The 288,358-nt window shown below is 43.0% G+C and overlaps 2 long non-coding RNA genes, 1 other non-coding gene and 3 pseudogenes across 3 annotated transcripts; 4 read left to right on the forward strand and 2 right to left on the reverse strand.

Moving 5' to 3' along the window:
- Positions 1-7,775: 7,775 nt before the first annotated feature.
- LOC100579251 lies at positions 7,776-28,391 on the reverse strand (annotated as a pseudogene).
- Positions 16,910-17,016, reverse strand: LOC115836878. The gene has a single exon (XR_004031870.1). It is a non-coding gene; the product is annotated as a U6 spliceosomal RNA (small nuclear RNA).
- A 1,264-nt stretch (positions 28,392-29,655) lies between the features above and the next one.
- On the forward strand, positions 29,656-141,511 carry LOC105738764. The gene is made up of 3 exons (XR_001114613.1): positions 29,656-29,769; positions 29,932-30,227; positions 141,350-141,511. It is a non-coding gene; the product is annotated as an uncharacterized LOC105738764 (long non-coding RNA).
- On the forward strand, positions 90,746-91,458 carry LOC100602286 (annotated as a pseudogene).
- Positions 141,512-161,503: 19,992 nt separating the features above from the next.
- Positions 161,504-162,420, forward strand: LOC100607691 (annotated as a pseudogene).
- A 61,084-nt stretch (positions 162,421-223,504) lies between these two features.
- Positions 223,505-225,258, forward strand: LOC105738770. Its single transcript, XR_001114623.2, has 3 exons — positions 223,505-223,767; positions 224,245-224,361; positions 224,628-225,258. It is a non-coding gene; the product is annotated as an uncharacterized LOC105738770 (long non-coding RNA).
- Positions 225,259-288,358: the final 63,100 nt, after the last annotated feature.

The following is a 288,358-nucleotide window of genomic DNA, read 5'->3' on the forward strand; positions in this document are numbered from 1 at the left end:
GCTCAAGCCTGTAATCCCAGCACTTTGGGAGGCCGAGGCGGGCGGGTCACGAGGTCAGGAGATCGAGACCATCCTGGCTAACACGGTGAAACCCCGTCTCTACTAAAAATACAAAAAATTAGCCGGGCGTGTTGGCGGGCGCCTGTAGTCCCAGCTAGTCGGGAGGCTGAGGCAGGAGAATGGCGTGAACCCCGGGAGGCGGAACTTGCAGTGAGCCGAGATCGCGCCACTGCACTCCAGCCTGGGGGACAGAGCAAGACTCCGTCAAAAAAAAAAAAAAAAAAAAAAAAAGAACACCAGTCAGATTGGATTTAGGGCCCATGTGAATCCAATATGACCTCTTCTTAGTTTCATTACATCTGCAAAGACCCTATTTCCAAATAAAATCAGTCACAGGCTCCAGGTGAACAGGAGTCTTGGGAAATCCTATTCAACTTAGTACTGACTGCTAGGGTCAGGTCAACAGAATGAAAAGAAGCTCACCCAGCTCACCTCTCCTGGTCAGGATTCCATGGCCCAGATTGTGCCCACCATCCTGATTTACCTATCCTGTGTCTCATTTTCTTAAACCCCTGTTTCCTGCTAGTTTATCTGATAGATGATATCAAATCCATTAATGTTGGTAATGGTTGAACAGGAGCTGTTTAGACATGGTCCACTTACATCTTCACAAATGTATTTTAAGCCATGACTGAGAGAAGGAAATCACGAAGCAATATCTGGCACTCAGCACACATGGTGGACCTCGCCATGATGCAGGAAGCTCAATGCTCTGACAAAAAAGAGGCCTCTCTTGGTTCTTGCCCTAAGAATGAGGTCCTGATGATCATCCTGCTGGGTGCAGAGTACTTGCTCTAGTTGGATCTTACCCACACCTCTCTCGGTTTCTCTTAGCCTCTGGAGGTTGAGCTCAGTTACCTAAGAGCTTGCAGTCACATGTTAGCCACTGAGCACTGTTCAGCCCAGGGTGAAGGGGAAAGGGACATGGAGTTCACCTTCTGAAGGATTTTTCAGGATAGAGGCTCTGAGTCCTAAGTTTTGAATCCGCTTATTAACACAGTGGGTCTCATCACCCCACTCAAGGCCAGTCTGGGCCCAGGGTTCAAAGTCATGGTTGTGTGAGGAGAACTCATTGCACGCCACAATTTCTGTATTGTGCTTCAAAGAAAGGAGAGCAAAGACATCTGGGCATCTGGTGTTGGAAAAATGGCCTGTATTTTCTTTTTCTTTTCTTTTCTTTCTTTCTTTTTTTTTTTTTTTTTTGAGTTGGAATCTTGCTCTGTCGCCCAGGCTGGAGTGCAGTGGCATGATCTCGGATGACTGCAACCTCTGCCTCCCGGGTTCCAGTGAGTCTCCTGCGTCAGCTTCAGAAGTAGCTGGGATTACAGGTGCCCGCCACCACGCCTGGCTAATTTTTTGTATTTTTAGTAGAGACGGGGTTTTGCCATGTTGGCCAGGCTGGTCTCGAACTCCTGACCTCAGGTGATTCACCTGCCTTGGCCTCCCAAAGTGTTGGGATTACAGGCATGAGCCACCATACCTGGCCTGTATTTTCTCTACTCTCTCTTTGGCGTTCAGCCCTAGTTCTCTCAGCCTCACTGTGTGTGGAGCTTGGCTCCTCAGCACCCGCGGGTCCTGACAGACCCTCTTGTCAACGGGCTAGAAGGCATGTCCAGCCAGGAAGCCCCGATCTGGGAGCAGTGAACGCTCCCATTCCAGCTCCAGCCTTACACTAAGCAAACAAAGCAAACAACCCACTTTCAGTCCCCAAAAGTCATCTTTGGCCTCTGTTAAAAAAAAAAAAAAAAAAAAAAAAGCATGTTAAGAGTATTTGTCCCCTAGGGATGACCTATTTGTGTCACAAGATTTTCAGTGATGACTTCTTCTCTTCCTCCCTTGTTCCCTGAAGATGCCTAAGAGGCAGGCATGGACTTATTATGGGCACGAATCCTTTACATAATAGGACTTTTATTTTCAGATCCCTAGTGACCCTCAGAGTATCCATGATCCCTCTGAAATTGTTTGGGCATCTGAAAAATATCTTTTTTTCCCCCATTGGAAAGTTTGGCTATGGCTTTAATCAGATTCTTTCTGTGTTTGTCTGACAACAACAACAAAAAAAGTCAGTAAAAACAAAAACACTGCCTTTTATTATCCCTACAAGATAAAACATAATCTCCTTTTCACTTTCTGCTACCGTCTTCACAATTTTATTTAGAAATAATTGTAACATTTCCAACTGTTAAAATAACCCAGCCAGGCATGGTGGTGTGTGCCTAGAGTCCCAGCGACTCTGGAGGCTGAGGCAGGAGGATTACTTGAGCCTGGGAGGTCAAGGCTGTAGTAAGCCATGATAGCACCACTGCACTCCAGCCTGGGCAACGGAGTAAGACCCTGTCTCAAAAACAAAAACAAGCACACAAACAAAAACCCTTGTAAACTTATAAATATTTGTCCAGGGATTTTGAGTATCCAAAGATCTCAATCTCCTTTAGCTTTCAGAGACCCTGTGAAGTTACATACTATGATCACCCCATTTCACAGAGGAGGAAATAGGCTCAAGGAGGCAGGTAGGGCCAGGTGTGGTGGCTCATGTCTGTAATCCCAGCATTTTGGGAGGCTGAGGTGGGCAGATCACTTGAGGTCAGGAGTTTGAGACCAGCCTGACCAACATGACGAACCCTGTCTCTACTAAAAATACAAAAATCAGCCAGGTGTGGTGGTGCACACCTGTAGTCCCAGTTACTCAGGAGGCTGAGGCAGAAGAATCACTTGAACCTGGGAAGTGGAGGTTGCAGTGAGCCAAGATTGTGCCAATGCATTCCACAGAGTGAGACTCTGTCTCAAAAAAAAAAAAAAAAAAAAAAGAGGAGGCAAGTAGATGACCCAGGGTGATCTAGAATGATTGAAATCTCTCCCTCTAGAGAAGAGAGCACTTCTCACTCTACGGAGAGCAGAAATAGTACAACAGCCTGTCACTTCCTTTGTGCCAAAAGGCCGAGAAATTGTATGCACACTAAAAAGTATACATGAAAGAAATAGTTTTTGGATGGGAAAGGAGGGCTTATTTTATTTGTAGACAACTTCTCTTTGGGCCATGTTACCGAAGTATGTGTGGGGTGGGGGGGTTTGGGGATTGCTTTCTTGGAAGTGATTGGATCACTGGAACCCAGGAGGCAGAGGTTGCAGACAAAAAAAGCGAGGATGGAAAAAGACTTGAAAAGAAGGATGCCCCCTTTCCACCAAATCCCAGGAAAGTCTCCTAACATGGCCCGCCTCCTCATTTTCTTCTGTAAAGGGTCATGTCTGAAAAGGGCTTTGCAGTGTAGTTCAAACAGCTGCCCACTCACATTTTTCTAGTCCACAGACTGTTTACCTACCCAACCAACATCGTTCCAGTTTCACTGCGATTGCTATCTGTGTGGCAGTAACAATACCCTGAAGACAAATCTTAGTCCAGGAGTTCAGGTTTTTACTAAGTCTCTTACTCATTTGCCTCCCGTGTTTCTTTTTATTTGGCTATTTAACATTCCCAAGCCTTGAGGACAGGGTGCATGAGAATTGTGTAATACTGATTTAAAGCTAATGTTCTATGTTGTTCTCTTTAGTCTGTATCTGTAATCTCTAGGGGCTCTGCCATGTCAGGTGCCCTCTCACAGTCTCCTGAGTCCACAGCGACTTCCTGGCACAGATAGATGCAGCATCAGGGTCCTCAAAACCACCTCCCATCCCCTCCTGCAGCCCCCAAGCTCACCCTTTTCCTGCCTGCCCCGTAGCCTGAGCCTGATGTACAAACACGTGGAATCCATCTTGTTATGTAAGCTTCCTGGTTTCTGAGCTGGGTGACTCAGTGCCGAGATTGTCCCTCACTCTTTCCCAGCCTCGGGCAGCATGCTAGCCCGCACCAGGTCAGCGACAAACTGGAATGGAAATCTAGGCCTGGTAATGGGGTCCAGCTGAGTGGCCTTCATTTCCCAGTGGAGCCTGGTGAGCCCAGCAAGCCCATGGGAACCGTCCTGGAGCTGTTGTAAACTAACCCATGGGTAGAATTCTCCATCTTCCTTGCTCATTTCCTTTTATCTCCCTTTCTCAACTTTGGCTGAAGATCACAGAAGGTTCACATTCAGCAACCCTTTGCTCTCGGGCTGCCACCTTCTGGGTCCCTGTTATGGAGTGAATGTTTGTGTCCCCCTCCAAATTCGTATGTTAAAGCCCCAACCCACAATGTGATTGTGTTGGATGGTGGGACCTTTGGGAGGTGATTAGGTTTAGATAAGGTTATGAAGGTGAGGCCCCATGATGGGATTAGTGCCCTCTACGAGGTTAAGAGACACAGCCAAAGAGGAAGATGTATGGTGACAAGGCAGCTGTCTGCAAGTCAGAAAGAGAGCCCTCACTGGTACCTGACCATGCTGGCCCCTGATCTTGGACTTCTCACCTCCAGAACTGTGGGAAATAAATGTCTGTTATTAAAGCTGCCCATCCCATATTTTGTTGTAGCAGCCTCAGCAGACTAAGACAGTCCCACTGACCCGATTCCTCACCTCTGGGCTCTGGCAAGGCTCAGGCAGTAAGTGGTGCTGGTGTAAGAGGATGTGCTCAAAGGTTTTAACTCAATGGGAATACAAATTCTGTCTCCTTGGCTTGAGGTTCTCATGACACAGTAGGAAATCCATGGGTTGGGGACACTGTCTATAGAGAGGACAGACAGGCTGATTTTGGTCTCTTGCTGTCTCTCATTTCCCTCCCCTGCAGGTATATGATGTTTCTCCTCTCCCTTCCAGGACAGGGACAGCATCCTCCTGACTATGGGACTAGGGGCCAGAAGGCCCCAAATTCTAGCACAGGTTCTGCCACTAACCTGGCATTAGGGGTTAGGCAGCTCACTCTTTCTCTCTGTGCCTCAGGGACTCGACTGACTGTCATCTGCTTTTGAATTGTTACTTGTTCCATTCATTAATGGAATCAGCTCTTCTTAGTGGGTAGGGTATGGTGCTAAACAAGATGGCAGTAATCCCTGCCCTTGTGGAGCCTCCCCATTCCAGAGTGGGGAGATAGTCAACGAGGAAACGGTTAAATAAGATAGCCACCAACTATGATGCGTGCTCTGAGGGAGATAAGCAGAATGATGAAACAGATTTACTTGGAGGAGGTGATAATTATTTAAAAGACTCCTTAGGCTGGGCCCAGTGGCTCACTCCTGTAATCCCAGCACTTTGGAATGCCGAGGCGGGCGGATCACCTGAGGTCAGGAGTTCATCATCAGCCTGGCCAACTTGGTGAAACCCTGTCTCTACTAAAAATACAAAAATTAGTCTGGCGTGGTGGTGGGCATCTGTAATCCCAGCTCGGGGAGGCTGAGGCAGGATAATCGCTTGAACCTGGGAGGCAGTGAGCCGAGATTGTATCACTGCACTCCAGCCTGGGCAACAGAGTGAGGCTCCATCTCAAAAAAAAAAAAAAAATAATAATAATAAAAGCCTCCTTCTGCAAGCTGAGAAAGCACCAGCCCATCAAACAGGGAAGAGCTTTCCAGGCAGAATTATGAGCTAATAGAAGCAAAAATGCTTGAAAAATTATACAGTGCAACACAGTTAGCAAGCTTAATCTAAGTAAAAGTGCCTTCATTCTCTGCAGCTTAGTCTCATTCTTTGATTAGAGCCTAGAATTGGCACAGCTGCCTAGCACCTGGAAAACAGTGTTAGGGACCACGAAATCACACAAGAGGCCAACGCTAAGGCTCTTGCTGGGCACGTGTGGTGGAAAGGTGGGTGGACTAAGTGTTCTGTTCTCTTTGAGGACCTGACGATCCAATCTATACAGAGAAACTCTTTACCTCTCACAGTCCCACATCCCCAACTGCTTCAGTCCATTGTTAATCCTTCTTTCAACATTCAACTGCCGTTTATGGAGCATCTGCCAAGAGATAGGGATCCTCCCCTCCTCTGAGCAGGAACTCAGGAAGTGATACCCTCCTCCCCATGTCACAGTCCAGGCAGAGGCTACTCCCCCAGCTTGTTCAAATTTGGGTCCACGTTGGCTATAGTCCACTTTGCTTGCTGTTTTGCTCTCCAGTTAGATCTCTTTGGGAACCAGAGGGGTCATCTAGGGATCACAATCTTTAGCACGCATATTCTCTCTCTGACAAATGTCTGGAGGCGTGTGTGGTGTGGACACACAGTGAATCTCCCTCAGGGAATCCCAGTAGCAAACTTCACTGACTGACCAACTGAGGAAATCCACAAGGTTGGGCCCAGTGCTGATCTCTGGGCACCTTTTCTTAGTGACAAGGGCACTGGACAGAGGCCATAATATCAGGTTTCTACTTGCTAAGCATGAAGCCTGATCTGCAGTTTTATATCTCTTAGTTGTGCTGTGTCTTCGGCTCTGACATTCTATAGCTGTGTGACTTTAGGGGGACAGTGGTTTTCTTTTCTTTTCTTTTCTTTTTTTTGAGACTGAGTTTCGCTCTGTCGCCCAGGCTGGAGTGCAGTGGAGCTATCTCGGCTCACTGCAACCTCTGCCTCCTGGGTTCAAATGATTCTCGTGTCTCAGCCTCCTGAGTAGCTGGGATTACAGACATCTGCCACCACGCCCAGCTAATTTTCGTATTCCTGTAAAGACGGGGTTTCACCATGTTGGCCAGGCCAGTCTCAAATTTCTGACCTCAGACCACCCGCCCGCCTTGGCATCCCAAAGTGCTGGGATTACAGGCGTGAGCCACTGTGCCCGGCCAGGACAGTGGCTTTCAAACTTCAGTGGGCATCAGAATTTCTTAAGAGCTTGTGAAAATGCAGATTCTTGAACCTGCTGAATAAGCAGCTCATTGGATGGGGTGTGTGGGAATCTGCATCTTCCAGACTAATTTATTCCTACTCTGGCCTGTCTCTCGTCCTCCAATACCTTCGACCCTTTCTCATCTCAGGGTCTCTGACACTGCTGTCCTTCCCGTCTGAAAGCCTTTTCTCCCGCTCCTTAAAAGGATGGCTCATTCTGCTTCTTCAGGTCTCAGCTCAGATGTCACCTCCTCTGAGAAGCTCTCATGGACTTCTCTATTTAAATTTCCCTCCCTCATTCATTTTGCCTACCACCCTAACTTTAACAATCTCATTTCGGTGTTTGTTTATTGTTTATTGTTTAATTCCTTTGGTTAAGGACCTTGTTTGTCTTGAACACTACTCTAGCCCCAGTCTTCAGCAAATATTTGAAAAATGAATAAATGAAAATGTAAAAGAGGATTTCTCAAGGCCAGGGGCTCTCAAGCTTTAACATGCAACAGAATCACCTGGAAGGCTTTTTAAAACAAGATTGCTCAATCTTTGTTCCCAGAGTTTCAGATTCTTATTATCTGGGAGTAGGGCAGTTCTAACAAGTTTCCAGGTGCTGCTGATGCTTCTTGTCTGGGAACTGCACTTTGAGAGCCACTGCATAAAATTAAAACCCCATCTGTCTCCCATTAAAGTATATCCACTGGTAAGTTGTAGAGAGGCGCCCGAGGGGAGGAAGTTCAAATGAGTTGGTCTCAAAGGTACTTGGAAAAAGTAAGGGGCTCCAGGACAATGCTAAGGTCTCTTTCCTCTTGGAGATCTTGGGTTTCTAAGATAAAAGACTGCTCCCCCACACCTTTTTTTTTTTTTTTTTTTTTGGCTCTTTTCAGTTTATTGCATGAAGGAGTTACAGTAGTCCAAGTTAAGAGCGGACCCCAAATGGTTACATTATACAAGCTGTGGAGGTTTTCAAACTTGTGACAAGACACAGAATGGAAATTTTACTCAGTGCAAGGAAATCCTCACTTAAGCTTCAGTGAGCCACAAGCACTTAAAACCCATGAACCTTCAGCTGATCGTCCTTAGCCAGTCCAAGCTCTACGAGGAACTGGCATATGTTCTTGCGTTGGTCACCCTGAGGCTGAATTACTTCTCCATATTCTGGATGCTCAATTACAGTACCATTGCAGGCAAACTTCTTAAATGCCTTCACTAGTTTCTTTTTATCATAATCATCAGCAACCCCTTGGACAGTAGTAAGGGTCTTCCTGCCATTTCTCTGTTGAATTCTTATATGGATATAATCCTCAGTGCCAGCAGGAAGCAGATCATCACCCTTACTTGCATCAGCAAAGGAGTTGAAAGAGTGGAGGTTCTGGATAGCGAACTTAACGATATGATTCCTTTTCTTCGGTGGAAACGGCCTGCGGAAGGCAGCGGTGGTGGGAGAAGACAGCCGGGATGGAACGTCAGGAAGCGAGGGGGCTCAAAAGGGAGGCTGCTGAGTCCTCGGCTGTGGCTCAGTGACTAGACCCCCTCGCTTTTTTTTTTTTTTTTTTTGTAGAGATGAGACCTCATTATGTTGCCCAGACTGGTCTCGAACTCCTGGCTTCAAGCAATCCTTCTGCCTGGGCCTCCTAACATGTCAAGATTATAGGTATGAGCCACCACATCCAGCTCAAAGGCTGCTTTTCTGATGAGGAAGTTGTGGTGGACCAATAAGTCTATTATTCTTCAGCTACCAGAATAAGAAAAGCTTAGAAAATGATTCTTAGGCTCCCAAACGGAACATCCAACAGATTCTCAAGTTGCTGTGGTGACCTGTGTTTCTAAATCAAGTCCTGCTTCCACAATTCCAAAAGAGTAATTAATAAATCAGAGATTAGGAAATGGGAAAAGAAGAAATTCTTATCCTCATCCAAAGAGAGCTTTTCCCAGAGTATATTCTGAAGAGTTTTAGTTCCATAATTAACAGCAAGATGAAAGCGTTCTATGGTCCAGTGAAATTCAGAGACACCGAAAGCCGTATCCATTACTTGGAGGCTTACGGTACATACCTGCAAAGTCTCATAGTCCAGAAATCAGTTAAGATAGTTAAGCTCCATCCTGGGCAACATAGTGAGACCCTGTCTCTACAAATAATAAAAAATTAGCTAGACCTAGTGGTGAGCACTTTCCAGCTACTTGGGAGGCTGAGGCAAGAAGATTGCTTGAGCCCAGGAAGTCGAGGCTTCAGTAAACCATGATCATGCCACAGCACTCAGCTCGGGCAACAGAGTGAGTACCTCAGAAAGAAAAATGTTGTTAAGCTCCTCCCTCCCTCCCTCCCTCCCTTCCTTCCTTCCTCGGTCTCTTTCTCTCTCTCTTTTTCTCTTTCTTTTTTCTTTCTTTTTTGAGACAGGATCTCACTCTGTCACCCAGGCTGGAGTGCAGTGGCACGATCACAGCTCACTGCAGCCTCAATCTCCCCAGGCTCAGGTGATCCTTCCACCTCAACCTCTGAGTAGTTGAGATTTTTTTTATTTTTTGTAGAAACAGGGTCTTGCCATGCTGCCCAGGCTGGTCTCGAACTGCTAGACACAAGTGATCCACCGCCTTAGCCTCCCAAAGTGTTGGGATTACAGGTGTGAGCCCTAAACTGTCTTTTGATATAAAACCAAAGAGCATTTTTGCTCATAACATATCCTGAGGCACATATTTAGAGAAGCACTGCCTTTAGGGACCTTTTCTCTTTAATGGGAGAAATTTTGTTTTGTTCTGGATGGAAACTTCATGTAAACATGAAAAACACTCTGATACACACACACACACACACACACACACACACACACACACACACTGCCTTAGTCCCCAGATAGTCAGGAAAGAAAATATCCGAAATGACCGTTCCAGTTCTCGTCCCTTCCGGATGTGAGGCTGCCCTGAGGTGTGTGACATGGGATGTTGTCTCTACCTGGGTGGGGATCTGAGGCTGCTCTTTGATTGGGCAGTTAGGGTGAGTGGAGGAGGAAGCTCTGGGGGTGAGTGATAGGCAGCCAGGAAAGTGATGGCTTGGGAGCACAGAGTGGAATTTTCCCCTGGAAATCCTTTTGAACTGAAGCGGATTTGAATATTGCACCCATGGTCACCTAGATCCCAGGGCTAAATGATTTTTCTCTTCATTTTCCAGTAATAATTAACATTGCTGTAGTGATAACAGGCAGTTTGGAGACAGTTTGTCTGGTTGTAGTGATGGAAACAAGAAGAAAATTCCTCCCCAAACCCCTCAGGGAAACTTTCTTTTCTCTTCTGACAGTTGGTGAGAAGAGGGGGGACACTGAAACATTCCTTAATTGGCAAGGATTGTTCTGCTTTTTTTTTTTTTTGAGAGGGAGTCTCTCACTGTCACCCAGGCTGGAGTGCAGTGGCGCGATCTCGGCTCACTGCAAGCTCCGCTTCCCAGGTTCACGCCATTCTCCTGCCTCAGCCTCCCGAGTAGCTGGGACTACAGGCGCCCACCACCACGCCTGGCTAATTTTTTTGTATTTTAAGTAGAGAGGGAGTTTCACCGTGTTAGCCAGGATGGTCTCGATCTCCTGACCTGCCTTTTCTTAAATACTTTTCAGCCGAGCATAGTGGCTCACGCTGGTAATCCCAGCACTTTGGGAGGCCAAGGCGGGTGGATCCCCTGAGGTCAAGAGTTCAAGACCAGCCTGGCCAACATGGTGAAACACCATCTCTACTAAAAATACAAAAATCAGCTGGGTGCGGTGGCGCGCATCTGTAAGCCCAACTACTTGGGAAGCTGAGGCAGAAGAATTGCTTGAACCCAGAAGGTGGAGGTTGCAGTGAGCTGAGATCCTGCCACTGTATTCCAGCCTGGGTGATAGAGTTAGACTCTGTCTCAAAAAAAAAAAAAAAACCAGTTTTCAGGATCTTATATTCTTTTAGCAAAACACTCATTTTCGGTAAATGAATGATGTTTTCATTAATCATCCAAGTGACACTCCAGAGGTGGTTTTAGATTAGGAAACAGAGGCTGAGAAGCCAGGAAATCTTTCTGGGGCAGGGGCAGGGAGGAATGTGGTGTCTTGTTTTCTAGCTCACTGGAGACCTCTGAGCCTCCGGGCATGTTGTCAATGGCATCCTGCATTTCAGTTTGAATATACAAGTTGGATTTGATAACCAGGTGAGGTCAGAGTCATGGCCATGGGATAGAATGCCTCTTTTTTTATTTTTTATTTTTTTTTTTGAGGCAGAGTCTTACTCTGTTACCCAGGCTGGAGTGCAGTGGTGCAATCTCGGCTCACTGCAACCTCTGCCTCCCGGGTTCAGGCGATTCTTCTGCCTCAGCCTCCTGAGTAGCTGGGACTACAGGCACATGCCACCATGCCTGGCTAATTTTTGTATTTTTAGTAGACACAAGGTTTCACCATATTGCCCAGGCTGGTCTCCAAGTCCTGACCTTGTGATCCGCCTACCTTAGCCTCCCAAAATGCTGGGATTACAGGCGTGAGCCACCGTGCCTGGCCTTAGAATGCCTCTTCTACAGCCTCTTGCATTGCAGAGGAGCTGCTTTATTACTGCCCTAGCAGCTGAGCAACTCTAAAAAGCATGGCTTTGTGTTTTATGGTTTTAATTTTGTTGATTTCTAAAGGCTTTTCTCTCTCTGTCCTTCCTTCTTTTCTCCCAAAGAAAAAGGAAACGATAACAAAATATTACCATATTTGAGACAGCCATCGGAATCTGCATCTGGGAGTGAAGAGAGAGCTTTCTTTTCCACGACACCGTGCATGCCATAGAATGTCCAAACAATGAGGGACCTCAGGGATTATCCTGCTCACCTCTTATAAGAAGGTGGAGGCCCAAAGTTAAGCTCTTGCACAGGACTCTTAATCGCAGCTCCACCTCTTTCTGCCACTCCAGGCTGGAAGGGAGAGCATTATTTGTTATGTAATTTCATGAGTTCTGCTGGAGCTCTGACAGGGTCTCTGCAGCATGACTTGACATGACATTATTTGGAACCATTAAGTTGGGTTATCTTCTGGTGTGCTGTAAAGCTGGAGTATCTTCTGGTGTGCTGAGGATCTGGTGAGCTTGCTTATATTTGTGGGCTGACTGGCTGAGTAAGAATGAGATGACTTCAGCCTGCAAAGAAAGGCTGCTTATCTATCCTAAAACAGGCTTGATGCTTTTCTTCTTTCTTTTTATTTTTTGAGAAGGAGTTTCGCTCTTGTTGCCCAGGCTGGAGTGCAATGGCGTGATCTCGGCTCACTGTAAACTCTGCCTCCTGGGTTCTGGCAATTCTCCTGCCTCAGCCTCCAGAGTAGCTGGGATTACAGGCATGCACCACCATGCCTGGCTAATTTTCTTGTATTTTAGTAGAGATGGGGTTTCACCATGTTGGCCAGGCTGGTCTTGAACTCCTGATCTCAGGTGATGCACCCACCTTGGCCTCCCAAAGTGCTGGGATTATAGGTGTGTGCCACGGTGCCCGGCCGGCTTGATGCTTTTCTGAGCACTCAACCAAATTAGTTTGGAAATGTCTGAGGCTCCTATAATGGAGGAAGAGTGAAACAGAGCAAGGTGTGCAATAACCCCCCTGGTAAAAACCCACCAGATGCTGACATCACTGGAAGCCCCTGTGTAGCTCCAACTCTCAATTCTGTCACTTCTTTACTCCTCCTGAGTGATGGCTGAGTTTAAATTCTGGGTCTCTCTGCCATGCTGTGAAAAATTGTCTTCTAAAGGATGACCACCATGTAATTCAGGGCCTGCAGCTGCACCAACACCTACCCATCTAGTTCCTCCTTCAAGGAGTTTCAGATCATTTGATGCTGTGGAGCCACTGATGCAGAGTATGGTAATGTCTGTTCTGGATACTTTTTTTCTTATTCTGGTGACAGACTTTTTTTTGTTATGTAAACTTTTTTTCCCCCTGATTGGCAATATCATCATTATTTGTCAATCACATTCTTTTTGTTTGTTTGTTTTTGTTTTTGAGACAGAGACTTGCTCTGTTGCCCAGGCTGGAGGGCAGTGATGTGTTCTCGGCTCACTGCAACCTTTGCCTCCCAGGCTCAAGCGAGTCTTGAGCCTCAGCCTCCCGAGTAGCTGGGACTACAGGTGTGTGCCACCATACCTGGATAATTTTTGTAGAGTGGAGTTTAGCCATGTTGCCGAAGCTGGTCTTGAACTCCTGGGCTCAAGTGATCCACCCCCCTTGGCTTCCCAAAGTGCTGGGATTAGAGATGTGAGCCACCACACCTGGCCTCACATTCTTAAAATTAATGTGTGTTGACAGTAATTGCCTGTTAGTTGGACCTGTGACTACTTTAACAAAAATAATCTTTCATGTAGCATATAGGGGTAGAGTGATAGGGAGGGCAGGAAGAAAAAAGGAAAAGGAAAAGGATATATAGAGAGAGTTCTGTACGTTAAAGAGTGTGTTGCTCTTGGAGTCCCTGAGATCTTGGCCAGGCCCGCAACTAATTATGTGTGTTGTTTTCTCTGGATCCTCAGCGATAATTTGAGCTATGAATAAGAGTTAGAAAGAATAGGACACTGTATTTTCCTGAGCAGAAATATAAATACATGTTTTACAGCCTCAGAGTAATCCCCATAACTGAACTCACACAGTAGAATATAATTTGACACCTCTCTCAGTCATAGCCACTAAGAGTGACTGCCATCTGGAACCTAATGTTACTCAAAAATAAGGACCATCAAATCCTAGGGTTGGGAGGATCTTGGCGTCATCTTGTCCCTTTTATGCCTTCTAGCTCTTGAGCAATAAGGGAATCTGGAGCAGTGAGAGATGGGAGGGAACGGGGTGGGGAGCCTCTGCCTCTGACTTTGTCTCAAATATTCCAGAAATGAGGATGCATTCTTGGTCACCAAGATGCTGTCTATCTATTCTAGCGTTTAGTTTTAAGAAACCCCAGTGCATGGATAAGAGTGATTAATACTATCAAGAGCACACCATGTTGTGCCTGGCGCCACGCCAAGTACTTACAAGACATCTTACCTCATTTACTACAATAGCCCCGTGAAGGTAGGCACTCTATTTATAAAGACAGCAACACATAAAAAGGTGAGTAAGTTACTCTAGACTTAGCAAGTGGCAGAGCTGGGGTTCAAACTAAAGTTTGACTGGTTTCACACCTCAACCTTTTTTTTTTAATTTTTTTTGAGATGGGGGTCTCTGTCTATTGCCCTGGCTGGTCTTGAACTCCTGGGTTCAACTCCTCCTGCCTCAGCCTCCCCAGTAGCTGGAACTATAGGTGCACACCACCATTCCAAGCTCCTGTACCTCCAACTTTTCTGGTATTATTCTGCTCTGCCATTTGCCAGAAAGTCTTACTATTATAAAATGGTTCTTTTTATGTGCTGTATAATTGGTTTTGACTTACAAGCCAAAAGACATTTTCTTTGAAAGTAACAAAAAGTTCATAATTAGGGTTGCCGGGCTTAGCAAATAAAAATACAGATTACCCAGTACAGTCAAATTTCAGATAGACAACAAATAATTTTTTAGTTTGTGTGTCTCAAATATTTTTAGCATAACTATGTCCCAAATATTACATGGGACATAATTAAAACTAAAAACAAAATTATTCTTTGTTTGATATTCAAATTTCCTGGTCATCCTCTGTCTTATCTGACATCTGTATTCACAATGAATGAGACCAAGTTGCTAAATTTAGTCCCTTTGTAGGCCACAGTGTTGCTGTGTTCCATGGCTGATGACTCTCTAGTGGGAACCTATTCATCTAGGGCCTTCTGTAAACCCTTCAGTCTCATCCCTCAGTGTCTTTCTTTTTTTTTTTTTTTTTTGTTCTGAGCCCTTTGTGTATTCCAGATTCTACTACTTCATTGGTTATGTGTGTGGCAAGTATCTTCTCCCAGTTTGTGTCTAGCCTTTTCACTTTCTTTTCTTTTTTTTTTTTTTCTTTCTTTCAGCATCTGATATGGTTTGGCTGTGTCCTCACCCAACTCTCATCTTGAATTCCCACGTGTTGTGGGAGGGACCTGGTGGGAGATAATTGAATCATGGGGGCGGGTCTTTCCCGTGCTGTTCTTGTGATAGTGAATAAATCTCACAAGATCTGATGGTTTTAAAAAGGGGAGTTTCCCTGCACAAACTCTCTTCTCTTGTCTACCGCCACGTGAGATATGTCTTCTATCTTCCACCGTGATGGTGAGGCCTCCCCAGCCACGTGGAACTGTAAGTCCAATAAACCTCTTTCTTTTGTAAATTGCCCAGTCCCGGGTGTGTCTTTATTAGCAGGGGGAAAACGGACTAATACAGCATCCAAAATGTTTTTAATAAGAGAGTAGGATCAGGGTTCGTTTTTATAGTGCGGCTGGCCCATGGGGCCCTGGCACACTGAAAATTTCGGCCCTTGGAACCCACGTAGGATTTGGTGTGGCTGTATGGGGTTCCCGGGGTAAATGCCAATGTCCCTATGGGCCCTTTCAAGGGCCAAAAAGCAGGATGGTGCCACAGCCCTTGCGGGAGTCCAGGGCCAGCTGCTCAAAGGTGCGGATCTTGCCGTGGGAATGCGGCTGGGCCCTGGCCGCTCACACGCAGTGGGAGGTTTTACTCTGGGCATCTCCTGAACCCGCACAACCGCAGCTGTGGGCCTGAAACCACAGCCGTTTTGTTTTCCGGGCCTGGAAGCTTCATTTTCTGATCAGGATCAGAGGTGGCCGGTTGGTGCGGTTCACAAAAAGCCTCTTCAGTATAACCTGGCTGAAGGTGGACAGCTTGACCAACAGCCCTAGGTAGATGTCCAGCTCTTGGGCTCCCTGCGCCCAGCCTTTCTGTCTTTGCTGTGGTGGATGTTGACTCCCACGATGGCGCCTCCTGCCCCACCAGGTCGGGAAGGAGCCATTTCACTTTCTTTACGGGATCTTTTGATAAAAACATTTTCTTCAATTAAGGATAGTCAAATTAATCAGTGTTTTCCTTTATTATCCATGTATTTATTTTGAGACGGGCTCTGGCTTTGTTGCCTAGCCTGGAATCCAGGGGCACGATATCAGCTCACTCCAGCCTTCAGCTCCCAGGTTCAAACAATCCTCCCACCTCAGCCTCCTGAGTACTGAGACCACAGGTGCACATCACCACGCCCAGCTAATTTTTTGTGTTTTGTAGATACGGGGTCCTCCTACATTGCCCAGGTGGCCTTGAACTCCTGGCCGCAAGCAAATGTTTTCCTTTATAGTTACTACTTTTGTGTCTTGTTTAAGAAACTTGGCCGGGCATGGTGGCTCACGCCCTGTAATCCCAGCACTTTGGGAGACCAAGGTGGGCAGATCACTTGAGGCCAGGAGTTAAAGACCAGCCTGGCCAACATAGTGAAACCCTGTCTCTACTAAAAACACAAAAAAATTAGCTGGGCGTGGTGGCACACGCCTGTAATCCCAGCTACTCAGGAGGCTGAGGCATGATAATCGATTGCATCTGGGAGGCAGAAGCGATAGTAAGCCAAGATCACGCCACTGCACTCCAGCCTGGGTGATAGAGTGAGACCCTATCTCAAAAAAAAAAAAAAAATTCTTCCCTACTCTGTGAATATAGACGTGTTCTCTTATTTCATTATGATTTTTTTGTTTTTGTTTTTAGGTCTTTTTTTTTTTTTTTTTTTTTTGAGACAGAGTCTTACCCTTGTCGCCCAGGCTGGAGTGCAGTGGCGTGATCTTGGCTTATTGCAACCTCCGCTTCCCAGGTTCAAGTGATTCTCCTGCCTCAACCTCCTGAGTAGCTGTGATTACAGGCTCCTGCCACCACACCCAGCTAATTTTTTTGTGTTTTTAGTAAAGGTGGGGTTTCACCATGTTGGCCAGGCTGGTTTTGAATTCCTGACCTCAGGTAATCCACCCACCTCGGCCACCCAAAGTGCTGGAATTACAGGCGTGAGCCACCGCGCCCGGCTGTATTTAAGTCTTTAATCTGCTTAGTATTTCTGCTTGTGTGCAATATGTTGCTGGGTCCTCCATTGCCCCAGCACTATTTATGAGTGATCCACCTGTCCTTGATGAGCAACAATTTTTTAAAAAATCTTTAAAAAAATATGGAATGCTGAGTTTACAATGAACTATGATTGTGATACTGCATTCCAGCCTGAACAACAGAGCGAGACTGTCTCTTTAAAAAAAAAGAAAAAGAACTCTTCACAAATTGGTGTGCCATCCTGGTGAAGGGGCTATGCTAATCTTCTCTGTAGAGTTCCACTTTTAGTATATGTGCTGCTGAAGTGAGCACTAATCAACAATTTTAATATTTGTTTCTGTGACTGTTCATTCCCACTGCTGGACTATAAGCTACTTTTATCTCTATATTACTAGAGTCTACCATATAGGATTTGTCTCTGAGAGTGGGCTAAATAATTGTTGAGCTGTGTTCTTTTTTTTTTTTTTTTTTTTTTTTTTGAGATGGAGTCTAATTCTGTCGCCCAGGCCGGAGTGCAGTGGTGCAATCTTGGCTCACTGAAACCTCTGCCTCCCAGGTTCAAGTGATTCTCGTGCCTCAGCCTTCCGAGTAGCTAGGATTACAGGCATGCACCACAACGCCTGGCTAATTTTTGTATTTTCAGTAAAGATGGAGTTTCACCATGTTGACCAGGCTGGTCTTGAACTCCTGACCTCAGGTGATCCGCTGCCTCGGCCTGCCAAAGTGCTGGTATTACAGGTGTGAGCCACTGTACCTGGCCCAAACTATGTTCTTAATCCTGGGCACCATCTTGCAAAAATCTGTTAATATAAGTTAAGTAGGGGCTTAAGCAAAGGAAGATTTCTGCTCATGAAGAATTTTATCTAAAGTAGCTGTTGAATTTATTAAATGAGTTGCTGAGTCTTGTTATTAGAATAATAATTGTATTAGTCAGTTCTCGAATAGCTATAAAGAAATACTTGAGACTGGGCCAGACACGGTGGCTCACACCTGTAATCCCAGCACTTTGGGAGGCTGAGGTGGGTGGATCACCTGAGGTCAGGAGTTCGAGACTAGCCTGACCAACATGGCAAAACCCCATCTCTACTGAAAATACAAAAATTAGCTGGGTGTGGTGGCGGGCGCCTGTAATCCCAACTACTCTGGAGGCTGAGGCAGGAGAATTGCTTGAACCCGGGAAGTGGAGGTTGCAGTGAGCCAAGATCATGCCATTGCACTCCAGCGTGGGTGACAGAGCAATACTCTGTCTCAAAAAAAAAAAAAAAAAAACCTGAGACTGGGTAATTTATAAAGAAAAGAGGTTTAGTTGGCTTAGGGTTCTGCTGGCTCTACAGGAAGTGTAGAGGCTGCTTCTGGGGAGGCCTCAGGAAACTTACAATCATGGAGGAAGGCAAAGGGAAAGCAGGCATGTATTACATGACCAGAGCAGGAGGAAGGGAGAGTAGGCCAGGGATGCCACACACCTCTAAACAACCAGATTGCAAGATAACTCACTCACTATCACGAGAACAGCTCCAAGGGGATGGTGCTAAACCATTCATGAAATACTACCCCCATGTCCCAATCACCTCCCACCAGGACCTGTCTCCACCATTGGGGATTACAATTGAACATGAGATTTGGGTGGGAACACAGATTCAAACCATATCAATAATAATATTTCAATAATAATTCAATCGATACCTTTCACTGAGATTTGACCAAGGCCAGGCGAGGCTTTACTTACATCCTCACTTTTCATCCTCACACGACACAGTCAGGAAGAAAATGTCAGCATCACCATTCACAGAGGAAGAAGCTATGGCTCAGGGTGACCTGGTGTTCTGTAGGTCACACAGAGCAGGATGCAGGCTGGGACTATGAGCAGCTCTGTAATGACAGCTCAGAAAGCCTCTAACACAAACTTGACCTCATTCTGCCTCTTTAGCATCACAAGGTGCTAAACCAGATGCCTAGAAATAGGGCACAGCTCTCCAGCTGGGACATTTCTATACAGGACCTGTAGTATCTATACAAAAGGGATCCTAGGTGAGAGTCTACATGTAAAAGTTAGTGGGGCTTGCATTTTGGCCCAACTCCAGAAGAAATTTCTGAACTAGAATTGTTTGAAGTGGAACCACTCCCAGCAGTGTTAGAAGCTTTGCACCATCCAGCTGGACTGTGCAACATCCACCAGGCATTGGAACAGGTCCTGACAGAGTAGTACCCACTCTCCACAGATCTCATTTCCAGGTCTCCCTTCTCCCATTGTCCTGAGGTCCCCATTTCTCTCAGAGCTTCTGTATCTCGAGTATTCGATAAACATTGCTTGAACCCCTCTTAGTTGTCAGGTACTGTACCAGGTGCCAGGGGTGCAGACATGGATAAAAGAGAGTTATCCTCAGGATGGTCCACTGAGGCAGAGAGATTCATTAACATGATTTTATTATAATCTGGTAAATGTTAAGATGTGTACTGACTCCTATAGGATCCCAGAGAAGGGCCCTGGTCCTAACAGGAGGATGTCTGGAAAAGATGCCTTTTGAGATGAATGCCTCTTGAAGAATGAGGAGATGTAAATCAGGCAAAGAAAGGCCATTGTGATGGGGCTGGGGGTGGTGGACAACCCTTGCCACTCTAAGAACCAAAGAGTAGTGACCGGATGCAGCGGCTCATGCCTGTAATCCCAGCGCTTTGGGAGGCTGGGGTGGGCGGATCACCCGAGGTCAGGAGTTCGCGATCAGCCTGGCCAACATGGTGAAACCCTGTCTCTACTAAAAATACAAAAATACGCCAGGCGTGGTGGTAGGTGCCTGTAATCCCAGCTGCTTGGGAGGCTGAGGCAGGAGAATCACTTGAACCTGAGAGGTGGAGGTTGCAGTGACCTGAGATCATGCCACTGCACTCCAGCCTGGGCGACAAGAGTGAAACTCCATCTCAAAAAATAAAAATAAAAAATAAAAAATAAAAGAACAATAAAACAGAACCAATGAGTATCTTTGAATCCCAGCATAGACTGCTTCCCTATCCCTCAGCTTTTCCCCTTTCCCTTCTCCCTGGGACTTTCTTTTCCCAGGATAGAAAGCCTTGGATTTCTCCCATTACCTGTAATTCTTACCTGTCTCCTGAAAGTTATTTATCTCTTGACCTCTGTTTTATTTTATTTATTATTAATTTCTTTTTTTTGTTTTGTTTTTTAAACTGAGTCTTGCTCTGTCGCCCAGGCTGGAGTACAGTGGCGTGATCTTGGCTCACTGCCACCTCCACCTCCTGGGTTCAAGCGATTCTGCCTCAGCGTCCCGAGTAGCTGGGGCTACAGGTGTGTGCCACCATGCCTGGCTAATTTTTGTGTTTTTAGTAGAGATGGGGTTTTACCATGTTGGCCAGGCTGGTCTCGAACTCCTGACCTCAGGTGATCTGCCCCCCTCTGCCTCCCAAAGTGCTGGGATTACAGGCATGAGCCACCGCGCCCCACCTTGACCTCTGTTTTAATTCTGATTATGTGCTGGGGTCTAAAAGTTCATTGTAAGGCAAACTCTCAGAGATAGTAACTCAGGAAAGGAGTGGAGAAGGCTCCAGACTCAGCGTCTGCAGTGCACACTGGCCTGCGGGGAGCAGAGTGAGTGAACTGTGCATGGTTCACAGCACCACCTGAGGCCCAGAAACTCCTTGGCTGCCTAAACACCACTTAGCTCCTCCCTGGTGGCAACCAGGTGTGTGGAAAGAGCTTCCACTCCAGAAAGACCTGGAGTTAAATTCTGGCCCCGTTTCCTAGTTTCTCCATAGAAAGTGACTTTACTTGTCTGAGTCTCAGTTTTCTTATCTGTAAAATTGGTAGGAAATAAGTGCCCTTCAGGGTTGCTCTAGGATTAAACAAGCTGGCCTATGGAAAGAACTGCCGGGGAGGTGGCCAATCAATGTCGCTTTCGTCTAGATTTCTTTGTGTGAAAGAACTGACTAGAAGAAAATACCCCATGACAATCAATACTTTTTCCCAAAGCATTAGAATAAATTTAGAAATTTTGCACTTAAAATCTTCTTTGTGGTGGCCAGGTGCAATGGCTTATGCCTGTAATCCCAGCACTTTGGGAGGCTGATGCAGGCGGATCACTTGAGGTCAGGAGTTCGAGACCAGCCTGGCCAACATGGTGAAACCCCATCTCTACCAAAAACACAAGAATTAGCCGGGCGTGGTGATGCACACCTGTAATCCCAGCTACTGAGGATGCTGAGGCAGGAGAATCACTTGAACCCGAGAGGCAGAGGTTGCAGTGAGCCAAGATTGCACCACTGCACTCCAGCCTGGGCAACAGAGTGAGATGCCATCTCAAATAATAAAAATAAAATAAAATCTTACTTGTGGAAAATGTAAGCCTAGGGATATTCCTAGGGTCAGAGAGTGGGCGGATTTAAAATTTTTTAAAAAAGCCTTAATATTTTATACAGATGGACTCACACTATGTTGCCCAGGCTGATCTCAAACTCCTGGCCTCAGGTGATCCTCCCACTTTGGCCTTCCAAAATGCTGGGATTACAGGCGTGAGCCACCATGCCTGACCCAAAGAATGGGTGGATTTTGGAGGCAACTGGACTTGAGGATCTTTTTCCAGCAAATACTAGAACAGATCATCTGAGAGATGAATGTTGGCCATCATCCCACTACACCTTCTAAGGGATATTCTGCAAGCACCCACATGTCTGACTGTGTCTCACAGTCAGTCCTTATACTATTGAGAGTCCTTTCTGTTATCTTACTTAAAGTTTCTTGTGCTTCAGCATAAGTCATGCTCTCTTCTCATAGCCAGGAAGCACTGCTATAAAATGGACATTTTAACTACATAGCAACATCCTGTTTCATCTGAAGCTCTGTTGCTCCTTCATTTGCCTGGTTTACAAGTTATGATACTGTATTATGGAATGCTGGGCCTAGGCCAGACCTCTTCATTCTGAGGCTCAGAGAAGTCCGTTACCTAGCTGTGGTTCTACAGCCAGTACAGCACAAGAGCTGAGTTAGAACTCAAGTTTTCTGAGTCCCAAATCTAGAGTTTTTTTCTCTTCCCTTTCAATGAAGGGCTCCTTTTACTGGTCACATGTCCGGAAGTGACCCAGGCCCTTTCATATGTCTCTAAGAGCCAATGTCAGATGTTTTATCCTGGGAGTCAGAAGACCCAAGAGTCCCAGTCTTAAGCCTCTTCAGAATTGCCCTCTGGGCTGGGCGTGGTGTCTCATGCCTGTAATCCTATTTTGGTAAGTCAAGGCTGGGGGATTGCTTGAAGCCAGGAGTTCGAGACAAGCCTGGGCAACAGAGGGAAACCCAGTCGCTACCAAAAAAAAAAAAAAAAAAAAAGGATTTCTCCCAAGGAGAATGACAGCAGAGCTTTTGTTTAAGTGCTTTTTAGGGATACCACATACCATTGGTGAAGCAGGAATGTCTTTTGCAAACTGGGACCTTTGCATGAGAAGATTCAATTAGAGATAGATAGATATAAAATGTAATAATATATATTGTAATTATATATGTATAAATTATGTAATATAATAACATATATTTTATATTTTTGAATATATGTATTTTGGGGGTAAGGTAAGAATCATAACTTCCACCAATTTTTTTTTTTGAGATGGAGTCTCCCTCTGTCACCTAGGTTGGAGTACAGTGGCACAATCTCAGCTCACTGCAACCTCCACCTCCTGGGTTCAAGCGATTATACTGCCTCAGTCTCTCGAGTAGCTGGAATTACAGGTGCCTGCCACCATGCCCAGCTAATTTTTGTATTTTTAATAGAGACGGGGTTTCACCATGTTGGTCAGGCTGGCCTTGAACTGCGGACCTCAGGTGATCCACCTGCCTTGGACTCCCAAAGTGCTGGGATAACAGGCATGAGCCACCGTGCCTGGCCACTTCCACTGATTTTTTAAAAAGGGATCTAGGACTTGAAAAAGTCTGAATCATTCATTCATTATTCATTCATTCAACAATTTTTCTTTGAATGCTTATTTTATGGAAGGCACTCTACTAGGGCCAGATAATGTAATGGAAATATGGAAATAAAATACACATGTTCCTACCCTCATGGCACTTACATTCTAGTGAGAGAACTAAATGATAAACAATAAACAAATAAGAACACACAAAATGTCACCTTAGGACAGACTGCAAAAAAAAAAAAAAAAAAAGCTAAGAATTACTGATCTGACTATACTTTGTATTTCTCTCTGGATTTTATATTTTTCACTTTCCTTCTGAGAAAGTCAAATTTCTCTAAAAACACACCCAATTTAACTTCTCAGTTGTAATTTAAAGGATAGTTAAGTCTCTAAGTCCTCCAAACCTCCACTTCAATGGTTTTTCTGTTTTGTTTGTTTGTTTGTTTTGAGACAGAGTCTCATTCTGTTGCCCAGGCTGGAGTGCAGTGGCACCGTGTCGGCTCACTGCAACCTCTGTCTCCTGGGTTCAAGCAATTCTCCTGCCTCAGCCTCCCGAGTAGCTGGGATTACAGGCACCCACCACGATGCCCAGCTAATTTTTGTATTCTTAGTAGAGACGGGGGTTTCAACATGTTGGCCAGGCTGGTCTCGAACTCCTGACCTCAGGTGATCTGCCCATCTCTGCCTCCCAAAGTGCTGGGATTGCAGGCATGAGCCACCACACCTGGCAATGGGGTTGTTTTATCCACCAGGCTATTGAATAGATGAATGCTGCTTTCCTCCCTGCCTCGCAGGCAGGCAGGCAGGATCATTCCAGGTATCTAGAAATGACAGGTCTGTTTGCCCAGCATGAGCAATGTGGTTTCCCACTGCAGAATCTCCCTCCCTGTAGATTGCAGCTGCTGCTTGTGCAAGACCGAATGATCTGAAAGACTCAGAAAAACAGACCACCAAGATGTACCAGTGAATTTTTAAGATTTGTGAACTGTCAGGATATTGTTCAAAATTGTAGCAGAGATTAAATCTTTGCTTATTGCTAAGTGAATTTTTCATATGTGCATATCTGTTTTATTCAAATGCAAGTGATTTACACAAACCGCCATCTGCAATCCTTAAGACACTCACAGAATGATGCAGTGTTAGGTAACTAGAATTGTATCTATTTATTTGTTGTTGTTGCCTCCCCTGTCATACCTTTTTTTTTGAGATGGAGTCTCTGTCACCAGGTTGGAGTGCAGTGGTGCAATCTCGGCTCACTGCAGCCCCTGCCACCCGGGTTCTAGCGGTTCTCGTGCCTCAGCCTCCCGAGTAGCTGGGATTACAGGCGCATACCACCACACCTGGCTAATTTTAGTATGTTTAGTAGAGATGATGTTTCACCATGTTGGCAGGCTGGTCTCGAACTCGTGACCTCAAGTGATCCATTCGCCTCAGCCTCCCAAAGTGCTGGGATTACAGGTGTGAGCCACTGCACCTGGCCATCGTACCTATTTTTGAACTGGTTGTTCTAAATTCATCTATGTGAGTGGACAATAAAAAGAAGGGGTGACCTGTCAACAGTCTTACAACTCAAAGAAAACAAAAAATAAATAAAACAAGGAAAAGAAAGTCCTACAACTCAATGGCAAAGGTGAAATTCAAATCTAAGACATGGTTTCTAGATCTCTGCTCTCCAGGCACGAGATTAGATCCAACAGCCTGACTCAGATTACACCTGTTATGTGCATACAATGTTATCAGAATGCTGTGGGGCTCCAGCCTATTAGAATTTTCTGTTTTAGCTGGGAGTGGAGACTCACGCCCCTCAGCATTTTCGAGGCTGAGGTGGGAGGATCTCTTGAGCCTAGGTAGTCTACGGTGCAGTGAACTATATGACAGTGCCACTATACTCCAGCTAGGGTGACAGAATGGGATGCAGTCTCTAAAAAAAAAAAAAAAATTAAATTTAAAAAACAAATTTTCTGCCCGGTGCTGTGGCTGCTCATGCCTGTAATCCCAGCACTTTGGGAGGCCACAGTGGGAGGATCGCTTGAGCCCAGGAGTACAAGACCAGCCTGGGCAGCATATTGAGACCCCATCTCTCCCCGCCAAAATTAAAATATTTGCTGGGCATGGGAATGTGTACCTGTAGTCCCAGCTACTTAAGAGGCTGAGGAGGGAGGATCGCTTGAGTCTGGGAGTTCAAGGCTACAGTGAGTTGTGATCACACCGCTGGACTCTAGCCTGGGCGACAGAGTGAGATCCTGTCTCTGGTTTGTTGTTATTATTGTTGTTTTCTTTTGAGACAGAGTCTTTCTGTCAACACTGTCTCTTAAAAAAAAATTTTTTTCTTGTCCTTACTAGTTTTAGGGAAAGTGTCATACCATCGACTGAAAGGCCAATTCTGATTTAGAAAAAAATAAACCTTTTCAATTAAATATGAAGATGTAGGTGTAACACTTTGTTCCAAAAACATAAGTAAATGACACTTAAAAAAAAAAGGATGTTGGTGAAGGCCATGGACATCACTTGGAAAGTGAGTCATGTAAGGTTAGCAATGAGATACCATCAGATTCCCAGGTGAGTGTCTGAAGTCCCATTGGTTGTCCAAACAGGGTCTGAATTGGTTTGAACTCAGCTGTTGACTTCTCTTTTTCATAACCTTTCTTCCTACATCCATCTTCACTTAGTTTCTCCCTCCCATTTCTTAATATATTGGATTTGATGAGGAGATGACATTCCCTTCCTCTGAGAGTCTGTTTGGAGACAGGCTTCAGGTCATGGTATTCCAGCATTTAGGCTACATGGCAGCCCTTCAGTGAAGTCACTGGAAAGTGTCAGAAAAAGAAATGGGCCTGAACTGGAGAGACAGTCCAGCTTCCTTCCCAAGGAGCCATCGGATATTTATAAAGAGCCAGGCCTAGGATGTATGCCCATTGCTGAGAAGGTTTTGTGGCCCAATCTGGTATACATTAGAGGCTCTATCTTTCCATCTCCTCAGTTCATGAAGCATTGATTCCTGGCCTAGGAGAGACTGAAAGCCAAACCAAACAGGGGATTTTCTTCCTTCGTAGTTATCGTGAGCCAGCCAATTCCAGGATTTAAGCTCAGGCTTGTTAGGCTTTAGTTCTTCTGGGAAATGCCATCTGTTGGGAGAATGGATTTCTGGGCAGCAAAAGTGCTATTTATTCTAGTGTAGTTGCTGAATGGCAAGGATCGTATTATCCTTCACCCTGGGGGCAGGGAGAAAGAGTTAGGATCAGGCATTTGCCACCGTAAAGTCTACCCTCTATTTTGTATGGTCTGCCTGTTGCCCCAGTTCACTGCCACACCCTCACCCCACACATACACACCAGACCTCTCCTTTAGTTTTCAAGCCACTATGCAATTGAAATGTTTGTGTGAATTTTCACATAAAGTCTAGTCTTTGTGTCAAGTGTGCAATAAGGCTCAACATTTGCATAGAGCAAACAAGGAAGTCCTATTAGGAAATTTGTTCCATAGGAGCTTATGTCTTAAATTGGACTGGTGCCTTTTGTTGTCACAGTTGTTTTATAATGACATGCACGTAGGTTTGCCTTTCTGAATTCTTATGTTGAATCTACTGTTGGTTGGCACCCACCACTAGCATAAATTTCTACTCTTTCAATCAGTGGGACAAATTCAAATGCCAGTCAAGGCTGATTCACCTGTTTAGTGCTGTGAGTGATTTGAAGAGGACTACCTTCTCAGCACTTCTTTGGCCCAGAGTCACAGGAACACTCTTCTCAAGAATGTGGTCCTGGTAAGGGAACTTGCAAAATACTTACAGATTTCAGGAGTCCACAGTCTCAGGCAGAAGCAGAAGAGATATATCTCCTGGTTTGAAATCCTGGAGACAAATTTTTGACCAATGCCCAGGAAAATTGGTTTTCTGACCAAAGACTCAGGGAGACTGGAAACTCTTGGGATGTGGATGAGAGGAAGGGGTTAGGGATGGAGAAGGGAGTAGAAATCCATGTGTTCACCACAGAATCAAAGACAGCATCCTTGATTTCTCTCTCCTTCTTACTCTTCATAATCTATTAGCAGACCCTGTCAGTCCCACTTTCAAATCGTGTCCTTGATGTCATTCACATCTCCCTACCTTCACTATCATCACCCTAGCCAAGCCTCTGCCATCTCTCACCTGGTCAACCCCAATACCTCCTCTGACTAGTTTCTGTCTGTCTTCTCTTGCTGCATTCTAATTCATTCTCCATGTAGAAGACAGGGAAATCTTTTGCAATTGCAAATTAGATCGCAAGGCTTTTCTGCTGGCATCCCTTGGGCCACTCTCCTTTGTTCCTGGAATTCCATCAAGCCACCTACCATGGCCTACAGAGTCCCCGAGTCCCCGGTGTTCTGGCTCCTGCTCACCTCTTCTAAGTCTTCTCATTCCTCTCTCCCACAACCATGTCCTCCTCCTCCTCCTCCTCCTCCTCCTCCTCCTCCCCCCTCCTCCTTCTTCTTCTTCCTCTTCCTCTTCCTCTTCTTTCTTCTTCTTCTCCTCCTCTCTTCTTCTCCTCCTCCCCTCTTCTTCTCCTCCTCCTCTCTTCTTCTCCTCCTCCCCTCTTCTTCTCCTCCTCCTCTCTTCTTCTCCTCCTCCTCTCTTCTTCTCCTCCTCCTCTCTTCTTCTCCTCCTCCTCTCTTCTCCTCATCCTGTCTTCTTCTCTCTTCTTCTCTTCTCTCTTCTTCTTCTTTTTTTTTTTTTTTTTAACAGAGAGTCACTCTGTTGCCTAGCCTGGAGTGCAGTGCAGTGTCCCAATCACAGCTTACTGCAGCCTCAACCTCCCAGGCTCAAGAGATCCTGCCACCTCAGCCTCCTGAGTAGCTGAGACCACAGGTGCGTACCACCACAGCAGGCTAATTTTAAAATTTTTTCTAGAGACAGGGTTTCACCATGTTACCCAGGCTGGTCTTGAACTCCTGAGTTCAAGCAATCCACCTTCCTGGGCCTCCCAAAGTTCTGGGATTATAGGTATGGGCCACTATGCCCAGCCTAATATGGATCATTTTAAGCCCTCCTCAATGTGCATTAAATACTGTACTTGTGTTTGGGCATGGTGGCTCATACCTGTAATCCCAGCACTTTGGGAGGCCGAGGCAGGAGGATTGCTTGAGCCCAGGAGTTCGAGACCAGCCTAGGCAACGTGGCGAAACCCTGTCTCTACCAAAAATAGAAAAAAAAAAAAAGTTAGCCAGGCATGGTGGCATGCACCTGTAGTCCCACCTACTTGGGAGGATGGTTTGAACCGGGAGGTGGAGGTTGCGGTGAACTGAGATGGCACCACTGCACTCCAGTCTGGGTGACAGAGCCAAACTCTGTCTCCAAAAAAAAAAAAACAAAAAACAAAAAAAAACTACTTGTTTACTGAATGATTGTTTATTTGCCTCCACTTACCCTTTGAAATTTACCAAAGATAAGTGACTAGGATTATCAACCATTCTTTATTTCCCTGTTCCATCTGTTTTGAGTTAGGAGAAAAACAAAGCAAAATGCAATCTCACCAACAGCAATATCAACAAAAGAAATCTCTTGAGCCATCTAGCCCCTAGCAGCTAGCCAAGGAAGGCAAGCTGGGATTTGGGAACAAGTGGGTAACCTGGAGCGGCCACAGTAGGGATAAGCAGCTTCAGCAGCCAGAGATTTTCCCTTACTCTTAGGAGGTGACATGAGCAACTTTCCCAGAACCGTCTTGACACAAGCAGTAAATTAAGTAAACAAGGCAGAAGGTCTCCAGAACCTGGTCTCACCCAGTCCTGCTGCGACTCTCTGGCATCGCGTGGACTAGGAAGCTGGAGGGGAAGTCTTCTCATCCACCAGTCCGCCTAAAAACAAACCTTTCTGCTTGTGTGGAGGAGGAATTGCAGAACTTGTAGTCAAAGCATGGTGGTGTAAGGGAAATCACTGTGGGGACTTGAAACACCCTAATGATATTTTTTCCTAGTTCTTCTTTTAAGGGCTTCTGGAGACAGAAGGGGATTAAAACTTCAAATTAGGGAAAAGTAAAAACTCAGTTAACTCATTAGCTGGGCTCACCTAATTAATCTTGGTAGCCTGGGGCACAATTCAACCCAATAGAATTTACTTATCTATGGAGATTTTAATAAGCTCTGAAGCCAGAAGCCCTGCCACCATTGCTGTGGGATGGGAGAGTGGGTGGGGGGAGAAGGAGATAAGGCTTGGAGCTGACTAGTTCTGGGGACAAAAGAGCCCTAGGCAGGAGGAGCTGGCCCGTGGCTTTGCTCCCTTCACTGGATCTGAGTCTTCCATTCTAACCTACTTTCAGCTCCACTTACTCATTCAGCCATTCATTCATTCCACAAATGTTAAGTTCCTACTATGCCCTAGGCTTGCTAGGGCTGCAAATTGACTACAGTGTTAAACAAGATATGCAAGATCCCCAACTTCTGGAAATTTACATTCTAGCAGAAGGGCAGACAATTGAAAAATAAACAAGAGCTGGGCATGGTGGTGGGTGCCTGTAGTCACAGCTACTTGGGGGGCTGAGGTGGGAGGATCACTTGAGTCCAGGAGTTCAAGACCAGCTTGGGCAACACAGCAAGACCCAGTCTCTACAAAAAAAAAATAAATAAATAATACAAAACAAATGAAGCACAGGTAAACTGAGAAGTTCTGTGGAACAATTAAAGTGCATACCCACTGAGTAAAGACCTCTTTCAGGAAGTGACATTAAATCCAGTATCTGGAAGGAAGGCTTTCTTCGTCATTGCTTCATTTCATGCTTTGGAGATTTTATGAGTGCATTTCTCCATTCATCAAACATCTAGTGGTAGTATACAGATGAAACAATTTAAAAAAAAACTTAGTGAGCACCTTTTACGGCCAAACCTTTGCTTGCTAGGCACTGCCAAAGGAAAGATAGATAAGTTAGGGATCTCCCCTAGGAGAATTTATAATTGAGTGGCAAAGCCTGACAAGTCAACAAGAGAACACTTATGAAGGATAATTTGGCACAGCTGAGCCAGATGGTCTCTAAGGTCATTCCTTTGTCTAAACATTCTATTGTCTAATAAGTTCCTACTGCATGTCTAGTACTTTGGGGATGCCCATTCTCTCCAAGGCTCTCATAGCCTAACTGTAGAGAAAAGGCTTACATGTATGACATGTTAAGATTGTAGAAACCAGCACCTGTGGTAAATGATTCCTATGTTCTCACTTTGGCACCTATCTACCCCAGAGACCACTGAGGCTTTTAAGATCAATTAGGCCTAGCTCTTCCCCCTTAACCGTTTTTTGGATTTCATCTAGTTTATGGCAAAATATATGCACATTGCGTTTTTTTTTTTTTTTTCCAGGTACCTCTGAAAGGGTCTGGAATTAGGGTTCAGATGCCATCCATCTGTTACGTGCTTTGAAGATGCCACTCCATCTGTGGGGTTCAATTTACATAAACTGAAGACTATTCTTCTGAGTTGAAGTGAGGAGAGGCATCAATCACACTGGAAAATTATTTGATCTCCTGGAAGCAAAAAGCCCACCATGAAGGTGTACTTGCCATGGACTTCTAGAGGAGCTGACTGTCCTTTGGGAAGCTACAAATACTGCCTTAAAATCTGTTAGCAGGGAAGAGAGGCTTTTTCTGAGTGAGCAGGTAGGTGAATCCTCCTCTTCCTCCTTTTTTCTCTTTTCCATAGCCATCTGCAATCCCAACCACCCCAATCCCCTGATATTTTGCTGAAATTGCTTTCACTAAATTCCTGATGACCTCCAAATCCACTTGTAACTATGGAGCATCTGCATCTCTTGAAATTCTGTTTTCCTTTGGCTTTTGGGGACATCTCTCTTCCTTGGTTCTTGTCCTGTTTCTGGCCGATTATCTTTTAATCTCCACCTCCTTTGGCTGCCCTTTAAAATGGGTATTGCTAAAAAAAAAAAAATTAAAAAAAATAAAAAATAAAATGGGTATTGCAGGAAGTCCTTAGTTTTCTCCTTTACTCACTCTATTCACAGTTTTGGGGCATTGATAACCAAAATCATGACTTCAGTTTCCATGTAGACATGGATTTCAAAACGGTGGGATCAGCTCTCCAAAGTGCATATGAGGTCCTTATCTGTCATCTGATTTTCAGACACATGTATTAAACTGCCTGTTAGACTTTCATTGGGTGAATTTAATTCCTAAACCAGTTTCCTTTGTTCCAGTCTTAGAAACTGGTACTATCAAAAACCTAGCGGCTATTTAGACTTCTGCTGTCTGTTATATCATTTGTTCAGTGGAAATATATTGTTCTTTTACTGTATTCTAGGCACTGGGCCATGTGCTGTAGGTACAGCCTCTGCCCCAAAGAGATTCATAATCTAGGAGACAGGTAAACAATCAGAGAAACACACTGTATGATGTAGTCAGAGGGATAAGTACATGAATAGAAGCACGTACTAGATGCATAGAGAAAGCACAGCAGAAGGACTGACTAGGAGACAGAATAGGAAGAAAGGCTTCCTTGAGGAGCTGATGCCTAGGATGGGTTGTGAAACACAGATGGGACCAGGTGTAGAGGTGCATGCCTGTAGTCCCAGCTATTTGGGAGGCTGAGGTAGGAGGATTGCTTGAGCCCAAGAGTTAGAGCATGTAATGTGCAATGATGGTGCCTGAGAATCGCCATTGTACTCCAGGGTGGGCAACATAGCCAGACACCATCTCATAAAAAAACAAACAAACAAACAAAACAAAGGGAATGGAATTCCCATGACAAGCAGGGGAGATGTGGTGTTTTAGGCATTTCAGACTTCATGTAAAAGGTATGGGTGCATGAAACCAAATAACATTTAACTAAAAAATATGGCCGGGCGCGATGGCTCATGCCTGTAATCCCAGCACTTTGGGAGGCCGAGGCGGGCGGATCACAAGGTCAGGAGATTGAGACCATCCTGGCTAACATGGTGAAACCCCGTCTCTACTAAAAACATAAAATTTAGCCGGGCATGGTGGCGGGCGCCTGTGGTCCCAGCTACTTGGGAGGCTGAGGCAGGAGAATGGTGCGAACCTGGGAGGCGGAGTTTGCAATGAGCGGAGATCGTGCCACTGCACTCCAGCCTGGGTGACAGAGCGAGACTCCATCTCAAAAACAACAACAACAACAACAACAACAGATGAGCAGTTTGATATTGATGGAGTATAAAGTTTAAGGCAAGGGGAGATTTGACAGGAGGTGAGCCCGAAGTAGTAGGTAGAGGCCAAATCATAAGGGGTCTGTATAATAATAAGAGCAATAATAGCTACAATTGGCTGGGCTCTGGCTCATATCTGTAATCCCAGCACTTTGGGAGGCTGAGGCAGGTGGATCACTTGAGGCCAGGAGTTCAAGACCAGCCTGGCCAACATGGTAAAACCCCGTCTCTACTAAAAATACAAAAATTAGCCAGGCATGATGGTGCGTGCCTGTAATCCTGGCTACTTGGGAGACTGAGGCAGGAAAATTGCTTGAGCCCAGGTGGCAGAGGTTACAGTGAGCTGAGATCGCACCACTGCACTCCAGCCTGGGCAACACAGTGAGTGAGACCCCATCTCAAAAAAAAAAAAAAAAAAAAGTCATATTAATAATAATAGGTACAATTTACAAAGGACACTTTACCTACAGAACCACTAGTGCTCAATCACCCTGTATTATTATTCACACTTTACAGCAAGGGACCCAAGAGGCTGCATATCCAATATTGTTTAGCTGAAATCCACATCCAGGATTCTTTGATTCCAAATTGTAGGCTCTGGCCAAGAGCTTTGGCTTATCTTATAATCCTAGCACTTTGGGAGGCCAAGGAAGGAGGATTACTTGAGCTCAGGACTTTGAGACCAGCCTGGGCAACATAGTGAGACCTCATCTCTACAAAACAATAAAAACAAATTAGCTGAGTGTAGTGGCACATATATGTAGTCCCAGCTACTCAGGAGGCTGAGGTGGAAGGTTCCCTTGAACTCAGGAGTTCAAGGCTACAGTGAGCTATGATGGTGCCATTGCACTTCAGCCTGGGTGACAGAGTGAGACTTTCTCCCTCTTTCTCTCTCTCTATATACATATATATGTATGTATGTGTATATATGTATATATATGTTTGTGTGTGTGTGTGTGTGTGTGTGTATATATATATATATATATATAAAACCAAAGCCTAGGCTCTTTGGTGTCTGCCATGCCTCACTTGCACGATGCTCAAATGTCCTTCCCTCATAGGGTTTATAATCTAGTGCAGGAAACATTAGCATCCACGTGTCTGTCCTTTTGTGTGAGTCACTACTTCAGTTGGAGGAACTGGCACTGAAGCTATAAGGATGGAGGAGGATTACAAAAGCCAACCATGGCAAACCCATCCTTTTTGACAGTGGTTGGTTTAAAAACCAAGGCTAAGTCTATCAACTGATTAAAAGATATGTAAAATGTGGTGTATTCATACAGTGGAATATTATTCAACAAGAAAAAGGAATAAAATACTGATACATGCAATAACATGGATGAACCTTGGGAACATTATGCAAAATGACAGAAGCCAGTCACTAAGGACCTCATATTGTATAGTTACATTTATATAAAATGTCCGCAATAGACAAATCTGTAGAGGCAGAAAGTAGAGTAGTGGCTGCCTAGGGCTGAGGGGAATGGGGGAGTTGGAGGATGGTGGCTAAAGGGTGGGAAGTTTATTTTGGAGATAATAAAAATATTCTAAAAGTGATTGTGGTGAGGGATACACAACTCTGTGAATACACTAAAAACTATTGAATTGAATACTTCAAATGGTGAATTGTATGGCATGTGAATCGTATTTCAATAAAGCTGTTTTAAAAAAGGCTAAAGTTAACAGTCCCATAGAGGAAAAAGTATTTAGTGCAGGGTGAAGAAGGCTGGATGCCATGAATTGGGAGGGGAAGGGAGATGACCTCTGGTGTTTGAGGTCAGAACAAGGGTGAGGCTGCCTTGGCCACAGATGGTGGTGGCGTATGGTTCTGAGGTAAGTAGAGACGTTTTTAGTTCCCTAATAGTTCTTTCCCCTGGCTTCCCAGGCTTCCTACCCTGCTTCCTCACCACCTCCCACTTTGCAGATCATCTCTAGCATCATCCAAATCTGACTTTGGCAGTTCCCTACTTAAAATCCCCCTGGGGACTCTTGTTGCCTTCGGGATAAGGCCCAAATCTTCACACTCCTTTGCCGGCCTAGGAAGCCCCTTGTGGTGTCACCCTCCCACCCCTCTGCTTTTGTCTCCCATGTGTATCCGCAGCCACACTGGTTTGTTGTCTCACACCCCTGCCTCTCCCAGGGTGCTGAAATTCCTGCCTGGAATGTCCTCCCCCTTGCCTGACTTCCTAATCCACCCACCATTCAGTGCGGCTCAAATATCACCTCCTCCAGGAAGCTTTCGTCTTGTCCAGGCTAGGCTTAAGGTCGTCCCTCTTTTGTGTTCCTAGCACGCTTTTATATACATTCTGGCTATCTAATCTATGCACTTGTAATTACCCACTTCTAATTGTGTTAGTTTCAACTCTTAGTCTGAATTCTTACTACTTGACCTTGGCCAAGTTACTTAACCTCTCAATATACTGATCAAAAGGGGGATTAGAAACAATATCTTCTTCCTAAATGTGCTGTGAAGATTAAAGTTATTAAAAATACGAAAAAATGTGTTAAAGCCATATATTATATACTGTATATATTAAAAATATATGTTCAAATGCTTTGCACAACGTCTTGCACAGTGTAAGCACTACATAAATGAAGACTTTATTCTGGCTGTTATTGTTGATCATTCATACTAAACTATAAGCCCCTTGAGAGTAGTGACATATTTATCTAATCTACTGCCTGACATCTGGTAAGCATTCAGTAGCTACCTGGGTCTATGTCTCCCCCATGTTTTCCATGCTGGCTTTGCCACTTTAAGTATTTTGTATTCACAAAAACTTGGTGAAACTATAACTCAACTCAATTTTTTTTTTTTTTTTTGCTTTTTCTTAATTAAGTAATCCTCCCTCCTCAGCCTCCACATAGCTGGGATTACAAGTGTGTGCCACCCATGCCTAACTCTACTCTTGGACTTATTGATTTTCAAAGAATGTGGTAGTGTGGGGGAGGAGGAATTTGCATGGGGGAAAAAATCCAGCTTTCTGAGACAGTCCCAGAAGAGATGAAGAAAGATGAGTTTTTTTACTTTGCCTAGGTGCCTGGAGGCTGGGGGGCTTTATCTGAACAAGAATATCTGCCTCATCCTTGAAGACAGAGGGGGAATCATTCCTTTCCACGTTTTTGTTGGAACATTTGGAAATCCTGAGAACAGGGAGTTCATTTGTCAGATAAAGGCTCAGGCGAATGGGGAGCTAGACTAGATGGAGTAATTATTGTGGGTATATTTTCCAAACTCCAAAGAGGACAAACTACAGCTCAAAAGAATTGTTTTTATCCTGATTTGTGATTTTATTTATATAGAAAGTTGTGCAAAGATATAAAACATTGAAATTGCATGAATGAATTATCTTTATTAAAGATAGACAAAAGAAACAAGTGTAGTCAAAAATACCTCAATGTTTGTAATGTTTTATGATAAAGAAGGTTTAATTCACCAGGCACATTGGCTCGCATCTGTCACAAATAAATAAATAAATAAATAAATAAATAAATAAATAAGTAAATAAAGTTCTGTCGTGGTGGCTCACGCCTGTAATCCTAGCACTTTGAGAGGCTGAGGCGGGAGGATGACTTGAGCTCAGGAGCTCGAGACCAGCCTGGACAACATAGGGAGACTTCTGTCTCTAAAATAATAAAAATAGGCCAGGAGCGGTGGCTCATACCTGTAATTGCAGCACTTTGGGAGGCCGAGGCAGGTGGATCACTTGAGGTCAGGAGTTCAAGACCAGCCTGGCCAACATGGTGAAACCCCATCTCTACTAAAAACACAAAAAATTAGCCGGATGTGGTGGTGTGTGCCTGTAATCCATTACTCGGGAGGCTGAGGCAGGAGAATTGCTTGAACCCAGGAGGTGGAGGTTGCAGTGAGCCAAGATTGCACCACTGATCGTACTCCAGCCTGAGTGACAGAGTGAGACTCCATCTCAGAATAAATAAATACAAAAAGGAAGGCTTAATTCAAGTTTTATTGCCCACTTTCACACTGAGCTATCTTTTTTTTTACTGATTTCCAGGAGTTCTTTAAGAATATTGGTTATGATTCCAAATACATTATCTCACTTAGTGGCTTATTTATTTGTTTGTTTGTTTATTTATTTATTTATTTATTTATTTATTGAGACAGTGTCTCACTCTCACCCAGGCTGGAGTGCAGTGGTGCGATCTCAGTTCACTGCAACCTCCACCTCCCAGGCTTAAGCAATCCTCCTGCCTCAGCCTCCCAAGTAGCTGGGACTACAGGAACATGCCACCATGCCTGGCTAATTTTTTATTTTATTTTTTGTAGAGATGGGGTCTCACTATATTGCCCAGTTTGCTCTCGAACTCCTAGGCTCAAGTGATCCATCTACCTTGGCTTTCCAAAGCTGGGATTACAGGTGTGAACCACCACACCCAAACTTTTTTATTCTTTTAATGGTGTCCTTTGATGGACAGAATATTTACTTCTTGTTTGTTTGTTTGAGACAGGGTTTCACTCTGTCACCCAGGCTGGAGTGCAATGGTATGATCTTGGCTCACTGCAGCCTTACCTCCTGGGTTCCACTGATCCTTCCACCTCAGCCTCCGAATTAGCTGGGACTACAGGTGCACTCCGCTATACCAGGCTAATTTTTAATTTTTTTGTAGAGACGGGGTTTTGCCATGCTGCCCAGGCTGGTCTCAAACCCCTGGACTCAGGCAATTCTCCTGTGTCAACCTCCCAAAGTGCTGGGATTACAGGTGTGAGCCACTGTGCCTGGCTCAGAATGTTTACATTTTAATGGAAGTCTGTGTTATCACTCTTTTTCTTTATGGATAGGGGTATGTGTGTGTGTGTGTGTGTGTGTGTGTGTGTGTGTGTGTGTGTTCTATTTAAGAAGTGTTTTCCAGGTGCAGTGGCATCTGCCTGTAGTCCCAGCAACTTTGGAGGTTGGGACAGGAGGATCGATAGAGCCTAGGGGTTTAAGGCTGTAGTGTGCTGTGATTACACCTGTTGTTTAGCCACTGCACTCTAGCCTAGGGAACATAGTGAGATCCCATTGCTTAAAAGAAAAAAAAAGAAATCTTTGCCTGTCCCAAGGTAATGATGATAGTCTAGGTTTTCTTCTCAAAGCTTTATTAATAAAGAGAATGTCTAGATGGCTAATCAACATATGAAAAAATGCTGAACATCATTATTTATTAGGAAAATACAAAATACAAATGAAAACTATAAGAAGGTACTTCTACACCAGAACAGTTAAAAAGTAAATAATACAGGCCGGGCACGGTGGATCATGCCTGTAATCCCAGCACTTTGGGAGGCCGAGGCGGGAGGATCACAAGGTCAGGAGTTCGAGACCAGCCTGGCCAATATAGTGAAACCCTGTCTCTACTAAAAATACAAAAGTTAGCCGGGTGTGGTGGCACGTGCCTGTAGTCCTAGCTGCTCGGGAGGCTGAGGTGGGAGAACTGCTTGAACCCGGGAGGCAGAGGTTGCAGTGAGCTGAGACCATGCCATTGCACTCTAGCCTGGGTGACAGAGTGAGACTCCATCTCAAAAAAAAAAAAAAAAAAAAGTAAATAATACAACAAAAACTTAGAATATCAAGAGTTGAAAAGGTTGTAGAGCAACTGGAACTCTCATATTCTGCTGGTAGGTGGGTAAATTGGCACAGTAGATTACTACAATCACTTTGAAAACCTTTTGGGCCATTACACTCCAGCCTGGGCAATAGTGCAGGAGTCCGTCTCAAAAAAAAAAAAAAAAAAAAAAAAAACCTTTTGGGCAATATCTACTAAAGCTGAACATAAGCCTACCCTATGACTTAGCAATTTCATAGATAGGCTTATAACCAACAGAAATGTGTAGATGTATGCACCACAACACAAAACTTTTCACAGAAGTTGTACTCCCAGTAGCCCCAAATTGGAAACAATCCACGAGTCCATCAATAGTAGCATGGTGTGGCAGATACAGTCAATGGAATACTATACAGTAATGAAAAAGACCAAATTATTATTAAATACAAAAGTATATATGAATCTAACCCATATAATTTTGAACAAAAATAGCCAGACACAAAAAAGGACATATTTTATGGTTGTATTTATATAAAGTTCAAAAAAGAAAAGCCCAAGTATGGTGAAAGAATTTAGAATGCTGACTATCTTTGGTGGGAGTGGGGCCAGAGGTTGATCAGAACAGGGCAGAAGGCAGTGTATGAGGTATAGATAATGTATATATTGATCTGAATGGCAGCTTTATGGTTGTATATATTTGTAAAAGTATATGAAGTATCATTCAAAGATTTGGGCAATTCAATGAAAAAGTTCAAGGAAAAAATGTTAGTTAATAAAATACTTGAATTGTAATTCTCACCATTTGTTTACAGTAGAAGTTGGTATTGTTTTACTCATATTTGCATGTTTGATGAACTCAGCTTACTAAGTCATTGTGATGTTTGCTAACTTAACTCTTTCAGATATTGTTTGTAGGAATATTAGAATTTCTGTGAAATGTCAATGATTTATGGGATCTAGAATATTTAAATTTTGTATAGTCCCCAAAAATACAAGGAGTTAGGAGCTCTCTAAGATCCCTTCTGGTACTAAGATACAATGACCTGTCTGAGATCAAATATATATTATTAGTGACATATGGTAATGTAATAATTTGATTATAAAAGTAATGAGATATAAAAACCAGTTTGAAGTCATGTATAGTAATAATAATAGTATCATCCTTTATTATAAATGCACATTTTGAGTTTTGGCTTCAGGACTGTTGACTAGATTTACCTTGACTGCATTTTTCTTCAGAAAATGTTCCAAGTATTTGGATCTTATATTTTTGGAGGAGATTTTTCATATATTGTATGATCAGCTACTTACAACATATTGAATGAATGAATGAATGAACAAAAGAACATGTTATTCATTTTTTGATGCTTGGTACTAGGGTCGTAGTAGTAAAAAGGCAGACCAGCTCCCTGCCCTAATGGATGCTTAATATTCCAGTAGGAGAGACTGACCTTAAACAACTGACACAAGGCATTTGAGTGCTAGGAAATAAACATATAATCTGATCTAGGGGTCTAACGAAGCCTAGGGAATTGAAGAGTTCCCTGAAGAAGCCGGCATCAAAACTGAGAGGAGTTCAAGGTTGCCAGATAATGTGTGAAAACCGAGGCCTCTAGGGAGAGGATTAGTGTATTTCAAAGCCACAAGGAGAGAGAACAGCATGTTGCTTTGGGAGAAAAAAATTCCACTTGTTTGGACAAGAGAATTGGAGGAGAGATCTAGCAGCTATTAGATGTGGAAGGTGCTGTTTGTTCCTACTAAGGACACTGAACTTAATTCTAGGGCAAGGTGAAACCACACTGAAGGTTTTAAGCAAGTGTATTAATCATATTTGTATTTTAAGAAAATCAAACTAGAGTAGGAAAACTCTCTCCTTTGGTAGAACCTGGGGATAAGAAGTGGAGCTGGAACTAGAACCCAGCTCACCAGGGACCTGGTCCCACACTACCCTAAGTTCTCCACTTTTTGTTGGTCTCAAGCTAAAGTAGGGAAGAAAGCTTGGTGTTAGAAGAGAAGCTTGAGAGTGCAGCCACCCCCTTTTCCTTCTTCACTGGCACCGTGCCATTCACTGGAGAGAGAGGAGGACTGACTCCCTACGCAGACCCATGGCAGACCCCTTTACAGGGGTACCCATCCTGTGGGGTGTACCCCCACTCCCCCAGGGACTTTTCAATCTTTTTATTGATTTTCTCTAGAAACACTTTTTTGGCAAGAGCAAAAACCCTGCAAATCATGGGTTCCTGGAAGACCCTCTTGGAATTCTGTGAAAGGGTAAATGTGACCTTGGAGAGTTATGAAAATGGATTGGTCTATTTTCGGAAAACAGCACCCAGTGAATAGAAAGCAGAAGTGTTTTCCAGGACGGACACTTGGTGTTTAAGAGAGAGAGAGAAAAAGAAACGAGGAAAGCATAAAACAGTTGTAGAAATGCCACTTTTGAAAGTGCATGCCTTACTTCTTGTTTCTATTTCTTCAAATCCTCTGACTTCTGAAACCACGTAAATTTGTCTCTGCTCCTATTACACTACTGAAATGTTTCCTGGCTGAGTTGCCAATGACTCCTTTTTGCAAACCCAACAGTTGCTTTTTGGTGCCCATAAAAACCAATTGTCTTGGAAAACACCTTTGCTTTCCAGTTTATTAACCCTAGGCACTGAGTTCTGGAAGCAGGCCAATTGATTTTTATAGCTCTCCAAGGTGACACCCTTTCACAGAATTCCAAGTGGGCTTTATGGGAATCCATTATTTGAGAGAGTTTGTGCTTTGTGGGGTTTTGTTTGTTTGTTTGTTTTTAAATTCTCTTGACCCTCTCCAGTGGCAGAGAAACTTCTGAAACATCCTTCTTCAAGGCTTTGGCAATACTTTTCATTCTGGGTTCTCCTTTTTTCCCATCTTAGTTGGCTTCTCTTGCCTTGCATCCAATTAGATGCTGGTATTCCCTAGGGTTCTAATCGTAGATTTTTTTTTTCCACACCTGCTGAGCCCATGCATGAATGATGCACAGGTCCTCTGCTGTCATGCATCATTTACTGAAAATTATTAAATGTCTGTTTCTAGCTCCTACATCTTCTGGGCTCTAGACCTAGAGTATCAGTAATTGCCTACTGGATTTCTTAACCTGGATGACCTAAAACCATATTATATGCTACAAGTCGAATACCACATTGTAAGCCCAAATATCTTTTTCATCCCCAGTCAAACTGCTACTCCTCCACCATTTCCTGTCTCAACTAATGGCACCAATATTTGTCCAGGTACCCACTCCAGAAACCTGGGATTTATCCTCATACTCTTCCCTCTCTTTCGACTATGAGTTCAATATATTGTGAAGTTCGATGAACTCTACATCCAAGATCTTTCTTCCCACCACACTTTGCTATCATCTATCACCCATGACTTTTTTGTTGTTTTGTTTTGTTTTTTGAGACAGAGTTTTGCTCTTGTTGCACAGGCTGGAGTGCAATGGTGTGATCTCAGCTCACTGCAACCTCTGCATCCCGGGTTCAAGTGATTCTCCCAAGTAGCTGGGATTACAGGCATGTGCCACCACACCTGGCTAATTTTGTATTTTTAGTAGAGATGGGAGTTCACCATGTTGATTAGGCTGGTTTCAAACTCCTGACCTCAAGTGATCCCCCCATTCTGCCTCCCAAAGTGCTGGTATTATAGGCATGAGCCACCGTGCCCAGCCCTTTTCTAAATCCAGGTTTTCTTTGTGTCAGCACATCCCTCCACATTGCTTCCCATAATGATCATCTTCAAAGCACACATCTGATTTTCTCTCTCCCCTCTTTTAAAAATCTGCAAAGACTCTCCATCACCTCCAGGATAAAGTGCCATCCCCTGAGGGTGGTACAGAGGCTCCTCTGCAGTCCAGCCCCAGCCTGTCTCCTGGAGTCTCCTCCTGCACCCCCTGCTGATTGAACATGCCATACATGTTCCCTCTTTGCTTTTGCCTCTTCCACCAAGGATAAACCCTCTCTTCTCACCTAACCAACTTTCCCCACTCTTCAAAGCCTCCTAGGCCAAAGCTGTCACCCCCTGTGACTTTTCCTGATGCTCCTCTTCAAAACCTAGTAGAATAAATTATTTTTTGTTTCCTCAGTGCTTTGTTTATGTCTCTATATAGGAATTATTGGATTATTTTATAACTACTTGCCTTTTTGTTTGTCTCTCCCTCTCTCAGGGACCTTTCCTTATTAATACATTACTGTAATTCCAGAGTGCCTGGCATATAGCAAACACTCAATAATGTATGCATTTTAATGCTTCCTCAGTCTCTTCTTTCTAACCCCTTTCTAGTCAGCTGATTAAGGTATAAACAAAACCCAACTCATATTTTTTCCAGCTGAACCAGTTCAAATGGACACAGCAGGCCCTGAGAAGTAGTAATAAGAATGAAAGATCAAGGGCTTGGAGAACAAAGAGCACATTGAGTTGTTTCAGTAGTGTTGACTGGGATTGCACCACCCCCAAGTGCTTGCTCAGAAAATAACAGTAATGCTTTATAGCCTAATCTGGTCTTACACTTTCCAAAGTGGAGGCCAGCTGGTGTTAACAGCATCATGGTGAATAAGCCAAGTGGCATGTGTGGGGTGTGTGTGTGTGTGTGCGTGCGCATGCATGCTGGTGAGGGTTTTTCAGTGACAAAGAAGGTGTTATCTCTATTTGGAAGGTGGGAAGCAGGGCTAGAATTGAACTGCTGATCCTCTAATGCAAGGCTGATCAAACTTTTTTTGTAAAAGGCCAGATAGTAGATATTCTAGGCTTTGTGGGTCATACATCTGTGTTGTACGTGCTCAGCTCTGTCATTGCAGTGGAAAAGCAGTCTTAGAGAAGATACCTAAACAAATGAGTGTGGTCGTGCTTCAGAAAACTCATTTATGGACACCGAAGTCTGAATTTCATGTTTTTCATGTGGCATGAAATGTTATTCTTGTTTTTGGCTTTTCGTACCCCAGTGATTAAAAAATTTAGAAAAATGTTAACTCTTGGGCTAAGTGGGCAGCAGGCAGGATTTGGCCTGCAGCCATGCCATCGTTAGGCCCCGTGCTCTAATGCTTAGTTCATCACGACATACCCAGAGTGGCTGGATTTGGGGTGGGGTCATACGGAGGGTGCTGACCTTATGCAGTACTGACTACGTACCAGGCTCTGTGCTTCAGCACGGTGCATATGCCCACTCATTTCTTTCTTTCTTTCTTTTATTCTACTGCGTGTTCTCTGAACCTGTCATTCATTTCTTACAACAACTGTGTGAGGGAGGGACTAGTGTCACCCAACTTGGCAAGTGATCAAACTGCTCACCCAGCTTGTAACTGTCAGTGTCAGACTTTTGCCCAGGTGTCTGGTTCTGAGGTACATGTTCTTACCACCACATCCTACTACTGCCTCCTATAGCAAAATATTGCCATGGAGATCATATGTGATGGGTTGTTTTTCAAAAACACAGACATTCTTATAAAAACGGGGTCAATTTTCCAAAAAAAAAAAAATTGGGGACAAGGAGGACCGAAGGACAGATGTCGACATATCCAGCTGTGGGAAGATCGGCTCAGAATCCCCCAGGACTTAATACACTTTTCTGAATTTGTTATCGAGTTCTTTCTCTAGAAATTCGGAGGAAGGCAGATAGTCCTCTTACCCTCTCAAAAGATCTTCCCTCTCGCTCCCCTTCCACCCACCCACCCTCCACCAACACACACACACACACACAGAGTTCCTAGTTGTGTATATTAATCTGCTGTCAAGTAATCTATTTGGCATTAGTGGCTAAAGAACAGATGTCAACTTATTGCCGCTTCCAGAGGCCCTGCCAGATGAATGCAAAAGTTATCAATTCTCCCAGTAGGAATTACCCACAACACTTTTGTGCCTGCCCTTTCCTCCCTGCTGTTTCCCGTTTCTTCTCCTTGGACACCCACCCACTCTGAATCCAACACTTGACAGTGGCTCAAGGCTCTGACCACAGTGACAATGTAAGAAGAGTGGGTGGTCTCAGCCACCCTCTGCAGTTCTGGGAAGTTTACTCCAAGCTTTGCTTCTCCCCAGCCCCCAATTCCTCCTTCCTCCCTGACCTCATAAGCTCATTCCCTTCAAAAATCGGGGTGTGTCTGTCACCCCAGGCAGCAGCAGCTGCAGGCCCTGGGAGCTCAGTGGATGGTGATGCAATTAAGTTGGGGGTGGGGGTAGAAGCTGGTGGCTGGGTGAGGCAGATAAGAGAAACAAAAGGCAGTTAAAAAGATCTGTCAATAAGAAGGATGGTTAAAGCTGGAGGAGGACGTGGGTGTCCCTGAGCTGATGTGAACCTTGCCTCAACTCCTTGGCTTTCTCCCAGTCCTTCTCTTCTGACCCTCAGGGGTCCCTGGAAATCTGCTACCTCCTAAGCAGGGCACTCTCCTCTCCTCTCCCCTCCCCTCCTCTCCTTTCTCTTTCTTTCTCTCTCCCTCCCTCCCTTTCTTTTTTCTTTTCTTTTCTTTTTTTCTTTCTTTCTTTCTTCTTTCTTTCTTTCTTTCTTTCTTTCTTTCTTTCTTTCTTTCTTTCTTTCTTTCTTTCTTTTTCTTTCCTTCTGTCTCTGTCTCCTTCCTTCCTTCCTTCCTTCCTTCCTTCCTTCCTTCCTTCCTCCCTTCCTTTCTCTCTTTCTCTCTTTCTTTTTCTTTTTTGAGATGGAGTCTTACTCTGTTGCCCTGGCTGGAGTGCAGTGGCACGATCTCGGCTAACTGCAACCTTCGCCTCCTGAGTTCAAGCGATTCTCCTGCTGCAGCCTCCTGAGTAGCTGGGACTACAGGTGCCCGTCACCATGCCGGGCTAATTTTTGTATTTTTTTTGGTAGAGACGGGGTTTCACCATGTTGGCCAGGCTGGTCTCAAGCTCTTGGCCTTAAGTGATCTGCCCACCTTGGCCTTCCAAAGTGTTGGGATTACAGGCGTGAGCCACCATGCCCGGCCCAGGGTAGTTCTAATACTTTCCCAGTAATCCCCTTTTTATCTCCTTTGCCTTGTTCCCCTCCTACTCCTCGAATCTTTTTGGAGCAAGCTCTGGGGGTGCATTTAGGTTGGGGCATAGCTGTGGAGCCACTGGCCACAGGTCTGTCTCTGAGCTTGGTTCCTACAGGCCTGTATATGCCTGAGCCACCTTTTCCATAGGGCTTTAGCTCACCTTCTGCCCTCATATAAGGGTAATGGCCTTCGCCGGACACTGTGCTAGACAACAGGAGGGAGGGCCTGTGCCATGAGGTAGGAGGATCTGAAGGCCTTAGTACTCAGGTCACTCCTCAACTTTCAGGATTTTTTTTTTTTTTTTTTTTTGAGACAGAGTCTTACTCTATCACCAGGCTGGAGTGCAGTGGCACGATCTCAGCTCACTGCAACCTGCAACCTCCACCTCCCCGGTTCAAGTGATTCTCCTGCCTCAGCCTGCCGAGTAGCTGGGACTACAGGCATGCACCACCATGCCCAACTAATTTTTGTATTTTTTGTAGACAGGGTTTCACCATGTTGGCCAGGATGGTCTTGATCTCTTGACCTGATGATCCTCCCGCCTTGGCTTCCCAAAGTGCCTGGATTACCGGTGTGAGCCACCGTGCCCGGCCGGGTCACTCAGCTTTCATCTGGGCTTCTTGATGACACTGGGAGACAGGGCAAAGTGTTCTACATTTGAAAAACAAATTAAAAAATTATTAATCCCCACCATTACTAGAGTCACATTTGCTCACAGTAAAAGACTTGGTCAGCACAGAAATATACAGGAAAGAAGAAAGCAAAGATCACCTGTAACTCCAAACCTGGAGAAAACCTCTCCGGGCATTTTGGTGTATTTCCTTCTCTCTTTGTTCAATGCCTATCTTTATCTCTATCTCTGCTTATAACGCATGGTGTCTATTTGACGTTGTGCTTCTCTCCCCACCCACATTGGCATTGTTTTCTGAGTATTTCCCATTAAAAGTTCTTCCAAAGCAATGATCATTTAATGAACAGGTATTCACCTTCCAAGATGAAGATAATGTTTTTATCTAGGTATTAGTATTGAATTAGTCTTGACTAAGACAATGTTCTTATCTAGGAATTAGTATTGAATTAGTATTGACTATATTAACAACCCCATTTAACACCACACACAGACATACACACACACTCATACATACACACACACACACTCACACATACATACTTCTGTCTGAAAGTTTATTAGGAAGGCAGGTAGATGAAACACCCCTCACTGCAAGGCACAGACCCTTTACGTGAGATCTATGGGGAGGATGTGGAGCAGGAGGCTGGGGTAAAAGGTGGGCCTGGGAACATGGCTTCCAGCTACTCGTTGCCCCTCTCGAAATTCCCACCCCTTGACCTAAGAGCTTCCTCTGGGATGGAGTGTGAACCAGCTACCTGACAGGTGGGACCAGGGCTCAAAACTATGTGGGTGACAGGGTGAGGTGGCTAATGCCTGTAATCTCCACACTTTGGAAGGCTGAGGCGGGTGGATCACATGAGGTCAGGGGTTCGAGACCAGCCTGGGCAACATGGTGAAACTTTGCTTCTACTAAAAATACAAAAATTAGCCAGGAGTGGTGGCGTGTGCCTGTAGTCCCAGCTACTGAGGAGGCTGAGGCAAGAGAATTGCTTCACCCTGGCAGCAGGGGGAAGGGGGCGGAGGGCAGAGGTTGCAGTAAGCCGAGATCTCGCCACTGCACTCTAGCCTGGGTGACAGAGCGAGACTATGTCTCAAAACAAAAACAAAAACAAACAAAAAAACCCTATGCGTGTGTATGTTTTGATGCTCAAGAAAGTAAAATGGTCTCTGCAAAAAATAAAACTGGATTGGACAAGGGAGTTTTATCTGTTTTCCTGAGAGTGCCAACATTATGCTCCCACATCATTGTCTATATTCCAGATTCCCCGGGTTGCCCTTAATCTGGCACATACTCCAGAACAGAATGCACTGTTTTCCTCAGTGGTGGTGGCCAGCATACCCTGAAGGCCACCAGCACAGCCTATGTGTCCAGTCTCCAGAGGCAGGACAGAGGTAGTCTTTTGGGTTCTTTGGGACTAGCACAGGACAGGAGAGTGGAGTGTAGGTGGGGAGGGCAGCCAACAGCAGCTGTGAACCCATCTCAAAGAAATCCCACACGAGGCTGGGTGTGGTGGCTCATGCCTGTAATCCCAGCACTTTGGGAGGCCGAGGCGGGTGGATCACGAGGTCAGGAGATCGAGACCACGGTGAAACCCCGTCTCTACTAAAAATACAAAAAATTAGCCGGGCGTGGTGGCGGGCGCCTGTAGTCCCAGCTACTCGGAGAGGCTGAGGCAGGAGAATGGCGTGAACCCGGGAGGCGGAGCTTGCAGTGAGCCGAGATCGCGCCACTGCACTCCAGCCTGGGTGAGAGAGCGAGACTCTGTCTCAAAAAAAAAAAAAAAAAAAGAGATCGAAACCATCCTGGCCAACATGGTGAAACCCTGTCTCTACTAAAAATATAAAAATTAGCTGGGCATGGTAGTGCATGCCTGTAATCCTAGCAACTGGGGAGGCTGAGGCAGAATAGCTTGAACCTGGGAGGCGGAGGTTGTAGTGAGTCGAGATCGTGTCACTGCACTCCAGCCTGGTGACAGAGTGAGACTCCATCTGAAAAAAAAAAAAAGAAATCCCACACGAGCTTCAAGGGGGTGTCCCAAGGAACGGCTCTAAGACTCTGAGGGTCATGTTTCTTAGCTTTGAGGGTTAGCAGCCGGACGACCCAGGGACTGAGACCACTGGAAGTAGGAAAGAAGTGAGTAGAAAAATGAGGGTGAAGATGAAGAAATAGGAGAAGGGCTGGATTACTCAAGAGGAATATGATCATTCTGAACCATCCAGAAAATGAGGGAATCATCAGAGTTTTGGTGGGGTTTTTTTTGTTTGTTTTTTGTTTGTTTGTTTGTTTTTTGAGACAGGGTCATGCACTGTCTCTGAGGCTGGAGTGCAGCTCACTGCAGCCTTAAACTCCTGGGCTGGAGAGATCCTCCTGCTTCAGCCATCCAAGTACCTAGGACTACAGGTATGCACTACGACACCCAGCTAATTTTTATTTTTTGGAGATGGGAATCTTACTTTTTTGCCCAGGCTGGTCACAAACTCCTGCCATTAAGCCATCCTTCTACCCCAGCTTCCCACAGGCATGAGCCACTGTGCACAGTTTGGGAACCATCAGTTTTTTAAAAAATAGGATTTAATATTTAATATTTCACAAAGAGCATCTATGTATTGCCTGAGAGGATGGGGGAGGGTAGGGCAAAGGTAGAGAAGGGGAAGGTAATCCCTCACCTTTAGCAATTAGGGCCTCAGTTATTTTTAGTAATGAGGCTCAACAGGCCCTGAATGGGCAAGAAGGAGATGTTAAAGGACGAAAAAGAAAGAGAAAGATGGAAGATAAAAAAAGACAGGAAGGTCAGTGTGGTGGCTAACGCCTGTCATCCCAGCACTTTGGGAGGCCAAGGCAGGAGAATTGCTTGAGCCCAGGAGTTCAAGACCAGCTTGGGCAATAAACAGTGAGACCCTGTCTCAGAAAAAAAAAAAAAAAAAAAAAATTAAAAAAAGGAGAGAAAGAAAAGCAAGTATGAGTATCCATTGGCAAATATGTACTAAGTGCCTACTATGTCTTAGGCTGTGTGCTAAGAACTGGGAATGTAGAATTAAAACTTTCCGATCTGCTGAGAGAGAGAAGGACAAAGAAGAGGAAGAAGAAGCAGAAGCAAGCAAGAGAGAGAGAGGAAGGAAGGAAGGAAGAAGGAGGAGGAAGAAGGAAGAAGAAGAATGAAAGCTTTCAAGCCCTGCCTTCAAGGAGCAGTATGCCACAGAAACTTGGTGTACAGACTGTCACTGGTTGTGTTACTGGGCTGCTGCTGAGCTGCCATCCCTTTATGGTTGCTTGTTCTTCAGGAGGAAGTCCAGTCTCCACTGTTGTAGATGTAATTTGTCTTAGAATCTTTGGAGGGGCCGAACTCTATAAGGCAAACCAAACAAATATCCTTTTTCTTCATTTAAATAGGGTCGGCATGTTTATCATTCATTCCTTTTTTTTCTCTTTTATTTTCTTTTCTTTTCTCTTTTCTTGTCCTTTCTCCTTTCTCCTCTCTCTTGCTCTCTCTCTCTCTTTTCTTTCTTCGTTCTTTCAGATGGCATTTTGCTCTGCCGCATGGGCTGGAGTGCATTGGTGCAATCTCGGCCCACTGCAGCCATCGACTCTTGGGTTCAGGTGATTCTCCTGCCTCAGCCTCGGGAGTAGCTGGGATTACAGGTACACACCACCGCACTCAGCTAATTTTTGTATCAAACTCCTGTCCTCAAGTGATCCGCCTGCCTCAGCCTCCCAAAGTGCTGGGATTACAGGCATGAGCCACCATGCCCAGCCTCATTCATTCATTTTTCAAACCTCGAGGTTACACCTTACTACTAAAGGCATGCTACAAAGGATGTATCTAACCATTTTTTTTCTTGCATTTTAAAGAACAGGGACCCTTATGACAGCCTCTCTCTGAGGCATTAACTATCTTGGAAACCATAGATTAGATTAAGAAGGGAGGTCAAAACATTCTTGAATCACTTAAAACTGGAGACTACATGGTTTCAAGATGAAACCCCTGGGTTGCACACTGGGAACTGACATGGGAAGTCTGCTTGGAGCTTCCTTTTTTTTGGCTTTCATTGGTATCCCAGTGGCTTATTGCCTGAGCAGAATCACTGAAGGTATGTGACGTGACTGAATCAATGCTCTGTGCTGGCAACCAGCAGCCACCTGAACCACCGAAGACTTTTGGGACAGTCTGCTGCTGTCGTGCAAGGCCCAGGTTACAGAGATGACGAGAGTGTGTTCCCTTCCCTTGGGTTGCTTACAGCCTAAGAGAGGAAGCAGAGAGGTAAATAACTGATTGCAGCTTGAAACAAAATCAGATGAGTTCTAAACTCTGGAAGAGGCACGGGGCCATGAGGACTCAGATGTGAGAGCACTTAATTTTGTTAACAGAAAACCTGATGGAGGGAATATTCATTTCAGCTGAGCCTTCAAGGATACATAAGATAGCACAGGTAGAAAAGATGGAAGGTGATTTTCCAGCTGAAGGAAATGTAAGGGATTTGCACAGAAACATGAAAGCATGCAGTGGTTCCAGGAAAAGTAGCTCTTTGGAGGTGGCTTGAAAGGAGGGAAAGTGCATGGGGTGATTAAGTAAAAGTCATGGGCTGGGCACGGTGGCTTACGCTTGTAACCCCAGCACTTTGGGAGGCCGAGGCGGGTGGATCACCTGAGGTCAGGAGTTGGGGACCAGCCTGGCCAACACGGTGAAACTATGTCTCTATTAAAAACACAAAAACTTAGCCAGGCGTGGTGGCAGGTGCCTGTAATCCCAGCTTCTCAGGAGGCTGAGGCAGGAGAATCGTTTGAACCCGGGAGGCGGAGGTTGCAGTGAACCAAGATTGTACCATTGCACTCCAGCCTGGGCAACAAGAGTGAAACTCCATCTCAAAAATAAAAAAAAAAAAAAAAAAAAAAAAAAGTAAAAGTCATCTGAGAGACTCTCAGGAAGAAACTACAGCAGCCCGCCCACAGGCGGATGCTTAGGTGGGAGGTAGTGCACGTAGCCTGGTATTCCAAGTCAGGCACACCAGAGTTTACCTCTGAACGGTCTTATTATTGCTGACTGATGTTGAACAACTTATTGAACCTCATTTTCATATTATATAAGTTGAAGATAATATATCTACATTTTAGATGGGTGTTAAAGTGCTGAACAAGTGAAAATGACAGACCCTTAATAAATGTAGCCCCTTCTTTTTACCTCTTCAGGCGGAAACATAATTGAGCATCAGATGATTTTCTATATTGTCATTCATTTCACAAATAGTTATTGACCAACTTCTCTGCATTGGGGCCTGTGCTAGAAGCTTGAAGGGTATTCAAAAATGCAAGCCATCAAAGAGAGGATAATGTAGTTGTGAGATGATATGAGGAGAGATCAAAGGAGAAGTCAGTGTCCAAGATAGCAACCCATCAGAGCCCTCACAAGGCTGCGCCCATTCATGAACAAAGGAGCATCCAGGCAGTGAGTGCTGTGCGTGATGTACAAAGAGTGGTGTGCATGGTGGACAAAGAGTGCTGTGAGTTCAGAGTGTGGTGAGGTCACTGAGGGCTGGGATGGGCTGGAAAGGTTTCAAGGAACAGGAGAAAGGTGAGCCAGACCTGGAACCTAGTTAGCATTTGGAGAGCAGAATCACTGGACGTGTGTGAAGTGACTGAAGGAAGAAGAGAGGAAAGGAATGATTGTGTTAAGTGGCAAAAACCCAGCCATGGAGCAAGGTGAGCTTAGGGGAAGTCTGGTTTGACTGTATAGGAGGAGTCCTGGGAGATAGGGCTGAGAAGGAGATTGGTGTCAGATATGGAAAGCTTTGGAGGTCAGGCTAAGGACTTCAATTTCCATGATAGGCAATGTGTTTTCATTGTGTGCTCTAGGGCACACAGGTCCACCTCCCACCTACACCCTGCATTTTTTTAATGCCACTTATTCTGTAGTATTCATATATTGTACTATTTTCTCTATTAGAAATATGCGTCATACTGTGCCCTAAGCAAAACTATAAATTCCACAGGATAGATCCTGTGAAGATTTCCTAAACTGACATGATTTAATGAGGTAGCAGATCTTAGAGGCTGGGAGGTAAAGAAGGTTTAGGGATGTCCATGGAGAAGCTGGGAGCATACTGCTCTGACGGTTTGTAGAAAGTGCCAGCCACTGCACTGTCTCCACACTGGGTGCCTCTCCAAATGTTGATTTTAATGCTCTTGGAGTTGCCTTGATGGTTTGGACCTCTAGTTTGAACAATATCACTGTAGACCATATTTGATGTCACTTCTCATACACTAATATCAGAATCCTGAAATATAGGTGTGATGTGGTTTGGCTGTGTCCACACTCAAGTCTCATCTTGAATTGTAACTCCCATAATTCCCACGTGTCATGGGAGGCACCCGGTGGGAGGTAATTAAATCATGGGGATGGGTCTTTCCCATGGTGTTCTTCTCATGATAGTGAATAAGTCTCACAAGATCTGATGGTTTTAAAAATGGGCATTTCCTTGCACAAGCTCTCTCTGTTTGCCTGCCATCATCTGTGAAAGACACGACTTGCTCCTCCTTGTCCTCTGCCATGATTGTGGGGGCTCCCCAGTCATGTGGAACTGTGTAAGTCCCTTAAACCTCTTTTTCTTCCCAGTCTCAGGTATGTCTTTATCAGCAGCATGAAAACGGACTAATACAAGGTAGAAAGCATAGTTCTGCTGAAGGGTCTTAGATCTTCCAGATTCTTTCAGATTTTGCCTGATCAAACTCCTTCACTCTCCTAAAACAAACCAACCAAAGTAACAATAGAACAATAGTAACAAACTCATCAAGTAACAAGACAACTGCTGTGTGTTTATAACTCCCTTGCTCTCTAGAGACCCCTGTGCTTTGATATTACCAGTTGCTCTTTCTCAGCTTAACACTGAGGAAGAAATCAACCAAGAACCTTGAGAATCGAGTGACCAAGGGCAGAAAGCAAGAACGGTGCAGTGCAAACATGGCCTGCCTGGATGTTTGCTTTGGTTTAAAGAGTTACTAGGGATAGTATACTAACCTTTTATTTTGCAGGGGCCTTTACTTTCCCGGTAAATAGCTGTTTTTAAAGCAGCAGTTTCTCCATGTGACTGGGCAAACAGATCCTTAAAATAGATCTGACCCTTCTTTCTGTGGATCAGCCAGGGTAGCAGCAGTGACACCTGGGCCACTGGTCCCAGTTGCATGCCAGGAAAATAAGCAGTAGTGTCTGGGTACTTTTCTATCCAGGGCACAGCTGTTTATCTCACTGCCTTTTGAAGCCATAGCCTGTGGTGGCCCTGACTACCAACAAGTAGTAGACTCCACACACAAGTGTCTGCAGCCCAAGGCGCTGAGAGAGATCCTCCCAGTGGGGCATGCACAGGGACTGCCTCACTGGCCTGGAGTAGATCACTTTGGTTTCACAGACTCTTTTTAATGTGTTTTCCATAGCAAGGGCAGCTAACTGGGGTGGAGGTGAATATGGGTACTGGGAAGAGGCCATTCATAGTGGTTCCTACAAGGAACAAGGTCAGTGTCTCCCCTTCCCAACAGGAGCCTGCTCCTGCAGTCGGGGGTCTGTCGCTAGTAAGTTGACTGGGTCATGCCTAGCTGTCAAGGCCCTGGAGGCTGACCATCCTCAGCCTGTTTTTCTGCCCTCCTCCATATGTATTTCCTGCTGGAGTAAGACCAGCTTTTTACAGGCACTCCCCAAAACATACACATACGTGAAACTTGTGCCAGTCTTCTCTTCTGGCCTTTGTTCATGCTGTTCTTTCATCCAGGTAAGTTCTTTCCTTTACCCTGTATCCATTCAAATCCTTCCCACTCTTCAAGGTCTGGTATAAACCCACTGCCTCCATAAAGCCTCCTCAGAATGTTCCTGTTTGGCCCTGGTTCTTGTCTCATTTCATGTGGGTCAGTTCAATCTCCCCATGTAGTTTGCAAGCCCCAGGAAAGCAGAGTCCATGTCAGGTCTTTTAAAGGTGTCACCCACATCCCCTAAAATAGCTCTCATTTCCTGCATCACTTATCTCTCCTTTGTAATTCACTTTTTTAAAAAAAACCTTTTTCCCCACATAAGTGACTGGGAATGATGCTGTTCACTTCTGAAATGCCCATAGCTACTTACACAAAGCTGGTGATCAATAAATGCTTGCTGATTGGATAATTTATCAATAGCCTATATTGAAGAGAGAAAATAGTAAGCAAAATGATAGAAGCTTGAGTGTGATCCATGAATCTCACTTTGGATCCTTGAAGATGAGCACGTCTAAACACATAATGGCCTTTTCATGCAGTTCTCTTTCATTTAATTGCTTAAAGAGGGAGTTTGACTCCAGCCTTTCTTATATTCAGCTACAACAATTCAAACTAGTAAACTTTAAATGAACATCCTCACTGTACTGGATCCTGATCATGGGATCCGAGGCCCTGCTCCTAGAGAAGAGAGTGGAAGAGGCTTTATTGGTCACCAACCAATCATTTCCCACTTAGCCCTAATGGGGAGTAAGCATGACAGCAATGAGCAGTAGCCACAGGCTGTTTAGGGAAAGGGAAAACACAGGGAAGGAGATCCAAGGGATGCGAAGCTGGAATGAAGGATTTCAGCTTCCAAGAGCACAAATTGATTGATTCTCAAAGTACATACCGTAGTCTGAAGTGATTCATGACCAATTATGCAAGTGGCATAGCAGACACCAGAACTAAATGAGACCTCCAAGGGAGGGAAGCCAGGCCAAAGCTCTCTCTGGGGAGCAGCCAAACCTTCAACAGTCATGGAACAAAGTCAGGAAAAGGCCCTGAGAAGAGCTAAATTTATCCAGGTTGCCTGCGGTGCTTGAGGGCATGAACTTTAGGGAAAAAAGAGCAAATGAGGAATTACTCATATGCCAGAGAGAGAGAGACCAGAAAAGACAGGACAATACCTATGGCTGGTGGTTTACAACAGCACAAGTGGGAAATCTCACTAATGTTGACCAGCAGCAGCTGCCTAGCCATCTCTCTCTCTCTCTCTCTGTGTGTGTGTGTGTGTGTGTGTGTGTGTGTGTGTGTGTGTTGGTATGGGTGTATGTCTTTAAACTGAGGACCTTTATACTAGGGATTTAGAGTAGACAGAAGATCAGGAACCACATCAAGCTTCCATTACTTCTGATGGCTCCTAGAAAGGTAGTATTTTCCCAGAGAACTAGGTAAACAGCTGAGAGTTACAAAAGCATGCCAGCTCATACCCAATGATTGGAGCATGCAATACCCAGGGTACAATAGCTTGGTGACATAATGGTAGAATCCCACCTACTGATGGATCACAGAGAAAATGCTGAGACCATTGTCAGTCTGGACAATGTTTCTAATTTGGAAGGAGTTGGAGGAAGCCATGATAATGGGTTATCTTGCCTACTCAAGGGTGGCTCTCAAAAGTAAGGTGGGCGGGAGGAAGCAGGAGGTGACGGAGCACTTGCTGAGTAGCTATTGGTAGTTTTTTGTAAATACTCTCTCATTCAATCCTTTGAGGTAAGTATCATCTCCAATTTATAGATGACAACACTGAGACTCATGGAGTTTACATAATCTTAACAAGGTCACCCTGATGATAAGGATTGAAGTCATGGTTCAAACTTAGGCTGCTTGCTCCAAAGCCTGGGCTTTTTCTACCCTACTGCCGTGGTTCCTAGCTCTCTCTACACCCCTCAAGTCTAAAATCCCAGCCAGAGAGAACCTCCAGGGAGAGCCTGGTGTAATCAGGACATGGGGGATGACATTATGAGCTCTTTGCTCATAAAACCTCCTGCATCTTGGACCAATCAAAAGCTAGCAATCAACCAACACCTTCCCTGGGCCGACCAATTACTTTCCTACTTGGAATTTCTTCCAAAGTGACATTTTTTTAGAAAATACACTTAATGAGATGAAAGGTGACTGTTGTTGCCTTTTCTCTTTGCTTTTAGCATGTGATAACCTTTCTTTCTGGTCATGTCCCAGTCTTCTTGGTCTTTGCCCTCAGCACTGTGAAAGTGCATATTTGCCCAACCTTTATACCACATAGCTCTGAGCAGCACATGTTCTGATCTGGACTAAGTTCACTTAGCAGAAGAGGGGTGGCCTCCTACTGACCCTTTCTGGAAACACCTGTCCTCAACAGGTTCTCCTGAGGCCCATCCTGGTGGCAACTGTGCTAGGATGGGGGCAGAGTGGGTGGGAGCCCATTTCTCCACAGGAAATCCAGAAACAGTCCCACCAACTTCTCCAGGATTAACCTTAAATGCCTTCACCCTTCCTTAAATCCTCCCACTTCTTTCCTTTTGTTACTTCAAGCATTAGCTACATATCATTGTAACCCATGTTCAGTACTCAAGAGGAAAAGAAACAATCAGAAACTCACACCTTGGCTCGCTTATTCAGAGACTAGGGTCCATTCTAGGAGTTCCCTGTATTTTCTCTTACTCTTCCCATCCTAAGGCTGGTGCTCCTTGGGATTTGGGCATCTTTTGTTCTCAGTGTATTCATTCTCCCCGGGCAATCTCATCCTTTATTATGACAATGATCACCATCTCAGATCTCTCTCTTCTTAGACCTCAGCACCCACCTCTCTACTAGACGCCTCCATTTGGAAGTTCCTCAGGACAAAATACATGCTCAATAACTCATTGCTGAATGCATGGATTGTTTAAACACCAAAAAATGGGCAGCTCAGGCAGAAATAAGCCTCTGATTTGTTGGATTTTATAGTTCCCCCTTTATTTTATTTTATTGTTATGGATTTGTGAGGCAGTTTGGAGTGGTGGAAGGATCAGAATCCTCAGAATTACAACTGTGTTTAGATACTGACCTTGCTTTAACATCTATTTCTTTTTTTTTTTTTTTTTTTTCCCTTGAGACAGAGTCTTGCTCTGTCACCCAGGCTGGAGTGCAATGGCACGATCTTGGCTCACTGCAACCTCTGCCTCCTGGGTTCAAGTGATTCTCCTGCTGCAGCCTCCCAAGTAGCTGGGATTACAGGCACGCACCACCATGCCTGGCTAATTTTTTTTGTATTTTTAGTAGAGAGGGTTTCACCATGTTGGCCAGGCTGGTCTCAAACTCCTGACCTCGTGATCCACCCGCCTTGGCCTCCCAAAGTGCTGGGATTACAGGCGTGAGCTGCTGTGTCCGGCCTTTGACATCTATTTCTATCTGTCTATCTGAAGGTTACAGGCTAAGCTCTGAGCTAGGCAGTATGGAGCCCCATCCAGGATTCTAGATCTGGTTCTGTTGCAAAATGGCTCTGTAGCTTTGGGCAAGTCCCTTTGCCTCTCTGGATCTCCTAGTTTCTGAATAAGCGAGCCAAGGTGTGAGTTTCTGATTGCTTCTTTTCCTCCTGAGTATTGAACATGGGTTACAATGATATGCTTGAAGTGACAAAAGGAAGGAGGCGGGAGGATTCAAGGGAGGGTGAAGGCATTTAAGGTTAATCCTGGAGAAGTTGGTGGGACTGTTTCTGGATTTCCTGTGGAGAAATGGGCTTCCACCCACTCTGCCCCCATCCTAGCACAGTTGCCACCAGGATGGGCCTCAGAGGAGCCTGGTGGTTGGATCTCCTGGTTGAATTGCTAAGCTGAATTATCTAAGACCCTTCTAACACTTACCTTTCAGGGTGAAGCATTCTAGCACCTGTAGGTGGGAAGTGTTTTTCAGACTAACTGATAGTTTTTTTCTGGAAAGAGATACTATAAATCTCAGCAACTTGGAAGAGTTCATTCTTTTTCTACAGCTTTGTCCAGACTCTCTGAATGAGGGTGAGAACTAGAACTAGTTGTTGTTTTCAACACTATCCAAAATTCAGACTTCTGTCATGGTAGGTGTCCACATAGCAGGCTTAAAGATGAATGTGAAAATATCTGTCTCCACCGATGCCTATGTTTGTCTAGCTTGTCCACTTTCTTTCCTTCTGATACACAGACTCGCAGAGGCAGCTGTTGCCTGAATACGCAGGCAAGAGTTTGCATGAGGCTTAGGCAGCCCCATTCCCCCACAGGATCCACCGTCACCCCTTCGGGTGTGACCACTCAGTAAAAACAACACACTATAAAAAGTGTTTTTAAATCCAAAAAAAAAAAAAGTGTTTCTATGCATGGATGATTGGCTGTAAGAGAGCTGCCACTGCAGGTTTATAACTGCTTGACAAACATGCCAGACACAAGAACCATGGCTCTAAGTGAACTGTTAACTTTCCATGTATTCACCTCAGTAGGTGTATAGGGATGCTAGGTGTTTGAGGGATACTATTTAATTCTGATAGTAAATTTATTTAAATTTTATTTTGTTATTTATTTATATTTATATATATTATATATATTTTTTTTAATAGAGGTGGGGGTCTCGCTACGTTGCTCAGGCTACCCTCGAACTCCTGGCTTCAAGTGATCCTCCCACCTCAGCCTCCCAAAGTGGCACCTAGATCTCATTTAAATTTTAATCAAAGTGACACAGACCCTGAATTTAAACAAGTTAAATGTGCTAAAAACACTTAACTCAGCAGTCCTGTAGCCTCCTGACCACCTCCTCCACGTCCTGTTCCCCAGAGGTACTTGCATTCAAATCTTTCACTCTTTCTAATGATATGTACTTCCATATTTTATTTTATTTTTTATTTTTATTTATTTATTTTTTAAGATGGAGTCTTGCTCTTGTCACCCAGGCTGGAGTGCAATGGTGCAATCTCAGCTCACTGCAACTTCCAGCTCCTGGGTTCAAGCGATTCTCCTGCCTCAGCCTCCTGAGTAACTGGGATTACAGGCACCTGCCACCATGCCCAGCCAATTTTTTTTTTTTGTATTTTTAGTAGAGATGGGGTTTTACCATGTTAGCCAGGCTGGTCTCAAACTCCTGACCTCAGGTGATCTACCTGCTTTGGCCTCCCAAAGTGCTGGGATTACAGGCCTGAGCCACTGCACCCAGCCATACTTCCATATTTCAGAGAATATGCTCATACTGATGTTGTTTAATTAATAATTTGATACTACTATTATTAGACAGGGTCTCATTATGTTGCCCAGGCTGGAGTGTAGAGGCTATTCACAGGCATCACAGTGCACTACAGCCTCAAACTCCTGGGCTCAAGCAACCTCCTGCTTCAGCCTCCTGAGTAGGTGGTACTACAGGTGAGCACTACTGTGCCTGGCTAACTTGAAATTATTTAAACATTTTATTGTAGATGAGGTTTTAGATCTCTATTGCTCTCTTTTTCTTTTCATATGCTTCTGATTCCTCCAGCAGAGACATCAAATAATATTCAGCATTTAGATTATTATGACTATTGAAAGAATGTTCATGCTAAGCCAAGTATTGGATTATAATTTCAATTTTTGATTTTTTAGATAATTAATGATTGCCTGCTTACATCTTTTGTTTTCTTATTACTTTTTTCCCCCCTTTTCCTTTTCTTTTCTCTTTTTTTGAAACAGGGTCTCACTCTGTTGCCCAGGCTGGAGTGCAGTGGCATAATCACGGCTCACTGCAGCCTTGACCTCCTAGACTTAGGTGATCCCCCTACTTCAGCCTCTCAAGTAGCTGGGACTACAGGCACGCATCATCACACCTGGCTAATTTTTTGTAGAGGTGGGGTTTTGCCATGTTGCCCAGGCTGGTCTTGAACTTCTGGGCTCAAGTGATCTGCCTGACTTGGTCTCCCAAAATGCTGGTGTGAGCCACTATCCCTCGCCCTTAATTTTTTCTAACCTATGGCTAAATCCCTCTACCCCATTCAACATCCTCTCTGTATAAAGTTCCATGTGGTCAGAGCAGGTGTCTGTGGAGGATGGAGATATTTTTACATTCATCTTGAAGCCTTCTATGTGTACAGCTCTATTTTTTCTTTTTTCCCTGTAGACCTTCCTCCAGGAACTTCTGTCCTCTTGCTCCACTGTGGGTGATCCTCCAGGCCTGTAGCAAAGCTGTCCTTGTGGGGCTTCCCTTCACGGTCATCCCAGGAATTTCCTTCATCTTTCTCTTATATTTCATCCCCTATTTCCTGCATCCCATACCTTCCCCTTTCTTGGTTTACAATTTCATTTTGGTTTCATTTTATTTTTATTGTGTCACAGTCTCTAGAAATCTCTAGTAAAGGATACATAGGAGGTAAATTCTTAAAAAGTCTTGTTTGTATGAAAATGTCTGTATTCTATGTTCGCATTTAATTGGGACCTTCAGTTGGTAATAGTTGAAAATCATTTTTCTTCAGAAAAGCATTTTTTTCATCTACTAACTTTTAGTGCTGATATTGAGAAGTCTATTGCTATTATTATCATGTCTTTCTATGGAAATTATTTTATTCCTGGAAGCTTTTGATTATCCCTAGTATGTTATAATTCATTGTTTTTATTTAACAGTAGGGTTTGTCAGAGCTGGGTGCAGTGGTGGGTGCCTGTAATCCCAGCTATATGGGAGGCTAAGAGAGGATTGCCTGGGCCCAGGAGTGAGTTCAAGACCAGCTTGGACAACATAGACTCCATCTCAAAAAAAAAAAAGTAAGATTTGTCAATGGATGGGCTACATCTTAGGGTCCTCAGGTGGCAAGTGGGCTTTTCCATACACACAATTGATCTTATCTGGAAGACAGGAAATGCAGTGCAAAGGCCAGGACTTTGAAAAGGGGTCAATGAACTAGTGTGGTAAAAGTTCAATGCTTTTCCTTTTGTCATTTAGGTGGTTTCCGCTCCCCCATCCCAACCATTCTTTCACTTTAGAAATTATCAAAGGGATTAGATAAGTGATTACCCACTTGGGGTAATTTCAGATTCTGTCAGAAGCCTGGAAACTTGGACAGGATGTGAGGTTGGAATTTCAGTTCATTGAGCCTAAAGAGCACTCTTTGGGGATGGGCACCAACAGCCACTTGGAAAAGACTGGAAGAAAGAATACTTGAATATGATGACTACCAGTGGAATTGGAATCAATGTGATTACGTCAAGCAAAAGAGTGAAACTGTTGTATAGATATGAACTCCTGATGCTATAAGTTTTTTATATTTTATTTTCAAGACAGCAGTTTCTTGCAATATCACTCCATGATTATTGCTGTCGATCAGGAAGTAGTCTGTAACAGGATACTCATGTAGAGAAATAATAAATAGCATTGCCTGCAGATAAGTTGAAATGCCTTCTCCCTGCTCTGAAAACAAGACGTTTTCAGATCTTATTTATTTATTTTTGAGATGGAGTCTTGCTTTGTCCCCTAAGCTGGAGTGCAGTGGCATGATCTCTGCTCACCGCAACCTCTGCCTTCAGGTTCAAATGATTCTCCTGCCTCAGCCTCCCAAGTAGCTGGGTTTACAGGCGCCTGCCACCACCCCTGGCTAATTTTTATATTTTTAGTAGAGACGGGGTTTCTCCATGTTGGCCAGGCTCGTCTCAAACTCCTGATCACAGGTGATCTGCCCACCTTGGCCTCCTGAAGTGCTGGGATTACAGGTGCCAGCCACGGTGCCCAGCCTGAGTTTTCAGATTTTAAATGAAAGGTACCTGATCTATGCTCCTTCTTCTAGCCACAGTCTGCCATGTAAACGTATTTGGTCTGTTCCTAAACCCAAGGGGAATTCTTTTCTCCTTCATCTATCCATCCATTTATGCATCCAATCATCTACCTTTATCCTACTTGCGTGTCAGACCAAGTCTAAGAAGCTTTGCTCAACTATTTAATTCTACTGATTTCTCCTTTTTTTTGAATACCTGCCACATAGTTATTGCCATCCCTCATTTTAGCATGTAGCAGTTCATGACTTAGATTGACTTCAGTTGTAGTCACAAACACAAATGCCTACCAAGGGCCAGGCGGATGATGTATCTGAAGTCTGCTCTGTGAGTCAGATAGTAGACCCCTGGGGACTGTGTTAACTGGAGAATGGGTGCTTTCAGTAAGGGACAGCTGCCCTTTACTCCAGTCAGTTGCTGCCCACCGAAAATCCAGGTAGATGTAGATCTTCCAGTTTTTCAAGAGAGAACAGATGTCCAAATTTTTACGACTTTTTAAAGTGGTGGTTTAATTTTACAAAATCACGGTGTAGGACAAACACAATGTGTGTTTCACACTGTACATTTGCAGCCTCTGAGGTGATGAGCTTCTTGAGCTTATTGTTTCTGAATTCCATATGGCAGCTCATACATTAACTAACATATACAGTAGGTGCCTGATAAATGCTTGCCACCCTTTCCAGAGCACTGCATCCAAGCCAAGTAAAATTATTGCCTCAGCTGATTCTCTGTAGCTGTAGTGTGTAAAAATTTTTTTTTTTTTTTTTTTTTTTTTTTTTTTTTTTTTGCTCTGTCCAGCTGATGCAGTGGATTCGCTCACTGCAAGCTCCCTCCCAGTTCACCCATTCTCCTGCTCAGCCCTGATAGCTGGACTACGCCCCACCACCCGGCTAATTTTTGTATTTTAGTAGAGATGGTTTACCGTTTAGCAATGTTATTCCTACTCGTGATCCCCCCTTCTCCAAAGCTATACTGCCTCGCCTTCCCTAAACTTATTATATATTAAAGATACCCTCCTTGCCCCCAAATCTAGTGGGGCTTGATGTATTTGCTTAGCAGGTTAAATGAACTATTAGTGTATTTAAATGTTTTTTTTCTTGTTTTCTTTTTTCTTCCTTTTATTTTTTTTTTTTTTGAGAGACAGGATCTCACTCTGTCACCCAGACTGGGGTGCAGTGGTGTGATCACGGCTCACTGTAGCCTCGAACTACAGGATTCAAAGGATCATCTCACTTCAGTCTTACAAGTAGCTGAGACTACAGTCACATGCTGCCACAGTCAGCTATTTTAAATTTAATTTTATTTTTTGTAGAAATAGGGTATCACTATGTTGTCCTGGCTGCTCTCGAACTCTTGGCCTCAAGTGATCCTCCTTCCTTAGCCTCCCAAAGTGTTGGGATTACAGGCATGAGCCATGCACCAGGCCAGTGTGTTCTTTACCATTTTAAATAAAACTGTCCCTCAACCTTCCATTCCTCTACGGCTACCACTAATGGTATAAACTTGCCTCTTATTTATCACATCATTTGCTTTTCAGTTATCCTTCCACATATACTGCTCCCCAGAAATCACTCTCAGTAAGACCACCAGTGACCTCTTCATTGTTAAACACAGTGGTGCCAATCAGCCCTGGCCATCCTCTCAACTGACTTGAATCAGCTGCTAGCATTTAATACTGTTGATCATTTCCTCCTCTTTGAAATTCCCACTTTTCCTGGTCTTTGCAGCGTTACTCCCTCCTACATTTTCTTCAGTCTTTCTGGATGCTTCTTATCAGGCTCCTTTTCCTGCCCAGTCCCTAAAATGCTGATTTTCTGCTGGTGTCATTTCAGGCTCTCTCTCCTCTCCCTCCACACATTCACCCTGGGTGACCTCATCCTCTCCCATGACTCTCCCCCTGCATGGGCGCTGATGATGCCCAGTTCCACCATCTCGCTCCAGACTCATCTAATCAGCTGCCTTCTGGCAGTGTCTGTCTCCATTGATACTTCTCACTCAGCACGTCCAAGGCTGAGCTCATCACTCTCGCTCCACCTCCCCTCTCCTCTTCCTGCATCCCTGTCCTCTGTGAGCAGCATCGCCATCTACCTTGTGGCCTGGACGTGAATCCTGAAACTTCCTCCCTGTGTTGGATTCTCCAGTGAGCACAAAAAAAGCACAGGCTTGGAACACCAAGGAAACAAACACAGGGTGCCAAAAAATTATTTCAAAAATGTGTAGTGACTTACATGCATGTTTATAGCAGCACAATTTCCAATTGCAAAAATGTGGAACCAACCCAAATGCCCATCAACCAACGAGTGGATAAACAAACTGTGGTGTGTGTGTGTGTGTGTGTGTGTATATATATATATATAATATATTATATATATATGTATGTATATGATGGAATACTGCTCAGCCATAAAAAAGAATTAATTAATGGCACAGCAACCTGGATGGGATTGGAGACTACTATTCTAAGTGAAGTAACTCAGGAATGGAAAACCAAACATTGTATATGTTCTCACTCATAAGTGGGAGCTAAGCTATGAGGATGCCAAGGCATAAGAAATGACACGGTGGATTTTAGGGACTCAGGGGGAAAGGGTGGGAAGTGGATGAGGGATAAAAGACTACAAATTGGGTTCAGTATGTATTGCTCGGGTGATGGGTGCACCAAAATCTCAGAAATCACCACTAAATAACGTACTCATGTAACCAAACACCACCTGTTCCCCAAAAACCTATGGAAATAAAAAAAAAGCTTAAACAAACAAGAGTGTGGTGCTTTAAAAAAGCATCAAAATGCCACCCTAGAGAAAACAAAGCTTATTGGCTTTCTTATACTTATTTTACGACTAGACAGTACTTTTATTGTGGATGTTGTATACAGGGTGGACATAACCTTTCCAGGCTTAGAGCCACTAATGTTCTTTCTACAGCATGATCATCCTCAGCCACCCCTTCTCCATGCCCAATTGGTTCCTAAGCCCTATTGATTTTGCCTCATTGACAGCAGCTGAACCATCTCTAATACTATCTTAGGGCTTCTGGTTGTCTGTGACCTGGATTGCTATAGCAGCCTCTTGACTAGCTTTCCCTTCCCACCCATCTATCACAGAGATGTCATCTGTTTCTTGTATGTCACTCTTCTTCCTAAAATCTTTTCCTTGCCATCTAGTAACTTCAAGGGAAGTTTCAACCCCTTAGCCTAGCTGACAGGCTGTGTGCCCCTTTACCTCCATGCTACTATTTCACATGCAGCCTTCACTCTAGATTTCCTACGCTTACCCTACTCCATGCACCCCTCACCTCTACCCCTCCCCAGCTTGGAAGGGTCTGCGTGACACGTGAGAGAAAAGGCAGGAGACTCTTACCCTGTGTTCTCTAGGGAAGAAAGGAATTCTCCCCATTTCTCAAAAGCCTCCAGAGGAGAAATGATCAGACATACAGAGATAGAGTTCAGCCAAAAAACATTTTCCTTCTGCCCTGGGCTTGTCTTTTGGTCATAGCTGTTGCCCTTAAAATGCAGGTAGATTTGTGACTGGGGCCACATGCAGAAGAGGGCCATTGTCTTCTTTCAATGTTCTGCTCAGTGAGAACATCTTCACGTCACCAGCCACGAGCAAGCCCGCTCAGCTGACACAGCTTATGTCCTCTGTAAACAGGGCCCGGGAGAACGCTCTGTGTGCCTCCGGTCAGGAGCTCCGTGGCTCGGCCTTGGCGGGGAGAAGGGCATTACTCACTGGACCCCCGTCCTCTCCCCAACATTGTTTGCCCATTTTCACCAGGGGACTGAAAGGAGGATGGGGGAGGAGGGCGGGAGAACACAGGAGAGTGGAGCTGTTTGTTTTCTCCTTCCTGTTAACAATGCAACATCTGTTCCCCAGCCTGGCAGCTGGACCAAAGTGAATTGATGAGAGCATTCATGCCTCTGGATCAGGGGGTGGGGAGTGGGAGAGGGAAGGAGGGAGGGCTGCCCCAAGGGCTGAAGCCTCTCTGAACAATAACAATAGCAACAATCATGAGAATCTCTTCAACACCATTTGGCAGGCTGACCGTGGAGCCCACGGAGCCCTTGGAGCTGGGTAACTTGGTGTTCCAGCAGATCCACGTATTGTAATGAACACACCGAACAGAGATCTGTGTGCCCTTTTTTTTTTTTTTTTTAAGAATCGCCCAATTAAAGGAATAATGTTTACCTAGTAAATATCTATTTTGGCTCACACACAGTGATAGAAAACATCTTTATTTATCTGAGAATGAATCTGAGAGAGGTGAAGCTGACAGAGGTGGAGTGACAGCAAAAAAGGCAAAATGAGGGTTAACGAGGCAGCAGTGAGGAGAAAAAAGGGCCCACCTTCTCCTGGCTTCCTCCTGCCTCCCTCCTGTTCCTTCTAGTTCATCTTTGGCTACTTCCTTCTCAGCTCTGGTGTCTACTGGTGGCCTGTCCCGGGCTCAGTCTCTCCCCTACCTGCACTTACTCTCAGTGTTTTTGTCTAGCCTTATGGCAGCGGGATCCACCTAAATACTGACCATTCCCAATTTATACCCTTGACTCAGACCTGTCCCCTGAATGTCAGCCTCATGTATTCAACAGCCCACTTACCATCTTCAACTGAGTATCTAAAGTCATCTCAAAGCTAAGCATCACCAAATGTGCTTCTTGGGTCGTCCATCCACCAAACTTGATCTTCCATAGTTTTCCTCATCTCAGCGAATGGCAATTACATTCTTCCTGGACTCTTCTCTTACTCTTATATCCCACAACACACTGTAGGCAAAGCCTGTGGGCTCTGTCTTAAAAATGCATTCCAGAACCTGGTCACTTCTCCCTGCCTCGACTACTCTGTTCCCTGTTCTAAGCCATCATCAGCTCTTTCCTAGATTATTACAACAGCTTCCCGGCTGGTCTGCTTCCGCCTTTGTGCTGCCTTCCTCTTGCCCAGCCTGTTCTCAATACAGCAGGCCGAGAGACCCTGTAAAACCATGATTTTGATCAGATTCCTTCCCTGCTCAAAACCCCCATATGCTCCCCATCGCAGAGGAGAAGCCTGCGAGGTTCTCTCCAGTCTGGCCTCCTGCTAACCCTCTGACTTCTCTCACTGCTAACTACTTCAGCATTGCTGGCCTCTTGTGTTTCTAGAACATGCCAGGCACTCTCAGCTCCAGGCCTCTTCCTGGATGGCTCTTCTCTCAGATGTTTGCTTATCTTGCTTTTTATCTTTATGTCTTTACCCCAGAATTCCCTACCCTCCTTTTTTGGTCTATTTTTCTCCATAACACTTGTCACACCTGAAAAGTTCCATCTTCCACTGATTTATTTTATTTCCACTTCCCAGTGATGACTGCACTCTGTGCGAGCAGGAATGCTTATTGTTTTAGACTGTGCTGTTCCCCTGGCACTGGAACAGTGCTTGGCACACAAAAGGCACTCAACAAACATTTGATGAATGCGTGAACTGATGAATAAACAAACAAATAAATAAATGGATGCATGCATTCTGCTTTTGTTTCTGGCAGTATGGATATGATATGGTTTGACTCTCTGTCCCCACCCAAATCTCATCTTGAACGTACTCCCATAACTCCCATGTGTTGCGGGAGGGACCCAGAGGGAGATAATTGAAACATGGGGGCAGTTTCCCCCATGCTGTTCTCATGGTAGTGAATAAGTCTCACGAGATCTGATGGTTTTATCACGGGTTTCTGCTTTCGCGTCTTCCTCATTCTATATTTGCCTGCTGCCATCCGTGTAAGATGGGACTTGCTCCTCCTTGCCTTCTGCTGTGATTGTGAGGCTTCCCCATCCATGTGGAACTGTAAGTCCAATTAAACCTCTTTCTTTTGTAAATTGCCCAGTCTCGGGTGTGTTTTTATCAGCAGTGTGAAAACGGACTAATACAGGCTAGATTGCTAGAGGCGCATCCTACACCCCCTGAACCAACGAGAAAGTGTTGAGTGTTTACTTTGGGTGTAGCATCTCTCTTCCCCTGAAAGAACGGTGGGTCAGAAAGGCAAGGTGGACTCTTTGGTCCTGGGGACCCATTATGGCTCTTGGGGAAAGGAATGTGGGGCTGCCCCCAGTAAAAATCATGAACAAAGACTTTTGTTCCAGTTCACTGAGCTACCTCCGGTGCCTTTTTCAGATTGACCGCTATTAAGTACTCTTGGGAAAAGGCAGTAGATTACAGATGAGGGTGATATGAGGACAACTGTCACCAGACACAGGAGAGAGATGAAGAATGGAAGCTGTCAGGTTAAGGCCTGAACCCTATTCCTCAGCAGGCGATCATGACCCTTTGCTCTGTAATCTCTCTTGAAGCTACCTGGGTCCTTGGACGGTGGTGACCTTTCATATGATTTTGATTCTTGACTCATCTCTTTCCATCCTTTAGAGACCAGGGCTGAAAGAAAAAAAATGCAACAGCGTGGCTTTTCCTTGGGTTAATCAAAGGCTTACATTTGTACAATTTGCTAAGAACTTCCATATGGACTCCTTCAACATTGTTTGAGGGCCAATTATATGCAAGGAAACTGTGCTAAGTATTAATGATACTAAAGACAGCTTTAATACAGCATGAGGAATGCTGTGAAATGTTAATGTAATTAAAGCAACACCAAAAGGTTGGTGAAATGTTAATGTAATTAAAGCAACACCAAAAAGGCAGCTTATTCCTTTTATGTAGGTTAAAAAACAGATTTAGAGATTAAGTTGCTCAAGAATACATTAGAAGAGGCCAGGAGTGGTGGCTCATGCCTGTAATCCCAGCACTCTGGGAGGCTGAGGCAGGTGGATCACCTGAGGTCAGGAGTTCGAGACTAGCCTGGCCAACATGGTGAAACCCCATCTCTACTAAAAATACAAAAATTAGCTGGGCATGGTGGTGGGAGCCTGTAATCCCAGCTACCTGGGAGGCTAAGGCAGGAGAATCACTTGAACCAGGGAGGCGGAGGTTGCAGTGAGCCCCACCCAAACCTGGGCAACAAAGCAAGACTCCATCTCAAAAAACAGAAAGAGTACATGAGATTAGAGGATCCCTAGGAAATGGATTTGACCCCAGATGTTCTGGTGCCCAGTCCAGTGCTCTGACCTTTATGTTATATGCTATTCAAGGGTGCCTTCCTCAATCATTTTCTAAGCCTACACATAGTCACACTAGTGCGTGGACTCAGCTACCTGTTCTAGAAACGCTAAGCAAAGAGGTATATGAGATTGTTTGTCTTGAAGTCTGCTTGCTGAGGTGGGAGATAGGACCCAGACATCCTTGAATTAGGATTCTTAGGTTTCTGTCACTCACAATTATCTCAACTCTGCCACTTGTGATTGACACTGATGAAATTTTTTTAACCGCTATAAGCCTCAGGTTCTTCATTTGTAATATGGAGATTATAGTTCCTATATCAAAAGGTTGTTACAAGGATTAATGAGCTTATAGTTATAAAGCACTGTATTAGTTTGCAAGGGCTGCCTTAACAAAATACAACAGATGGTGTGGCTTAAACAACAGAAACTTACAGAAAAAATAAAAATAAAAACAAACCAACAGAAATTTATTTCTCACAGTTCTGGAGCGTAGAAGTCCAAGATCAAGATGTTGGAAGGGTTATTTTTCTCTTTTATTTTATTTTATTTTTTTTGGAACAGAGTCTCATTCTGTGGCCTAGGCTGGAGTGCAGTGGTGCAATCTTGGCTCACTGCAACCTCTGCCTCCCAGATTCAAGCAATTCTCCTGCCTCAGCCTCCCGAGTAGCTGGGATTACAGGTGTGCGTCACCATACCTGGCTAATTTTATGTGATCCACCTGCCTTGGCCTCCCAAAGTGCTGAGATTACAGGTGTGAGCTGCTGTGCCCATCCTGGGTTAGTTTCTTCTGAGGCCTGTTTCCTTGAGTTTCGGATGGCCATCTTCTCACTGTCTTCATATGGTCTTTCCTCTGTGCACCCTTAGTGTACCTTTGTGTGCCCTTATCTCTTCTTTTTTTATATTATTATTATACTTTAAGTTTTAGGGTACATGTGCACATATCTCTTCTTTTAAGGACACTGGCCAAACTGGATTAGGCCCACCCTGATGGCCACATTTTAACTTAATGCCTGTCTCCAAATACAGTTACATTGAGAGAATATGGGTGTTAGAGCTTCAACATAGGAATGTTTGAGGGACACAATTCAGGCTGTAACAACCACCTAACACAGAGCTTGGTATATAGTGTGTTAAATAAATAAATAAAAGTAAAACCTAACACTTTGATTGAATCTCTGTTCTCAGCCTGTGCAGTTTCTTAGGGATGGTGAGTCCTGTACGCTCGCTACCATGTGTGTGCCATCACACTTCTCTCTCGTAAATGCATCTCTCTCAAACTTCCAGAATGGTTCCTAGTCCTGTTATTTTTATACTGCTGGGTTTTGGAAGATTCTAAATGTACTCACTTTATATCCTTTGTGATTTTCTAGAATTTAGAAATATCCTCTCAGCTTTTAGCTTTTCAGATGGAATGGTCCCCTGGCACAACAGAAATATCCTGACCCGGGAGTCAGGAGATCTTGGTTCAAGCCTCAGTTCTACTGCAAACCAGCTTTGGGCAAGTATCCTCAACTTTCTGAACTTCTGATTGTCCAGATAAAGACAGTGGGGTGGGGGGGAATGGACTAAGTGCTACAATTTAATATTCAGTGAACATTTCACAGAACATGGTAGATAAAAACATGGACTTTGGACTCAAGACAGATGTGGCTTAAAATCCCACCTCTACTACTTTCTAGTTGAGTACCTTTGGGCAAGTTACTTGAGCCCCAGTTCCTCATCTGTAAAATGAGAATAATGGTACCTCCTTTCATAGCGTTGCAGTGAGGCTTACATGAAATAATGCATATAAAGTTCCTTCAGTATGATGCTTGGATGTGCAAACTCCCTGGCTTCACTGTATTACTGAGCCATCTTTCCCTGTGCTTATCTTTCCATAGAGCCAGCAACCAGACCACACACACTCTCTACTCCAGGTGTAGCAAGAGATTGGTTTTGTTTGAAGAAAGAATAATGTTCTCTGTTTTGTTGCTGGTTCATAACGGTGTTCAGCATTTTGATTTTTTTTTTTTTTACTAAAGTAATACATTAGTCTCATGCTCTCTGTGGGTCATAAGTAGATCAGTTCAACAGCAGGGGCCGGGCGCAGTGGCTCACGCCTGTAATCCCAGCACTTTGGGAGGCCAAGGTGGGTGGATCACCTGAGGTCAGGAGTTCAAGGCCAGCCTGGCCAACATGGTGAAACCATGTCTCTACTAAAAATACAAAAAAAATTAGCTAGGCATGGTGGTGGGCACCTGTAATCCTAGCTACTTGGGAGGCTGAGGCAGGAGAATAGCTTGAACCCGGGAGGCAGGGGTTGCAGTGAGCTGAGATCATGCCATTGCACTCCAGCCTGGGCGACAAGAGCAAAACTCCATCTCAAAAAAAGAAAAAGAAAAAGAAAAATTCAACAGCAGGGTGAACAGGCACACAACAGTGCAACTGCTCAGTTAAGGCCTTCATTATAATCAGGATATGAAAATCAGTGTCTGCAAGATTTTTCACTGGTTTTATTATCATACTTTTTATAGCTTCTTGTTATAGCAAAGTGTCAAATCATTTCTTTTAAAATTTTTGTCTAACCTTCATTGCAGTATATAATAAAAATTTATATGAAGAAGAAGTAATATTAACTTTGCAGTATTAAATCCGTTTTCCTTTCAATCCATAGAACAAATGAAAAATAGAAAAAGTGCTATACCCTCCTCGTTGTCAGTCAAGGCAAATATTTAATTAAAACTTTTTCTTGGTCCCACCTCAAGGGCTGGCAGATGTCTAACCCCTAAGTACAAGTCATAGATCTATCCTAATAGCTCTTGAGATCATTGCTGGAGGATATGGTTGAAGGTGGTGGTAAGAAGGTGCATCCTGCTTAAAGTTAGTGACTCAATTTCAAACCAAACGGATAACAGTTAGGTTTCAGTTGGGAGAACATTTTGAAGTTCCAGGTTTATTCCACTTCAGTTGTTTTTAAAATCAGAGGTTTTAATGCAGCTAAATGTTCTTTAAAAAATATGTCTGGCATTTCGTAAAAAGAAAGTGCACCTAAAGGGATGTCAAAGATTCATCTAAATTTGATTCCCAAATGATAGTTTCTCAAGTGTTTAAAGACAGTTGTTATGTCTTGTGGGCGTCTGCAATTTTCTTGGCTAAATTCTTCAGCTCCTTCAATGACTTCTCATGTGACAGCATTGCCCAGTTCTGAATGTCTTGTTCAGTTGTCATTCAGTGTGCTTGTCAACCTGAAAGTGATGAAGTCACCCAGAGATGAACTTACCACTTCAGATGTGGATTGACCTGTGAAAAATGAAGTCATTCTTCTCCCATCCCTCTGTGGAATTTTACACTTCCATTAACCCTAGCCACATAAGCCTTAGTTTGTCAACAACATCACAATATCAATTTATACTTTCTTTTTGTCAGCAAAAACCTCTAAATAACCTGCTGTTATTTCCTTCTCCCTAACAAGAGTAATTAAAAAAACTTTGGTTTTGAAAGAATGATAGATTTTCAGGAAGTTGGAAAGATAGTACTCAGAGGTCTGGAGTATCCCTCCCTCAGTTTCCCCCAATGGTTACATCTTACTTAGCTATAGTACAATAGCAAACCCAGGAAACTGATATTGGTACAATGTGTGGGTACAGTTCCATGCCACTTTATCTCTTTTTGCCTTAAAGGAATAATCTGAGCTCATTAAATAACAAAGCCTATAACTACATAAGCATCTTCAGATGCCGTCCTCTTTTCTCCCATTTTGGAATCCTTCGTAATATATTGTCAGAATTGAACTTTTGAGAGCTTCTCATTTAACTTGAACTTTCCTCTCTTAATATGTCTTAATCCTTCTCCAGACTGAAACAAAAAAACAAAAGAAAACAAAACAAACCAACCAATCAAGCAAAATCATCTTCCCTCAGTTCTCCCCATATCAATAAATTGGCACCACCATTTGCTCAGTTACTCAAGCTCAGTTCTGGAAGACAAGCTTACTCCTCCCCTTCACTTACACCCCTTATCCAGTCCATTAGCAAATCATGGCAAATCTGCTTTTGGAATTCATCCAGAAGCCCCATAATGACCATCCCTGCCACATTGAAGCCACTGCCACTCTGGCCTCCACCACTGATCTCTGGCCTCCTCATTGACCTCTGCTCTTGCCTCCTTCCAGTCTGTTCTCCCCAATGAGCATAGAGAGAGGCTTCACAGGAGTAATCTAAGCCACTGGCACTCTTCAGCTTAACCTTGCCAGGGGCTTTCCACACAATAATAGCTAAATACTTATTTATACAGCACTTATTATGTGCCGAAGGATGTTAGTGCTTTACAGATTGTCAAGTCTTCACAACACTCCTGTGAGGGCAGCTGTGGCATGATCTACATCCTACAGCTATTATACATCCACCTGTCAGAGAGGGCATATGACTGTCCCAAGGTCTTACAGCTCCCATGTGGAAGAGTCAGGATAAGACCTCCACAGATTAGCTCTGGAGTGCACTCTATGCCATCCTGCCTTGTGCCTCACCCACAAAAGAATTCACATTTGCATGGCCTAAAAGACAGCAGCATCCTGCCCTAGTACCTCCCTGACCCCATTTCCTACCACTCAGCCTCCTCCATACACATTGGCATCTTTGCTGCTCCTTTGACATGCTAAAAGCATAGCAAAACCCTCTGCAGCAGCACCCTCCTGCAGTAGCACTTCCCTGCAGCAGCATCCCCCTGCCAGCACCCCCCTGCAGTGGTACCCCCTGCCAGCACCCCCCTGCCAACACCCCCCTGCAGCAGCACCTTAGTACCTGCTCATCTCTCTGCCTGCAATACTCTTCCTCCAGAAAGACTCATGGCTTGGCCTCATTTTATTTAGGTCTCTGTGCAAATGTTTCTACCTCAGACAGATCTTCCCTGACCACCAAAATAGCAGCCTTCCATCCTTGCCACTATCTCCCGAGCTTGCTTTATTTATTTTTAAAATAAACTTATTTTTTAGGAATAGCTCTTGATTTACAAAAAGAAAAATTAAAAAGAATAGTACAGAGTTCCTATATGCCTCACATTGGGTTCTTCCAATTATTGACATCTTATTTTGGTATAATACATTTGTTATAATTAATGAACAAATATTCATACATTGTTACTAATGAAAGTCTACATTTTAGCCAGATTTCCTTAGGTTTAACCTAGTATCATTTTCTGTTCCAGGATTCTATCCAGGGTACCACATGATATGTAACTGCCATCTCCTTAAGCACCTCTTAACTGCCACAGTTTCTCAGACTTTCCTTTTTTATGACCTTGACAGTTTTAAGGAGTACTAATTGGGTATTTTATAGATTGTCTCTGTATTGGGATTTGTCTGATGTTTTTCTCATGGTTAGATTGGAGTTATATGTTTTAGTTAGGAAGATCATGGGGGAAAGCGCCATTCTCATCATATCATATCAAGGGTACATACTATCAACATGACTTATCACTGTTGATGTTGACCTTGATCATCTGCCTGAGCTATTCTTTGTCCTGTTTCTCTACTCTAAAGTTATTCAAGTTACTCCCCCTCCAACCCCTTTTTATACTGTACCTTTTTGGAGGAAGTCACCCTGCACAGCTCACACTTAAAGGATGGGGAATTAAGCTCCATCTCCTTGAGAGTGGATTATCTCCATGTGTTATTTGGAATTCCTCTGTCTGGAAGGTTTCTGTCTTCCCTCCCATTATTTATTTATTTATTCAGTCATTTTTGTGTGCCAGTGTGGACTTATGGTTATTTATTCTGTACTTGGGTTATAATTCAATGCTACTGTATTTACTTTCCTGCTCAAATTTTTCCAGCTTTGGCCCTGGGAGCTCTTTCAGTTTGCTGCTGTGTCTCTTTGACGTATTGCCATCAATGTGGGGTTGTTTTGTTTATCTGTTTTGTTTCTCCACTTTTGAGTACTTTCTTACTTCCTGGCACTGTGTTTTAAGCTTATCTTGTATATAGCCTACATTAGTCCTAGAATCAAACTCCCAAGAGTTTGCTTTATTTTTCAATAATACTTATCACTACCTGAAATTATGTGGTATATTTGTTTGCATATTTGCTTTTTATTACTCCCTCCCCCAATAAACAGCAGTTTCCATGAGGATAGGAACTTTGCAGTATTCCTAGTTATTGAACAGTGCTTGGTACAAAATATATTCTCAGTTAACTTTGTTGAATCAGCTTCAGAAGTTGGTTGTTCATAACTCACAATTTACTTTTTGGCACATGGGAGTTTTGGCTGTCATGGTTATTTTTTCCTAAAGTTTTCCTCATCTTTGTAATCCTGATGCCCCCTTACTTGTTCATCAAAATTAATTCTGGAATAGCAGTTCCTTTATTGCTTCTTCAATTCTGTATCCAAAATAAGAATTTAGGGAAGTTCTGTTTTTTTTTAAAAGAAAATGAGACATGCAACTTTTTTCCAGATAACTGAAAACAATTTCCTACCACATCTATATTTTCTTTCTTTTTTTAAGACAGGGTCTTACTTTGTCACCCAGGCTGGAGTACAGTGGCATGATCATGGCTCACTGCAGCCTCGACCTCCGCAGCTCAAGCAATCCTCCTGCCTCATCCCTGTAAGTAGCTGGGACTACAGACAGGCTATAAGTATGTATGTATGTATGTATGTATGTGTATATATATATATATATATATATATATATATATGTATAGACAGAGTGTCACCCTGTCACCAGGCTGGAGTGCAGTGGCACGATCTCAGCTCACTGCAACCTCCGCCCCCCAGGTTCAAGCGATTCTCCTACCTCAGCCTCCCGAGTAGCTGGCATTACAGGCACACACCACCACACTCAGATAATTTTTATATTTTTAGTAGAATGGGGTTTCACCATGTTGGCCAAGATGGTCTCAATCTCCTGACCTTGTGATCCGCCCGCCTCGGCCTCCTAAAGTGCTGGGATTACAGGCGTGAGCCACCATGCTTTGCCGATTTTTGTATTTTTTTTGTAGGGATGGGATTTTACCATGTTGCCCAGGCTGGTCTTGAACTCCTGGGCTTGAGCCATCCACCCATCTCAGCCTCCCAAAGTGTTGGGATTACAGGCGTGAGCCACGGCACCCAGCCCAAAATTCTGCTGGCATTCCCTCTTCTCTTCCTCTTTCCCTTTCTAAAGAGGTGGCTACCAAATTGCCAAGTTACCAAGGGATAATTAAAACGCCCTTCAGGTTTCATAAATATTTATTGAGCACCTATTCTGTGCAAGGCCTTTATTAGGAATTATGGGTAAGGAAGCTTTATGGCTCTTATAGTAGGGATTAATGGCAAGAAAGATATAGACAAAAATAATTACAGTAAAGCAAAACATGTAAAATTCTAGTAAGGAAAAAGTAAAGTGCTTTGGAGGTTTGGGAAGCAGAAAACTGCATCTATTTGGCAGGCAGGGGAACTGGGAAACTGTCATTAATCCTGGGAATAGTTGTAAATGATGGATATAGAAAGAAGATATATCTGGTAGAAGGTGCAGGATAACTCCTGACATGAAGTTGGGAAATTTAGTTATGTTTTGAAAACAGCAAGGAAAATAGGTTCCCTAAAGTTTATGAGCACATGTAGAAAAGCAGTGACAGGTAGGACTAGAAGAAGCAAGGGATTACTTTGGAAAGAACTAGGAATGTAGGTAGAGGAGTTTGAAGTCAGAGGTGTTTGAGTTTAAATCATACACAGGAATCCCAGAAGGTTTTTTAGGAAGGGGTTCTTTGAGGAAGAAGTTATCTTGGAGGAAGTTGAGGTAAAGGCAGAGAAAATGATCAGGCATGTTTTGCAATAGAGTTAGAGAGCATTAGTGAAGGCATAGACCAAGCTTGTATCTGTGAGCATGGGAAGGTGAATAAAGATGCAAGGTGGAGCCTGACAGAATTTGACAACCAGGGGGATCAAGGGGAAGGGGCACCAAGCATGACTGAAGAACTAAGAGTGACACCTAGGAGAGTGGTGGAAAGCTACAAACACAGACCAAGGGGAATGAAGAAGAGGAAACTATGAAGAGCCCAGTTTTGCTCCTTGTTCCTCTGGTCTGTCCCATCTGGGCAGCCATTTAGAGGCCAGCTGTTTGGGAGGTCCAAATTCCGAGGACAGTGAGGGCCTCCTCTGGATAAGAGGCTGGAAGTTTTGCCTCTCCTCTCAACCACAGTGCTTCCAGAAATTTCTGATACAACTGACCACTTTGATTATACCTTCTGGTTCCTTAACTGCCTTAGGGAAAACTGCTGAAAAATAAGCCTCCTAATTCATTTGCCTAATGTTCCCAATAACACGGACTCTTTCTTTCAAGTCATAAAAACAATCTCCATGTACCAGTAGTACAAGGACTGAACCACTCAGCTTCTTGGTATATATAAACTTGAACTATGGATTGCATTTTTCACATTGGAATAAATATGCCTCCAGGATTACTCCACTTGAAGGCCCCCTACATTCAGCAAATGGATAAAGAGCTCCCAGACTTGCTGACATACATCCCAATACTGGGATTACCCTGGTCTACTTTAAAGGTAAAAGTTTTTTTAAAATGTAGTAAATTCCTATTTTTCACAGATTCTGTGTTTGCAAATTTTACTCACTAAAATTTATTTGTAGCCCCCAAATCTATGCTCAAGACACTTCCCTAATCATTCAGATGCCTGTGCAGAGGGTAGAAATATTTGAGTAGCTGGACATACATGTTTCAAGCTAAGATGAAACAGGTGACGCTGTGCCTTCTTGTTCCAGCTCTCATACTATAATCAAGTGTCATTTTTGCAGTCTATTTAGTGCTACATTTTTCATATTTTTGCACTTTCTTTTGGTGATTGTGCTGTTAAAATGGCCCCCAAGCATAGGGCTAAATTGCTGTCTGGTGTTGCTAAGTGCAACAAGACTAAATGCCTTATGGAGAAAATACATGTGTTAGCTAAGCTTGGTTCAGGCACGAGTTATAGTGCTGTTGGACATGAGTTCAATGTTAATGAATCAACAGTATATATTAAATAACGTGTCTTTAAACAGAAACACACATAAAACAAAGGTATCTATTGATTGGTTAATGAAAATGTAGCCAGCGGCTTGCGGGAACACCATATTTCCCCTGGGAAAAATGGTTTGGCTGGCCTGGTGCAGTGGCTCATACCTGTAATCCCAGCACTCTGGGAGGCCGAGGCGGATAGATCACCTGAGGTCAGGAGTTCGAGACCAGCCTGGCCAACATGGTGAAACCCTGTCTTTACCAAAAATACAAAAAAATTAGCTGGGCGTGGTGGTGGATGCCTGTAATCCCAGCTACTCACTACTCAGGAGGCTGAGGCAGGAGAATTGCTTGAACCCGGGAATCGGAGGTAGCAGTGAGCAGAGATCACGCTGCTGCACTCCAGCCTGGGCAACTCTGTCTCAAAAGAAAAAAAAATGGTTTGGTATTCATAAATTCAGGGCTTACAGAAACTTTATAGAACATAACTACTTCAAATGAGTATCAACTGTGATCCCTTCTAAAACCATAGCTACATGCTAAAACAAAAGATGCAGACAGTCATAGATGCTTTGAGTTCATCTGAGCTGAAATCATTCCAGTGGATAGATAAAAATCTGTCCAATCCTGAAGACCCCATGAAAGAGGCATCAGTACCTACATTCTTTCACCATTGTTTATGTATACATGTATGTACGTACATACACCTTCATCCAAAAAAAGATTTGAAGTGACTTATTCAAAAGATAACATAAGCCAGAATTAGGTAAAATAAGAAGTGTTAAAGAGAAAGGAAAAGGAAACACAGTGCTAGGCACACGGTGGTACCAGGAATGAAGCAAATACAAAATGCACTCAGTCTGGGCCGTTGTGACAAATGTACCATAGACCGGATGGCTTGAACAACAGACATTATTTATCACAGTTTTGGAGGCACTGAGATCAAGGTGCTGGGAGATCTGGTGTCCAGTGAGAGCCTGCTTCCTGGTGTGAAGATGGCTGTCTTCTTCTTGTAGCCTCATGTGGCAGAGAGCAGAGAGGCAGAGCAAGCTCCCTCATGTCTCTTCTTATACAGGCATGAATCCCATTTCACCTCCAAATATCACCACATTGGGGATAAAGTTTCAACATATGAATTTGGGGGGCACAAACATTCAGTCCGTAGCATGCAGGATTGGATCCTAGGTATTTAACAAATTTGGGTCATAAATCTAGCCCTAAGCTTTTGAGCAGGGAATGAGAAAAGGAAATGGATTAAGATATACAGGTCACAGGAATCATAAAACAAACATGACACTGTTTATTCAGAGTAACTCAGATGTGTTTCCAAGTTCTAGCAGCTTCCCACTGCACCTCTGATTCCTGCAGGTCCTTGCTGGCCCCTGAAGCCTTGTCAGCCAGCACCTCCCTGCTTCTCCACCATGTTTCTCACCCCTCATCTCCTTTTTGTTCCTTGAACATGCCAAACTCATGCCTGACTTGAGGCCTTTACACCATGTTTTGTCTCTTCCTGGAATGCTTGTTCCCCACATCTTCACATGTCGAATTTGCCATTCAGGTCTCAGCTGAAAGTCCCATCTTCAAAGAAGTTTCTGACTTTCCAGTCTCAGAAGCCTCCCTTCCCTTTTCTACCCCCTTGTCTTGCTTCACCTTCTTTAATTTTTTTCATAACAGTTAATCACCACATAACTTTTATTCACTTATTTAATCATTTGCTCATTATGTATTTCTCCCATTATGTGAGGCCCATAAGCACAAAGACTGTACCTTCCAGAACACTGTCTGGCAAATAGTGGGATGCTCTGTAAACACTCGTTAAATAACGAACACTGAAACTAAAACTAGGGGAAACTTTTTCCAAAGGGTCCTCATTAAAAGGGACACTGAGCAATGCAGTGGATATACTCTTAGCAGCGCCCTCAAAGCAGACACAATAAAGAGTCCCCAGCGATTCTTGCTTTGTTTTGTTTTATTTTTTTTAAAGATAGGGTCTCTCTCTTTTGCGCAGGCTGGACTGCAGTGAGGTGATTGTAGCTCACTGTAGCCTAGAAATCTTGGGCTCAGGCAATCCTCCCAACTTGGCCTGCTGAGTCACTGGGAATACAGGAGTGCACCACCACACCCGGCTTTTTTTTTTTTTTTTTGAGACAGAGTCTTGCCCCGTCACCCAAGCTGCAGCGCAGTGGCACGATCTCGACTCACTGCAACGTGCGCCTCCCAGGCTCAAGCAATTCTCCTGCCTCAGCCTCCTGAGCAGGTGAGACTACAGGCACACCACCATGCCTGGCTAATTTTTATATTTTTAGTAGAGACAGGTTTTGCCATGTTGGCCAGGCTAGTCCCCAACTCCTGACGTCAAGTGATCTGCCTGCATTGGCCTCCCAAAATGTTGGGATTACAGGTGTGAGCCACTGCACCTGGCCTATTTTTTTTTTTTTTTTTGGCAGGGACAGGGTCTCGCTTTGTTGCCCAGGCTGGTCTTGAACTCCTGACTTGAAGTGATCCTCTCACCTTAGCCTCCCAAAGTTCCGGGATTACAGGCATGAGCCACTGCAACCAGCCCCCAGTGATGCTTAATTAGTGTCAGGTCAGCTCAGAGCAGGAGGCAACCAAGACATACCAGAGTAGTTCTGTCTACACTTTCTAGTTCTACTTTCTCTCTGACTGTAATTGCTCTTGTTGCAACCAAAGTCTGTTATACCATTTCAATAGATTCAGATAATGGTAGGCTGCTATCATCTGCCTAAAAAAAAAAAAATCATTTTATAGATGTTAACAATGGCATCAATTTGCATTATTTGGAAGGTCCACTGAATTAATATAAAGGTGACTTTTTGGAATATATTTGAAAGAAGTATTTATTTTTATTGAGTAGATACTCAATAATTGATATAATTGCTAATATAAGCAGATATCTTCTGGGCCTATTCAAATTATTTAAACAAAACATTATGAATTAACTCATAACCCTATTTGTAAATTTATGTTTACTAAAGTCACTGACTATGCTGTACACTAGTAGTCATTAATACCTTTTTCATCAACTTTAATATAGCACCAATTGTAAGCAAATCACATATTGATAAGAAAGAAAAAATCTATTGATTAACATTATAAGACTCAGTTTTAGGATGTATCTCAGTATGAAAAAAATGATAAGAGCTAACATTTATTAAACACCTATTATCACGTAGGCACTGTGAGCTAAGTATTTTACATGATTGTTCTCTTTTATTCCCTGCAAAATACGAAGGGATAGGTAGCTTTATGATCCCCAGTTTACAGATGATGAAGCTGAGGGTAGTTATTCCATTTCACAAAGCTGATATATGACAGAGAACTAGAGTGAGCTCAGAACTGTCTGACACTGGAGTCTGAGTTCCAAGCTACTATGTTTAGAATACCTTCTGTCTTAGTCTATTTCCTGTTGCTATAGCAGAATAACTGAGACTGGATAATTTATAAAGAAAATATATGTATTTCTTACAGTTCTGGAGGCTGAGAAGTCCAGGGTATAGGGGCTGCATCTGGTGAGGGACTTCTTGCTGCTGGGCACTCTCTGTGGGATCCTGAGGTGGCTCAGGGCATTGCATGGTGAGGAGGCTCATGAGAGATGTCCAAACTGGCTTTTACAATAGATCCACTCTGGTGATAACTAACCCACCCCCTCCACAACCCGTTAATCCATTAACCCATGAGTGGAATTAATCAGTTTGTGAGGTTGGAACACTCATAAACCAATCACCTCCCCAAAATCCCATCTCTCAACACTGCAGACATGAACTTGGAAGGTACACATTCAAACCATATCACCTTCTACAATCTTATTTACTCTATTGCTTTTCTTAGTCATATCCTCTTGGATCAGGGATGTGGAACCTTCTATTTGTCTACCAATGATGCAAATTTCTTAAAGGTGATGTTCACTCTAATGAGAAGAAACTTATTTAAAGGCAGCCAAGTGACATTCCTGTTTGTATTTCCTTGATTTATTTGTTTCCATTGCTCATAAGCAGCTGGTGTAGGGATTCTCACATACTCCACTAACTTGGGTCTTATAGACATTAAAATTAAACAACTATTCCATGGATTTAGAGGTTTGCGATTGGTTCCTTGACCAGGGGTGCACATCAGAATTACCTGGGAGCTTTCTCAAAATATGTGTACCTGGGCCCTTCCCCCAGCCTACTTACATGGAGTTCCTAAGAATAGGCTGAGGTATGTGCATTTTAAATCTCTCTTCTGGATAATTTTGATGATAGCTCCAAGTTAAGTGGTCTGGTATTAATTTTCATCAGAGCCAAATTTCTAAAGAAAGTGGTGCCTAGAGATGCCACAGAGCTATCAGTCAAAAAACCTGGCTCTACTTTTCCAGTTACTCATGACCATTTTCTCGATCTATTTCTCTACGTGCAAACTTTAGAAATTATCAATAAACCAATCAACAAACATTCAACACATTCTCACAGTATGCACAGAACTAAACTGTAGCCTGGAAACTGTTGCATACATGCATTCTCTCTTCTCCTTAATGACCTTGCTCTCTGCTTAAAAGGACGAGTCCATAACTCTTAGTCTGGCAAATTTAGCCCGGATCCACTTTTCCTGCATCATTCCAGGTACAAGCCTCACAAACACATTCACATACACAATTTCTAATAGTATCTCCTCACTCCCCAGCATAGTAACACAAAAACATATCATGTTCTACATGACCTGCTCTTCCTCCTATAACCTCCCTGATTTAATCTCCTGCTGATTTCCTCCTCAGTCACTTGGCTCAAGCCACATTTTGCTATTTCTAGATCATGCCAGGCTTGCTCCTGGTTCAGGACCTTTGTGCTTGCTCTTCTGTCCGTCATGCTTGTTGCTAGATAACCACATGGCTCACTTCATCACTTCCTCCTGCACTTTACTTAAAGTGCTCCCCTCAGTGGGGCCTTACCTGGCCACGCTATCTACAATGTCAAACTCCATCTAGGCATTTCACATACTTCTTGCCTGTTTTACCTTTTCTCCCTATCCCTTATCGCTATCAGCCTTCAAAGCCCATCTCAGAATGTGAAAAGAGGGAAGATGCCCAAGAAAATGCAATAAAAACAAAAAATAGACAAAACCCCAAACAAAAACCCCACAGGAATTTGGTATTCATTGTATAATGAACAATGAGAGAGGATAAAATTCCGGCCAAAGGCAGAGTAAATCCAACAAGGATGAGGAAGAAGGCGACAGAAAGGATATTCATTTATACGAATAAGCAGATTTTCTACTTTCTTTTTCCTTTTTCTTTTTCTTTTTTCTTTTCTTTTTTTTTTTTGAGGGGGACAGAGTCTCACTCTGTCACCCAGGCTGGAGTGCAGTGGTGCGATCTCAGCTCACTGCAACCTCTGCCTCCTGGGTTTAAGTGATTCTTGTGCCTCAGCCTCCCGAGTAGCTAAGATTACAGGTGTGTGCCACCATACCTGGCTAATTTTTGTATTTTTAATAAAGACAGGGTTTCACCATGTTGGCCAGGCTGGTCTTGAACTCGCGGCCTCCAGTGTTTCACCTACCTCATCCTCCCAAAGTGTTGGGACTACAGGCATGAACCACTGCACCCAGCCAGTTTATATGAATAAGCAGGTTTTCTACTTTCAATACTACTTTATTTTTTTGCTCAAATTGTTCCAGCTTTGGACATTGGGAGCACTTTCAGTTTCCTCCTGTGTCTCTTTGACATGGCCCCATCAGTGTGTGTTTGTTTTGTTTGTTTTTTTTGTTTGTTTTTGTTTTTGAGCACTTTCTTACTTTCTGGCGCTACAAGATGTTTTAAGCTTGTCCTGTATATATCCTGCCCTGCTCAAAATCTAGAATTTAAAGTATGAGAACACATCCCAAGATAAAAGGACAAAATCAGATTCTATGAAGACTGTTAACAGTAGCAAAGAGAGAACACAGAAAATGGCTAACAAGAGGGCAGACATAAGAGTTCAGTAGTGATACTAGAGTTTAAGTAACAAAATAAACAGTCAATTTCCATATATGAATGCAAACGTGGCCGGGTGCAGTGGCTCATGCTTGTAATCCCAGCACTTTGGGAGGCTGAGGTGGGCAGATCACCTGAGGTTGGGAGTTCAAGACCAGCCTGACCAACATGGAGAAACCCCGTCTCTACCCAAAATACAAAATTAGCTGGGCGTGGTGGCATGTGCCGTAATCCCAGCTATTTGGGAGGCTGAGGCAGCAGAATCACTTGAACCTGGGAGGCAGAGGTTGCCATGAGCTGAGATTGCACCATTGCACTCCAGCCTGAGCAACAAGAGCAAAACTCCATCTCAAAAAAAAAAAAAAAAAAAAAAAAAGAATGTAAATGCATTCTTATGGATTTCCCAGAGACTTGGTGGACAATGTCTGGTGACTGCAACGTGGCTGTGGGAGGGCATGCTTTTGCAGATTTGCTGGGCCCAGCAGACATGGCAAGTCCTGGCTATCCATGAACTCAAGCACAGAAGCCCAACGGGCACATTTAGGGGAAAGCTCAATACAAGGAAAACCAGTAGTAACAACATGGCAGGACTGAGAATGATGCTACCTTAATACAGCATAAAGAATACAGATGTGGCCAGGTGTGGTGGCTCACGCCTGTAATCCCAGCACTTTGGGAGGCTGAGCAGTTGAATTAGATAACTTTAAAAGTTATCTGGAACTGCTGTGGGAGTCTCACAACTGTTATAGTCTCCATAGGCACTTAGCTCATGGGTCATTTCAAATGTGGCAAAGTCACTTCAGGCTGACCACAGCCTTCTGGTTCCCTCTATCCTTGGGCTGCATAAGCATTTGAGGCTTTGAGGAGAAGATACACAGGCCAGGGACCTTGTCATGTAACGTTGACCACCCTGCTCCTTGTGCAAGCTGCCATCTTTTTTTAAAAAATCTGCCATCGGTGAGTACAGAAAAATAAAAGGTAAGCACTTCGTATGGGTATATGACTGGGGATGGGGCAGGGGAGATTCACTTATGGATTAATAAAGATAGTGAACAAAGAAAGGGGACAGAGATTATGCTATGGCAATAAAGTAATTCATATCTGTTTTGCTATAAAATAACTATTTTTCTCTAAATCTAATGTTAATGTCAGCCAAAATCACCTCTATTCATTTATTCAATCATCAAGAGATATTTATAATCTCTTGAGTGTCAGTTTGGTACCAAGCACTTTTCTGGGCACTGGGATACATTATTGAACATGATAAGCTTCTCAGGTGAATGCAGGGAAAGAACTGGGATGTTGCTTTTGACTGATGCAAACTTCTGCCATTTTAGTGTACAACTGAAAGGGCTGCACACTCCTGTGGCTAATTCCACAATGACACGACCTCTTCCAACCCACTGTGAATCCTCTTTGCAAATTTTACATGGGCTTACATGTTAATTTTTCAAACCATCACCCCTTTCTTCTATTCCCTTTCTTCCCAAAAAAAAAAAAATCCACAAAAACAAAGGGAAAAAAAGCTCTAAAACAATAAAGTGGAGGGTATATTTCCTCTTCATTATTTTGTCTTTTCATGCCCTTCACATCTGGCCTCTGCCACAACTGGCAGCAGAAATGCTACCCTATCATGAGAAAGGCTTTTCTGGGGGACGTGTGCCCCTGGCAGCAGCGACAGCAGTGGCAGGAAGTACAGGAAACCTCATGAGATGGCCTGTTCTTGAACACTTGCCAGTCTGCTTCTGCAGACTCATGAGGTTAAGAGAAACATGTGAGTTACCGGGGAGGTTATTGGAACAGAGCCCCAGTTCTCGATTGTTTGAGGTTCACTCATAACTGGCAAAATGACCACAGGGCACAACCTCAAGAGTTCTAGCCATAGCCTGTGGCCCTGGTGCTGCGTGTTGAGATGCTTCTGATGTTAAGCCCCCAGGAAGTCTTCTGGTTTGAAGCACCCAGGAAGCCCAGCAGTTAATGTTGGCAACGAAGGGCAGTTAAGTGAGGCTGGCTCTGCTAGTGCTGTGACACATGGGCTCATGGCAAGACACTGTTACTGAAGCCTTGCGAGGTCATGTGAGAGGGGAGGGAGGGATGATAACCCCTCCCTGTTTTTATGGGGCAAGAAGGTGGCTGATTCTGAGGGAAAAGGGAAGAAGTCTGGGTCATAGACCAGAGTTAACCTCCGTGGAAGACTCAGGATGGGGCCCTGTGATTACTGTTTTGCATTTCTGGACAATTTAACTAACTGGTCACACATGAATATAAGCTCTGAGATAAAGACGCTGGGCCCCAGTCACCAAACTTCCAAAAGTTTCATCACTTATTATTTTTATTTTTATTATATTTTTGAGATGGAGTCTCACTCTGTCGCCCAGGCTGAAGTACAGTGGTCACGATCTTGGCTCACTGCAACCTCCACCTCCTGGGTTCAAGCAATTCTGCTGTCTCAGCCTTCCGAATAGCTGGGATTACAGGCTAATTTTTGTATTTTTAGTAGAGATGGGGTTTCACTATGTTGTCCAGGCTGGCCTTGAACTCCTGACCTCAGGTGATCTATCTGCATTGGCTGAAAGTGCTGGGATTACCGGTGTAATTCCAAAGTGTTGGGATTACAGGCATGAGCCACTATGTCCAATATTCATCACTTTTTTTTATATTTATTAATTTATTTATTTTGAGACGGTGTCTAGCTCTGTTGCCCAGGCTGGAGTGCAGTGGCGCAATTTCGGCTCACTGCAACTTCCACCTCCCAGGTTCAAGAGATTCCCTGCCTAAGCCTCCCGAGTAGCTGGGATTACAGGCGGCCGCCACCATGCCCAGCTAATTTTTATATTTTTAGTAGAGACAGGGTTTCACTGTGTTGGCCAGGCTGGTCTCGAGCTCCTGACCTCATGATCAGCCTGCCTCAGCCTCCCAAAGTGCTGGGACTACAAGCATGAGCCACTGTGCCCGGCCTCATCACTTATTATTAAGAAATGGAAAGAAAGAGAGGGAAGGAAGAAAGGAAAGAAGAAGGGGAGGAAGGAAGGAGAGGAGGGAAGGAAGGAAGGAAGGAAGGAAGGAAGGAAGGAAGGAAGGAAGGAAAGGAAAGAGAGAGAGAAAGAAAGAAAAGAGAAAGGAAGGAAGAAAGAAAAAGGGAAGGGAAGGAAGGAAGAAAGAAAAAGGGAAGGGGAGGGAAGGGAAGGGGGAAGGAAGGAAAAAGAAAGAAAATTCTTCTGACAAATATTGTTTTCTGAACAGCACACTCCATTCTGAAAGTGCTGCATTAAAGCCAACCCAGAAGGACTGGACCCAGGCCTTAGCTCCACCCCATGTAAATCCACCCAGGCACATGCCCAGCTACCGCACCCTTTGGTTTTCTGCCACATCTGGTCATCTGATTGCACACCTTGAGAGCTGGACCCCTGGGATGGTTTGGCTCTGCCTTTAGGACACAAAGGCACTAGGCCAGGCACAGCATCTAATGTGCCTAGCAGATGCCTTCTTCCAGCAACACTGGTAGGTAGCCTAATTTGGAGGAAGAATGGGAGCCCAGCCACTCTATGGCCAAAGACTAGAGATAGGCCCTGGGCCAGTCACCGCTCAGGTCTTGGATTTTGAAAACCCACTCTGCCACTCCTTTCTCCTGGAGGGGAACTCCCCGCTAGGCTGGAAACTTAAAGAGTAGAGCTGGGGATTGTGAGGCTGGGTGAATGACAGCCCTGGAACTGGGCCTGTGAGTCAGGAGACTCAGAGTGGGGCCCAACATTGTTGTGCTCAGTTGAGAATTATCATCTGACTCCTATACTGGGGATGCTGATAAGGCCCTTAACCTGCTGGTGGAAGTGGTGAGAGACTTCCTGGACTGCTGATAATTTGGACAGAGGTATTAAATAATTGAATTATAAAATGCAGTTGATGATATAGATGCTAAAACACTGAATGTGTCTTTTTAAAGCAAGCTCCAATATCATTATTAAGTGGATTATCTTCTCTCTGCTCCCCACCTTACACAGCTGGCTTGGAGATTTGACCCATCTTACACATTTTCTCAATCTGCCATCAAGCCGTAATAGGGAGCATTTCTTTAACAGATACCAACGCAGCTAATACAATTAAAGGTGTATTAGAAAAAAAAAAAAACAACGAAAAACAAAAAACTATTTTCTAAAGCCTGGGTGTGACCCATTTATTTAAGATAAGAGGGGGTGCTCAACTTCTGTTGGGTGGGGCTGGAAGATGCAGGGTTTATATCAGTATGTCTCCTTGGGCAACTACTAAAAATCAGCTGTCTCCACCATCATCACCACCAAAGACATAAAAACACACGAGAAACCCTGCCACATAGATTGCTTACAGGCTGGCCAGGCAGATAGATTCTTTTGTTTTGGTTTTTTTTTTTTTTTTTCTCTTTTTTTTAGATCTCTTTTTTTTTTTATTAATTTTTTTTGCACACAAAACAATAAACATTTTCTAAAAATACATACAAACAAAAAGATGCGTATCAAACATATTAGGAAGGTTGCACATGGGAAGACGGGGAATAGAAATGGGGAGTGGGAATTAAAGAAAATAAATGAGAGAGGGACTTTGTATGGATCAATGATAATAACTCAATCCTCTATTTGACAAAGAAGGAGAAGGAAGAGGAAGAAAAAGAAAGTGGGATAAAGGATCAGAAAGGGAGGAAAATAGAAAAAATTAGAGTATGACTCCAGGGTAGACCTGTTTTGTTGTCACTGGGTTGGTTGGTTGGTTTGTCTGTTGTATTTTTCATATGTTTCGCCATGTTGGCCAGGCTGGTCTCGAACTCCTAGCCTGAAGTGATCAACCCCCCTCGGCCTCCCAGAGTGATGGGACCACAGGCGCAAGCCACCACGTCCAGCCCCCACATTGCTTCTGGCCTCCGTGGTAGACCTCCCAGACGGGGCGACCAGGCAGAGGCGCTCCCCACATCCCAGACGGGGCGGCCAGGCAGAGGCGCTCCTCACTTCTTCCCAGACGGGGTGGCTGGGCAGAGGCGCTCCTCACTTCCCAGACGGGGCAGCCGAGCAGAGGCGCTCCTCACTTCCCAGATGATGGGCGGCCGGGCAGGGGCGCTCCTCACTTCCCAGACGATGGGCGGCCGGGCAGAGGCGCTCCTCACTTCCCAGACGGGGCGGCCGGGCAGAGGCGCTCCTCACTTCTTCCCAGACGGGGCAGCTGGGCAGAGGTGCTCCTCACTTCCCAGACGATGGGTGGCCGGGCAGAGGCGCTCCCCACCTCCCAGACGGGGCGGCGGCCGGGCAGGGGCTGCAATCCCAGCATCCTGGGAGGCCAAGGCAGGCGGCTGGGAGGCGGAGGCTGCAGCGAGCCAAGACCACACCACCGCACTCCAGCCCAGGCAACACCGAGCACCGAGTGAGCGAGACTCCGTCTGCAGTCCCAGCACCTCGGGAGGCCGAGGCTGGCAGAGCACTCGGGGTCAGGAGCTGGAGAGCAGCCTGGCCAACATGGCGAAACCGCGCCTCCAGTCAAAGGAGAAAAAGCAGGCAGTGGTGGTGGCGCGCGCCGGCAATCCCAGGCAGCCCGCAGGCCGGGGCAGGAGAATCACGGGAGCCGGACACAGGGAGTCTGCAGCGAGCCGACTAGATTCCAGCCTGGGCCACAGAGGGAAGAAAAGAGAAGAAAAAAGAAAGAAAGGAAGGAAGGAAGGAAGGAAGTTTTGTTTTTGAGACGGAGTCTCATTCTGTTGCCCAGGCTGTAGTGCAGTGGTGCAATCTTGGCTCACTGCAACCTCTGCCACCTGGGTTCAAGCGATTCTCCTGCTTCAGCCTCCTGAGTAGCTGGGATTACAGGCGTGTGCTACCATGCCTGGCAATTTTTTATTTTTAGTAGAGACGGTGTTTCACCATGTTGGCCAGGCTGGTCTCAAACTCCTGAACTCGTGATCTGCCTGCCTCAGCCTCCCAAAGTGCTGGGATTACAGGCGTGAGCCATCGCGCCCCGCCTAGATTCTAAGCCGTATCTTTAACTAGAGCTATTGTTAAACATTGCTTTTTTGTTTTGCTTGAGATAAAATCCTTTTATAAGTAATACCATAGTCATCAAAAGGCTAGAATAAAAAAGATTAAGTCTGCTCACCACGAATATATTTCCAAGCAACATCCAAAGTAACAATCTTTTCTGCAACAATAATGTTGTGATGGTATAATACTTTCACCAGCCTTATCTACTCTGATCCTTATGATGACTCCCATGAGGTAAATTAACCCAGTTTTACCATTCTCACTTTCCAGCGTGGATCAAAACCATGCAATATGCTGATGAAACCTGTGCCTTTAAAAAAAATAACTCCAGACATGGTACTGGGCTAGAAACTATGATAGAAGCAGAATGCCTGCCCATGTGACACATCAGAACTGCTTTTTTTTTTTTTTTTTTTTTTCTGAGATGGGGGTCTCACTCTGTCACCCAGGCTGAAGTGCAGTGGCACAGTCACCACTCACTGCAGCCTTGACCTCCTGGGCTAAAGCGATCCTCCCACCTCAGCCTAGCTGGGACTATAGGCACACACAACCATGCCTGGCTAATTTATTATTTTTTTTTTAGAGACAGAGTCTCACTATGTTGCCCAGGCTGGTCTCTAGCTCCTGGGCTCAAGGGATCCTCCTGCCTTGGCTTCCCACAGTGTGGGATTACAGGTGTGAGTTACTGCACCTGGTCAGAACTCCTCTTCTTGAACTGGGTCCTGTCATATCCGTCAGTCATAAGGTCAGATGGGTCCAGCAAAATTCATTATACAATAGAAATGGTATACACTTGGAACTGAGCAAAGCAGGAAGAGGGCACAGCAGGCTACACAGCAGAGAGCTCAGACTCCTGGCACCCACCACTGTTACACTGGCACCCATCCCTTTTCTAACACCCATGGCTATATGGGCAATTCTTAACCAACAGCTAAAGGAGGATCAAAAAGCCCAAGCTTGCTTTATGGATCGGTTGGCTTGGTACTCGTGTGCAAGTTGAACGTTGATGACAGCTGCACTTAGTGTCACTCAGGCCTGACCTTGAAAAAGACAGGGGTAAGAGAAAATCTTCCCAGTGAACAGAGCTTTGAACAATGCACATGCCTATCCACTTTGTCTGGAAAGAGAAGTGGTTCGAGGTTAGAATATATATAAAATTGTGTACTGGAGTATAACTCAGTCAGAGGTTTGGGATTTTATTTTCCAAAAAATGACTCTTGCCCCCTGGGGCAGCTTCCCTTAGCCCCAGGACTGGCCTGTCTCCTCTCTGGGGCCCTTGCTGTACTCAGAGTGCCCCTCATAGGGTTAGGTGGCCCACTCTCTCTTTCTAGGGAGCTGATGGACCACGATGGCCCAGAGTCCATAGCTTATATAGAGAACATGTCACAAATACTTTCTGAAACTCTAGCTCCAGCTCTGGGTTAGGGCCCCTCCTGGCACAGACTTCTGAGAAGCCTGAACAAGGCCCTGTCATTTTCTATACCAGAATTAGCTAAGAACAATACAGATCTAATGCAAACATATTTAGGGGCATGTGGAAAGGAGGTTTAAATTTGCATTTATTTATTCATTTTTAATTTTAATTATTATCTTTTTAGATGGAGACTCACTCTGTTGCCCAGGCTGGAGCACAGTGGTGTGATCTCAGCTCACTGCAGCCTCCTCCTCCCAGGTTCAAGGGATTCTTGTGCCTCAGCCTCACGAGTAACTGGGATTACAGGCGCCTGCCACCACACCTAGCTAATTTTTGTATTTTTAGTAGAGATGGGGGTTTCACCATGTTGGTGAGTCTGGTCTTGAACTCCTGTCCTCAAGTGATTCATCCACCTTGGCCTCCCAAAGTGCTGGGATTACAGGCGTGAGCCACTGTGCCTGGACTAACTTTGCATTTATAACAGTCTGGTTGAGCTTTGCAGGGAGAAGGAGAAGGAGGAGATTTCTCAATTAGCCACTTGATTGGTGATATAACTTAAATATTTCAGATTGCAATTTAGCTCACAGTCAGATTAAGGGAGAATTTAAAACTATGCAGAGATCTTTCAAGAAATTTATTTAATCGACAAGCGCCATTTCTTTATCATGGAAAGACTGGCCTAGGAAAGCCCCGACCCTTTCCTCTTCTGGTTCTGCAGCTGCCTCAACATCACCAGGCTACCAGGAAAGCATAATATAAAAAAGGGCTCATCCTGGAGGATGATGCCCTTGTTGCCATTAATTCTTATAAAATTAAACTGGCAAACAAATGTGCAAGAATCATGATCATGATGATAGTAGTAATATTTAAAGTAATACTATAAGGTAAAATTGTTATCTGTGGTTTTCGGCCTTTACTTTATATAAGAAACACTTGAAGATTCAGTGCGATGCCTAAATCCAAGTGCGACAAGAAAGTCTCCTTAACCAAAACTGCCAACAAAGGCTTGGGATTGAAACAAAACCTGATAGAAGAGCTTCGAAAATGTGTGGACACCTACAAGTACCTTTTCATCTTCTCTGTGGCCAACATGAGGAACAGCAAGCTGAAGGACATCCGGAACGCCGGGAAGCACAGCCGGATGTTCTTTGGCAAAAACAAGGTGATGATGGTGGCCTTGGGTCGGAGCCCATCTGATGAATACAAAGACAACCTGCACCAGGTCAGCAAAAGGTTGAGGGGTGAAGTGGGTCTCCTGTTCACCAACCGCACAAAGGAGGAGGTGAATGAGTGGTTCACGAATACACAGAAATGGACTACGCCATAGCTGGTAACAAAGCAGCTTTCACTGTGAGCCTGGACCCAGGGCCCCTGGAGCAGTTCCCCCACTCCATGGAGCCACAGCTCAGGCAGCTGGGCCTGCCCACTGCCCTCAAGAGAGGTGTGGTGACTCTGCTGTCTGACTACGAGGTATGCAAGGAGGGCGATGTGCTGACTCCAGAGCAGGCTCATGTCCTGAAGCTTTTTGGGTATGAGATGGCTGAATTCAAGGTGACCATCAAATACATGTGGGATTCACAGTTAGGAAGGTTCCAGCAGATGGGAGATGACTTGCCAGAGAGCGCATCCAAGTCCACAGAAGACTCAGAAGACGATGACTGAAAGGGACTCAGGATTGAAGGTCTCCTGGAACCTTCTGGGTCTCACTGGACCGTCAGGACTGCTGCCGCGCCTCTGGAGAGAGCAGCTTTTTATTTGTCTGTAGACAGGGAACGTGATGGGCACTGACCTCCTGTAAAGAATAAAACTCTGGGCCGGGTGCGGTGGCTCACGCCTGGAATCCCAGCACTTTGGGAGGCCAAGGCGGGCCGATCATAAGGTCAGGAGATTAAGACCATCCTGGCTAACACGGTGAAACCCCATCTCTACTAAAAATAGAAAAAAAAAAAAACTAAAAAAAAAAAAAAAAAGAAACACCTGGGGAGATTTAAAAGGCACAAACACCTGGCCTCTATTCCCTGCGATTCAGATTCAATTGCTGTTGAGAGAGGAGCTAGGCATCTATGTTTTGTTTTTTGATTGATAAATAATAGTGTTAGCAGCAGATCCATACAGATCTGCAGCAACCTCAATTCCTTTTTTTTTTTTGAGATGGAGTCTCACTCTGTTGCCCAGGCTGGAGTGCAGTGGCGCTATCTCAGCTGACTTCAACCTCCACCTCCTAGGTTCAAGCAATTCCCTGCCTCAGCCTCCTGAGTAGCTGGGATTACAGGCGCCTGCCACCACGCCCAGCTAATTTTTGTATTTTTAGTAGAGACAGGGTTTCACCATCTTGGCCAGGCTAGTCTTGAACTCCTGACCTCGTGATCCACCCACCTCCACTTCCCAAAGTGCTGGGATTACAGGTGTGAGCCACTGCGCCTGGCCAGCAACCTCAGTTCTTGCCTCCTCAGGAAAAAGAATTCAACCCAGGGGCATAAGGCAGAAGGAGAGACCCATGCAAGTTATACAGCAGGAATGAAAGTTTATCAAAAAGTCTTAGAGCAGGAATGAAGAAAATACAGTACACTTGGAAGAGGGCCAAGTGGATGACTTGAGAGATCAAGTGCGCAGTTTGACCTTCAACTTGGTGTTTGTATGTTGGCAGGCTTTCTGGGTTGTGTTACATCTCTTCTGATTCTTCCCTTGGGGTGGGCTGTCCGCATGTGCAGTGGCCTGCTAGCACTTGGGAGGGGCCACATGCACAGTGTGTTTATTGGAGTTGTGCACATGCTCACTCGAGGCTCTCTTCCCTTACCAGTTGGGTGTCCTAGAAGGTCATATACCAGTTAAACTCTGCCATTTTGCCCCTGAGTGTGCATGCTTGAGCCCACTCGCCCACCTCCTGAGATCTTATCAGGAAGCTGCTGCTCACCAGTTTCAGGTGTTTTCTATCTATTGGGAGACACTGGCTGCAACCAATTATTATTGGTTTAGCCACCACCTGACCATCACCTGATGGTCACCTGACATTCCTGGTGCAGGGGGAAGTGAGGGGGCACCTTGTCCTGCCCTTCTCATGTCTGCCTAACTACCTGCTGCTATAACAATAGTTGAATAGTTGTACATGTAATTTTAGGGACCATGTGATATTCTGATACCTGTACACAATGTGTAATGAGCAAATCAGGGTATTTGGGATGTCTATCACCTCAAATAGTTATCTTTTCTTTGGGTTGGGACCATTATAATTCTTCTATTTTGAAATATGTAATAAATTATAGGTAACTATAATCTCTCTACTGTACTATCAAGTACCAGAAGTTATTCCTCATAATTGTATATTTGTACCCCTTAACCATCTTCTCTTTATTTCCCCTCTCTGCTTTCCTTTCCAGCCTCTGGTAACCATGATTCTACTCTCTACCTCTATCAGATCCACTTTTTTAGCCCTTACATATGAATGAAAATATGCAATATTTGTTTTTCTGTGCCTGGCTTATTTTGCATAACATAATGACTTCCAATTCCATCTGTGTTGCTGCAAGTGACAGGATTTCATTCTTTTTTATGGCTGAATAATATTTCATTGTGTATATATGCCATATTTTCTTTATCCATTTATCCATTGAGGGACGCAGGTTGATTCCATATCTTGGCTCTTGTGAATAGTGCTGCAGTAAATATGGGAGTGCACATATGGCTTTGATATACTGATTTCCATTCTTTTGGTTATATACCCAGCAGTGGGATTCCTGAATCATATGGTAATTCTATTTTCAGTTTTTTGAGAAATCTCCATACTGTTTTCTATATGGCTATATTACCACACATTCCCACCAACAGCGTACAAGCGTTCCTCTTTCTCCACATCCTTACCAGCATTTGTCACTGTTTATTTTCTTTATTTTTTAACTTTTCTTTATTTATTAATATTAATTATTTTTTTGACAGCTCTCACTCTGTAGCCCAGGATGGAGTGCAGTGGCATGAACATGGCTCACTGCATCCTTGACCTCCCAGGCTCAAGCCATTCTCCTGCCTCAGCCACCTGAGTATCTGGGAATACAGGCACACACCACCATGTCCTGCTAAGTTTTTGTAGAAACAGTGTTTGGTCATGTTGCCCAGGGTGGTCTTGAACTCCTGGACTCAAGTGATCCACCCACCTCGGCTTCCCAAAGTGTTGGGATTACAGGCGTGAGCCACCACACCTGGAATATTTTATTCTTTTAGAGACAGGGTCTACCTCTGTTGCAAGGCTGGAGTGTATTAATGCAATCATAGCTGACTGCAGCCGCAAACTCCTGGCCTAAAGTGATCCTCCTGCCTTGACCTCCCAAAGCACTGGGATTAGAGATGTGAGATACCATGCCAGGCCTATTTTTTGTCTTTTTGATAATAGCCATTCTAACTGGAATGAAATTATATCTCATTGTAGTTTTGACTTGCATTTCCCTATGATTGATGTTGGGCATTTTTAAATATACCTGTTGACCATTTGTATATCTTCTTTTGAGAAATGTCTATTCAGGTCTTTGCCCATTCTCAAATTGGATTATTTGTCTTTTGCTATAGAGTTGTTTGAGTTCTGTCTATATTCTGGTTACAAATCCCTTGTCGGATGGATAGTTTACAAATATTTTTCTCCCATTCTGTAGGTTGTCTTTTTGCTTTGTTGATTGTTTCCATTGTTGTGCAGAAGCTTTTTAGCTTCATGTAATCTCCTTTGTCTATTTTTGCTTTTATTGCCTGTGCTTCTGAGGCCTTATGCAGATAAATGTTTGCTCAAACCAATGTCCTGTACCATCTCCCCAATGTTTTTCTTTCAGTTGTTTTATAGTTTAAGGTCTTACACTTAAGTCTTTAATCCATTTTGAGTTTATTTTTGTATATGGTAAAAATGAGGATCTAGTTTCATTCTTCTGCATATGGATATCCAGTTTTCCCAGAACCATTTTTTAATGAGGCCATTCTTTCTCCAATGTTCTTGGGGTTTTTGTCAAAAATGAGTTGGCTGTAAGTGCATGGATTTATTTCTGGGTTCTCTATTCTGTTCCATTGGTCTATGTGTCTGTTTTTATGCCAGGACCATGCTGTTCTGGTTACTATAAGATATCTGTCTTTTTAAAAAGCCCACAGAAAATTTAATATGCAGTCTAGGTGGGAAACCACTGAACCAGACCTTTACGTATTACTAGGTGATTCCTGTCCCCATAGAAGAAAATACACTTGTTGTGACTGGGGATGAGGTGGGAGGCATCAGAAAAAGGCTCTACAGAAACCAGGTAAATGAAGGCATATTTTCAATGACACCCCGTGAGTTTCTATATTCAACAAAGATCCTGTGAACCTTTCAACACATGCTATTGTACAAAATCCACATTTCAAGCATTAATGCCAAATTGTTTATTAATAGACTGTAAAAGTAAGGATATTGTTTTAAAAATTTCTTTGAGTTTCTTAAATGGGCAAGAAAATTTCCTATTAGAGCTTTGTTCTGTTTCTTACATCAGTGGGTTATTTAACTGAAATTCTTTTTTATCTTTAAAACAGAGATAATGATTATTTTAATAACTTGAAAGGTAGTTGTGAGACCAAATTAGACAAAAGCACTTTTCAAAGAGCTAAACATTTATATATAGCACTATTATTATTTACTATTATTTCATTACATTTTCATTCCACGTATCACTTGACTCAGTGGGCCTTAGTCTTGTTTTTCAAAAGGAGAATTTGGGAGATTACTCTGGTTATTATAATCTATCTTCTTAATGTCCTTATTTTTATTTTGGTTAGCATCCTTAGTAGCAAAAAACTAGCAGAAGTGCTAAATAGGTGACCCCCACCAAGTGACTCAAAAAGGCAAAGTATTATAAAGGGTTCTTCTCTCCTAGGTTATTTAATAGTAGTTTTTCTGACCCTATCTCTACTCTCATACTATAAAAATACTCATTTGAAGGCCTAAGGAAAAGCCAGTGATTTTAGTACACGTGATCACCACAACAGAGCTGTCTACAGAGGGCTGTTGTCAGCACAGAGTGAGAAGGTGAATCCGAAAACACTTGGTAAACTATGAGGTGCTGGACATGGCGGCAATGATGGTGGTGGTGATGATGGAGATGATGGTGTTAATGACAGTGACACACACCAGTTTGCTAATCCTGCATAAATATGTAGGAACATGAACTACTGGTCCCCGCTAGACTAATAGGTGTACCAAGGAGATAGGACAGCCTCAGTAAAAAGGATAAATCCTGTGGACTGAAGCCAAGGACTGACCGGCTATGAAAATGATAGTTCTAGGTCTCCACCCCATCCCTCTCCAATCTAGGAAATGCCAAACAACTTCTATAGCAGTCTTCATTGGGTTTTCTTCTGCATGTTACTATTTTTTTTTTTTTTTTTTGAGTTGGAGTCTTGCTCTGTCACCAGGCTGGAGGGCAGTGGTGCGATCTTGGTTCATTGCAACCTCCGCCTCCCAGGTTCTAGCAATTCTCCTGCCTCCGCCTCCCTAGTAGCTGAGATTACAGGCATGTGCCTCACGCCCAGCTAATTTTTTGTATTTTTAGTAGAGACAGGGTTTCACCATGTTGGCCAGGACAGTCTCGATCTCCTGACCTAGTGATCCTCCCACCTCGGCCTCCCAAAGTTTTGGGATTACAGGCATGAGCCACCGCAACTGGCCTGCATGTTTCTTCTTAGCTAGTTCACTTGAAGCTTCATTATACATGTCTCTTGCTTAACTAAGCTCCTCCTCTCACACCATCTGGGCAGGTTCCACCCTGGAGACCTTAGGATGGGACGCAAACATTGTCAAAGGGCGGAGTGCAGGAAGGCAGGGGCGGCGGCGAAGGTCTGTTTATTGATCCTCTGGAAAGGTTCATGAATTACTTGTTCTTACCACTGACTGACTGCTCATTCTCTCACAGCTAAGTGCTCATAAAAGAGCCGCACTTTTGAGAGGAAATCTGTGGGCTAAGACTAAAAGCCAGGATGCTTGTTCTGAGTCAGAAACTAACTTTCAATGTGACTGCAAGAAAGTTAGTCTTAGGTTTCTCGCTTGGTAAATGGGAATAACAGTACCTATCTTTCAGAAGTTATAACCTAGAAGTTCATAGGTTGAAATTTTGTTTACAGTTGTATTTTAAGATTAAAAAAAAATGCTTTATGCAGCACGTATATTCAGACAGTCCTCATCATTCACTCCCTGTTGTTTTCCCAAAGTATTATCTAACTCAAAGCTTTAGTGAGGGGATACCTTGAGGTAATAAATGGAATGCCCAGGGGTTAATTCATTCCTTTAGCAAACATTTCACGGCTTACTAAATCCTGGAACCTAACCCAGCAAGGTCCTGGGGTTGCGGGGAGGAATGAAATGCCATGGCCACCCTGGGGGAGTTTCCAGTTTTGTGGGGAAGGCAGACACAGAAAAGCACTGGAAATAGCAAACTAACGCAGGAACAGAAAACCGAACACCTCATGTTCTCACTAATAAGTGGGAGCTAAATGATAAGAATTCATGAGCACAAAGAGGGGAACAACAGACACTGGGGTCTACTAGAGGGTGGAGGGTAGGAGGAGGCAGAGGAGCGGAAAAAATAACTATTGGGTACAGGGTTTAATACTGGGTGATGAAATAACCTGTACAACAAACCCCCATGCCACGATTTAGTTATATAACAAACCTTCACATGTACCCCTGAACCTAAAATAAAACTTAAGAAATAAAGTACATGCAGTTACCCCAAGTGCTCAGAGCAGGCAGCTGCAATTCCATTTTGGTTTGAAGATTTAAACCATAGAGGAACAGCAGTGGGAAAAATAGAAAAAAATTGGGTTACAAACTAAACCAATGTGAAAGATTTATTAACCTTCCAAAGAAGTTCACTTGTATTTTTTTTTTTTTGCAAATATAAGAGGTATCATTATCTCTTTTTTAAATATGGGAAAAGATGGTACTAAAATGATGTGAACTATATATAGGTCAAGACAAAGAAAATCTTGGCAGCCTAACTCCTAGCGAATGCTCTTTACATTAAACAGTGCTCCTCAATTCTTGTACCTGCCTAAAAGCTGCCTTAACTTCTTCACCTCTTCTCTCCTTCACATTGGTATATCACCCTTCTCCAGGAACTTTTTTTTTTTTTTTTTTTTTGAGACAGAGTCATGCTCTGTTACCCAGGCTGGAGTGCAGTGGCATGTTCATGACTCACTGCAGCCTCAAATTCCTGAGCTCAAGTGATCCTCCCACCTCAGCCTCTTGGGTAGCTGGAACTACCGGTGCGTGCCTCTATGTTCAGCTAATTTGTTTTTGTTGTTTTGTAGAGATGGGGTCTCACTATGTTGCCCAGGCTGGTCTCAAGTTGTCTCAACTCCTGGCTCAAGTGATCCTCCCACCTCGGCCTCCCAAAGTTTTGGGATTATAGGTATGAGCTGCTATGCCCAGCTTCCTCTCTTTTTTTTCCCCATGCAGATGTGGCCCAAGTTCTGCCTTCTTTCTCCCAACTCTATCACCTTCCTTTGACTCCCTCTGGGTATTCCTTTCAGGCTAAGCAGGTGGCTGGCTGTGAAGTCAGGGAAAACAGTCACTCTCTCTAGCATCACAGCTTGTGGGGGCCTATGGCCATCCCACGCTGGTCTTATCTTTGAGGATTCTTCTGAGAAGTCCCATAGCTTCAGTAGCAGGTTTGAATGACTCAGGGGATGATTCTTTTGTTTCTTTAGGTCTCAGTGGCTCCTCTCTCAAAAGAACTTACCTTGGGTGGAGAAAGCAGAATCATCTCTACCTCGAGTGACCATTCCTGACTCTAGAGGGGACTTGATGTCGTTCCTTCTTCTTCCTTTTTTTTTTTTTTGTCAGAGTCTTGCTCTGTTGCCCAGGCTGGAGTGCAATGGCGCGATCTCGGCTCACTGCAACATGTGCCTCCCGGGTTCAAGCAATTCTTGTGCCTCAGCCTCCAGAGTAGCTGGGATTACAAGTGTGTGCCACCATGCCCAGCTAATTTTTGTATTTTTAGTAGAGACAGGGTTTCACCATGTTGGCCAGGCTGGTCTCAAACTCCTGACCTCAAGTGATTTTCCCTCCTCAGCCTCCCAAACTGTTGGGATTACAGGCGTGAGCCACCGTGCCCGGCCTCATTCCTGCTTCTCGAGGGAGACTTTCAGTATACTCTGCACAAGCTTCCCATCCTATTTGCATATCACTTCTGAAAATTAGCTCCTAAAAGAAGCCAGCCAGTTATGTTGCGTGGTGGTTTTTCTGCATGGCCTAGCGTGCCAAGTAGCAAGCTATACCTGCAGGCCAAACCTGGCCCACTGCCTGTTATGATGCAACCCATGAGCTTTGAATGGTTTTTACCTTTTGAAATGCTTGAAAATAATCAAAACAACTATAGTATTTAATGATGTAAAAATTATATAAATTCAAATTTCAGGATTCCTAAAGTTTTGAATGTCATCAATAAAAGTTTGTAGAAATTTGTTTTCTCCCTTGCTATATAAGTATTTAAAGAATCTCTTTGAGTTTGTTTCTTTTTTTTTTTTTTTTTTTTTTGAGATGGAGTTTCACTCTTGTTGCCCAGGCTAGAGTGCAATGGCATGATCTCGGCTCACCACAACCTCCACCTCCTGGGTTCAAGCGATTCTCCTGCCTCAGCCTTCTGAGTAGCTGGGATTATAGGCATGTGCCACCATGCATATATTTTTAGTAGAGATAGGGTTTCTCCATGTTGGTCAGGCTGGTCTCGAACTCCCGATCTCAGGTGATCCGCCCACCTCGACCTCCCAAAGTGCTGGAATTACAGGCGTGAGCTACCACACCTGGCCTTGATTTTGTTTCTTAGCCTTTAAGGCCTAAAATATTTATTATCTGATTCTTTTTTCTTTTTTCTTTTTTTTTTTTGAGATGGAGTCTCGCTGTGTCTCGCCCAGGCTGGAGTGCAGTGGTGCGATCTCAGCTCATTGCAGCCGCTGCTTCCCGGGTTCAAGCGATTCTCCTGTCTCAGCCTCCAGAGTAGCTGGGACTACAGGCATGTGCCACCACAGCTGGCTAATTTTGTATTTTTATAAAAATACTAGAGAAGAGGTTTCACCATGTTGGCCAGGCTGGTCTCGAACTCCTGACCTCAGGTGATCCACCTACCTTGGCCTCCCAAAGTGCTGGGATTACAGGCCTGAGCCACCGTGCCCAGCTATTATCTGATTCTTTATAGAAAATGTTTGTCAGCTCTGTCCTTTTTCCATTTCCTTCTCATTCCTCTTTTTCCAAGAAGGAGTTGAGCTTCAGTGGAAGAAGTTTGTAAAACCTGCCTGAATGCCCTAAAAACTCCCCATTCTCTTCATGTGCTCCTAAATGCAAAATGTCTTTCTTTAGAAGGCTGAATCAGATGTGAAGGCTCTCTTCGACACTCTAGACCAGTGCTGCCCAATAGAACGTTGTGCAGTGATGGGAATGTTCTAGAATTGCTGCTGTTCAGTATGGTAGCCACTAGCCACATGAAGGTATTGTGCATTTGAAAGGTGGCCAGTGTGACTGAGGAACTGAATTTTCAATTTCATTTAATTTTAATTAACTTAAATAGCCACATCTGTCTAGAAGCTAGTTTATTACACAATATTACTTGTTCAGAGAACCTGAACAAGTGTCAGACTAATTCAAGAGGGAAGTAAGAGAAATTTTGGTGGTCAGCAATCTGAGTTTCTACAGAGAACCCTGATTTTTATACTGACTAGTTTTTAAGTTCGATTTGCTTCTTTTGATTCTAATCAGCTTAGCAAACATTTATTGAGTACCTACTATGTTCCAGACATTTGTTCAACATTTACATATTAATGGTAGCATAGGATCCTGATGTCAAGAGCTCTGAGTCTAGAAGTGAGAAAACAAATTAGGCACTATTCCCCAAAGCAGGAGTAGTGTTTCCTCAAGTGCCACAGCTTTTCTTGTTCTTCTCTTTTTTGATTTTTTTTTAGAAACGGGGTCTTTATCTCATGCTCAGGCTGGAGCGCAGTGGCTCCTTCTAGGCTCACTGCATGCAATCTCAACGTCTGGGGCTCAAGCTGTCCTCCCACTCAGGCTCCCAAGAAGCTGGGACCACAGGTGCGTACAACCACACCTGGCTAATTTTGTTTATGTTTTGTAGAGACAAGATTTCACTATGTTGTCCAGACTGGCCTCAAAATCCTGGGCTCAAGCAATGTTCCTGCCTTGGCCTTCCAAACTGCTGGGATTATAGGCACAAACCACTGCACCCAGCCAAGTCTCACAACTTTCTTAGTGCCTGTACTGTCTCTTCATAATGGTGGTCTTACCCCTTGCTTGAACCTTCACTTTCTCAATTCTGGAACCTTCTACATTGCTCAGTGCTTCTTCCACATCTTGTAAATTCCTTATTCTTGGTGTTGGAAACTTCTTCCTCTAACAGTGTAGATTTTTCTTCAGAGAACCACTCCACCTGCCTGTTACTGGCTGATACACCTCTGACCAAAACAACTGTATACAGGACTAAACCTCAGTTCTTCAGGGTCAGGGTAGGAAGTCAGAGGTAAGAGATCCATAAATCTGTACTCCCCCCAAGCCACAAGCTGTCTCTTTGGATTAGCACAGAGTAGCAAATGGCCATGGGGCATGTCCGTTGGGTCACCTGAGTCTTGTGAAACTGGATTAGTGACATAACTGTGTTAGGCCCTGCTGCAGACAGTGGCTCTTTCTGGAAGGACATGAGGTGGTGTGAGAAGTCACACAACTCATTGTGAGACCACAGGGGCAGATAACGCCTCATCTGCCTTCATCACAACGCTTGAACCTTAATCCTTTGATGATAGCTTTGCCACATAATTTTTTTAAATCTCTGGACATTTTTCCAAACTGTTGAATTTCATTTTGCTGACTTCATCTCATCCTGTGTGCTCCAGGTACTGGTGTCTGGTAATTCTATTATAGCAAACTTTCTCTTGAGGGTTTTGGGGAAAAGAATGAGACATTCTTCATATTGACTCTATTTAGAGAGAGATAGGGCAGGAGTCCAGGAGTGCAAATGGATAGATAGTCACAAAAGATTGCTTTGCCTTTGAGCAGATCCCAGAGTGTCATGGGCATCCGGTAGGGGATGGAGCTTGACCAGAAGCCTGGTAAAGACTTATCCCCTCCCTAACCCCTACCCAGGGCCACTTCAGAGTGAAATTCTGGCCCATGGTCTGTCTCCCACGTGGTCAGCATGGCCTCTGTGGCAGACTGCTCTGGCATTGCAGGTGCAAGATTTCCCGTGAGGCCGTGCTGGAGAGCATCACCAGAAACAATTAAAAACACCCTCAGCCTATTGTCATGGTCACTTGTGAAGCCAAATGGAGAAGGAATGTGAGGGGGTAAAGTTTGGAGGGGGGCAGGGAGTGAGTGGGAAAGAAATAGTATGAAAGGTGTCATCTGGGTGAGTTTGGGCCCATTCACAAGAATGCAGCAAAGTGCAGACAGGTGGGGGTGTCTGCATGAACCTGAAATGGGCTCAGATGACTGTTAATTTATTCTATGTCAGAATTTCCCCATCCAATCAGTGACCTTCCAAAGGAAAAGGCTATACTTTTGTTCAGTGTATTTTCAATGAATTGTATATGTGTTTTTAAAGCTAAATGTGTGTGTGTATTTTTAAAATCAATTTTAAATGTAATATGAATTTTTGCTAAGTTCATATCCTGAGTGCTCCAGGGTAGAATAAATTTAGTAGGTTTTTATTAGTACAGTAATAAGAGTGAATAGCTGAAAATTAATGCTTGAGGTTTGGAAGGTTGTATCCTCTCCTGAGTTTCTGGAACATGCTATTACAAGATTATTACAACCATTACCTTGGTTCCAGCTTCCTAAGAGCCAATGGTTGAAGAACTTGGGCTCTTTCACCTTGGGCAGGCTAAGGGATGACCGAATTTCATGAAGAAATATAAACAACAATAACACATGGCTTCAGATTTGCTCAGGCCAAATCAAGAATAAATAAGCTGAAATAGCAGCAGAGAGAATTTTGATGAAAAAAAAAGAAAACAAAACTCACAGACACATGCATTGTGTCTTTTACTGCTCCAGTCCTGGCAGACTCTGTGGGTGAATCCAGTTTTTTGAGAGGGACGAAAATCTGTGAAGATATGAGCAGAGGCATGTAAGCAGACTGAATGCCCAAGATCCAGCTGATGCTGTTTCTAGGAGGCTCCTCCTTTCCGTTTCTGACCTTACCTAGCCAGAGTTGAAGCTGCACCTTCTTAAAGTAAATACCAGCAAAGCTCCACCTAACAGGGGCTTCCCAAAAGAGTACCCTGGACAGAATAACCCAGCCCATAGCCCAAGTTCCATTTGACTTAAGGCACCCTGGACTTCCCTCAAAGTAGTAGTGCTTAGAAGACACTTTCTCCCCATAGACAACAGAAGTCCTCAATGCCCTACAAACATGTGAAGAATGTCAGGAGTCCATCATGTGTCATGGGCTGAGCCTCCAGAGAACTACCTTCTACCCTGGTTATGTTGTAAACTGGCCATCAAGCAAGGGTGGGTAGCCTATCCTCTTTGGGCTTTGCTATCATCGCCTGTATCATGAGGGATATTTGACTAGATAATCTCTAAGATCCTTCCTGGCACTGACATTTTATAATTCTCCTGTAACTTGTGCTTTCCTTGTTCTACACTTAAGTTTCCAAACAGGGTCACATTAACAATGATCATTGCTGTCCCACGGGCTCCTGCATCCTCCACCCTCTCTGCGAGATCTCTCCTTTAGGTTTTATCAGGAATCCTCAGGAATCTTTTGCATGTGCCCACATGAGCCCGCATGGACTCTGCCCCATGAGGGTGCTGATGTCTGCCAATGCTGCTGCCACCATGTCCCCAAAGATATAGACAGTTACAGTCTCAGAAGAATTCAAGATCCCCCAAATGCTGCAGTATTAGCACAGAAGCAGACAGAATGTTGCTCCTTCCCACTTTAGTTACCTTTTCTCCCCTGGCATCAGATTGTGCTGTTCACATCTCCCCTAGCTTCTGAAAACTGGCTATTGCAGCTTCAGTGTACAGTTTCTTTTTACCTGGAGCCAAGGGAGGAGCCCACTGACGTCTGAAGTACCCAAGCCGGCTCCACTCCAGGGTATAGACTCCCACCACCAAAATCCCCTTCCAAAGTGACCCTTGCCCCGCCTTTCTGTGACACACACCCAGACAGGTCTGAATTGCTGAAATGAATGCTATTTAGGGTGAACTGCGGGCCCTGATATGCTATTTAAAGAAAAAAGAAATGAGAAATCATAGGAATCTGGAAGCTATTCATCTTGAAGACCATTCACGGAAGCAGTGAAATTAAACATAGCATCCTTCAATATATTCCCTCCACACATAAGCTTGGGCTATTGTTCCTTCATAATGCCAATGTACCTCTGGGAGTTTGAGAGGCGGGTACTCATGTCCTCTCAGCACAATCACCAAAGCACTGCACCAGGTATCAGGAGGAAACAAGAACAAATCTATTGTCAAGAAGCCTGAGGGTTGACCCAAACACAGCAGAGCTACGGAAAATTATTTTGGAAACTATTTCTTACATAGCTGCCTGCAGTTGTTCAACGTGATTCTTAGACTGGACTGGAAGAGGAAAACCGCTCATCATCTGAGAAGCCTTCGTGTTGCTATTTTATTAAGGACAGAAACATAAAGAGAAAAAAATCCATGGTTCTGCCTCACTTTCTGCTCCCTCCTTGACTTTTCTCTCCAAGTCTCAAGCACTCTTTATGCTCTGTGGGCAGTTGTCAATAGGAAAAAAGACTGATTTGATTTAAACCCACACCTTCCTTTTAAGGAGCTCTTCCTGTTCGCCTGCTCATTTGATTAACTGGGGGCACAAAGAGGGTAGGAAATCCAAGAGGCAAAAGTGAGGGACCCCAAATGATGCATGCAAAATCTTTAGTGTTGAACTGTTGGGCTGGTAAAATTGTCAACGTGGAATCTAAAATGGGTTCTGTCATTTGTAAGATCCTTTAACCATCCTACTTCTCTTAATAACCATATGGGCTATCCCAAAGTAGATTTACGTGCCCTATTAGAAGACACAGAGGGTATTATCGATGTGTGTTTAAGCCACAGTTTGAGCAAGATTGCATTTCTGTAGAATCATGATCTATGAAAACTTTCTGGTTGAACTGTTCATGTTACTAGTAAATCAATTTCATCAATTTCATTTTAAGAGAGTGTAGGAGAATCTGTGGAGGAATCCCGCCAACGGCAAGAGTGAAGATGAAGCTCTATATGAAATGAGGAAAGGGGCAGACCTGCCACTGCAGAGCTAGTCCATCCTTATGGATGGAAGCCAGCTTCTGGGCCTTATTCATTCATTCACTTTTCATTTATTCGCCCATCCATCCACTCCACACATATTTCTGGAGCCCCTACTAAATGCTAAGCACTGCAAGTCTTAGGGACAGGTCAGTGAACAAAATCGACAAGCTTGCTGCCTTCTTGGAGCCTGCAGCCTGCAAAGGGAGTCAGACTAATATGACACAAATAAATTATGCAATTTTTATCATGGTAAGTGTTAGGAAGGAAGAACATAGGGTGCTATGAAAGCAAATAGGAAGAGTGGTGAAGGGTCAGAAAGGTTTCCATGGGGAAAGCTGAAGCGTTAGCCAGATGAAGGGGAGGGGAGCCTGGGGAAATGATTTAAGCAGGAAATGATCCATGACTGAAGGGAGAGGCAGACAAATATATGTGTTGTTTGTGTGTGTGCATGTGTTTGTGTATATGAATCTCAACAAAATGAAATCATCAGTAAGAAGCAAGTAAGCAAAACTCAGTGAAAAGAAGGGAAAACAAAATACAAATCAACCCCAGTAGGGCAAGAATATGCTCCTAAAAGTTGCCAACTCTGGTGGCAGGAGAGTGAGTACAGGGTGCCCTCCATTCAGGCTAGCTTCTGTCCATCCCACATTGAAAGCAAAAGGCACGTCGCAGAAGGATGACATTGTCTTTCATTACTGAATCTCCAAATGGCACCCTGAGTCAGATGGATGCTGTGAGTTCTTTATACATTTGATATGGTTATCAATGAATAGAATGGCAAAGTTAGAGGTGGATATAAAACTAAAATTACTGAACATCAATGTTGAGGCAGGCAATGGCTAGGCACTTTGTGGTGATTATTTCATTTAACATTTAAATAGTCCTGCCAGGTGGATACTACACATTTTATAATCAAGAGAGGAACAGTAGTTCTGGGAAGGTGATTAAAAATGAATGAAGATCAAACCACTTAAGTTGGTCTGGCTTCCATGTCATGGAATTTCTGCATTGCCACTCTGCTTTGCGAGCTTAGGAGACCCCTGTTATGGTCTGAATGTTCATCCCCTCAAAATTCCTGTTGAAACTTAGTCCCCAATTTAGCAGTATTGAGAGGTGAGGCCTTTAAGAGGTGATTGGGTAATGACGGCTCTCCACTCATGAATGAATTAATCCATGTATGGATTAATGGAGTAATGGGTTATCACAGGAGTGGCATTAGTGGCTTTAGAAGAGGAGAAATAGGCCAGGTGCTGTGGCTCACTCTTGTAATCCCAGCATTTTGCGAGGCTGAGGCGGAAGGATTGCTTGAGGTCAGGAGGTTGATACCAGCCTGGGCAACATAGCAAGATCCCATCTCCACAAATAAAAACTTTAAAAATAAAAAAATTAAAAAGTGGAGAAAGAGAGACCTGAGCAAGCACACTCAGTCCCCTCACCATGTGATGCTCTACACCAGGCTGGGACTCTTTAGAGGGATCCTCTCCAGCAAGAAGTCCCTTGTGGAATGCTGAGCCATGCCCTTAGACTTCTCAGCCTTCAGAATTATAAGAAATAAATCTCTTTTCTTTATAAATAACCCAGTTCCAGGTATTCTGTTATAAGCAACAGAAAATAGATTACAGCAAATCCATAGAACTCATTTTGTCCCAGTCAATGTCCTCCTCCAGAAAATGACAGAAAATAAAAAATAACAAAAAAACCCAGAAAATAACAAATTTTCTGGAGGAGAAATAGAGGCTCACAAAGTTTAAGGGATTCATGTAAGGCTGGAATTATGGCAAATGTAAAGTAGACCTCTGTTTTCCCATTACTAATCCACACATCTTTCCTGTTTCTTACTGTTTTATAAATCTAGTAAAAACACACACTTACTTGTGAATTATTAGTTTGCCAAAAGTACATATACATTCATTATTTTTCTTGAGTTATACCATTTTTTCTTGAGTTATCCCTGAAAACTTCAGTGTTGAAATATGTAGTGGGAACATCTTTTCAAAAAACAAAAACCCTACTATAAAATACATTTTGTAATGAGGCAATCATACTTTTATTATTTTTGTATTTTGAAATTTCTTAAAGCAGGAGATGTTTGTGTTGGACAACCAACTTGTGCCTTTTATATAATATTCTATATTATATTATATTATATTACAGGAAAGGAAAAACAAAGAAGGAAAAACAAAATACAAATCAACCACAGCAGAGCAAGAATATGCTCCTAAAAGTTGCCAACTGTGGTGGCAGGAGAGTGAGTGCAGGGTGCCCTCTACTCAGGCTAACAAGAGTTTTGAAGGGATGAACATTCAAACCATAACAGGTGTCTCCTAAGCTTGCAGAGTGGCAATGCAGAAATTCCATGACATGGAAGCCAGACCAACTTGAGTGGGTTGATCTTCATTCATCTTTAATCACCTTCCAGAACTACTGTTCCTCTCTTGATTATAAAATGTGTAGTATCCACCTGGCTGGACTATTTAAATGTTAAATGAAATAATAATATTCTATATTATATATATATTCTATATTATATTATATAAAAGTTGGTTGCCCAACACAAGCATCTCCTGCTTTAGGAAAAGAGGAATATAATATCCATCTAATAAAATGGGAAGTCCTAAATAAAGTATGTTTAATTTGTTAGCTTCTCTAATAAAATCTCATATCCAGAATAATATCTCGGTCCATACATTAAGTCGGTGAAATAATACCATAGAATCAGAAAATAGAAAATGGTAACCAGTGCTCCATTAGGGAAGAATTCTACATTTGCGATCACAGAGTCGCTTCTAATTAATTGGTTTTGGCTTTAGACATATCATTTCACTCTTCTGGCCTCAGATTCTACATCTGGGAGATGAAGGGGTTATAGCTGATGGTCTCTGTACATTCCCCTCTAGCTTTCAAGTTCAGTAAGCTAATGGGTCTTGAAGGTACATTTACAACCAGCCCATCCTTTCCTTCTTGGTCAATAATCCCCAGCTGTCATTCTCACCTGCTAGTTGTCCCTTAACTTCAATTTCCCACTCTTCCCTATAGGATCTTAGAAATACTAAAGGGAACATCTAATATTCACAATTCCTGGGCCTGAGCGCCCCCTGGGCACACAGAGATAAACTGCTGTAGCCCTGGAAGAAATCAGGGCTCTGGGAAGCCGGGGTCTAACTAAAGTTAGCACCAAATCCCTGAACTTCCCTGTTTGTGCTATGAAACAAGAACTGTGGGACTTTCCTGACTTGGGCAGGAAAGGAGCTTGGAAGAATGAGAGGGACTGGGTGGCAAGCTCCATCATCAAACAGGTGCTGCAGGGGCTCTGCAGGGCTGTCCCCCGACAGGTACATTTGGAAGGGAGGGAGATGAGGTAGGGACTTGGCAGATGCCCAGTGGACATAAGTCAGTGGCCACACAGTGAGTGTACAGGGGCTAAAGGGCAGCCACTTGAAAAAATGTGCTGTTCAACTGAGTAAGTTCACAAGGAACAATCCAAAGATTACTAAATATCAATTATTTGTGTTGCCTGAATTGTTCTCCAATCCCAATAAATATGCATGCATTTCAACAGGGATTTTATCTTTGTGTATTTACCATTTTTGATGCTTTCTTTCATTTCTTTTACTGTTTTGTATACACAACTTCTGCGTTCGTAGGCCATGTAACCATTATTTTAAGCCTTTTAGGATATGGCTGTCCTGTAGTGGGGCACTTTTTGAGAAGTAGAGTATGTGCATGAGCCTGCGTATGTGTATGGTGTGTGTGCGCTGCGTTAAGTTTGTGTCTGTGTGTGTATATGTGTGTGTGGTGTACGTAAGTGTCTTCATGTGTTTCTGTGTATGGTGTTTGTGTTGCATGTGGTGATGGGTGTGCACGTTTGTGTGTGCGTATGTGTGGTATATGGTGTTTCTCTGGGTCTTTGCATGGTGTGTCTCTCTGTGTATTTGTGTTACATATGTTTGTGGCTCTGTGGGTGTTTATTGGGTTGTGTATGTGTGTAGTGTGTATGTTTGTGTGTGTTGTATGTGTGGTGTGTGTGTCTCTCAGTGTTTGTGTGTGGTGTGTATATTTGTGTGTAAGTGTGGTGTGTCTCTCTGTGTGTGGTCTATTTGTGTGTGTATTTGTGCTGTGTATATTTGCGACTCTGTGGGTGTTTATGTGGGCTGTGCATGTGTGTAGTGTGCATGTTTGTGTCTGTGTGTGTGTGATGTATGTGTCTGTGTGTGCTGTGTCTATCTGTGTGTGTATTTGTGCTATGTATGTATGTGGCTCTGTGGGTTGTATATGTGTATGAGTTAACTCCTGTGTGCAGACTGCAGCCCCTCAGGCCTAGACTCTGGGCTCTTCTCTCAGGCCTTAGCATCTATGCTAGGCAACTGAGATTTCTCAGGCACTCCTGGGAACTGTGCCTTGTGTCCCAGAGAGCGTGTGGAAAGCACTCTCTGCGGCAGGTGTCTGAGAGCCTGCAGGGTCGCTATGTGCCTAGGCTGCGGCACACAACAGCTCTGCAGAGGATAAGTGTCTGTGGTTATCAGCAGAGTCAGTGCACTGAAGAGGCCATTATCACGGGCACCAGAGGGCATGAATCATGGGGTATGTCATTTTCTATTTTAGAAAGAAAAAAAAAACATCTCGAGTGAATCAATCAATTCTCATTAGGCCCATTCATAGTCACATTTCCTGGTCCTCTTTCAGGAGCTGGAAGAAGTGGCCCACATCCAAATCCACCATTCAATCCGCAGGCCTTTGCCCCATATTCTGGCCCCATTTCCTTGCTTGATGTGTGCACACAGCTCTGCCTCATGCTGTGAGTGTGCACACCTCCTCCGTGTCCCTCAGTCAGCCTCCTGCCTCTTGACTTGGGTCACACTCAGGAGGTGAAGACACTTTCTCTAGGCCACAGCATTCTAGGTTGGTGTAATTTTCTGTTGAAACTCATGATGAATGAACTCTAGCATTCATTCAGTAGGTGTAGCCACACGCAGGATTAGGCATTCAAGATGCAGGGAGGATTAGATAAAATGGTAGTTAAGGGCATAGACTTTGATTAAGGTAGGACCTGTTTACATTGCTTCTTCACCCCTTCCTCTGTGACTCAGGACAGACAAGGTAACTTCCCGAAGGCTCTGCTTCCTCATTCGTGAAATGGGCACTTACCTAACTGTGGTGCTGTGAGGCCAATGACAGCTGAAAGTGCCAGCTGTGGTGTGGATGGTCACTCAAACTTCATTCCTGCCTCTTGCTGGGCGAAGTTGGAAAGTTGAGCACCATGATTCCAAGGCTCCTTTGCAGTCGGGGTTCTAGAAGCAAGCTGTCTTCTGCCAAGTAGAAGCACTCAGTGCAAAGTGTGCAAAGCAGAAGCTGCACCCCTTTGTAGCCATTTTGCTGGCCACCAAAGCTGGGGAAATGGGAGGTTTTTCTGCATCAGAGCTCCAGAGTCCATTCTCCAGCTTCTTGGGTATTGAGAGGCAGGAATTGTAGCAGAGGCAGCAGTCACTTCTGGATTCCAGCACAGCTCCAGAGGTGCACTAGAGGTGGTGGTTAATTTCTATACTTCTTTGTGAGCCCCAGCCTAGAACCTGCTCCTTCAGCCCTTCTAACTGTTTTGCAAGCACCTTATCCCTTGACTAAATCCCTTCCTACTCAATGTAAGTGAAGCAATTTCTATTTCCTGCACTGAATCCTAACAGATAAAACTATTATTATTTGTATACAGAAGAACAAATTAAAGTAAAAGCAGCTGCCACATATTGGTTATACCATAAGTCCAGATTTTTATAGATGGTGTCTAATTTCATTCTCCCAGAAAAATCACACAGCCCCTAAGGGGCCTAATCAGAGTGTGAACCTAGGTTTCTCTGGCGCCAAAGGCAGGATGCCAAACCATTATACTCCTCTATTCATGCTCTGGAAGAGCTCACAGGTCGGGAAGGATGCATTCTGGTGAACAAATGGCTACAGTGCAGTGAGAGAGATGCTGAAAAAAACTGTGGGCCCAGGCCTATGGAGCCCAGATGAGAAAATGTCTAACTCTGCCTAGCCTCGGAAGTCCAAGATGGAGTCTGATTCCCACCTTGGCAAGGAATCATGACCTCCAGGCTCCTTAAGATGTTGGGGACCTCTCTGCCTTGAAGCTCCAATGTCCTGTTTCTCAAGAAATCGTGATTTAGGAACTCAACAGAAGGAAGAAAGGAGAGAGGGAGGGAGAAAGCAAAGCAGGGAGGGAGGGAGGGAGGGAGCCCTAGCCTGCAGCGGCATTTGGCTACCTGGAGGGCTGAACCCTTTGTATCCTATTCTCAGCTCTTTTACCCAGGCTTTCAGGTACCATGGTTTTCTCACACACCTGGCCTTGCATAGATTGTACCATTCCTCACCCTTTTCTAGCACCTGGAAAATGGGTTTGCCTTTATTTGGTGGTTCCTTTTAATGTCTATCTTTTCAGGAATTGAGATAATTTTTCCTTCACCCTAATTTAAAGGCTTATGAACATATGTAAAAGCTTAGGAGTACCAATGTGTTTCTGAAAGGTTTTTTGTTTGTTTGTTTGTTTGTTTGTTTTGAGAAGGAGTCTCACTCTGTCGCCCAGGCTGGAGTGTAGTGGAACGATCTTGGTTCAGTGCAACCTCTGCTTCCCGGGTTCAAGCAATTCCCTGCCTCAGCCTCCCGAGTTGCTGGGATTACAGGTGCCCACCACCATGCCCAGCTAATTTTTGTATTTTTAGTAGAGATGGGGTTTCACCATCTTGGCCAGGCTAGTCTTGAACCCCCGACATCGTGATCCACCTGCCTCGGGCTCCCAAAGTGCTGGGATTACAGGTGTGAGCCACCACGCCTGGCCTGAAGGTCTTTTAATACTGAAAAAACAAACAAACAAACCAAAAAGAAACCAAGACTTATTCAGCTGCATCTCTAAATGAAACATGCATCCCAGCAAACAATCATAGCTGGACTCCCTTATTAGGGATCTGGAGATCCTAGGCTATAGGAAATACATATCCTTTGCATTTGTATGCTTTAAATTTGCAAAACAATATTTAGTTGTTTTGTTTTTTAACTCTTAACTGATTTTTTTAAAAAAGATACAACTGATTGTTTGATCCGCTGCCTGCAAGATATTTAGAATAGGCACACTATTCCTGTTTCAGAGGAGTGGTTGAAGCCAGAGTCCCACATCTTGTAAGTGACGGAGTTAATTGATGACTCTGAATTAGTGCATTTCCCTATTTTCCTTGAAAGTAAACCTTTCCCCAGAGCTGCTGGAATAAAAGGTGTGGGGGTCTCTTTTTTGCTCTTCTTCTGCCTACCTGAAGCATGTGTGAGGAGCTGGCTCTGTTTCCCTGGCTGAAACCTGGGGCAGGAAGTCCCAACCTGTGGCATCAGCTCTGGAAGTGGAAGCAGGGTCCTGTGGAGGAGGTGGTTCCAGATGTAGGGCCTCTGATTTCTTGCCTCTCAGCTCCCTCATTTTCAGGATTTGCTACCACTCCCTAATTTCCAGGAAATGGCCTTGTAAAATTTTATGAATTGAACCATCAGGAGTGATGTGGTTAGGTTTTATGCCCCCACCCAAATCTCATCTTGAATTAGAATTCCCATAATCCCCAGGTGTCAAGGGAGCGACCAGGTGGAGGTAATTGAATCATAGGGGTGGTTTCTCCCCATGTTGTTCTCGTGATAGTGAGTGAGTTCTCACGAGATCTGTTGGTTTTATAAGGGGCTCTTCCTCCATTGCTCTCCTTTCTGCAGTCTGATGAAGAAGGTGCGTTTCTTCTCCTTCGCCTTCCGCTATGATTGCATGTTTTCTGTGAGGCCTCCCGAGCCATGCTGAACTGTGAGTCTCTTAAATCTCTTTTCTTTATAAATTGCTCAGTCTTGGACAGTTCTTTATAGCAGTTATAAAACGAACTAATACAAGGAGCCTAAACCTTGAGCACATTTTCTAATTTCTAGCCCCTGGGTAACTGGCTCCTCTCTCCTCATTTAGCCCCATGCCCATGGTCAGACCCTTAGCAGAGCCCTGGGCATGGGGCCAAGGAATTGCAGAAGATTCTGGTCCCAGGACAACTGTTAGATGATTTCAGAAAGGTAAAGACCACCACATATGTGCACCTGAAATAGTTTCAGGACACACAGGACCTGAAATACCACAGTATTTTATAGAGGGCACAAAAAGGGGGCTTAGAAATTATTAAGCCTTCAGAAGAAAAGATGATAGGAGGGAAGTAACAGTGGAGATAATGAAGCATTTGTAAGATAATATCAAAAATTACATACAGATAGTATTTGCTGATTTCAGAAGCTTTCTCACCTATATTATTTCATGTAATTTTCAAAGTAATAGTCTAAAGCTGGGTGCTGTGACATGCACCTAAAGTCCCAGCTACTTGAGAGGCTGAAGTAGGAAGATCATTTGAGCCCAGAAGTTCTAGGCTGTGGTGCGCTATGAATAGCCACTGCACTCCAGCCTGAGCAACACAGCAGGAAACTGTATCTTAAAAAAAAAAAAAAAAAGTAACAGCCTTGTGAAGTAGGCAGAGCAGACATTACCATGCCAGTGTAAAAGACAAAAAGCCTGAAGCTTGGGGTTGGGGTCTTCTGATCCCAAATCTAGCTCTCCAGTGAAAATTAGGAGCAATATTGTATATAGCAACACCAATTTAAAAAAAAAAAAACTAATGTCGCAATTACCTGATTCTGGTTTCTACCTGCTCAGTCTCCTGCAAATTCCCTCTTGATTGGTCCTGGGAGTCCCCAAGAAGTATTTCACATGTGTGCTCAGGAATAAGTTTCCCTTCTGATGGCTTCCCTGGTTCTGGGGCCCTGATGAATGTCAAACTGCCCTGGGTCACTGCCCAGACCCCACTATGTGGCCATCACCTCCCTAGAGCAGTCCTCTTTCTTGTAGCCACAGGCCCCACCCTTTTTCTGGTAGCATTTGCTTCCATTCCCCAGGCTGTCAAGGATATTTGGTGGTCTATGGCAGAACAGGAGGGAGTGGCTCTCTCTTCATGGAATTACACTTTGTTAGAGGCTCCCAAAGCAGTGTTAACATGATTCCAATGTGAGAGAGGTTAACTCAGACACCTAGGTCAGTTTTTCTCTCTCCAGGGGGAGGGTTTGGGATGGATGCATTTAACAGCCATGCAATTCTGTAAAGTTCCACTCAGTATCTTTCCTCTGGGGCTTTATTCCTACCCTCTCAGTCTCTGTCAGTCTCTTAGTCAGTCAACCCAGGAACCAAATGGAGTCAAGTGCATATTTTGGATGAATTCTTTGTTGCTCAAAACTGAGGAATCAAGCAGAGTTGGACAACTCATTGTTCCTTAATCTCTTAATGCTACTATTTGGGTAGAGAGGAACTCTTGTCTTAATCCCCGATACGTCAGTGTAGTTTGAAGCACTCGCAATCCAGTGACGAAGAAGATGGGCACAGTTCCTGCTGCCTTGGATGTTACAGTCTGAGAGGTCAATGGTACCATGCCTGCTTTCTTCTTTAGGATGAATGTTTCATGGGAGGCTTATCTAGATTATTCACTCTCCTCCCACTCCCCTACCTGTATCCTCCACCCACACTCCCAATTTACAAAAAAAATTTTTTTAACTGAATTTTTATTTTTAGATAATTGCCAATTAATGTGCAGATGTAAGAAATATTATAGAGAGATCCTTTGTATCACTTATCCAGTTTCCTCCTGTGGTAACATCTTGCAAAATTATAGAATAATATCACAACCAGGATATCGGCATTGACACAGTCAAGATACAGAACAGGCCAGGCACAGTGGCTCATGCCTGTAATCCTGGCACTTTGGGAGGCTGAGGTGGGAGGATGGCTTGATCCCAGGAGGTCGAGGCTGCAGTGAGCCATGAGTGCACCACTGCACCCAGGCTGGGTGACACAGCAAGACTTCATTTCAAAAAAAAGAAAACATACAGAATATTTCCATCACTATAAAGATACCTCATATTGCCCTTTTATACCCACCTCCACCTCCCCTCTTACCACTTCATCCCTGATCCCTGGCAACCACTAATTTTGTTTTCTATTTCTATCATTTGTCATTTTGCATTAGCGGAATCATACATCATGTGATGTTTTGGAATTTTTTTTTTTTTTTTACTCTGCATAATTTCCCAGTTCTCTGGAGATTCACTGAAGTTGTTTTGCTTCTCGCTGAGTAGTATTCCCTGGTATGGATGTACATGTGTTCTTCCTTAATTTGGATACCATACTTGTATGAATACAGCCAAAGACTGCAAAGACCCTTTGGCAGGCCCTGTCCTTGATTCCTTGTTTTTCTGTGAGTTAATATTCCCAGGTTCTTTTCAGGTGAATAAGGACGGAAATTTACATACAGATGCATCAAATTTTGTCTTGCTAGCTTCAGCCTGCCAGATACTTCTGCCACTTGAGTCTGTCACTTAACATATTAGGCACCTCTCCCAGTTTTGTATCATCTGTGAGTGATAACATGCACTCTCAGAACAAATTTGATATGCAAGTATTGAAGAGGACAGGACACAGGCACGACTCGCCTTCAGACTAGCATAGTACACTTAAGCCTCTTTGGGCTTAGTTGCTTAGTGAGTTAGGAAGCCACCTGTGTTCCCACATCTTGCCCATGAGACTATTGTGAGAGCTTTGGAAAAATGTTTTGCTCAGATCCAGCTACACTACATTACCTGTTTGGTAATTCCACTGAAAAAGAAAATAGGAGCTTGATGGCAATTGCTCTTAATGATCTCCACTTGGTTTCTAGCATTGTGTTGCCTGTAATATTACACCATCTGCCTCAAGAACTTAGCCTGGCCTTTTTCTTATACTTCCTGCTCTGAACACAACCAAAACAATTATCCTTGTTGTCCTTAGGATTTTTACAAATCTCAGCTTTTTCTGAAACTGTTATTTGGAGGTCTTTGTTGTATCTTTTGTGCTTTCTTTTAAAATCTGAGTGCCCTGGACAGCCAAATTGTTAATTTCTCCATATTATTTTCTGCATGTACACACACATACACACAAAGAAGATTGAATTATTTATGTCTATATTAACAAAACATTAATTTTTACAGTCTTCTAAGCTCCTTGAGATGTCTTTTGGAGTTATTGGCCACAGGGTCATTCATTTTTAGTTTATTTTTATGAAATCCACTTTTCTAAAGTTGAATATGTGACTAGTTCTTCCTGGAATTCTCTTTCTTAACTACTAGGTTGGTGCAAAAAAACCCGCAATTACTTTTGCATCAACCTAATATATGGTCTTTAAAACAGCATGGCTACCCTTCACTGCTCTCAAGAGGCCTAGTTAAGAAGTGAGCTTTGGAGTCAGATAAATCTAGGTTGGGCTTTTGGGTTCTTTATCACTAGCTACGTAACCTCTTTAACCCTCAGTTTCCTCATCTGTAAAATGTGGATAGTTTCATAGAATTGGGAGGATTAAAAAAGGTAATTCTTGCACATAGTGAGTACTCAATAAATGTTAGCTTTTATAATTACTTAAAGTATTTATTACTGTGATCAAACATGTTAAGTGCTCAATAAGTGTAAGCTATTGTTATTTTATTTATTTATTTTTATTTATTTTGAGACTGAGTCTCGCTCTATTCTCCCAGGCTGGAGTGCAGTGGCGTGATCTTGGCTCACTACAACCTTGGCCTCTCAGGCCCAAGTGATCTTCCCACCTCAGGCTCCTGAGTAGCTGGGACCACAGGCCCATGCCACCATACCTGGCTAATTTTGGTAATTTTAGAAGAGATGGGGTTTCACTATGTTACCCAGGCTGGTCTCAAACTCCTAGGCTCAAGCAATCTGCCTGCCTTGGCCTCCCAAAGTGCTGGGATTATAGGCATGAGTCACTGTGCCTAGCCAAAATTCTTTTATTTTATTTTATTTATTTATTTATTTATTTTTGAGACGCAGTCTTGCTCAGTCACCCAGGCTGGAGAGCAGTGGTGCGATCTCGGCTCACTGCAAGCTCCGCCTCCCGGGTTCACGCCATTCTCCTGCCTCAGCCTCCTGAGTAGCTGGGGCTACAGGCTACCGCCACTACGCCCGGCTAATTTTTTTGTATTTTTAATAGAGACGGGGTTTCACCGTGTTAGCCAGGATGGTCTCAATCTCCTGACCTCGTGATCCGCCCGTCTCGGCCTCCCAAAGTGCTGAGATTACAGGCGTGAGCCACCGTGCCCGGCCCTTTTATTTTTACATGAAGTATCACATTCATTTCTTTATCCATGCTTAGCCCGTATCTGAAATCACGTTTTGCTACCAAAACTTTCTTATTTTCTCCAGAGACCAGCTGGAGACATTCACCATTATTGTTATTCTTTCTGTTTCAACACCCAAGATTCTCCATCATAACTAGCTATGAGTTTTATCTAAATCTTTTCCTCTCTCCTCATCAAATGTTAATGTAAAGCCCTCTTGATCAGTTAATGAACCTCCTGTCAAATTCTCTCTTCCTGTTCTGTCTCTTGGCAAGAGCCCATTTCTCTATTATTGTAAGCCATGGTCCAGGAAAATCAAACCTGTTTTTCAACTTGTTTATGAAGTGTGCACTTCCCTTTCAGTATTAAGGTCGTTACTTTCAACTGGAATATGAGATAAAATGACCCTCAGTGGATCGTAAGTGGATGGCTGTTTGGCATTTTGTTTTTGATTTCATAGCCATCTGCGATACACTCCCAAATTTCTTTGTGCTGTGTTGTCCCTCTCCATGAGGGTCAGTGACAGTGGGTAGTGGTCAACAGGCTTGGGGACTCTTGGCAGGCTCCTGTATGTTCCAGACAGCTGTGTCAAAAAATCAACAAACCTCCTGAGATTCCTGCTGGGATCCTCCTGCTCAACACCTTTTTCACCTGGCTGGCCTCCTTGCTGGCTCTTAAGTATGGGCATGGTTCTGCCTTGGGGGGTCTTTCACCAGATATGCGCCAGTATCCCCAAGACCTCATCTACATGTCCATATCCTATGTTTCAATAAGGTCTGCCCTGACCACCCTATTTACAATTATAAGCTGCAGTGCTCTGATCCCACTATATCACATTCCCTTTCTTCTTTACCCAGCTCAGTTTTTTTTCCCCATAGCAAATATCACCCTCTAATATATTAAATCATTAACTTATTTATTATAGTTATTAGTTATTTCTAATACTCCCACACACAAATTGGAATGTAAAATCCATGAGGCAGAGACCTATGTATCCTGGGCACTTAGAACAGTTCCTAATACTTATAGATGTTCAGTAATTGTTTGTCTAATGATAGATTACAATAGGACCCACAATCTACCTTTTTTATTTCCTTTACTCCTTTATTAAGTAAAGTTAGACTTTTCCAAGTATAAAATAAAATTGCTTGAAGTAAAAATTTGAAAAAAAATCATAGATGGTAAAAATAAAATTAAACAGAATCCTACCACCCAGAAGTAAATACTGATAGCCATTTAAGTACTCCTGAGCAAAAAGAACAAAGCTGGAGGCATCACATTACCTGATTTCAAATTATAGTGCAAAGCAAGAATAACCAAAACCTCACGGTACTGGCATAAAATGAGACAGACGAACAGAATAGGGAACCCGGAAATAAATCATGCATTTACAGTCAACTCATTCTTGACAAAGGTGTCAAGGACATACATTGGGGAAAGGACAGACTCTTCAATAAAAGGTGCTAACAGAACTGGATATCCACATGCAGAAGAATGAAACTAGACTCCTATCTCTTGCCATATACAAAAATCAACTCCAAATGGATTAAAGACTTAACCTTAAAACCTGAAACCATGAAACTACTAAAAGAAAACATTGGGAAACACTCCAGGGCATTGGTCTGGCAAAGATTTTGAGTAAGACCTAAAAAGCAGAGGAAACCAAAACAAAAATGGACAAATGGGATTGCATCAAGCTAAAATGCTTCTTCATATCAAAGGAAACAACGATTTGCAAACAACGCATCTGACAAGAGATTAATAACTAGAATGTTAGGAGGTCAAATAATAGCAAACAAACAATCCTATTAAAAATGGGCAAAACAGCTGAATAGACGTTTTTGAAAAGAAGACATACAAATGGCTAACAGGTGTATGAAAAAATTCTCCACTAGTCATCAAAATAATGCAAATTAAAATTACAATGGGATATCATCTTACTCCAGTTTAAAGGGCTTTCCTCCAAAAAACAGGCAATAAAAAATGCTGGAGAGGATGTGGGGAAAGGGGAACCCTCATACACTGTTAGTGAGAAACTGAAGTAGTACAGCTACTATACAAAACAGTATGACAGGCCTGGCACAGTGGGTCACCCCGTAATCTCAGCACTTTGGGAGGCCAAGGCAGGCAGATCACCAGAGGTCAGGAGTTTGAGACCAGTCTGTCCAACATGGTGAAACCCGGTTTCTACTAAAAATACAAAAAAATTAGCCAGATGTGGTGGTAGGCACCTGTAATTCCAGCTACTCGGGAGGCAAAGGCAGGAGAATCACTTGAACCTGGGAGGTGGAGGTTGCCGTGAGCCAAGATCACACCATTGCATTCCAGCCTGGGTGACAGCATGAGACTCTGTCTCAAAAATAGTATGATATGATGATTCCTCAAAAAACTAAAAATAGAACTATCACATGATCCATCAATCCCAGTGTTGGATATATATCCGAAATAAAGGAAATCAGTATATCAAACAGATATCTGTACTCCCATGTTTATTGCAGCACTATTCTTAATAGCCGAGATATGGAATCAACCTAAGTGTCCATCAATGGATGAATGGATAAAGAAAATGTGATGCATATATACAGTGGAATATTATTCAGCCATAAAAGGAATCAAGTCCTGTCATTTGTAACAACATGGGTGGAACTGTAGGACATGATGTTAAGTGAAATGAGCCAGACACAGAAAGCTAAAAATAAATAAACTCATAGAGATAGGGAGTTATGTAGCATGCACGGTGGTGCATGCTTATAATCCCAGCACTTTGGGAGGCCAAGGCAGGCAGATTGCTTGAGCCCAGGAGTTTAAGACCAGCCTGGGTAACATGGTGAAACCCCATCTCTACAAAAAATATAAAAAAATTAGCCAGTGTGGTGGTGTGTGCCTGTAGTCCCAGCTACTCAGGAGGGTGAGGTGGGAGGATCACTGGAGCCCGGGAGATTGAGACTACAGTGAGCCAAGATCATGCCACCGTACTCCAATTTAGGCAACAGAGTGCAACCCTGTATTAAAAAAAAAAGAAAAAAGGAGTAGAATGATGGTTACCAGAGGCTGGAAAGGGTGGTGGGGAGGAGGGATAAAGAGGGGTTGGCTAATGGGTACAAATATACAGTTAGAAGGAATAATATCTAGTGTTCATAGTATAATAGACTGACTATAGTTAACAATCATTTATTACATATTTCAGAATAATTAAAAGAGTGAAATTGGAGTGTTTCTAACACAAAGCTGGGACTACAGGCACGTGCCACCATGCCCAGCTAATTTTTGTACTTTTAAAAATATTTATTTATTTATTTTTATTACACTTTAAGTTCTGGGATACATGTGCAGAACGTGCAGGTTTGTTACATAGGTATACACGTGCCATGGTGGTTTGCTGCACCCATCAACACATCATCTACATTAGGTATTTATCCTAATGCTATCCCTCCCCTATCCCCCTAACCCCCAACAGGCTCCCAGTGTGTGTTCCCCTCCCCGTGTCCATGTGTTCTCATTGTTCAACTCCCACCTAGGAGTGAGAACATGTGGTGTTTGGTTTTCTGTTCTTGTGTTAGTTTGCTGAGAATGATGGTTTCCAGCTTCATCCATGTCCCTGCAAAGGACATGAACTCATCCATTTTTATGGCTGCATAGTACTCTATGGTGTATATGTGCCACATTTTCTTTATCCAGTCTATCACTGATGGGCATTTGGGTTGGTTCCAAGTCTTTGCTATTGTGAACAGTGCTGCAATAATCATGTGTGTGCATGTGTCTTTATAGTAGAATGATTTATAATCCTTTGGGTATAAACCCAGTAATGGGATTGCTGGGTCAAATGGTATTTCTTCTTCTAGATCCTTGAGGAATCACCACACTGTCTTCCACAGTGGTTGAACTAATTTACACTCCCACCAACGGTGTAAAAGTGTTTTTATTTCTCCACATCCTCTCCAGCATCGTTGTTTCCTGACTTTTTAATGATCACCATTCTAACTGACATTAGTGGTATCTCATTGTGGTTTTGATTTTCATTTCTCTAATGACCAGTGATGATGAGCTTTTTTTCATGTTTGTTGGCTGCATAAATGTCTTCTTTTGAGAAGTGTCTATTCATATCCTGTGCCCACTTTTTGATGGTTTTTTTTTTCTTGTAAGATTGTTTAAGTTCTTTGTAGATTCTGGATATTAGCCCTTTGTCAGATGGATAGATTTCAGAATTTCTCTCTCATTCTGTAGGTTGCCTGTTTGCTCTGATGATAGTTTCTTTTGCTGTGCAGAAACTCTTTAGTTTAATTAGATTCCATTTGTCAATTTTGGCTTTTGTTGCTATTGCTTTTGGTGTTTTAGTCATGAAGTCTTTGGCCATGCCTATGTCCTGAATGGTATTGCCTAGGTTTTTATGGTTTAAATCTTATCTTTAAGTCTTTAATCCATCTTGTGTTAATTTTTGTATAAGCTGTAAGAAAAGGGGTCCAGTTTCAGTTTTCTGCATATAGTTAGCCACTTTTCCCAACATCATTTATTAAATAGGAAATCCTTTCCCCATGGCTTGTTTTTGTCAGGTTTGTCAAAGATCAGATGGTTATAGATGTGTAGTGTTACTTCTGATGTCTCTGTTTTGTTCCATTGGTGTATATATCTGCTGTGGTACCAGTACCATGCTGTTTTGGTTGCTGTAGCCTTGTAGTATAGTTTGAAGTCAGATAGCATGATGCCTCCAGTTTTGTTCTTTTGGCTTAGGATTGTCTTAGCTATATGGGCTCTTTTTTGGTTCCATATGAAATTTAAAGTAGTTTTTTCTAATTCTGTGAAGAAAGTCAATGTTAGCTTAATGGGGATAGCATTGAATCTGTAAATTACTTTGGGCAGTATGGCCATTTTCACGATATTGATTCTTCCTATCCATGAGCATGGAATGTTTTTCCATTTGTTTGTGTCCTCTCTTATTTTCTTGAGCAGTGGTTCGCAGTTCTTCTTGAAGAGGCCCTTCACATCCCTTGTAAGTTGTATTCCTAGGTATTTTATTCTTTTTGTAGCAATTGTGAATGGGAGTTCACTCATGATTTGGCTCTTTGTCTCCTATTGGTGTATAGGAATGCTTGTGATTTTGGCACATTGATTTTTGTATCCTGAGACTTTGCTGAAGTTGCTTATCAGCTTAAGGAGGTTTTGGGCTGAGACAATGGGGTTTTCTAAATACACAATCATGTCATCAGCAAACAGAGGCAATCTGACTTTCTCCCTTCCTATGTGAATACCCTTTATTTCTTTCTCTTGCCTGATTGCCTTGGACAGAACTTCCAATACTATGTTGAATAGGAGTGGTGAGAGAGGGCATCCTTGTCTTGTGCCAGTTTTCAAAGGGAATGCTTCCAGCTTTTTGCCATTCAGTATGATATTGGCTGTAGGTTTGTCATAAATAGTTCACATTATTTTGAGATACGTTCCCTCAATACCTAGTTTATTGAGAGTTTTTAGCATGAAGGAGTGTTGAATTTTATCAAAGGCCTTTTCTGCATCTATTGAGATAATCATGTGGTTTTTGTCATTGGTTCTGTTTATGTGATGGATTATGTTTATTGATTTGTGTATGTTGAACCAGCCTTGCATCCCAGAGATGATGCCAACTTGGTGGTGGTGGATAAGCTTTTTGATGTGCTGCTGGATTTGTTTTGCCAGTATTTTATTGAGGGTTTTCACATCAATGTTCATCAGGGGTAGTGGCCTGAAATTTTCTTTTTTTGTTGTGTTTCTGCCAGGTTTTGGTATTAGGATGATGCTGGCCTCGTAAAATGAGTTAGAGAGGATTCCCTCTTTTTCTATTGTTTGGATTAGTTTCAGAAGGAATGGTACCAGCTCCTTTTTGTGCCTCTGGTAGAATTAGGCTGTGAATCCGTTTGGTCCTGGACTTTTTTGGTTGGGAGGCTGTTAATTACCGCCTCAATTTCAGAACTTGCTATTGGTCTATTCAGGGATTCGACTTCTTCCTGGTTTAGAATTGCGAGGGTGTATGTGTCCAGGAATTTATCCATTTCTTCTAGATTTTCTGGTTTATTTGCATAGAGGTGTTTATAGTATTCTCTGATGGTAGTTTGTATTTCTGTGGGATCAGTGGTGATCTCCCCTTTATCATTTTTTATTGTGTCTACTTGATTCTTCTCTCTTTTCTTCTTTATTAGTCTGGCTAGTGGTCTATCTGTTTTGTTGATCTTTTCAAAAAACAAACTCCTGGATTCATTGATTTTTTGAAGGGTTTTTCATGTCTCTATCTTCTTCAGTTCTGCTCTGATCTTAGTTATTTCTTGTCTTCTGCTAGTTTTTGAATTTGTTTGCTGTTGCTTCTCTAGTTATTTTAATTGTGATGTTAGGATGTGGATTTTAGATCTTTCTTGCTTTCTCTTGTGGGCCTTTAGTGCTATAAATTTCCCTCTAAACACTGCTTTGGCTGTATCCCAGAGATTCTGGTACGTTGTGTCTTTGTTCTCATTGGTTTCAAAGAACTTATTTCTGCCTTCATTTTGTTATGTACCCAGTAGTCATTCAGGAGCAGGTTGTTCAGTTTCCATGTAGCTGTGCGTTTTTGAGTGAGTTTCTTAATCCTGACTTCTAATTTGATTGCACTGTGGTCTGAGAGACTGTTTGTTATGGTTTCCGCTCTTTTGCATTTGCTGAGGAGTGTTTTACTTCCAGTTATGTGGTCAATTTTAGAATCAGTGCAATGTGGTGCTGAGAAGAATGTATATTCTGTTGATTTGGGGTGGAGAGTTCTGTAGATGTCTATTAGGTCTGCTTGGTCCAGAGCTGAGTTCAAGTCCTAAATATCCTTGTTAATTTTCTGTCTCATTGATCTGTCTAATATTGACAGTGGGGTGTTAAAGTCTCCCACTAGTATTGTGTGGGAGTCTAAGTCTCTTTTTAGGTCTCTACGAACTCGCTTTATGAATCTGGGTGTTCCTGTATTGGGTGCATATATATTTAGGATTGTTAGTTCTTCTTGTTGCATTGATCCCTTTACCATTATGTAATGCCCTTCTTTGTCTCTTTTGATCTTTGTTGGTTTAAAGTCTGTTTTATCAGAGACTAGGATTGCAACCCCTGCTTTTTATGTTTGTAATTTGCTTGGTAAATATTTCTCCATCCCTTTATTTTGAGCCTATATGTGTCTTTGCATGTGAGATGGATCTCCTGAATACAGCACACTGATGGGCCTTGACTCTTTATCCAATTTGCCAGTCTGTGTCTTTTAATTGGTCCATTTAGCCCATTTACATTTAAGGTTAATATTGTCATATGTGAATTTGATCCCATCATTATGATGCTAGCTGGTTATTTTGCCCGTTAGTTGATGCAGTTTCTTCATAGTGCTGATGGTCTTTACAATTTGGCATGTTTTTACAGTGGCTGGTACCATTTTTCCTTTCCATGTTTAGTGCTTCCTTCAGGAGCTCTTATGAGGCAGGCCTGGTGGTGACAAAATCTCTCAGCATTTTCTTGTCTGTAAAGGATTTTATTTCTCCTTCACTTATGAAGCTTAGTTTGGCTCGATATGAAATTCTAGGTTGAAAATTCTTTTATTTAAAGAATGTCGAATATTGGCCCCCACTCTCTTCTGGCTTCTGGGATTTCTGTAGAGAGATCTGCTGTTAGTCTGGTGGGCTTCCCTTTGTGGGTAACCTGACCTTTCTCTCTGGCTGCACTTAATATTTTTCCTTCATTTCAGTCTTGGTGAATCTGACAATCATGTGTCTTGGGGTTGCTCTTCTTGAAGAGTATCTTTGTGGTGTTCTCTGTATTTTCTGAATTTGAATGTTGGCCTGTCTTTCTAGGTTGGGGAATTTCTCCTGGATACTATCCTGAAGAGTGTTTTCCAACTTGGTTCTGTTCTCCCTGTCACTTTCAGGTACACCAATCAAACATAGGTTTTTACATAGTCCCGTATTTCTTAGAGGCTTTGTTTGTTCCTTTTCATTCTTTTTTCTCTCATCTTGTCTTCACACTTTATTTCATTAAGTTGATCTTCAATCTCTGATATCCTTTCTTCTGCTTGATCGATTTGGCTATTGATACTTTTGTATGCTTCATGAAGTTCTCGTGCTCTGTTTTCAGCTCCATCAGGCCATTTATGTTCTTCACTAAACTGGTTATTCTAGTTAGCAATTCCTCTAACCTTTTTACAAGGTTCTTAGCTTCCTTGCATTGGGTTAGAACATGCTCCTTTAGCTCAGAGGAGTTTGTTATTACCCACCTTCTGAAGCCTCCTTCTGTCTATTTGTCAAACTCATTCTCCATCCAGTTTTATTCCCTTGCTGGTGAGGAGTTGTGATCCTTTGGAGGAGAAGAGATGTTCTGGTTTTTGGAATTTTCAGCCTTTTTATGCTGGTTTTTCCCCTTCTTCATGGATTTATCTACCTTTTGTCTTTGATGTTGGTAACTTTGAATATGGTTTCTTAGTGGACATCATTTTTGTTGATGTTGATGCTATTCCTTTCTGTTTGTTAGTTTTCCTTCAAATAGTCGGGCCCCTCTGCTACAGGTCCACTGGAGTTTGCTGGAGGTCCACTCCAGATCCTGTTTGCCTGGGTATCACTAGCGGAGGCTGCAGAACAGCAAAGATTGCTGCCTGTTCCTTCCTCTAGAAGCTTCATTCCAGAGGGGTACCCACCAGATGCCAGCCAGAGCTCTCCTGTGTGAGGTATCTGTTGACCCCTGCTGGGTTGTGTCCCAGTCAGGAGGCACGGGGGTCCAGGTCCCACTTGAGGTGGCAGTCCGTCCCTTAGCAGAGTTTGAGTGCTGTGCTGGGAGATCCACTGCTGTCTTCAGAGCTGGCAGGCAAGGACATTTAAGCCTGCTGAAGCTGCTCCCACAGTTGCCCCTTCCCCAAGGTGCTCTGTCCCAGGGAGATGGGGGTTTTTATCTATGAGCCCCTGACTGGGGCTGCTGCCTTTTTTTCAGAGATGCCCTGCCCAGAAAGGAGGAATCTAGAGGCAGTCTGGCTACAGTGACTTTGCTGAGCTGCTGTGGGGTCCACCCAGTTTGAACTTCCCAGCATCTTTGTTTAAACCGTGAGGGGAAAACCGCCTATTCAAGCCTCAGTAATGGTGGATGCCCCTTCCTCCAGCAAACTGGGTCATCCCAGGTCGACTTTAGACTGCTGTGCTGGCAGTGAGAATTTCAAGCCAGTGGATCTTAGCTTGCTGGCTCCATGGGAATGGGATCTGCTGAGCTAGACCACTTGTCTCCCTGGCTTCAGACCCCTTTCCAGGGGAGTGAACAGTTCTCGCTGGTGTTCCAGGTGCCACTGGGGTATGAAAAAAAACAAAAACAAAAACAACTCCTGCAGCTAGCTTGGTGTCTGCCCAAACAGCTGCCCAGTTTTGTGCTTGAAACCCAGAACCCTGGTGGCGTAGGCACCCAAGGGAATCTCCTGGTCTGTGGATTGCGAAGACCATGGGAGAAGCATAGTATCTGGGCTGGAATGCACCATTCCTCAGGGCACAGTCCCTCGTGGCTTCCCTTGGCTAGGGGAGAGAGTTCCCCAAACCCTTGCACTTCCCAGGTGAGGTGATGCCCCATCCTGCTTCTGCTCGCCTTCCGTGGGCTGCACCCACTGCCTAACCAGTCCCAATGAGATGAGCCAGGTACCTCAGTTGGAAATGCAGAAATCACCCACCTTCTGCACTGATCTCGCTGGGAGCTGCATACCAGAGCTGTTCCTATTCTTCCATCTTGCCAGTCCAGTCCTAATTTTTGTATTTTTAGTAGAGACAGGGTTTCATCATGTTGACCAGGCTGGTCTTGAACTCCTGACGTCAGGTGATCCACCCACCTCAGCCTCCCAAAGTGCTGGGGTTACAGGCATGAGCCACCACACCTGGCCCATAACACACATTTTTAAGGTTTTTGCTCTTTACTGCTCTCCTACCTTTCATAAGTTTATATGGAGTTAAAATTCTATGATCAGTGTATGAGAGTGTGTTCCCCTTACACTTTTCAAACTACATATTTCCATTCTGAGTAATCCTTTTTACAGATCATCTCAACTAGCACTCGGGTCAATATTTGTCCAGTCCTGCCCTTCCTTGTCCTATGTGTACAGAACACAATGCTCCTAGCAAGAAAGTTCACACCCAACAAGAGGAATAACAGAAGTTTTTTTGTTTGTTTGAACCTAAAAATAAAATGCTGAGGGTGATTAATTCATGAAATATTAATTTTATTCAAATTATATTAGACTATCCTAAAGGAAAAAAGAACAAAGGCAAAATATTTTTACTTCAACCCTTTGTCATATTGATAATCTTCAACTTTCTTTTTTTTTTTTTTTTTGTATTTTTAGTAGAGATGGGGTTTCACTGTGTTTGCCAGGCTGGTCTCAAACTCATGACCTCAAAAGATCCACCCACCTTGGCCTCCCAAAGTGCTGGGATTACAGGTGTGAGCCACCATGCCTGACTGATAAACTTCAACTTTCAATATGCAGATCTGCTTGTACATTTGTGATTCTTCAGAAATGGGACATGGCTGCTATTTTACCTCCTTTGAAGAAATCTAAACTTCTTGAGATCAGGAACCATTCTTCTATACCTTTTATAGAATAAGTTAGAGAACCATAAGATGGTAGACCTGGAAGTAGCCTCGTATTTCTCTAGTCTGAGTTTTTCTACAGATGAGGAAAATGGGTCCCAGAAAGGTGGAAGAACTTACCCATGATCAATAGCTTTTTAGAGGCCAGGTATGAGAACCTGGGTAACCTGACTCCTCTTTCAATGCTCTTAGCAGTGCCTGCCTTCAAAGGTAAATCTATGAAGAAGAGAGAACACTGCCTGTCTTAGAGTAGGTTAATAAAAAGTGCTTCTCCAAATCATTCTGAATTCTATTAGCTGGACTCATACAATGTTTCTAAGACTTGAATGATATGTCTGCTTCCAAGTTGTATGGCTTTCTCATGGGTCACTGGAAGGAATTAGTCATAAATGAACTCTCAGGAAAAGGTATGGCTCATCCACCATAATGAGTTACTGAATATCAACCAATTAAATTTTGGGGTCTGTTCCATCCCAGGACAATCATTTTTGTTTTGTTGTGTTAGTGTTGTAGATCAAATCTTTTATCCTAACCTTCTGTTGGCTGGTATGTGCTCACAACTCACCATCCATCCAAAGCAGATAAATACTTTGGAACATAGGAAAAACACATTTAGTTTAATTTGTTTGCATCCTGTTTTTAAATGACTTTTTTTCATGAACTAGAAACATTCAGATTAATAAAATAAAGATTTTAAATGGGGATGTACAATTAAGAAAGAGAAAACTAATTTCCAGCCACCATAAGAGGCAAAGCAGTAGCTGGGATTAAATATAAAACTTGACCAAGACTATGGTTGTCATAGAAAAAGATTAAGAAAGGGAAAAGAAACAAAAAGGAAGAAAGAAAAAGAGACAGAAGGATTGATATAGAATAATTCTTATTATCTAAGAGGAGGAGGTATTAAGGGATATAAGGTTCTCTATATCAACCTCAGTGGACAAAAAAGTTGAATTCTCATGACAATTTTTGATAAAAGCCAACCCCCCCCCCAAAAAAAAACCATAAATATAGTAAAGGCATTTATTTGAGGTGGTAAGGTGATGAGGTTCAAGTTTATAGATATTTGGTAGTCCAGGCTAATCTGACAATAAAAAGTAAAATATTTAGAGGTATAGATAGATATTATGTTTCTCAGACTCTTAACTAAATGCTTAATAAATATAATAACTTCAGCTAGATTTTTGGTATGACTTGAGAGTTGAAGTTAGACTTCCAGGAAGCTGTTCTATTTTGCTAATTAAAGACAAATGCATATGCTTGGGAAACTAGATAAATGGGTGGAAGGACATGTGTTATAGCAATAAAGGAGCCTACCAATAATCTGATGCGGAAGGAAGTCATGCTTCTTCTAAATACAGGTGACCCACTAGGATCTATGCTTAATGAAAACTCCAAAATTTGCTGAGCTAGAATGGCATGAATATTTCAAGTTGAGCCATCACAGCTTGGGCAAAACATTTGTAAGACTTGTGTGGAATGTCTACTTTCAAGTAGCATGACTTCCTCATTGGCCACTATAATGAATTAGACTTAAATGAACTCTCAGGAAATTGTACAATTCATCCACCATAAAAAGTTATTGGATATCAACAATTAAATCTTGGAGTCTGTTCCATGCAAGGACAATAATTTTTGTTTTGTTGTAGTTAGTGTTTAGCTCTTTTTCCTGGTTAGTGTAATAAAACCATGCTGTCTGCATATGCACTTGGGCTGTCCACTTAAAACTGGGACCTGATACTTCTAAAAAACTGTTTCTGCCTTGCTGATTTTGGCAGTGGAGTTAGAATGCAAATTTTGTAGCTCTCTCTGGGAACCTATATTGAATTCTTTTACAGCTTAATTCATGACCAGTGAATGGGAGGGATGCATTCTTCCTATTAGCTAGACTTGTGAAATATTTTTAAAGGATGTTTTGATTGATTGGTTGCCTCATTGTGTTAACTGGGGGGCACCTCTCCAGAAACACTTGGTTCTGAGGCATCTTTTACAATATAAATCACAATGGATCACTCTGTAGTCAAAAATCTTTCATGCCAGACGTGGTGGCTCATGCCTATAATCCCAGCACTTGGGGAAGTGGAGGCGAGTGGATCACTTGAGGCCAGGAGTTCGAGACCAGCCTGGCAAACATGATAAAGCCCCATCTCTGTTAAAAATACAAAAATTGGCCAAGAATGATGGCCCATGCCTGTAATACCAGCTGCTTGGGAGGCTGAGGCACAATAATCGCTTGAACCCCGGAAGCAGAGGTTGCAGTGAGCCAACATCATGCCATTGTACCACACCTGGGCACAGATTGAGACTCTGTCTCAAAAAGAAATATGAGTGTGTGTATAGATATATATATATATGTATATATATTTCATATCCTTACCTCACTCTTAGGTGAAATCTAAAGTCTTCAACATGATCCGTTAGGCCTATGTGGTCTGGCTCTGCCTCAGTCTCCAGCCACCCAACTTTGCTAGACAGGTTGAGGATCCTTAATCATAAAATCCAAAATGCTTCAAAATTCAAAACATTTTGAATGCTGACATGACATCATAAATAGAAAATTCCACACTTGACCTTATATGATGGGTTGCAGTCAAAACAGTCAAAAGTTCGTTTCACGCACAAAATTATTAAAAATATTGTATAAAATTACCTTCAGTCTATGTGTATAAGGTGTACTCAGAACATAAATGAATTTTGTGTTTAGACTTACTATGGATATGCAGATATTCCAAAATTCAAAAAAAGCCCTAAATTTGAAACACTTCTGGTCCCAAATATTTTGGACAAGGGATAATCAACCTGTACTAGACTTTCTTATCTGCTTTTCCACCATGAGGCTTTTACCTCAGCTGTTCCTACTGTCTGAAATGTTCAACATCTGGATGGTTATTTCTTGTCTTGTATGTCTCAAGTTAAATGTTCCTTCCTAACCTGCTCCGATCCCAAGTTAGATTCTCTAATTATGCTCTGTTACAGTGCCCTGCACTTTTTCTTTGCAGTGTCTACCTCTGTTTTCAATTATGGCATTTATTTGAGTAATTATAGCTTACCAGTGAAAGACAAGTTCCAGGATTTCAGAGACCTGTTTGTTCTGCTTGACATCAAATGCTCAGGTGACAGGAATTTAGCATTTCCTGAATGAATAGAGGTCTGTAGTGTCAGGGCATTGGCTCCCTTGATTTTGGTTGGTCCAGTAGTAGGCATTGTGCTTAAAATGTTGTTCTGTTTTGTTTTATGGGGTAGGTTCTTTTTTTTTTTTTTTTTTTTTTGTCCTGAGATGGAGTCTCACTCTGTCACCCAGGCTGAAGTGCAGTGGCGCAATCTTGGCTCACTGCAACCTCCGCCTCCCGGTTTCAAGCGATTCTCCTACCTCAGCCTCCTGAGTAGCTGGGACTACAGGCACATGCCACCAAGCCCGGCTAATTTTTTGTATTTTTAGTAGAGACAGGGTTTCACCATGTTAGCCAGGATAGTATTGATCTCCTGACCTCGTGATCTGCCCACCTCAGCCTCCCAAAGTGCTAAGATTACAGGTGTGAGCCACTGCGCCTGGCATCAGTTTAAGACAAACTGTATAGCAGACATTCTTTCCTTTCTGGCACTCCCTCTACCATGCCATCATGGAGAAACATCTTCTTCCATGGACAGTGGGAAGGGGTGCTCACTCTCTGCAGAGAGGACAGATGGGAGCCCAGGTGCATGATCCAGGGCAGCATCTTCTTAGTTCAGAGGAGGGGTTGAGGTGTCATGGAGGGCTGGGTAGAGTCAGGACCCAGTCAGCAAAAACCTGCCTCATCTGGGTGCCACCCATGCCAGAAGCAGTTAGTAGTAGCCACCTGCCCTTTCTCCCTTAGGGCAGCTATGGGCTGACACCTGAATTCTCCCTAGAGCCTCTAGACCTGAGGTCACCCTCAAGAGCAGTGTCCTCTGAGGGGAAGAAGTGACCAAAAGGCACAGAAGCCTGGTAATGGCCTGTAATCAGTTTTTACACTAAAGGGAAAAAGTAGTTTAACCTAAGGTCTTCCTACTTCTTCATCCACCAAGGCTGAAAAAGTAAATATTGTTTCATTATGTGTTTAAGTTGACCTAGAAGAAAGGAGAACCAAAAATGCTGTATCCTTGTGGAAGATGTTGTGTGCCAAGAAGAGCCAGGACAGGTGGTATAGTAAAAGCACAGGGCCAGAGAGTCAGGAGGTCTGGGTTTGAGTCTTTGGTTTAGGCCTCATCAGCTTAGTCACTTCCCCACTCTGGTGTCCTCAATTTCCTCATTTTGAAATGAGGGGCCTGAGTGAGATAACAACTAAGATCCCTGCTGAATTAACACAATATTATTTTAAAAAAGAAGAGAGAAAGAAGGGATGGAAGGAGAAAAAAATGGGAGGAAAGAAGGAATGAAGAAAATCAGAAGGAAGGAAGGATGGAAGGAAGGTGGGATAACTTCTAATATCAGAAAGTAGAGTAGTAGTTTAACTATAAGTGACAGGAAACTGTAAATAACAGGGACAAGTAAGTTTGAGGCTTATTTTTCTTTCACATGAAAGTCTTGAGATTGGCTAAAAGGGAGGGTCAGGGACCCAAGTTTCTTCTATCTTGTTACTCTGCCCAGCATGGCTTCCATTGCCAAGTTTGTATCATGATCCAAGATGGTGGCCAGCCATCTACTTACACTCCGTTGATGAGAACTTCGTTTTATGGCCACACCTGCCTGCAAGGGGATCTATCATATGTAGTTTTTGTTCTAATTAGCCATGGGGCTCCTACTGCTGAGGAGTAGGAGGAAGACAGATATTAGGGGATGTATAACAGGCCCTGCTAGAATGGGCTTCCCAAGAAGGGTCAATTAGGGAGATGTCCAAAAATTGTGGAGCAGAATATCAGTACTGTAAATCGAATCAAGATCATTTAGAATCTGCCTGTTTAATAGTTTCGGCAAAATATAGGGCAAATGGAGCAATTAGCTTACTCTACATCTCAGGGAAAGGGAGAGGCTTTGGTTTTGTACAGAAGGGAAGTTATGGTCAACAAAGAAAGAGAAAACAGACTCTTAGGGTCTTCTGTAGACTTAGGAGGCAGGACAACATAAAAGATTATGCAAGGAAGGAAAAAATTAAATAAAAATAAAATGAATGGATAAACAAGATTCCCACTGTCCCTACCTACTATCCAGTTAAAAATTTTTTTAATTAAAAAAAAAAAGAAGACTATGCAAGGAAACAATGAACTTTGGCCCCCTAACAGAAAGAATCCAGAATCAAAAAACTTTAAACAAGACTGAGGGAAAATTAAAGTAGCCAAAGCAATACTCCAACTAAGCCAGATGCCTAGAATTTGCTTTCTTGTTGTAGCCTATACCTGAGATTCCTTGTGTTATCATTTCTGTGTCTGAGGTTGCTGGAGAGTCACAAAAGAGGAGAAGGATAAAAGAGGTTAGAAAAACCAAGGCCCTTAGTCTCATGGTTGTAGCCCTGCCTTCCTTCCCCACTTTCCACAAGCTGTGAAAAACAGTAGAGGAGCTGGTGCCCAGAAAGCTAGGAGATGACAAGTGAAACTTGCAGCAGGGAAGAGAGGGCCTGACACCTCCACATGTGCTCATCTGTTACAAAGTTTCAGCTCCCTTACATATACTTCTGCATTAGGAGGGAGACACCCAAACCAACATCCCAGGCAGAGGAAAGAGAGTAAAGCCACTTGAGAGAGGCCCATCTTCACCATTCAACAATCTCTTCTGACCATGGTCACATCCTCACCCTCCTTTCTCAGTTCTTTATAACTTCAGAGAGGAAATCACAAAGCAAAAAAAAGAAGACAAAGACAGGTAACTATGTTAGTTAAGGTATGTGAGCTGCTGTAACGGCATAACACAATAAAAGTTTGTTTCTGTCTCACCCACCAGTCTAATGCATGGGAAGGATGGGGGAATTCAGGGAGCCATAGCTCTGCCATCTTCAACACATGGCTGCCAGCATTGCCCCGAGCATGGGCATCCCACAGGCAGATGGGGAAAGAGCATGTGAGATTGCAAGTGGGAGGCTTTTATCACAAGCCTGGAAGTGGCACATATCACTTCTGCTCAGATTCTACTGGTCAGAACTCAGGGGTGTAACCACATTTAACTCAAGGGAGACTAGAAGATGCCAAATATGTGTTTGCCCAGGAAGAAAAGGGAAAGAGTTTGTGATCAGTCAGCAGCCTTAGCCTTAGTGGACATGAGAGGGCAGACAGAAAATTCGGGAGTGATCGGTACCCATGGGGTAGTGAGGATGCATATCTAATTTTGCCTAAAAAAAGTATTTCAGACCACAGACTCAATGAGAAAATAGAAGGTTAGACTGGTTAGTCCTCCTTCACAAATCTTTGGTTTGTTTCCCTTAGTCCCTTGCATCATGACCCCAGTGTTCAGCTCAGATCCGATTATCTCTGAGAGTTAGTGCACTGTGATAAATAGCCAGAGTCTTAGGGTTGCTAAGAATGCCAGTAATTATCAGCCACATCTAAAAGATTCATGAAAACCTCTATATAGTTGCTGCCAATACTTGAATACTTTCTGCTTGAATACTTTCTATCCTGGAGAACTTTTTATCTTAAAAGACAACCTAAGCCATTAATTTACTAATCAAATATTTTTTTGAATGCATACCCTCCACCAGGCACTGGGAATACAAGGTCACAAAAACCTAGTCCTTAAGAATATCACAGTTTTGTACAATTTCTCTATGTTTGTTACATTGGGCCACAGTTCTGCTTCTGCTGATGGTACTTGTCATTACTCTCCATTGCAGAGGTTGCCCAGGTATCTGAGTGAATTGCAAGCACAAAACAGTAGTCCTCACTCAGACCCCAATCAACCTCACCCTCATTACCCCTAGAATCACCCTAATTATCCCTAGAAAAGTCAATCCTGGCTCCCATGTGACATTTGAAAATTGCCTACATGGCATTTTCCAAACCCTCTTATCCTCAGAGGACTTTTTGGAATCAGTCATTTGTCTAGTTGCAAAATTACTTCTCCTCTGCCTTTCCAGTTTGGGTTTCTAAATTCTGCCTCTGGGTCCATTTCAAAACCTGTAATTGGATCATTCAGGGGCTGAGCCTGCTGCGAAGCATCTCAGTGCCCTTGTCCGTATTCATCTTGGAAAAAATCCACCCATCAGAACTCACTTTATATGGCAAAATATGCCCATGCTTTTCATTTCAAAACCACTGCAGGGGCTGCATCTGAAGAATAGCCACCCATCTTTCAGCCACCTCCCACTTTGTGTTGCTAATTCAAAATATAATCTGTGCCTGGAAACCAGGGGGGATTTCAAAATTGTTTTAGAAGATATTCTAAAGATGAGTTGTAAACCCTCAGGATCCTCTTCCCTGACTCCCCACACCCCACTCTCCCTCACTTTAGCTCAGCCTGTAGTTGATCTCCCAGTGTTTGCTCTTGGCCCTGCCACTAGGAATTCTTCCCTGATCAGTCTACCAAACTCTGCTTTAAAGTTGGCATTTGGGGATTGGTAAGCAAAAGTTATTCCTAAATGTCCCTATTTCAACATTTAGGCAAAGCCCATTATGGTTTTTAAGCTCTACTTATTTCTTTCTACTGGGCTTTTCCTGTTCTAAGTGGCCCTGAAAGGTTTTAATGACACGAGGAAACCAGCAGGAGCACCAGCAAGTGACAGATGCCCCTGGGCACCTGGTGTGCAGTATCCCACTTAGTCCCCCCCACCATCCTGCGAGGCTGGCTCTATCATCCCAAGGCTGCACGTGAGGAAGTGAAGCAGAAACAGGTCAAGTAACTTTAACTTGTCTGATGTCACCAAGCTGGCAAGTGGAATTCAGATTCACATAGGCCTGACTCCAAAGCCAGAGCTCTTTCTAACACTCCAACAAACTAACATCCTTATTTGAAGGTTGGAAGTAGTAAGGCATATAATCGTGGACAAGGCAATTAAGTACCTCTGAACCTGGGGTTTCTTCACAAATGAAGGTGGACTAGATGAATGCTAAGGTCCCTCTCCTTAAAATTCTCTCTTTCTATTGATCTAGGGCTAGTGGACTCTGGAGGGAGAACTCACACCAATCTCAAGCAACAGCAGCAAGTAAATCAACAATAAACATTTATTTAGTGCCCACCCTACATGAGACAAATTATAGCTTTATTTTAATTATTCTAACAAGTCTGTAAGGGCCTAATTATTATCCTCCTTTTTATAGAGGAGGAGACCAAGGCTCAGAGAAGTTCAGAAACATACCCAAAGTCACAGTTAAGAAGCAAACCCAAGAATGTCTGACTTTTAAGTCCACGCTCCTGTGTCCTCCACTTTATATTTGTAGGGAAGGTAGGGAAAGGATGGAGGGCAGGTATTGTAGGAGATGGTCATTTAAGGCCAGAGAAATACCTTACAGAGTGGTCACCTGGCAGAGTGGTCAGAGGTAAGTCAGTTGAGATAAGAAGAGGTGCTTAGAACAGGTAATTAAAGCCCTGCTCTAGTCTCTCTCATTAGACTTTACTCCCAACCATAGGCAGATGTGCTACTTACTTCCACACATGGAGTTCTGCCCTGGAAGGAGCTTTGCCTGGGAGAGCTTGGCTTGGCATCCAGTCTTGCTCATGAAGACCACTTATCCCCTAAGTTAATAAACCTTTTGTGCACCACCCCCCATCCCCCACCATCTCATACTTGTCTTGCCTCTCCAGACTTTAGCCTAGACTTACAGAAATGCCAGACTTCTAGCCCAAGCCCTATCATGCCCAGTACTTTTCTGGGGCTGCTTCAAGTCTTGGTGTATACTAAATAAGGCTTGCTGGAGTATGATATCACCAGCTGTAATGGAAAGGAGCAATCAGTGGTGAAAAAAAAAATGAGACTCTGAAAAATAAACAAGGGTCCATGCCTGGTTATTCCAAGATCAAGCCGGGTTTGCAAAGCAGATGCCCAGCCTGATGGAGCACAAGCATGGGCTTTGGGACCAGGTAGATCTGGGTTTGGATAAGACTTGGCTATCCCTGCTTTCTGGCTTCAACTTAGAGTGTCAGTCAGTAAAACGAGGATGACTGGAACCTTGTAGGGTGGCTGTAAACATGGAAAACATGCACGACGCTTTAAGCACTTTGGAGAGACAGAGAGGAGGCAGGTCCTGTTACAATTAGTGTTAAGGAAATAGCATGAGAAAAGCCTTTTCCCTGCTTTGAGTACTCAAGCAAGGATCACCATTTTTCACACTGTTTTGCTTCTCCAGAAACTGGAATGTGACTATTTGGTGAGTAACACCAACAATACCCACTGGACACTAATGTTCAGAAGGTAGCCAGTCTCTGGAATTGAAAACCAGCTCCTGGAGGCTGCTGGAACACACCACTCAGAGCCTAATGAAGGGGTCTTACAGCTTGTTACATAGGGAATTTTCAAAACTCACCTTTTTTCACTTCAAAATAGAGATGTGGTAACTGCCTGAATGTGACTGTTATATAAGAAAATGAAGGAACATAGGCTAAAACCAGTAAAGGGAAAGGACAAGTCAGACATAGTAAAAATATGTCATCTGCGAAGCAGGGCAGGCTGAGAAATGTGGGAGGGACGTCCGGGATGGTAAATGGGCCCCTTGTCATGCAGGCAGCCCTATGTCCTGGTTAATGTCTTTGTCCTGGAATTGTTTTCAAGAGCACTGCCTTTAATTCTTAGAGCCGTCCCAGTGTGGATGATAAAGTCTTGGGTCACCTAGACATACAGAATATAGAGGAATATAGGATATCACTTGCACATTTAATGGGAGAGGCAAGCTGTATATGCTCTTTGGGCTACAAAGCCCCAAGTTAACCCAGGCAGATGGACACTCAGGGAAGGAACTTCCATAGCTATGCTGTCTGAGCCAGGGCACTCTTCCTCATATTTCTACTAAACCCCTCTGATTGTCACATAGGCTCATTTGCTGGCTGGTGAAATGGAAGTGGAGACAGAGGAGAAAACAGGAGGGTGCGGGGGCAAGGGAGGAGGGTGCGGGGGCAAGGGAGGAGGGGCGGGATAAACCTGAGGAGTCATAGGATCATCAGTCAGCTATTCCATGCTATGGCATCAAATGGGGAAATGGACTCAATGACTGTGCTTCTCTGCTGTGGCTCAGTTTGTCTTTTTGGAAGGCAAAGGGATTGCTTAGAGCATGGCACCATTAGTCAGTGGCCTGGCTTGGCCTAAGTCAGTGTCTCCTTACTTCACCCTTTGTGTTCTGAGATTCCTAGGAAGGATCCTAAAGAGGTCACCAGTTTCTGACCATTCTGAGGCTAGAACGTGGGTTTTTGGTATTTGTCCCAGTCCCACCAGAAGTGAATATGTGTATACGTGTGTCGGGTGTGCCTCGTGGGTGTGCCTCAGTGATCCAGGATGTGCACAAAGGCCCCATAGTCCCCATGCCCCACCCTGCTGGGCCCCCTGTGTTCTATTTTAACAGCTCAGGGTAGCCTGATCTGAGGTCCTTCCATCCCGTCCCCTCCTTGTTTACTGGAACATTGGGTCACCGCAGTGCAGCTGGAATGCAATCTCTGGGAGATTCAGCAAGGCCGAGGCGGGCCCTGCAAGGCGTCATGTCATTGCGTTGTTTTTCCTCCCCTCCCACTGAGTTTTCTTGGAAGTTCTGAGCCAGGCTCAGTGTGTATCTCCAAAGATGCATTCCAAATTCCCAGCTGCTTGCAACTCAGCAAGTCTCACTGCCTCTCCTTTTAAAACCTAGGCACCCTGAAAGGTTAGAGATAAAAAAAGCCCACACATAGGCAAAGGGGGAGTGAAGCACTATATGGGGCCTGGAATGGGGGTGTCAAGCCTGTGGTTTGCAACTGCCCATTGTCACATAGCATTCAACCACGATTTCTTCTCTTAAAAGCAAAGAGGAAAACAATCTCTGTGTAAGATGTTTTTGTGGCTTCATTGAAAAGAAAGAGGGGCAAGCTTGTCCCCAGTCTGTGCATCAGGCCCAGCTGAGGTGCCTGGAGGTGGCTGTGCTGCCCTTTTCCTCCCTGAGCACTGATCTTGCCTCATTCTCCACCGTCCTGAACTCTGGTGATCTATCTCTGTCCATCTCCCTATTTCCCACCAACTTCCCTGTCCCCATACTTTTTTCCCTTTCGTCTTTGTCTCTCCATTATGATTACTTCCTTCCTTCCTGGACTAGAGGAAATAATGGAGGGCGGGGAGAAATAGCCAAACACATCAACTATTTAAAAATCACATTTATTTTTATCAAGAGTGAAAAAGGCACTGTGCTTTTCTTAGATTTGTTCTTGATGTTGAGTGATATATTGATAACTTAGGGATGAGTCTTGGGTTCTCAATGTGTGATCATCCTCTGATCTACAGCATCAGTGGCCTTGGAACTTGCTAGAAATGCACATTCCCCAGCCCCACCTCAGACCTCTTGAGGTTAAGGCACAGAATCACAATTTTAACAAGTCCTCCGGGTGATTCTGTTGTGCATAAAAGTTTGAGAACTCCTGGTGTAGAGGATTCTCCAAGGGGCTGGGGGTGAAAGGAGGTCTTGAGGTTTCTTTCTGCCCTCTGGATGTGAGGAGGATGGCGTCTGTCCTACACTGGTTAGGCCTGGCTCATGCACCTTGCCTTTCAAACTGGGGCAGGGGTGAGAGTGACAGTAAGGAGAGGAAGGACTGGGAGGGAGTTAATGGTAGCTCTGCTGGTGTTCCTTGTGAGCTGGATTCATGAGCCACCCTCTGGTCAGGGATCTATAGCTTTCTGATCTTCACATTGTGTTCAGCTTCCCTCTGAAAACATGTGAACACCTGACACATGTTATGTAATGATGTGGATTCCATCACTCTGCTTCTCATCTGACCTTCGGCAACTAAGCTGACTACTGGTTGTAGATGGAAGTTGTGAAATCTATTGTTTATTTCTTTTCTTTTCTTGGACTAAAGCAAATGACTAAAAATAGGCTCTTTACCTTGTCAGTTCTGTTCCTATCTTCTGAAAGACTTCCAAGAAGAGCTCCAAAGATTATGAAGAGTGTTGGGATTACGAATTTAGACTTGTGGTGTTTGGTTTGGTAGCTACTGGCCACATGGCTATTAAGCAATTGAAATGTGGACAGTTGGAACTAAGTCAGGCTGTAAGCATACAACACCCACCAGTTTGCAAAGGCTTAATCCAAAAGAAAGTGTAAGTTATTTCATGGATAATTTTTATGTTGATTTCATGTTGAAATGATAATACTTCAGATATACTGGGTTAAATGCAATATTTAAATTAATTTCACTCATTTCTTTTTGTATTTAAAAATGTGACTACTAGAAAGTTTAAAATTACAAATGTGGCCTATATTCATGGCTCACATTATATTTCCATTAGATGGTGCTGGTCTGGTATTCTGGGGTTCTGGGGGAGACTGTGCCAGAAACAAATACAAGCAGTGTGTGTAAATTATAGCATGAGTGTTCAGGTGAGGCGATGTAGCATAAGGCATGGCAGCTAATCTCTTGGCCTTTAGAGAAAAATACACTAGGGTTGAGTCTAGATTCTGCCACTTACTTGGAAAAGTAACTTCACTTCTGTGAACTTCAGTTTTCTCATCTGTAAAATGGGGTTGTCTGAGTTCCTAAATCAGAGGGCTTTTGTGAGCATTAGTTAAGACAATGAATGTAAAATATTCTTAACTGTTAATAAGTTCTCAATAATACCAACTCCCCTTAAGTAAGAAGAAATTCTGTTACAAGATGGTATTTGTCATTGATTGTGGACTCTTTATTTCTGAGGGCCTTTAACATGTACCTGATGCTCCTCTATCTGTAATGGTTTGTGTGTCATCCTGCCCCAAAGTATTGAATACTTAAAATACCTTCTCAATGCTTCTTCAGCTGGAAATCCACAGCTGGCTATGCCCCACTCTCAACATCCCCTACCATGATACTACAGGTCCTTGTGGTGAAGAACTGGATTACATGGTGGACTGTTCCTGAACAGAGACCTATCTGGTATATTATGCTTACAAAACTTGACATCATATATGGCATAGACAGTGAATGGGCTCTGCCAATGACAAAAGCCGTGTACTTTCTGAATGAGGAAAGCAGAGTCTATTCATTTGCAAATACTCCAGTTGAGCAAAGTCAGGACTGAGTGGAAAACTGGGAGGAAATTGTGATCCTGGCTTTGCGATTATTGACTAGCCACTAAAGAAGAGTTTTAGCCCTTCTGTCCATATGATAGCACAAAATATCTAAGTTAGATTCTTCCAAAGAGAAAACTGTTCTCTCATGAAGTTTGTATGTAGACTGGAATGAAACAAAAGGAGGATAAGTGAGATGAAGAGTGGGGAAAATATCAAACAGAAAGGTGATATGCCAGGATGCCAGGTTCCATTTTGAAAGACACCGAATATTGTGTCGCAGTAGCATATCTCCAGATGCAAAGTCTCTGAGTTTGCAGAATGCTTACACTATGATAAAGCTTGTAACAATTTGTTAGCCACTAACAAAAATGGCCCTGAGTTTTCTGCCATGAGTACTGTTTAAAACAATTACAGGAATGAAGAAGCAGAGATCATGCAAGGTGTTTCCATCCAAAAGTAGGCGTCTCATGTCATCTGCTCTGGCCAGTATTTAACCTTGAAAAAAGAAGAAGTGTAGAGATGATGTACTTGCCTGAGGGATGGATTAAAAAGTCTTTGGTCTCTCTCTGAATGGTACTACTGAATTTATCCTCATCACCATCATCATTGTCATTGTCATCATCATCATCAAAACAGGTACCCTTGTTTAGTGCTTCTTACATGCCAGAAATTTTGCTAAGTGCTTTTTATGGTTGATCTCAATTAATTTTCTTGAAAGCTCTTAACTACTATTAGTAGGCTATTTTTGCAGATAAAGAAGTTAAGGCATAGAGACATTAAGTAACTTGCTCAAAGTTAATGCCCCTGACATTGGGCTTGCTGGAATTTTCATGCTCATTAAACAGAAATGCAAGCTGAGAGGACTTGCGTATTACAGATCACAAAGGGAATCCCCAGATTAGAAGTCTTTAACATTATATCAACTGTAAGATACCTTTTTATAAGAAATATTTCATAATACCACATTTATTATTCAGAAATAAAATTAATATTATATAATCCACCTAAACACACAATATTTGAAAATCAATATTTTGTCATAAAGAGACATGAAATAGATATGTTTTACAATGAAGTAAATACATGTCAATAAGTAAACATTCGGGCACAATGAGATCATCAGATACTGGCACTTGTACACAGAATCACCATGAAAACTGCATCTACAAATGCTGACTACTCAAATATCAAAAGTGGTGTTGACTCTCTAAAAAGGTAAGCAACTCTTAGTAAAGTTTTAAATAGAATAAAGTTCAATTCTACCTTAATTTATATGTTGATTACATTATGGGAAAATTCAATATACATTAATAAAAACCATGCAAAAAATTCTTTGTGTTCATATGTAAGGTAGAGTTAAGTTCCAGATCATATAAGTTTTCCAAGTTTATCAATTATCCAGTAGGACATTCAAAAGGTGGAATAATTTTTCATTGTGAGGGAACTGTTTGAGGCACTGTAACAACATTGAACCCATATCCCTACCAAGAAAACGGCAGTAACACTTTTGCCTCAATATCTGGGATGCCAGGGATACTTTGCAAATTTCCAAAACACCTTTGGACAAAGGTTCTCTGCCAGCCTTGGCTGCACATTAAAATGAGCTGAACTTTAATTCAAATACCAGTTGGTGCTTGGGCACCATCTGCAGAGACTCTGATGTAATTGGTCAGGCAGGGCTGCTGCCTTGCCATGAGGGTTTTTTAAGCTCTTCTGTTGAGTTTACTTGGTAGCCAAGGTTTAGAACCATGCCTTAGGAATGGTTCTGTCCCTTTGAGTACAACTGCCCCTAGCTGAATCAGATCACCAGATCATTGCCTTGGTAGATTTTTGTCTTTTCTGCATCACAGAGTTATTTTCTCTCCAGATAGAGTCCAAGCCCCTCTTGATCTAAGGAAAAACATCTCTAATGTTTATAAGGTAGGGAAGGGGGTATGTGACTCTAGGACCTGAGAAGTCAAGAACCTACTTTCAAGAAATCCCACAAGTCAAGTAAAGGATTAATAGCTTACTTGCAAATGTAGAACAAACAGGAAAAGAGTTAAACTAAATAAAAAACAAATAAATTGATTATTTGAGAAATAAACTTGTACTATAATATGGCTAAGCCCCTTCTAAAACCCCTAGTCAACCCTCCTTAGGCTAGACTTGGGCCTTTATCCTTGTAGGAAAGATAAACTTACAATCATCCTTCCTGGTCTGGAGGGGATGTCCATTGAAGCCTTAAATCAGAATGGCAGGTACATTTTATCTCCACCAACAACTTTATATGGATCAGATGTGGCTGCCTGGAGAGGGATTTGGAGCTCAGTCCAGGCTAATTGAAAAATATTACTTTAAAAGGAAAAAAAAGAAGAAGAAGAATTCTAGAGTGGGTTGGCTAGTGATACCTGTCATGGGCACAGAATGGGAAAAGGAGGGGAAGTACCCTCATTTTTCCCTTAGACCTTAAGATTACTATGGGGAAGGATGCACATTTCTCAAGAAGAACAAGTAAGCTGCCTAGTTCTGGTCAACTTTTGGAACCTGATTGGATTTTATCATCACCATTATCATCATCCAATGACAGTTTCCGTTTACTGAGGCCCAGTTATGTGCCTTGCACTTTATACTTTATTTATTACCTCATTGATTCTGACAACAACTTTATGAAGTAGACATTTTAATCAGAGTCTGGGATCCCACAGGTGGTAGAAAAACTAATTTTCAAATCTGGTCCTACCTGACTCTAAAGTCCTATGTTAAAATAATATAGAGCGAAATGTGGTCTCAGACCATCTTCCAAAGTGCTAATATTCTCTATCCTGCATCTGCATTGCCAAGATTCTTGCTCAAATGGCATGAGAGTTAACAAATACCAACTGTCAGTCTTACTGTACACATTCTTTTTTTTTCTGAGACAGAGTCTGTCTCTCTAAATCAGGCTGGAGTGCAGCGGCGCAATCTCGGCTCAGTGCAACCTCTGCCTCCCAGGTTCATGTGATTCTCTTGCCTCAGCCTCCTGAGTAGCTGGGATTACAGGCGCCTGCCACCATGCCCGGCTAAGTTTTGTATTTTTAGTAGAGATGGGTTTTTGCCGTGTTGGTCAGGCTGGTCTCCAACTCCTGACCTTGAGTGATCCACCTGCCTCAGCCTCCCAAAGTGCTGGGATTACAGGCATGAGCCACTGCCCCCGGCCTGTTATTATACACATTCTTATTTCTCAGCATTTTCCATCATTTCCTAGTATTTGATCCTGTCCATGAGTTTAAATGAAAAATTACTTTTAAATAATAGGGATATTTTTCTTATTGCTAATCTTTCTAAAATGTATTTTCCTGCTCCAGTGCAGTATAATAGAGGGAATGCAATTCATTGCCATAATACAACAGCAAGGAGTACTGGCACATAATAAATACTTGAATGAATGAATTAATGTAATTAACATTTTTAGGAGAGAAGTTTCTAATTTTTATGAAGTCCAATTGAGCCATTTCTTTCTTTTATGGTCTCTCCTTTTTGTGCTGAATCTGAGAAATCTTGGCCTAATCCAATGTCACGAAGATTTTATTCTATGCTTTCTTCTAGAAGTTTTATTGTGTTAGCTCACATTTAGCTCTCTGATTCATTTAATAGGCATTACTTTTTATTATTAAGATTTTTGTAGACATCAGAGTTTGCTCTATAAGCACACCTTAATCTGCTTTGCAGACACACATGAAGCAGTTTAAGAGTATACATGTGATTTTCCTCTCTTGAAACATGGTCTAAAAGTTGTTTTTTCCAGACAAAAATCTCTCACAGCATTCTCATCTTTATCATTTGACTCTTTCTCCTCCCCTCCAAAATCTCAAGAAACAGAAGACTGTAGTCTAGCTAGTGGTGTTATCTGATATTTTTCTGTTTCAGAAAAACCCTGTCTAAAAAAAAAAAAAAGAGGTGTTGCTCAATACTTTCTACCCTCCATCCACTTAATCACCTAACAGCCCTGAGCACCACTCTCTAAAGTAATCTCCACATTGTCAACAAAATAATCTTCAACCCAGGGCTCAAGAAACAGACCACTGATAGGAACTTGAGGCCTGTGCCAGGGAGCTGCATTTACAAAGGCCAAAGCCCTTCCATTCTGGTTAACCTCTAGCTACTCCTACGTCATGCTGTGAACACTCCCTGAACAAGATCTCACTATTTAGGGACATTTTTTGAGGAGTTGAGGGTCAAGTACGTGATTAAAAGAATCTTGTCCTATGAATTTGTACAGCCCCTCAGAAGACTTGATTTCATAGCTGGAATGGCAACCAAGATTTCTGTCCACTTACAATTCCAGTTACATTTTTTTGTTTGTTTTTGAAACAAGGTCTCACTATGTCACTCAGGCTGGGATGCAGTGGTGCCATCATGGCTCACGGCAGACTCTACCTTCTGGGCTCAAGTAATTCTCCCACTTCAGCCTCTCTAGTAGCTGGGACTACAGGTGTGTACTATGACACCCAACTAATTTTTGCATTTTTTGTAGAGACAGGGTTTCGCTATGTTGCCCAGGCTGGTCTTAAACTCCTGGGCTCAAGCAATCTGTCCACGTTGGCCCCCCAAAGTGCTGGAATTACAGGTGTGAGCCACCATGCCTTGCCACCTACTTGCAAATTTATACAATTTTACCCTTCTGACATTCTGGGAAGAACTGAGCAAAAGAAAATGGACTTTGTTAGATCTTCATTAGGTATATGAAAGAATGTTTTGCCTCTCACAGGTGAGCTTGTGTCCTTTACTGTTTCTTTCACACACCCTTGCTCACAATCACTCTCCCGGAAGAAGGACCTCCCCTTGCCTCTTCAAATCTTACCTACCCATTGGCCAGGACCCAACCCAGGTCTCTTCCTATGAATCTAACTACTCAGGTATTCTCAATGATCTCCCATTTCCCTATCCTAAAAAAGGGCATTAATATACTCAAAGGTCCAGTAGGTAGGAGGGATGCTTTAGCACGCAGAAAAAGAAGACACAACTCATAGCTATCAGGGATCTTAGCGAAGGGACCAGACACCAAAAGCTTATTTTAATAAAGTGTTGGGATAAGAGATGTACATCAAAGTCAATGGGAACACAAAGGCTTAGCACTTAATACAGAGCGGGCTAGGCGAGAGGGTAGCATAAAGTCAGGGAGTGTTTTATGATGGAGGCAATAGCTTTTGTTGCATTTTGAGATTAACTTGATGTAGAGTAGCAGTGGGGTGGTTCCAGATAAAACTGTCAAAAGCACAGAGAGAGCATGGAAAATCCAGAGAATACAGGTGGTTCAGTAAGCCATGGCCAGCCCACTGTCAGCTGGCTAATAATTAGGTACTTCTTTTGACCAGTTTTAGTTAATTTTGTTTAGAGGAGAAGCTAGATGTTACAACAGTGGATAAAGAGGGCTCTCTCATGACTATGCAATTGTTCTTCTCTATTTTCCCAAGTGAGTCATCTCCTTGGTCCCTGACTCAATCAAACTAAATTCTGATATCAGGTGAACATACTCTTCTTAGAAAGCCATTTGGATTTTTTTTTTTTTTACTGTTACTTAAGCATGTCACTGGGGAATATCACTTCCCACCCTTAGCAGTTTATTAGAGGATCTCACAAGAAGCCCTGTCTGACAATTCTCTTCTCTATGACTTGCTAGATTTCCTATGTTAGAAAGCCTTAGCGATTGGCTTACCTGAAGGGCCTACCCTTAAGCCAGTTTCAGGAGTGGTGGAAATATGGAATGCAAGACAGAAATGGCAAGAAATGTGGTTGAGTAGGATGTGGTGGGAAACCAGTTTATAAACACCTTTGAATGCCAGATTAAGGAGTTTGGGCTTCCTCCTGGGGGCAGGGGAGTCCAAAAGAAGATTAAGCCATTGACACATAAACTGAACCATAGAGATGAAGAATTGCTTATCTCAAATTGTTTTAAGGTACAAACCAGTCTCTTCTACTGAACGATGCATACATTTTTCTGAGGGCAAAATTCCTGCCTAATATTTTCTTGGTGTCCTTTTTTTCCTTTCTTTTTAAAAATAGAGACAGGGTCTTGCTATGTTGCTCAGGCTGGTCTTAAACTCCTGAACTCAAGCAACTTTCCCGTCTTGGCCTCCCAAAGTGACTGGGATTGCAGGCATGAGTCACCATGCTCAGCCACTTGGCGTCCTCTTTGATTCCAGGCACATGTTTGAACAAATAGGAAGTTGTCAAAAATACGTTGATTGGTAGGTTTGAATGGCTACCAAGAGAGGCTGTATAGACCTTCAGAAAGAGATTTTGTGCCTTATATAGAATTAGATCGTTAAGCAGCAGAGAGTAGAGTCTGCATTTTTAACCTCGGATCTGAGGATCCTCTTCAATTCCTCCAGCCTATTCTAAATGGCTGTTTCTCTCAATTTGTCTCCCACTAGGAGGCAGCATCATTCCCTCTGCCCTCAGGACAAGGAGCTTTTTAAATAAACATACATAACACATATGTAATTAGATGTACATTCCCCCAATGTAAACAAGCACGTTAAGTTTTGACCTTGATTGACTAGAAAAAATATTTCTTAGAGTCTTGGTCAATTAGCCTTGACCTAAAGACAGAGGGTTCTGGAACATACGACTCTGACCTCCAACTATCCCTAGAGGAGCTGCCTCCTATACCAGTAAAAACTACTTTCTGAGAAGCATCTTCATGCATGATATTAATAGATTGATTTTGCAAGCAGGAATTGGCAAACATGATAGAACCCTATGGTAGGGAAAGGGCATTTGGACGATGTTGGATTGCCTTCCTGTTGAATTTTATGCAACCTTGGGTCCTTAGGGAGTTTCCCCAGAAAGTTGGTTCAGAGTGTGCCAGCTCTTGTGTCCCAGCCTGCTGTTTATTTCATGGTGGCTGCAATAGAGCAGCATTTATGCTTATGTTAGCAGCTTAAAGCTTTTCAGAAAATTTGGAAAGTAATGCTCCAGCAAATAGCCAAAGTATGCTCTAAGCATGTTTTTCTCAAGGCCTGGGTTTTCCATATTACCTCTGCCAGGAGTGACAGAAAATCCAAGAAAAGCTATTTAATTTGATCATCGTCATTGATATACTTGTTGTACATTGAGAATCTCAAGCTATCCCGGGAAAGATTTGTCAATCAATTCAGCAGAACTTCTCAAAACTTGTTACATCAGAGGAGTTCAGGTTATTTCTGTGTCACAACAGAGTACAGCCAAGGCCAAGAACATGGTCAGCCCCACTCAGACGTACAATTCTGTCAAAACAAAACCTTGGGCTGGCTTCCCACTTAAGCCTTTTAAAGAATAATTTGCTTTGACAGGAGATTGGTGCCAAGCCCAAAATTAGAAGCTCCTATATGTGTGGGAGGCAGAGACCATGAAATGTTTTAGGAGGAAATTCAGCTTTTCCTCTTTTGGCCTTTGCTGAAGTCCCTTGAAGGTTTTCAAAGGGAAAGCCAACACCATTCCTTCAATGAACATGTGCTGAGCCTGAAATCTTGACAGGGCTGAGGACTGTCACAGTCTTGGAGTACAGCTTTGTCCATCACACCTGCTGCAAAGGGGCTTGCATTCCAGCTAAGAAGCACATGCAAGGTCAATTCTTTCAGCTTTCCATGTAACACATTCATGAGAATAGATAATAAAAATAAAGGAAATATTACTTTTGAGAAGGAAATAAACATGAAAACAAAACAAAGACACCAACCCTGATTTTTAAGAGCTTCTGTTACAGCAGAGGAGTCACACATGTACATAATAAGATAAATTACCATAACATAGATAATTGCCACCCTTATAATATAGGTATTTTGTAAATCACTATGAGGCTGCAGAAGAAAGAGTTATTGAGAGGAGCTTGACTCTTTTCCTACGAAGATTTTGTAATACAAATGATGGAGAAAGCCTGGTGGAATCACCTACCAGGAAGATAGTGGCTTAGCTTCAGGCAGATCTTATTCATTTACTCTACAAATATTTATTGAACATCTATCATGTGTTGTTAGGCTATTGAAATCCATCAATGAATCAAAGAGAAGAAGATCCCTGTTCTGATATTCTAGGAAAAAAAAAAACTAAAACAGAAACAAAACGGCAGTGACCAATTAAAGCATTTCTTCTTTGATAACAGGTAGAAATTAATTGGTTTTTGGTTGATGGGGATACTAAAAGCTGTAGAACATCATACCTTTTGATCCTGAAGTCTCACTAAATGACCATGTCAAGCAGTATGTTAGAGTAATGACCCACCCCAATATCTACATACTGAAGACCACCATGACACTTCAAGCTACCAATGAGATGCCTCTGAACATACAGTTGGGAAGAGATGCATATAATAAAACAACCACAGAAACACAAAATCCTGAATCTTAGAACCAAAGCAATATTCAGTAGGCAAGGTATCAATATTGATAAGAAATGCAGTGTTGCTGGCTGGCTTTCAAAAGAGGGGAGGAAGGTCATAACCCAATGAGCGTGGGCAATCTTTAGAAGCTGAAAAATACAATGAAACAGATTCTAACCTAAAGCCTCCACAAGGAATGCCATCCTGGCAACACTTTGATTTGAGCCAGTGAGATCCATGTTGGACTTCCAAACTATAGAACTGTAAGAGAATATATTTAGGTTGTTTCAAGCCACTACATTTGTTACAGCAGCAATAGGAAACTAATACACAAGTGCTCCTCCACATTTCCTAGCCTCCCTTACCATGTAGGTGGGGCCATGAGACTTCATGGAATGTGGGTAGACATGATGTGTACCCCATCCAGGCCTGGCTTCTGAACCTTCTTGTGCAACCTCCTCATAATCTCTCTCTCTGCTGGTTGGAGAACCAAATGCAGGAACTCAGTGGAGGATTTCAAGGAGGCTTTAGTGAATGGCAGAACCACTGGACACTAGCAGCCTGGGATCCTGAGTTGCCATTTGGAGATCTTTCCATGTCAGCATGTAGAGAAAGACCCAGTTCATTTTTTAGCAACTGGAAGATGATCCATTTTATGGAAGCACCATGAAGTATTCAACAAATTCCTATGATAGATTATTTGTATCCATTTGTTACTATAAACAACATTGTGGTTATATCTATCTAGCTAGCTAGCTATCATCTATATATATCTGTTATCTATATAATGATTTCTTTGCATACTTATAAGCACATTCTTACAAGCGGGATTTCTGGCTAAAGGGTACTTGTATTTCTAAGGCTTTGTACCAGCTGTCCCTCCAGCCTGTACTGTTCTTTTTTTAGATCTTCACAAAGCTAGCTTCTTCTTATCATTCAGGTTTCAACTTAAGTAGTACTTGATACCATATCACCTGCTTTATTTTTACTATAGAACTCATCACTACCCTATCTTTTATCTTTTGATTTACCAATTCATTTTTCCCTCTCTCCACTAGAATGTAAGCTCCTCTTGAGAGCTCAATATATATAATTGTTGGAAACATGAGTAAATGATGAATGAATGAATGAATGAATGAGTGTTACATGTAGAAATTAAAAACAAGGCAGCAAAATGTTAACTGTGGTTATAGATGTTTTATTCTTCATGCTTATCTAAATTTTTCAAATTTCTTGACATAAAAATACATGCTTTTATAATCAGAAAAAGATCTTAAAAAACCTATATTTCTAAAGCATGGCTGAACCCACACAACAGTTGGGAGAACATAGTGAAAAATATCAAGAACCAAATTTAAATATAGTTTTGGAGAAAAGGAATAATGCAGAATATTGTTTACAGGGTATGTCTGGTTTTTATTTACGTTTTTGGATGGAGATGGTCTCATTTTGGCTATTTAGTGTTTTCTATATTTAGTGTTTGGTTATTTAGTGTTTAGTGTTTTAGAATTTATTATAGATCAAATGTATGTAGTAATTAATAGCTACATAGTGTTTTTGCTATTTAAATTGCAAATATGCTTAATTTAAAGAAATCTGTTAAAAAAGATAGGAAAGTTATTAGGATAAACCAACAAAGCTGAAGTAAAAATGTTTATAAAATCTATTTTTTTTTTTACATTTTTTGCCTTAATTTCCACCTTAGAATGACCTTCTGTTGGAAACTGTTTGCTCTTTACTTTGACTTAGACTCGTTTCTTTCTCTTTTTTTTCTTAATTTTAGAGACAGGGTCATTCTCTGTCCCCCCAGGCTGGAGTGTAGTGGTGCCATCGTAGCTCACTGCATCATCAATGTCCTGGGCTCAAGCAATCCTTCCACCTCAGCCTCTCTAGTAGGTGGGACTACAGGAGCACATTACCATGCCCAGCTAATTTTTTCAATTTTGTAGAGATAGGCTCTTGCTTTGTTGCCCAGGTTTGTCTTGAACTCCTAGCCTCAAGCGATTCTCCTGTCTGGGCTTCCCAAAGTGTTGAGATACAAGCATGAGCCACTTCATGGGACCTGAGACTCATTTCTTGTGTCTGATGAGGCCAGCTGCTCCTCCAAGGTGACGGGCTACAACCAAGGCACTGTAGCCCAAGAGTAACTATGGCTTCACAGAAAATTTGGAAAAGCCACAAGCTGGCTTGTGGTTTCATAGATTTCATAAACATGTTTCAGGCACTGAAGTATCTGTTGCAACTCCAGATGCTAAAGCCAGCAAGGAAGCCAGCTCCATAATGATCAGTTGGAAAGCCAGAATTTGAACTCTGGACCTGATAAACTCCCAGTGTCAGCTTTAGGAGATGAAATACAAATTCCTTGGGAAAACTAAGTAGCACATTTTTTTTTCCCAATATACGTGCCATGGAAGTACAAATTTAACTGAGATAAACTGATGGTCTGGACAGGTTAAAGAAGATAATCACATGAGGTCAATAGCTGGGCTGAAGTAACTCTTGAATTTACCTGCTGTTGCTAAGCCTTGACTGCTGTTATGAGTCCTGATGCGTGTAAGTATCTGGGATATTTCCAAATATTTAAGAAATCTATGAGATGATGCTATAGACTGAACATTTGTGTCCTCCAAAAATTCGTATGTTGAAGCTCTAACCCGCAATGTGACTGTATTTGGAGATAGAGCATTTACAAAAGCAATTACAGCTAAAGGAAGTGATATGGTTTGACTCTGTGTCCCCACTTCAAATCTCACCTTGAATCGTAGTAATCCCCACATGTCAAGAGTGGGACAAGGTAGAGATAACTGAATCATGGGGGCAGTTTCCCTCAGGCTGTTCTCATGATAGTGAGTGAGTTCTCACAGGATCTGATGGTTTTGTTAGCTTTGCTCAGCTCTCATTCTCCCGCCTGCCACCATGTGAAGAAGGTGCCTGCCTCCCCCTCACCTTCTGCCATGATTGTAAGTTTCCTGAGGCCTTTCTAGCCATATGGAACTGTGAGTCAATTAAACCTCTTTCCTTTATAAATTACCCAGTCTTGGGTATTTATTCATAGCAGCATGAGAATGAACTAATACATCCATAAGGGTAGGGCCCTGATCTGACACAATTAGTGTCATTAGAAGAAGAGGAAGAGAGACAGGAAGGTGCTCTCACTTTCTCTCTGTGTGTCTCTGTCTGTCTGTCTGTCTCTTTCTCTCTCTGCTCACCCACACCAAGGAAAAGCCACATGAACACACATGGAGAAGGTGGTCATCCACAGACCAGGAAGAGGACCCTCACCAGAACCTGACCTGGCACCCTGATCTCAGACTTCCAGCCTCTAGAACTGTATAAAAAAAAATTTGTTTTTTAAGCCACCTAGTATGTGATATATTCTGTTATGGCAGTCCAAGGACATTAAGACAGATAGGGACAGAAAGATGTCTGTTGGGAGTGAAGTCCCACAGTAAAAGTTAAAAAGAAAAGTACCCATTCTAGTAAAGAAAATGTGCAGGCATCTTAGCCAGCATCACCCTTTTTAAGCACAGGTCAGATTATATCACTCCTTAGTTTAGAAACCTTCCAAGATTCCCTGGACCTTACAGGACAAAGTTGAAACTTTTTGTATGGCTAACTTAGCCCTCCCAGCTCTACCAGAGCCTACATTTGAGGGCTCTGCTTCGGCCACCATCATCCTGCCCTGGTTGTGGCATGTCACCTTGGAGTAGAAGCTGGCCTCAAAGGACGCAAAAAATGACCCTGGGTCAAAGTAAGAATCAACCAATCAGTGTTTCCAACAGAAAGTCCCTCTAAGGTGGCTTCAGCTTCTCTGCCTCAGAAGTTGGCCACAGCCAATGATAGCAATCTACTCATGGGGCTGTCCCTTCTGTCTTCTCATTGGTCTCACATTGATCCTCTCACTTTGCTCACCATATTCCCCCTGACTGAAACATTTCTTCTGCTGATCCTTTCAAGGCCACCCGACTTCCTCTGTGAAGCATGCATTGATGCCCATTTCCACCATTGCTATTCCATTGTTTTTAAGATGCACATTTGCTCACATCCTATCTTCTGTAGCAAACATTGTTGGTATTCTGCCCAGCCTCTTGGATTCTTTGTACCATTTCTGTGCACCTTTCCTCATATAAATGTGGGCTTCTGCTTCCAACTGCCTGCCCTTGCTATTCTCTTCAAAAGACTGCTCTAGGGCTGCCCAGAGTAGAGAGCTGAAAATATAATGTCCCCGGACATCCTTTCCCCAGGACTAGTGCAGAAGTATGAAAGTCCAGTTCCTTGCCCCAAATCAGGACAGATTTTGAGATGTAACTACCACCCCAGAGTTCCCCTGGGGAATCAGGCTGCAGCTGCTGTTTTGGGACTTTGCTTGGCTTCCTCCCCGTCCCTGGCCTGCTTTCCTTATTCCCTTATTGGGTTCCCCTGGAAGCCCTTCCTAATTAATCAGTTGCACATGAATGTTGGTCTCAGGGTCTATCTCTGGGAAATTTGACCTAAGACACCATTTCTAAAATTGGAGTTCATCTTCTTATCAATAGCATATTAAATTTGGTAAATAAGATAATAGCATTCTTAACTGAGTTCTCTTTTTACTATATACCAGCTCCAAACATAGCATTTTTCACATGAAGATAGTTTACTGTGAATGCATGGATCTCTCTCACTTGGCTCTGAGATCTTAATTAAGGCTGTGCTTTGCATTCCTTTATCCTTTCATCTTGACTTCCAAGAATTTCTCTGTAAATGTGTGTTTAATGAACACATTAAACACAGCAGAAAGAAGGAACATGATTTTTCTCCCCCATACTGAAACAGAGGCTGTATCATACAGTTTCTTTCTATCTTAAGATATAATTATTTTAGGCTGGGTGTGGTGGCTCACACCTATAATCCCAGTCTCACAGATTGGGATTGAAAAGAACTTGTAGGATTTTCATCCAATTTGAAGAATAAGTTTGGAGACAGGCAGCCTTTTCCCAGAGCAAGTGAAACTAAGGGCCAGCAAGAGTGTCCACCAGCCAGGAAGATGTGCCTTGGACAGTGGTTTAACATATGAGCCTGCACAGACATAGAAGGGACAGATGATCTGGATTGCAGATATTTGTGTTCAAGCTGCTCTTCACTTCAGCAGTTTTTATATGGTGTCCTCTCTATAGTGTAAGAGCATCAGAGATCTATTCACTTAACAGTGGTTAGTTTCCTGAGAAATGTTGGGGAGATCCATCTGCTTATGGATAAAAACTAAAATAACTATCATTTATTGAGCACTTACTATGTGCCAAGCACTGTGCTCAGCACTTCATATGCATGACTTCATTTACACTTCATAGCCCCACTATGAGGCAGGTACTACTACTGTCCTCATTATACAAATAAGAAAACTGAAGCTTAGAGGGTGTGAGTTTCCTGAAGTTAGCAGGCAAAGGGACAGTATTTAAAATCTAGGGCTGCTCGACTCCATAGTTCCTCCCTAACCTGAAGGAACCTATCTATGCTGTTGAGTAGTTTTTATCATTTTTTAAAATGAGAGAAAGAGAGGATGGGAGGAAGGGAGAAAATCAAATTATTTGAATGTACCTTGCATTTTTGTCTTGTTACAGACCATGTACAAATCCAAGCCTGCCATAGAAGTTGTTACCATACATAGAGTCCATGCCTGTTTGTCTAGAGTTTGGGAAAAGTCAGAGCACAACCTAGAATAAATGCGATAATGTATCACATGTATTCTTTTCCCTCTTATTTACATTTCTTCTGACAGAGCCCTGTGCTGCTTGTAGGACAAAGATGAGCTCCAATGCTTAAGTCTCATTATGTGTAACTTGTAAAAATGTGAAGTTAGAAGTAAAAAACCACATTATAAGTGCATAATGACTGCAACTCTTTAAAGACATGAATATTTGGTGGGAGAAGGAAGAGAAGGAAATAAGTGAAAATGAAAATGGTCCTATTATCACTCATAATGGCATTATGAGTGATCTTTGCCGCAATTTTTCAAACCTTCTGTGATCCTGCATGATTAGTCCATTCACTGAGTTGGTTGTGTAGTGATTGCCTACTGTGTGTAAAGCTCTGTATTTGGCAGTAGGGACGCATCAGAGAACAATGCAATCCCTGCCTACTGGAAGCTCATCATCTAGTAGAGCTCATCATCTAGCAATTCAACAATAAGATCCATTAAAGTGTGACGAGTGCTGTTGAAAAGGAAGTCCAGTGTGTGATAGAAGCACATACCATGGATAATTAGCCTACTGAAAGAAGGGGGAGAAGTCTTCCTGCATGAAGTGCAAGAAAAATGATACCTGAAGGCCAGCTAGGGTGTGGGGAAGGTGAGGATCATACTAAATTAAAGCAGCAGCACTTTGGGATGAAAGCCTAGAGGCAAGAACTTGATGAGTTGCAGACTGAAGAAAGCACAGAGCACATTGTTGTGCTCAGTGACAGAGGCAAGACTAGAGAGGCACGGAGAGCTGAAGCTGTTAGAGGCCAGGTGAGTGAAGGTGCTGAGCAAAGCTCTATCCCAAGGCAATGGGGAGCTGCAGAAGGGCTCTAAGGGCAGAGTGATCTGATCATTCTTGGATGAATGACCTGATCATTTTTAGATTGTAAAAGCGTATCAACCCTTTGAGAAGAACAGAGAAGGTTTGATGTAGCTATCTTAGGAAAAAGGAGAGACCCAGTTGGTGAACCAATGGTGGATTGGCCCATGTTTTCCAAACTCAACTGGTTGCTGAAGGTCATCATCTAGCAATTCAACAATAAGGTCCATTAAAGTGTGACAAGTACCATTGAAATGGACACTGAAGGTCAAATTGAGGTTGGAAAACATGTTTAATTAAAGGTTCATCTGAACCATCTTCTAGACAAGCTTGTCCAGTCCATGGCCCACGGGCCACATGTCACCCAAGATGGCTTTGAATGCAGCCCAACACAAATTCGTAAACTTTCTTAAAACATTATGAGATGTTTTTGCAAATTTTTTTAGCTTATCAGCTATCATTAGTGTTAGTATATTTTGTGTGTGGCCCAAGACAATTCTTCTTCTTCCAATGTGGTCTAGGGTAGCCAAAAGAATGGACACCCCTGTGCTAGAATCCCAGTAAAGAACCAATTATACCAACCACTGCCTCCAAGAAGCTGGAGTTTGGAAATGTCTGAGTGAAAAGGGGTGAGTGTGGGGTCACTCTGATCAGTGCAATTGCTGGTTCTGGGGTGATTTCAGATCTCTGTCTCACCTGAATCCACATCACCATCTCTATTTTTGTTTGTTTGTTTGTTTAAGTGAGAGAGATAGTGGACTGAGCACGGTGGCTCATGCCTGTAATCCTAGCACTTTGGGAAGCCGAGGCAGGAAAATCGCTTGAGCCCAGGAGTTTGAGACCAGCCTGGGCAACATAGTGAGCCCTCTTCTCTACAAAAAAAAAAATTAGCCAGGCATGGTGGTGCATGCCTGTAGTCCCAACTACTCAAGCAGCTGAAGCAGAAGGATCACTTGAGCCCAAAAGGTCCAGGCTGCAGTGAGCCATGATTGCACCACTGCACTCCAGCACGGGAGAGAGAGCCAGACTCCATCTCAAAAGAGAGAGGGAGAGGGAGAGGAAGAGGGAGAGACTGCCAAGGAGACTTAAAATCTGAGCCTGTGAAAGACTTGAGAGAGGTATCTCCTGGTTCCGCGCAGTAAGACATTGTGACTGCAGTTTTTACCATCGGAGGACATTGCTGCTCTCAGACTTGCCTTTCCAAAAGCCAGTGACAAGAAAAGAGTTTTAGGGAACTGGCGATAAAGCATAGGTCCCTACTCTCTAATTTACTTAGATGAAGCCACAGAGGCCTATAGTAGGATGAGGATGAGAGAAGGTGAAAGGAGAAAATACAGAGAAATAAATATGTGACTCTCTTTTCCAAAGTCACAATGGCAGACAAAGTTCTAACAGACAAGAATTTATTAGCCTGGAAAATGTGACAAAGTATCTGAAATTGGCATTGTGCAGTGTCTTAGTCAGTTTGCACAGCTCTAACAAATGTACCATAGACTAGGTGGCTTATAAACAGCAGAAACTTATTTCCCACAGTTGTGAAGGCTGAAAAGTCTGAGATCAGGGTGCCAGCATGGTCATGGTCAGGTTCTGGCAACGGTTCTCTTCCAGGTTGCACACTTTCCATCTTTTCATTGTATCCTCTCCTGTTGGAAGGAGAGTAAGAGAGTCTCTGGGGTCTCTTTTATAAGGTACTAATCCTCATGAGGGCTGTACCCTCATGACCTAGTCACTTCCCAAAGACCCCTCCTCCTAATACCATAATATTGGGGATTAGGATTTCAACATATGAATTTTGGGGGACATGAACATTCAGTCCATTGGATCAAGATGTGAGTCATCTATGTTGTTCTCCATAGTACCCACATCATCTAGCACAGTGCTTAGTACAGAGAAGATGCTCAAAATAATTGTATAATGAGTGATTGGATGGTGTTCCTAGGTGGGGGACAGATCTGCTCATCTCAGGGCACCTGCCTCCTTCTGCCTTATGGCATACACTCATGGAAGGCTGCTTTTTTTCCCTCTAAATATCCATGGGGATTTTCATGTTGAAAAAAAAAATCAGATTCTTGGCTGGAAGAGAATTTCTTAGCCTGGTGACATTAAAACCAATAAGAGATGAATGTTGAGCCAAGGCAGAAGAGAATGGGTTCAGTGTAAAGACTGTGGGTCCAGTCAGGCTGGCAGGAAACCTGAAAACTTCAAGGTTCCAGGTCCGTCTGAAATGCCTGTTGCTATGGACTGAATTGTGTCCCACCACCAAATTCAGATGTAGGAGCTTTAACTCCAGTGCTCATTGTGATGGTATGGGAGATAATTAAGTTTAGATGAGGTCACAAGGGTAGGTCTTCATGATGGGCTGGGATTAGTGCACTGGTAAGAAGAGGAAGAGATACCAGAGCTCATGCACTCTCTCCTCCCCACCCCAACCTCTCTCTCTCCATCATGGGAGGACACAGCAAGAAGGCAGCCATATGCAAGCAAGAAAGAGAGACCTTGTCAGAACCTGATCATGCTGGGACCCCAGTCTTGTACTTTCAGCCTCCAGAACTATGGGGAAAACATTTCTATTAAGCCATCCAGCATGTGATATTTTGTTATGACAGCCAGAGCTGACTAATATACCCATAAATCAGCTGTAAAGGAGTTTGCCCACTGGTTTTGGTGGTGAGCTGCTAATATCATTCCAGTGGTGTGATGCCTGCTACCAGAAAGCTGCCATTAGAAATTCTCCCTGCATGAAAGTACAGCCCTTTCCAGCTGAGTGAGCCTTGACAAACAAATTAGATGACTCATCCTATGCCTGAAGGCTGTTTGGCTTTGCTGGAATCCTTAGCATACCACTACTGAAGAATTTTTTGAAACATTATTTTGTTTTAAATAGAATCTATGTCAAGCATTAATTGTTATCTATGCATTGATGCTGGAAAAATTTATCATCTTATCTGTCTGTAATGAATTTTTTTAAATTAACTTATTTTTTATTTAAACTAATGGTCAGCACTGAAATGGTAAGCCCTCCTCTGATCTTCTGAAATAGGAAAAAGAAAGTAAATGAATAACAGCCACATACTAAGTTATTGAATTACAAGTGAACCAATAAATACTTAGATTTTGTAAGCATTATTGTACCCTAAGAATCATAGATAATGCGTGGGATCTCCAGTAGATAACATGCCCTGCTGCTTTTGAGGATAATACATGAGAAGAAGTTTGCACATTTAAGGTTTAAATGTGCCCGCCAAAAAACCATGTGCTGGCAACTTAATCTCCATTGCAACTGTGTTGAGAGGTGAGGTCTAGTGAGAGGTGATTAGGCCATGAGGGTTCCACCCTCATGAATTGATTCATACAAACCCACAGGATTGAGTTCATTCTAAAAGGGTGAGTTTGTTCCCTGGTCCCCAGCCCCCTGTGCCCTTCCACTATGAGAAGACTTAGCAAGAAAGCCCTTGCCAAATGCCAGCCTTTCCGTCTTGGACTTCCCAGCTTCCAGAACCATAAGCCAATACATTTCTAATCTTTATACATTACTCAGTCTCAGGTATTCTTTTATGAAAGCATAACACAGACTAAGGCAGGATGGTTTGCATATGTCAACTTGATTAACCTGGAAGTATATTTCCCAGAGTTCCCCCCCACACCCCCACATATGGTTCTTGATTGGAGTTGTCAAAAAAGAAACGTGCATGAGATTTGAAAGATTAAAGTGAAGCAGCATGATTACCTCTGAAAGTCATTGTGATTAGACATGATGACAGATGCAGAGGTGCTGGCAGGTTCCAGTTTGTCCTTGCTGCCATCTGCTCTACATTCTACCTATCTTCCAACTGTTGACCCCACTGATCAACAGTAGTCTGAGGGTCCGGGCCTATCACCATATGTTGGCAGTAGAGGCAGTTTCTCATGGGCTTCCCATGAGCTTGCCTTTGCAGTTTCACTTCTGCAGTAGGACATGCATGACTGTTACTTACTCTTGCTCTGATCTTTCAACTCTCCAGTGGCACCTTCACTTTCTCTGCCTCTTCCATAATTATGTAAGGTCTAAATTTTATAATAAATCCTTTGTTTCATAACTGACAGTGGTTCTTCTTTCTTGTTGGAATCCCAAGATACCCCATGGGAAGGAATTATTGTTAATTACTGGAGGATTCCTGTTTGGAGAAGCATTACAGTTTGGACTGAGATACTGGGTACCCACCTCAGTTCTACCACTACCAGCTGGTTGACCTCGTGCAAGATATCTAACCTCCTCTCAAGCCCCATTTTCTTTTCTTTTCTTTCTTTTTTTTTTTTTTTTTTTGAGACGGGATTTGGAGTGCAGTGATGTGATCTCAGCTCACTGCAACCTTCACCTCCTGGGCTCAAGTGATCCTCCTACATCAGCCCTCCTGAGTAGCTGGGACTACAGGTGCATGCCACCACCCCCAGCTAGGTTTTGTATTTTTTATAGAGATGGGGGTTTCATCATGTTGGCCAGGCTGGTCTTGAACTCCTGGGCTCAAGCAATTCACCCACGTTGGCCTCTCAAAGTGCTAAGATTACAGGAGTGAGCCACCATGCCTGGCCCCCATTTTCTTTTCTTGTAACCAATAACATATAACATATATATATATATATATATATATATATATATATATATATATACACACACACACACACACACACACATATATATATACCCCCACACATACATATATAAGCACATATAACATATATTAACATATAATAAATAGCCAATAACATGAGCTACCTTATATGAGAGGATCTTTGTGAGGTTTAGATGACATGTTGCATGTAAATCACTTAGTCTAGCAAATAGTAAATGCTCAGTAAATGTTAATTTTTTTTCACTGACAATTCTTGCTCCAGAATTGTTGGTTATTATTGAAGGCGCTTAATGCCTGAAGGGGAATCAGGTACTAGAGCCTAAAATATACAAAGAAAAGCAAACCATTGAGCTTAGGTGTTTTAAGGTTTGGGGAGAGCTGAGGTTGGCAAGACAAGCAGGAATCAGCAATGGGTGGAGCATAACAGGGAGGCAAGATGGGAGGAATGGCGCAGCTCAGGAGAGAAGTTGTAAACATCAAGTACCCAATCACCAGGGGAACAGAGACTTAAAACTGCAGGTTCAGAATGGGCATCACTCACTCTCTGCCGCGGAGCCCTCCTGCTAAGTCAAGCCAGTGATCTCCCTGGGATCACTCGCTGCTATGTAGGACTTGGGGGATTTCTGGATCACTCTGCTGGTTCACAGCTGTTACTCTGCTTCAAGTATTGAAGATGTTTTTGGTGGCACTAAAAGAAACGCAGAATAGCCAGCACCCATTTGGTCCCCTCTCAGAGTGTCACAGCAGCCATCATGGGGGAAGGAGGAGTTATGTCATACAGAAGCTCACATCTCAACCCTAGTAAAAAGAGCAGAGATGCAGGGTGAATGTGCATGTGTGTCCAGGGCGGGTGGGGGGTGGGTGGGTATAATGAGTGATAACAGCTAGGTAGACACCGTGTTCATAACCTCTACCCCTTCAAAGAGATCCAAGAAACTATGTCTGAGTTGGAATCATGCCTATGTTGGAGAAGAAGAAAGCCCACACTTCCTTCTTCCTGAACTAACTGCATTAGGATCGTGTGCCACTAAGGCATCACCCATGGGCAACGGAAAGGCTTTAAACAAATGGAAAAAAATCTGGATATCACATGGAATCAGAAAACATGATTAGAGAGAAGTGTAGATCTGTGACTTTACAGAAGGTTCTGGACATACTAATAGCTATCTTTGGCTGTCTGAAAGCCTTCATGAGAAGACAGGTTGGAGATCAATTAATGGAAATTAAGAGAAGGTAGGTTTGCCTTAGTGTATCTCTGCCACTGAGGATTTCCAAGCAGAAGCCAGATGAAGAAGAAGAGGAAGGGAGTGATGAGGAGGAGAAAAGAAAAGGAAGAAAAAGACGAGGAAGAGGAAGAAGAAAGAGGAGGAGGAGAGGAGGTCAGCATTTATTGAGCACTTCCTATGTACCAGGCATTGTTTTAAATAAGCTAAATATCTTATTAAAATCTTACAGTATCACAACCCAGCATCAGGGGAAGCCCAGGCCAGCCCAGTTACGCCCACTGTGGGTTGCGTCCTACCTTTCACTTGCTGTTGGGAGGGTTGGTGTGCTCTTGCAACCCCTTTATTCTACTCACCTATGCAGGTTTTTAAAACTTCAGCTCTAAAAATGGCAGAATTTTCTTTGATTATATTGGCAGTACCCATTTGTTTTCTCATGCAAACTGTGATATAATCCTGTCCAATGGCTCAGAACTCAACTCGTCTCTACTAGGTGCACAGGCACCACTAGCAGGGCGTTTCTTTGTCACAAAGTAGTTAACCTACAGTATGGTGAAGTTCAAGATCGGACCATGCTCACTGGCTGCCACATGGTTCAAGATGTGAGCTACAAAAACTGCAACAGCCAACTGGGATGGATCTGTGTTTGCCACTGAAGAGCCAGCGTTATGAGGAAGGCTGTGTGATTCTGAAATGTGCTCTAGTTGGAGAGAATGAGGGCTTTGAGGAGCATGTACCATTCAATAACTCTTGGAAGAAAATGAGCTCAATCCATCTTTTTCCAGGTTTCCTTCACTGAAAACAAAAATCTGCTTACACACACTGCCAACTTAGTATCAGAGTCAGGTTCACAAACAAGAGGTTGTGAGAATCTAAGATGGAACCTTTCTTTTTTAAAAAAAATTTTGTATTTTCCATGTAATAGCAGAGTGTGGAAAGAATATTATGCAGATGTCATTAATTTTTCCCTATGTTTACATCTTAAGGCAGAAGAGTCTGTCTGCAACTATGTGATGGGCTGTGTAAAGAAAAAATCTGGGCTATTAGAGTGGAAAAGTGTATTTTATATAAAATTTAAAAGGAAATATGTCAAGAGCATGGGTTTTTAACTTGAGCTTCATTTTAAACTTATTTTTTAAAAACCCAATTATTTTACCTGATTTGCTACCTTCAGAGAAGAGATCCAAATCTGGGCCAAGCACTAAGGACTCAGTTTTGGCATGACCTGTGCTGGCCAATGTGCCATATTCTTGTTGGAGATGAATCATAGCATTTTCCTTGCCAGTCTTGACCCAAAGGTGTCACCATTCCAGTTATTTATCACCATGTAATTGGTGTTGATTGGAAACTTTTTGTGAAATGGGGCAGAACTGCTTTGTTGTCTTTTTCTTTGTAACAAGCATAGTAATATAAATAAAGTAATAGTTGGGAAAAAAATCTTACAATATCCCTATAAAGTATTGAGGCACAGAGAAGTTAAATAAACTGCCCATATTTACAGGATTTGGGATGATGGAGCTGAGTAAACCCAGGAAAGTCTGTTTCCAGATCCCATGCTCTAAACCACTACACTCTTTGATTTATAATGCAAGGAGATTCCTGTATCCAGCAGGAGTTCAGGTGTTATTATTTCTGAGCTTCCCTCCAACTTAGATCACTCAAGCTCTTTCCAGGGCTAAAATGGTTGGTATCCAGTGCCATTCAACAGTTATGGAACACTGACCATTCACCAGGCTCTGGGCTGGGCACTAGGGGCATTCAGATAAATAAGACAAGACAGTCCTGTAATAGACAAAGGTGCAGGGAACTTCCATGGTCCACAAAGACAGAATCACAGTCTTTCCTCTGAGAGTTGGCAAGCTTGTAAAGAAGGTAGTATTTGCTTTTGAAACACCCTGCTCTCACCTTAGCTCATTTTGTCACCACACTCTCCTTTCCAGTGTCAACCAGCAAACCCACAAACATCTCACTGTTGAGGGAGGGTTCCTGACTGTATGTGGCACTAAGAAGGCTGAGCAGCAGAGTGAGCGTGTGTATAACCAGGCAAACTTGTTTTCAAGGCTCAGCTCAGCCACTGCTGGGTAGAATAAATCATGTGTTTAAGGCAAAGCAGCTAGAGATATTAGCCTCCCATACCTGCCAGTTATGACTCCTTCTCCCCACTTCACCTAAAGCTATCAGATCTGGACAGGAAAATAAAGAAGTATTGTGTAATCTGTGTAATCATTCCGAATTCTATAAACATGGGCAGTATATTTAACTTCTCTGTGCCTCAGTACTTTATGGGACTATTGTTAAGATTTTTTTTTCCCAACTATTACTTTATTTATGTTACTATGTTTGTTACATGGAAAAGAACAACCAAGCAGTTCTGTCCCATTTGAGAAAAATATATAGGTACACACACACACACATATGTATATATGTGTGTATATATATGTATGTATGTATGTACGATTGTCCTATAACTAAAGATATTTATTGAGCCCTTGCTATATAGCAGGTAGCATTCACGAGCTTTACCCATCTTAGTTCATTAAATCCTTATCATAACCATGTTGGATCAGTGTCATGGCAGCTACATTTTACAGATGAGAAAATGAGACACAGAGAAATAAAGCAAATTGTTCAAAATCACGGGGCTAGTAAATAGGGAGTCAGTTTAGCAAATAAACAATACTGCTTCTGTCACTAAAGTAGAAAATTGAGGCACTGAGAATTAATAAATTATCCTGAAAGCCACAGTAGGGCAGTGAGAGGGTCAGAATGCCACCTGGTAAGTGTGTTCGCCATGTAGGGGCCTATTTCTACTACTCCTGTATCTCCCAAGAGGACACAGAAAAGATCCTCGGCAATCCTTCCTCCAATAAACATGGCTGTTGGTGGCTCTGTGTAGTGATATACATTCCTCAATGTCTATGTATGCTCATGTATATATAGGTTGGTGCAAAAGCATTTGCAGTTTTGCCATTGACATTAATGGTAAAACTACAATTACTTTTGCACCAATCTAATACTTGCTTTTCAGGGTCCCAACTGCATAAAGGCTAATCCCTCTGCTCATCCATTTTTAGAATGTCAGAGGGTAATCACTTCCAAAGAAGTGATTCTTTGCATTCTTAGCAAAATGCTCCAAGCATTGATCCATCAATTGCCTTTGCTCTTCACAGAAGTGAATCAGGACACTGGAGATACAAACGGTGCCAAAAACCTCTGCCCCTAAGGAAAGAAAAGAGGAACATTGGATTGTTCCCTTCATAATCTGACAGGCGCTTGAGAAGAAAGAGCCCATATTTAATATGGTTAATGCATTTTGACTTTAGAGAAATAACATTTTTCATAGAAACAAAGGGTAATATATTTCAAGAGCAAGAAGTCATACCATCAGATGAGAAAGTTCAAAGTATATCCATGAGACAGGAACTTACATTCTGGACTGATTGTACTTGTATAATCTATAGCAGGTAGTTAAACTCCATGAATCTCAGCTTTCTCATCTATGAAATGAACTGAGATTTATAGATGAGGAAAGTTTGTCTGGCAGAGCATCACAATGCAGTAAATGCTAGTTTATGTTTCAGTAGTCAGAGTAATGGGCAAAAAAGCATATTTTCATATTTTTCTCTTTTTTTTTTTTTGACACGGAATCTTGCTCTGTTGCTCAGGCTGGAGTGCAGTGGTACGATCTTGGCTTACTGCAGCCTCCACCTCCTGGGCTCAAGTGATTCTCCTGCCTCAGCCTCCCAAGTAGCTTGGATAGTAGACGCACACTACCGTGCCCAGCTAATTTTTCTATTTTTGGTAGAGACGGGGTTTCACTATGTTGGCCAGACTGGTCTCAAACTCATGACCTCAGGTGATCTGCCTGCCTCGGCCTCCCAAAGTGCTGAAGTGATTGCTTTAGTGTCTATCACGCAGAGATGGAGTTAATGCAGTTGTAAGACTGCCTGAAAAGATTCTCTGAAACAAAGCCTCTGGCTTCATACAAAGCATCTCAACTCACGTTAAAAAGTTCAAGGAAGTAAATTTTAAAGTTGAAATTGTAGAACTTTTAGAAAAGAACTTACATCCAAATTCCTGCCATTTGAGGATAGTCAAAAATTTATTAGACTCAAAAAGCACAAAGCATAAAAAGTTAAAAATCGATACATTGGATTTCATCAAAATTAAAAATTTCTTCCCTTTGAAAGACATCATTAAGAAAATAAAAAAGTAAGCCAAATACTGGAAGAAAATAGTACCAATTCATATATTAACAAAGGATTTGTATCCAAGACATATGAAGAACTCTTGCAACTAAATCATAAGACAATCCAATTAAAATGGACAAAAGACTTGAGCAGACATTTTACAGGAAATATATAAAGGGCTCCTAAAAGATGCTTGACATCATTAGATAGATACACACAAATTAAAACCATTCTGAGATACAATACATATTCATTGAATTACTAAAATTAACAAGACCAACAAAATGTGTTAGTTTCCTATTGCTGCTATAATAAATTACCACATACTTACAACAACACAAACTTACTGTCTTACGGTTCTTGAGGTGAGACATCTGAAATGGGGCTTACAGGGCTAAAATCAAGCTGTCTGCCGAGCTGCATTCCTTCTGGAAGCTTTAAGAGAAAACCTATTCTTTGACTTTTCTATTTTTTTAGTGGCTGTCCTCATTCCTTAGCAGATGACCACATCACACTGACCTGTTTTCATCCTCACATCTCCTCTAACACTTCTGCCTCCACCTTCCATCTTTTAAGGACCTTTATGATTATATTGGCTCACCTGGATAATCTCTTCATCTCAAGATCCTTAACCAGGCCGGGCACGATGGCTCACACCTATAGTCTCAACACTTTGGGAGGCCAAGGTGGGAGGATCACTTGAGATCAGGAGTTCAAGAGTAGCCTGGGTAACACAGCAAGACCCTCTCTCTACAAAAAATAAAATAAAATAAATAGCTGGGCGTGACAGTGCATACCTGTAGTCCCAGTGGGAGGATCGCTTGAGCATGGAGGTTGAGGCTGCAGTGAGCCATGATTGCACCACTGGACTTCAGCCTGGACAACACAGAAGGGTTCTCTCTCAAAAAAATACTAAAAAAAAAAAAAAGAAAAGAAAAAAAGATTCTCAATCACATCTACAAAGTCCCTTTTGCCATGTAAGGTGACATATTTACAGGTTTTGGGGATTACAACGTGGACATCCTTTGGGAGCTATTATTTTGCCTACTGCAAATATCAACTGTTGGTGAGAATGTTGTGATGGTTAATTTTATGAGTTAACTTGGCTAAGGGATGCCAAGATAGCTGGTATAACTTTTTCTGGTATGTCTGTGAGGACATTTCCAGAAGAGATTAACATTTGAATTGGTAGAAAGTAAAGAAAATCACCCTTCAATGTGGGCAGGCATTGTTCCATCCATTGAGGACTCAAACAGAGCAAAAATAAATAAATAAGGGCAAATTCACACTCTCTGTTTAAACTGGGACACCCACCTTCACCTATCTTTGGACAAGAGTACTCTTGACTCACTACTGGCTTTCTCGGTTCTCCAACTTGCAGACAACTTCTTGCCCTCTGTAATTGTGTGAGCCAATTCCCATAATAAATTATATACATACACAGAATCTCCTATTGGTTCTGTTTCTTTGGAGAACTTTGATTAATATAGATGTAGAATACCTGGGACTCACACTGCTGGTGGGAACATAAAATGGTACAGCTATTTTTAAAAGCCGTTTGCCAATTTCTTAAAAGTTTCTTACCTAACCACCCAGCAATTTCACTGCTAGGTATTTACCCAAGAGAAAGGAACACATATATCCACACAAAGACTTGCACACACATGCAACTTTATCATGTCCACAACCTGAAAAACAACTAAAATGTCCATCTACAGGTGAATAGATTTTAAAAAGCTATAATATACAATATTATACTCTAATAAAAATGAACAAATGATGGGTATATGCAACAATGTGAGTGAGCAAAACACCACCAAACACAGAAGAGAGAGTACATATTGTGTGATTCCATCATATAAAATTCTAGAATAAGCAAAATTAACGTGAAATAACAGAATCACTTGGGGCCCAAGTGGACTGTAGACAGGCAAGAAGAAATTCTTCGGGTGATGAAAGCGTGCTAAATCTTGATTGCAGTAGTAGTTACATGAGTGTATTCATTTGTCAAAACTAATTGAACTCCATCTAACAAAGGAGTGCATTTTGTTGTATATTATACCTCAATAAAGTTCAATATTTTTCTATTCTGAGAAGGATATTAACTGCCCTCTCTGATGAGGCTAAATAACTTCCAGGAATTTCTTCCTGTCTAGCAAGAAGTGCTTCAGGGGCCATTAGGCTCCATTTCCTCTTACTTTGCTCTCAATTGAGGTTAAAAAAAAAAAAACTCTATGGAATTTGGATCTCAAAGAGATATCTGCACTCCCATGTTTCTTGTAGCATTATCTACAATAGCTAAGGTGTGTAAGCAACCTAAGTGCCCATCAACAGGTGAATGGATAAAGAACATGTAGTATATATACACAATGGAATACTATTCAGCCTTGAAAAATGAAATCCTGTCATTTGCAACAACATGGATGAACCTGGGGGATGTTATGCTAAGAGAAGTAACAGGCACAGGAAGACTAATATCACATAATTTCACTCATATGTGGACTCTAAAAAATTTGAACTCACAGGCTGGATGTGGTGGCTCATGCCTGTAATCCCAGCACTTTGGGAGGCAGAGGCAGGTGAATCACTTGAGGTTAGGAGGTCGAGACCAGCCTGGCCAACATGGTGAAAGCCCCATCTCTACTAAAAATACAAAAAATTAGCTAGACGTGGTAGTGCATGCCTGTAATCTCAGCTACTCAGGAGGCTGAGGCAGGAGAATCGCTTGAACCTGGGAAGCAGAGGTTGCAGTGAGCTGGGATCACACCGAGACTCCATCTCAAAAAAATATATATATTTTTGAACTCATAGAAGAAGAGATTAGAATGGTGGTTACCAGGGGCTGGGAGGTTGGGGGCAGGAATGGGGAACTCTTGGCCAAATGGTACAAAGTTTCAGTTAGATAGGATGAATAACTTCTGGAGATCTCTTGTACAGTATGGTAACTATAATTAATAATAACATATTGACTCCTTGAAAATTGCTAACAGTAGATTTCAAGTGTTCTCACCACAAAAATTGATAAATATGTGAGATGATTGCTATGTTAATTCTTTAATAATTTCAGTATGTATACTTATATCAAGACATCATAATGTACATACACTGCAAGTATATACAGTTTTGTCAATTATACCTTCATAAAACTAGGGGGAGTGGAGAATGGCTCCTCAACAATCTTCAAATGCTGTAAGGCACTTAGCCAGGACTTAAGTCCCCTGAAAACCATTCCTCCAGGAGGCTTCCTCAAACCATAATTTGCCCCTGTGAATATGCCCATTCTCCCTACTGTGAAGAGCCCTAAGTTGCTCACAATTGGAGAAATGACTGAGCCAAAACAAAGGGATGAGCTGCAATGTGATCACAAATTTGGAAGGAATCCTGATGGACTGTCTCATTCTGATTTGTTCTGCTTTCTCCAAGCTGGGTCTGTTTTACTCAAGCAATTGAAAAATGTCCATGAAATGCCACGTGCTATACCTTGAATTAATTATGACAACAGCTCTCATTTATTCAGACCTTATTCTGTCCCAGGGGCCGGGCCAAGTACTTTATGTGCATTGTATATAAATTAATCTTCCTAGCAACCTTATGAGACAGATATTACCACCTTCATTTTATGGATAATGGATTAAAAGTCAAAGTCGTTAAGTGACTTCCTCTTTGTCAATGGAGAACCAGGACTAGAATCCAGGGTTTTACAACTGCAGAGCCCATTAAACCATTGTCATATACTGTTGATCCTTGTTCTCACAGATTTCAACATGTTGGGAGGATGACATAGAAACCTGAAACTAAGCATACAGGGAAGTGGGCTCTAGCCTATTTGAAAAGGCTCTGGAGGGCTGGGCGTGGTGACTCACATCTGTAATCCCAGTACCTTGGGAAGCCAAGGTGGGAGGATTGCTTGAGCCAGGAGTTTGAGACCAGCCTGGGCAACATGGTGAGACCCTGTCTCTACTAAAAATTAAAAAATTAGCCCAGCATAATAGTGCATGCCTGTAATCCCAGCTACCAGGGAGGCTGAGGTGAGAGGATCACTTGAGTCTGGAAGGTCAAGTCTGCAGTGAGCCTTGATCACACCACTGCACTCCAGCCTAGGTGACAGTGAGACCTTGTCTCAAAAAGAAAAAAAAAGGAAAAGGCCAGGCACAGTGGCTCATGCCTGTAATCCCAGCACTTTGGGAGGCCAAGGTGGCGGATCATGAGGAGAAGAGATCGAGATCATTCTGGCCAACATGGTGAAACTCCATCTCTATTAAAAATACAAAAATTAGCTGCGTGTGGTGTGTGCCTGTAATCCCAGATACTCGGGAAGCTGAGGCAGGAGAATTGCTTGAACCCGGGAGGCGGAGGTTGCAGTGAGCCGAGATTGCCCCACTGCACTCCAGCCTGGCCACAGAGTGAGACTCCATCAAAAAAAAAAAAAAAAGAAGAAGAAAAGGCTCTGGAAAAATCCTTTTCTACTCTCCCCTCTCTAACCTGTGCTTTTTCCACCCAAGCATCCTAGGCTTTTGTAATTAGCAGAATGCTTCCAGACCGATTAGCTGCATGCCTCATCAAATTCCTGATACCTGATATACAGAAGAGAGACATGAAGGAGATGCTTTTTAAAGAGTGTTTGTAGAAAGCAAGAATATGGCATTTATTCACTTAATCATTCTGGAGCTATTACTAAGCCAAGTCATTGTGTTGGTGCTGAAGATATATTAAACAGACTTGGATACTATTCTCAAAATGTCATGTTCTAATAATTATCACCTCCTATCACACCTTCCCTGTTGTTGGCCAAATTTCACCTCTCAATCTGAACTGTCATCGTAGCCTGACACAGCCAGCCCTGGCTCTGGGATGACTCTCTGAGTACTGCTTCCCTGATGGGAGTAGGATGACTGAGGTGTGGCGTTCCTGTGGATTGGCCAAACAATCATTCAGGAAGGAAGGAACTGGTCTCCCCTTTCCTGTTCTCCCTTCCCTTCTCAGTGAACTATAAGGAAATGGTGAAATAGTGGTCTGGGACTAGCTGCAGGGACCCTTAATAAATTGCTTCTACACATCCCTCTTGCTTTTTAATGGAAAGAAAAGGGGTGGAGTAGATCTCTTATACAATTTCAAAATTGAATTGAGTTCAGTCCTGTAAAATAAATTCCAAGTTACATCATAATGGTATGGGAACATAGAGATTGGAGCCAAGGAAACATGAACAGACTGTTCTTAAAAATAAAAAATAAAAAAAGTCTTGATGCAAGGGCAAACATGAACAAAGGAGTAATTAGCTTCTCCAGATGCTGGGAGTTACATTTCCCTGAAAAGAAAGAAGTTCTGGAAAGCTGAGCCTTGGCCAGAGGCTCAGGCTGACAGTGAGTCACTCACACAGAGCCTGGCACATAGTAGGCACACTCTGCAGGTGGTTGCAGCTGCCTTGATAGTTACAGAGGACACACTATTCAGGATAGTACCTACTTTAGAGGGAGGATTTCCGAATTTATTTTTTTTTAAGTTTTTGTGGAGACTAGGTCTTGCTATGTTGCCCAGGTTGATCTTGAACTCCTGGCCTCAAGTGATCCTCCTGCCTCAGCCTCCCAAATGGCTGGGACTACAGGTATGAAACAACATGCCTGGCTTTGAATTTATTTGTGAATGAATAAACAAACCTGTCATGGGAGCCCTTACTCCATAGAATGGAGCAGGGCTACATGATAATTTAAAAGATACTATATGGCTGTGTCTCAAAAAAAAAAAAAAGATGGTTTTACTAAAATTCAGAAATGCATTGAACTTTTACCGCATTCTGAGCACATGTTATGGTGAGGGCAACACTGAGTAAGAAATAGTATCTATTTTCTAAAAGCTACAATTTAGCATATGCATGTGTATGTATTATATGTATAAGGGTAAAACCTGGTGCCATTTGGAATTTAAATGGCCACTATGAAATGAGAAGGGTGAGCTAGTGGGAATCAGGGACCTTAGATGGACTCGCTGGTTTATTCATCCAATTTGGAATTCATCCAAATCCATCACAATTTGTACTGAGGGGTGGCATGGGAAGGGTCAGTTATAAATGTAATAGGTATTATGAGATAATACATGTAGAGGAATAAAATCTATCACTCTTTGGAGAATCTAGGAAGTCTTTTTGGAAGAAGTTAAATTGACCTGAACTTGAAGGAGAAGTTAGGGCAAACATTCAAAGAAAAGGGAATCCCCAAGCAAAAGTAGAAAGCTACAGGAATGGAAAGAATATTTGGGAAAGGGCTGAAAGACCCTGTAGAAACAACAATGAGCTGTTTGTCTTTACTCTGAAGCTGTGAATCCTCAGTGCTCTGGTAAGCAGAGCTACTGCAAGACCTTCATAAGCCCCAAGCATAGAAATTATTATGGTATTTCCCCATATGCTATTTCAAAGTACTAAATTACAAAATAAGGTTAAGTCCAATAAAGTTCTCATTTTGCCCATTAAGAATAGTTTAATCCTTTAAAAAAGCCCAAATATCAAATTCTTTTTTAAAAATTTGCCTCAGAGTCTCTGGTTTGAGATATTATTTAGAATAGGAGAAGCTTTGCTACAGCAAAAATGAACTCTTAAAAACTCAATGGTTTAACACTCATGAATTTGGTCAGGTAGCCCCCATGGGCAATTCTCCAACTGAATTCCACCTTTTAAAATTTATTTGTAAATTCAGAGATATGAGAGTTTGGTTTGCCATATACTTGCAAATATTCACTCTCCCTTTCATCCAACGAAACTTCCCAAGAGGCATGTGAAAGTGATTTTTAAAACCATAGGGTGCACCCTTCAAATTGAAACATTATTATCAACAGTAACAAAGTGGAAAAATGCATACACTTTTAAGTTATGTTATCAAGATACTCCTCTCAGCACCTTTATTCATTGGACTTCAGATTGCACATCCAACTCTACAGCCTTCAGCTAAGGAAATGCTCTCAGTTTTGGCTTCCAGGATGCATGGCTGAACAGACTTGGTCTACGTTCTGGATGAATAAACCAGCGAGTCCGTCTAAGGTCCCTGATTCCCACTAGCTCACCCTTTTCATTTCATAGTGGCCATTTAAATTCCAAATGGCACCAGGTTTTACCCTTATACATATAATAAGGCCTTATATTCCAGTAACATTCTGAAATGAAGAAATGACATGCCTCATAAATTCAGAATATAATCCCAACTTCAGAAAGGTTCAGCAGTAGTAGCGTTGTAGAATACCATTTTTCTGAACTACATCACTGTTACATGGATCCAAGTGACTTTTCCACTGAATTAATTTGTTATTCAGAAAATATTTGAGCACATCATGTTTCATACACTGAGTAGTGGATGAAAGTAATAGTTATCATTTATGTATTGCTTACTATATTCTGTATGTTTACATAAACTTACTCATTTAATTCTCATAATGGTCATATGAGAGAGCTACTTTTATGAGTCCCATTTTACAAATGGATAGGATGACTTTCTTAGAAAACTAAGGTGCAGAGGCCATAAGTAACCTGATTAGTCTATACCAGTGGTTCTCAGCCCTGGGGTGATTTTTTCTGTTTTCCAGGGGACATTTGGCAATGTCAGGAGACATTTTTAATTCTCATGACAGGTGGTGCTGAGGGGCTATAAAGCCTAGGGATGCTGCTAAACATTCTATAGTACACAGAACAGCCCCTGCAACAAAGAATAATCCAGTCCAAAATGTCAGTGTTACTGCTATTGAAAAGCCTTGATCTATACCAGTTAGCACATGACATCCTTCTGGCAACTGTTATTAGGCCAATGATGAATGTATGACTTAATTTGGCCCAATCAGACTAAAGGAGGGGCCTTTGGGCAGAGGTTACTTCCATTCATTCTTTCCTACTGGATATGAACAGGAAGTGTGTGGCCAGCTGATATCCAGTGGCCGCCATCTTGTTGAATGAACCCATGCTGAGGACAGCAGACTGGAAGGACAGAAATAACCTCTGTCCCTGATGACATTACTGAATAGCACTGAACTGTATCTTTCCTGAAACCCAAGCCGTCTCTGGACTTTAAGTATGTGAGACAATACATTTGTTTGCATTTTTCAAGCTGTGTGAGTGGGAGTTTTCTGTTTCAGGCAGCTGAAAGTGTCATAACCAACATATTTGGTTAATCACAAAGATTTCTTAGAAAATACAGCAAGGTCTCCTCCACGTGGTCAGATTCCTCTTCTGAAACTTATGCTTCTCCTTTCTGGCTAAACTTCATCTTATGAGAAGATTAGGAGACAATGCTGTCAGCTAGATTCTCCTTCTGTCTAAAAGACTACATAAGGTTGAGACTTCCTGGCACCTGTCGACAAGCAGTTAGAATACATGCCAGAGAAGGAGGGGAAGGCCAAAGGGGGATGCTGCCATCTATGTGGAAACATGGAATAATAGACACATGGAAAAAACAGAGGGAAATGAATTGCTGAACTCTGCGGTAACAACACTCTGTTTATCGGAATAGATGAAAAGAGGAGCAGGATATGTTTGGAGGAGATGAGCTTGGGAAGGAAGGCCATTCACAGGTGTCCCAGGTGACTTGGGACAATGTATTGAAGGAATTGGAAGAGATAATCTTTAAACATTGTTATAGCCTAGCATTTTATCATTTGAAACTAACAGAGATGCCAGCCTGAACTGTTTGGCACTCATACGGCATGCTATGGATTCCGATGGTGGCAGTGCCCATTATTTATTCTGGAAACCACAATCTTGTTATTGCCCAAGTACCTGTATGAGGTAGCATAGAGGGGCCCACCTCATTTTAGATCATTAGGCACATCTTTAGAGAAGGGAGGTAGAAGCTAGCTTGCCTTAGGAAGCCTGAGAATGCCTTAAAGGAAGTGTGTGGAATGACTTTCTTAAACATCTGTGGCACATTAGGGAGTGTTCTGGAGCTGGCATAGAAAGGCATCATTTTGTTTTGAATGTGAATTATTAGTTTGTTTTTTTTTTTCTTTTGGAGACAGGGTCTCACTCTGTCACCCAGGCTGGAGTGTGGTGATATGCTCGTGACTCACTGCAGCCTCTACTTCCCTAGCTCAAACAATCCTCCCACCTCAACCTCCTGTAGCTGGGAATACAGACACACGCCACCATGCCCAGCTATTTATTTTTATTTTTTATTTTTTTGGTACAGATGAGGTCTTGGCATGCTGCTCAGGTTGGTCTCAAACTCCTGGCCTCAAGCAATCCTCCCGCCTTGGTCTCCCGTAGCCCTGGGATTACAGGCATAAACCACCACACCCAGACTTAGTTTGGTGTCTGAGCCCTGGAAAATATAATAATTGGAACATAATCTGCCAAAAATAATGTGTATTTATGGTTCCTGGTACTTGTCTCTACATTATGTGTGCTTCCTCATGACATTCATGATTTCAATGAATGTCAATTCCCATTCTGGGTTTGACTATGAATAGCCAGTAAGCACACATTCCCCAGGGGGCTAACTTCCTCCAGACCTCTCTGACATGCACAGAAAAAAAATCAACAGAGAAATCAGGCAAGCGGTGCCAACATTCTGTTTCCCAGATCCCTAGACAACACAGCAAGAAAGACAGAATTAGAAGCATGGGTAAGTGGGTGCAGAAGGCTCCAAAAAGTACAGGTGACACCATATGTGTGTTCAAAGATTTCCTGACTTTAAATTCTCTCTGAAAAACTAGCATAGTCTATGGACTCCTCTCGTTACTGAACTCCTTAGCAAGACCACAGAGTTTCCTGTTTTTGCCTTTTCCCCAATTTCCCAAATTAGCTTTGATTTTATAATTTTGCAGTGATATCCAAGAAGGGTGGACTTTGCTGATGGTCCATATTCAGTGTTCCTGCTCAAGTGCAGACACGTGATCCCGGGCTCTCCTGCCGAGCCTTGCCTGTAGACCCGTGGCTCACACGCACTTGTTTTGCAATCCATTTCTGTGCTACCACATCAGGCTTTTTCCCCTCTGAAACTGAAGAGAAATCAACCTACCCGATCAACTCTCTCACTTACATAGGAGTCTCACCTGTCGTTAGTCCTCTGGAGCAGGCAGTTTCGTCTTAACCCAGTGGTGACAGCATCAGACACAGTTCAGTATTTTTCAAACTGCAGATCTAGACCTATTTGCGAGTCCTAAAACAAACGTAATAGATTACAACCAGCAATAATCCCAGCTATTCAGGAGGCTGAGGCAGGAATATTGCTTGAACCCAGGAGGCAGAGGTTGCAGTGACCCGAGATCGCGCCACAGCACTCCAGCCTGGGCGGCAGAGTGAGACTTCATTTCACAAAAAAAAGGTTAAATAAAGTAGATCAGATCAGAACTGTGGAAAGGAGTGGCCCAAAATCTTAGAGTGGCCTTCATGTAATAGGGGCAAGTATTGTATCACAAAACTTCAATTGTTTCTTCTGTCATATAAATGCATCACTATGAATGCACACATTATGTCACGATGTAAAATTCATTTCTTAATGTGGGTTGCAATCAAAATAATCCGAAAGCTACTGAAATATTTAGTTGGAATATCATTCTACTATCTCCAAATCTCTTTCTATTGGGAAGTGGCAAGTATGTTGTTTATTTAGGCAACTGGAGAGAAATGCTTTTAGTCATCTACTACATAAACCCATGGACTCTGATATTTCTTTTAGGGAGTCTGTGCCACATGCTACCCAGAAAAATGCTTGGTAGTTCAGCCACCTTCCCTTCCTTTGGCTCCTTCCACGCCCTTAGCGGAACCCTCAAGAGGAACAGGCATTGGGACTGGTAAGCTAAATTGAAAGATTGGAGCAGATTCCACATCCCTCCGATGAAATCCACTCAAAAACATTTAGTATAACATCTGTTATGGAAAACATCTGCTACTGTACAAGATGAGAAAAGGACAACCATTCTGTAATAGGCCCAGAGCAGAGCAGCTGTGCAAAGAGGGAGCAGAAACTTCATCCACTGCTTGGACATCATTCTTCTTGATGCTTCAAGTTTTTTTTGTGTGTGTGGTAAAAATGTACATCACATAAAATTTACCATTTTAACTGTTTTGGTACCAATTAAAAAGCAATTTAGTTTCATAAGAAAAAGCATGCAAATCCAGGTATATTGTTTATTCCAAAATATCCAAGTATATTGTTTATTCCATGTTACTTCATGACCATAATAGTAGAGGGTGGCCATTCTGGAAATTATATTAATATATGGGTAAAGGGGAGATATAAGAAAAACCTTATGCATAGGCACATGGATGACTCTAAGACACCTTTTTCTTATGTGGTAAAGTGCATATGTAAATGAAACACCATACTGTTTTAAACCATTTTTAAGTGTGCAGTTCATTGGCGTTAAGTATATTCACATTGTTGTGTAACCATCACCATTATCCGTCTTCAGAACTTTTCCATCACCAGGCACAGTGGCCCGTGCCTGTAATCCCAGCATTTTGGGAGGCCAAGTCAGGTAGATCACTTGAGCTCAGAGGTTTGAGACCAGTCTAGGCAACATGGCGAAACCCTGTTTCTACAAAAAATACAAAAATCAGCTGGGTGTGGTGGCTTGTGCCTGTGATCCCAGATATTCAAGCGGCTCAGGTGGGAGGATCGCTTGAGCGCAGGAGGCAGAGACTGCAGTGAGCCAAGATCGCACCACTGCACTCCAGCCTCAGAGACAGAATGAGACCCTGTCTCAAAAACAAAACAAAAACAAAAAACAAAAAAAAAGAACATTTGGATCATTCCAAACGGAAACTCCATATTCATTAAACAGTTCCCCGCTTCCCTTCCTCCCAGCCCCTGGTAAGCATCATTCTATTTTCTGTCTGTATGAATTTGAACACTCTAAGTACTTAAGTAGAATCATGCAGTGTTTGTCTTTTTGAGACTGGCTTATTGCAGTCAGTATAATGTTGTCAAAGTTCATCTATGTTGTAGCATGTGTCAGAATTTCATTCCTTGTAAAGGCTAAATATCATTCCATTATTTGTATATATTCAGATGTCATTTAAAAAATACCTTTGCTTCTCCCTGGCATTCACTGTGTCATACTCATTTTGGAACAGGAGCAGAGGGAAGAATGCTGTGAAGCTATTATTATTCAAAAAAGACCTGGAGACAGTGGATTGAAAACCTCACAGCCAAAACGCAATCTGGTGACTACCTTCTCTGGCTCTCATTTGCTGACTTTGGAAGTTTTAAAAGGTTAGAACAACATGCTTTTTTTTTTCTTTTTTTATTAGAATGCCAAACTTCAAAACCTTTTGAGAATATTTTTGGTTCTTACCTCTAGAAGGAGGACCCAGCATCCCTTGAAAACAAGCTGATTACTCTCCCAGAAAAGCATCTCAGCATCTGTTAGTGGGAAACAGGGGAATATGCCTGCTTTGGTTTCTTTGTTTCTCTCATTCAACCCCCTCATCCCATTTTCCTTAACGGAACTTAACTATGATTTTTAGGGAAGACCTTATGCTAAGTGTAGTTCCTCTCTTTTCCTCACTATGCAGATTCTAGACAACCTAGATGCTCAGTAAGAAAGTGAACAGGACATTCATACAGAGTGGAGTTGTTAGAAATGAGACTGGAACAGGGACAGAGCAAGGAATCCTCATGTTTAGGTATTTGATCTCATTATACTGAAAGATTCAGCAACACATTCAGGTGTAAAATGCTGCTTGATAGGAGACATAGATACAGTTCATGTTCTCAGGGGCGGAATCCCATCTGAGCATGTCTGTGGGGCTAGGAGCTGTAGTCCTCAGCCTTTGATCGTGAGCCAATCCAGTTCTGGTCACTACTCAATCACATAATCATAGTAATGTTTATTGGGCTCTTACTATGGGCTGGGCTGTTTCCTAAATGCTTTGCATGCATTCTCTCATTTAATTCTTGCAGCAACCCTACAGCAGGTTCTGTTATGATCCCTGTTTTACAGATGAGGACAGGTTGAGTAATTTGTATGAAGTCCCACAGCAACAGATGATAGTGCTGGAATTCTAGCTCAGGTGGTTAGGGTCCAGAGCCTGCCTTCATTTAATCCTTCAACTCAAAAGCCTAACGAGTGATCAAGCTCAGTCTTGCAGGTGCCTCTGAAAGATCTTATCCAGCCAGTCCCTCTGGAGATTTATCATTACAAACATGGCAGTTACACAGGGATATGCTAAGGAAACATTGCAGGTCCCTCTCTTGTCACCTCACTCCAGGGACAATATCCAGTAAATGCAGCCTAAGAATAGCTCATTGAGGCATTAAAACCACCTACTTTTTAAAATTCACCAATTAACAACGGCTTTATGAATACTTACTAAATGGCTAGCATTGTACTGGAAACTATGATGAACACAAAGAAATGTCACACAATCCTTATCCTTCATTAAAACCAGTCCCCAAGAACCTATACAGAGTAATATAAAAGTGTATCATTTTGTGATACATGAGCACTAAGTAGTAGATGGGCCCCTTCAGGGAAATCTCTGTGTTAACTTTTTTTTTGAGACCGAGTTTCACCCTGTCACCCAGGCTGGAGGGCAGTGGCCTGATCACAGCTTACTGCAGGCTTTACCTCCTGGGATCAAGTGATTCTCTGGAGTAGCTGGGACTACAGGCGTTTGTCATCACACTTGGCTAATTTTTGTATTTTTTATAGAGACAGGGTCTCACTTTGTTGTTCAGGCTGATCTTGACCTCCTGGCCTCAAGCAATACTCTTGCCTTGGCCTCCCAAAGTGCTGAGATTACAGATGTGAGCCACTGAGCCCAGCCTGTGTTAACTTTTGATATGTAATGCCAGCACATTTCTGACAGAAATCATTATGCATTTTTATCTCTAGAACAGACAGCCAATCACTTCCCACTTCCTCCTTACTGTATACTCCTGCTCAATCAATTCCTTTGATGATTGAAATATTCCTTTGTAGAATTTCTTCATTTTTTTGCCATGAATAGGGTAACTAAGGCCAGATGAGTCTCAGAGCAAAATTATTCACTGCACACAAAAATTAAAATAACTCCATTTAAAACTAATCAGCACCAAAGAAGAAAGCAAGGTCAACACAGACATTTCTTCCATTTCCAACATAAGAGAAATCCCTCCTAGCTTTTTAGTCGTGGTCATTTCTGTTCATTTTTTGGTTCATTTCATGTGCTTTTCCCTGGGTCTGACTTGGGTTGTTAGAATCAGAAACGACAATCAGTGAACCCACTTTCACTTAAGTCAAGCATTGCTTGAAGCTGGTTCTTGGAGAACCCAGAGCCACCCTGGAAGAGGGAATAGATCACGCATTCACTAGGAAGAAAACTGGAACCTCCTTCTTTTGAAAAGTTTTAGTGTTGGCTGAAAGATGTTGAAGGATACTCACAGCTCCAAAGGGCCAGAGGAGTGCACACCCTGGGATTGGGAAGGACCTCTCCTCACACCAAAGGACATTTTCTCCTATGTTATCTGCCACCCTGGCCCAAATATCCTTGGAAGTCAGTTGATCCCCTGGCCTTGGCTTCATTCCAATCCAAGTGACCCCTGAGATGGTGTTTCTTTAGTGTGTCCAGCATCCACCAAAATCTGCATAAACCTGCGTGGGAATAACGTGAATTTTTAGAACTCCATTCAAGGCATAATGACTCTGAATCTTGAAAGTGGGGCTCAGGAGTCTACTGTCTTTAACATTCCCAGGGTGCCTTTCCCTTTCCTTTAATCTGTCAGCCACTGAAAGGGCAGAGGGACTTTGGCCAGCTCAGATTTAGGGGAGGGACCATTAATTGACTTGGGAACAGTATCAGGCAGCAGAGCATCCCTTCCAGCAGGCAAGAATGATGACTAGGGAGGGCCAAGAGGAAGTAGTGACCAGTGGCCTTTGGCTATAAAAGAGCCTTGGGCAAATGCCAGAACTGGCAGGAAATTTGGGCTCAAAAAAAACAGCCTGATTAAAATTTGCCTGTGGATCCAACAGCTTTTAATTCTCCGACTTCATGTGAAAACCAGATATCTTCTTCCCATTCCTTGACACTCTCTCCAATATCTACCCCCACTCCCAGCACCTCTTATCCAACCTGGACATTATCCAAAGTGTAGATTAGATCCAAATGGCAAGTTTATGAGGGGAAAAGAAGGGGATGTGGAGGTGCTGGGGAATTGTTGGTTGCCATGGGAACCCCGCCTGCTGCAGGTTCTGAATGGTTTTCTGTTTGCTGATGTCCAGTTCTTTAAGGCAGGCCCTGGCATCGGCAAGGACTGGGCACCACATCCTCTGTGTCTCCCGTTTCCGGCATCCGGCCCAGTGGCATCCACTCCAGCAGATCTCCTGGTAGCAGGCAGGGTGTCCAGGATTGAATACTTCCTCCTGACCTCTTGTCCTGCTGCTGCCACCCTCCCCAGCTGGGAAATGAAGGGAAACAGAGGGTGTTTCCCAACTGTTTGAAGAGAGAGTTCTTGTTTTCCTCTTGCATTTCATTCTTTCTTCCCTTGTCATCCAAACATGAACCATTGGCCATTTGCCTGTCTCCTGCTGGCCAGCTGTCCTTGCCATTCTCAATTCTGAATTTTTATTTATCTTGTAGGAACTGCGGAATTTGTTTTCACTCAGCGTGGTACACTGGATGAGCTGTTGCTGTCTCTAGTTTGTCCTCTTAAATGTCACCTCCAGAAGCTGATTAGAAAGGCTGAAATGACCACCATCCAAAAGACCCAGGGGCATATTTCATGGTTTTAGTCTATTTGAAAGGTTGTTAGAGCAGGTTAGGAAAGACCAAGGCCTCTAGCTCAAGGTGGCCAGCTCATGCTGTGTATGGACTGTACACTGTCATGTTGCAGGCCACTAATTTCTCATGCCAATCCCTCCAAGTGCCACTGGTTTCATATTTCTAGGCCTTTACATGGCCCATTCCTTCTGTTTGGAAAGTCCTTGATGCTCATTTTTACTTTGGCCCGCTAAGCCCTGAGTGCACTGATCTTTGCTTCCCTCCCCAGCAGCATATCACAACCTCTCTCCTTTTCTAATTCACCTTGTTTGACACCAAGGTCTTTCAGCAGTTTTTAAAACAGACTTAGCCATTTTCTGCTTCAGGGCCTTTGCACACCCACGTCCCTCTGTCTGGAACTCTCGTACCTGGTTTTTCACGTGGTTCATTCCTTCTTATTGTTCAGAAACAATCTAACAACCTCCTCAGCAAGGACTTTCTTGATCTCTAACAGGCCCCCTTCTTGTTCTCCCTATCTTAGTATCCTTCCTAGCACTTCACATTTTGTAAATATTTGTTTACCTGTTTATAGCCTGACTTCTAACTAACTATAAGGGCCAGTGAGACAGGAACTATCTTAGTCTGTTTTGTGTTGCTATAAAAGAACACCACTGAGTGGGTAATTTATAAAGAAAAGAAATGCATTTCTTACAGTTCTGGTGGATGAGAAATCCAAGGTTGAGGAGTCTACATCTGGTGAGGATTTTCATGTTGCGTGATCCCATGGCAGAAGGCCGAAGGGTAAGAGAGCAAGCATGTGTGCATGTGAGAGGGACTAAACTTCCTTTTAGAACAAACCCACCCTGCACAATAATGACATTAATCCATGCATGAGGTAGAACCCTCATGACCTAATCACTTCTTAAAGGGCCTACCTCTCAACACTGTTGCATTGAAAATTAAGTTTCCAACACCTGAACTTTGGGGGTCACAATCAAACCATAGCAGGGACTTTTTCTGTTTCCACCAGCTCTGTACTTAGAATGCCTTATCTCAGTATATGGTGCAGAGGGCACTCTTTGAATATTTATTTAATATACGAAAGAGTGGCTAATTTCTATTCATCTTTTTAAATTCCACCCTGGAGTCAATTGCTTCTTTCTGTAAATCCTTCCCGACTGCCTCTCCCATGACTCACTTCCCAGATCTAGGTTGGTGTCTGCCTGGGTGCTCTCCTGTGTCCTGGGCCTACCTCCACATGCTGCATCATGGTGCCTGTTGGCAGTCCCTTTCTTCAAGAAGATGGTGAGCTTTGTAAAGGCAAGATTGTAACTTTGGTTTCTATATCGCAGGATCCAGAAAAATACCTGACATATAGAGATTACTTTACTTGACCAATGTTGGTAATATGAATGACTGGATGATTAAATAAATGACCGTTAGGTGACATTTCAGAGAGGTATAGAAAATTTGGTGTGGGGGCTACTACCAAGTTCAAAAAGAGACAGGGATAAGTTTCAGTTCTTATGTTTCCTGGTCCTTCATTTTATCTGATGATATTCCAGTAATTTAGACAGGAAATAATTCGGTAAAAGCCTTAAAGATAAATTAAACCAAGGAGTCCTGACTCTTTTATGACTGAAAAGACCCTATGTTTACAGGATATTATGATGTTCAATTTCCAAATGTTGAAACACTTGAGTGGGAATTGAGTTTCAGACACCTCTTTGGGCCTCAGTTTTTTTCATCTGTAATCAGAAGGATGGATAAGATAATCTCTAAAGTATGTTCCAGCTCTAACATTTTGTGTCTGATTAAAAATAAAAATCAAGGCAACTAACATTAAACTTCCAATGCATTGAAAAATTCCTAGTGACTTTAGAGTTCACTAGAGATGCTCTAGGGAAGAAGAGAATCCTGGCTGAGAACCTTAGCTTTGAGCATCTCAGGTTTGCTGCTCTCCCTCAAGTTCAGAGTCACCTCCTTTCCCACATGAAGTGGGTCTTGGTTCAAAAGATTAGGGGGGAAAGCAGAATGTGAGACAAAGTGTATTAGGAGCAGAAGAGAGACGCTCAGGACATGACTCTAACTCATTGTTCCAGGGAGGAGTGATGCTAAGGGGGCAAGAGGCAGGCATGGCTGCTTCAGAGAGCATGAGAGGACTCAGAAGGAGAGAGAAACAAAGATGGTGGAGAAATTGTTATTAAAGTTCACATGAGTTGAGAGGAAGAAACATTGAGACAAACAAAGGAAGAAGAGGATAAGAATAAAATGTAGCAGAAAAGTTACAAGTCCAGCAGTCAAACTTTGTATTTAGCTTAGCTTGGCCACTAATAGTTGTTGAACTTAAGAAAATCTCTTGACATCTCTGGTCCTCAATATCTGAATCTGTAAAATTGGGACAAATAACTCCCTTCCTACAACACAGACTATTTTTCAGATAGAAATAAACGTATGGGGGGTGGAGCCAAGATGGCCGAATAGGAACAGCTCCGGTCTCCAGCTCCCAGCCCCAGCGACACAGAAGACGGGTGATTTCTGCATTTCTGCTTGAGGTACTGGTTTCATCTCACTAGGGAGTGCCTAACAGTGGGTGCAGGACAGTCGGTGAAGCGCACTGTGCGCGAGCCGAAGCAGGGCGAGGCATTGACTCACTCGGGAAGCGCAAGGGGTCAGGGAGTTCCCTTTCCTAGTCAAAGAAAGGGGAAGCAGACGGCACCTGGAATATCGGGTCAGTCCCATCCTAATACTGCGCTTTTCCAACGGGCCTGGAAAACGGCACACTAGGAGATTGTGTCCCGCACCTGGCTCGGAGGGTCCTATGCCCACGGAGTCTCGCTGATTGCTAGCACAGCAGTCTGAGATCAAGCTGCGAGGCGGCAGCGAGGCTGGGGGAGGGGCGCCCGCCATTGCCCAGGCTTGCTTAGGTAAACAAAGCAGCCAGGAAGCTCGAACTGGGTGGAGCCCACCACAGCTCAAGGAGGCCTGCCTGCCTCTGTAGGCTCCACCTCTGGGGGCAGGGCACAGACAAACAAAAACTCTGCAAGAACTTCCACAGACTTAAATGTCCCTGTCTGACTGACAGCTTTGAAGAGAGTAGTGGTTCTCCCAGCACGCAGCTGGAGATCTGAGAATGGTCAGACTGCCTCCTAAAATGGGTCCCTCACCCCTGAGCAGCCTAGCTGGGAGGCACCCCCCCAGTAGGGACAGACTGACACCTCATTCAACCCGGTACTTCTCTGAGACAAAACTTTCAGAGGAACTATCAGACAGCTGAATTTGTGGTCTCACGAAAATCCGCTGTTCTGCAGCCACCGCTGCTGACACCCAGCCAAACAGGGTCTGGAGTGCACCTCTAGTAAACTCCAACAGACCTGCAGCTGAGGGTCCTGTCTGGTAGAAGGAAAACTAACAAACAGAAAGGACATCCACACCAAAAACCCATCTGTACATCACCATCATCAAAGACAAAAAGTAGATAAAACCACAAAGATGGGGAAAAAACAGAACACAAAAACTGGAAACTCTAAAAAACAGAGCACCTCTCCTCCTCCAAAGGAACACAGTTCCTCACCAGCAACGGAACAAAGCTGGATGGAGGATGACTTTGACGAGTTGAGAGAAGAAGGCTTCAGACGATCAAACTACTCTGAGCTACGAGAGGAAATTCAAAACAACAGCAAAGAAGTTAAAAACTTTGAAAAAAAATTAGAAGAATGGATAACTAGAATAACCAATGGAGAGAAGGGCTTCAAGGAGCCGATGGAGCTGAAAGCCAAGTTTCGAGAACTACGCGAAGATTGCAGAAGCCTCAGTAGCAGATGCGATCAACTGGAAGAAAGGGTATCGCTGATGGAAGATGAAATGAATGAAATGAAGAGAGAAGGGAAGTTTAGAGAAAAAAGGATAAAAAGAAATGAACAAAGCCTCCAAGAAATTTGGGACTATGTGAAAAGACCAAACCTACGTCTGATTGGTGTACCTGAAAATGATGGGGAGAATGGAACCAAGTTGGAAAACACTCTGCAAGATATTATCCAGGAGAACTTCCCCAATCTAGCAAGGCAGGCCAGCATTCAGATTCAGGAAATACAGAGAATGCCACAAAGATACTCCTCGAGAAGGGCAACTCCAAGACACATTATTGTCAGATTCACCAAAGTTGAAATGAAAGAAAAAATGTTAAGGGCAGCCAGAGAGAAAGGTCGGGTTACCCACAAAGGGAAGCCCATCAGACTAACAGCTGATCTCTCAGCAGAAACTCTACAAGCCAGAAGAGAGTGGGGGCCGATATTCAACATTCTTAAAGAAAAGAATTTTCAACCCAGAATCTCCTATCCCGCCAAACTAAGCTTCATAAGTGAAGGAGAAATAAAACACTTTACAGACAAGCAAACGCTGAGTGATTTTGTCACCACCAGGCCTGCCCTAAAAGAGCTCCTGAAGGAAGCACTAAACATGGAAAGGAACAACTGGTACCAGCCACTGCAAAAACATGCCAAATTGTAAAGACCATCGAGACTAGGAAGAAACTATAGCAACTAACGAGCAAAATAACCAACTAACATCATAATGACAGGATCAGATTCACACATAACAATATTAACGTTTAATGTAAATGGGCTAAATGCTCCAATCAAAAGACACAGACTGGCAAACTGGATAAGGAGTCAGGACCCATCAGTGTGCTGTATTCAGGAAACCCATCTCACGTGCAGAGACACACATAGACTCAAAATAAAGGGATGGAGGAAGATCTATCAAGCAACTGGAAAACAAAAAAAGGCAGGGGTTGCAATCCTAGTCTCTGATAAAATAGACTTTAAACCAACAAAGATCAAAAGAGACAAAGAAGGCCATTACATAATGGTAAAGGGATCAATTCAACAAGAAGAGCTAACTATCCTAAATATATATGCACCCAACACAGGAGCACCCAGATTCATAAAGCAAGTCCTGAGTGACCTACAAAGGGACTTAAACTCCCACACAATAATAATGGGAGATTTTAACACCCCACTGTCAGCATTAGACAGATCAACGAGACAGAAAGTTAACAAGGATATCCAGGAATTGAACTCAGCTCTACATAAAGTGGACCTAATAGACATCTACAGATCTCTCCACCCCAAGTCAACAGAATATACATTTTTTTCAGCACCACACCACACCTATTCCAAAATTGACCACATAGTTGGAAGTAAAGCTCTCCTCAGCAAATGTAAAAGAACAGAAATTATAACAAACTGTCTCTCAGACCACAGTGCAATCAAACTAGAACTCAGGATTAAGAAACTCACTCAAAACCGCTCTACTACATGGAAACTGAACAACCTGCTCCTGAATGACTATTGGGTACATAATGAAATGAAGGCAGAAATAAAGATGTTCTTTGAAACCAACGAGAACAAAGACACAACATACCAGAATCTCTGGGACACATTCAAAGCAGTGTGTAGAGGGAGATTTATAGCACTAAATGCCCACAAGAGAAAGCAGGAAAGATCCAAAATTGACTCCCTAACATCACAATTAAAAGAACTAGAAAAGCAAGAGCAAACACATTCAAAAGCTAGCAGAAGGCTAGAAATAACTAAAATCAGAGCAGAACTGAAGGAAATAGAGACACAAAAAACCCTTCAAAAAATTAATGAATCCAGGAGCTGGTTTTTTGAAAAGATCAACAAAATTGATGGACCGCTAGCAAGACTAATAAAGAAGAAAAGAGAGAAGAATCAAATAGATGCAATAAAAAACGAAAAAGGGGATATCACCACCGATCCCACAGAAATACAATCTACCATCAGAGAATACTACAAATACCTCTATGCAAATAAACTAGAAAATCTAGAAGAAATGGATAAATTCCTCGACAAATACACCCTCCCAAGACTAAACCAGGAAGAAGTTGAATCTCTGAATAGACCAATAACAGGTTCTGAAATTGTGGCAATAATCAATAGCTTACCAACCAAAAAGAGTCCAGGACCTGATGGATTCACAGCCGAATTCTACCAGAGGTACAAGGAGGAACTGGTACCATTCCTTCTGAAACTATTCCAATCGATAGAAAAAGAGGGAATCCTCCCTAACACATTTGATGAAGCCAGCATCGTCCTGATACCAAAACCTGGCAGAGACACAACCAAAAAAGAGAATTTCAGACCAATATCCTTGATGAACATTGATGCAAAAATCCTCAATAAAATACTGGCAAACCGAATCCAGCAGCACATCAAAAAGCTTATCCACCATGATCAAGTGGGCTTCATCCCTGGGATGCAAGGCTGGTTCAACATACGCAAATCAATAAATGTAATCCAACATATAAACAGAACCAAAGACAAAAACCACATGATTATCTCAATAGATGCAGAAAAGGCCTTTGACAAAATTCAACAACCCTTCATGCTAAAAACTCTCAATAAATTAGGTATTGATGGGACGTATCTCAAAATAATAAGAGCTATCTACGACAAACCCACAGCCAATATCATACTGAATGGGCAAAAACTGGAAGCATTCCCTCTGAAAACTGGCACAAGACAGGGATGCCCTCTCTCACCGCTCCTGTTCAACATAGTGCTGGAAGTTCTGGCCAGAGCAATCAGGCAGGAGAAGGAAATAAAAGGTATTCAATTAGGAAAAGAGGAAGTCAAATTGTCCCTGTTTGCAGATGACATGATTGTATATCTAGAAAACCCCATTGTCTCAGCCCAAAATCTCCTTAAGCTGATTAGCAACTTCAGCGAAGTCTCAGGATACAAAATTAATGTACAAAAATCACAAGCATTCTTGTACACCAATCACAGACAAACAGAGAGCCAAATCATGAGTGAACTCCCATTCACAATTGCTTCAAAGAGAATAAAATACCTAGGAATCCAACTTACAAGGGATGTGAAGGACCTCTTCAAGGAGAACTACAAACCACTGCTCAATGAAATAAAAGAGGATACAAACAAATGGAAGAACATTCCATGCTCATGGGTTGGAAGAATCAATATCGTGAAAATGGCCATACTGCCCAAGGTAATTTATAGATTCAATGCCATCCCCATCAAGCTACCAATGACTTTCTTCACAGAATTGGAAAAAACTACTTTAAAGTTCATATGGAACCAAAAAGGAGCCCGCATCGCCAAGTCAATCCTAAGCCAAAAGAACAAAGCTGGAGGCATCACGCTACCTGACTTTAAACTATACTACAAGGCTACAGTAACCAAAACAGCATGGTACTGGTACCACAACAGAGACATAGATCAATGGAACAGAACAGAGCCCTCAGAAATGATGCCGCATAGCTACAACTATCTGATCTTTGACAAACCTGACAAAAACAAGAAATGGGGAAAGGATTCCCTATTTAATAAACGGTGCTGGGAAAACTGGCTAGCCATATGTAGAAAGCTGCAACTGGATCCCTTCCTTACACCTTATACAAAAATTAATTCAAGATGGATTAAAGACTTATATGTTAGACCTAAAACCATTAAAATCCTACAAGAAAACCTAGGCAATACCATTCAGGACATAGGCGTGGGCAAGGACTTCATGTCTAAAACACCAAAAGCAATGGCAACAAAAGCCAAAACTGACAAATGGGATCTCATTAAACTAAAGAGCTTCTGCACAGCAAAAGAAACTATCATCAGAATGAACAGGCAACCTACAGAATGGGAGAAAATTTTTGCAACCTACTCATCTGACAAAGGGCTAATATCCAGAATCTATAATGAACTCAAACAAATTTACAAGAAAAAAACAAACAACCCCATCAAAAAGTGGGCAGAGGACATGAACAGACACTTCTCAAAAGAAGACATTTATGCAGCCAGAAAACACATGAAGAAATGCTCATCATCACTGGCCATCAGAGAAATGCAAATCAAAACCACAGTGAGATACCATCTCACACCAGTTAGAATGGCCATCATTAAAAAATCAGGAAACAACAGGTGCTGGAGAGGATGTGGAGAAATAGGAACACTTTTACACTGTTGGTGGGACTGTAAACTAGTTCAAGCATTGTGGAAGTCAGTGTGGCGATTCCTCAGGGATCTCGAACTAGAAATACCATTTGACCCAGCCATCCCATTACTGGGTATATACCCAAAGGACTATAAATCATGCTGCTATAAAGACACATGCACACGTATGTTTATTGCAGCACTATTCACAATAACAAAGAGTTGGAACCAACCCAAATGTCCAACAACGATAGACTGGATTAAGAAAATGTGGCACATATACACCATGGAATACTATGCAGCCATAAAAAATGATGAGTTCGTGTCCTTTGTAGGGACATGGATGAAACTGGAAAACATCATTCTCAGTAAACTATCGCAAGGACAAAAAACCAAACACCGCATGTTCTCTCTCATAGGTGGGAATTGAACAATGAGAACTCATGGACACAGGAAGGGGAACATCACACTCCGGGGACTGTTGTGGGGTGGGGGGAGGGGGGAGGGACAGCATTAGGAGATACACCTAATGCTAAATGACGAGTTAATGGGTGCAGGAAATCAACATGGCACATGGATACATATGTAACAAACCTGCACATTGTGCACATGTACCCTAAAACCCTAAAGTATAATAAAAAATATATATATATAAAAAAAAAAAAAGAAATAAACGTATGGACGTGAAAGTGCTTGAAAAGAATTTTTTTAATATAATAAATGAAACAACTAGACAGAAGATAAATAAGGAAATAGGGGACTTAACATAATAAATCAACTAGGTTTAACATACATATATAGAACACTCTAGTAAACAACAATAGCATTCACATTCTTCTCAAGAACACATGGGACATTTTCCAAGATAGACCATATGTTAGGCAGCAAACTAACGCTCAGTAGATTTAAGAAGATAGATATTGTACAAAGTATCTTCTCCAACCACACAGGGATGAAGTTAGAAATCGATAACAGAAGTAAAACTGAAAAATTTACAAATTTATAGAAATTAAACAACACAACCTTTAACAACCAGTGGATCAAAGAAGAAATCAACAGGGAAATTAAAAAGTACTTGGAGATGAATGAAAATGAAAATACAACATACCAAAACTTATGAATGCAGTAAAAGTAATAGTAAGGGGGAAATTTATAGTATAATTTATTACTTTATTTTTTAATTTAATTTAATTTTTTTTTTGAGACAGAGTCTTGCTCTCTGTCATCCAGGCTGGAGTGCAGTGGCATTATCTTGACTCACTACAACCTCCTCCTCCCGGGTTGAAGCAGTTCTCATGCTTCAGCCTCCAAGTAGCTAGAACTACAGGCATGTACCACTACGCCCAACTAATTTTTGTATTTTTAGTAGAGATGGGGTTTCACCATATTGGCCAGGCTGGTCTTGAACTCCTGACCTCAAGTGATCCTCCCACCTCAGCCTCCCAAAATGCTGGGATTACAAGTGTGAGCCACTGCACCTGGCCTAATTTCCTTCTTTAAAAAACAAGAAAGATCTCAAATCAATAGCATAACTTTACAACTTAATGAATTTTAAAAAAAAAGGAAAAGCAATAAAAAAATTAATGAAACCAAAAGTTGATTCTTTAAAAACAGCAATAAAACTGACAAACCTTTAGCTATATGGACTACGAAAAAATTACTAAAATCAGAAATGAATGTGTGGGCATTACTACCAATTCTACAGAAATAAAAACAATTAAAAGAGAGAACCATGAAGAATTACACGCCACCAAACTGGATAACCTAGATGAAATGAACAAATTTCTAGAAGCACAAAGACCTACTGAGACTAAATCATAAAGAAATATAAAGTCTAAATAGACCTGTAACGAGTAAGGAGATTGAATCAGTATTCAAAAATCTCCCAACAAAGAAAAGCACTAGACCTGATGGAATCACTGATGAATTCAACCAAACATTTAAAGAAGAACTAATATCCAACCCTTCTCAAACTGTTCAAAAACTGAAGAAAAGACAACACTTCCCAACTCATTCTATGAGGCCAGCATTAGCCCAATACCAAAGCTAGGCAAAGGCACTACAAGAAAAGAAAATTACAAATCAATATTTCTTATGAACATTCATACAAAAATTACCAACAAAATACTAGCAAACTGAATTCAACAGCATATTAACATGATTATTTATTATGACCAAGTGGAATTTATTTTTGGAATGCAAGGATGGTTCAATGTACAGAATTGATCAGTGTAATATACCACATCAACAGAATGAATGAAAAAAAAGATCATATTATTGATGCAGAAAAAGCATTTGACAAAATTCAATACTCTCTCATGATAAAAAACACTCAACAAACTAGGAGCAGAAGTAAACTACCTCAACATAATAAAAGCCATATGAAAGAAACCCACAGTAAACATCATACTTAATGGTGAAAGACAGAAAGCTTTTCTCTAAGATCAAGAAAAAGTCAAGGATGTTTGCTTTTACCACTTTTATTCAACATAGTACTGGAAGTTCTAGCCACAGCAATTAGGCAAGAAAGAAATAAAGGACATCCAAATTGGAAAACAAAATATAAAACTATTTCTGTTTGCAGATGATATGAATTTGTATGTAGAAAACACTAAAGATCCCACAAAAATTGTTAAAATTAAATGAGTTCAACAAAGTAGCCAGCTAAAAAGTCAACACAGAAAAATCAGTTGCATTTCTGTACACTAACAATGAACAACCTAAAAAGGGAATTGTGAAAACAATTTCATTGACTATAGCAGCAAAAAGAATAAAATACTTAGTAATTAATTTAACCAAAAAGGTGAAAGACTCATATGATTAAAACTATAAAACATTGCTGAGAAAATTAAAGAAGACATAAATAAGTGGAAATACATTTCATGTTATTGAATTGGAAGACTTAATATTGTTAAGATGGCAATACTACCAAAAGCAATCTACAAATTCAATGCAATCACTTTACAAATCCAAAAACTTTTTCTGTAGAAATAGAAGAGCCTATCCTAAAATTCATATGGAGTTTTAAGGGATCCTGAACAGTCAGAATAATCTTGAAAAAGAACAAATCTAGAGGACTCATATTTCCTGATTTCAAAATTTACCACACATCTACAGTAATCAAAACAGTGTGGTACTGGCATAAAGACAGACATACAGATCAATGAAATAGAATAGTGAGCCCAGAAGTCAGTCCTCACATATATGGTCAAGTGATTTTTGACAAGGGTGACAGGATCATTCCATGAAAAAGGACAGTGTTTTCAACAAATGATGTGGGAAAAACTGGATATCCACATGCAAAATAATGAGGTTGAATCCTTACCTAACACTGTATACAAAAATTAACTCAAAATGGATCAAAGATCTTAATATAAGACCTAAAACTATAAAACTCTTCTAAGAAAACATAGGGCAAATCCTTCATGACATTGGATTTGGCACTGAATTCTTGGATATGACACTAAAACACAGGCAATAGAAGAAAAAATTAGACGATTGGACCTTATGAATATTTTAAAATTCTGTACATCAGAAGATGCTATCAACTTAGTAAAAATGTGGTCCACAGAATGGGAAAAATATTAGCAAATAGTATATCTGTAGAGATTGTATCCAGACTATATAGAGCACTCCTAAAACTCAATGAAAAAGCAAATAACCAAATTAAAAAATGGGCAAAAGACTTTAATAGACATTTCTCCAAAGAAGATATACAAATGGCCAATAAGCATATGAAAAGATTTTTAACATCACTAATCACTAGATAAATGCAAATCAAAACCATAATAAAATACCACACCTCACCTCCTTTAGGGTGGCTACTATTTAAAAAAAATCACAGAAAATAACATGTATTGGTGAGAATGTGAAGAAATTAGAACTCTTGTGCACTGTTGTTGGGAATGTAAAATAGTACAGCCACTGTGCAAAACAACATGGCAGGTTTTCAAAAAATTAAAAACAGATTTTTTATATTACTCAGCAATTCCACTTCTGGAGATATACCCCAAATAACTGAAAGCAGGGTCTGGAAGAGATGTTTATGCACCCGTGTTTTTGGCAGCACTATTCACAATAGCCAAAATGTGGAAGCAACACAGGTGTCCATTGATAGATGAATGGATAAGCAAATGGTGGTATACAAATACAATGGAATATTACTCAACCTTATAAAGAAGGAGATTCTGACATATGCCACAACATGGATGAAGCTTGAGAACATTATGCCAAGTGAAATAAGCCAGTCACACAAAGATAAAACTGTATGATTCCACTTATATGAGGTAGTTAAAGTAGTCAAAAATCATAGACACAGGAAGTGGAATGGTGTTTGATGTGGACTAGGGTCAGGGGAATGGAGCATTATTGTTTAATGGATACAGAGTTTTAGTTTTACAAGATGTAAGAGTTATAGAGATGAATGGTGGTGATGGTTGCACAACATTATGAATGTATTCAATATCACTGAACTGTACAATTAAAAATGGTTATGATGGGAAATGTTATATGTATTTCATCATAAAAATATTATGTGTATTTAATCAGATAACAATTTTAAAAAAATGTTTACTATGTCAATTAATAAGTCAACAAGTTTGCAAAAAACTACTTAAGAGAGTAAATGGTTTCCAAGACCTCTCAAGTATTTCAGAAAGGTACCTTTAGATTTTGACAGAGTCACTAACTGATTGATTAATAATGTTGATTTTTGTGCTAATTTAAAATTGTTCTAAATGCTATGTGATATCCTACATTATGTTTCAGAACAGAAAACTGAAATGTGAATGAAGTGTCAAGTTTAGTTAATAGTATTGTACTACTAGTACTAATCGTAATGCTGGCTTCTTAGTTTTAGCAAATGTACCATGGTAATGTAGGATGTTAACATTTAGAAAATCTGGATGAAGCGTAAAAAAAAATGAATAAAAGCAGAAATGATTGGGTCAATAGGGTTAAGAGCAGAAAGATTTATGGAATAATACAGCAAAAAAATACTACCAATTAAAGACATGCTACCAGGAATTTATAAATCACAAGGAAGTGGATCAAAGAGGACAGATAACTGTTTTTCTCCCCAAAGGCTTGGTCATATTTTCCCAATTGTTTAAAAGAGAAAAATTAATAAATGTTATCTTTATTTGCCCAATGGTAACTTACAGGAACTGGAAGGGTTGGGCCAGGACATTGGGTTGATGGATCAAAATATGCTTTGATGGAGCTAAATCCCAGGTAATTACAGCCCTGGAAAGGTTCCCTGAACTCAAGGGCCTGGGCTAGTCTGCCCTCCAATCATCCATGCAGTCAGCCAGGGTGACAGAAAAACCAAGTGACCAACAAAGTTCGGAATCCAGAGCCAGAAAGGATAGCCAGAGGGGATGCAGCTCAAATACTAGACATTGATGGAGGTTGTAAAAGCTCATCGTCAGGTAAGAACAGACCTTTAAATACAGAACAGTGACAAATGAAAGCAGGCAGCTGCTGTTATTCCTACTCAGTTAGGATGCAAATCCAAAATCCATACACAGGAAAATGGGTCAAGCTGGCCAAATCCATCTTCAGGGCCCCTTCTTGCATGGAGTGTCACCTCCAAACCAGGCCCTCATCTAGTGTCTTGCCAACTATGATGTCCTTCCTTGCTCCACGCCCTTGTATTGAGCCCACCTGACTTTCCTCTTTGCTGTGGCATCCCCATCAGCATTCCATGTTATTGGTAAGCCCTCTGAGTCTTTACCATCCAGCCTCCCAACCCTTTCTATAGAGGCTTGCTATGTCTCCAAGCCAAGCACTAGCCAAACCTTGCTTATATGCAAATAGCAGAGGGCCAGAAGGAGCCAGCCCTCTAGGGTAGCCTCTTATGCTTCCTCTCTGTGGATTCCTAGAGCACACATCTATCAACTTTTTTCTATAATGAATCAGGTAGTAAATACCTTAGGTTTTGTGGGCCATATGGTTTCTCTTGTAACTACTCAACTCTGTTCTAAAACAAAACAAAAAAACACACAGAAAAAACAGCCGTGGATAATATGTGAATGAATGAGTATGGCTACATTCTGATAAAATTTATTTATGAACCTAGAATTTAAATTTCATTTAATTTTCATATATTTTGAAATATTATGCTTCTTTTGACTCGGACCATGAGCTGTAGTTTGTGGATCCCTACACTACTGCAGTGCTGTCTAGTAGAGTATTCATGGGTGACTCCTGAGCACTTAAAATGTGGCTACCTAAATTGAGATGTGCTGAAAGTATAAAATAGGCCCCAGATTTTCAAGACTTAAAACCAAAAAATATAAAATATCTCAAGAGTTATGTTGATCACACTGAAATGATAGCATTTCAGATATATTGTATTAAAATATACTATTAATTTCACCTGGTTTCTTTTCACTTTTTGAAATGGAGCTACTAGAAAATGTACATGTACATATGTGGCTTGCATTGTTTTTGTTGGACAGCAATGCCAGAAAGGGAAAGCTTCAACCTCCCCTGGATGAATTCATAGGTTAATTAGAGCACCCTTGGAGATCATCAGGCCTGGCTCTGAGAGGTGAAGTACTCCTCTCAAATCTCACAGCTGCTTGGATAAGGACTCTGGAGTTCTTGTGATATCAGCCTGTGGCAATCCCATCACATCAACTCGACTCAGGTGAGATGAGGGGTTCTACCCCTGCAAGGAGCAGGCAGGGCCCTATATGACCCTACATCCCCCAGAAAGTAAACACCATTCTGCTCTGTCAGTCCCCGATGACATGATAACTTTTTTACAATCTTTCTCATTTACCAGTTCTATTTTTTTCTTCAAAGTCTGCCCCAGGGCCACTGATCAGCATTCTAGATGGACTTGTTAAAATATACAGATTACCAGCCTTGCCCCCAGAGATAGCAAATCGGTAGGTGTGAACTGGGGCCTGTGTGTCTGCATTTCAAAAAGAAACCCCTTGGATGATTTTTTTAATTGTATTTTTTAATTTTAAGTTCTGGGATACATGTGCAGAACGTGCAGGTTTGTTACATAGGTATTAGGTATTTCTCCTAGTGCTTTCCCTCCCCTAACCCCCACCCACCAACAGGCCCCAGTGTGTGATGTTCCCCTCCCTGTGTCCATGTGTTCTCATTGTTCAACTCCCACCTATGAGTAAGAACATGTGGTGTTTGGTTTTCTGTTCCTGTGTTAGTTTGCTAAGAATGATGGTTTCCAGTTTCATCCATGTCCCTGCAAAAGACATGAACCCATCCTTTTTATGGCTGCATAGTATTCCATGGTGTATATGTGCCACATTTTCTTTATCTAGTCTATCACTGATGGGCATTTGGGTTGGTTCCAAGTCTTTGCTATTATGAATAGTGCGGCAATAAACATACATGTGCATGTGTCTTTATAGTAGAATGATTTCTAATCCTTTGGGTATATACCCAGTAATGGGATTGCTGGGTCAAATGGTATTTCTGGTTCTAGATCCTTGAGAAATCGCCACACTGTCTTCCACAATGGTTGAATGAATTTACACTCCCATCAACAGTATAAAAGCATTCCTATTTCTCCACATCCTCTCCAGCATCTGTTGTTTCCTGACTTTTTAATGATCGCCACTCCAATTGGGGTGAGATGATATCTTATTGTGGTTTCGATTTGCATTTCTCAAATGGCTAGTGATAATGAGCTTTTTTCAGTGTTTGTTGGCCACATAAATGTCTTCTTTTGAGAAGTGTCTGTTCATATCCTTCACCCACTTTTTGATGGGGTTATTTGTTTTTTTCTTATAAAAGGATGATTCTTTACACACATTAACCTTTGAATTCTGCTATTCCTGAGGTGGCTTTGGAATCCTGATCTATAATGACACAGTGCCAAATTGTTTTATACAGTAGGAAAATAGACTAAAGATTAAAATGGGTTGAAAGCCCTTATTTTGCAAGCACTATGTTCTCCTTGTGAGAAAGTAATCACATAGGTAACGTAATAATGACTGCAGCAGTAGCTTTTGGATAATCATGATTTCCCTTCCGTGTACATTCTCAGGTCTCTCGAAAAAAGAGCAATTTTGGATCTGAAAGGCAGCTTTGATGCCTTTGAATTCCTTGCAGATTGTGCCTTTTAGTACTCTGTACAACACCAGCTGCATGTGGGTGCATAATATATTTTAAATAGTTTTTGTCAAAATATTCCCGGCATGTGCAGAGAATGAAGGTTTAGCCAATACTCACCACAAATATTGCCATGGTTGACAGTTCTGCATTCTAGCATAAGCCAGAAATTCAGAACAATTTATGTGCAGACTTTAAATATTAGGGGAGATAAATTAGAATGCTGTTTCTTTTGCCATGGAAGGGTCTTTAGTTTGAGATTTTGCTGGTGGTAATGGCGCATGAAACAAATGACAACATGTCTATAAGATACATAATTTGAAAGTGTGGCCAGTGCAATCTCAATATTGCAGGTAACATAAGAGTATTTTCAAATTAAAGTTAAGCAAAGAAATAATGCATTTATGAGAGAAGTAGCCACATCCTGTTTCAAGATGATAAACACAGGCTTCCCAGTTATGATCCAGGAAATGGTTCAATTTTCCCAAGAAGACTTTGATGTGCCACTGCAATTTTAGTGTTAGTCAAAATATTTTAGATGTTGGCAATTGCCAGAAGGATGTCAGATACAAACTAAAAGATATTGTCTTAGCTTTGTGTAAACTCATGATGATCTATTACTTGGAATGCCTCAAGCAGTTAGAGTTATATCATTCTGATAAAGAAATGGAAATGTTCTGAGAAAGAAGTCAAGTACAAGTATTTATGTATATATTAATTGATGCATTGAGCCAATATGTGAGTACCTAATTTAATGTAAGTCACTAGAAAATATATACAGAACTTGGTCTCAAGTAGCTAGGAGAAATATGAAATAGTGCAACCAAAATCCAGCAAGAAAGTGATAAGTATCACGTAAAGAATACAGGATATATGGTCCTATGGTGTTGTTTCACTTGAGAGTGGAATCACTTCCATCTGGGGGCCACCAAAAAAGGCTTCAAGAAGGGAGGCAATATTAACCCAAAATCTACACTACAAAAAAAGTATAGATTTTGCCTGTGAGGATACAGGGAATAGGTGTTGAAAAGGGAAGAGTATTTATATTTGAAGGATGGTGGGAAAATACAGGCATATACAGGGAACAGTCTGGAGCTTGTTGGTTCACTTGGAGCTTGGGGTCAGGAAGTAAGGTGTTGAGACCGCCGCCTTATATAAACACTGTACACGTAACTTTTTGGCCTGGAAATATGAGACCTTTAAAGCATGATAAAATAAATCTAAAGAAAACCAAAGGTTTCTACTAGGGGAAATTGAAATTCACAGATCTTACAGTATTAGAATTAAGGACTACTCTGTAATGATTGAAGACAGCATTAGCTCAAATAAGAGGAAGCACATAGAAAGCACTAATCTAATGAGAACTGTTGGCAGGGCGCGGTGGCTCATGCCTGTAGTCCCAGCACTTTGGGAGGCCAAGGCAGGCAGATCACGAGGTCAGAGTTTGAGACCAGCCTGGCCAACATGATGAAACCCCGTCTCTAGTGCAAATATAAAAATTAGCCAGGTGTGATGGCAGGCACCTGTAATCCCAGCTACTCAGGAAGCTGAGGCAGGAGAATTGCTTGGACCCAGGAGGTGGAGGTTGCAGTGAGCTGAGATGGCACCATTGCACTCCAGCCTGGGCAACAGAGCAAGACTCCGTCTCAGAAAAAAAAGAAAAGAAAAGAAAACTGTTACTCAGGAATTTATGTAAGCAGAACATTCAGATTCAAGAGGAATTGAATTAACTTATAGATAACACAAGACTGTCAGGTTGTTAAGAGAACTAAAGAGTGTTTCAGGGGACCTTATGTGGTCAGTGGCTTGTAAAGAGTGTGATTCTCTCCAAAAATGCCTTAGTCCAAGAGATTTTTTTTTTTTTTTTTTTTAGACAGAGTCTCGCTCTGCCACCCAGGCTGGAGTGCAATGGTGTGGTCTCGGCTCACTGCAATCTCCGCTGCCCGGGTTCAAGCGATTCTTCTGCCTCAGCCTCCCAAATAGCTGGGATTACAGGTACCTGCCACCACACCGGGCTAATTTTTGTAATTTTAGTAAAGACGGGGTTTCACTATGTTGGCCAGGCTTGTCTTGAACTGCTGACCTTGTCATCCTCCCACCTCGGCCTCCCAAAGTGCTGGGATTACAGGCATAAGCCACCATGCCTGGCCAGTCCAAGAGTTTAATTGATTCAAAGCTTGGGTTTGGGATTCAGACAGATCTGGGTCCAAGTCCTGTTCTATAGCATGCAAGATAGGTGACATTGAGCAATTATAGGTGAGCTTTGAATAACGCAGGGATTAGGAGCACTGACCCCCAGTGCAATTGAAAATTCATCCATGTATAACTTTTCAGTGGCCAAAAACTTAACTACTAATACCTACCATTGCTTGGAAACCTTACCTATAACCAGAAACAGAAGATTAACATGTATTTTGTATGCTATATGTACTATACTGTCTTATTACAATAAAGTAAGCTAGAGAAAAGAAAATATTATTAAGAAACTCATGAGGAGAAAATACATTTATAGTACAGTACTGTATGTATTGTTACTGTAAGTTTATGTTGTCTGTTTCTAAGATGAGTCCTCCATCTGAAATGGCAGATGCCACAGCTGCAGACCTCAGTCTATGGTACATATCAAGCAATTCGACTTCTTCTAGGAATGTCATGACTTTTCTCTACTTTTTGGGAGCACTTCCAACATTATTAGTGGCACTTCGTATGAGTCCCACAGTGTTACTCAAAGTTTATAGAAATGCACTAAACGTGATGAAAAATAAGCGAGAACCAATTTACTGGAGAGACAAACTGCTCACTCTAGATGATCAGCATCACACAGTGTTTTAAGTGGATACTCATGATATTGGAGCTCACTGCAATAGCAGCAGGGGGTGACTCCAAACAGTTAACTTTATGCAGTGACAACTTAATACTACACCTTTATGTTTGTTTGGATTTCTCTTGACTGCAAATGGCACTGGTCTATAAGTGTGTGTGTAAGTTTTGATAAATTTTAACTTATTTTTACAGATTTGTATATTTTATGGTAGTAAATGATAAAATAGAACAACGTCTTTTTATTCTTTATGTATTTGTGACATATCCTTTTCTTAATTTTTTGATATTTTTAGGCTACATCGTTGGTCTGCAAGTTTTTTTCAAATTTTTACAAATCTCCAAACAATATTCCAATATATTTGTTGAAAAAAATTCACCTGTAAGTGAACCCATGCAGTTCAAACTTGTTCAAGGGTGATCTGTGCTTTATCTAAGTTCCCTACTTGTTTGTAAACTGTTGATGGTGATATCCACCCCTCAGGATTGTTTTGAGAATAACCATAGTAAGTAAGCAAATGCTTGAGAAGTGGTTAGCAGAATGTCAGCACCATGTAGTAGATGTTGGCTGTTGTTGTTATTGCCTGATTTGGATGGACCATGGGCCCAATTTGAGGTGACATTTCCTTTGGTCTAAATTTAGGGTTTCAAAGGAATAAGTATGTCAGTGCCTGTCTTCATGAGGGATCCTAGCAAGCATGCATGTTGTATGTCACATAGCAACATATCCAAGGACTGTCCCTCTGTGTACTTGTAGCATTGAGTGGCCTGGGTCACAAGTGAATTTGATTTTAGGTATCTAAAGTCTTCAACTGTCAAGTTCAAAAATCCACACAAGACTAATCCTGTCTTGATCCCAGGGCTGGGCTAAGACTTAGAGGTTTTTCAGGGCAAAAAATGAATAAATTAGGTGTAAGAATGTCAGGGCCAGGCTAAAACAACATGGTCTGAGGGAATGTGATATTGAGCTGGGATTGAAATCACAGGGAGCCGTGGCTGGTCTATGCAAAAAAAGAAAGTTACAATTGCTTGTAGGGGAAAAACACCAAAACACACAGCTTTCAGGATTCAAGGCAAACAAGGAGAGTAATGGCCTAGTAAGAGAGAGGCCATGAGGAACCTACCTGGAAAGACTGAATGGCCAAACTAGAGGTCATGAGGATCCTATCTGGGAAGATTGAATTAAAGCTGAATTCTTGAGCCAATAATTTACCCAAAGCTGGGCTGTGAGGGCCAGTCTCAAGAAGCTCTAAAGAAATGCAGTGGACAGAGAGTGGGAAGTTAACTACAGTGACTCAGCAGGGCTTGAGTCAGCCGTCCCTTCCCCTTTGCAGACTGCTTTTGTCATGTGTTAGGTGATGTCTGTTGTAATGGGGCAAGGATGTTGCCACCATGGAAACGTGAAGTCAGAGCTCTTCTGAGCTCATTTCTCAGAACCACTTCCCCCTTCCCTTGATGAGCTTTCTCATGGAGCCCTCTGTTACCAGTCTTTCAGAAGCACCTCCACAGAGATCTCCTTCTGTCGTCAGATGCTCCTATCAAAGAGAGCTCCCCCTCTTCTTCTGTCTTCCTCTAAAACCTAACCCCAGGTTCCCCTCAAAGGCTTCTTCCTGAAGCTTTTCCTGAGTTCACATATCTCAGTTATTTTGAAAAGAAACCCCAGTACTCAGGAACAGTCAAGATGTGAAAGAAATGAGACTGAATCAGAACAAAGTTGGACCTCGGATACTGAACAATAATCACAACCTTCAATCTTCCTTTAGTATGAAAGCTCTGGTCTCTGAAGTCCCTCTCCAAGGTCACTGCCTGGTGAGGGTGGGAAGGGCTGATATAGGTCTTAGGTCCTTCCTAGCAACCTGGCTGTGTGTGGGAAGGAATGCAAGTGTTTTCTTACTCTTGTCCATCTTTGCTGCATCTCTTAGTTTTCGTCCACTCCTGCCTCTTGTCCCTGCATGTTTATCTCCCTACCAGCAGCCCTCCACCTTTAGAGCTTTCCCTAATAACCTGAGGACTTCCAGAGTGAAGCAGGAATATGGAGGCAGTGAGATGTAATAGGAAGATCTTCCCAGAGCTGAGATGTCCCAGGTGTTCAATGAAATATTTTGGGTTTGGTAGAACATTTTTTTAAAATACTTTTGAACATTGGCACTAAAAATAAAACCCAAACTCATCCCTTCTTCTTTAGATTTTTTCCCAGCTCCTTTGCACCAGACATTCAGTAACTGATACTCTTTGAGCATCTACTATGTGCTGGGAACTATAATAAGCTCTAGTGAGACAGATAAATCAGAGTTCTTGCTCATAAGGAGTATACAGTCAAAGAAAATTCCAATTATATTTATCATCTGTTCACATACACCTTAGAGACCTACTATGTGCCAATTCAGTTTTTATCAAACATAGTCTACAGGCCTAACCTGGTGAGTTTGCTGGTAGAGGAAAGAGGTAGGAAAGTTGGTGCCTGCCACTGAGGGGTAGGGTTTAACAGTAATAGAAAGAAGTAGGAGGAAGGAAGGATGGGAATCGGGTAGGGAACCGCAGTGCCCTCCCCTTGCCTGGGGCCATTGGAGACCCCCCACATGCTGTTACTCACGCCCATGCACGGGGCTTCTTTGCTCATCATCTGGGTTTCCAGGTAGGGCTGGGCCAGCAAAAATCTATAGGGGCAGAACATCCCACCCTGGTGCCTTTCTCTGAGGCCAGGGCCCGTGGGAAAGGCTACGGCAGGGCTGTGGCCTCAGATTACACTGTCACTCCCATGAGGCAGAGAAGTTTGGAGAACAGGGTTCTGGCACCGAGCAAGACCTCTGAATTCCGTCTCAAACCCATGATTAACACTGTAATCTTAAAGTCACTTGACCACTCTGTGCCTCGGTTTTCCTCAGCCGTAAAATGGGGACAGAGTACCTAAATCATTGGGTTACTATGAGAATTAAATAATTTAACCCTGCATAGCATATAGTTCATGCTCAGTAAGGGGTCACTGGCCCAGCCAGTACACCAAGGACCCACACATGTGTCTTCTAGTCAAGCAAGCATTCAACCAGACTCAAATTTTATCAAAAACTATTGTCATTATCTGAAGCACATGGTAATGAAGTCATCTGAATAACTAGTTCAAAATTGTTTTGAACATAGTGATCCTTGGAAAATGAAAAAAAATATGTAAGTATTTTTCTAAACTGGAATGTGGCAGGGAGTAGATTAGGAACCCACTTTCCATCACTTTCCAAATATGACCAGGTTTAACTGGACATATTCTTGACACTCCATCCTGGAGATGGCTTCTTTAAGGAGCAGTTGTTGGGCAACAGCTACTTTCATCATTTTGGTTAGAAACTGACTCTGAGTAACCAGTCTTACAAGAGAAAACAGTTAATGTCTTAAAAATCTTTCTGACTCCAACTCCAGTGAGTAGGAATTTTAAGTCATGAATACTACTAATTGTAATACCCTGACTACTGATTATCATTATAGCTAACATGTATTGAGACCTTACTAAATACCAGGCACTGTCATAAGTGCTTTGCATGCATTAACTCATTTAGTCATCAGAAATAACCCCCAAATTGGTGTTATTTTCATTTCTGTTCGACAAACAAGGAACTAAGGCACACAGATGTTGAGAAACTGACCCGTGGTCACACAGCTACTCTGCAGGGAGCTGGTACTGTGGCTCCTACGTGTAACTGGCCCTAATAGACATAGCTCCTCGCTGTTCTCTTAAACTTAATACGTGGGGTTGAATATTCCTTTCTTATGGAAAGATTACAAACAGTTTAATTTTTCTCAGTGAGGAAATTATTTTCATAAATTGATTGGATTCTACACACAAGGTATTAGAATCAACATAGTTTTTTTTTTTTTTTAAGGTTCTATGTTTCCATTTTACTTTTTTTTTTTTTTTTTGAGACAGGGTCTGGCTCTGTTGCCTAGGCTGGAGTGCAGTGGCATGATCTCAGCTCACTGCAACCGCTGCCTCCTGGGTTCAAATGATTCTCCTGCCTCAGCTTCCTGAGTTGCTAGGATTACAGGCATGCGCCACCATGCTCATCTAATTTTTGTATTTTTAGTAGAGACGGGGTTTCACCATGTTGGCCAGGCTGGTCTCGAACTCCTGACCTCAAGTAATCCACCTGCCTTGGCCTCCCAAAGTGCTGGGATTACAGGTGTGAACCATTGTGCTTGGCCCATCTTACTATTTTTATGCTTATTTTGTATCTACAGAAGTGATATAGGTTTTGCATGTAAAGTGAAATTATCACTTTTACTTCTGAAACAAAATGATTTAAGTCAGAAAGTCTGCCTACAGGAAAATTAATGTAGTATGAAGCGGTATTACCAGGTGTCCGTGGGTGTGGTCGAGCAGGGCTGGTATGTGTACCCTGAGGCTTGTTGAGCACCTGGTCAGTGAGCCAGTGTTTGCCTGGACAAGTCTGAGCTGCAGTTGACACAATGGCCATTGGCCAAACTGGTGGAAAGTTTAAATGACAGGTAAACAAAAGACTGAGGACCAGGAGGGGAACAGCCAAAGAGGATATAGGTATTACAAAGGAGAATTTGGGAAACATTCTACCAGCCCGATAAGTAGCCATGTGTTCAAAAACGTCTTTTGCCCTTCCCTGAGCCAGTCTTCCTTCAAAATCGTAACAATACCACTGTTTCTTTCATTCCAAGAAGCTTGATCTTCACACCTGACATTTCAGAAATCCTGTATCTTACAATTGATGTGTATGTTTAACAGAGAAACATTTTTCTTCTTCTTTCCCCTCTAAAAGCTGTTATTAACTCACTGCTGTGTCTTAGTCAGTGGCTTCTTAGAGCCTAGAAAATACAGTAAGAGTGATGTATGAGAATAAATGGTTTTGAATATGGTGCTTAACATACATCTTTGACTTAACAATTGCCTTAAAATCCTGCCTTAACAAAAATTTAGCTCTTACTTTCAATTTTGATTTGCTTTTAATTAGACACAAGTAAGGAGTGAAGCCAGACACAAACCCAGCTCTTCTCATTTGAAGTTCAGAATTCTTTCCCCTGCATTCCATAATTTCTCCATATTTATCTCAGAGGACTATGCAGAATATGACAGTGGGTTACCATGGAATATCTGGGCAAGGAGCTCTAAGAGTAAAACTCCAGGCCAAAGACAAAACAAGTATTCAAATCCCAAGGCATCTCTGTGAGATGACAGATGCTCTTGTCTGCTCTTCAGATCTGAGGGGTTTCCGGAGGGCCAGCAACCATGCCCCCTAACACGTAGATGGCTTAGCTTGCCTGTAAGAAGGGCGGGCATCGTAGAAATCTGGACAGTTCTGCTGATCTTCCTCTTCTTGTCTCCCCACTCTTGATTTTTTATGTTAGTCCCCATGGCACCCTCTTTGTGAGGTCTCTCCAAATGGAAGCACAAGCTCTCCCGAAGGATCCCACACTCCGCAGAGTGATCTCTAGGGTTGCCCATAGCAACAGCTGGTACCATGGAAAAAGGCCTTCCTTTCATCCATCAGAGCTGGGCAGTGGGACCCTCTCCCAGGACCCCAGGAACAAGGTCTTTTTCTAGCTCTGCTATGGAAACTTGGGTGACACACATCACCTCTTGGAGCCTCAGTTTCCTCATTTACCAAATGATGCTGATGTGAAGTCATTTTAGAGTCCCACTGAGGACCACTACTGTGATTTTCCTTCACCAACATGAGATACACGCAGCTGGTTTCAGGCTCTTTCCTGAAGCAGATCTTAGTACTGGGGAGGATGGACGGTGATGTCGCCACTAAGAGTGATGAGAGAGAGCAGACCCACCACCAGCTGCCCTCCTGATCCTTGGAAGGCCAGTCTCACATCTCAATATTCCCAGCCACCTTGTTACCAACCCTCATGGAAAATTTGATTTGGACGGAAGGGACTCCAGCCCCTTAAGTATAAACATGCTCACGCTTTAATTATTAACTGTTTAATGTTGTCATTGAAAATATTTATTTTAATACTACTCTAAAAGGGTGAACATTTTTCACGTATTGACCCACAGCTGATTTCTTATCTGCTGTTGCCAAGAACAAGAAAGGAGAGAATAAAGCTGAGGAAGGTAGCAGGCTCGATAAATGTTAGATTGAACTGTTCTTTTTAAGTGCATGCCCTGCCCTTATCACTGATATTGCCATTTTCTACTTTCTTTTTTTTTTTTTTTAAGTGTGTTTTGAAGGCAAATAAGAAAAGAGAGCTATGGTGTAGTCTGGAAAACCAGGGTGTTTATTGTTTAGAGGAACCAAAAGTTCATAAGGGCCTGGCTGGACTAAGAAATGACAGCTCAGCACAGGGAAGAGGGGAAGAAAACCAACAGCAGCAGCAGCAGCAGCAATGCAAGAACAAAACATTTTAAGAGATCTGGCCAGAACTGGTCTGTACAAATCCCCAGCTTGGCCTTCCTCCTCCACTCCCGCTGGCTCCCAGGCCTGTTTCCCGGAGTAGTAGCAGCCTTGCCTTCCCTTAAGAAACCTGCCCACAACTCACACTCCCTGCATTCGAGTCATGCACACTCGTGTGTGTCACACCCTCTGCTCATCCCCCCACCCACTGAAGTCAGACCACGTGTGAGGGAGGGTGAGAAGCCAGGGAAGAGGAAGACAGCTCAGCTGGCTGGCCCTGGCCCCTGAAGAAAACAAGCAGAGGCAGGGAGGAAAACATACTGTTCCCTGCAATCTGATCACCTCCGTGCAAGCCTCTGGGCTACACACCCAGGCCCAGGCCCAGAGGCCACGCTAATGAGACCAGGCAGGAAAAGTGAGCTGGTGACTGTTCCTGGGCAGATTAGAAACACATTGTGGAGAAGTGGGGGCACAGTGAGGGTGTGCAGGGCAGTGTGGTCGAGGCTGGGTGTGGGGCTGGGGCATGTGGGCCCAGAAGGGAGCAGAAGAAGGACTGCGTATAATGCTCTCTTTCTGAGCTGAGATTCCAGCTCCTGGGGTGGCCCCCTGGCAGCTGCTGAGGCCTCACAGTGAGAAATCTGGAACAACAAAGGCTCTGGGAAAAAAGACTCTCTGGCCAGAGGGGCTGCTGCTTTACGGGGGCCAAAAGCTTCACTTCAGAGGGGCACGTGGGTCCACCAGTGTGGGAGGCTGGAGGCTGAGAGGCAAATGGGGTTTATCGAGGAAAGGGAACAGATGTTTATTGGGCGTTTGCTGGGTGCCGGGCATTAAGCTAGGCCCTTTTTATGTATTTCACTGTGTTTGAGATCACTGTGGAATCCTCACTGCATCGGAAAATGGGAAGCAAATAGCTTTTTTCTTTTTATCAGGTCAGTGACACCTAGAGTTCGCCCAATATCATGTCAGTGCCATTTGTTTGAAAAGTTAACCAGAGGCCAGCTGGGATTTTTGTCACTAGGAAAACAATATAGCATGCGCTTCTTTAGCTTCCAGTCCAGGCAAGGACCTTCGGGGGTGTGAGGATGGAAGTATCTCTTCATGCTTTCTCCTGTGAGCCGCCAACCCACAGAACTGCTGGACCCTCAGCCCTTCAAATCCATCCTCCAGGAAGGTGCCTCTCAAACCTGAAGGGCCACCGCTGAAGTTCTCCCACGGACTCTACTCTAGCGCCCTCTGGTGGCCACCACTGCTAAGCCGGGTTGACTTGACTGGGAATTTCTAGTTAATAGCAGCTACGTTAATATCACCTAGCCCAGCTTTGTGAAGGTTCACTTGTGCTTTTGCTTTACCTCTGATCTCTGCGTTATCATTACTCTTTACATGTTTCCACAGGCTTTGCCAGTTCTCTGCTGCTTCATCTACGTTATTTTCATGGGGCCCCGTGTTATTTTCATGGGAACCCCCAAATCAGGGAGATGTTTTCTTACCAAGATATTTGTTTTGTACTATATTGCCAATGGACCAACTTTTTTATTGGAATTTTTTTTTATTTTCTGGAGGATCTTTCTCCCTTCCTCCCCTTAGGAATTCGGGACACATTTCTGAAAGATTGGTTTTACTATGTGAGAAGCACAATGTTGTATACTATTTGAATTTGAGCTTCCCTTGTCCAGGGACGGAGTGTGGGCATGCCACCTCTGTTCAGTTATGGGGTGAGTTTCTTGGCCAAATGGGACCCCTGCCTCCCGCCCGAGAATGCAGGTGAGAGCGTTTGCCCCTGGTTTTGACCAGGATGCCTAGTCCTGGTGTCTGAATTCCACCCACGAAGCCTGACCAAGGACAATGGGAAAATCAGCCTATGGCCAATGTACATGGAGGCCAAGTTTGAGTGAGAGGGAGTTTGCCCAGAGTGGCAGCCGCAAATATGATCTGAAAGGTAAATGCTCACTGCAAAACAGGAGGGGAGCCAAGGTCAGAACCAGAGAGGCAGGGTCAGGCAAAGGGCATAGAGAAGAGCAAGAGGCTAGAGAAAGGAGAGGAGGCACACAGTTGGGACCAAAGAGGCCAGGTGAGATCTGGTAGGGGATGGTGAAGAAGCACAAGGCAAGGATGCCGGGGCTCTCATCAGGGGCCTGCTGTATATGGCATGGGTCTAAGTGGGTAAACCACAAGTCTGCAGATCTGACCTAGTTCACAGAGCCAAATGTATTCTCCAGATATCAGGTTACTGTTTCTCCAGGGAGGCCCATCAAGACCACAGGTAAATAGAATCCCCAGTAAGCCAGCCCCATGGCACAATTCCATGGATATAGAGCATGGGTATCTCTGGGGCCTTTGTCACACGAGTGTAGCTGGTGGATTAGTAGGGCCTTTATTTATATAGGGCTTCATTTACTTGTTAATTTGTTCTTTAATCATTTATTCACTTTTATTTGACCAATGTTTTCAGGTGTCTACTGATGTTCTAGGTAAAATCCTTGGTAATGGAGCAGAAAGACAAATAAGATATAGTTTTGACTATTGTAAAGTCTGGATTTTCTGATTCAAAATTCAGTATCCCAGCCAGGCATGGCGGCTCATGAATGTAATCCCAGCACTTTGGGAGGCTGAGGTGGGCAGATACTTGAGGTCAGGAGTTCAAGACTAGCCTGGCCAACATGGCGAAACCTGGTCTCTTTTAAGAATACAAAAATAGGGGCCGGGTGTGGTGGCTTATGCCTTAATTCCAACATTTTGGGAGGCCGAGGCGGCCAGATCACCTGAGGTCAGGAGTTCGAGACCAGCCTGGCCAACATGGTGAAACCCCCATCTCCACTAAAAAATACCAAAAAATTAGCCAGGCATGGTGGCAGGCACCTGTAGTCCCAGCTACTTGGGAGGCTGAGGCAGGAGAATTGCTTGAACCTGGGAGGCAGAGGTTGCAATGAGCCGAGGTCATGCCACTGCACTCCAGCCTCAGCGACAGAGCAAGGCTGTGTCTCAAAAAAAAAAGGCTGGGTGTGGTGGCACATGCCTATAATCCCAGCTACTCAGGAGGCTGAGGCATGAGAATCACTTGATCCCAGGAGCCGAAGGTTGTAGTGAGCCAAGATCATGCCACTGCACTCTATCCTGGGTGACAGAGCAAGACTCTATCTCAAAAAAAAGAAAAAAGGAATCTTTGTGGTCTCATTGGCTAATCTCCAAAATCCTGCTTTAGGCTCCCCAAAGCCAAACCTTCGCCAAACCTTTTATTTGAAGCTGAGGTGGCAAAAGGATAACCACACAAATTCCTTGAGCTCTGCAGGTAAACAGCTAGGTCCAGGTGAGGCTACAGGGTGACCTCACCCAGCCTTAGGTCATAGGCTTATGGTAAGCCACAGCTGCAGGTATTATCTGCACCTTAGAGAATTTCTCCACGCTTCACCACCTGACCTCTGCTACAAACCCTTCCCTTCTCTGTGCTGTTTTCCCTGGATCATGATCCTAGAGTCTCCTTGCCTAGGTCCTCTGCTTTGATGATGAATCTCTGGAATGTTGCCCATGAATTTAACTTCCATTTTTCCCTTGGATCCCTTCCTCACCTCCATGCACTACATCCCTCTGCAAGATTCCTGGAGCCTCAGCATCCCCGGTTTCTAGGATACAGCATCCCAGCCTCTGTCTAGCTCCTAGCATTCCTGCTTGTTTAGAGAAAAGATCAGGGTTGGGTTCTACAGCCTGAGATGAAACTTGGCTGCTTCCACCCATTGCAACACAGGACCCGAGAGCCAAGAAGGATGAGAACAAAGTAAAAGTTAGTTAGGAACAGGTGAAGGAGCTGGGTTTTTGGTAATGGTAGCTAAGTCAAGCTGGGATTTTCAGTTTCTCTCTGTGGGCTAGCAATCCTGAGTGCTTCAGATTGATTTAAAGGGTCAGAAATAAGGAAGGCAGATGGTTGTCAGCCTTGGTTGCACCTTAGGATCACCAGGAGAACTTATAAAGAAAACCATGCAAACTCCAAGTAAACATGCTAGAATGCAATTTATGGTGGTAGATCAGCATTTCATGTCACTTATTCAGGATTCCAGTGCTGAATCAGAATCTGAGGCTGCATCTGAGATGACATCTCTGGAGTATAGGCCAAGGGCAGCAATGATCCCATCTCATGTGCCAATTCTGATTAATCTACAGTGGCTCCCTAGAACACTGTACTAAAAGAAGCTGGGAGGCTTGGTCTGTGCGAGTGAAAAAGAATGCAACGATCGGCTGGGCGCGGTGCTCACGCCTGTAATCCCAGCACTTTGGGAGGCTGAGGAGCGCAGATCACGAGGTCAGGCATTCGAGATCAGCCTGGCCAACATGGTGAAATATGTCTCTACTAAAAATACAAAAATTAGCTGGACGTGGTAGCACATGCCTGTAGTCCCAGCTACTTAGGAGGCTGAGGCAGGAGAATCTCTTGAACCTGGGAGGCAGAGGTTGCAATGAGCTGAGATTGTGCCTCTGCACTCCAGCCTGGGTGACAGAATGAGACTCCGTCTCAAAAAAAAGAAAAAAAAGAAAAAGAAAAAAGAAAGAAGAGAATGCAATGATCAATTAGTGATATCTGGCCCGGGCAGGCTAGCATAGTAGCCAAGAGCATGACTATTATAGCTAGAAGGATTCAAGTTCCAGCCCTATCTCTGCCACTTATTAGCCAAGTCTTTAAGCAAGTTACCTAACCACTTTCAGGCTTGTTTATTATCTGTAAAATGCAAATAGATTATAGCACCTGCTTCACAGGGTTATTGTAAGGATTGTTGAGATAATTCATGTCAAGTGCTGAGCACTGTATCTAGTAGAGTGCTCAATAAATACAAGTTGTTATTATCACAAATATTATGGGCCCAGATGTGGGGCAAGGCAGCTTGTGTTCAGCATATCTGCCATCCCAGGTGCAGACTTATAGGAGTCCTTTAAAAGACTTGTGATTAAGACACCATTTAAGGGCACTTGTAGAGACAGTCAGGACTTCTTCGTTTCTAGGATATTATTAGCAAGAAGTTTTCAGTTGATGTTGATATTTTGCTTTATTCAGATTCTCTCCAAAAAGTCCTTTGAGCTCCAGCTATACTGAACAACTTGTTTCCCCAATTCATTGTGTTCTCTGCCTTTGTGCCCCTGCACGTACTCTTTCTGCCTGGGATGCATGTCCCTACGTTACCTATCTATGCCCTATGCTCTGGGATAGTTCACATAAGATTGGCATTATCTATTTCTTGAATATTTGATAGAACTTTCCCATGAAGCAATCTGGGACTAGAGTTTTCTTTGTAGGAATATATATATTTAAATAAAGGACAGATTCTCACTATGTTGCCCAGGCTGGTCTTGAACTCCTGGCCACAGGCAATCCTCCTGCCTCAGCCTCCCAAAGCACTGGGATTACAGGTGTAATCCCACTGAGTCTGGCCAGATATTTTAAATGATATATTTAAAATTTTTTAGTTAAAAATTGTTCGGGTTTTATATGTATTCTTGAATTAGTTTTGATAAATTACAGATTTTTTCTTTTTAAAAAATCCGTCTTGCTGTTTATCTCATAATCACAATACTATCAAAATATCTGGTGCAAATTTTTCAAGAAAAATTAGAGAATGATAAGTGCAATAGAAATTTTTGGATAACTTGGAAAGATCTAAAAAATGATAATTATTTAGGTTTCTAACTGTAAAATTGTAAGTGACTAGGTATTGAAAAGTTCAGAAAAGCTCAAGGTTTGTAAAAATGTTCAGCTTAGTAAGATTCCATAGTGTGACAGCCTACTTATTTCCATGAAGCCGAGGGAATTCAACCTCAAGGACAAAACAAGGACTCTCCTATCAGAATCCATGCCACCTTCTCTGTGCCCTACTCTTCATGACTGGAAGAAATTTTCTCCTTCCTTAGGGATGGGAATGCCAAGTCATATCCTCTCAACACCGTGCCTTAGAGTAGAACCCTATGCTCAGACCCCTAAAAGATTATTATTATTATTTTCCCCACCAATAATAGGAATAGAATTTCCACTGGGAAATTGGCCATCTAACTACAGAACACTTGGCTTGTCGTTAAAGGCATTATTTGGGTATGCACCTCCCTAGTACTTTTTCCCTTTCCCTGACTGGGAGATAGTGGGAACTGGATCAATTCCTTTGGACCCAGTGAGGGGGGCCACCTGTTGGAGGTAGCAGAGCCATCCGCTGATCCTTGATTACCAAATTCTGGACCAATATATGAAAAAGAAATTAACTTTATCTTGTTTATGACATGGCACTTTGGAGACGTATTTTGCTACGATTGGGTCTGTACCTTAGCTAATATACTTAATGAGGGAACTGCAGGCATTGGTTTGATGCTTTACACTGCACTATTCTCCAGAAGTCTTACATCCATTTGTTTTTTGTTTGTTTGTTTGTTTGTTTTTTGAGACAGAGTTTTGCTCTGTCACCCAGCCTGGAGTGTAATGGCATGATCTTGGCTCACTGCAACCTCTACCTCCTGGATTCAAGCAATTCTCCTGCCTCAGCCTCCCGAGTAGCTGGGATTACAGGTGCATACCACCACGCCTGGCTAATTTTTGTAGTTTTGGTAGAGATGGAGTTTCACCATGTTGGCCAGGCTGGACTCCAACTCCTGACCTCAGGTGATCCACTCACCTTGGCCTTCCAAAGTGCTGGGATTACAGGCATGAGCCACTGTACCCAGCCCTTAAATCCATTTGAATTTAGTCCTAACCCAACTGAGATAGGTCAGCAGGCAATTACGTCTAATGGAAATAACCAGTTGATTATATGCAACTTAGTTTTCTATTTTTTTCCCCTTAGAATAGGAGGTACATTTTTATTTTTCAAGAGAATTAATGTAACGGCTGCATAATGCAGACCTATTTTTGAGATAGTAAGTTACTGTATTTTTGGTGTAGAAAACAGTTTCTTGTTTTCCTATGGCTTCTCCACCCATTGTGACACTGGCATTTCCTTAAGGGGAAGTTCAGATACAGCCTAGAACAGCACTTCTCAAACTATCTGTGGTAAAGGGTCATTAAAAAAAAAAAATTCCAATCTGTCATTTTAAAAGATGTAATCAAAGTATAAATTACTAGAAAAATTAACAGACATAGACATAAGAGGTACAATATTTTAATTAAATTCAACAACATAAAATTGCTCTGCCAAATTTCTATAAAAGTTTCCAAATATTCTCAATTCCTATACTTCATTGTTGCAGACAGTAACAAACAGTTCACACACAGAGATCAGAGCCTGGGTAGAACTGGTCCAGAACAAGAGATCATTCCTGAGCTTTCCATTTGAAATTAGACTCTTTGGGTCCATGAAGAGGAATTCACCTTGAAAGCCAGGATTTATTGAGAGAGAAAGGGTTTTCTATGTTTCCAAAGATTCCCTTTATATATCCAGAGGAGACCTGAGGGGTCTGAGCAAAGGGTTCTACTCTGAGGCATGGTATTGAGAGAAGCAGGATATCACTTGGCATTCCCATCCCTAAGGGAAGAGAAAACTTCTTCCAGTCACAAAGAGTAGGGCACAGAGAGAGTGGCAGGGATTCCGAGATGAGAGTTCTTATTTTGCCCTTGAGGTTAAATCCCCTTGGGTCCATGGCAACAGCCAAATATATTTGAGGAACCCCCAAACTGCTTCCCTGGGTCTAGCTTGGGAAGACTGTGGGTCTCTCAGAGTTGTCCTCATTCAGTATAGCATCATGTCAATCTGGCATGGAAGAAAAGCCTGCCATGGCAGAGAGAAGTGTCTAGAATGATAATCCCAATAGAGCAATCTCAGATTCCATGCCTATATGTGGTGTCAGCAGATCCAGTTCTGACTTGTTCCAGTAGGGGAACATAGAAGTGCAGAGAGGCTTGTTGGATGGGAAGAGGCCTGAGGTCAGAGGGAACAGAGGGTCCTTGCGGGCACAGGCAATGATGAGATCCATAGTCTTTGGCAGTGAGAGCCACTAAAGATGTCTTAAATAACGTAACACATCTCTAAGAATCATCAAAACTACAATGCTGAGACAAGCAGCATTGCCTTGTTGATTTCAGTTTTTGGAATGTAAATTTCTGAACAGTAACTGCTGCTGTAACTGAATGGAATGGCTTCAAAATGCTAAAAAATTGTTAAATAACCTAGGCAGGTTCAGCCAGGGCCGTGATAACTCTTCTAATTGAGGGTTGAGAGATACTGAGGACAAAGGCCTTGGAGTTAGACTGATCTGGGTCTGTTCTTGGTTCTGCTATTTACTTGCTCTGCAACTTTAGAAACATAATTTCTCTCCTAAGTAAAACAGAGATAGGAATATCTACCTTGCATTGTTGTGGTGAGGATTAGCAAGTATGCATGTAACTAGCCTTAACCCCGGGTATTCACTGAATACCTAGAAGATACTTGAGAAGTGGAAGCTCTTTTTATATTGATTTGGGCTTTGCAAGCTGCTAAGAAACTGACACCCTCCTCTTTCAGTTCTACTTTCTTTAGAGAAAGAAGCAAAAGATTCTCATTAAATGTATTCCACGAAGAACTGACTGACACCAACCTCTTCATATGCCTGAGATTTCTATTTTCAGCAGAGCCCACTCCAACTTCAGAGGGAGAGTGTATTACAGTTTTACTATTAATCAGCATTATCTGATGACAGACTTGTTGGCTGTGAAAGTCTGGTTTTACTTATTTCTTTTGTTTTATTTTAGTAGAGAGAATGCCTTATTTTTTTAAAACAGCTTTATTGAGTTGTAATTTATGTACCATACCGTTTACTAATTTAAAGTGTGCAAGTCAATGGCTTTTAGAACATTGATAAAATCGTGCATCCATCACCAATCTCAAATTCTAGAACATTTTCATCTCCCCACAAAAGAAACCTTATACCCACTAGCAGTCAAAGCCATTTCCCCACCTTACCCCTCAGCCTCTGATAAGAATGAATCTACTTTCTGTCTCTATAGATTTGCCTATTCTGGACATTTCATATAAATGAAATAATATAATATGTGACCTTTTACATTTGGTTTCTTTCAATTAGCATAATATTTTCAAGGACGATCCCTTATTCAATGGTGAAGATATCTTATTATGTCACAGGAGTTCAGCGAGCGCCATTCATTCCTTGGTAGTGTCTTCTTGAGGCCGAGGCACTCTTTGGGTCCTTTCTCAAGTCCAAGTTTACTGTCACAGGAACCCCAGGTCCACAACAGCCACTTAAGAGCATCAACTTGCACCCCAGACTTGGATTTAAACATTTTGGATCACTGAATCCATATTGGCAGTGGAGCTGATGTGCTTGAAATTAAGATGCATTCTAATGCTCAGTCCCCGTTCAGGCACTATCATGTAGATCTCCCAAGGGGTCTATAGACCCACATGGGAAGCTGGCATAGTGGTGGCTTTTGAGGCAGACTCTATAATCTTGAGAGGTAGGTGTGTCATTCAAGCTCCTGTGGTTAGATAGCTTTGGGGGCTGCTAACAAAAAAGAAGAAAAAATGTCCTGAATGTCACAACATCTGCAATGAATTCAAGTCCAGTCATTCAGCTACTCCGTTCTCTGTTATTCTCCTTGTGGAATTGAAATCTCATAAAACAAGGTGTGTGCATCATAGTTCACAGAGGTGCTCTGCAATGTCACTAGAGGAAGGAGGAGAGGTTGCAGCCTAAATTATCCAGGGCACCACGGTGGGGAGTCAGGGGGGTGCAGTTCCCAGAACAGAACAATCCAGGTTCAGCTAAATAAAAGTCTCCAAGAGACTTAAACTGTTCAACAGACAGCTAAGAACAAAAGTCACAAAACAAAATTGGCCTCAACTTCAAGGTTAACCAACTGAAAATAAATAAGCATATGTGTAAGAAAATCTTAAAAGCCAACTGGCAAGTTTCTCAGAGGCTAGGCAGTAGTTTGGCCCCAAGGCCAACGGTGGGGCTAAAGTTGGGTCTCCCCCTGGGTTACCAAGGAAGCAGCTTCTTTAGCCAGATAGGATACCAATAACGGAGAACAGAAGGTCAGCAGCATTCTGAAATAGATAATAGGCCAAGTCATTTTGTAAGATATCCCAATGTTTCCTTCTAACTTAGTGAGAAATTATCCCAGGCATAGCAACAGTCACCAGAATTTTAATGCTAGAATAAACCTCAGAGGTCATTAGTCTGATGTGCTCTGTTTCCAAACTGGGAAGTAGGGTTTAGAGAAATTAAGGGACTTGACCAAAGTCATACAGCGATTGAGTTGCAGGTCCAGGAGATCCCAGACTACCTGACTCCAGTTCAGTGTTTTTTATAGCACACAGCCTGATTCCTAATGTGTGGCCTCTGGGAATTCTTGTTTCCTAATGGCACTATGTCTCATGTGGGCTTTTATTACAAATCCTATTTGTAGTTAATAGCAACAGTATTAACAGCCCTCTGGTGGTAAGAACTACCTGCTCACCAGTTTTTGTTTTTCACGCTGAACACTGACTATAGGAGATCGCAATATACATGTTTTTCATTTCCCTGTTGGCAAAACGAGATTCCTAATAAATCTTGCTTTCTGAAGCTGCCTCTAGGGATTGTGGGTAAAATGTAGGATATTTATTCAATGTCAACAAGAAAACAGTTTTCTCATACTTAAAATCAAGGTGTATATTATCTAGCTCAGCAACTAAAGCTGGCCCATACAGAGAAGCAGTAACTCTACAAGGCCGGGTTGATTTGTGAGCTAAAATAATAAGCTCTGTGAAGTTCCTAGAGGGGTGTGGGTGAGTGAGGGATGCGGGTGACAAGGGAGGGCTTCATGTGGGAGATGGGAAGGCTTCATGGCTTTTACTATATTGATAAAAATCATGCATCCATCACCACTGTCAAATCCCAGAACATTTTCATCTCCCCAAAAAAGAAACCCCATACCCATTAGCAGTCATAGCCATTTCCCCACTGTATTAGTCTGTTCTCCCATGGCTATAAGGACATACCCAAGACTGGGTAATTTATAAAGGAAAGAGGTTTAATTAACTCACAGTTCCACAGGGCTGGGGAGGCCTCAGGAGACTCACAATCATGGTGGAAGCAAAAGCTAACATGTCCTTCTTCACATAGTGGCAGGAAGGAGAATGAGTGCCCAGAGAAGGGGGAAGCCCCTTATAAAACCATCAGATCTCATGAGAACTAACTCATTATCATGAGAACAGGATGAGGGAGACTGCCCCCGTGATTCAATTATCTCCACTGGACCCCTCCCACAACACATAGGGATTATGTGAACTACAATTCCAGATGAGATTTGGGTGGGGACACAGCCAAACCATATCACCTGCCTTACCCCTCAGCCTCTGACAACAACTAATCTACCTTTTTCTCTATAAATCAGGGAAGGCTTCAGGTGGGAGGTGGGACATAAGCCAGGCTTTAGATAGAATAGGATAGAGCTGATGAAGGGGGTCCTTATGCCAAGAGAAAGAAATACGAGGAGTGAGGGCAGAGCCATGGGAATGAGCAGAGCATTTTCATGATGAGATGGCTAAGCTGGGATGGAATTAGGTGTGGAGTACAAAGGAATAAGGCTGGATGATATAGTTCCTGGCAACCCAGAGAGAGGATCATAAACAGGAGCCACAGAGACATTTTAAGCAAAGAAGTGGCATTAATGTAGTTGTTCTGGCATGCAGGACAAATTGAAGGACACATAGACCAGAATCATGGGAACCAGTCATTACATCTGTATTGCAAGACACATCTATAAATCACCAAGGGTCTGAATTGGGCATCCTAGTACAAGTAGAAAGGGAGTTACAGGCATGGCATACATTTCAAAGGAAATATTGGGCCCATGCCACGTGCCTGTGTTTCCCTAAGGTAGCCTTTGCTCATTCCTCCAATTGATGAAACAACAAATAGTTTTACTTACGAATATTGTGTTTCTAGATGTCTATATATTGATATTTGTATGTTTCTCATGATTTACTTGATTTTCCAAATGTCTAATTGCTTTAGATGAGGTTTAAATTTTTGGAAGAATTTTTCAGGGTGGAGTTATCATAATACTTTATAGTCTTCAAATGACATGTCAAATATTTTTGAAATCTTTAAATGCTCTGAAGTTTTCAACATATAGCATTTTAGTCAGGCTCTTGCTATTTCAGGCTACAAGAAAGAGACACGGTCGGGGGCAGTGGCTCATACCTCTAATACCAGCACTTAGGGAGGCTGAGGGCGGTGGATCACCTGAGGTCAGGAGTTTGAGACCAGCCTGACCAACATGGCAAAACCCCGCCTCTACTAAATACTAAAAGTTAGCCGGGTTTGGTAGTGCATGCTTGTAATCCCAGCTACTTGGGAGGCTGAGGCAGAAGAATCGCTTGAACCCAGGAGGCAGAGTTTGCTGTTAGCCGAGATTGTGCCTTTGCACTCCAGCCTGGGCAACAAGAGCAAAACTGTCTCAAAAAAAAAAGAAAAGAAAAAAAGAAACACACCCAGCTTATGCTAAGTGTTGGAGCTTTATTGTTGGAATTTGCAGGGAAGTAAGGGAATGGGTCAAGTGCTCAGCAGTTTTGCAGCCATTCTGTGTTCCACATTCTGGTCCAAGGGTTTCAAAATGGAATGCACATCAGGCCTAGACTGGACTGGGGAGCAATAAAATACTTTGACGTGATTCAGGTTACTGCAGAGACTTCTGCGACCCTCCTTTTCTGTAGTACCTTTTACATTTCCCAAGAGAGGATGTGACGGCATTGTTGCTATCCAGTGTGAAGGACCACCACTGGATAGAGTTTTTCCCCAACACAGCACGTTGAGTAGTGCTCTGCATCATAGTTAATCCATACTTGATTGCCTTTGACTGAAGGCCAATTCCTATAGTAATTAGCTGTGGCAGGGCTGATATCTCTCATCGCAGATGAACTGAACCATAATTATTCAGGCAGAAAGAAATGCTTGGGGTCTCTTTCCTTGCAGAGGTCTATGGCAGACACTCAGAGCTTCCTGTCTAGTTTAGATGGGTTGGATGATAGTAGAAACCAGTGTATGGAGATGGTATAGTGGGAGGAATTATCTTTACCCAAAAGAGGCATATGATAACTTTCTGAGTTTTAAACTTAGGAAGACAGCTGGGTCTCAAATGGACAAGGATTCCTACATATTTTGAGCTTATCCCTAGCTTCTGCTTACATTGAAAAGTAAAATTTTCTCTTTTCCTCCCCTAATGAGTCAGAAAATATGGTCCCATGGCATATGTGGGGATTGTCGTTACTGTATTTTATTGTGGCTGTTATGGAGATTAGATACCAGAGAAGGTCAACTGATCGACTTCTCTTTTTTTCTTCTTGTAGTCAAGGATTATCTAAGTGAACTTGTCTGAGGTTATCAGCAACCAATGAATATTTAGTAACTCCTTTATATAATTAAGAAATAAATATCAGCTTCAAGAGGTCATCTCATGATTTCGTCTCATAAAGTAGCTTTGACCTATTGGAGTGGTTCCTGGAATGTTTTGGGTTGAAAAGGATTCTAAGGTTTTGGTCCTTCTCAGAAGGAAATAATGCCCATAATTATTAGTGACAAATACTTGAAGACAGGAGGGAGGGAAAGCACCATGCACGTGGTACTCATCAACCTTCTTATACCCCTTGCATGATTGTCAATAGGCACACTCTCCTCCCTACCACATCCCAATTCACTAGATCTAAAACTCGGAGATCTTAGGGAAGCCTGATTTTTTTTTCTTTTTTTTTTTTTTTAAGACAGAGTCTCTCTCTGTCACCAAGTTGGAGAGCAATGGCATGATCTTGGCTCACTGCAACCTTCGCCTCCCAGGTTCAAGCAATTGTCCTGCCTCAGCATCCTGAGTAGCTACAGACGCATGCCACCACACCTGGCTAATTTGTGTATTTTTAGTAGAAACGGGGTTTCACCATGTTTGCCAGGATGGTCTCAATCTCCTGACCTCATGATCCGCCCCCCTTGGCCTCCCAAAGTGCTTTTTTATTTATTTTTTTTTTAATTTACTTTTTTTTTTTTTTTTTTTTGAGACTGAATCTTGTTCTGTCATCCAGGCTGGAGTGCAGTGGCATGATCTAGGTTCACTGCAAGCTCCGACCCCCGGGTTCATGCCATTCTCCTGCTTCAGCCTCCCAAGTAGTTGAGACTATAGGTGCCTGCCACCATGCCTGGCTAATTTTTTTGTATTTTTAGTAGAGACAGGGTTTCACCATGTTAGTCAAGATAGTCTTGATCTCCTGACCTTGTGATCTGCCCACCTCGGCTTCCCTATTTATTTTTTTTTTGAGACAGAGTCTAGCTCTGTCACCCAGGCTAGAGTGCAGTGACACATTCTCAGCTCACCGCAACCTCTGCCTCCCAGGTTCAAGCGATTCTCATGTCTCAGCCTCCTAAGGAGCTGGGATTACAAGTGTGCACCAATATACCCAGCTTATTTTTGTATTTTTAGTTGAGACAGGGTTTTGCCATGTTGGCCAGGCTGGTCTCAAACTCCTTACCTCAAATGAACTGCCTGCCTTGGCCTCCCAAAGTGCTGGGATTACAGGTATGAGCCACTGCACCTAGCCGTGGGTGTCTGACTTCTTTTGCTTTATTCCCACTCAAGTCTGTGTTATTGACAAAGCCTTTTCAAAATCTCTCCTTTTTATTCCTCTAGCTCTAACCTTGGTCCAGACACCAGCTGTATAGACTATCAAAGCTGTTGTCATTTAGAGGGGAATAGTAACTATAGTCCAGGGGATGTCAATTGGAAGCCCAGAAAAAGTCCCACAGTTAGCAGATCCCTGGGACTCTCACCATATCAAGATTTACTCCCCCTCAGCCTTCCAGGTCTAAAAACTCAATAATGTCGGTGCCCCAAATTGGACACAGAGGGAAATAAGTTATATGAGTCAAGTCATCGGAGACTGATATATAAAGCATTAAAATATTTACCAGCCTTGCAGAAAACTGTAAAGTCCCCTGAGCTACACATTTGTCCCTGGTATGGACTCTCCATACAAGTCAGTACATGGTCGGAAGAGGTTCTGATGAACTGAAGTCGTAAGCTAGTTGTGTGATCCAAAGGGAATCAAGCCATGATGGCCCATCTCCACCAAGACTATCTTATCTCCACTTGCCCTGGGTTGTTCTAGGTGAGCACTGCCATGCTCCAACCTTTGCTGGCCATCATGCCGGTGACGCACCCTCGTTAGCGTGCTGTTTAATGGCGTTGACATCACTTGGCTACTTTGGAGCTACTCCATTCACTTTGATCTGAACAACTGCCTTGTAATATGGAGTGCTGAGTTTTATTAGCTGAACCCTCGCAGGTTTGGGGGTCCCCCACTCTCATGCCCACCTTGCCCATTTGCTGGCTGCTTAGCCAGCCTTACCACCTCCAGCAAAGCCCTTCCACAGACAGTGTCTCAGGAAGTCCTCACAATGTGCTTGGGAAGCAGGTAAAGCATGGCTTACCACTCCTATTTTACACACTGGGGAGCCACGGCTCAAAACAACAGCAACAAAGAAACAAGTTATCCAAATTGTCATAGTTTTGCTGCAGCTTACGTGCCCCAGGGCCAGGCCTGGGACTGCATCTCTTGACTTAGGGGCCCATGTTTTCTCTGCCACCTGCCTCCCTGTTCTTTCTCCATTCAAGTTACCAAGATAAAAGTTCCTACTCACTGCTCAGAGTGAACTTCCTAACAATGGGTTTTCAGGCCGCCACCCGGCATCTGACTCCCAGCTCCCTATTCCCCCGATTTTCCTTTCTGCTCAGTCCAGCAAACCCTGCTCCTATTCCCGCTTGCCTCTTTGCTTCAGCCCTTGCCTTGGCAGTGCTGAGCACAGAGAAAACAAGTTCAGAGTGTGCTTCTGGGTCCCGTTTGAGGGCCCTTCCCCAAGCTTCACGGGATATCAGTTTGGCAGGTCACCTTCTGCTGGCACAGGGCTCAGGGACCTTGAGATGGCGAGGGGCGGGGGAGGGATGACCAACTGAGAACTGAATATTTTCAATGCATGTTTGACTCTCATTTCCATTCAAGGCTCCTCATTAGGCCACAGATGCACCGCGGACCTGTTCTTCCTTTTGGGTTGGCATGGTGCAAAGCCCCATTAGCAGTAATGTGCACCAGTGGGACTCCAGGGAGAGGAAGAAGGCTGAAAGGGCTGGAGTTCCTGGTCCAATTTTTAAAGAAAAGAAGAGAATAAAAGGCCCATAAAACTCAGAAACACTTCTTCCCTTGGCTCATTCACATGGAAATGCAAGTCTGATGATCATGGACAAGGAGGTGATGGCTCCAGGAGCAGGGGTCAGGGTGACCTCCAGGCCTGTGTGCACCAGCAGGGTTCACCCCCAAGCCACCAGTGCCAAATGGAAAAACTTTATTGTCATGTCTTTGGACACTTGGCAGGAAGTACCACGGGTGTTCCAATTATTAAACTAATAAGCACTCGACCTTGGTCAGCCCCCTTTCTGGTGCACGTACTCCTAAGAGTTGGATGCTGGGAAAATTCCCCATCATGCATGAGGTGCCCCTTTGATTGCTATATTCACGATATGGGGCAGAATGAGGATAGCAGTAATGACTTTGGCAGTGGCTCTCCAAGATTCTTCCGAAGGGCTGTGTGTGCAGGTAGGGTGAGCTCAGACCCAGGAGGTGCCCGGGATAATACTGGGAAAGGAAGCTTTAGATCTTGTTTCTTGAAGCCTAAAGAAGCAGATATTGAAATGAGATCCATGTTTTGCAACCTAGCCTCTTAGTGACAGACATAGAGAGAGTAGTACTGCCTTTGTTGCATCATTCTGCTTGTTACTTAACCTGTGAGCACACCTGCCCTGAGCAGAGCATTACAGATGATACACAGAAAAATGCCAACCCTGGTTCCATTGGCACAAGCTTCACCTTCATTCACTGGAGCCTCAGCCCATAGCCACCCAGGGAGGCAGGCAGGGCAGTGTTAACCTTCCCATTTCACAAATGAGAAAACTGAATTGGCATATAAGTGATTTGTACGTGGTTAAGAGTTAAGTCTTGAACCCAGGACATCTGTCCAATTCCAGTACTTTTTTTTTTGCAAGATTTTACCTTCTGAAAAGATCTCAAACTAACCCACGTGGTGAGGATTAGGAAGGGACATCAAATTTGGGACTACGATTAACTCTCAGTTTGAAGACAACTTTCATGACATCTGGGTTTCCCAAAGAACCACCAGTTACCAGGCTTTCTGTAAGAGGCCTAAGTTGAGACTCTCATCTCCAGGGATAGGCTAATACTAACATCATCAAAACAGATATGCTGTGTCCTTCAGTTTAGAAAACTGTCTTCCCCTGCACAGTTTCACACTGTGCTCTCTACCTGGAGGCTAGGTTTCTCATCACCCCTGCCACTCACTTGAGCCTCCCTCCATGGCTGCTGACTTCTTTCTTTTCTTTCCCTGGGTTTATTGCCCTTCTTGCTGCCTTCTCCACTTTGCTATTTGAAGATGATTGTTGATGGAGACCAGAAAATTTTACATCAGCACTTTGTATACACTGGAGGAAAGAAAATAGAGAAAGGGAAGATGCAGCCAGGCATTTCTCTGTTTTACCCGCAGGCCTGGACAGCAGCCTTTTCCACTTGCCTCCTCCGACCTGCAGTCTGAATTCCATTCCCAGGGCAGGGCTTGCCCCAGGGAGGGGACCTCCTTCTAGAGCATTCAATGAAGCTGCAAGTATGTTAGTGTCCACAGTCAGCAGAACCTCTCATGACCATTTATTACATACCTGGGGTCCTCTTATCTGTCAAATAGGAATGATACTGTGGAGCTGCACCAGCTGGCGTGTAGCCTCAACAGCCTAGGGTGCTGCCTAGGGATTAGAGGGGCTTGGAAAAAGAGGTGATTCCTCTACAGTGACACAGCTAGTCAGAGGCAAAACCGAGGCTCATTTCTACTTGTGTTAATCTCTTTCTTTTTTCCTGTAATCTGTATGATTGAAGGATTGAGAGGAGTATTCTGCATCTTTTTAAATGGCAAAATAAACTGTTCAAATATCCACTGTTAAGGTAGAGGGGAATGTGGTGTTGCAAGAAGAAAATTGCCCTGCTAGCACAGATGTGAGAAGACAACTCCCAGAGCAATCAGCACCATTACTTTCCCTTAACTCCCCAAGGTACCCTCCTTGCATTTATCTTTCTCTCCTACATTGACCTTCACTGGAGAATAAAAATTAGAGAGAGTGAGGAATTGCATGTGATTTGTACTGGGTTCCTGGATCCACGCCCTCCTTCCTAGCCCTGTTCCTCCAGGCTGGCTCTACTGTGGCCTTAATAAACAGAGGGTGGGAGCTGATGAAGACATGCAGAGAAGACTTGACTGCAGCCTGTGGTGTAGGCTGGCCTGGGAACAAGTCAGCAGAGGCACATTCCATCAGTTGGCAATGTTATGAGCATAATAACTTCCTTAAGTGATACAGGTTGTAGTCTTGTAGCCTAAGTTCCACAAAGCTTCTTTAAAATGTTTTATAAGCATGTTCAGCAATGGCAGTTTACTATTAGTAATATAAATCATAGGCCAGTCACAATGTTGTTTTAATATTTTTAATATTCCCAATTTTCTTACACTAAGTCTCTGACCAATATCAAAAAAATAAAAAACAAAACAAAAAAAAAGATTCTTCAATTCATACCATCCTAATCTAAATGAATAAGTCTATGAAAAATGGCTGTTTCCATATTAGCTTCTTTGGACTACTTTGGAGCAGTTTTGGTTTTTGACTCTAGCCCCTCTCTTCCATAAAGCAGCCCTGTTAAAAGACTCTGTTTTAGATCCCTGATTTTGGCTACTGGTGAGAACCATCAAGGGAAACAGCCAGCCCTCTGTGTCTGTCCCACCTACAGACCTGGACAGTGGCCTTCTCCACTTGCCTTCTCCGACCTGAAGTCTGCATTCCATTCCCAACACAGGGCTTGCCCCAGGGAGGGGACCTCCTTCTAGAGCATTCTTTCCTACAGTCCTTCATGTCTGTGTTCTGAGATAAAGCAAGGCTTGTACTCCATCCTCTTTGCCAAGTATCTGCTTATCACTAGGCAAGGCAAATATTATTGGATGTTTCAAATTACCACTAACCAAATTCCAGTGCAGTCCAAATCATCTGGTTAATCGTTTTGAGCAGTCCTGGTATTGACAAGCCCTTGAAGGAGGTCAAAAGCTTCAATGAGGATAAATATCAGCACGCCCTTTTGTACTGAATGTGTGAAATTGACATTCAAGGACATAAGCTCCACCAGGGTAGGAATTTCCATCTGCTTTTTCTCTAATCTATCCCCTAGAAACACCTAGAATGCTACCAGAACAGTACCCAGATGAGTGCCAGGGACATAGTAGCTATTCAAGAAATGATTCTTACTATATTTTTTGCAATTTATTTAAATTTTATTGTATATATTTAAGGTGTGCAACATGACATTTTGATGTACATAGTGAAATGGTTACTATAGTCAAGCAAATTAACATATCCATCATCTCACATCATTACCCATTTTTTTGTGTGTGTGAGGCAAGAGCAACTAAAATCTCTTTTAGCAAAAATCCCCAATATAATACAATACTATTAGCTGTAGTCTTCATGCTGTACATTAGATCTCTAGACTTGTTCATTCTACGCATCTGCTACTTTTTATATTTTGACCTATATCTCCCTATTTCCTTCCTCCCCAGCCCCTGCTCTTGTATTTACTTTTTTATTCTCTACCTCCGTATATTAACTTAAAAAAAATATTTCATATGTAAGTGAGATCACACAGTATTTCTCTTTCTGTGTTTGGTTATTTCCCTTAGCATAATGCCCTCCAGGTTCATCCATGTTTTTACAAATGGCAGGATCTCATTCTTTTTTAGGCTGAATAGTATTCCATTGTGTATAGGTACTACAGTTTCTTTAGCCATTCATCTGTCAGCAGACACTTTGATTATCTTGGCATTGCGAATAATGCTGCAATGAGTATGGGGGTGGATATATTTTCATCTCTTTCAGGTATATATCAAGAAAAGGGATTGCTGGCTCATCTGGTAGTTCTATTTTTAATTTCTTTCAGAACCTCCGTACTGTTTTCCACAGTGGCTACACAAATCTGCACTCTCCCCAACAGTGTAATAAAGTTACCTTTTCTCTCTACCCTCACAAACACTTGTTATCTCTTGTCTTTTTGATAATAGCTATTCTAACAGTTGTGAGGTGATACCTCATTGTGGTTTTGATTTGTACTTCCCTAATGATTAGTGATGTTGAACATCTTTTCATATACCTGTAGTCATCTTTATGTCTTTTTTGGAGAAAAGTATATACAGGTCTATTTTTTGATCAAGTTATTTATTTTTCTGATACTGAGTTGTACAAGTTCTTTATGTATTTTGTATATTAACTCCATATCAGATATATGGTTTGCCAATATTTTCTCCCAACCTATAGGCTGACTTTTCATCTTGTTGATTATTTTCTTTGCTGTGCCAAAGCTTTTTAGTTTGATGCAGTCCTATTTATTTATGTTTTCTTTTATAGCCTGAGCTTTTGGTGCGATATCTAAAAAATCCTTGCCAAAGTGAATGTCAAGGAGCTTTTCCCCTATGTTTTCTTCTAGGAGATTTTGGTTTCAGGTCTTACATCTGGGCCTTTTATCCAATTTGAGTTTATTTTTGTGTATGTGTGAGACAAATTCCAATTAGATTCCTCTGCATGCAGAAATTTAGTTTTTCCAGCCCCTTTATTTCCACATGAAAAATTCTTTCCTCATTGTATTCTCTTGGAGGCCATGCCAAAAGTTAGTTAACCATATATGCTTGTGTTTATTGCTGGGCTCGCTATTCTGTTCCATTGGTCTATGTGCCTGTTTTTATACCAGCACTTTTTTTTATTACTGTAACTGTATAATATAATTTTAATTGAAGTAGTGTGGTGCCCCAACTATGTTTTTTCTTTCTTGGAATTGGTTTGGCGATTCAGGGTCTTTTGTGGTTCCATGCAAATTTTAGAACTGTTTTTTCTATTTCTCTGAAGAATGCCATTGGAATTTTGATAAAGATTACATTTAATCTGTAGATTGCTTTGGGTAGTATGAACATTTAGAATATTAATTCTTCCAGGCCTGGTGCAGTGGCTCATGCCTGTAATCCCAGCACTTTGGGAGGCCCAGGTGGGTGGATCACTTGAGGTCAGGAGTTCAAGACCAGCCTGGCCAACATGGTGAAACCCCATTTCTACAAAAATTAGCCAGACATGGTGGTGCATGCCTATAATCCCAGCTATTCGGGAGGCTGAGCTAGGAGAATTGCTTGAACCCAGGAGGTGGAGGTTGCAGTGAGCTGAGATTGTGCCACTGCACTCCAGCCTGGGCAACAGATTGAGAATGTCAAAAAAAAAAGGAATATTAATTCTTCCAATCCATGAATGAAGGATATCTTTTCATTTATTTGTGTCTTCCTTCTTTCTTTCTTTTTTTCTTTTCTTTCTTTCTTTTCTCTCTCTCTCTCTCTCTTTCTATAGACAGAGTCTCACTCTGTCACCCAGTTGAAGTGCAGTGGCACAATCTTGGCTCACTGCAACCTCTGCCTCCTGGGTTCAAGCGATTCTCATGTCTCAGCTTCCTGAGTAGCTGGGACTACACGCATGTGCCTCCACACTGGCTAATTGTTGTATTTTTTGTAGAGATGGGGTTTTACCATGTTGACCAGGCTGGTCTCAAACTCCTGATCTCAAGTTATCCACCCAATTTGGCATCCCAAAGTGCTGGGGTTACAGGCATGAGCCACTGTGCCCAGCCAATTTCTTTCATTAATGTTTTACAGTTTTCTTTGGATAGGTCTTTCACCTCCTTGATTAAATTTACTCCTAAATACTTCACTTTTTTTAAACGATAGGATTGTTTTCTTAATTTCTTTTTTGAAGAGGTCATTATTTGTGTACAGAAATTAAACAGATTTTTATATGTTAATTTTGTATTCTGCAAAGTTACTTATTCATTTATTAGTTCTAAGAGTTTTTTCTGGAGTTTTTGGGATTTTCTACATCCAGGGTCATGTATTCTGCATGTATTACTTCTTTCTTTCTCATTTGTGTGCCTTTTCTTTCTTTTTCTGGCCAACTACTTGGTTGAGTACTTCCAATATTATGTTGAATAGAAATGACTAGAGTGGGCAGCCTTGTCTTGCACTGGAACTTAAAAAAAAGCTTTCAGTTTTTCCCACTGATTGTAATGTTAGCTGTGAGTTTTTCATTAATGGCCTTTTTCTGAGTACCAAAACAGTACCCAAATGAGTTCCAGGGCCATAGTAGGTACTCAATAAAATTTTTAAAATTGTGCTAAACTTTCCTTCCAGTGAAATTCACTGATCATAAGTATACTATTCAAAAAATTTTAAACAAATGTACACCCCTATGTTATTAGTGCCCTTGTATATGGAACACTTCCATTATCCCAGAAAGTTCCTGAAGACTATCATCACCCCTGAGGCTGCTAGGCTGGAATTTAAGAAGAATGTTAGTTTTCACTGGAGCGTGAATCTCATTGAAATGAACTTGAGAGAAAAGTTATAAAATCTAAAATCAAAAAAGTGGGGGCGGGGAACCACACAAAACTAGGAACTCCAAGTTGTTCTTGTCCTAATCTTATCTGCCTCCCACCCAGAATCCCACTGAGGTATATCTTAGACTGTTCTGCAGTAAAACCTGGTTGCTTTTCTGAAGCTTTCCAGAATTTCTATCTAGTGAACAGATGGCATTGTTTTCATACAAAGAGCAAAAGAATTTCATGTATTCAAACACAGAAAACTTGAGAAAACACGCAGAGCATGGGTAGTTACTATAATAGAGGAAAGAACATGATATGTCAACAGAGAGCTAGACTCTGTCCAAAACAAGAATCCATACGGAACCTTGGTCGGTTATCTGGACTCTTCAGGGGAGTGTCAAAGTTGAGGGTATGTGTGCACTGATGTGCTAAAACAGGTGCAGACCTGGCTGGGGTTTCATTCACAAGCATGACTGAATTGTTCTTTCTATATACAAAGTTCCTATTCTGTGATCAGCCTTGAAAACACAGAGATAACAAAAAATGTCCAGTTCCTGCCTCCAGGGCTTGCAGCATGGTGGTGGAGACAGACTCGTAAAAGAGCCACGCCGCAGATGAGAGCAAAGAGTAGAAGCTCCTAACTCAGCCTGGAGGAATCAGAGGAGGCTCCTGGGAAGATGATGTCTGAGTGAGGGTTATGAGGTGGCTGGGGGCTGGCCAGCGGAGGGGTGGTAATGAGGCAAAGGATAAAATGAAGGCTTTCCAGACTAAGGGGAGAGGGTGAGCAAGGGCATGGAGGCCCCAGGAGCAGACTGAGTTCAAGGAGGTCATACAAGCAGTTCCTCATGGCTGGATAGGGCAGGGAGTAGCAAAACATGAGGTCAGAGATGCAAGCTGGGGGTTAGAAAACATCTGAATGTAGGGAAATATCTGAGCACAACATTATACAAGTTCATGCAAATCACTCGCAAAACAAGATATATCCCGTCAATAAACCTATTCATAAGGTTGAGAGGGTGGACACATTGGTAACAGAACCTCACTGCCAAGATCAACAGTTTGCATGCTGGAAGAATTATTTATGTATTCATTTAATCTGATCACATGTATACAGCATGTGCTAAGTGCCAGGCACTAAAGGCCCCCATGATAAATTCTATCTTCCTAACACAATGACTGGCACTTAGCACTCTGTCCAAAGTTAGCATGCCATAGATAATTGTTGAATGAATAAATGAATGACCAATTTGTGCTTCTGTCCAAAGAGTTTACAGTCTAGTGGGAGAATCAGTGAGGTAAGCAAATGATAGTCTATCAAATCATTATACTTAGGATAGGGCAGGGAATTCATCCTACAAATGTCTGCAAGGGCCAGGCAAGCAGAGTAACCAAATGAAAAGATCTCCTGGTGTAAGACAATAGAGAATAGTGCAGACCACAGCAAGTGATGAGTATGAGCCCATTCTAAAGGGGAACAGCTGCTACTCAATTCCAAACCGATTAGGATCAAAAGGAGCTAGAAATTTGTATTTTAGTCAAAGGAAATGTTATTTTCTAAATTGGTTGCTCCCAGATGCTAAGGATTCCAGCAGAATTAGCCTGGTATGGAGGCAGTGATTAGTAGGAAAGAGACCTGACAAGCTGCCTTTCTGGATGGATGTAGTATGGGATTCAGTAACCTCTGTAATCCGAAGGGGTCACCACAGCCCTCAGTGCCAAGAGGGTAAACCATGTTAGGTGCTGCCAGCATCCAAGACCCCTGCTCCTCGGTAGCCCTTCGGGCTCCTGTGCACCTAGCGAGACCGTAACTTTAAGTCAATCTCTGACCTTCTTAGGCCTGACCCAGGCTCCAGGACAGCTCCTCCCCCAGACTGCCACAGGACCTGTGTGGCAGTGGCTAATTCCCTAGCCATGGGGATCTGTTTGGGGCTGTTTGTTTTGCAGAAGAAAACAGAAGGCTGCAGTGTATCGGAATCCTGCCCCTCCTCCTGCACTACTGCCTCCCCCACCACATGAAAGCTGCTGAGCAAACAGAGAAATCAAAGATGATTATACGCTGCTGGAAACCCGCGTGCTTCCGCCTGGCTGTGTCTCCCTGCCAAACTGTTATGTAAGCCACAGCCCCACTCAGGCCTGGAATCAAACAGAGATGCCATTTAGAGCCCTCTCATGACCCGCTCATCACCTGTAGCCTGGCTCAAACCGTGTCTCACCTGGAGTAGACCTGCCCAGGGAGGGCCGTGCATGCTCTGTGGCTGGCAAGGTGGCTTTTCCATTTGTTTTGGGATTTCCCTCTCTCCTTTCCCATCCAGCACAGAGGTATGGATGGGTCAGGACCAGGCGTTTACTTTGGTTAGATTCCAAATGACTAAGATATTTTATGATGGAAAACTCCATTTGACAATCCCGGGGAGTTGAGTGTTTTTCACCCTCCTAAGTGAATAATTCACTTTGGCTGTTTAGATATCAGAGCTGAACAAGTGGCTCTGGAGCCCAAAATGACCTCCTGGACAGAAAGGGCCTAACCGCACTGCTCTGATGACCAGTACTTATTTCTATTTAGGGATTCTGGGCATCTTCCGCAGCCCTAAACCACCTAAATGGACTTATAAGAGCTGTTCCTTAAATGTGTCAGTGACTTGGATAAATGAGCTGAATTCTCAGGGCTTTATTTTTTTTCTTTCTGCATTACTCAATGACTCCACAATAAACATGCTACAAGTTTTAAATGCTAATATTGGATTTCGGACACTGTTACAGTTATATCTGAAGTGAGATGTCAGGCTGTTTGGCATTAACAGTACCCAAGAGTTTATATTCGTATCTATTCAACGCTGACCTCCATTACTGTCTCCCTTTTGTAGCCTTAACTGACCATGCTCCAGGGTGAGGGGCTCAGATCTCAAGTAGAAGAGGCCTGAACTTTGGAGTCAGATAATGCCTGTATTGGAGCTATAGCTTGGTCTTTCAGAGCCTGCGGGACCTTGTGCTGTGGCCCAAACCATGCTAAATCCCTGGAACCTCCCGATTTCTCTTAATTTTCCTACATTCCATCAGAAATGCACAAAGATTCCAAGAGGGCCAATTCTGGCTTTGGAAAATGATTCACCATCCTGCACCTCTCACTTGTTCCAGTATGGAAAGGGTGAACAGGAAACCCTTTGCTATTTGGTGAGATCGACCCAGGAGTGAAGAGTTGGACTGGAATCTCCGGCCCCTCTTTTTTTTTTTTTTTTTTTTAGACGGAGTCTTGCTCAGTCACCCAGGCTGGATCTCTGCTCACTGCAACCTCTGCCTCCCGGATTCAAGCACTTCTTCTGCCTCAGCCTACTGAGTAACTGGGATTACAGGCACATGCCACCATGTCGGCTATTTTTTTGTAGTTTTAGTAGAGGCAGGGTTTCACCCTGTTGGCCAGGCTGGTCTCGAACTCCTGACCTTGTGATCCGCCCCCCCTCCCCAGCCTCCCAAAGTGCTGGGATTACAGGCATCAGCCACCACACCCAGCCCTGGCCCTCATCTCTTTTCCCATTAATGCTGGAAGGGGCGCCTCACAAACCAAGACACCTGTTAGTTGTTGGACTCACTCTTGATGACCGAGGTGCCGTATTTAGTAATTGATACAGGTATCTTTTCCTGGGAATATGAATAGCAGTTTCCTAGTCCTTGCACAGGCATTTTTAAAATGCACAAACCAAAGAAGAAATTGCTTTTTCCAGATTCCAATCCCTAGCAGGACTAGTCAATAGGTCCCTGTATCCAGATAAGAGAAGGGATTTATGGGAGTATCCCATAAGCACATGGCAGGGAGAGAGAACAAATTCTAAATGTCCTGAGAACTGTTTTTTACCAAGCATTGCATTGTCACCATGCTCTAAAAGTAATAAACTGCCCTCCCATTGTCTGAATCTAAATAGGGGAACCAACCTCCAAGTCCAACCCCCTTCCTCAGGGAAACTTTGCTTCTCACTGTGCTTCAACATGACCTTTGGCTGGGAACTAAAATGTGAGTCTGAATTTGGTAAAGCTTGGATCCTTTCATTCTTCCCAACTCTCCCAGTCCAGAGGGATAAAAATTCCTGCTCCTAAAACCCAGTGGTCTCTGTGAATGAGCTCATTCAACTCCTGCTGGCTTTCTGGATAATAATGAAACTCACATTAACCAGCCTTTCTACATTGTTTTATATATATATATATATATATAAAATTCTAAAACATTTTTATTCAATATGCATAGCAAATTAATGAGGAAGACACTATTATCATTTCCACCTTACAGATGGATATATATACACATACATATATATATGTAGTTAGATATATGACTTTATATATAATATAAAGCTATATATTCTTTAAATTTATGAAGATAATATTGATGTTGTTGGGACAGGAGCTTGAGAATTGAGGCTTTTTGCGTCCCTTTCTCTCTCTGTCTCCTCCTCAGACCCTCAGATCTCCACCTGGAGAAAGGGAATGAGAGTAGAATGAAGTTGAATCATCTTGACTAAGGGAGGTGGTTTCTTCATCAGACATGCTCCTCTTAACCTGGGTGGTAGTCAGAAGCTGGGGCAGGCAGGTAATAGGGAATAGCAGCCTAGTTAAAGCATGGAGACTGCATCAATGCCACCCTCAACCCCTCAACAAATGGGACACAACTAAAACAGGATGTTTAGGACCAGAGAACGCTTTCACATGCCTGAGAACAAACAGAGTAAAAAGACTGGTCAGCCTGTCCACTGATTTGTGAGATCAGCCCCTTGGAAGCCTTTTCTTTCATCCCAGGCATTATGACTGCAATTCAACAACTCTTGAGATGCACAGAGGAGCTTGAATCAGGAACATGGGGCTCAATGGTTACAATTCCCAAAGATTTCGAAAACAAAGTTTCAAAAGTATGTGACCATTTTGTCAATTATGTTTTCTCTATAAAATAAATAAACTTCGGGTATCACTGACATGTATGTTAAGATTTAGAGTTACACAAACACTCTAGTTTATAATTTTGGAGCTTCTGCACTAACGTTAAGCATTAATAATTACTGCTCAGTTTAATCTAGGCCATAATGTTATATACAGTAAATGAATTGTTTCTGGAAGTTTCTAAGAACAATTCTGAAATATGGATGTGGCTGTGGAGAATGAAGGTTTTTCTTTTCAATAAAAAATAAACTTTTTTTTTTTGCTCCTCCCCCAACTTTATTTTTTACAACAGTTTTAGATTTACAGAAAAATTGCAAGGATAGTACAGAGCTCCATGCACCTCTCTCTCAATTTTTCCTGTTGATAACATCTTACAGGAGTATGGTACATTTGTTATGATTAACAAATATTGATACATGTTTGTTAATTGAAGCCATACGTTAGAGAATGGGGATTTTACAGAAGGTTGGCATTAAAACTTCCCTGAGGTATCAAACTCAGGCCTTTCACATGGCGGAGAGAAGCCTTTGCTGCCTTTGGATCTTCCCATTGCCATTCCGGACTGCCTGCTGCTTTCCCGAGTTCTTTCTGCAAGGGGAAAAATGTTTTCTGGTCAAAAAACTTGGTTGTCCCTCGTGCAGCAACAGCCACATGTCTTTCTTTTAAGTTGTTCTCAAAAGCATTTTATAATAGCAGGGGAGTGAATTGGCTAAGAGTGGTGATTTTGGAATCAAATAGATTAAAACCCAGTTCTGTCATGTATAAGCTGTTATTTTATCAAGCTTTATTTTTCTCATCTGTAAGGTGGAAATGATAATAGTGTCTTCCTCATTAATTTGCTATGCATATTGAATAAAAATGTTTCAGAAGCACCCAGCATCATACCAGGCATATAATACTAGTTCAATACTGGTACCTATTGTTAAGCTTAACAGGTGAGCTTTTTCTGAGAAGCAACTATAGTCAACAAGCTAGTCAATGAGTAATCTAGATCAATTTGATGAAAAATAATTTTTCCAACAAAGATCAGCTTCAAAGAGCAGTGGGGAGAAGAGACATCGTTGTGGAAGCATAAACTTAACTGCCTGAAGAATTCTCTTCACATTGGAAAGAACAAGGCAAGTATAGGGACTACTTATGTGAAAACATGTGAGGAATCCCAGTCTGGGCAACATGGTAAGACCCCATCTCTACAAAAAATACAAAAATTAGCTGGGTGTGGTGGCACATGCCTGTAGTCCCAGCTACTCAGGAGGCTGAGGTAGGAGGATTGCTTGAGCTCAGGAGGTCAAGGCTGCAGTGAGCCGTGATGGCGCCACTGCACTCCAGCCTGGGTGACTGAGAGAGACCTTGTCTCACAACAAATAAACAACACATGCGAGGAGGTACCCACAGGCTTTTTCTTCTTTACCTTTCTGCTTGAAAGATTAAGGCATCAGTAAATGTTTAGAGCAGCAGATATCTCTATTAGAGGCATTGTTGAGGGACAGATGATGTCCCAGAGGGAATTAGGAGTATTATGGAAACCTGGCTCCTGCCTTCCTATTCCCCACCTCCTCCCTCACCACCTCTTCCAATTCTGCAGCTCTGTGGATCTACTGCAACACATCAGACAGGCAGGCTGTCTGGGCTGGCCAAGTCCTTTCTTGCTCTACTCCTTCTGCCTGGGTGCACCACGACACCTGCACCTGGCTATTCATCAAGACTCAGCTTGGCTATCTCTTCCTCTGAAAAGCCTTCCCTGGTCACCACCATCCTGGTTAGCACATGCTCCCATAGGTTTCCAGCCTCCATCCTTAGGCTCTAACCCACTTCATCACCTCTCTGCCTCACTCTGTTGGGAGTATCATAGGTACGCAAGTCTAGCATGGTACCCGGGATGAGAGCTCAGAAAATGTTGCCTCGTGTCTATTCTCTGAGAATCTGCAAGCCCAAGGGCTTCTGATTCTTCCCTCAAATGCTGAAGTGGAAACAGTTAGGGGAGGCACGTAGATTTGGCGAAAGTTGCCTAGCTAACCTGACGCATAAAGGAGAAAACTTTAAAGATTTCTCTATAAATAATATAACTAAAGCCAGTATAGGATTAAACAGTAACAGATACATTATTTCATGCAGTGGTTTCCAAGCCCCAATGCAGGAAACGATGTTGGTGTGTTGTGAAGTTTTCCCAGGTTAATGGGGATTTTCCTCAAAAAATGGCCACTGGTCTCATGAGGGTATTCAGTGCTGTGGGCAGGGGCTGTTGGCTGAGAATGGCCCCAGAGAGGGGGTCGCCCTGGAGTCCACTTCCTTCAGCACTCCCAGGAGAGATGCTTGGTCTGTCCTAGCCCACCTTCCTAAATACTGTGACCACTATGATAATATAGTGGAGGCAGCAAAAGTGAAGCAACTCCTTTGAGGTCACACAGCTACTAAGGATCCAGGCCCATCTGTCTGACCCAGAGCATTTAACCTCTGTATTCCTAAGCAAACGGCATTTGCTCATGTTGTAGGCTTGGTGCTCAGAAGGATAGAGTCTTCCTGTATGAAGCTGAGCTGGCAAACCCAGGTCCATTTTACATGTACATGTATTTCCAGGCTGGATGACATTGGTGTCCATTTATCATTTAGGAAACATTTTATACTACATAATTCCCTTCCCCCATTATCCTGTGGGTCCCTCTGGGACTGGGTAGGAAGGCAAGATTCCAGGGTGGATACAGAGATATCTTAATACCTTATAATACTTACCGCGCAGTAGTCTCTACTCTGCACTTGAGGATTACAGTAGTATTCTCAGAGGTAGGATTACTGCCGTGGGTTGAATAGCTCTGTAATGGACTCTAGAAGTCCCTAAATAGTTAAGTTGGACAAGAGCTTTGTATTTCTTTAAATAGATAAGTAGGTCATTGCTGGGATTTGGTAATTGTTTTTAACATATAAGACTACTTGTAATAATCTTGGTATTTTCTTGACATAAAATTTAGTCTTATATAAAACCCCCACTATAAGACACTCATAACGTTTTGGTTAAATTTTTAGTACCTTGTGGTCTATAGGACAGCACTATACCTGCAGCTGCAGCATAGATTCCCATGCAAAGAGGCCCTGGGCCCCACAGCAAAGTATTCTCAAGGTGTGACTCCACACACAGCCCTGAGCAGTGTAGGCTGAAGACCCCTCAGATCAGGCAAGCCGGCCAGCTGTGTTAGAGGAAGGTGCTCCCTGACCCTGCTGAGCAGCTGCGCTAGGGGGAGCCGTTATTATTCATTTCAGGATGATCATCTCGACTGAAAGCATTCCTTCCCTCTAAGGTGGCGAGCTAGATCAGAGGTCAAATATGAGCTGATCAGAAATGAAAACCCATCAAGCAGCCATGGAAACAGACAGAAGCCGAAGGCAGACCCACACCTTTTCTCTGGCTTCTGCTGTTTGAGACCCAGAGCAAGTATAGCCTTGCTGTTCCCTCCCTGGGAGTTTATTCTGTGGTTTTGGCACAAGACGGCAATCTGGGGGAGAAAGCAAAGTCTGTGGATATGGTTGGCCTTTTCTCCTCTAAGCCAACTAGTGCCTTGTTTTTCTGTGAGCCTGCCACTGTGGGAAAATTGCTAGAGTGTAAAGTTTCCCTCTTTGTCCCCAGCGCACTTCATTTACCAGTGAGCCAAGCTGGGAACAGAGCCGCCTCTCACACAGCTCATGAATGACTCCATTTTCTCAGGGCAGCCTGTGCCTGCCCATTGTCTAACTGTCATGGCCTCTTGTATAGGTGTTCCCTGCAGTCCAGGCTGTTATGTAATGCCTGGGCAGGGAACACTGCGTGAGGGCAAGAGAGATCAGAGAGAGGAAAAACCCAGAGCGAAACCAAGACTAAAACATCTTCCTGGAGAAGAAGGCGGGGGAAATGTTAGCCATTTGTCAGCTCTTTTCCTCTGGCTTGTTTGCCTGAGTGATAAACTTTGATTGCTGGCATACAAAGCCCCATGCTGGCTCCAGGAGCACTTCTCTTTATATCTATAAGACAGGACATGCTGTTCCCCTAAGCCAGGGCAGCTGCCACCTAGGTCCTCCCACAGTACTGTGACAGAAAATCCTCCCCCTGTCATATGGCCTAGGAGCAAAGGACTTACCCTCTCCCAAGGCTCCGCTTTCTATTTCTCCTTCTCCTGCTACATCTTTGGCCCAGTGAGCTTCTCAATCCTGTTCAGAGACGCACACACCTTCCGTGGGCTCGCCTGTGGCGATTTCCAGGTAGTCTTGACTCTTCATCAGGCTCAGTGTTGAGAAGTAGCCATCACTTGGCATCCACGAATGGCACCCTTACCCCCATAGTTGCATCACCTGGCTGCCATGTTCTGGGCTTATGTGTTCCCCATCATCTCTTTTGGCCACACTACCAGTATTGTAAAATGAAGGGAGGTGAAGGGGCGTGTATCATTCTCTGTCTGCCCTAGCATCTCCTGCAAGCTTGTTCTGTAGAATACTAGCCCTGGGCCGGGCGCAGTGGCTCATGTCTGTAATCCCAGCACTCTGGGAGGCCGAGGCAGGATCACCTGAGGTCAGGAGTTCGAGACCAGCCTGACCAACATGGTGAAACCCCGTCTCTACTAAAAATAAAAAAAAAATTAGCCAGGCGTGGTGGTGGGTGCCTGTAATTCCAGCTACTAGGGAGACTGAGGCTGGAGGATTGCTTGAACCCAAGAGGCAGAGGTTGCAGTGAGCTGAGATTGCACCATTGCACTCCACTGGGTGACAAGAGCGAAACTCCATTTCAAAAAAAAGAAAAAAGAAAGAAAGAAAAAAGAACACTAGCCCGGGAGCCACAAGAAGAGACTTTACAACAAGTAAAATAGGATTCCCTGGATAGATATCATGGGGGAACGCTATATACTCTACCCACTCTTATAAAGTCACAATGATTATTAGCATAATAAGACCCTAAAATGTTTGCAGTAAAGAAACTGATGTCACCTTGGTGTAACGTTTTCCAAACTTACTGAACATCTGGTCTACAAGTTCCATGAAAACAGAGACTTTGCCTATTTATTGCTCATGGTCGAATACATACTTCATAGCTCTGTTTGTGGGTGTTCACTAAGTGTGTTAAATTGAAGTGAATTTAACTGAACCTTCATTCCAAGTTGTATCTATTAACCCTGCAGAACTAAGGTCCCACAGAACAAACTTTGGCGAATGCTGGTTGATACCATGCACTAATGCTATCAATTACAATGACAAGATAGGAACACGAGCACAGAGAGACCCATGTGGAAGCTTTTCTGATCCTCACTTAAGAACAGGCTGCAGGAGATTGCTCTGTCCCCAGCTCTTTAAAAGTGCCTGGCCCACCCATTAGCCACTCCACAGGGAAGAGGGTATGTGCATGTTTCAGGTGCTCGCACAGACCCCTTTCTGACTTGTCCCCCTACCCTCTCTGTTTTGCTCACCCTGTTCTTTGATCCGTTGGCTTTGGAGTCTGCCTCACATTAGGGTCTTCTGATCTGATGCTTCTCTTTGTTATTTAAAAAAAAAAAAAATCGGCTGAGTACAGTGGCTCACACCTGTAATCCCAGCGCTTTGGGAGGCCAAGGAGGGTGAATCACCTGAGGTCAGGAGTTTGAGACCAGCCTGGCCAACATAGTGAAACCCCCGTCTCTACTAAAAATACAAAAATTAGTTGAGCATGGTGGTGGGTGCCTGTAATCCTGGCTACTTGGGAGACTGAGGCAGGAGAATCACTTGAACCCAGGAGGTGGAGGTTGCAGTGAGCCGAGATTGTGCCATTGCACTCCAGCCTGGGCGACAAGAGTGAAACTCTGTCTTAAAAAGAAATCATGAAAAAAACCCAAACAAAACAAAACCAAAAATCTTATCTCAAGCTTGCTAACTTTGGCTTAGTTAGTTGTAAGAAAACCCTAGATTTGGGCCGGGTGCAGTGGCTCATGCCTATAATCCCAACACATTGGGAGGCTGAGGTGGGTGGATCACCTGAGGTCAGGAGTTCAAGACCAGCCTGATCAACAGGGCAAAACCCCAACTCTACTGAAAATAAATTAATTGGGCATGGTGGCAGGCACCCATAATTCCAACTACTTGGGAGGCTGAGGCACGAGAATTGCTTGAACCTGGGAGGTGGAGGTTGCAATGACCCGAGATCGCGCCATTGCACTCCAGCCTGGGTGACAGAACATGACTCCATCTCAAAAATAAATAAATAAATAAATAAATAAATAACAATAATAATAAAAAAGAAAAGCCTAGATTTGAATCCAGATTTTGCCATTTTCTGGCCGTGAGATTTTTAGAAATTTCTTGGGCCTGTCAGAACCTCATTCTCCACTGTGTAAAATGAGGATAGTAACACGTGCCTCAGAGTTGTTGTGAGAATTAAATGAGCAAGTAAGCCTTGCACAGTGGCTGGCATTTGGCCAGGGCTTGGCACATGGCTGCTATTATTACAATTGTTCCTTCCCTTTCAGCTCTGAGCCTTGCCTGCCGCCTTCATTTGGGCATCCGCCCAACTCCAGGTGAGCCTCTTTCTCTCTCTGCTGGGTTAGCTCCCTGAGACCCAGCTGGCTGGGACTCTGGTCCAGATTTCCTCTGCCTCTGGGGACTTCTCTCCTCCCTCGGTCCCATCATTGCTGCAGCCTTCAGTAGTTCTTGGACTCATCCTTTTACCACTTTTTATTCTCTGTTTGGGGCCCCCATAGAAGGAAGTAACCCTTCATTAGCTGAATGTTTTGTAGTTTACAAGATTCTAATACAGCACCCCACTTAATCCTCATCACATTGCTCTGCCTGAGTTATCTGTCTACAGATGAGAAAAAATGTGACTCAGTGACTGCTTCACTCACACAGCAATCAAACACCAGAGGCTTGATTGGTACGCAGGTCTGGCTTCAGATGGAGCATCTCTGTCAGCCCTCACCACAGCTGCCACCTGGATAACTGTGAAGCATAGTCCTATCCTCCGGACACTCAGGACCCTGCCACTGCCATCCACTTTCTACCTCCACTTATGATCTGGCACAGCAATAAAAGAGGCCTGCAGGGAGAGGGCATGGGGTGAAGGAAAGAGATAGAGGAGGAAAGGTAAGGTACTGCAGTAAAGAAAAGAACGAAGGGTGGTCTTCCCTTTTAGACATTCTTTATATCCCATCTGCAACAAATGTACAAGACCTAGTGACACATTCTAGATCATGTAAGCATCTAGGATGCGTTTGTCTTTGTAAATCACAGAGCCTGTGGATGTGGGTTCCTGTGAAGGAACAAAACATGGTCTGGTGCAGTAAGCAGAGGGCAGCACCATGGACAGTCACCCACCTGTCTTCTAATCATGGAGGCACGAGCCCTAGAAATATAGCAAGTAGCAAGGAGAGGAGAGGAAGGGAGGGGGGGATCTTCTTTCTCTGTGGAAAGAATCATGCACTCTGAAAAGCAGGACTTTCGCATTCTTCTGTGGGGGTGGTGAATACCGTTTTTGGAAAATCAGGAACGTGATACACATGTACAAGAAAGGAATGGTCATCCCTTACCCTCTGGTCTGGAGGTACCAGGCATAGCCTGTCACATGCTTCTCTTCCTTCTGGACCACTTTAATTATTCTTTCTTTCTCTAGCTTCCCAGAGGCCCTGAAGAAATACCTCCTGTGTTATGTTCACCCAGTAGCCTGGAAACAAAGAGTTTAAAACCCTCTGACTTGTCATTTCTGTCTGCCATAAAAGAGCATATCAAGAACCTAAATTTCTACTGTTTTATAGAAAAGGGATTAAATAATACTTCTGGTTTGAGCTCAGGTCATTAGGGGTGTTCTCACTATATATTCCTGCATAAGAAACCCCTCCAAAAATGTAGTGGCATAAAACAGCATTTGTTTCACCCACAAATCTGCAGTTTTGGCAGGGTATAGGGAAAATAGCTCATCTTTGCTCACCTGGCATCAGCTGGCGCTGCCCTGAAGCTTCATGACAGACATGCAAGTGAATGAGGCTTCAGAAGTTTCCAGCTCCCAGGCTTTGTCTGTCAGTTCACTGGGAAGATGCAAAAATGAGCTAAAATAGCTGGGGTTCATTGGGCCTCTCTCTCCCTCTACATGATATCTCCATATGGCCTTTCCAACATGCAGATTCAGGGTAATTGGATATCATAAAGAGCAGCTCAGTGTTCCCAAAGTGTGGGTTGCCTTCCCTCACCCCCCCACCCCCCGCCCCACACATTTTCACTGTATTATCCAGGCTGGAGTGCAGTGGTACAATCTTGGCTCAATGCAACCTCTGCCTCCTGGGCTCAAGCAATCCTCCCACCTCAGCCTCCCACCCAAGTGGCTAGGATTACAGGCATGTGCCAACATGCCCAGCTAATTTTTTTTTTTTTTTTTTTGAGATGGAGTCTCGCTCTGTCGCCCAGGCTAGAGTGGCGCCATCTCGGATCACTGCAAGCTCAGCCTCCCGGATTCACACTATTCTCCTGCCTCAGCCTCCCGAGTTGCTGGGACTACAGGCACCTACCACTGCACCCAGCTAATTTTTTGTATTTTTAGTAGAGACAGGGTTTCACCATGTTAGCCAGGATGGTCTCGATCTCCCGACCTTGTGATCCGCCCGCCTCAGCCTCCCAAAGTGCTGGGATTACAGGCGTGAGTCACCACGCCTGGCCACGCCCAGCTAATTTTTGTATGTTTAGTAGAGACAGGGTTTTGCCATGTTGCCCAGGCTGGTCTCCAACTCCTGAGCTCAAGTGATATGCCTGCCTTGGCCTCCCAAAGTGCTGGGATTACAGGCATGAGCCACCATGCCTGGCCAGGTTGCCTTTTATAATCTAACTTTAGAAGTTATTCGGTATTATTTCCATGACATTATACCCATCGAAGCAGTCACAAGGCAAAGGGGAGATGGACTTCATTTCTTATTGCAGATGGAGGTGGCAAGTTTCCAGAACAACATGTGAGACTAGAAATATAGCTGTGGACATTATTTGAAAATTCAACTTACCACGAGGGTTAAATCAATGGAGGGGACACAAATGTGTTGGGTTACTCGTTTCTGAGCTGTCAGACACTGAACTAACGAACTTTCCTTTTGCCTTTTGGGGGTTAAGAGAATAAGCAATAAAACCAAATGGAGACCCAGTCGTTTGTAAAAAGCATTCACTCCCTTCTTCCCTGGGTCACTTCTTCAAATCACTGGCAATAGGCATCACCATTATTGTTATAAAGCTAACGGAAGCTGGGGTTTTTAGATCAAAGGTGAGAAAGTTGATAGCGATTGTCAGGATTAATCGCAGGGGGAAGAGACCCTCACTAGCTACTGCTCCAACAACTGAAATAACCAACTAGGGAACTTATCATTTCTGCTGAGAGAAGAGTTTTACTCTGAGGTACCAGGGAGATGGTTCCATGACATAACTATAAGGAATTGGTTAGGGTGAGGAATGAATAAAGGCATAAAACGATGTACGTTCCAATCCCACTAGGAAGGAAGGTAACATATTAATAACAATAATATATTAACAAATGGAGCACCATCCTACAGAACACTGAGTCTCTTTTGATGGAGAAGATGAAGAAAATGTCAAAATATGTGAGGGCCCCAAAATGAGAAAATGAGAGCTCAGTATCAACATGCCCATCTTGCTGTGTTTTAAAAAAAAAAAGTCAGCTTTGAAAATAATATGATAATCACCCATTTATAAGCTAGAAAATATAATGGATCTTTAAAATATAATATTCATAGTTATAGATATTATTTAAAATTAAGAGAAAAATACACTCAAGGAACAACAAAATAAACCCCACCCATTGAAATGACTAAGACACCTAGACAATATAAATTCTAATTTTGATTAATCTTAATTATTATTATTCAATTTAGTTTTTCAAACTGTTACTAAGGGCCTATTAAATGCTACCATTAAGCTGGAGTGCTTCAAGTTTCTTACAGATAGGTGAGGGTGACAGTCATAAAAAAACTGATTATGTGGGGTGGTCTTGTTTTGTTTGTTTGTTTGTTTTAGACAGAGCCTTGCTCTGTCATCCAGGCTGGAGTGCAGTGGCAAGATCTTGGCTCACTGCAACCTCCACCTCCTGGGTTCAAGCTATTCTCCTGCTGCAGTCTCCCAAATAGCTGGGATTGTGGGCATGCACCACCACATATGGCTAATTTTTGTATTTTTTGTAGAGACCATGTTGATCAGGCTGGTCTTGAACTCCTGACCTCAAGTGATCTGCCTGCCTTGGCATCCCAAAGTGCTGGGATTACAGGCTAATTATGTGTTTTGATGACACTTTGCCATAGGAGCACGTGGAAGGGCCACTTGGACTAGACTCAAGAGGCAGAAGGTGATTCTTGAAGAATAAGTAAAGTTTTAAATAGGGGGAGAAGTAAGGGAAGAGAAATTCATGCAGAAGGAACAGCAGGAATACTTGGAAGTGTATGTAATATGTTTGGCAGTTTTCGACCATGGACATCACAAAGGTGAACAGTGGAAAAGGAGGCTTGAGAGATAGGTAAGGGCCAGATTATGGAGAGTTTACCAACTATGGCAAGGAGCTTAGACTGTCTGTGGACGATAGGAAAGCACCAAAGGGCTTTAGGCAATATTGTGTCAATGTTTGATCTCTCTGTGGGGATGGTCCAGAGAGGATAAAGGTGAGACCAGTTAAAAAGGCCAGGCCGGGCGCGGTGGCTCACGCTTGTAATCCCAGCACTTTGGGAGGCCGAGGCGGGTGGATCACGAGGTCAGGAGATCAAGACCATGGTGAAACCCCGTCTCTACTAAAAATACAAAAAAAAAATTAGCCGGGCATGGTGGCGGGCACCTGCAGTCCCAGCTACTCGGAGAGGCTGAGGCAGGAGAATGGCATGAACCCGGGAGGCGGAGCTTGCAGTGAGCCAAGATTGCGCCACTGCACTCCAGCCTGGGCAACAGAGCGAGACTCTGTCTCAAAAAAAAAGGCCAATGCTGACCTCCAGGTGAATGGTGATGAGAATTAGAGCAGTCACAGTAGAGATGTCCAGGGTGGGGCAAATGTGAGAAATATGTAGACACTGACTCACCAAGCTTGGTGATTTGGATAGGATGCAATAAGAGATAACCCCTAGGATTCTGGTACAGGCAAGGGGGAGGATGATGCAATGACACCAAATATGGTAGTAAACACAGAGAAGGAGAATAAATTAGTAAGGGAAAAGGAGATGATGCTGAGTCCAGTTTGAGGCATGTTGAAGCTGGATTGACAGGAATAGATCCTTCTAGTATTTGGCACTGGACCACCATCCGATAGTCTTCCCCAGTCCTAGGGACTCCTAGAAAGAAACTAGGCTAGTCTTGATCTTGATAATCTCTTGTAATATTTGGGATAGGGGAGCAGAGAATGGAAGCCCAGAATTTATAGACGTGTTCCACTTATACCATTTAAAAATTTTATCTTGAAAAGGAAAATTGAACAAGGAAGACACCTGATATACCAGAAGAGGATTATTTTAGGTTGAGAAATATAATCCATATAGAAACTATCTTCATTTGAATTTTATGTATTTCATCCTTTTATTCTTTCTTTTGCTTAACAAATACTGTCTGAATACATACTATGCTAAGTTCTAAGGATATAAAAGCAAATGAGATATGGAGAACATCCTTAAGAGACTCACATTTGCATATTAAATTATTTTGACTTTTGTAGCTAGCAGTGCAAAATTCTGGTTCAATTTTAAACAATCAGTTTTTTCAGTTGAGGCTAAAGATGGTTTAGTGTTAAACAAAAGAGTACAGGATTTAGAGCTAGGCTTATCTGAGCTATTCTAGATGCATCAGCCTAGATAAATTAGTTAGACTAGCCAAGTTCGAAGAAGGAAAATTAATTCAGAGCAATTTTCCTGTTGAAGATAACCAGAAACTTTTTTTTCTTTTTTTTTAAAAATGAGAACCAACAAGAGAGAGAATAATTACTGAATCAATTTGGAGCCTTAAAAAAGTAAATTGGAAGATAAGGCTGCTCTATCCTGGGAGCATTTGGCAATTCATGAGGGGTTGGAGAAAGGGTAAGAGGCTAAATTAAGGGAATGGATTATATTCTAGGGCCTGCCAAGGTGAGGAGAGTTGCTGGTAAATCTCCCCATTTCAAGTCGAGATACTGAAGAAGAATGAACTTGAACTACATAAGGCTTCCTAGACACTTCAGTTTACAATAATCCCAACTGCCTGGCAAAAGCAAATGTAAGTCCTTTCTCAATGAAGAATACATTTCTATAAGCAATTTTGCACATACAATTATTAGCACATAATTTAAATATAGCCACATGAGGGCAGGTACAGTGGCTCATGCCTGTAATCCCAGCATTTTGGGAGGCCAAGGTGGGTGAATCACTTGAGGTTAGGAGTTTAAGACCAGCCTGGACAACATGGCAACACCCCATCTCCACCAAAAATACAAAAATTAGCCATTCTCATAACCCCATCTCAAAAAAAGTAAATACATAAAAATTAAAAAAAAATTAGCCATATGAAACAGGAAAATATGACTAATAAAATAGCAGAAACAAGGACAGTAGAAATAGATCCACATGAAGTCTTACAGATCCACGTACAGTCTGATTATTTAAATAACCAAAAACATAATATAAACATGTTGTGTCAGTCAGGCTTCCAACCAGACACAGATGGAACCATCAATCTATGATAATATGAGGGATAATATTATTCCTTAATAAAGGAATAATTTTCAAAAGTATGGGTAGTGATGGGGAGAGATGGGGTCCAATACTCTGGGACTATTAACAATGAGGAGGCTTTACCACCTGTAGGCTTGAAGAGTTACAGGGAGGGAGGAACTACCAGCATCTAGAGACAGAGAGTCTATGGTCAGGGAATGTGGCCAGCCCACAGTGACCTCACAGGAAGAGATCAGGTAAATCAGTACCGAATCTCACTCTCCTCCTTCCCTGTGGTCCTACTGGTACTTTGCTTTAGCCAAACACAGCTAGAAGCCAGAGGACAAGAAAGTTAATTGATACAGTCCATGCAGATCAGGTTCCTGGAGAGACAGCAGAGTGGAGAGAGTGAAGATATATCCATAGAGGTGAACAGAAGATATATAACATGTGCTGTTATTTTTTCAAGAAAATAAATGATTAAGGACTTAGAAAACTAGAAACTATATAAAAGATGGGGTTGTTTGTTTTTTTCTTGTAAATTTGTTTGAGTTCATTGTAGATTCTGGATATTAGCCCTTTGTCAGATGAGTAGGTTGCAAAAATTTTCTCCCATTCTGTAGGTTGCCTGTTCACTCTGATGATAGTTTCTTTTGCTGTGCAGAAGCTCATTAGTTTAATGAGATCCCATTTGTCAATTTTGGCTTTTGTTGCCATTGCTTTTGGTGTTTTAGACATGAAGTCCTTGCCCATGCCTATGTCCTGAATGGTATTGCCTAGGTTTTCTTGTAGGATTTTAATGGTTTTAGGTCTAACATATAAGTCTTTAATCCATCTTGAATTAATTTTTGTATAAGGTGTAAGGAAGGGATCCAGTTTCAGCTTTCTACATATGGCTAGCCAGTTTTCCCAGCACCATTTATTAAATAGGGAATCCTTTCCCCATTTCTTGTTTTTGTCAGGTTTGTCAAAGATCAGATAGTTGTAGCTATGCGGCATCATTTCTGAGGGCTCTGTTCTGTTCCATTGATCTATGTCTCTGTTGTGGTACCAGTACCATGCTGTTTTGGTTACTGTAGCCTTGTAGTATAGTTTAAAGTCAGGTAGCGTGATGCCTCCAGCTTTGTTCTTTTGGCTTAGGATTGACTTGGCGATGCGGGCTCTTTTTTGGTTCCATATGAACTTTAAAGTAGTTTTTTCCAATTCTGTGAAGAAAGTCATTGGTAGCTTGATGGGGATGGCATTGAATCTATAAATTACCTTGGGCAGTATGGCCATTTTCACGATATTGATTCTTCCAACCCATGAGCATGGAATGTTCTTCCATTTGTTTGTATCCTCTTTTATTTCATTGAGCAGTGGTTTGTAGTTCTCCTTGAAGAGGTCCTTCACATCCCTTGTAAGTTGGATTCCTAGGTATTTTATTCTCTTTGAAGCAATTGTGAATGGGAGTTCACTCATGATTTGGCTCTCTGTTTGTCTGTGATTGGTGTACAACCCCATCAAAAAGTGGGCAGAGGACATGAACAGACACTTCTCAAAAGAAGACATTTATGCAGCCAGAAAACACATGAAGAAATGCTCATCATCACTGGCCATCAGAGAAATGCAAATCAAAACCACAGTGAGATACCATCTCACACCAGTTAGAATGGCCATCATTAAAAAAACAGGAAACAACAGGTGCTGGAGAGGATGTGGAGAAATAGGAACACTTTTACACTGTTGGTGGGACTGTAAACTAGTTCAACCATTGTGGAAGTCAGTGTGGCGATTCCTCAGGGATCTAGAACTAGAAATACCATTTGACCCAGCCATCCCATTACTGGGTATATACCCAAAGGACTATAAATCATGCTGCTATAAAGACACATGCACACGTATGTTTATTGCGGCACTATTCACAATAGCAAAGACTTGGAACCAACCCAAATGTCCAACAACGATAGACTGGATTAAGAAAATGTGGCACATATACACCATGGAATACTATGCAGCCATAAAAAATGATGAGTTCGTGTCCTTTGTAGGGACATGGATGAAACTGGAAAACATCATTCTCAGTAAACTATCGCAAGGACAAAAAACCAAACACCGCATGTTCTCACTCATAGGTGGGAATTGAACAATGAGAACTCATGGACACAGGAAGGGGATCATCACACTCCGGGGACTGTTGTGGGGTGGGGGGAGGGGGGAGGGACAGCATTAGGAGATACACCTAATGCTAAATGACGAGTTAATGGGTGCAGGAAATCAACATGGCACATGGATACATATGTAACAAACCTGCACATTGCGCACATGTACCCTAAAACCCTAAAGTATAATAAAAAATAAAAAAGAAAAAAAAAGAAACTATATAAAAGAAACAAAAAGAAATTCTAGAATTAAAAAAATATAGTAGTCAAAATTAAGAACTCAGTGAATAACTTTAGCAATTGTTGAGACCCAACTGAAGAGAAAATTTGTGAAGTGGAAGATAGATCAGAAGACAATCATAGAATAAAGCATGAAGAGGAAAAGGATGGAAAGTCTACAAGAGATGGTAAGAGGTATAGAAGATATAGTGGGAAGATCTAGTATATGTGTAGTTAGAGTATCAGCAGGCAAATAAAAGGAGGAAATAACGGAAGCAATATCTGAAGAAGTAGTGGCTGAGAAATTTTCAAACTCAAATACAACTAGAGAAAAAAGGACAGATTACTCTCAAAAGAGCAACAGTAAGACTTAAAGCTGACTTCTCAACAGTGGAAGCCAAGAGGCAGTGAAATTACATCTTTAAAAGGCTGAAATAAAATAGCTGCCCATCTAAAATGTTATGATCAGAATTTAAAAATCTATCAAGAATGAAGATTTTTTTAAGTTATTTGGTTTCATTTTGTTTTGAGACAGGGTGTCTCTCTGTTGCCCAGGCTGGAATGCAGTGGCACAATCTCGGCTCACTGCAACCTCTGCCTCCTGGGTCACCTCAGCCTCCCGGGTCACCTCAGCCTCCCAAGTGTCTGGGACTATAGGTGCACACCAAAACACCTGGCTAATTTTTGTATTTTTGTATTGGATGGGGTCACACTATATTGCTCAGGCTGGTCTCAAACTCCTGGGCTCAAGCAATCCTCCTGCCTCAGCCTCCCAAAGTGTAGGATTATAGGCGTAAGCCACAGGACCCAATCAAGAATTTGTAATAAAAACTGCATTAAAACAAAAACCAAGGAAATTGTCACCAGCAGACTCATAACTGAAGAAAACATTAAAAAGTTCTTCAGACAAAACAAAAAAGTATTTCAGTTAGCAAGTTGGAGATCAAGGGAAGAATGAAAAGCAAGTAAAGAATAAATATGTGGTTGAGTCTAAATAAATATCAACCATACAAAACAGTAGTACAAAGTACGGGGAGTTTAAAATGTACAGAGAATCAAAATTCACAATAACAATGATTGGGAGAGGAAATCAATGAAATTAACATCTAAAAGAATTAGTAAAAACTAGTAATTAGTAAAATCAGTAAAAACAGGTAACTTCCAAGTTAATAAATGGGAAAAGTGAAATAATCAAAATTCATTTGTATATAAACATACATATGTGTGTATATGTGTGTATATGCATATACATGTGTGTATACGTATACACACATGCATATACATGTGTAATCAAAATTCATCTGTATATATCAAACTTCATCTGTGTATAAACATACATATGTGTGTGTAATATATGTGTATGTATAGGTATATACGTATACATATATGTATATATATACATGTATGCATATATACATATATGGTGATAGATTAATTTGCTTAACTATAAGTAATCATTTCACTATGTATATGTATATCAAAACAGCATGGTATAAACCTTAAATATGTACAATAAAAAGATACTGTTGGGGATAAGAGAGACCTACTTCATTATGATAAAGTTGAATTCACCAGGAAAATATAATTCTAATTTTCTACATACTGCTAACATAGCCTCAAAATATACAAAAGAAAACAGAAAAACAAATGCACTATCACAAATGGTAGACTTTTAACATACTTGTCACAGCAAATGGTATAACTAGCAGACAAAAATTATTAATCATATAGATTTGAACAACACAATCAAATACACTTGACCTAAAGAATACTTACAAGACATGCACACTATAATTGCAGGCTATAATTTTTTTCCCAGCACACATGGAAAATTCACAGAAATTTACCATATGGTAGGTCATAATGTAAGTCTCAATAAACTGCAAAATATTGAAGTAATTCCAAGTATTTCTCCGGGGAAAAAGTGACAAAGAGATAACTAAAAAATCCTCATATGCTTGAAACTTCAAAGAAATCATGATGGAAATTAGAATTAAAAAATGTGAAAACATCATTTTTCCCCAAAATTGATCTACAGATTCAATGCAGTCTCCCTGCCACAACCAAAAAAAAGAAAATAACAGTTTTTCTTTTGTGGAAATTGATGAGCTGATTCTAAAGTTTTTATGGAAATGCAAAGGGATAAACACAACCAAGACATTCGGGAATAAAAACAAACTGGGAGCCGTGGCTCACGTCTGTAATCTCAGCACTTTGGGAGGCCTAGGCGGGTGGATGACGAGGTCAGGAGATCAAGACTATCCTGGCTAACACGGTGAAACCCCGTCTCTACTAAAAATACAAAAAATTAGCCAGGCATGGTGGCAGGCGCCTGTAGTCCCAGCTACTTGGGAGGCTGAGGCAGGAGAATGGTGTGAACCTGGGAGGCGGAGCTTGCAGTGGGCCGAGATAGAGCCACTGCACTCCAGCCTGGGCGACAGAGCGAGACTCCGTCTCAAAAAAAAAAAAAAAAAAAAAAAAAAACTGGGAGGACTTGCTCTACTGGATATTAAACCAATTAGTCTGGGCATGGTGGCTCACTGCAACCTCTGTAATCCCAGAACTTTGAGAGGCTAAGGCAGGAGGATCACCTGAGGTCAGAAGTTTGAGACCAGCCTGACCAACATGGTGAAACCCCGTCTGTACTGAAAATACAAAAATTAGTCGGGCGTAGTGGCACATGCCTGTGATCCCGGCTACTTGGAAGGCTGAGGCATGAGAATTGCTTGAGCCCAGGAGGCGGAGGTTGCAGTGAGCTGAGATCACGCCATTGCACTCCAGCCTGGGTGACAGAATGAGATTCCGTCTCAAAAAAAAAGACAAATTATAATGATTAAACTATAGTGTTTAGGATTAACGCATAGGTGGTAAAACTACAATGAAAAGCAAACAAGTGATTTCCACAAAAGTCGGGGTAGTTTTTTCCTTTGAAGGGAAAGGAGGAGATAATAATTGAAAGGCATCAAAAGGGCCACTTCTGGGATTCTGGCAATGTCTAGTTCTTGATTTTACTGGGGTGTTTGCTTTGTGATAAATCACTGAGCTGGACATTGTGTACTCTTTGGTAGGTGAGTTATATAGTTCACAATAAAAGAAGTTTTATACACACACACACACACATTTAACACCATATATATGTTAAACACCTAGCTTCGTGCCTGGCACATAATAGATACTCAAGAACATAAAATCACTTCTCTTCCACCATTCCTTCTTTCTTTCTAGATGTGAATTTTCATAAACATTTTCCTAGTACATGCACAATCTTTCTCGCTTTCTTGCAACAATCTCACTGTCATGGAAACTGCAATTAAAGGTGCAGCCTGTGGAGAGGAGAGATAGGAGCACAACAGCCTGAACTTGATTACGTCTTTGCAAGAGGAAATTCTCACTGATAACTGAATTCTGGAACTCAAAACCTAAAATACCCATTAACAAATAATATGCTTGTTGGCTTTATATTTTTAATTTTCCCTTCCAAAGCAACAAAGCAAAACCTTTGTTTAAAAGCTTCCCTTTGCTACAGGTTGCAGTTAATCCTATAATCACTGGGTGAATGTTTATCGAGCCAGACATTCTTTGTGCGTCAGAGAAGCAAGAGGCCAGCAGTGGAGGTATTGTCTTGCAGGCGACTGCGATGCAGGAAGAATGTAGTTGGGTGAGGCTGGGTGACAGGCACAGCGGGCTATGGGCTGCAGGGATCCGTGGGACAGGCATGCTCCAGCCTGTGTCCACTAGGCAGAATGTCTGCGCCTGCCCTCATGCCTCAGCTCCTTCCCACAGCCACTTGACATGTTGGAAGCTGGGGTTAAGCCTAACGATACTTGGGGAGAAGACTTCAATTCTATCAGCTGAGAAATCAAAGACATTTGGAAATCAAGGAAGTGCCAAAGACTACTTTAAAATGATCTCTGCCCAGGTTTCCCCCATTCCCTGAAACATACAACCAAGTCACCTGAAAATTACCAACTTGGAAAGAGATGAAATAATAGATTTCTGTGCCTAAAAATGATCAACAAGTCCAAAAGGCCAAAAATTGAAAGCACAAAGGACATTGGGGGCTTATTTTCAGCTGATATTGAAATTCTTCCTTGTGACCTCAAAGTAAATTCCACCTTTAGCAGAGATTTGCTCTGGAAGGGGTATTAGACTAGAATTCTTTATGGACTGGGAAGGAGGTAGAAGACAGGGGAAGGGATTCAGGAGAGGACATCTGCACCCCATGGTTTTAGACCTGTGGAATTAGGCAAGAGGCATTCTGCTGGTTTGGTAGAAGTGGGACTCTCTGAAGACTAGATTATGTATTAATTAATTCAGCATATAGTTATTGAAGACCTACAGTATGCTTGTGCTGTGCCGGGTGCAGGAGTTAGACCAGAAAACCAGAGAGGATGTGTCCCTCACCACATGGAGTCTATAAACAGAAGGGCAACAGGGCATATTGGTAGAGTCCAACTGGGCCAGAGAATTTACAGGCCAAGATAACCTCCATTTCCTCCATTTCTGTTGCAGAAGTCTGGTGAAGGGAAGCAAGGTGTGGAAAAACATGAGAAGAAAGCTCTTGTAGAAGGCCTGTCTCCACAAGGACCTCACCTGTACATAGGAAAGATGGACAAGGAAGGAAGTCCTAGCCAGAGCAATTAGGCAAGAGAAAAAAAGATAGAGGCAGGGCGTGGGGGGAGCATCTAAATTGAGAAAAAGGAAGTCAAACTATCCCTGTTTGCCAGTGATATGGTCTTATACCTAGAAAACCCTGAAGACTCTTTCAAAAGACTCCTCAATTTGATAGATGAATTCAGTAAAATCTCAGGTTACAAAATCGAAGTATGCAAATCAGTGACACTCATATACACCATTGAAGACCAAGTTGAGAATAAAATTAAGAACTCAATCCCACTTACAATAGTTACAAAACAAAACAAAACAAAACAAAACAAAAACACCTTAGGAACATACTTAACCAAGGAGGTGAAAGACCTCTACAAGGAGAACTACCAAATACTGATGAAAGAAATCATAAATGGCCAGGTGTGGTGGCTCACGCCTGTAATCCCAGCACTTTGGGAGGCCAAGGCAGTCGAATCACTTGAAGTCAGGAGTTCAAGACCGGCCTGGCCAACATGGCAAAACTCTGTCTCTACTAATAATACAAAAATTAGCCAGGTGTGGTGGTGTGTGCCTATAATCCCAGCTACTTGGGAGGCTGAGGCACAAGAATTGCTTGAACCCTAGAGGCAGAGCTTGCAGTGAGCCGAGATCGCATCACTGCACTCTAGCCTGGGTGACAGAGTGAAACCATGTCAAAAAAAAAAGAAAGTAAAAGAAAGAAAAAGAAAGGGAAGGAAGGAAGGAAGGAAGGAAATCATAAATGACACAAATAAATGGAAAAACATCTCATGCTCATGAATTGAAACAATCAATATTATGAAAATGACCATACTGCCCAAAGCAATCTACAGATTTAATGTAATTCCTATCAAATTACCAATATCATTTTTCACATAATTAGAAAAAGCAATCCTAAAATGTATATGGAATCAAAAAAGAGCTGGAATCGCCAAAGAAATCCTAGATAAAAAGAACCAATCTGAAGGCATCATATTACCCAACTTCAAATTTTATTACAAGGATATAGTAACCAATACAGCATGGTACTGCAATAAAAGTAGACACATAGACCAATGGAATAGAATAGAGAACCTAGAAATAAAGCCAAATACTTAGACAACCAACTGATATTTGACAAAGATCAACAAGGCAGACAAAAACACACACTGTTCAATAAATGGTGCTGGGAAAATTGAATTACCATATACAGAAGAAGGAAACTAGATCCCTATCTCTAACCATATATAAAAATTAACTCAAGCTGAATTAAAAGACATAAATTAAATTTAAGACCTGAAACCATAAAAATTCTAGAAGGATATCTAGGAAAACCTCTCCGGACGTTGGCCTATGCAAAGAATTTATGACTAAGACCCCAAAAGCAAATGCAACAAAATAAACACAAAAATAAATAAATGGAACGTAATTAAACTAAAAAGCTTTTGCACACCAAAATAAATAATCAACAGAGTAAATAGATAACCTATAGGATGGGAGAAAATATTGGCAAACTCTACATCTGACAAAGGACTAATATCCAGAATCCACAAGGAACTCAAACAAATCAGCAAAGGAAAAAAAAATCCCATTGAAAAGTGGGCAAATGACATGAACAAACATTTTTCAAAAGAAGATATAAAAATGGCCAAATAACATGAAAAAATGCTTGATATTCCTAATCATCAGGGAAATGCAAATTAAAACTATGATGAGATACCGCCTTATCCCAATCAGAATAACTATTACTAAAAAGTCACAAAAGCAATAGATGTTAGTATGGATGTGGTGAAAAGGGAACGCTTATACACCACTGATGGCAACGTAAATTACTACAACCTCTATAGGAAACAGTACAGAGATTTCTCAAAGAACTAAAAGTAGATCTGCCATTCAATCCAGCAATCCTGCTGCTGGGTATCTACCTAAAGGAAGAGAAGTCACTATATCAAAAAGACAACTGCACATGTATGTTTATAACAGCACAATTCACACTTGCAAAGATATGGAATCAACCTAAGTATATATCAACTGGTGAGTGGATGAAGAAAATGTGTGTGTGTGTTTGTGTGTGTGTGTGGTGACCTTTGGAAGCTTCATTCCTTACTGATTTCCTCATTAGCAAAGCAGCAGAAACCCTCATCACAGCGATTCCAATCCCATTACTATCATCATGTTCATTGCCAAAGTTACGAGCATTACATGACGAGCATTACTAACGTGTCCTATAATCCTTCTATGTGACACCAACTTCAATACTTACGAAATGCTTTTAACCAAATTAGAGCAAGGAGAACTTTAACATTTAGAGGGATAGATGTGTGGCCATCTCCTTTCACAAGGCAAAGTCATCACTCCTACATAGGTTCTCACAGATGGTCCACAGGCACCTTGGGTAGGACCCTAGTCAGTGTGAAAAGCTGAGCAAAGCAGAGCTTTTCTAAGCCCTCAAGTCTGGCAGGACTGCAGTACACAGGTGTGCCCTGGTCACGGACTGCCACATGGTGGGATTTTACCCTTCCAATGTGTAAGTCTTTTCATCAATGAGTTGTAGAATCATTGAAGATAGGACTTGCCACTCTTCCTTTTTATTTCTCCCTGGATACCTAAAACTAATTCTGGGTGTTCATTAAATTCTTGTCCATAGAACAATTCGACAGATATCCACCAAATGTTTATTGAATGGCTCCTGTGTGACAGGCACTGTGCTAAGTAAACAGATGCTGTTTGTAAAGGTCCAAGGAACTCCCCAGGTAGGTATTTTCTATGACAACACTGTTATCAACTGCTTTCCAAAACACAGCCCATCAGATCTGGGTTTATCCCTAGAATAGCTGCATCCTTGAAGTGATGGGAGGGTGGCATTCTCTGCCTTCACACACACCAGCTCCAGCCCAGTGTCCACTGTGGGTCGGGCCAGTCCTTGTCTGAGTGAATCATGGTCTGCTGCTGAGCTCAACAGGCTAGAAGCAAGTTACTGCCACAAGTTGTATGGACCAGTAGGGCACCAAAGTCACTCAGAAACAAAGCTTAAGGCTCTTACTGGTTTATTGCGAATTGAATTGCTTTCTGAAATTCTGGTAGTGAGATTGAGGGGAAAGTGCAGTGGGAGGGATAGGGTGTTAGAAAAACAGGTAGGGAGAATCAAGCAAGGGGAGCATTTCAGAGTGACATCGAAACTGAAACTGTGTCAAGTGTCTTCTTGAATGGTTGTAAAGGTCAGAGCAGCACTTACAAACTTTTTCCCCTTTATAAGGGGAATGAAACAGAAAACTTGAATGTGGTTATTTTATCATGCCTGTTCTTAGAAAACAATCCTAGAAATTCCTCCTGTTGGCCAGCCTGGTTCTTGACCTGCTTTCAGAGTTCCAACCTGTAGATACCTGACCACACCCAAGCAGGTTCTATGCAGACAGAGCCATCTTCTGCATGTACTTTCTAGGAAACCAGGTATTCAGGGACAAGGTACAGCATCCTCTGAACCTGCATCAACATCCTGAAAGCTGATGCCAGGTCAGGATCTTGCTATGGTGACCACAGATTTCCTGGAAAGCTGTTGTCCTGCCTGCAGAATGCTGGCAGAGTTGTTCTTCAGATAGCTCCTCTCTGGTCTCCTACTCCTCTCTTTATCTGTGTCCCAGGGCAAAATGGCCATGCAGCTGAAGGCTGTAGGGACATTCAGTCTTTCCTATGACCATTTTCTGCCCAGGCTGATGACCTCCTTCTAGATCTCTGCAAGAATTCAGACCTTCCCTGAACCAGAATTAATTGTGGCATTGGCAGAAAGTTGAATCTCTGTACTCCAAATGCAAGGGGAAAAAGGTCTTGTGGTACAGCAGCTATGGCTCCCTGAATTAGATTGGCTTTGGAGACAGCCAGGGCCAAGAGCCTTCTGGGACAGGGTGTGAGGAGTACCTCTCCTAGTCCCAATGGGATGCCATGGTCAGGAATACCTTCCCTCCATAAAATACGGAGAGATTAGAAAATTCACCCTTGACCTCTCTGCTGCCTCAGAGGGTGACGATCTTCCTTATCCTCTGCCACAATCCACCTGCAGCAAAGGGGGCCACACTTCCTCCCCACTTTTCTCTGGGGCTATTTAGCCTGGAAACAAGACTATCAGTGAAGTAACACAGCAAATTAAATTCCAGAGCTGGGAACCACAAAATCTCAGAGTTGGAGAGCCTGTCAAGTCTGTCCATTGCTATATCTCACAGATGCGAGCTAGCACTGCACCACCAGGCTGAAGGACCATCTTTTTTCCTTTCTAATTAAAGAATCGTGTTTCCCTTTCTCTGGGCTATAGATTTTCCGTGGCCTTAGGCATTCCTCATAAGATATGACACCAGGTACATGGCCAGCCATGATCTGGGGCATACAAAAATGAATGAGACAGAAAAACCAGGTAGGCAAATAAGTACAATGCCCCAGGGGCTCTATGGAGCCACATGCCAAGTGCTGTGGGAAGTTCAGGGAAAGGTGCAGTATGCGGCAGCAGGAAGGATTCTGAATGTCTGATGTCTGAGCTGGGTGCCTGGAAGGATGAATGGGAAATAGCAGATGAGCCAACAGGAAGAGGAACTAGCACTGATTCATTTATTTATTTCTTCCTTCATTCCTTCCTTCATTAATTCAACCAGTCTTTACTGAGTACATGTTCTGCGGCAAGATCTGTCCAAACAGGCAAAAAAAAAAAAAAAAAAAAAAGAAGTATTACTGTCCCTGCCTTCAAGTAGCTTGCAGCCTAGTTGTGATATAGGTAAGAAAAAAGGCCAGAATACATGGTGAGGTAAGGCAACAAAAGGTAAGGGAAAAATTAGGTGCTTTGAGAGCCCACAGAAGGTACTAACTCCATAGATGAAAGCATGGTATGAGAACAAGTGTAGTAAGCTGCAGAACAGGGTGACCAGAGCATAGAACCCAGCAAGAGAGTAGAGGGAAATGAGGCTGGAAAAGATAGAACATGAAGAGTCTTCCTTAGGCAGTGAAGAAAAAAGCACTGAAGATTTTAAACAAGTGAGTGATATGATCCTATTTACATCCAAGGAAGAAAACTGGGAGCAGTGTGGGGAACTGGTAGGAGAAGCAAGAGGTGGAAGCAGGAGGACCAGAAGGTTGCAGCAGTTTTCATAGGTCCTGATTTTTCTCCTGTGTATGCACCCCAGTATGTCCGTTCCCCTTTTTAAGCATGATGCCAGAATGGAATAAAATATTCTGGGTGTGGACTGACCAGCACAGAGGTGCCGTAAGATAGTTAGTTATTATAGATGACACTCTTATGTTTTTGTTGCTGGGGAAGGCCATACATTTTGGTAACGTATCACAGTTCTGCTTCATATGGAGCTTATTATCAACATAAATTCCTGGGCCACATTCTCATTTACTGTGGCCAAACACTGGTTCCCTCATCTGACATTTAGATATTCAGTTATTGGTACCAAAATGGTACCAAAATGCAGTCATTCTTGTTAAGTGTCATTTTGTTAGCTCTGACTATTCATCTAATCCACCAGAATTATTTGGGATCCTGCATGTTTTGACAATGTATCTCTATCTTACCTAGCTTTGCAGCATCTGCAAATTGGAGTATCATTCCCATGATGCTCTTGTTTGATCCAATTTTTGTCCAGGCCTTGGAGAGAGAGGATGGAATAGGCCATTTATAAATCCAATAAAGCTGCTTCATAAGACACCATATTGCCATCATGTTCAAGGATGTCAGAAGAATCTTTTTTTTTTTAAATACCATTTTGAAATCTGGACAAACTATGGCATTGTCCGGGGCAATTTCTAAATAAAAGAATGAGGTTCATCTGGCAAAACCTGTTCTTGGTGACCCAATCTCAAATCCTGGTCATCACCACTTTCCAGGTACTCATTCCTCCTCCTCTTCTCAATGTCTTAACATTGGGATACCTGGGAGCTCCATCTTTGGACTTCCTCTTTTTTTTTTTTGAGACAGAGTCTCACTCTGTCACCAGGCTGGAGTGCAGTGGTGTGATTTCGGCTCACTGCAATCTCCACCTCCTGAGTTCAAGCTATTCTTCTGCCTTAGCCTCCCAGGTAGTTGGGACTACAGGCACACGCCACCACTCCCAGCTAATTTTTGTATTTTTAGTAGAGACGGGGTTTCACCATGTTGGCCAGGATGGTCTCGATCTCTTGACCTCGTGATCCACCCGCCTCGGCCTCCCAAAGTGCTGAGATTACAGGCGTGAGCCACCGCAGCCGGCCTGGACTTCCTCTTTTTGTAAGTTACTTTAGTCCCTTGTAGCATTCTTATGGATGTACCTCTCCAACCTTGGCCTCTTCCTTGATCTCCAGACACATGAATCCAACCACCTGCCAGATTTCTATTCTTGAATATCAAATAGAAATCTCAACTACAACATATCCAAAAACAAGCTCCTCATTTCTTCCTGTCACCTAAACCTGTGTCTGCACTCCTGTAGCCATCTCATTTCAGTTAATGGCCATGTCATCACTCCAGCTGATCAGGCCAAAATCCTTGGAATTAGCCTTGACTCCTCTCTTTTTCTCATATCCTCATTCAATCTATTAGCAAAATTCAATTGCTTCTATCCAGAATCTGACTGCTTGTTAAACCATGTTTCTGCATGCCCATAGCTACCAGCCTGGTTCCAACCATCATCACTGCACAGTTTATTAAAACAGGCCTGTTTGCTTCCACCGTAGCCTCCCTTCAGTCTATTTACAACACAGAGGGAATGTGTTAAAATGTAAATCAGAGCATGTCGCTCTTCTGGGTAACGTTGCTGGTCCTTACGAGGGCTTTCAAATCCCTGCCTGATCTGGCCTCCTGCTATCTCTCTGACCCCATTTTCCACCCTTCCCCCTGCTAGTTTCTCCACATGAGACACACTGGCCTCCTTGCTGTGCTGGCAACACACTGGGTACACTTCCCTCTTGGGCTCTTTGCACTTGTGGTTCCTTCTCCAGAGAGTCACTCATCTTCAGATTTTACTAAAAGGTCTTCTTGTCACAAAGACTTTACCTGACTTCTCTCTTTAAAATGGTCACCCTCTCACTCTAACATTATGCATCCTCCTGGCCTGCATCGTTTTTCTCTGTACCACCTATTAGCAATAAACATGTTATATATTTACTTATTTTTAAAAAGTATGTCTCCCTTTACTAGACCTACTACATGAAGAAGGCATGAATTTCTGTTTATTTTGTTCAGTGCTTGATTCTCAGGGCCCACCATAGAGCCCGACACACAGTAGGTACATAACAATATGTTAAATAATCATAGAGTCAGAAATTTTGCCTGGCATTGACAGCATTGAGAAAAATTCACTTCTTGTATTTGAAAATTGGAATGCATTTGTTCATCTCTGTTTTCTAGACTTTCTTGTGGTTGCCATGATGTTTTATAGATCACTCACAGAAGATCAGTCATGTCATGGTAGCAGCAGCAACAAGAACTAACAGTTACTGAAAATGAATAGGTGTCAGGCCTGGTGCTTAGACAGCATCCTATTTAAATCCTTAAACAACCCTGTGAAGTAGGTAATATTATTTTATCCACTTACCAGATAGAAAAACTAAGGCACAGATTGATTAGGTAATTTTCCCAAGGTCACACAACTAGCAAGTGTCTGAGCCAAGACTCAAACTCAGGTAGTCTAGCTCCAGGGCTTATGCTCTTAAACTCCTGCATCTACACTAATCTCTTCTTAAAAATTATTTTAGAACTCTGGAATGTAATTCATTTGGGCTAGAATATTTCAGTTAATTTGAGGAATAAGTTTTGGTCTTGTACACTCCTCATTCTTTGGAGATTTCAATGCCTTCTATTCAAAACTCCTGCTCTTTTTGGTCTTAAAATCATTCACTTTGACAAAAATGTTGGGAGGAAAATAAAAATGGGCAGGAATGTTTCTTCTGTCACTCAGGAACACCCCACCATCCAACCATAGGGACAGACCTAAGACTCCTTTGTTCTTCTGACTCAAACAAAGGTTTAAAAAGGCTCCTGTGTTAACATTTTTCTGATATCTTGGTTCAACATCCTTAACATGACTCTTCAGCAGCTCCACGTCAGTCTTTTCTATTTTTATGTTGTTTTTGGTCAGTGGCCACTCTTTCCACCTTTCGTACATGTTTTCTTTAAGACTGAGCTCATCTGAGTTTCCTGGGTAACCACTTGGTCCATTTATTTGCTTCTGTTTATTAAGATGGCCTTTTCAGATTTCTTGCACTCTTCTTTCATTTCAGGAGCAGCTGAGATCACACTGCTAGAACCTCCTTCTCAAATGCCCTTCAGTGGGCACTCCTATTTGGTTGATTCTACCACAGTCATGTTCCCTGTTCAATGTGGAGGTGGTGTTGGGAGGGGCTTTCCAGCAGGGGTGACATTTCCCAGTCCCATTTATGATGGGGGAGGCTGGTGGTGGAGTTCTGGCCAGTGGAATGTAGGTGGGAGTGATATGTCCTGCTCCCAGGACTAACCCAAAAAAGCCTTCCCGACTCTCCACACCCTCTCTGCCTCATCTGCTGGCTGGATGTCTACACTCCAGCTGATTTTGGAAGCTGCATGTTGCATATGGCAGTGCCTCCATCAGCCTGGGTACCTGAGTAATTCCTTTCCAGATTGTATTTTGCAGGAGTAAGAAGTAAACTTCTATGGGTGAAGCCACCAGGATTTGAGAATTTGCATAGTACAATAGCTAGGATACCTTAACTAATATAAATTCTGTGCCAATTTTTCCATAAGCCTATTGAAATCTCCTCTCTAGAGAAGTCTACTGAGAGCAGGCTTCTCTTCCCACCACTGCTAGCTGTGTGGGAAAGTGGGTGCGTGCCCCCAAGAGTCTCATGGTCTTCCCTTCACAAGCGATCCTTCCCCATCACACGAAGTCCACCTCACAATGTCCATCGTCGGACTTTCTGCTTCTGGGAGAGAACACTGTCCAAGAAGCAAACAAAAAAAAAAATGAAAGGTAGAGGCAGCTCGCTAAACAGCTGGGTGGAGTAAGGGACTACCTGGATCCTATCAAGAAGGAAAGGAGAACAAGCAGTGAGAGTGTTGAGGGAGGGGCCGGTGTTTGGTTCTTCCTGTGAGCCTGGAACACACGCCAAGCTGTGCCAGAGACTTCATTCCACCCTTGGGCCAGGCCAAGAACCAGGCACTTGTCCCTTCTGCATCTGAGGCAGCAAGAAGCTGCTGGCAGCCCAGTCACTGAGTGCTTGATCTGTGCTTTGTGCCGCCTTTGTGCTGTGATGATAGTCCCAGCGTTCCCAGAACAGATGGTGAATAAGAGCAGAGTCCAGAGGGAGGAGAAAGTGGAACCAGGCTGGCTGGACCCTCAGCTATGGAAGCTGCGTCCTAGAAGGTCCAGTTCAGGTGCATAAGAACCTCACAGTAGAGCTTTCTGGGACGGGGATGTGGCCAGGGGCCCTGGATATGTGGCAACTAGTTTGTCCTATTTGGAAGTAATATTAAACAACAATAAACACTTACTTATAAAGCATGTACTAAGTGCCAATCCCTGTTCTGAGTGCTTCACACAAATTAACTCAGTGAATCCATAAACAAACTCTGTGAGGTGGATGGCATTCTAATCCCATTTTACAGGTGAGGAAATTGAGGTCTATGGAGGTGAAATATCTTGTCTGGGATGCCACAAGTAGCCTGAGGTAGAGTTCTGGACCCTGAGTCCAAGCGTTAGGACCCCAAAGAGCAGGGCTGATTAACACTCACCAACAGTGTTGGTGACCCCAACATGGTGTAGGACCCCAAAGAGCAGGGCTGATTAACACTCACCAACAGAGGGCAGGTGGAGGAGAAGGCTTGCTTCAAGCCTGACACACAGTGAATGATAATTGCACCTTGCATCTCCTCTTCCGGCTGGTTGCCATGCTGGGATTCCGTAGGGCAAATGGCATCATTCCAGGTTTCAAAGAAGGAGGTGGCCTTTGTGTGGTGGCAAAACACTGCATTAGAAATGAAAAGACCTGTGTCTCAGTTACCTTTGTGGTCTTGGGCAAGTCACTTAAGCAATCTGACTTCTAATTTCTGCATCTATAAAAGTAACATATGCCCCTTATAGGGCTGTTATAGGTAGTAGGGAAAGCCTATTACCACTGTCAGCCGTTGGTGGCACTTAAATGAGTGGTTGAGTACGGATCTGACCCAGGATTCAATTCTAGGTGGATGAGATGTTGCGGGACAGGTAGGGACCTCTCAAGTGGGAGGGACTGTAGTGCATTAGTGTTGATTTTGAGCATTGATGTCCACAGAACTCATTGCACTTGGGCCATCACCTGCTCCAGTCCTCAAGAACAAAAATCTTACCGTCCCTGAGCAGCCTAGAGCAAGGTCATACAGATGACGTGCAGGACAAAACCTCACTTGGGCAGAGTTGGCTCTTGCCCACTCAACTGTGAGATGCAGGACAAGCCCTGAATCCCACAGGGTTTGCCTCGAATGCATGCCCTGGGTTAGTAAGTAATCATCGCTGCATGAGGAGTCCCTGCCCACAGCTGCGTCCACTGTCTGATCATTCCCCAGAGACCACATTCAAACCGCAACATTGGAGCTGACAAGTTCTTATTTTTCTTTATTTTGTAATTGCTGTTACTTCTGGGGCTTGCAATGAGAGCAAGGATTGGATAATAGGCTTCTGGCCTGGAGAGATGAGATGGGAATCGAGTTAGTCTTTTGGCCTCCACATGATGTTTTCATGGATTTCATATTCACACCTCATTTGGGGTCTGAGACTGTAGGTGATTTTGTCCCCACTCCTGCCCACATCTGTCCGATGGGCTGTTACAGTTCTCAGGGTCCCCACTCTCTGGACATGGTTCATGCTCAGCAGGCCCCTACACCCTGACTCCTTGAGCCAAGAAGGCCATTCGTGTGGTTCCTCTGTGCTGCAGGGCACTGTGTATGTACAGGGAGCGCAGGCCTTAAAGGAGGGGCTGTGTCTTTGTTGAGGTCGAATGTGTGATGGATGCATGAGGTTTCAGTCGCGTCAGCCAGCACCCATTTAAGCAAACACCCAGGACTAGATGGAGCAGGAAACCATGAGCCTCTGTGGCTGACTTGGGAGATACCTTCTTTCTTTACAAGTCTGTTCTGGAGTCGGTGGTGCTCCTGCCGCTTCAGCTGGGCTCAGGACACCGAGTGCAAGATGCAGTTTCAGGATCTGAAATCCACAGAGCCAGTGGGCTGCTCAGGGGAGGCTGGGAGAGGTGTTTCTCTCGCAGATGCCCTGGATGGCATGGGTTCTGCTAGGTGGCTTGGTGAAGGAAAGGGCAGGATCCCTCTCACACATTCCAGGCACTGTGGGGGTCAAATGTGAAGAGCAAGCTTACTTTTTCCCTCTGATATTTCTCTTGCCTTCTATAAAACACAATGTATATTCCCTTCCTGCCACTCATCAGAGCATCTTACAAATATTGACTCTGTATGCTAAAGGCCTACCAGGGCTGCGATGGCCCAGGGAAGCTCAGCCGAGTTCTAGGGCAGATGTTAAGGAAAGGGAGGAAGAGGACCTCTCTCAGGGCTCCTGTCGCAGAGATGCTAGGGAAACGGCCATCAAGAATTGCCAGAACAGCTTCCTTACAGCCAACGATGCTAGCCAAGGCACCCAGACCCAGGTTATGGAGCCCACTGGCTCTGCGGATTCCAGATCCTGAAACTGCATCTTGCATTTGGTGTCCTGAGCCCAGGTGAAGCAGCAGGAGCACCACCGACTCTGGAACAGACTTGTAAACACACTTCATCTAATGGATGGGCCCAGCTCTGTGCTAGAATTCAAAGCTTAAATGAGACTTGGGCTTGCTATTGAGGAGGCACAAGTCAAGGGGACGAAACAGGCCCCCAAGCAGAGATACAGATATACACGGTGCTTCACCCCTACCCACAGGCAGGAGCACCCCGCGCTTCTCTGCAAGGTCTGCAACTCAGGGGATGCGACCTCTGCCACAGCTCCACAGGGTCACTTCCCTTACTTTTGGAGGAGCACCCATTGAGCACTCAAATCACCACCCGGGTTTAGCAGCCACTCTGTGATCCCAGCACCACGGGGTGCTGTTGGAAACCTAAACATTTATTCTTTCACTCAAAACGCTGAGCACCTACCAGGCGGCGCACATTGCACTGAATGTCAGAGCCAGAGATCCTAAGGCTCTGAGGTGGGGAGGACAGTGCTGGAGGCAGATTACACACCTTAAAATGTGGGTGCAGAGGTGGGCAGGGAACACCACTGGGATGTGCCCGTGAGGATGAGCCAAGACGGAAGAGCTGCGACTTGTTTACCAAAAGGCATTAATAGCTCGATGCTCCATCTTCCGTGGGAATTCACCCAGCTCTGTTCAGATCTTACTCCCTCTGCCCTTCCCAGTTCCTACCCCATGAAAGGGCATCTGAAGGTGCTGACATCAGAAATGGCAAGTCAGAACACACGCGAGTTCCACAAGACTTCCTGCTGCCCCGCCCAGCCTCTTTGCAGCCACCTCCTGCAGCTCCAGGCACAGGCCTGACTTTGGTAGACTTGAAGTAATGCCCCAGTTTTGCCCTGGGCTGGGACTGCCGCCTGGGGCAATAAGGGTGGTTGTTTTCCTCCTGTGGTTGCCCTCCTGGTTACCTTAGTGACTCATGGAGGCAGTGGGCCAGCCTGGGACAGAGGAACAGGGGTCTGGTCCAGGGCCAGCCTGGGACTCTGATCCGGGGCTGCCCCAGATGTCCAGATCTGACCAGGAGCTATGAGGGAGGAGCCTGCTCCCATATAGCCATAACTTTTCTGTTCTGAGCTCATCAGTGTGGCCTGATAAAGGCTACAGAGAGGCCCTCAAGGAGGAAGAAAGAAAAGGCAGGGAAATATACTTTTTTTAGCCAGAGCTCCATCAGTGAGTAGAGAAAGAGAACATTCTCCTAGGAGAAAGCAAGGCACACTCTGTCCTCAAGGTGCCATTTTCCCCAGGCAATAGAGGCAAGGCCAGATGAGCTGTGGAGGAGTGGAAGATGAGTTTGCGGCTCCCCGCCCTGTCCCTTGCATGTACACCCACCCTCAGGGGCTGCAGCTGGGGTGGCTGAGAGGGGAATCCCTGGTTCAGGCTTTCCTTGTCTTACGCAAACTGAAAAGGAAGCCTTGAGAATGCTGCTAGTGCATGCAGGGTGGAGCTGAGAGGGCGGAGAATGAGGTTTTTCACCCACCCTGTGGGCCCTCCTGTTTCCTCCACCCTCCCTGTAATCTCAAAACATCCTGACTTCACTGAGCAAAGGCCCCAAGCTTTTCATGGAAGAGCAGCAGCTTGCAATAGCCCCAGAGTCTGGAGATAACATCTCCCTAGGGGTGGCAAGAAAAGGCAAGGGTGCTCAGGAGAGTGCAAAAGTCCTCAGGCCCCAGCCAGAAGTTCTGCCTCTGAGGTCCTCAAAGACACAGGCTCCATCTCCTGCTGTTCCCGCTTTGATTTTAGGGTGTCGCTTTGCTGTATTGGTGCCAGTAGCGGCCACACTGCAACTCTGCTTCAGGCACAAGGATTGGGGTGGGACCCTGTGTCCGCTCTGAGAGCATTTCTGCCTCCAGCCCTCTCTTGGTCCTTGTCCTTCACGTCCTTTTTCGGTGTGAACTGGGTTCGGGAGAGAAGCCCAGGCCCTGCCATCTGTGGTCAATGCACACACTCCAGGAAGCTGTCTTAGGGATCAACCAGGGTCACCCACAAAATGGACTGGGGCTGATGACTGGCCTTTCCCACCCACAGACCACCTTCATTCCACTCAAAATAGCGCAGCACTGACTCTACTTAAGAAGGACGCTCTGATACCATGCTGGTGACTTTCACCTAGAAATAGAATCCATCCTTCAGGGCCCGGCCCCCTTCCTGCCTCCATGATGAAACTTTCCTGTCCCTTCCTGTCGACCCTGAGGCGCCACCACCTTCTCCCTCCCGTCATGTACTCACAATAGTTAACATCCACGGCTCTCTTCCCCTGCACTAGGGGCTGGGATGGTGATGGAACAGGGTGCCCACTATCCCTGAGTTGCTTCCCATGCAGAGATGTGGTATATACAGAAACAGTCATCATGCATGGTTCTATGAGAGATTCCAAGAAAATGCACAGGAGCTGCAGGAGCCCCCAGGTAGCATCTGAAAAATGATTTCCTGAAACACATAGGGTTTGGATGGCAGGGTCAGGAGAGGAAGGACTTTCTGGCAGAGTGGGGATGGGAAACAGTGGATGGATGTGCAGAGAACCACCAGGAGCTGGCCCCGCCAGAGTGGGTCCCAACCAGGCCAGCCATCCAGTGGGCACCATGGGCACCCGAGCTTTCCTCCCCCAGGCTTCACTCTCTTTGGTCACTTTCTGCCCAGGGCCATCCGTGGGCAGACTTGGGGAGGCTGCAGGAAGAAGGGACAACAATTGAGTCACTTGTTGTTAAAACCAAAAGCCCGCCACCCGGCCAAGATTTTCCACATGGGGGTAGCCCTGCCAACGTGTGCCCCCAGTCAACATCAAGATGTCCCCCACAGGCCTCAATGTCACGAAAGACTCCTGAAAATACTGCCTGTTTGAGAGGGGACAGAGCTAACTGAAACACTCCTCAGCTTCCCTGCTGCTTACCCAAGAGTTGGGTTGAAGCTCAGCCTGGGGCACCACCGCTGGGGTGGGGTAGGCTGTGTCAGGCCGGCCACCCATGCCAAGGCTGAAGACAGGATGAGAAGGAGAGAGGGGAGTGCCCACTGGGGGCATAGGGCTGTGCCCAGGAGGGCACTGTTTGTCTTTGCAACCTAGCAGCCATCTCTGGCTGGATGCTTAAAATACCTCGGTCAGCCTCCCAGCTGGAGTGCGCAGAGGGAGAGCAGGAGACATGCGCTGGGGTCTGCATTAGGTTTTCACAATGGATAAAAACAGTTCTGTGATTGAAAGGCGAGGCCTTGGGAAATTAGTCACACAAGGGATAATTGTGCCTGCCTCCAACAGAATCACCTGGGGATTCCCAGGAACCATCCAAGAGATTCTGATGCAGGGGTTCTAGGTTGAGGCCTGAGTCCCTTCTCTCCCTCCCTCCCTCTCTCCCACTCTTCCTTCCTTCCTTTCCCATGCAAAGCCCCTAGAAAGCTTAGAATAAGAACATGTGGCGGTGGGTGTGGTGGCTCACGCCTATAATCCCAGCACTTTGGGAGGCAGAGGCAGGAGGATCACCTGAGGTCAGGAGTTCGAGACTAGCCTGGCCAACATGGTGAAACCCCGTCTCTACTAAAAATACAAAAATTAGCCGGGTGTGGTAGCAGGCATCTGTAGTCCTAGCTACTCAGGAGGCTGAGGCACGAGAATCACTTGAACCCAGGAGGCGGAGGTTGCAGTGAGCCATGATCACACCACTACGCTCCAGCCTGGGCAACAAGACCAAAACTCTGTCTCAAAAACAAAAAAACAAACAAAACCATGTTGGATCCACACATGGCTATAGATCCCTACTGTGTGCAGGGCAGCTGGCATCCTGGCCCTCTGAGACTGGCCTAGAGGAGGCCTCCTGGTGACTGCCTCCCAGAGCTAGAAAGGCAGTGTCCTTTGCCTCTGTCCTGCCGAAGGGAGCCCCTCATCCAAGGGGCAATGCTGCCACCTCCTGGTCAGTCTTAGAACTGTCCCCCACTCTCTGAATGCCTGGTGTAAATAGAGGCAGGGAGCCGGGAGAGGCCTCCCTGTCCTCCCTCTCTGGCTCTGCCTTTGAATATCTTATTCTAAGAAGTGGAATGTCCCCTAAACACGCGCCTCTTTTGGTGCCTCTTGTTTAAGTCTATCTTCTCTGGGAAGCCACCAGTCAACAGGTGGATCTCGCTCACCCACCACCTTGCCTTGAATTCAGTGCAAGTCAGTATGTGTTTGTGGAACACTTGATATGAGGAGGCTGGCAATACAGAGGACAATAAAGCAAGGCCCCGCTTTTGCAGAAGGGAGTGAGAAGTGGGGGTGACTCATGAATATGAATAACTTCTATCTGTGGTGATGTCTGAGCTGAGTCCTGAAGGATAAGCCAGCGTTAACCAGTTGAAAAATGGAGAAGATTCCAGGTAAAAGGATGAGCAAGATGCGAATTGCTGGCCTTTTACATAGAAACTTAATTGCTATATTTTTAATGCACCTCTTTGCTGCCCCCAGGAGGACAGAGTAAAAACCTTTTACCTAATTTCTGGGCAGGTTTAAAAGGTTAAGAGAAAGGAGAAACAAGTTTTTCAGTTGCTAATCATTAGGGTTTAGGGGCCTTCCAGGTCTATGGTGAAAAACAAGAGGGAAGCCTGGGTTTGAGAGACAAAGCAATGCAACCCAAGGAAGCAGGAGGCAGGGAAGATGCCTCCCCTAGTAGACAGTTCTCTGGGTCAGTGTGGAGAGAGGACTCCAGGCCACTGCCCCACCCTGGTCCCCGCAGTGCCCCAGAGAAGTATCAAGGCCCAGAGGGAAGTGTCTGCATAGTGCCGGAAAGCTCTGGATGTCAGCCTTGCAATGAATTCCCAGGTCCTCAGAATGGCAGAGAGGCATCCTGAAGCCAGAGACCTGTGATACGGGCTGAAAGAGCTCCAGATGTCACCCTTGTAACCTACTTGGACAAATGCCCAAGGATCAGCCTCCTTGACTCTATGAGGGACTTGAGAACCTTGACATTGTCCCAGAAGTAGAGAAATACAAGTTCAAACCACAATGAGGAAATAAAGGAACTCAATGTTCTTGTACCAGGGTTTATAGCAGATTCATATAGGACACGGGTGTAAAGGAGATCAAGACAGGGCCCCTGTTATTGAAACAATTACAGAGAGAGCAGTACACTTCTGAGCGATTTGGAGCAAAACACTTGCCCTCTTGGCCTTGGTTTAATTTTCAGTGACAGGATGAGGAGGATGAGCATAGAATCTTGAAGCCCTTTCCTGCTGTAAGAGTCTATGGGAATGCAGACCACATGTACTATGAGAGATCAGGGGAGACACAAGGTGGGTCAGAATGACCAGAAGAGTCTTCTTGAATGTGATTTTGAAAACTGGAAAGAGGCAAAGGAATGATGACAACAAAGAATTTAGGGTGGTGGGAGTGGTCTGTGCAGGGTGCTGGTGTGGGCCTATGCAGATGACAGACCAGGCCTGGCCAGTTGGGGAGGGAGGTTCTATAGAGGAACAGCCCGGAGACAGCAGGAGGGCGGTGGGTGGGTGTCAGCACTCTCCCGTCCTTTAGGAGAAAGGGAAAAGACAGAGTTCAAAGTGGAGAAAATAGGAAAGATGGACCTGAGAATCCCAACTATATATACACGTGTGTGTGTATATATATATTTTTTGAGACAAAGCCTCCCTCTGTCATTCAGGCTGGAGTGCAGTGGCGTGATCTCGGCTCACTGCAACCACCTCCCCCTGCGTTCAAATGATTATTGTGCCTCAGCCTCTAGAATAGCTGGGATGACAGGCTTGTGCCACCATGTGTCTATTTTTTTGTTTTGTTTTTAGTAGAGACGAGGTTTCACTATGTTGGCCAGCCTGGTCTTGAACTCCTGACCTCAGGTGATCTGCCCACCTTGGCCTCCCAAAGTGCTGAGATTACAGGTGTGAGCCACCATGCCTGGCCCCCAACTATATTTCTAGCAACTTTCATGTTGAGCAGATGCTCCCTGAAGCCCTTCCTAAACAAGTCCTCAGACATTTGTGCTTCCGCCTTTGACTGGTAGAGACATGTAACATGTGATGACTGTGTTTCCATTGACACTGTGTGTATGCTCAGGGAGAAAGCACAGGAAGGCTGTGGGCTGTACAGACACCATCATGCTCCGGAGCTCCCCGCTGAGCCAGCCAGTGAGAGCTGGGGGCAGGCAGTCCATGCTCTGCTACCTCCTTTCCCTAGAGCTCTTCTTTAGGTGCCCCCAGTCTGGTCAAAACCAAGCGTTCTGAGCTGTGAAATGTTCTGGTCAGTGGTCCCAGAGAAGTTTTATAAAGTCTTGAACACAGCCAGATATGCCTCAGTCCCACACTGTTTGAACCTGATTTAATCTTACTCTGACAACTTAGAAGACACCAACTTTAGAGGTGGTATGAGTGTTGGTATAGACCATGGGCTCTGGAATCAGACTCCATGGGTCTGAATCTTTGCTCTGTCACTTATTAGCTACGTGACAAAGGGTAATTTACTTAACCTCTCTGTGCCTGTTTCCTCTTGTACAAAATGGTGATGAAAGCATCTGCTTGTGTTGTGATATGGGCCTGGCACCTGCTAAGCACACAATAAATTTAAGTCACGGTCATCTCTCAAGGCATCAGGGTATTACTCTGCAGTCTCAAGTTAGAGAAAGGAAGTCTGAAAGCTTACAGTTTGGAAGGGGCCTGGGAACATTTTATAGTGATTCCATTCAATTGTTCTCTTGCTTTTTATCTTCTTGTCATTAGGATAACATGGAGAAGGTGTCCCAACTACAAAGCTGGTGAATGAAACTGTCTGGGTGGTGGATGGGAGGCCACTAGTCCAGGACGTTCTGCAGCTCTGGCAGTTCTATGATCCTAGCCAATTTTTGCCCAGACAGCACTAGGCCTTGTCTTGTGCCCCAGAAGGTTGTGGTCACTGGGATCCCACATGGCAGCTCTATACTTGTTCTAGGGCCAAACACAGAAGGGGCCAAATTTGATAATACTCTGCTTCTGGTCATAATTCTTCTGCAAAATAGTTATATATACCTCTTTATATATAAAGACAAAAAGTCATCCTTTAGTGGCCCCCAGAGACCCCAGAAAAGAGCCCAACTCCATAGCATGTCCCCCAGGTCTGCCGTGGAACACTCATCCCTATAGCATCATCCCCACATCCTGCTACATTCCAGCCATCCTGACCAGCTCATGGCTCCCCACACTCTCTCAGTAGCCCCCACCCTCTCCTCACTAACTCCTGATCATCCTCAGGCCTCTGTTTAGCCATTTTCTGAAACTCTCCCACTGCCCACCGCCCACCTCCACTACCACCCCCACCCCACCCCCACCCCCACCATGGCTCATTTAATAGTTTCTCCTGTGTGCTCCCACGTGCTCTGGGTTTACCCCCATTGAAGCCCTTAAGATACTTTCAAACCACCTGCTCCCCTCTTTGCTTCACCTGACTATAAACTAACTTGAAGATAGAAACTGTGTGGATTCCTATTGCTTCAGTGGCACCAAGCACAGCACCTCATTTAAAGAGGGTGTTCGGCAAGATTTCTTAAGGAAATGACACTCAATGTGAGACTTAAGGGATTGGGGTGGAGAAGAGGTACAATTTCAAGAAAGGAAAGAACATGGCAGGAAGTGCAAAGCCCCCAGGGTTGGAAAGAACTTGATATATCCAAGGAACATGCTAAGGACAGTGTGGCTGGAATGTAGAGAGGTAGCGGGCAGGTGGCAAGGGATTTGGTCTGGAAGGTTCAAAGCATGGTGGGAAGTAATTGAAACATGTTACACTGGATGGAAACAATATCCTATATCCTCAACATCTTCTCTTCCCCTTTTTGCTCTCATGAAACATGGCTCTCTTCTGAGAATAGTTCCTTCTCAAGTGGAGGATTAATTTTCTCTTCCACATCCCTCCTACCACTGGGTGGGGCAAGTGTCTTCCTCATTCCTTTGCTATTTCAGACCATTCTTCTTCTCTTAAAGCTCCCCAGCTTTGAATAAGCAACCTGTGGCATCCACCACTCCTCCAGAAAGTCTCCCACAAACCCCAGAGGGCTTCCTCTCATTCCTTTTATGGATCTCAGCCCCTGGTTCACCATCATTTTCACCAACCCCACTTGTCATCATTCTAAGAACTACAACTCTGTGGAGCTGGCTTCTTGCTTCCCTGAGTCTGTGAGCTCCTCTTCTCCAAGGATCTTGTCCTTTACTCTATCAAATATGCAAATGGCCCAAATCTAAAGCTTGTCATCAATAACAACTGCACTCCCTCTGCAGTCTCAATTTGGTGCAACTCCCTCTCTGGCCAGCACCTCCTTAAATTTCCCAGCTCGCTGCCCCTGAAATCCCACCACCACCCGTCCTTCCACCCAGGGGGAGCCTGGCCATTCCACCTTTTAACTCATCCTGCTCCCCTCAGGCTCTCTCTTCCCATCTGACTTGGCTTCAGTTCCATGGTTCATCATGTTAGTCACTTCTTTTTCGTAACCCCTCATCTTTAGTACCTTTCTTTAGTTTCATTGTATTTGTCTGGCAAAACTCTAACAATGGTGAACTCCAAGCTTCTGCCCACACAGCCAACATGTTGGGGGAAAGCACACCATCTTCCCGGCTGGCCTAATTTTAATTCATGACCACTAACCTTGCGTGGGCCTTTATTGCTACCTGGCAATTATGAACCCATTCACTCTGCAAATGAATATTTTATGCCTTTTTTCTTTTTAGACTTCCGACACCTCCTCCACTATCATCCATCTCAGCCAACGACCTTGCTTCTTATTTTGCTGAGAAAAAGCAACCCTAGCAAGAGTACTTCCTCAAGCTGCCACCTCCACGTCTAACCACACACCTGTGCCTGTGTCCATGACTTCTGCCCTCCTTTTGCTGTGGACCAGCTGCCTGTGCAGAGGCCACTCCTGTACGGGCCCTCAGTCCCATCCTCTCTTACTTTCTCAAGGACACAATCCTATTTCTCTATTCCCACATAATCACTCCTTGAATAATCTGTTTAGACTCACAGACTACAATTCCTCTCCTCCCTTAAATCTACTCCAACCAGGTTTGATCCCCATGTAGCTTAATTGGATGGCCAATTCTTAGTTGTCATTAATAGGAACTCTCAGTAGTGTTTGACATCATGTGGCACTCCCTTCTTGAACCATTTTCTTCCCTTGATCTCCAGAATATCACAGACATCTGACTTCTCTTCAAACCTTTTGTCCACATCTTTTCACCTCTTTTGCTGGGCATTTCTCAGCTCCCCTACTTATGAACATTGGACTGGTCCAGGGCTCAGTCCTCGAATCTCTTCACTGTATACGCTCCCTCGGTGACTCATAGAATCCGATGGCTTTAAGTGTAATCCACACATTGATAATTCAAATTGTATTTTCTACCAAGATCATCATCGTGAAATCCAGATGCCTTTCCAATTGTCGCATCAATGTTTCCAAGCGGAAACCTCATCCAGACTGAAGCTCCTGGACTTTCTCTCCTAAACTCTGTTTCTCCCACAGTCTTCCCCTGCTCAGTTAATGGCAGCTCCATCCTTCTGGTTGTTCAGGCCAAAAACCTTAGAGTTGTCCTTGACTCCTCTCTTTCTCTCACACCCCATAGCCAATATACAACAAAATCATGTTAGCTCTAACTTTAAAACATAATTGACCATTTCTCACCATTTGTGACAACTCTGGTCCAAGCCACCATCATCCCTCACCCAGATTACTGCAAAGCCTCCTAACTGATCCTCCTGAGTCCACCATTGCTCCCATCAGCTTTCTTAAAATAGTAGCCAGAGTGATCTGGTTAAAACATTACTCAGAGAAAATGCCAAACTCCTTTCAATGACCTGCAAGACTCTGTGTGATCTGGCCAGGACTTCACTTCCTCCTTCTCTTCCCACTGCCCATTCTATTCACCTAGGTGTCCTTGACCCGCACATTTCAGGCCTCTGTACTGGTTCTTTCCTTTCTGGCTTATCCCAGATATTTGCACATCTTACTCCCTTGCCTCATTTAAGATTTTGCATGAAAGTCATCTTAATGAGATCAACTTTGCCCCTGGAATTTAAATTGCAGTCTCTACCCCTACACTTCCAATCCCCTTAACACTGCTCAGTTTTTTCCCAGAGCACTTATTGGGGGAGGGGGTGTGGGTTGGGAGGGTTTAAAATTAAAATAAAAAATTATTTCCCTCCCATGCTACATATTCACCATGGGCAGCAGAGATGCTCTGTTCATCACAGCCATCCTGGGTTCCTGGCGGATGGAGCTGCCACCATCTCAAATGTTAGTTGCTGGTTGCCCTGCAAGAAGGCAGGGGGAGCTCGGAGTCCCAGAGACGCAATTACATGCTCTGCCTGAAAGACATGCTAGGAAGCAAGAAAACTGGAAATATTATATTTGATGGACAACATCTAATGATTACTAAGCAGTTAATGAACACTTATTAAACAAACAAATAAATCAATTTGAGGGAGTGACTTTGAGGTCTCTGCATTGGAGAAGTCTTATCTAGTGGTAATTCAGACAAGGGAGAAAACATGCTGTGGGAGTCAGTGACTAATCAGATGTTCAAGGTGTGAAAATGTCCAGTTTGGCTGCCAGATTTTCAGACTGTGTGAGTGAAGGAAGGGTGATGTCAACTAGAGAAAAACAGGCTGGGCATGGTGGCTCATGCCTGTAATCCCAGCACTTTGGGAGGCTGAGGTGGGTGGATCGCCTGAGGTCAGGAGTTCAAGACCAGCCTGGCCAACATGGTAAAACCCTGTCACTACTAAAAACACAAAACTTAGCCAGGTGTGGTGGCAGGCGCCTATAGTCCCAGCTACTCAGGAAGCTGAGGCAGGACAATCACTCAAACCCGGGAGGCGGAGGTTGCAATGAGCCAAGATTGCACTACTACACTCTGGCCTGGGTGACAAGAGCGAGACTTTGTCAAAAATAAAAATAAAATAAAAATTAAAAAAAAAAACAAAAAACAGAGACATAAGGAGGTACAAATTTAGGTGTGTTCCTACGTGCGTGTTAGTAAAGTGTAAACGAGATATCTACAGTTTATTTTCTATTTTTTTATTGTGGTAAAATACACAAAATATAAAGTTAACCACCTTAACTGTTTTTAAGTGTACAGCTCAATGATATTAAGTACAATGATCCTCTATTTACAATGGCTCAACTTAAAAATTTTCGACTTTACAATGGTGTGAGAATGTACCACATTCACTAGAAACTGTACTTTGAATTTTGAATTTTGACCTTTTCCCAGGCTAGCGATATGCAGTGTGATACTCTCACAATCTGGGCAGCAGCATCAAGCTGCAGCTGTCAATCAGCCACGCCATCACAAGAGTAAACCATGATACTCTCCCATGGACTGTGATGCCGATGATTCTGTTCAACTAGAGGCCAATGTAAGTGTTCCAGACACGTTTCAGGTGGGCTGGGCTCAGCTGCGATGCTCAATAGGTTAGGTGTACTAACTGCATTTTCCACTTAGAATTGTTTTCACTTATGATGGGGTTATCAAGATATAACCCCATCATAAGTTGAGAAGCATCTGCACATTCATATTGTTGTGAACCCCCATCTCCACCATCCATTTCCAGAGCTATTCTCATCTTATAAAACTGAAACTCTATACCTATTTAAATAGTAATTCCCCATGCCTCTCTCCTTCAGCTCCTGGCAACCACCATTCTACTTTTTGTCTTTATAATTTTAACTACTCCAGGCACCTCATGTAAGTGAAATCATACAGTATTTGTCTTCAGTGTTATTGGCTTATTTCACTTGGGATAATGTCCCCAAGGTTAATCCATGTTGCAGCTTATGTAAGAATTTACTTCCTTTATTTATTTGTGTATTTATTTTTATTTTTATTTTTTTTGAGATGGAGTTTCGCTCTGTCACCCAGGCTGGAGTGCAATCGTGCAATCTCGGCTCACTGCAACCTCCACCTCCCGGGTTCAAGCAATTCTCTGCCTCAGTCTCCTAAGTAGCTGGGATTACAGGTGCCCACCATCATGCCCAGCTAATTCTTTTGTATTTTTAGTAGAGATGGGGTTTCGCCATGTTGGCCAGGCTGGTCTTAAACTCCTGACCTCAGGTGATCCACCAGCCTCGGCCTCCCAAAGTGCTAGGATTTTAGGCGTGAGCCACTGCATCTGGCTTTACTTCCTTTTTAAGGCTGAATAATATTCCGTTGTATGTGTATACCACATTTTGCTTATCTGTTCTTCTGTTGAAAGATATTTGGGCTGCTTCCAGATTTTAGCTATTGTGAATAATGCTGCTATGAACATGGGTGTACGAATATCTCTCCAAGACCCTGCTTTCAATTCTTTTGGGTATCTACCTAGAAGTGGAATTGCTTGACAATGATATTTTTAACTTTTCAAGGAACCACTATACTATTTTCCACTGTGGTTGTACATTTTCACGTTTCCACCAACAATGGACAAGGATTCCAGTTTCTCTGCATGTTTGCCAACACTTCTTGTTATTTTCTAGGGTTTTTCTAATGGTAGTAGTCGTTCTAATGGATGTGAGGTAGTATCTCATTGTGGTTTTGATTTGTATTTCCTGAATAATTAGTGATGTTGAGCATCTTTTCATGTGCTTATTGGCCATTTGTATATCTTCTTTGGAGAAATGTCTATTCAAGTCCTTTGCCAATTTTGTAATAAGGTTGTATGGTTTTTTTGTTGTCGAGTTTCTGGAGTTCTCTATGTATTCTGAATGTTATTCTCTTATCAGATATATCATTTGGAAGTATTTTCTCCCATTCTGTAGGTTGCTTTTTCATTCTGTTGATAGTGTTCTTTGATGCACAGAAGTTTTTAATTTTTATGAAGTCCAGTTTATCTATGTTTTCTTGTGTTCCCCATGTCTTTGGTGTCCTATTCAAGAATGTATTGACAAATTCCATGTTGTAAAGCTTTTGTCCTATGTCTTCTTCTGAGTTTTACAGTTTTAGCTCTTATATTTATATCTTTGATCCATTTTGAGTTGATTTTTGTATATAGCATTAAGTAAGGGTCCAACTACAATATTTTGTAGGTGCAGGCCGTTTTCCTAGCACCATTATTTGAAAAGGCTGTCCTATCCTATTGAATGGTCTTGGCATCCTTCTCAAAAATAATTTGACCATATACGCAAGGGTTTACTTTTAGGCTCTCTATTCTATTCCATTGTCTATGTCTGTCTTTGTGCCAGTATCACAGTTTTGATTACTGTAGCTTTGTAATAAGCTTTGAAATTAGGAAGTGTGAGTCCACCAACTTTGTTTTTTCTTTTTCAAAATTATTTTGATTATTTTGAGTCCCTTGAGATTCCATATAAATTTTAAGATTTTTTCATTTCTACAAAAATGGTTATTGGGATTTTGATAGGAATTATATTAAATTGATAGATTGCTTTGGGTAGTATTTACATCTTAATAATATGTCTTCCAATCCATAAACATGAGTTGTATTTCCATTTATTAAGTCTCCTTTAATTTCTTTCAAAGATGTTTTGTAGCTTTCATTATATAAGTCTTTCAGCTCTTTAGTTAATTCCAAAGTATGTTCTTCTTTCTGATGCCATTGTAAATGAATTTGTTCTCTTACTTTCTTTTTAATATTGCTTATTGTTAGTGGATAGAAATATTGTTAATAGATAGAAATGTGTGTTGACTTTCTATCCAGCTTCTTTGCGGAATTTGTTTATTAATTCTAATGGCATTTCAGTGGACACCTGCATTTTGACCTCACTGTTTTTTGTTTGTTGGTTTGTTTGTTTGTTTTTGAGATGGAGTCTCACTCTGTAGCCCAAGCTGAAGTGCAGTGGCAACAACTTGGCTCACTGCGGTGGCGCCATCTTAGCTCACTGCAACCTCCGCCTCCTGGGCTCAAGTGATTCTCGTTCCTCAGCTAACCGAGTAGCTATGATTATAGGTGCACGTCACCACGCCCAGCTAATTTTTTGTATTTTAGTAGAGACGGGGTTTCACCATGTTGCCCAAGGTGGTCTCAAACTCCTGAGCTCAGGCAATCTGCCTGCCTTGGCCTCCCAAAGTGCTGGGATTACAGGCATGAGCCACTGCGCCCAGCCATTGACCTCACTTTTTGCTGGATAAAATCTATTATTTTGGCAACAGGCCCTTTCTCAGTATAGTGCTTTTATTTTATGGCCAGTCACAGAGGACTGGCTAGGAAAAAGATTTGGTCCCTGCTCTGAAGGAACATCCAACCTGTGGTAGGGACACAGACGGTTATAGAGAACTTCAACAAATATGTACAAATATGGAGAACAAGGAAGTGTTTTAGGGATATGCAAGTTAACTATTCTTTTTTTTTTTTTTTTTTTTTTTGAGACAGAATCTCGCTCTGTTGCCCAGGCTGTAGTGCAGTGGCGCTATCTCGGCTCGCTGCAAACTCCACCTCCCGGGTTCATGCCATTCTCCTGCCTCAGCCTCCCGAGTAGCTGGGACTACAGGCGCCCACCAACACACCCGGCTAATTTTTTGTATTTTTGGTAGAGACGGGGTTTCACCGTGTTAGCCAGGATGGTCTCAATCTCCTGACCTCGTGATCTGCCCGCCTTGGCCTCCCAAAGTGCTGGGATTACAGGCGTGAGCCACCATGCCCGGCCGCAAGTTAACTGTTCTAAGTTATAAAATGTGTAGGGACAAAGTTGTTCATAACATTTCCTTATTATCCTTTTAATATCTGTAGCATCTATTGAGATGTCATATCTTCTGTTCCTGATGGTTAAATTTAGGATGTGTTTTCTCTCTTTTTTACCTAATCAGTCAGATCAGAGGTTTTTCAATTTTATTGATTTTCTCAAGAATCAGCTTTTGGCTCCATTGTTATTGTTTCTCTGTCTCTCTCTCTCTTCTTTTTTTTTTCTGGGATGGAGTCTCGCTCTGTCGCCTAGGCTAGAGTGCAGTGGCATGATCTCAGCTCACTGCATCTCCTCCTCTCAGGTTCAAGCAATTCTCCTGCCTCAGCCTCCAGAGTAGTTAGGATTACAGGCGCATGCCACCACGCCCGGCTAAGTTTTGTATTTTTAGTAGAGATGGGGTTTCACCATGTTGGCCAGGCTGGTCTCGAACTCCTGACCTCAAGTGATTCACCCATCTTGGTCTCCCAAAGTGCTGGGATTGCAGGTATGAACCACCATGCCCAGCCAATATTGTTGTTTTTCTGTTGTATTTGTTTTCTATTTTTTCCTTTTGACTGTAATCTTTATCATTTCCTTTATTCTAATAACTTTAGATTTATTTGATCTTCTTTTTCCTAGTTTCTTAAAATGGAAACTAAGGTCATTATCTGAGACCTTTCTTCTTTTATAGTATAGTCTTTTAGGTCTATAAGCTCCTGATGGGTACAGTTTGTGTTTGTTTTATTCACTGATAAAACCCTGAAGCTTAAATTGGTGCCTAGTAAGTACTAAACAAATATTTGTCAGGTGAATGAATTGATGCCTCCCTCTACCCAAAACTCTTTGAACGGTTCCCATCTGACTCTAGATAAAGCCAGTTCCTTACATAATCTTCATGGCCGTACACAATCAGGCCCTTGCTACTGTGTCCTCTTTTCCTGTTGTCTTTCCCTCAGCCTCACTGGCTGTCCGTCAAACATGCCAGGCAGGATCTGAACTCATGGCCTTTACATTTACTGTTCTGCCTAGAACACTCTCTCTCTTCCCTTCCCTGCATCCCCCAAACAAGAGAGTGACATGGCTTACTCCTTCATTTCTTTCAGGTACTTGCTGAAAGTCACATCAGAGTCTTTCCAGATAACCCTCTACTCACTTCCCATCCTCTTGCCCTGTTACCACCCACTTCCCACTTTATTTGTCTCCATAGCACTTCATAGTTTTCATCACTTTCTAAAGCGCTCTTTAGCCTATTTTTTGTGTGTTCTGTCAAGAATGTGAACTCCCTGGAAGTAGAAAGGTAGTACTTTTTTTCTTTTCCTTTTCCCCTCTTCTCTTTCCTCTTTCTTCTGCTCCCCACCCTCCTCCTCCTCCTTTTCTCTCTCTCTCTCTCCCCTCTCTCTGTTCCTGCTATATCCCCAGGCCTTGAGCAGTGTCAAGCTCGTAGCAGGTGCTCAATATATATTTAACAAATTCATAACTTACAAAAAGATTGCTGTGGTTGTCGTGTGGAGAATGGATTGCAGGGGAGCAAAAATGCTCACATGAAGACCAATAACAAGGCAACTTTAGTATTCCAGGAAGTAGGTAATAATGGCTTGTGCTAGAGAAGTGGCAATGGTGGTGAAGAGAAGTAAATTACTTCAGTATACAGTTTGGAGATTAAATCAATAGGACAAGCTGATCCGACAGACAAGGTGGTGAAAAAAATCAGGGTAAAAGAATAACTCCCAGGATTTTGGCTTAGCCAAGCCGATTGTTGATGGTGTCATTTATTGAGATGGTAACATCTCAGAGAGGAGTAGATTTGGGGGATTCAGTTTTGAATGGTTACGTTTAGGATGTTAATGAGTAAAACCAGGCAGCTGAATTATAGAGATCTGGAATTCAGAGATATATTTTGGGTGGTTTTTAGAATATAGGTGAGATTTCAAGCCACAAGCATGAATAAAATCACTTAGAACATACGGAGAAAACAGAAGAGAGAAGAAGAGAGGAGAAGAGAGAAAGGAAGAGGAGGGGAGAAGAGAGGGAAAAAGGGGAGATAAAGGGAAGAGGAAGAAAATATTAAAGAAGAGAAGAGAGAAGAGGAAAAGAGAACAGAAGAGATAGAAGAGGAGTGGAGAGGAATGGAGCACTTAGGGCCAAATTCTGAAGAATGCTGACATTTAAAGACAGGAAGAGGTGGAAAAGAGACACAGAGTGGGTGTAGTATCATATGAGGAAGCCAGGAAAGGAAAATGGGGAAGGAGGGAGAGGCCAACCATGTTTACTGAGGCTGAGAGTTTCAGTAAGGGACAAAAAATGTGTATTTTGGCGTTTCCTAAATGGAGGTCAATGACCTTGACTAGAGCAATTTCAATTAGATGGAAGGTAGAAGCTAGAGTATAACAAGCTTGAAGAGTAAATGGAATGAGAAAAAATGGAGAAAGCATGTGTAGATAAGGGTTTCTAGAAGTTGGCCTGTGTGGGGAAGAAGCAGTAAGAGAGAAAAGGCCTCTCTTACATAGGACAGCACTAGCCTCTGCAGCTGAGCTGAACTGGGAAATTGTAGGTGCTACACCCAGGTACAGAGGTACACACATGGAGATGTGCTGCCCAGATCTTCCTCCAGAGAAGCACTTGCTGTGCAGCTGTGGGGAATGCAGTCAGCAGACACCCTCTAGCTGTCAGCTCCTTCAGAGTTTGCCTCAACTGCAGAGAGCTGCCTTGTCCAAGATCATAGCCTTTCCAGTGCCTCCTGTATCTGGTGACCTGGATATTGAAAGAGCTGGCCTCTTCAGCCCAATGCTGGGCACTCTGCCCAAAGAAACTTGCTCCAAAGCTTTCTGCCATGTTGGCTGAGGCTTTGTTGGGCCTCATCTTCCTCTACCCAATTCTGTTGATTCCCCTGAGATGTTGGTCCCTAATATAACATCTTGTACCCCCAAATCAAAATTCAACTCACAAGAGAAGTCCAGCTACCCAAAAATAGCATAGAAGAGATGTGGCATCACCATTGCTTATGTACAAAATGCTTTGGGATGTTTCTTAACACTGAGGGGGTTAGGTGGTTGTGCCCACCAGAAAGGCCAAAGTTTTTGGGATACCAAGACAGAACCAGAAATAAGGAAGAGCCAGGTCTTCTTTGCTCCATAATGGTCAGACCAGCTGCACCCAAAACATCATGTTCAGTTTGGAAGCCGTGTTTGAAGGGACCCATAAACATCATCAAGTGCTGAGTCCTGAATAGAGAAACTCGGACTACAAAAGGACTGCAGTTCTTTTCTCATTTTTTTTTCTCAGCTACCAGTCTCTCCATGTTTTCTACTTTTTGAGAACAACACAGCTGTTATGCATTGAGCTCTTGCACTGTGCAAGGTGATGATGAAATGTGTGTCTGCATAACACATATAGAAGTTCCATAAGAGAGGCGCTGTTAACCCCACTGCCCCTCCTACACAGACAGGCCTGAGAGAAGCCAGAGAACTTCATCAAGGTCATACAACTAGCAAGTGGCAGAGCAGGGATTTGAACCCAAGCCCTTCTGACTCCAAAGTTGTACTCCATACTCCTGCCTTTTCTCATTATATAAGTTGAGTATCCCTTATCCAAAATACTTGGAACCAGCAATGTTATGGATGCCATATTTTGGAATATGTGCATACACATAATGAGATACCTTGGGGATGGGACCCAAGTCTGTACACAAAATTCATTTATGTTTCATATACACCTTATATATATATATTCCAAGGTTAATTTTATACGATATTTTAAATAATTTTGTGTATGAAATAAAGTTTGCATACATTGAGCCATTAGAAAGCACAGGTGTCACTATCTCAGTCACCCATGTGGACAATACATGGTTGTTTGGCATCATCATCATTCCTGACTCTAAATGTGGATGCTACCAATAAGCAATCATTTTCTTATACTTATTTACACATAAGTACTTAAACAGTAAAAAAAGATACATTATTAATACAATGAAAAAATAATGTGTCTGGATAAATAAGCAGCACAGGAGCATCACCAGAATACCTGTATCAGCTGTCAGACAACAGCAGCAACAAACAACAGGATTTCAGTTACAATGCTGTGTTTTGATTAAAAGGTCACTGAACGCTGTAATTTTTTTTTTTTTTAGGTGAGGAGAAACATCCAAAGCCGTGGTGGGCCAGGAGGTGGGTCCCTTAGGATGAGGAGGCATTCTGAATAAACTGTGTGTTGTGCACCTGCATTTTGTCTATGACCTGTCACATGAGGTCAGGTGTAGAATTTTTCACTTGTGGCATCATGTCAGCGTTCTGAAAGTTTTGGATTTTGGAGCATTTCAGACTTTGGATTTTGAGGTTAGTGGTGCTCAACCTATAGTAAGCAGACAGATGGCTGCAGTAAGGCTGTTCTGAAGCTTGGCAATGTCTTCACCTCTTAAGAGGAAGAATCCTAATGGGTGAGGGTAAACCACCCAAGGAGCTGGTGTGTGGCCCAGAAACACAGAGCTGAATAGGCTCAGGAAGCCCCCAAGTCCACTGAAGGTGCTGAAACAGTGTCACTGGGACTGGGATGAAACTATGGCTGGGTGCTAACTAACTAACGGGCAACCTTTACAGTGGAAGATGTGTCAACAGGAGAATGGCCTGCCAGGGTCCAGGAAAAGGGACTCGGCAAAGTGAGAACTTAGGTCTATCCCCAGTACTGCTATAGGTTGTGTGACAGCAAACCTGCAGCCGGAGCCACAGGTAACTGGGCCCTGTGCAGATATAACCGGGAACTTCTGTTTTAAAAATCACCCATTTCCTTTTCTTCCTTCCCTTCCCTCTTACCCCTTCATTCCTTCCCACTCTAGACAGTGTCCTCACCAGTGCATGCTTATCTAATTATGCTCTTACCTAAGAAATCCCAGAGGCTAATACTGAAACAATCCAGGTGCCCCACTCCTCCCACTTAGGGGGAGTTGTGAACAATTGAGCCAAAATCAAGCTAATACCAACCAGACCTCCTGATGAGCAATTAACCAAGATAGCCATCAGAACAAGACACACAAGTCCAGTACCCTGTACCACTCCCACATGTTCCCTATACCACGTATCCCTTTAAAAACTCTATGGTAAGTTATAAAATGTAAGATGGTACTTTAGAATGCTAGCTTGCCATCTTCTGGGTTTGCCGGCTCTGCTTTTCCTCCCAGCAACCCTTGCCTCTGGCTTTGCAGCAGCAAGCAGCTGAACCTGGGTCCGGTTACACAGCCGTGTCCTTGGGGTGCAGAAGAGGCACCAGACTCCTGATACCAGCCCCAGCTCTGATTCAGTGCTCTTGGTGCTGTACTTCAGCTTGTCTACACTGTCCTATGCACAGAGCCAGGCTGGTAAGCCTTCAGGAGTGTCCTGGGATCCTCGGCAGTCCCGTTTTTCCTGGTAAAGAAGGACTGCACGTCACCGCGCAAAGCGCCTCTGCCATCTCTCATCCTCCCTCCCCTCCTAAGCGAGAAAACCTGGCTGAAGAGCAGAAGCTTGCTCTCCAGAGTAGCCATGCCTGGAGCCCTCACACCTCTGCCCTTACCTAACTAGCCTGGGCACCTGGGGTGGAGGTGGTGACAGGTGGGTGGGGGAAGCGTGTCAAAAACAGAGTTTTTGTCTCTGCAAGGCCAAGGACTGGGTCTGGCCGAGGCACTTTCATCTGATGAGGCCCAGCTATTAGCAGATCGTTGATACTTTTTATTCCAAATGTAAGATTTCAATTCTACATATATACGAGAATGTAATTTGCTTCATTGATGTTTTCAAACATGATGACATAAAATTGCTCAAAGTATGCCTTTATATTTTTATACCTTACTTATATTTTATTTCTTTTTAACTCACCCAGCCCCCAGTCCCCATTAGATTTGCCAGAGGTTTTCATGGTCTTTTCGAAGAATAGACATGCTCACTGTTCAATACAGGCAAAACCAGGCCGCAGCTCATCCTGCTAGGAGAATCCACACCTACAGAAGGATGCCGCACTCCAGCAGCCCTAAAGGAAATTTCTTCCAAGAAACTTGCTTCACACCCGTGGCCAGAGTGCTATGAAGAGAGGTCTTCTTTGGTTACGTTCAGTGCAGCAGTTGAAAAAGGAAAAGGGAGGTATGTTTTTATGGAAACCTCAAACGCCCCTCCACATCTCCTGTGAATTACCTCTGTGTTCAGGCAGCCGAGCTAGACAGCTGCGAGGAGAGGCATGTGGTTTTGATGGGGGCCTTGGAAAGAAAAGGCCCCTTGTACCCTGGCCAGCGCATGTAGGTGGTGTGACCTGGGAGGACAGCGGAGCCAGGAGCTCTGCAGCTGTGTTGGAAGCCAGGCTCCCAGCGGCAATGTTCCAGTGAGCCAGAGGGGGAGCCAGAGAGCCGGGAGGCTCCAGCCTGGTCCAGAGAGAAAGAGGCAGCACCTGCCCAAGGCGGTAAGCAAGGATCAGGGAATATGGGGGAGAATTCCGGACGGTGGCGAGGCCCCTGCCTTCCCCTCCCCTCCCCTCCCCTCCCCCTCCCCCCTCCCCTCCCCCCTCCCCCCCCCCCCCCCCCCCCCCCCCCCCCCTCCCCTCCCCCCCCCCTCCCCCCCCCCCCCCCTCCCCCCTCCCCTCCCCCCTCCCCCTCCCCTCCCCCTCCCCTCCTCCCCCTCCCTCCCCTCCCCTCCCTCCTCCTGCTCCCCTCTGCTCCCCCTCTCCCTCCCCTCCCCTCTATTCCCTCCCCTCCCCTCTATTCCCTCCCCTCCCCTCTATTCCCTTCCCTCCCCCCTCCCCCCTCCCCTCCCCTTCTCCCTTCCCCTCCCCCTTCTCCTCCACTCCTGTCCCCTCCTTCCTCTCCCCTCCTCTTCCCCCTCCCCTCCCGCCTCCTCTCCCCGCTCCCCTCGTCTTCTTTCCTTCTTTCCTTCCTTCTCTCTCTTTCCTCTTTCTCTTTTTCCTTCCTTCTTTCTTTTCTGCATTGTCTTGCCTCTTTCTTTCTTTCTCTTTTTTCTTTTCTTTCTTTCTCTCTTTCTTTCTTTTTCTTTTTCCTTCCATCCTTCCCTCCCTCCCTCCTTCCTTCCTTTGTTCCTCCCTTCCTTCCTTCTTTCTTTCTTACTCTCTTCTAAGAACAGAGAGGAAAATTTTCTTTTCTTTTTCCTTTTTTTGAGACTCAGTCTCACTCTGTTGCCCAGCCTGGAGTGCAGTGGTTTGATCATGGCTCACTGTAGCCTCAACCTCCTGAGCTTAGTTGATCCTCCTGCCTCAGCCTCCTGAGTAGCTGGGACCACAGGTGTGTGCCACCACATCCAGCTAATTTTTAAAAATTCTTTGTGAAGGTGAGGTCTCCCTATGTTGCCCAGGCTGGTCTCGAACTCCTGGGCTCAAGGGATCCTCCCACCTCAGCCTCCCAAAGTGCTGGGACTACAGGTTACAGGCGTGAGCCACTGCACCTGGCCCCAGATTATTCTTATGTACAGCAGGGTTGATGCAATGTACAACATTTTTCAACTGTGTTTGACCAAGAATCAGAGCAAACCAGACTATGAGATACAGTCTTTACTATATACCCCCAGACTATATATATAAACCTAAAACAAAAATTACATGAAACGATACTTTTATGTGTGAGACACTTTGATATATTCTACTGTCTTCTGTTCTATCCTAAAAAAGAATGTTGGTTGTGGCTCATTAAAGTGATTCCCTGTCATATTGACAGATTGTGTCCTGCAGTTTGAAAAACACTGACATAGTAAAGCTCAACAAATGTTTGGTGAGTAAATGAATGATGGAACAAATAAATGAATATTTCAATATCAACACCAGTAAAACAGAGGAGCTGCACTAGACAATTTCTTAGATCTCTTCATTAAAAATACTGAGGTCGATGCCTTTGTTTTTAAATTTCCAACAGCTTCATCATGCCCCTGGGCTCTGGTAAGCCTCAGTTGAAGGGATTCCCACTGATACAAGAGATCAGAGGGTTCTTTTTCAGTGTGTTTATTAAGCAAAGATAAGCAGTATCTTCCCTTCTAACTTCCCCAGACCTTCCACCCCTGAGCCCAGAAGGACCAGCAAAGTCAGAAGGGAAACCTAAGGTATAGAAGATTCCCAGAAGTCTCATTTGTGGTGTTCTTCCTCAGTTTTCTACAAGGTCCCAAGGCTGAGGTGGAATGTGGAGGAGTGGAGGCCTGAAGTCTCTGTGGCCTTGAAAGATGTGGTAGTCAGTGTGGGCCAAGATAATATGTTGCTATGCCAGTAGACAATTTGAATCTTCAGCCTCTTGTACCCTGAGGGTTCCATGAACCCATCCAACTGCTTGCAGTGAAGCCCATCCCACTGCTTGCAGCTTATCTTCCCTCGGCCTGGGCCAGGGGCTTCTGGGGTCATCTGGCAGGGCC

The sequence above is a fragment of the Nomascus leucogenys genome, chromosome 9, assembly GCF_006542625.1.
Source record: "Nomascus leucogenys isolate Asia chromosome 9, Asia_NLE_v1, whole genome shotgun sequence".
In the NCBI taxonomy this organism is placed as follows: domain Eukaryota; kingdom Metazoa; phylum Chordata; class Mammalia; order Primates; family Hylobatidae; genus Nomascus; species Nomascus leucogenys.